Raw genomic sequence first — 243,793 nt, forward strand, 5'->3', positions numbered from 1 at the left:
AGAAGTTACAAAGAGAGAAAACACTTTTTTAATTAATTCACTCATTCATTACCTTTATCTAGAGCCTATCATGTGGTAGACACTCTGCTAGACACCCAAATACTACCTGGCATTGAAAACCAAAATTTCATTCTTTAATTTGAAGGACCATTAATCTGATTTCGTATAAGGAGCTTAGATCATGGTTATTCTGAATATATGTGGTCCCTGTCTATATTCTCTCCATTAAGGGACATATGAAGCCCCTGAAATTTCCCCCTGGCTTTTCTTAGAGAAGAAGAGATGGACAAAACATCTTTCCTTTCTTCATTTAAAAGGCCACTTGGCTTATGTATCAGTTAGGATTCTTTCTTTGTGAGAGATGGGAACCTGACTCAAAGTGGCTTAAGCCTAAGAAGAAACTTGTTAATCATCTAACTGAAGTCCAGATAATTAGCACCAGGAAAAAACTGACCCAGGGATCCAAATGAAATCATTAGAACTTACTTTCTCTCTGTCCCTTGGCTCTATAATTGTTTGTCCTTGTGGCAAAAAGATGGCAGTCAAAAACTCCAGGTCTTCATCATCCTAGATTCAAATCCAAAGGAAAAGATTTTTTCCATAGCCCCACTAAGTCCAGGGATTGACTCTGACTGGGATTCTTGGCATCATTTGAGTCACAGGCTTATCCCTGAACCAATCATTGTGGTTAAAGAAATGAAATGTTTTGATTGGCTAGGGATAAATTATGTATCATGATTGTGCCTCCCTCCCTTAAAGAGCCACAAGCAAAGAAAGAGAGAAAATAATAGGAGTAATGTTACCAGAAGTAAGGTGAAAGAAAATTTAATGGACAAAAAAGAGAAATAAGTATAGGTAGGTTACTTTAAAAATAAATATGTAGGTATAGTGATTTTTGACAAGGATGCTACATGTAACAGAATGAAGTTGGACCCCTACCATATATAAAAATTAAATGGGCCAAAGACCTAAATGTAAGAGCAAAAACTATAAAATTCTTAGAAGAAAACACAGAAGTAAGTCTTTGTGATCTTGGATTTGGCAATGAATTCTTGGATATGATACCAAAAGCACAAGCAACAAAATAAGATAAATTAGACATCATTGAAGTTAGAAACTTTTGTGCTTCAAAGAACACTATCAAGAATATCAAAAGACAACCCACAAAATGGAAGAGAATATTTGCAAATCACATGTCTAATAAATGACTTATATCTAGAATATATAAAGAACTTACAACTCAATGATGAAAAGACAAAAAAATAATTAAAAATAGGCAGTGGTTCTGAATAGACATTTCTCCAATGACGGTATAAAAATGGCCAACAACAAACATGAATAGAAGCTCAACATCAGTGGTCATCAGGGAAATGGAAATCAAAACCACAATTAGATACTACTTCACACCCACTAGGTTGAGTGTAATATAAAAAGTCAGATAACAACAAGTGTTGGCACAGGTGTGGAAAGTTATAATATTTAACTGCTGGTGGGAATGAAACATGCTGCAGCCACTATGGAAAACAGTGTAGTCATTCCTCATAAAGTTAAGTACAGAGTTGCCATTTAACTCAGCCATTCCACTCCTATATATACACCAAAGAGAAATGAAAACACATCCACACAAAAATTTGTACATAACTGTTCATAGTACTATTATTCATAATAGCCAAGAAGTGAAAACTATCCAATTGTCTATCAACTGATGAATGGCTGAACAAAATGTGGCACATCATTCAATGGAATATTATTTGACCACAAAAAGAAATGAAATAGTGATACATGCTACAACATGGATGAACCTTGAAAACATTATGCTAAATGAAAAAACCCAGTCATAAAAGATCACGTATTATATGATTCCATTCATGTAAAATGTCAAGAATAGGCAAATCTATACAGGCAGAGAGTAGTTAGTGGTTACCTAGGACTGAAGGGGTTGTGGGGTTTCTTTCTGAAGTGATAAAATTATGGAGGTGTTTGCACAACTCTGTGAATGTACTAAAAACTATTGAATTGTACACTTTAAAGGGGGTGAATTGTATGGTATGTGAGTTGTAGCTAAATAAAGCTGTTATAGAAGAGGAGAAAATATCTGCCAACATCAAATAGTCCAGTTTCTCGAATGAACTTCCCAACCGTGAAGTATAAAATGGAGTCATATATTTATAAAATAGTTTATTTGATATTTTCTTCCATGAAGATTTATGTATCTCTATCTAATTCTCCTTCCCCTCATTTTGTTTCTTATTAAAATATGTTTTTCTGTATCATGGAAGCTCCTCTTATATGAAAAGTAATAAATCATAATGAGTTGACAGAAAATGAACTGAATTGGAAATTATTTCTCAATTTTCATATATATTACATTAGGAATTTCAGATTATGTAAGGGTGATTGATATCATTTATTAATAGAATAATCCATATGAAATAATCAATATATATTAGGTTTGGTAATCTTTTACAGGGATGCCTAATTAGCATTTTCTAGTTACGTTTCTTAATAAAAATAGAATCTCCTAGCATTCTGAAGATTACATTAATTTGTAACACATGATGGCACAAAAAGAGAGGAAATTTTATTTTAAGTCTTCACTAATCGCCTGGAAGAGAGAATAAACAGCAGGCTCATTAAATTTTACACTGATACCCAATTAGAAAGTTTTCCCACACTGGGAAGGCCAATAACGTTATAAAAATAGATCTAGAGGGTTTGATTCAGTTTCAACAAGAGTCATGCTTTGGGGATTTTAACCTGTTCAGTGACAAGGTAATGTATTTGTAGGAGATAAAAAAACTATGGCAAATTTATTTGGAAGGTAGTATGGCCAAAGACAGCTAGAAATTACAGGGTAAATGTAGGTAGAAGTAAACATTCAATGTGATATGAAGAGCTTATAGTCCATATTGGGCAGAAGATCATAGGAATTTAAGTGGGAGTAGTTGAATATATTTACTCAAAACAGTATTCAGATGGGGATTGACAACTTGGGATATGGAGTCAGATAGCTCAAGTCTCAATCTCATTTCTGCCATTTACTTGAGTAAATTAATTTAATTCTCTACAATTCACTTCCCTCATGTATAAAATACAGATATTAATTTCTTTTCTCACAGGAATAAAGACTGTAATACTAGCTGGGAAGCAGAGCACGCTGGCACTCAGGGACCAATATGTATTTGTACTTTATTAATTATTATTTTTATTAGAATTTAAACAACCTTCTAATGGTTCCTCCTGACTTCTGTCAACCCCTCACTTTGTCACTGTCATCTTTCTAATAAACAAATGTGAAACTGTTGTATTTTTGATTAAAATATTCCACTGGCTGCATGAAGCCTACGGACCAAAGTTCAAATCCTTTGCATGGCATGTAAGACTCCTTTAAACTCCAGCCTCAATCCCCTTCTCTGTCTTTATCTCAAGCTATTTCCATTCTTGCACTCTACCTTTGGAGTTAACCTAAGCTTTTACTTCTCTTGGAGCCCCAAATGTTTAAATGATCTATTCTTTTTTGGCCTTCTCCTTGTCAAGAATTGCAAAGGATCAATAATTTTTACCCTACAAGCAAGCTGACAAGTGAGCATGGACTTCATGGATGCAATCAGAAGATGTGAAATCCCTGAGTCAGAGATAGATCTTTATTACTCACAGCACAATGAGAAGTATGAGCTTCATGTTTGTGCCACTTTTCCTTGCCCACCAAGTCCCACAAAGGTGACATGGAACAGCCCACCAGGTGGATGCTGCACACAAAGTGGGTTTGTGTCACAGCTGAAGAACTGCAGTCTTAGGAAACTAAAATATTTTTTTAAAATATTGCCTTAAAATATTTACCTTGTTAACAATAATATGATAATAGTAGGGGACTTTAATACCCCACTTACATCAATGGACAAATCATTCAGCCAGAAAATCAACAAAGGAACAGTGGTCTTAATGACACAATATACCAATTGGATTTAATAGCTATCTACAGGACATTCTATCCCAAACTGACAGAATTCACATTCTTTTCAAGTGTGCGTGAAATGTTCTCCAGGATAAGGATAGATCACACGCTAGTCCACAAAACAAGTCTCAAAATATTTATGAGAATAGAAATTATCTTAAGCATTTTTTTCAGACCACACTGGTATGAAACTAGAAATCACTTACAGGAAGAAAAATGGGAAAAGCACAAACACGTGGAGACTAAACCACATGCCACTAAAAAAAACCCAATGGATCAATGAAGAAATCAAAAAGGAATCCAGAAAATACCTTGAGACAAGTGAAAATGGAATCACAACTTTCCAAAATCTGTGGGATGCAGCGAAAGATCTAAGAGCAAAGTTAGTGCTGATATAGGACTACCTCAAGAAACAAGAAAAATCTCAAATAAACAACTGAACTTACCATCTAAAGCCTAAAGTCAACAGAAGGCGGGAAATAATAAAAATCAGAGAAGAAATAACTAAAATAGAGACCAAATAAAAAAGCCCACGCACAATAGAAAAAAGGTCACTGAAACCAAGAGCTGGCTTTTTGAAAAGATAACCATAATTGATAAACTTCTAGCCAGGCTCATCAGAGGAAAACAAGAGAGGACCCAACTAAACAAAATAAGAAATGGAAGAGGAAAAATAACAACCAATATCACAGAGATACAAAAAAATCATAAGAGAATACTGTGAACAGTTATATGCCAACAAATTGCACAACCTAGGGGAAATGGACAAATTTCTAGAAATATACAACATTTTAAGGCTGAATCAGGAAGAAATAAACACTCAGAACAGACTGATAACTAGAAGTGGAATTGAATTTGTAATACAACTCCCAGCAAATAAAAGTCCAGGACTGGATGGCTTCACAGGGAAATTCCACCAAACATGTAAAGAAGATCTAATACCTACCCTTCTCAAACTATTCCACAAAATTGAAGAGGAGGGAACACTTCCAAATTCATTCCATGAGGCCACCATTACACTGATACCAAAGCCAGAAAAAGATACTACAAATAAAGAAAATTATAGGCCTATATCTCTGATGTATATAGATGCAAAAACCCGCAGCATAATTTTCTTTTGTTGATAATTTTCCCATGCAAAAGATTTTTTTAATAGTCAAATTTAATGATCTTTTATGGAGTCTAGATTTTGCATCTTTGTCTCAGACTCGAAAAGTTTTTAACTTAAAAACAGTGCATAATTATTGTCCTCAAGCGATCATTTTAAAAAACCAATTCAAAAATAAATAGATGTATAAAGTAAAAAATTAAAATAATATTACACGTCCCACTCCTGCCCCCTGTTCTCATAGGTAACCATTGTCAACTGTCTCCTACTTTGTAAGTTGGGAATAATCATATACCTGTATAGCAGAATACACACACATGTATATGCAGAAATATTTAACATGTAATATATCATGTATAATATATAATGGTCATTTTAGCTGCTCAATTCTTATAAATTTTCTTCTCCCTGTTGTTTTAGGCAACTTATTTCACCTTTCAGCTGAGAATTTTCTCATCTCGGGTGATGTCTGAAGTATATCTGAGCCCCAGGATTTGACATATTTTTTCCTGTATCCTGCTTTATGCAAACCCAACTCTAATCACCTGGCTTGTAATATTTCCTGTTCTTTGGCTTGTGAAATTGACACAGCTTCTGGGACATCTTTTTTTATTACATGATTTGCAACTTACCTCTATTGGCTTCTTGTATTTCTGCACCTATGGAATAGTGTGAACCAACAAAAATAGACACCACTACTACCTTGAAATGTTTCTTCAGTTTTCCCTGGGGTGGATATGTAGGATTTAAGTCATTTGAGTATTTGTCTAATCTATTGATCTATTTCTTCTATTCTTGAGATAACTAATATCCATCTAGTAATATTTTTACAATTCATGGGAAGATGATTATGTTCACATTTTGTCAAAAGCTGTTGAGATTTCTGAGGATAAAGTTTATACAGGTTTCCCCCTGCTATTTGAAAGTGTAGTGTTCCTTTGAAACTTTTCAGAAGCCAAATGGCATAAAGAAGCAATTACCTTAGGACACTCTTGCTAAGGGATGCACAGAATAAACGGGAGATAAGGCACAGGTGCTCACAGACACAGGTCAAAGCTATGGCAGCTGGATGTTGAGATGCTGAGTGCAGTTCCCGGGAAGGAGCTGGGTGGTGCCACTCTCACTATTTGGGATTCGCGCTGTCTCTCTAATGGCTCCTTGCAAAGCAAAGGCTGAATGCTATTTTCATGTTTTGCTGTTTTTTGTAAAAGGGAAACTTTTCTTGGGATTCTGTTTTTGGTTAGAAAAAACAGGTGCTAATGTAGGTATTTCTTAAAAGCAAAGTGACCATAAAGGAAACTTTCGAAAGATGGGGGATACCTGAAATGACAAACTCAGTCATTTTAACCTTTGTGATAATGTGGGTCATTACACCGATGTGGTGAGGGCGGGGATGGAGGCAACCTGGAATGGAATGTGAGTGTAAAATTGCTACATGAAAAATGCATCCTTTGTTCCTTCCTCCATCCATCTTCTCCTCTCCTTCCCTTCCTTCTTTTCCTTCCTTCCTTCCTGCCACAATCTCACACAGAATTACAGAAACCTTAAAAAATTATGTAAAACTGAGGCCCATGTAAGCTGTCTGAGAAATCTGTACTCCATAGTGCAGCAAGACAACTGATTTGGGGGATAAATTTAAATATGTATAAGCTGGCCAGTCTCACATATAACCATTCACTTAACTACAGGTTGAATGACACATTTTGCCAAGTGAATATTTTTTAAAATGTTTAATTCATTTATTTTATTACCTGTGTGTCTCCAGGGGGCATAGGCCAGTGAGAACAGAAAGAGCTAATTAAATGTCTTGGTGAACTGACAAGTAGCTGAAACTTGTTTATGGGCTTGGTATGCTGCATAATTAGATAACAATTTGGAGAGGCTAAAATCCCCAGTGCTTAAGATTCTAATTTTTCTCCTTGGGGATAAGCCTATAGATGTGTGCCATTGGTGAACAATAAACAGGGCTTACTTTCTGGAAGAAAGATGCATGATATCCTTGCCTGGCTTCTACTCAGTGGACTTGTCCTTCTACTCAATAGACTTCTCCATATCTATCTGAGTCTTTTCTATTGGCAGTAGCATTATGAAGTCAAATGACTCAGAGGTTTGTAAAGAGATTTAACCTATTGCCACAAAGGACATCTGAACTTCTCAGAAGGGAGCCCTGGGGTGTCTACTAACCATAAACAAATCCCTATCCCATGACCCAGCAATTCCACACCCCTAGGTATATACCTAAGATATACCTAAGATAAATAAGTGCTTATGCCTATTAAAAAAAACCCCAAAAACGTGGCCAAGAAAGTCCATAGCAGCTTCATTTATAATAGCACCAGTTTGGGAACAACACAAATATCCATCAAGAGTAGAATGTAAAATAAATTATGGGCATATTCATACAATGGAATACTTCACAGCAATGAAAAAGAAAGCGCTGCTGATATAATGCAGCTATGTGGATAACTCTTCCACCTTATGGTGAATGAAAGAAGCCAGACAGAGGGTGCACACTGTTCATGATACTCAAGAAGAGGTCAAACTTGGAGACTGTCACACTAAGTGAAGTCAGCCAGAAAGAAAAAGAAAAATACAATATGGTATCACTTATATGTTGAATCTAAAAAAATGACACAAATGAACTATTTACAACACAGAAAACAGACTCACAGACATAGAAAACAAATTTATAGTTACCAGAAGGGGAAGGATGTGGGGAGGGATAAATTGGGAGTTCAAGATTTGCAGATACACACTACTATATATAAAATAGATAAACAACAAAGTCCTACTATATAGCACAGGGAACTATATCCAATACCTTGTAATGGCCTATAATGAAAAAGAATATGAAAAGGAATACATACATAAATGAATCACTATGCTGTACACCAGAAATTAACAAAACATTGTAAATTGACTCTACTTCAATTAAAAAAGGGACAGAAAAAGAGGTCAAAATAAGCTCCAGTGGTGACAGTCAGAATAGTGGTTCCTGCTGTAGGGTGTGGGGACGGAAAGGGCTATTGACAGGGGAGGGGCACGAGGGAGCCTCCTGAGGCGCTGGAAGTGTTCTAGATCTTGATCTGGATGGTGATCACACGGTGCATACATTGATCAAGTGCCTTTGAGTGGTGCATTTTTGTACACTTTATACAGCTTAGTGTGTGCGTGTTGTTACACTTCAGTAAAAAGTAATCAAGAAATAAATCAGTAAATAAGATTTTACAGGGGAAACCCTTTGTCTCAGTACCAAGTACAGACGCAGAGAGAGACCACTGGTACCCAGTGAGGCTCACAGATCTAGCATGGGACCTGGATGAAGCTGTGGGCAGATGTCCATGGATAGGAGTTCACAGAGGCAGTTGTGTTCAGGGCTCCCAGACTACCCCCTGGTTTTTAATAGATATTCCTTATCTTCTTTGACAATCTTAATCATTTGGGCAGCTCCATTGTATGGAAAGGGAGGTTACAACCAGGGATGAGGGGACAGGAGAAAAACGAGTTTCATAAGTTTAGGTCCTGAGGGGACTCAGAGCCCAAAGTGATTTGTGGTAAGACAGAGCTAGGCTTCCTGCCAATCAGATTAGATAAAGATTTGCCAGATAAGAAGGAGAACAAGAGTGGGAGGGTAAACAAGGAGTGAGATGATGTGGGTCCTTCAGAAAGGGGAGCCCTGTCCTCTCTACAAAACTCGCAGTTTGGTCATTGGATCCAAAGCGCATCTTGTCTTCCTTCCCAGCCTCTTATTTTTCCTGAGTACTTTTGTGATTCCCAATTTTCCTTTCCTCCTAGATTTGGTGTTCCCAAATGACCAATCTAGAGTCTTCTGTTTTCCTTTCTCTAGAATCTCCTGGGCCAGAAACAGAAATTTTTCCATTTAAATAGTGTAACCAATGAACAAAGTGATTTTTTAATATTCATACTCACGTTCTTCTTATGAAATTTAATTTTCAAAACTTTGGCTCAAACCTCTGTCTCCTGAGGAGTCAGACACGAACGATTTTCTGGCATAAGTATTCCTTTTAACTTTATGGTTGATTGCTATTATTACCTCACAGCTATATGTTCTTTCACTGAAAGAGCATGTTAAAAATACAGATTAGGAAAATGCAGAAAAGATTCCCTAATAACAGATATTTTAGTACTGGAAAGCGAAATACTTTTTGGCTTGCGTACCTGAGACAGTTGGGAGAGGGATTTATTCATACCTGCTAAGATAAATGTCCTCTGTGTTCCATTTATGCCGGGAGAGACTCAAAAGCTTGTTTACAGCATTTTTGTCTTTTGATTTTGGCACCATAAATAGACATAACTAGAGACCTGGGTAGAGTTTGGCCTTCACTGAAAGCCTGATTAGGGAGCCCAACATGTATTGATTACTGAGCCTGAAATACTTTGAATTTCAGAATACATAGTGGCAGTTAACCTTATACATGAGGACTTTCTGATGGACGAATGAACGCTGAAATGAGACATGTGGTTATGCATTGACCTCAGAGTTACCATTTTCTTGGCCGTATATTAATGTTTTTTTAAAAACATACTTCTCATTTCTTTGAGATCATTACAGTGTCCTAATATGAAGGTTTGCATTTGTCGTCTTTCTGAAACACATTATTGAATTGCACATACAAATCAAGCTGTTCTTGCAGCTGTCAGACAGATAGATTCCACTCAAAGTGGGCCAAATTGAGAGCATCGTTGCATTTGTGAACTCCACCATGCATTTCAGATTTGATACTTCACACATTGTCAAAAGGTTGTCAGCAAGTTAGGAGGCACAGAAATTTAGAGACGAAATGTAGCATTTCTGAGTCCCTGTCAGACTTGTCAAGTCTTTGTTTCCCAGACTTTGTAAGAAATAAAACTTAGCAGTGTGAGTGGGGAGAAATTGCTGTTTTTAAAGATACAGCAGTGTTTTCTAGTATTACAGTTAATAGCCAATATGTGTTTATATTGTTCAAAGAGTCTCCATTTGTACATCACAATATTTAAGTCTATGAAACCAAAGGCAGCCTGCTGTCTCTGTTGTTTGCCTTCCCCACAAAATGTATCGAACAGTAGCTGAAAATTTGTAACCCATGGACTATACTCAGAGTTTATATTTCTGTCTTGCACTATTCTGCTCAAGCCCTATCCATTAATGTGAATACTTTTGAGGATGTGATGGGGAAAAGTTAACCTCAAGACTGATGGAGACCTTTGCTAGTTTAATTGCACATCTGTAGACTAATAGCTTTTTTCTCACCATCTTTTCTAGCATGGGAAGAGCTAGAGGCATAATAGTCTCCGTCACGTTTTTATTTTTAAAACTGTTGATGTTCAGAAAAGGAAACATGACCTGTTTATTTAGGCATTGTCTACAGCCTACCTATCTGCCATTGGAAATTGATTTCTAGTTGGTGATGCTTTTACTTGTATTATTTCTGATCCACAGGCTTGAAGCCATAGAGTTATTTGCCCTCTGTCTTGTTTACCAGGCCATCCCAGCACTTGCCATGGCCCAAACCGTAAGAAAGCAATTGCACTGACTGGGACATTGTGCTGTACACCAGAGATTGACACATTGTAACTGACTATACCTCAATTTTTTTTAAATCTAAAAAAAAAAAAAAGAATGATCATTTTTTTAAAAAAGAAAGCAATTGCACAAGGATACTTGGGTTTCACTGAAGAAGATCCTATGGTCACATCTCAGTAATGCTGAATTGGCTCCTATTGGAGATGATGGTTTCTGATTTTCCATTGCCTACCATGGCACTTATGCTCAATGTATAATCTCTACCTTTGAATATGTAGAGTATCACTAGGAGTGCCCTGTGGTAGCAGAACCACGAGGGCCTCCTGCTGCTTCTCTGATGCTTCCAGGAGTCTCCTGGGGAGCCCCTTTCAGATCCTTGTAATAGGAAAAGAATCACACTCTTATGGGATTCCCAATTCCCATTGCTTGTTTGAGACAGGATCGTGCATTGAAAAGGACCTGGTCTTTGGAGTTAAGGCTATCGCTCTGCTCTTTGATCTTGAATGAGTTAACTTAACTTTTCTGAATACTGACTTTCCTCTCTGAAAAACTAAAGCAGAACAACACCTACTTCACACAAGGCTGCTGCAATGATTAAAAGTACTAAAACATGTAAAGTGCTAATAATGGTAGTAGATGCTCAACCAATGTTGATTCTAAGCTATGGTCCTCTTCACACAAGCCTTGGCTCTCTTACTCTCTTTATTATATTAATTCAGCAAACATCAGTTGTACATCTATTATGGGATTCAGTGTGTGGAAGTTCGTGGGGAGAATACAGAGATGAATGAGACAGTCATGTCTCCAGGAAACAGCATTCTAGCACATTGTTTCTCAACCTTGACTGCACTTTAGAATTCCCAAAGAAGCTGTGAAGAATCCAGTGTCCAGGCCATGTCCCAGGTCGGTTACATCAGAATCTCTAGGGTGGCACCCCAGGAAAAGTATTTCTTTAAAGCACCCTTGGTAATTCCAACATGCATCCAAGTTGAGAATCACTGTTCTAGAGGTAAGTCCAATGTGACACCTACAGCTAGAAAGTCCAGTTCTGTTTGACACAGAGGATTCAGGTCCAGTGGGATGGATGGGGCTCAATCATGAAGTGTCTTGTATACCATCTTAGGGAATGTGGCTTTTATCTTAAAGATGATGGAAAACCAATGAAACAATGATATTATTAAACTCTAGAATGATTCCCCTGCCATATATGTGAAGGATGTTTAGCAGATACTGTCCCATCCATATACCTTTGAATTTACCACTGTAGACTTCCAGCCAACTGCCTGATGGCCTTCTCGGATTAATGAAATCTTATTCTTTCTCTGCTCCTGTGTACAGCAGACTACGAGTATGGGATAATTAGTCAACTCACAGTTCCACTGCTGTGGCAGCCACTGATGACTTACAGAGGATGTTGTTTAAATACCCTAGTTCCCACCTGCCTCGGGTGGGATAACTCTGAGGCATGTGGTCTATTCTGTCTCCTAAAGTAGCAGAACTGAGCTATGGTTGCCCACAGTGCTAACTAGCTTGATAATGTTCCTTTATTTGGCTTCTGAACCTTCCCTGTCTCACTTCTGTACTTCTCTACTGCTGGGTTTCTCAACGTGGGCACCATTGGCATTTGAAGCTGGCTAATACTTTGCTATTAGTGTGTGTGTGTGTGTGTGTGTGTGTGTGTGTGTGTGTGTGTGTGTGTGTTGTGGGATGGTGTCCTGCACATTGTAGAAATCCCTGATTTCTATCCACTAGAGTCCAGTAGAACCCCCCCCACATCTCAACTGTAACAACCAAAAATACCTCCATGAATTGCCAAATATCCCTGGGGGACTAAATTGTCACCCTCTTTGGATTAAAACTGCTGCCCTACTGTTGTTTCCTGGGTTCACCTACCCAGTAAACTATTTGCCCTTTGATACTTGTCTCTGGATATGCTACTGAGGAACCTAAACTAAGACAGAGGAGTTGAGGAGGACCACACCAGGGATATGGAGACCAGTTGTGAGATAATTGTGTCAGTCTGAGACTGAGAAGATAATAATCTGAGCCTCAGATGAGGCTGATGTAGTAGAGCAGGAGAGATGCATATGAGGTATCAAGATGGATCCCAGTTGATGGAATTTGGAGCTTCAATGTATGTGAGGAGTGAGGAGTGATAAAGAAGAAAATTAGCATGACTCTGGTGGTCTCATTCAATGATAGGAAATCTACAAGTAAAAGCTGGATTTTATAATGAAATCTGCGGGGTTTTTTTTAGGGGATTTGTGAGAAGATGGGGAAGTTGGATTCCATTTTGTATCTCAGTTAAGAGCCATGTTGTAATGTCAACATCCCCCTAACTTCCCAGGAGAAAGGTGACTTTGGATCAGTAGTTCTGAACCTTGGGATTCACTTTGGGATCACTTGGGAACTTTAGAAGATTCTGATGCTTCAGACCCTACACTCAGGGACTTTGATTAAATTGGTCTGGTGTGTGGCCTCGGGATATTTAAAGCTCCCCAGGTGATTCCAATAGGTAGTCAAAAATCCAGTAAAATTTAACAAAATTAAAGAAATTATTTGGAGAGAGGATTTCTCTCTCTCTTTCTCTCTCTCTCTCTCTCTCTCTCACACACACACACACACATGTGCATTGACAAACATAGACACATCCCTTAACATTTCACCCAGACTTTCATACTACATATATGGCCATACTTATAATTTTAACTATATTAAAATGATGCTAAAGATAATGCTCAAACAGTTAAAAGTATAAAGCAATACCTTTGTCCAGGTACTTTTCTGATACTTTTTCTCATTTTCATATTTCTTTTACTTTATCTCATTTAATCCTCACAAAACCCTTATGAGGTAGTGCTGTTATTATTTCCATTTTACAGATGAAGCAGCTGAGCCTTGGGGAGTGCGGCTTGCATAAAATCTTGTATGTGGCGCCAGGGCTGCCTCACTCTAGAGCCCAACCTGTCAACCATTTTGTCCCAAACTTATTGGGAAATTAATATGTGAGTGAGAGGTTTGGGGGACACAGTGCAGCATTTTAAAAATCAAAGTGGCAACCAGGAGCTTTTCTACAAGTCACACAAATCAGGATTCAACCTGATCAGGATAGAAAAATGACCATTACCTTCCTAGAGCTAAAAATATGTTTCTGTTCTCTCAAATTCAGAGAGGAACACCTAACTCAGAGTTTATCTAACACTGATGGTTTGAGTAGAGTTTTAGAAAGCTTTACGAGATTAACGTTGTTTCATTTAGCTGTCATTTTAGTAGATAAATTGATGATTGGAATCATTATTTATTAAAATTTCTGTGTAAATTTGAGACAGGGAATGCTAATAATCAAAGTAATATCTACCTTGTTTTTCTGACATGATAGTTTCCAAGCGTCTATGCCATCCCATTATGCTTGTATGTTTCCACTATCTTTTGCCGTTCAGTATTGAAGAGAATTATGAGAGGATAACTTTACTGGTATTGGACGCTTTGCTTTGAAGCACACTACACATGGCCTATTTACCTATTTCTCTGCTTCTTTATGGTATCTTTTTTGCAAGGAGTGTAAAATACTTCAACACTAGTGATTTTATTTTTATTACATTATTGTGATTCTTAGAATGGACCGGAATATTTGAACTATTTCATATTTTGCTTTTATTGCACTGATGTTAGACAAAAACATTTACCAGGTGGCATTCATCCTTTAGGAAGTATTGAGGATTCTGATTTTTACACTAAGTTCCCTAAACCTGGTGTCCACATTTTAAAAATGATACTCATATGAGCAAAGGGTGTGTTTAATGCCATAGTCTACCACATTAATTGGTGGATTGAGACTGCAAAGGTCAAGGGTCAGCAAACCTTTCCTATAAAAATGCCAGAGAGTCAATATCTTAGGCCTTATGTTGTAGCATGAAGGCAGCCGTAGGCAGTACAGAAATGAGTAAGTATGCTGCTGGCGTTCCAAGAGATCTTTATTCACAAAAATAGAAGGTGGTCCAAATTTGGCCTGCAGAGCTGTAGTTTGCTGACCCCTGGCACAAAATCATATGAGAAAGGTTATCATCTTAGCTTCACAGTGTCAGGGTACTAATTCCATTTTTCATTTGTGGGTGCACTTCAAAGCTGTCAGATGACAGTCTCTAAATAAGAATGGTGAGTTTGTGTATAGAAACACAGGTGGCAAAATCCTATTAGTTTTATCCACAATGACTTCAATCACCTTGCCCATCCTTCTTCACTGGGATTGAGCCTAATCTCAGAAACTGGGAAAAAGTTGGCCTAGCAGCTTGACCTAAGTGAAATTTGGGGGTGGCATGTGGCCCAACAGCAGTATACTTAAAATGTTCGAAACAAGGAAACCAGATGATTTATAAGAGCCTTCTCTAGCTTTCTGCGATATGTCTAAGGCCACCTCTCATCCAACAGGCACAAGTGTGACCTTTGAGGTGACCACACTCAAAACATCACTAAGTCCTGCCAGTCACTGATTTAATGCCAATAAAAATAATGATTACTTTCTTTGAAGCAATCTGTCATTTTTCTCGTACAAACCTCATTGACACATCTGAAGTAAGATACTCCGATCCCTTTACAGTTAAGGCCACTGAGACTTTCCCCTAAATCACTCAACTAGTGAGCGATGAAGTTGGTACTCAGACCCACATATTCTAAATGCAAAGCCCACATTCTTTTCACTTTGAAAGCCCCCTCTCCGTGAACAGCAACGGCTAATACTGATTGAGTGTTTTAAGTTCTTTATGGGTGTGAACTCACTTATCCTTCCCAAAAGGCCTATGTCTTCCCACCATCCCCATTTTCTAGATTAGGAAACTGAGGCACATATAATGACCCATATAACCCATCTCGGCGCAATTCCTGGAGTCAGAAAGCATCCTTCCCTCCAAGTGGAAACAGACTAGGCAGGACACACTTCCTTCATTTTCCGGTGTCAGAAGAGGAAGAAAAACCCCAGTGGTCTAGAGAAGCACTTAAGTCCCAGCCTGCCTTTGTATTCTAACTGCACCCCTCCTCTCTCTACTCACCCTTTCATGTCAGTTCATTTTGTGCTGATAAATTCCAGCCTCCACAGAGCCTCGACTTCACCGCCAGATGAATCTTACATCAAAGCCATGCATTTTGGAGAAGCCTCATGTGGACAACAGTAGAGAATAGATAAGTCTCGCTGTCACAAAGTGAGATAAACCAATTACTTCTGCCTCTCCTTTTCCATTGCTTTGCTGAAAGCCACATAACAGTGACACCAAAGCTGCTCAGGCAGCACTCCAGAGCCCAGGTCTTCAGGACCTGCCAGGAAAATGGCATAAAAGGAGAGGAGAAGAGAACTATACAGATCACCAGCTGGGGCAAGTAGCTTCAACTATGAACCGGGGGTACCTTTTCAAAATGTCTCTGTTACTGAGCCCAAACTCGTTCTGCTCACCGCACAGCAGGCCAATAAATTGGGAGACGAAGTGGTGGGCAAAGAATAACGACTTTATTTGGGAAGCTGGCAGACCCATAAGATGGGGGACATCCTGGAGAACCATCTTCCCCAAGTCAGAATTCAGGCTCCTTTTATACTAAAAAGGGGAGGCATTTTGGTTGGTTGTTACAAACTTCTTGGTGTTGGAATTCTTTTTTTCTTAACCCATCCAAGTATTTATTCTGTTCTGCAACTTTTTAACTCTGTATGAGTGGAAAAGTGTTAGACTCTTAAAGGTCAGAGCCTTGAGAATGGGCTCTCCTGTGTATTTCAGGCTTTAAGCAACATTCTTTTACAAAAAGTGCAGAACCAGCATGACCAAGCACAGGGAACAGAGCACAGGGTTAGAGCTAAAGGAACAGATCTAATGTGGAGTCAGATTTGTCCTTCCCTGTCACATCTCCATGGCAGATAGAGGCTTTTTCTTGGTTTTGGTGTTGCAAATAATGATGATGAGATTAAATTCAAATCTAATTCCTGCTGTGAAAGAAACTGGATGTCTTCTGTATCCTCTTTTAGTTGGGGGGTTGTGAGAGGACAGGAGTTAGCCATCATTTCTTCCCTTGCAAATTTTCCACTATTCACCCCTCTTCCTTCACATATTCTGAAGCTCTTTCCATGCCTGAGGATAAGAGTTGCAAAGCTTGGAAGTGCCAGAGTAACTGAGACCTCTTGTTGTGAACTAACCAATAACTAGACAGAAGTGACGGTTATAGGTTAGGTGTCATGTCCACAGCGTTGCTACCAGATTGTAATGCCAATGTCTGACAAAAATGCCACTACACAAAAAGGTCTTTTAAATGTTCGTTTTTTAAAACTTCTTCCTTTCAAATAGTTTATGACATAGAGAAGAGTTCCTAAAATAGTGCAGAGAGTTCTCAGATAAAGCCTTTACCCAGATTCCCCTAATGATTACATTTTCATGACCATGGTACAGTGATTAAAAGCAGGGAATTAACCTTGACACAGCACTATTCACTTTGTGAATTTCTCTGGTTTCCCTACTCATGTCCTTTTCTGGTCCCAGATCTCACAGTAAGTTTAGTTGTGTCTCCTTAGTCTGCCAATCTGTGACACCAAATGGTTAAGTAACGTGCCAATGGTTACACCGTTATTAAATGGTATTGTTGAGGTTTGGAATCCAGATGTTCCCCTATAAAAACCACTTTCTTAATCACTATACCATTGTCCCAAGTTTCCTTTTGGCCATTGACTGGTCTGTACATGAGTAAAAAGTAAATGTCTGAATTTCTATGCCTTTTATACTTTAAACACTATTTCAGTAGCTGGCATTATATTAATTAATATGTGGACCTTCCATGTATCCATATAGTATAGAGTTATACTAGTACGTTCATAGTTTAATACAGTATAGAGTTAGCCTGGTACTATACTATACTTGACACAAGAAAACAACATAAACGGACCTGTCCTTTAATTTAGGCTTTTGTTTTTTAAATATCTGTATTTATCTCTGATTATTTTAAGGATTAATCAAATGTTAAAAACATAACTTTAAAATAAATCGACCTTTCAAAATAAATAGGTGTCACAAAATATTTTTTTAAATGGTGGAGAGGGTTGAGTAGAGGCTGTGTGTTAGGAAATCCAACGTATTTACAGTATTTGGCGCTATTATCATTCCATAAAGGTTGGGAATCTCTAGCGTATGACTGATGCCAAGGATTTTTAGACTTTCTACGGTATGTGTTTTTTTTAAGATTCATATCAACAAATTTGATAATTAAGTTGAATGTTGGAATCATTAATCAACAAAATGAAGTTAGAGCTAGGAAATTTGTGTGGGAGCTAACTAGAGCATAGCCTGTGGGATAAAATTTAATAAAAATTCAACTGTGGGATGTAGCACCGAGTAACATTTTCCCAGCAGAAGCACCTCATACAGGTGACTTCATTATTTCTAGGACCATGTTTGGTCAAGGATTTAGAAAACAGCCCGATATTCTATAAGAGAGAATTTATTTTTTAAAAATTTACCTATATAAACATATGGGCCTTTCATTTTCCAAATAATATTTGATCATAGACCAAGTGGTATTTTGTGCTAACAAAAGAGGTGCCTGATTAAAAAAAAAATAGGAAATAAATACAAGTAAGTGAAAAACATTTGAAAAATTATGAGAGAAGTATCTGTGAAGTTGGGTTTTCCTTCTCTTCGGCCTCCCATTTATCCCCACAGTGGGCTAATGATGTGCACCATCAGGCTTCACTGTTGACGGGCTGTGTGGAGTGCGATATCCCTCCATACTCAGCAAATGGGTAAGTGGGCTGGTGTGTAGGCATTGAAGATGTTAGTGCAGACTGGTGCCGACAAACTTATTTACAACTGCATGAAAGCAGGAATGACTTCGCTTGTCCTGGTGGCTCCAAACCTAACCCAGAACTTGGCTATTGCACTGCTATAGCGACTGTGAAAATATACCTCTTAGATCTCTGAGTGCAGAGGGTGATGGCCCCAGCTTCTGCTCTCTGCAATCCACCACTGCCTTTTTATGAGAACAGCTTCATTGCCTACTGCTTCTGTTTCATGATTCTCATTTTTAAAAATCCCACTCACCATTTATGCCAAGGTTTCTGTTGACATTCGGTTATTCATTTCCATTTTCCATGATACAAATCAGTTGTTCTTGCTAATTTATGAAACGTTTGCATTTAAATATATTTTAATGGGTTTAAAAGCCTGTAAGCCTTTGAATTTTAAAGATATTTTTCAGTATAGAATATTCTGTTTCAAGGCTTTTCTGTATATATTTATGATAATATTTTTATAAGTGATATACTTACATTATTTTTTGGTAAGAAAATTACATAATGCTGAAAAATTTCCCAAATATTTATTTTGAAAATGCTCTCTACATAAAATAGCTCTTCAAAAAATCAGTAACTTTTGCACACTTTGCTAAAATGTTAGTACGTACCTTGTAAAGACACATTACTGCATTAATTTTGTTTTAGCCAGCTAGGTAGCCAACTACTGGCAGCCACTTGTCATCATGCAAAACTTCTCTTCTTTGCTGGAAAACTGGGAAACTAAGCTTCTTATGAAAGAAAAATACATAGTTCATCTTTAAATCAATAACTATTTTAAATACTTTGCCACAAGATAGCCAGCAAATTCTGTAGCAAACACAATAGAATGATACACCATCTTGTTACAAAGCCTTATAAAGAATCTACTGTTTAAAAGTCTTATTTTTATAAAAGAAAACTTGATGACATCCTATAGTACATAAACTGAAATGTCATAAAGTGCCAATGCTGGATAAAAGAGTCTCAATCTCTCCACATTTTGATGTCCTCCTCTCCCTTCAGTACATCTTATGGACTGATTGTGACCATCAGACATACAACTGAATGAATATGCCAGTATCAATATTTATATAAAATGCTGGTGATGCTTAATTTCTTACATAGATGAAAATACCATGAACTGATCTCATATTTCCCTCTATATCTCCATGGTGGAAATTATAGTCAGAGTAGTAAGCATCTGACTGGCTGGTGGGTTAAGAGGTTTTCAGTCTTGTAAGATAGGGGTTTGGGTTTTACCACCCACGCAGGGGCTGGAGACAAGGTCTTTAATTTATGCAAAGCAGATAGTAGGAACCAAGATCCCTGCACAAAGCCAAGATTCTTAAGGTGCTGCATATATAGGGCAAGAGTTGAAAAGTTCCATCCATTAGCATAATAAAGAAACAAAAAAATTTTCTGCCCACAAATGGGCTTTGGGTAGAATTAAAAATTGACTCCTTTTAGATTGTATAATTATCGGTCTGTCTGTCACATGATTTCAGGTTAGACTTTAAACTGTTCTTTTGGATCAGAAATGCTTGAGCTGAAAATTAATGCAGAACTCGAGTCTAAGCCGGTGATAAACTTAAGGTATCAGGAAGCAAATATAATTCTTCTCTGGCTGGGGATGCCCTTCCCCCAAGCAATAGGGGCTTCCAACAGATAAGGCAACGCTGAACATGAACTTATGAATGTGCTGAATGTCTTCTAGTTGACCCTCCAGATCTTTGTTCCATCCTTTACCTGGCTTTGTTCCCCAGCAGATTGACCTCTATATACTGCATCACCTGGGCTTTCTGGCTTTTCTCTTTTTTTTAAATCAAAGTATAGTTGATTTACAATATTATATTAGTTTCAAGTGTACAACATAGTGATTCAATATTTTTGTAGCTTATACTTCATTTAAAGTTATAAAATAATGGCTGTATTTCCCTGTGCTGTGCAATGTATCCTTATACATAATAGTTTGCACCTCTTAATCCCCTACCCCTATCTTGCCCCTCCCTACTGGTAACCACTAGTTCATTCTCTATATCCGTGAGTCTTTTTCTGTTTGATTATTTTCATTTGTCTTTTACTTTTTAAATTCCACATATAAGTGATAACATAAAGTATTTGTCTTTCTCTGTCTGATTTATTTCACTAAGCATAATTCCCTCTAGGTTCATCCATGTTGTTGCAAATGGAAAAAATTTCATTTTTTATGGCTGAGTAGTATTCAATTGTGTGTTTGTATATGTATATGTGTGTGTGTGTGTGTGTATACACACACACACACACACACACACACACACACACCACATCTTGCTTATCCAGTCATCTGTTGATGGACACTTAGGTTGCTTCCATATCTTGGCTATTGTAAATAATGCTGTTATGTAGGTTGGGGTGCATGTATCTTTTAGAGTTAGTATTTTCATTTTCTTCAAATGTATATCCAGAAGTGGAATTGCTGGGTCATATTGTAGTTCTATTTTTAGTTTTTTGAGGAACCTCCATACTGTTTATCATAGTGGCTGCATCAATTTATATTCCCACCAATGGTGTACAAAGGTTCCCTTTTCTCTACATCCTTGTCAACATTTGTTATTTGTAGACTTCTTGATGATAGCCATTCTGACAGATGTGAGGCGATAGCTCATTGTGGCTTTGATTTGCATTTCCCTGATAATTAGTGATACTGAGCATCTTTTCATGTGCCTCTTGACCATCTGTGTGTCTTCTTTGAAAAAAAGTCTATTCAGGTCTCCTGCTCATTTAAAAAATCTGGTTCCTGGCTTTTTATTGGGTTCAGCCAGTGGGAAGTAATGGCAGGAGACTGAAAAACAATAGATTAGCAAGGTCACGATATTAGGTCTCACAGCTACATTGATACTGGGCAGCTGGTTGATAGTGTCAGGCTGCCTCTACCAAAGACCATGGCTCCTGTTGGGCAGCCCTGTCCTCCCACTACAGGTGTGATATTTACTTCCTCCTTGTGCCACTTAGGCTTGGGGTAGCAACAGCTTCATGTTACACTACCTTTTGGCTTCTCTTAGCCCTGCCTACACCTTTGGAAATAGTCCTTTCACTGAACTCTACATAGTTATTCTATCTGTTATACCATCTGTTTCCTGCCAGGAATTTGACTGATATATTATTGATAATTTAAAAACTTAATATTAATGATAATAATTGAGGACAAAATCCTCTATGATCCAGGAGTCAATGGACCTAACAAATAGAATAATTACAACTCAAAGAACTTGAAATAATAGAACAATTTATTAGAGACTAGAAAAATATATTTAGCATAATTGAAGACATAAAGAAGTAATCAAAATCAGAAAAAAGATACTATGAAATAAAAACCAACATTTGAAAAATAGCCAAATAGAATTTGTAGAAATACAAAAAATGGTTATTGAAATTTAAAAACTGTTTGACAAATTAAACAGTGAATTATACATAGCTAACGAGCTGTTCAGTCACCAAGCAGGTCAGTCTGAGTATGTTGATCAGAATGAAGTATGAAAAGATAAAGGGGTGGAAAATAATGAAAGAAGGTTTAAGAAACATTGAGAGATTGGCAGAGAGGCAATGCTTGCAGGATAATAGCTGAGAAGTTTTCATAATGAATTAAAGACATAATTCCCAAAATTTAAAAAATACATGTCCTGAGTAGCTTTAAGCAAAAAGATGCCTAAATCTAGATATATGTAGTAAAACTGCAGGCAAAGAAACAAAGAAAACATTTAAAAAATAGCCAAAAAGAAAAGCCAGATTGTCCACAAAACTAGCAGTAAGACAGACAGTGGGATGTAGACCTAGTAACACTGGAATAATATCTTCAAAATAATGAGAGAAATTAACTGTCATGTATAATTTCACACCCAGCTAAAACAGCATTCAAAGTTAAGGGCAAAAAGACGACTTGGAAAAAAATTTTCATTTCTTACTAAAACATTTAAGTTATAAAATTGGCCAAAAGAAGAAAATAGAAAACATAGCCACTAAAGAGAGAGAATCAGTAATCTAAAATCTATTTATAGTATAAGCACTAGGCCCAAGTGGTTTTACAGGCAACTTTTACTAAAAAGAAAAACAGCCCAAAAGAGACATGGGCAAAGGATGAGCAGACAATTCAGAGAAGAGACGTTCTCAGTGGCTGACAAACCATATGGAAAGTCCCTCAGCCTCATTTATAAGCAGAGGAATGCAAATTCAAATAATAATGAACTGTCATTTCATCACTCTCAGATTGGCAAATATTATTCAAGTTTGAAAACACCAAATGCTGGCAAGAGTTGAACATAGAGAAACAAACTCAAAGGCATTGGTGGTAGATTATGTATTAGATGACTTACTTTGGGAAGCATTTTTGTAGCATTTAATAGAGATGTAGATAAACATATACACCAACTGGGCAATTCCATTTCTAGAAATTTTCACACCTGTGAACAGGAAGACAAGTACAAGATAATTTAGTGGAACACTGGAGGTAATCTAACTATCCCTCAATAGAATAATGGGGAACTGTAGTATTCACAAAATGGGTCTCATACAATAGTGAAGATGCATGGACTAAGTCTGCACATATTAGCATGGATAAGTTGAAAGAACAAAATATTGAATGAAAGCAGCAAGGCACATAATATGTATCATTATATCATTTATGTAAAATTAGAAACAAAAGAAAACAATATAATTTCCTATGGATGTATGCTTTTGTTGTTAAAGTTAAAAACATACAGGAGAATACACATCAACTTCAGGCTGAATGGGGATGGGATAGAGGGGCTACAGCTGTATTTCTAACACTTTATAAGAAAAGATGAAAAAAAGTAAGACATTTGTATCTATTTAATATTGGTGTAGAAACAAAGGTATAATATGTGATTTTCTATACTGTAACCTTATACTTCCAGACAAAAGAAGACCAGTATGTTCTTAATAAATCACCAAAATATTTTTCCTGGAGATTACATTCTTATTTTTTATACCTATAGCAGAGGAGTAGAAGGACAGCCAAGTCTATTTCTAAACAGTTTTACCATACATAAAATTTATATTACACACATTGGTATTTGGGGCTGTTTTAAACCTGCTTCCTGCCCTCTGGGATATAAGTAGGGATGGAAATGGTTAGCCTTGAATTTGAGGATGAGCATCTGACAATGAATGTTTCCTGTAAGACTGTGCCACCTACTTGCTGTATAGCCTGTTAAATAAGCTTAAAGGAGACCATGGAGTTATCATGTTTCCACTCCCCCTTCCCGAGACACTTCTTGTTATTTATTCAGGCTTCTGGGTTTCCAGCTCTTTCCTTTCCTGTAAAGTACCGACTGGTGACACTAATTTGAGAGAAAGAAATGTAGAAGGAAATCCACCTGCAACCAAAGGAAATATACAAGTTCTTATGAACTCCTCTGCGTACATAAAAGTTAGAAATGTTGATTGAACTCAGCTCATTGAATTTCTATTTCTAACTTTTTCCTTACTAAACAGCCTGTTCTATGCACACAGTGGCAGTTTCATACTGCCTTGAAGACTTTACTATATCCCAGAAGGGAACATTAGCAGTTGTTTCTGGGAACTTGTTGAAATTCAAAAATGAATATGAATAAAGACTTGGACCATTGGGTGAGAAAGAGCCTTGAACAGTATATTTCATTATACAGTGCAAGGCATTTGCTTTAGGGAAATAAAAGTATTCATCTTTGGGTATAATTGGGGGGAAAAAAGTTTACAACCACGTTGTCTAAATGAAACACTGCAACCCACAAACTTGCTCAGTTTCTAGAAAGACACCGTACTAGCACTGGCAAGAAGTAGGGAAGAAAAATGTTGAATAAAGTAATGACTAGATAGAGGCTCTGTCATCCAGCTCTTTTAAATCTAGTTGGGGAAAAAGGACAGAGTTATGTAAAACAGAAGAACAGGCAGAAAACTCTGAAGACGGTCTCACGCTCACAGGTCTTAATCTCCAACTTGCCAGTGAACTTGTTAGAACAGCAGACATTTATTGTGCATCCATGATGTGCCAGTTATTGAGATAAGCACAAGAGATTTAAAATCAAGTCGAAGTCCTTGCCATGGTGTATAGGTGAAGACAACACTTAAATGGATTATTCCAGTATACATGGATTATTCCACTATGTAAATAATGGATTCTTGTAATACAAAATGTGCTATAAAAAGATCTGTTGGGGCCCAGGATGGATGGAATCTTGAGTCCTAAGTAATCATTAGCCAGGCAAAAAAGATTATTCTGGGCACAATTAAAAGTAAAGTTTCCGAGGAGGGGAAGTTCATGTAGTTTGAAAGAGTATCAAGTCCTTTTTTTCCTTTCCCCTTAGTTTTAAACAGTGATTCTTAAAGTGGAGATTAGAATGCTCCAAAACACTTGTTGTAAAATATTTGTGTTTCCATGCAGAGTTCACTCTTCCCCCCATCCCTGGCACCACAAGCAAAGTATATGGAAGGGGATTAGGGGATCAGGGCAGACATTTTTTTCTGGCTCTTCAGTGCCTGGCTCATCGATGGATAATGGATGGATGGATGGATGAATGAATGGATGGACAGAAAGGCACAGAAGATAGAAGCTTTGTACAAATATACACATAGCTCTATCCTTCTAGAAGGCCTGTTGAGTTGAATTGAACCACTGATTAACAATCACAAACTAAATTTTTATTTAATTCAGTGCATGGAGTTAGGATGGAAATTGCTCCATTTCCTAGGTCCTCCCATTCAATTTAGATGCTTTATAACATTGAGAATTAGGAGGCACTAGGTCTACAGGCTTAGATATTTATCATTGTACAGGGGGAAGGGAATTCCTTCTCCCTCATCAAACTGAAATATCTGCTGGGTTTTCCTACGGGAAACTAAACTTGTTTTAAGTATTGATGGCTCTCGGTGCCAAGTATCTCTAACTATTAAGTTGGTTACTTTCAAATTTCATCCTGTGTCTTGGTGCCTGAGGCACATTGGGAACACCCACCAAGGTGCTGATGTTTCATTCTGATCCAACTTAATTGAGCTATGTTTCAATGACTTCTCCACCATGGGAGCAAAATATTTTTTCACACAAAGGTCATTTTTGCTCAACATAATAATTTCTTAGATGTGTTGACAATGACCTATATAACTATAAAATCATTTACTTCCACAGGGCGCAAAAAAAAAAAATCTCTCACTGCCTTCTTGATCACTAATGTAACGTGTTCTATCCTAGATCTTCATTTATCTTTCTCCACAAACGCCATTCTCTGGTGGACAAAACTTAATTATGTTGGGGAAAGCAGTCTTTGAGTTTTTGTACTCTGAAAATTTCAATGCTTATTTGCCTTCAACCTCACCTGGTTTTGCTTTCCAAAACCATTGCTGTTTCCCATTGCTGTTCCAAGGAGTACTTCATGAAATATTGTTTGAGGTTCAGATTTCTAGAGGGCAGAAAAGTCTTAAAAGTAATGGGAATCACATGAGAGAAGTGAAATGAATTTTAAAATAAGAATATTTATTTACCTTAATCATGGGTGACTTGTGACCCTCGGCTAGAACCTTCTGCTCTCCAAGAGCAAAAGAATCCTCAAAAGAAGAGGCAGTGTCAGGAAAAGCCTATTGGTGTGAGAGCTCATATGAATCCACAGAACCAGTAAGGAGATCTTTTTCTGTAGGTAAGTATCAAGCAGGGACAAGGTAGGAGACAGAAATCACACCAGCAATCTTAATAGAGAGAATTTAATATGAAGAATTGTTAACCAGATATAAAGAGTTAACTAGGTAACTGAAAAGGCTCTTATAGACGTAGCAACGTCAGGAAGCAGCTATTACCCCTTGGGAAACAAAGAGAAGAGGTAGGGATTGTAGTATTTTAGATGCTTGGAGGAGGCAGGGCCCATGGAGTTCAAGCTCCGTACCCTGAGAAGGGCACGCTTCTCGGCGGGTGTTTCAGGGTGGTGGTGGAGTGCAGGAGGCTAGCTGTGCCTGTGTTTTGTTTTTTTTTTTTAAAGTGAAAATCGAATTCAGCTGCTGCTACAGCAAGGCCAGGGTGAAGAAGTGGGACTGCGGTAATGATAGAAATAAGAACCCAACAGGAAGCTCATAGAAAGCAAACAGGAAACAGGCAGGAAAAACCAAGTTCCTCCTCCTTCTCTGGCCTTACTATCTATTACTGGCACCCCCTAGTGAGAGCCTAACAGGGGTTAGCTGGCAAGTTAAAAATGTGTTTTGCAGAGTCTCAGCCCCAGCATCAAAGAGCTGAATATAGAAGATCAGGCTTGGAGCTGGGTGACAATAGTTTGATAACTGACACTTAAGTTTGCAAAAATAACCCCATCTACAGTATGAGTTGGTTATGAAATTAAAGTACATCATGCAGACCACTCTGATGCCATGCTAATTGACGCCACATCATCCAATGGTCCCTAATGATTTATCTGAGCCAAAACCCATACCCCTTCCTAGTGATTGATAGAGAAATGACTTTCTCTTATTTTCTGTGCTACCTAAGAGTTTTATATGCCCTTCAGCAAGTTAATTAAATTGGTCTAGTGCCAGTATTTTTAATAAGCCGCAGCCACTGGCGTAAGGGCTTAGATCCAAAGAGCTGACATGTAACAAATCTAGGCCCCTCTTGTCTGCTTCATATCAAAGACCCACAAGAATTTTTGAAAACTTTAATGGACTTTCTTATAATAAAAAAAAATACTAAACAAAATACTGAAAAAAGAGCAAGTCAAGTTTGGCTCCTTTCGTTTGCTCAATCAACATTTTTCTGGGTTTCCTAGACAGTGCATTTAGGCAAGAAAAATAAATAAGATACATATATGAATATTAGAAACTGTCATGACTTGCACTTATGAGCATTATCCACCTAGAAATGCCTATTCAGTCAACTCAAACCCAGTAAGTAAGCCAGGTATAAGATCAGCATATGGAAATCAGTAGCTTTCCTTCAAATCAGCCACAACCAATTAGAAAATATAATAATGAGCACAAAAAGAACTTAATGTTTATTCACAGAACTATTAGAAACTGAAATCCTGTTCATGATGAAGTAAGCAGAAGGAAGTCAGTTCTTTAAGAGAAAGATAGTGTCTGGGGTCCCTAAGAATCTTTTAATTTTGTATTTTAAATTCTGTGGTCATCATAAAGATAATATAAGTGCATTCTGAATCATCTATATGAGGAGTTGGCAGTCCACAGGCCATGGATCAAATCCAGGATGCTGCTGGTTTTGTAAATAAAGTTGTATTAGACCACAGCCACACAGTCATTCACATGTGTATCCTGCATGGCTATTTTCGTACTACGATAGAGTTCATTAGTTGCAACAGAGACTCTGTGGCCCACAGAGTGGAAAATATTTATTATCTGGCCCTTTACAGAAAACATTTGCTGATCCCCGATCTGTGTGACCATGTTATAAATGAGCTGAGTCTATATTTGCATTTGTGTGTCTAACCACATTAGTGCCTGAAGTGACTACATTTAACTCTTTTTTTTGTTTGATTTTTTAATTTTATCTTTTTATTGAAGTGTAGTTGATTTACAGTGTTAGTTTTAATTGTACAGCGAAGCGATTCAGTTATACATGTACAAATATATATATATACACATAGATTTTCAGATTCTTTTCCATTATAGCTTATTATAAGAAATTGAATATAGTTCCCTGTGCCATATGCTGGCTGATAAGCAGATCTAACTAATATTCCAGTTTGGAATATTCTTAAGACAAAATGAGAACAGCCGTCTTCGGGCCACCATTGTGCCCTTGTTTAATTCTATCCATAGTGGCAAGGATGAAATGTATCTTGTGCTGTTATAATTTACATTATAACACTTTCTTAGAATAAGAGTTGTTTTATAAGGTATTTCATAAATTGAAAGTGGTTTGATATAATAAAATCAACATAGCAGAGCTGAGTAATATACTGCTTAAATTGTCATAAGATAAAGAGAAATATACAGAAGAGGACTTAGGCAAAAATGATGTTTTTTGCCCAGTAATGTCACAGTATGTGTCCATGCCAATGCCTTTTGCAGTGGGGCTATTAAAGAATACTGGGGGGAGAGTTGAGTCATTGCATGACTCACTGTAGCACAGGTGGAACAAATTCAAAAGAATCCATATCCTAAATGGTAAGCGCCTTTGGTGTCCTATGACCAGATGGGATGTGAATATCACATTTTTTTGTACTGACCAACAGGTTTATTTTCAATAACTCTAACAGTAAATATGCAATTAATAATAATTTGTCAAGAAGACTTTTTAAAGAACCATATTTTGGCTTTTACTATTTAATTCATTGGCCTAAAAGGATAGAGAACTAATGATTATAAACATGTTTGTTGTGAAAAAGGAAAATTAGCATTGATGATAATAACAAGGATTAAAGTCATGGCCCACCATCTTTAAAATCAAATCAAATCATATTGACCACCAGTATACCAGGAAACATGTGAATACATCTTTACACCCTAAAATGTATATTTCAGCAAAGTACATCCTGTATTAATTTAATGTTGTTCAATAAATTTTTTCTAGCAGCTCAAATTTAATTTGTTAGTCTATTTTGGTTTTATAATTCTATAAAGCCCATATCCATAAGAAGTTTTTTTCAATTATAATATTACTTAAATACGTTCAAACATAAAACTAGATATAAAAATATCATTGTTATGCCATTGGTTGGCAGAAATTAAAAGAATGATAATAGAGAGGCGTGGCCAAAGTTTAGAAAATCATATACTCTCATGCCTTGTTGAGGAAGTATATCCATGCATCACGTGTGCAACTGAAAAACAAAGGTATAGAGATGGGGGTATAGCCCAGTGGTAGACCTCAGGCTTAGCATGCGGTAGGTCCTGAGTTCAATCCTCAGTACCTCCATTAAAAAAAAAAAGGTTTGAAAAAGCATAAAGGAATAAAGAAAAGAGTAAAAATGGCAACATCTTCTATTTAATTATTTTTTTTCTAATTATCACTTTGTCTCTGCTTACAAAAGTAAGAAATGCTCAGGGCTAAGATTGGTAGATTCAGTAAATAAGAATATAGAATGCCCAGTTAAATTTGAATTTCATATAAATAAGAAATTGTTTTAGTGTAAGTATACCCTATAAAATATTCAAGACCTACTTTTAATGAAAAATGGTTCACTTTCATCTATTTTAACTGGGCATCCTGTATCTGGCCACCTTTCTTAAGGCAAATATTCAATTTTAGGTGCAAGTGTATAAAGGAAAATGAACAGCGCCTGCGTGACTTCCCCTGAAAACCATTATCAACTGTCTGCATGCCTAAGTTTTGAGGTGCTTTGTAACAACCACTCACATTGAGTACTCACTCCACGGCGAGGCAACACTCACAAGAGGCTAAACGTTTAGTGGGCAAAAATATGGGGAGCCAGGAAAACCTCTTCAAGGGGCGTTGAGCAAGCTTCTTTGACTCTAACTGAGGTTCTGTGCCCAGAAATGGGTGAGTTAACGTCAGAATTTTCAGGTGGGACCAGACTGTCAAAGGTCTTGAATTCCAGGAAAGGCACATTTTCAACAAGGAGTCAGTAAACTGTGACCCATGGGCCAAATCTGGCCCACTACCCATCTTTGTAGATAATTCTTGGAGCGCAATGCCATCTATTGGCGTGCATGTTTGTGTAGTGGCTGCTTTTACTCTACAGCAGCAGAACTGAGCTGTTAGAATAGAGCCCATATAGCCCAAAATGCCTAAAATGTTTATCATATGGCCAATAGGGCGTTTAATGGATGTCCAAAAGGACATGTCCCCATCCTAATACCCAGAACCTATTAACGTGACCTTATATGAGGACTGGAGTGATGGGTTTACAAGCCCAGGAACTCCTGGGGCTCCCGGAAGTTAGAGGAGTGGCAGGGAACAGATTTTTCCTCATGAACTTGGGAAGGAACCAAGCCTGCTGACACCTTGATTTTGGACTTCCAGCCTCCAGAACTGGAGACAGTAAAGCTCTGTGGTTTTAAGCCACCCAATTTGTGGTACTTTGTTAGTGGCAGGCCCAGGAAAGATATGCTGGCCCCTCTTTTAGACATTTCTTGGAAGACCAGAGCGTCTAGTCAATTAATCACAAGTTGCCATTTGATGTTAAAGCCTTTTCTGGTTGACCTTTATCATCTTCCCTCTACTCTTACCGACATACAAACATGCACATCATGTGCACGTAACTCACACACATCAGCTCTGCAGATGTGCTGTGTGGCGACAGAAGGGCAGCAAGAAAGCCTCCGTTCATTTCTTTCCCTTGCCTCCAACTTAAATAGCTTCTGTTATCAATCACCCAACGCTCAACCCAGAGGCTTTGAGGGAAAAACAAAACCCAGTAGTGAGCGAGGGAACCCCCAATGTATTTTTAAATATTTTTATAGGGCACACTATATTATATAAGTATCACAATATTATGTGATTTTTATATGTGTGTACAGCCTGGGAAAAGTCTGTTCTGGAAAAAGAATGGTAAGGAACATTAAAACAAATCACCCACCAACAGCTAAAGCAATGGCTCCAGAACCCCTGAAAACTCTAACTGGGTTATTTTGCCTGTGTAATTTTCTTTTAATGACTACTTAGCAGGTAAAGGAAGAACAGAGAGACTAGTACTTCTAGAATAGTGTTCTCAACTATTCCCTTAATAGCTGATTATTTCAAATAAAGCTGTAGGCAGCTTTAGTCAACATGAAATTATCATGTTAGTAGATAAAAATAGTTACCATAGTTACCTTTCTCCCACTAGAAAAAATTCAACTGCCTAAAGGTATCCCTTGTGGGGATTTTGCAACAAAGCACACAGGCATGGTTTTATCTGATAACTTCAGAACGCTGTGGCATCCGTGAAAATTAGCTTGGAGTTGTTAAAATACACTGACAGTGATGTTGTTACAGCTGGTGTCCATATACCCATCATGTTCTTAAAAGAACAGGAATCTCTGGTCTATGAGCATTCAGTGATGAGTGAAAGGAACTGACAATACAGAATTCAAACTCCTTATATGAGCGAAACTCTTATTTTATGAAACCTCAGAGCAGTGAAATTTCCTCCTGCTTTAATTGGCAACTTCTTTGAGGTGGAAGTGACAAAGGGAAAGAAATCTTGGTTTAAAACTGAGTTGTGATCATGATTCATTGCCTTCAAAAAGTTCAGTAAGTGGTGGCAACTGGAGGATCGTAGATGTTTTTCAAGTAAGTGAGTTCAGCTCAAGTTTCCTCTAACAGAGAATTACTGACACCAGGCTACATATTATTATTATTCACAACTGGTGAGGGTATTCTACTGTGAGGTCACTCAGGGTGTAATCGCTGGTTTCAGAGTGGTTTAATTTATGCATTTGATATTTGGCTGATGGATTTGCATTCTTTCCCAAGTAATGGTGCAATTTTGTTTTTGTCTAATAACCTCATTTGCATTTTCATATTGCTAGAAACCTGTGGACTTTATTTAATGGGCACAAAGTCTATAGACTTTGTTTTTAATGTTTTTCTGATGACATGAGTAATAAATATTCAAAAATACGTGAAAAATTTTAAAAAGCCCAAAGATGAAAATGAACTGTATCCATAATATAACTTGAGTTTAATATGTGAGTGAATCTACTTCCAGTGTTGTATATATATCAATATATATTCATAATACACATATATGTGTGTATTATAGTCCAGAATCTATGAAATATCATGGGCTCCAGCATGTACTTTAGCAACTCAATCCTAGTTTTTTATCATGCAACACAGACACTGTAAGCACTGGATGAGAAAACCATTTCTGAAATTGCTAAGTTTCATATTGCCTTCTGTAGAACAATTTCCATGTTCTGTATAGGCATTAGGCATTATTTTGCCATCTCATTTAAGAAAATATGTTACCAAATTAGCAAATGCCTTCTCTTTTTTTTTTTTTAACATTTTTTATTGAAAATGCCTTCTCTTTTATCTCTATGCATTAAGACTATTTACGTGTCTTTCTTCCCCCATTGTACTATGAATTCCTCAAGGTCAAAGGCTTTGATTAATTTTCTTAGTATTTCTTGTATGCCTGGCACGTGGTAGACAGTCAACACATTTTTATTGAACATGTGGAGTGGCAGATTCCTGACATTAACTACAAACATAGACAGTACAATCCTTTGTCTACTATAATTGGGCTGACCTTTCCAAATGAATAAGTAATTTCTCTGCATTGTTCGGTCTTCCATGAATTACAGTTGTTGGTATTTGACAATTAATTAGGATACACTCATGTTAAAATGTAAGCATCATTAGGTGTGAGTCAAAGAAAAGACAGATGAATAGTCAGGGGTGGTACATGATGTATTCAATTTTCACAAGGTTGCCCAAGATCTAGAACTCCTACTGCTTCTTTTTCTCTGACCAAGCAGAATTTTGACCATCTTTTTTTTGCATTATTTTAAGACAGAATGAAGTCTGGTAAAGAGTTAAGATTCTGGACGAAAATGTATTTTTGGGTGAAAGGTTAAATATCTCACCCAATTTATGTACCTCCCCATTTTCTTTGCACCCCCTTCTGCCTTGCTGGTTCAGTAAATGGTCCTTGGCTAAGAGCCTAATAGAGAGGCCAAAGGCCATCATGTTAGCCTCATATCTCAGTATCCTCTCAGTCCCATTTGCAGGGAGGTAAGGACTGTTGAGCCACTTCAATGCCAGACTGAACTGGATGAACTGAGGCTCTGACTCCTCCCACCACTCTGGAACTCAGTTGAAGGGCTGTGCATTGGAGGATGGGGCTTGGGGAAGTTAATGTTCTGTGGGACAGGAGTTACAGGGGAGTCAGTGCATTTTATCCCTTTCAGATCACAGTTCCTCATTGCCAACTAAGTTTTAACAATGTAAGAATTCATGTTATTTGCTCTGTATCTGAAAAGGGATATTTCTGTTTATCTTTTGGTCAAATTTTTCAATTTGAAATTTTTTATTGCATTATAGTTGATTTCCAATGTTGTGTTAGTTTCAGGTATACAGCAAAGTGATTCATTAGTTATATATATATATATACACACATACTCTTTTCCAGATTCTTTACTATTATAGGTTATTACAGGATATTTAATATAGTTCCCTGTGCTATACAGCAGGTCCTTGTTGTTTATCAACTTGAAATTTTTTGCAATGAAGAGAAGAGAGTTGGGATCTGTTATGTAGATATAACACGGAAACAGTAATTACAAGCTACTCATCTTAGTGCAAGTTCTCCAGAAAATAGTCTATGAGCTGTATGCCATAGACAGTATACAATCTGTATGGGGTACGATTCCAGGGCAGCAAGAGTGAAGGAAAAAAAGTAAGTGAAGCAGGAAATGAGAAAAGGCAAAAAAGTGAAGTGTCACCAGGAGTGTGCTGCACTTGTCACAAGAGCCAGTTGGGGGCATCTCTTTCCAACTCTGTGTTATGGTGACATCTCCAGTGATCCTCCCAGACCCGGAGCTCCATCACCTCACATCCATCCACCGCAGTAGCTTCCTACCTGGTCTCCCTGCCTCCTCCCTCTCCTCTCTCCAGCCCAACCTTCATACCATTGCCGAAACATTACTCATGCGGATGAATTTTGATTGCACCCTCTTCATGCACAGAAGCCTTCAACAGCTCCCCACCACCCGCAAATTAGCACTCAGACTCCCCACTTCACTACTGAAGACCATCCACGAGCTGGTCCAGATCCTTCCATGCCTCAGGATACTAGCTCCACATGACTCCTACTTAGGTCTGAACATGTCTTGTACATTTCTGCCCATGCACCATTATTTCCCCTGTTCAGTTTAAGTGGGATGTCTTCTTGCCCTTTCTCTCCCGTCATTTTTGACTGCTGAAATCTAGTCTTTCCTATAGAGGTAGCCCCAGAGCTGCCAGCCATATCCATGCAACTCTGCATTGCTCTCTGGTTTACATTATTTTATCCATTTTTTTCTGTGTTTGTATAACATTTTTGGTTGTATACTGTGGCCTCCTTGGGTTTCTGATGTAACAATTTGCATTTTTAGTGATGTGTAAACATATGCATCTCCCCTGCAACCTGTAAATTCCTTGAAAGTGAGGATGTATCTCAGTGATCTGTGAGTCATTTTAGACTGGCGCAGTCCTGACACGTGCTAAGTAATTGACAAATACCTGTAAAATGGCATAACTTCAGGTGGGTGTTTCCTGCGTTATGTATTAAGAACCAAAATAATAACAGAAACCACCTCACTAAGAGCATGCCAGTATTTAGAAAAGTTTCTGAGGCCTGGAGTAAGAGCAAAGCAAATTTTAATTCTTTTTGAGTGCAGTTAAGTACAAAATAGAAGGTCTCCAATTGTTCATGACCAATGCCTTTTAATAAAACAGGATATTTTCTATTTCAATAAAAAAGGAAACCCGTATAGTGTTAATTAAATTGCTCCCTTATCCAGAATCATCAAGTAGCCAAAACATTGTACTGTGTGGAGTCACTTATTTATGTATTTGAGCCCTATTGAATAGTTTTTGTAACCTAGAGGGGGAAAATTCTATGACTTCCATTTATCCTGTCAAAATCCTTTTGCATTAAACCATACAAAATCCGTATTGAAGTCAGCCTCAAAGCACTGCCCACTTTCGGCTTGGAGCTTAGGTTATCGTTCAGAAAAGGAAGCTGGAGGTTGTGTTGACATAAAGGAAATGCCATTTGTAAAATCCCTGCGTTAGCTGGGCTCTTCTGGAAGTGACTGTGCTTGGATTTCAGAGGTAAAGGTCTGTTTTTGCAGTGAAATGCACATTTATGTCATGTCATAAAGTCCCTTAAAAGTAAGTGACTGAGGATGCCTTCAAGTAATATTTTTTAAAGAATTTCTGCAGAAGAAGGATGCAGTCAACATCATAATGTCATTGGGTCTAATAAAGAAGACAAAGATGGCAAATGAAGTCAGCCTTATGTATCAAACAAGGAGTCCGTTTATAGCATTTAATTTGATATCCTGATGAAGTTGTACATGAGAGATTCATTACTTTGGGCAAAATATAGTGCTATATTTTTCCATTTTGATACTCTAGTATTGAATACAAAGCAATTTTGCTGGGATGTTTCCCTCACTGATTTCAAGAATAATTATGTAGAAAATTTTGGAAAGTCAAGAAAAGCATAAAGAGAAAATGATTGGTAATCCTGTCTCTCAGAAAGAATTCTGTTATAGACTACAACAGGGGAGAATCCCCAGGGGAATTTTAGAAACATGGCGGGGAGAGTCGTGGATGCATCACGAAGAGACTTGGTTTGAACCAGGCTTTTTCAAGCCTTGAGTGAACATTAGAATCCCCTGGGGAGATCTGACAAATCCCCATGCCCAGGCCACATCCAGACCAATTGTATCAGAATCTCAGGAGTTGACACCCCAATTTTTTAAAAGTTCCCAGGTGATTCCACTGGGTGGCTAATGATTGAGTAGGCTTCACTCTGGATTTAGGATACACATCAGGCTGTCTCAAAAATCTTTCAGGTGATTTCAATATATTTACCTAGGGTAATACATGAAATAGATGTACTCAGGGCTCAAAATTCACTCAGTTCCGTTTGAAGCTATGACTGACCAGGTGTTGTACCTGGATCCCTCTGCTTGTTCTTCCTTCCGCCTAGTTGGTCCATCATTGGGTCCACCGCCTTGAGCTCCCAGAAGATTTTAAGGAGAAAATACATAGGAAAGGCAGGCCTAGAAAGACCATGGCATAATCAGAAAAGCTACTAATTTGTTGTTATTTCCCTTCCTGAGAAGACAGATCCAAAAAACTACTGCTAAGACCAATGTCAAAGAGCATACTCTGTTTTCTTCCAGAAGTTTTATGGTTTCAAGACTTACATTTAAGTCTTTGATCCATTTTAATTTTATTTTTGTATATGGTACAAGAAAGTGGTCCAGTTGGATTCTTTTGCATACAGCTGTCCCATCTTCCCAACACCATTTATTGAAGAGGCCATTTTTCCTCATTGTATATTCTTGCCTCCTTAAGAAGAATCATCTCTAAGGCAAGGTCTCCTTGCTTCCAAGCCTTGGACCTATTACTCCCTGGTTGGCCTTCAAAACTGACCAATGAAGATACAGGATGCCCAAAGTGCAGGTAAGCACTTAAACTGTTAATGGCCAGCATTTCTGGGACTGAGCTGGCATCGCCTGTGATGGAGGGTGGAGGCTGGGAGGCGGCAGAGGCAGGACCAAAGGTAAACGTTGCTTTACTGTGTAGTTTTGTTCAGTGCCAGCTGATGGTGGAAGGCCACTCCAATGCTGTGAACGAGGCATTGTGGGAACAGGGGTGATGGGGGCACCAAAGGAACGTGAGACAGGGATAAGTTGATCTCAAACCCAAATCTACTTCAGATGACGGCAGCTGCTCTTTCTGGCAGCCTGTTCCCTTGGACCCCCATTGCCGGGCAAAACAGTGTTCTGTGTTCTCTGAGGAAGGTCTTTTGGGAACATGACTAGAGATTTGTGTCATGTTCTGAGAGAATGGTCACTGCAATACAGTGATGTTATGAACTCAGCATAAGCACTGTGTTTCCACTGCAGTACATGAAAAAATGTACCTACAAATGTCTGAGCAGTGCTACTGGGGGGCAGCGAGTCCCCTTGTTAAAGGAGTCTTGGGAATGTGCTATTAAATCTCTAGTTCCACCTCTACAGTAAACTTATTTATAATTATGGCATTTTCCTTTTTGTGTTTACCTGTGAGTGCTATATCCGTGGCATGGCATTTTGGTAAAGAACAGTATTTTTCAAGTTGAGATTTTTAGATGTCTGGGGTTCCAGTATTGGCCTCTCAGGGGAGTTAAGTTCTTGATAAAAAAAAAAAAGCTGTTAAACTTTGGCCCTATTTTTAGCAAAAATCTTAAAATTTTAGGCAGCATATAGGTTATCAAGATGATCACCTTTCAGAAGTGTGTTGAGCTGTTACTGTTTAGAGTTATCATTTTATTTTAGTCATCGAAATTTAGTGCAGCAAGTTTATTTTCACCCCCATTATGAAGATAAATAAGGTTTGCCCAGAGAGGTAAACTAACCTGCTTTGGGTTGGTAAAAGGAGGGGACACCATTAGTAACCTAATCTCGACAATGTTTTAGTGCCAACTGCAGTTGTCTCAGACTAACGAGCCAAAACTGAGACAGTAACATAAATCAATTACCCTTGAGTAAGGGCTGATCACATCTCAGTGTGCAGTAATGTGTGGTGGAAAATTTAGTGAATCCTAAGAGAAAAAGTTTATCCCCAAATTGAGAATTAAGCAAACTGTGTTCAGTGTCTGACTGCTAGAGAAATCTAATAGCTGCTTGGAGGAGAAGCAGGACCTTTGTCTACGTCAGTTGACTTCTGCTTGGTACTGTTTGGTGCCTTTGTGCTAATTACCTCTTTGTCAAGGCATATGATCTTGTTGCTTGGTACATTTAAGTGATAAAATAGATAGTTGGCTTATTGTTTATGTCTCTTGCATATTACCTGTTATTTCATACGTGTCTAGCAATTATGGAAAGATGATCCCTAAATATTAACTTGTGCTACTTGGTAAAGAAATGGCCAGTTTGGGGCTGTGATAAGATGTGCACTGTGAAGGAAACCAGTGTCATCACTTAGCAACTGAGCTGTGTGCTCAGTCAGCCCCTCATTTAGAACATATGTTTGTGTCCCCTAACATTTTTTTTTCAAACTGGTATTCTCCATCTGCTAATTCCCTCATTAATGAGTAATAAACTTTGACATGCCCAGATTAATTTGTTTAAGGAATTTTGCATCAACAACCTTTACAACTCACATGGAAGGAGAGGAAGGCCCAACTCAACAGAATTGGTACCCTGAGAGTTTACTCCTTATTCATGTTTCAAGTGGCTGTTTTATTTCAGAAAAAAAGAATTCCATATATCTATTACATACATGGTTTTATATTTTTATTTTTTGTATTGTATAAATTTTCTTGGTTCTCTCATGTGTTGAATGATTCATTAATTAAAAAAATGTTTCCAGACAGCCTACTCTGTGCCAGGCACTGTACTAGGAGCTTGGAAAACATTAAAAAACAAACTAGACAAAATTTATGTTCTCATAGAACTTATGTTCTAGAGTGGGGAAGGCAAGCAGCAAACAAGAACCCTTTAGAGAAAGAAATGTGCTGGGTAGAAGAATAAAGCAGATGGCAATGGGGAGATGGGCTGTACTTCAGAATATAGTGAAGGAGAAAGCCAAGAAAAGATATGGAGGAACATTCCAGATAGAGGAACAAGAGCAGGGCAAAATGTGTTTCACCGGAGAACTGCACATTGTTTAGAGCAATGATTCTCAGCTGGTGCTGATTTGCACACCCAGCCTCCCTACTCCCACCCCGTGACATTCAGTAATACCTGGAGACATTCTTGGTTGTCACAACTTTGGGTGAAGGGTGCTATTAGTATCTTGTGAGTAGATGCCAGGGATGCTGTTCGACATCCCATAGTGTGCAGGACAGTCCTCCCTACCCCAACCAAGACTTATGTAACCCATAATGCCAATAGTGCTGAGGCTGAGAAATCCTGGTTTAAAGCACACTCTTCTGGGTTATTTGATTCTGATTCTGTGGGGTCTCTGTGCCTTTAATTACCTTTAAGCTATTGTACAACTCAGTAAGTTGCAGGTCACTGATAGGAATGCAAAATAATACTGCTTCGTAGACATGTAATAAATTCTTTCCGTTGGAGGTTCAATTAACTTCCTTCCCTGTACTGGGGAAGAGGCTGATTTTGCTTCCATTTGCCCACTCATTTCAATGTCTCTAATCTATAAATGTGTCTGTCCTTTGGATTCTCCTTTGAATTAGCTGTAACATCTTAACTGGTTCCTTCACTGATAGTGAGTTAAATAAAATCTGTAACACGTGTTCATTTTATATCTATATGAGAGTCATGAGTTTACCTTTTTTTGAAAGTTGTCCTTTAACACAAGCAAGTATAAAAACCCTAAAGTGTAACCTTGGCTTTCGTGAGAATCAGGGGAACAAAAGTGTGGAGCAGAGCAAATGAAGGAGAAGCTGGTAGGAAATTGAATCTGAGAGTCAAGGGCCAGGTTATAAGGGCCTTGTAATCATTGGTGAGGACTTCATCCTTTATACTCTTTGATCATTCTCAGCCACAGACTGGTTGATAATCAGGGTACAGTCTTGAAATAATTTCTGTTTTCCGAAGATCCTTCTGGATCTTTAAGGATTAGAATTTATTAAGGTAAGATTAGAGTACGTTGAGCTAAGAGTGCATCAGAGAGACCAACTTTGAGCCTTTCAAAATGATCCAAGAAAGAAAGAATGGTAGTTTGGACATGGGAAGTCTTGATCAAGGTGGTGAGAACTGTTCAGATTCAAGATGGCGGATCTTGACATTTGTACCAAGAGGACTTGCTGAAGCCACGCTGTCCAATTTGGTAGCCCTCAGATTCATGTTGAGTATCTAGCACTTGACATGTGACTAATTAGATATGAGATGTGCCATGAATATGAAATATACACTAGATTTCAAAGACATAGTAAGAAAAAAATGTAAAATAGCTCATTAATAATTGTTTTATGGATTATATTTTGAGATGATAATGTTTTAGATCTGATCAGTAAAATTAATTTCACCCATTTCTTTTTACTCCTTTTTAACATGGCTACTAGAAATTTTAAAATTACCCATCTGCTTACATATTTCTGTTAGACCATGCTGTGCTGATGAATGGCAAGTAGGGTGTTTTATCCAAAAGGGAAAAAAGGATATCGATGGAGCTTTTAAAACTGAGCAAAAACATTAAACCATTGATCCTAGTTTTGATTTATGTAGCAGTCATTTTTCCACCATGGGAGAGGAAAGTTCATTGATCCCCAGTTTTGATTTCTGTATAACAAATCATAAACGTATAACTATATAAATAAATCTATGTCTCATAAAACTAGGGTGCTCTTCAAGATTTTTAAAGGAAGAAAAAGGGGATCAGTACCTCACTCATGTTTGAAGAAGCAGAGGAAAGATAATTGGACTAGTATTTAGGAGACCTGAGTTCTACTCCTTGTGAAGTATAATACTCTAGGAAACTGTATGACTGTGGGGAAGTTACTACCCTTTCTGAATCAGTTTATGTTCTTTCCTTTACCAACCCCACAGTGTCATTGGAAGCCCTCAAGCCCTGAATATCTGACTTGGCTTTGTACCTTTTATAGTAATGTCTTGCATAAATAAAAAGATACATGGTGGTCCTTCTTGAATTGAAGAAGGTTCAAATGATGGTCCTGTCCTGAGAGAGTAAATGAATCTCCCTATGTCTCAGTTTCTGCATCTTTAAAATAGAGATAATAACTGTACATGAGGTATAGGGCAGTTGTAAGCCTTAAGTAATTTGTGTTAAGCGCTGTTTCAGTTTCCTAGGGCCACTGTGACAAGGTACTGCAAACTAGAAGGCTTAAAACAACAAATTTATTCTGTCACAGTTTTGAGGCTAGAAGTGTGAAATCAAGGTGTTGGCAGGGCCATGGTCCCCCTGAAGCTTCTAGGGAAGCATCCTTCCTTGTTGTCTTCCAGCTTCTGGTTGCCCCAGGTATTCCTTGGTTTATGACAACGGAACTCCAATCTCTGCCTTGGTCTTTACATGGTCATCTTCCGTCTCTCTCTGTCTGTGTCCAAATTTCCCTCTTCTTGTAAGGAAACCAGTCATATTGGATTAGGGCCAATATGACTTCATCTCAACCTGATTACATCTGCAAAGACCCTATTTCTAAATAAGGTCACATTCATGGGTTAGAAATTCAACATGTATTTCAGGGAAGAGAGAATTCAACCCCCAAAAGGCATTTGGCAGAAAACCAACCACATAATAAATGCTCATTATTGCTATTATTAATGATCTAAAGCAGAGTTCAACAAACTACAGATCATGGGCCAAATCAGGCTGCCACTTGGTCGTTTTCATATTGTCTGTGGCTGCTTTTGTGCTACAAAGGCAGAGTTGTGACAGAGACTGTATATTACTGCCTGGTCCTTTACAGAATAAGTGTGCTGATGCTCGGTTTAGAACTTTGTTACTTAAGTTTGATGTATGGATCAGAGGCATCAGCGTCATGTGGAAGTTTGTTAGAAATGTAACATCTCAGACCTACTGAATCAGAACCTGCATTTTAGTAAAATCCCCAGGTAATTTGAACGTTTATATTTGAAAAGTATTGATCTAGAAATGATCTTTTAATGATTTACCATTGGTTCTTGTCAGTCTTTAGGGTTTTTTTTTCATGTTTTTTGTTTGTTTAGTTTGTAGAAGTGCTAATACTAGTATGCAGTAAAAACTTTAAGTAGGACAAAAGAAAATGTAGTGGAAATATATAGAATTCTCTTTTATTTTTTGTTTTTACCCTAGAGGGACCATCCTCTATGTAGATTTTTCACATGACAGCTAACGTTAGAGATAGTCCCTTCAGTACATAAACCCATCTCATCTTCTGCATGGCTGCATGGTATTGCATTTTGCATATATACCATACTTAATTTAACCAGTTTCCTTAGAAAGCATTTGCATTGATTAAACTTTTCATTTACTGAAGTTATTTTGAGGATCGCTGTTTCTTTTTGGACAGCTTCAAGTTCACCATTGTTTTTTAGAGCATGGTTAGTCTAAAGCATGATCCCTGTAAGCTCCCCCAAATTGGCAGTTTCAATGAACTCATTAAGAAATCTTATCATAGAATCCAATATGGTAGTGCTTAACATTTTTTGAGTTGTTGAGAGAGTCCGAACCAGCACAGCTTCACCCGGATCCTTGAACTGGGATCTTCTCATTATCTCTCCAGATCCATACTCCACCTTCTTCTACTCTGCTTTTACCATCTTGCTTCCAGTTTAGTCAGTAAGGAGCTCAGCAAGAGGCTGGAGGCAATAAGAAAACAAAATCAGGGTTTGCTTTGTTTCTCCATCCCCCTGGTTCCCTCCTAGACCTCTACTGAAAGTCAATGTTCTTTCATATGTGGCTTTTTGTATATGAGTCTCTCAGCTTTCTGTATTCTAAATCTCACTCATCTCTTCAGTCTGGGAGTGGCAGCGGCTGCCCTGTACCCAGCTCTGTGCTCTGCTTATTCCTTGTGGTCCTGTGACACCCTCTCCACAGCTTGATATATAGTCTCTTTGTAAACAGATTTTCCCAAATTATCCTAAATTGAAAGTTGGATTTCTCTTGGGTCATTGATAAAGTCTCTTTCCCACTTGTACTCACCAGCAATGGAAAGTGGTGAGTGGACCAGGCTTTCAATACAAGTAATCACCTCAGTAATGTAGTTTGAGAGATACTAGAAAATATTTTACTATATGGACCCCAAAGATATTTCATCTTTGACCCCTGGTTCAGTTAAGATCTTCTGATTGCAAGCGACAGAAAATCCATCTCAAACTGGCTTGGTACCAAAAAAGGACTAAAATGACTCATGCAAATGAAAAGTGCAAATGTCAGTTTGGCTTCAGAGTCAGCTAACTGGTAAATCCAGGATCTCCAGCCTTATCACCCAGAGTTGTTCTTTTTGTATCTCTTTAGTCTGTTCTCCTTATTCGCTCATACTCAGGCTCCCATAGGTGACCAAGCTGTAGCTGCAGACCTACATCTTCCTGATTTAAGATCAGCCAGGAAGAGAGAGAGAGGGTCTTCTCCAAAACCTGAACAGAAGCCTTAGCTCTCATTCTCATTGATTCATCTTCCAGTGAGTCATGGGCTCATCCCTGACTCAAGCACTGTGGGCAGATTGTGGGAAAATAATGAAAGTGAAAACTTACTGAGTACTCAGTTTGTGTCAGGCTTGGTTCCAAGCACCTTTCCCATGTGATAGGCATTATTATTTTGTGTATTTCACTGAAAGAAAAAATGAAACATAGAAAGACTATGTCCCAGAGCTAATAAGTGGTAGAACAGAAAGTCAAACCTGGGTAGTTTTGTTCCAGCCCCACGTATAAACCACTATGCTCTGTTCTCTATCTGGCATAGACCTGCATCCCGTGTCCACCTCTGTAACTGGGGTGGGGTCACCTTCACGTAAACCTCAGTGCACTTGGAATGGTGGAAGGGTACTCACCACAGAAAATGTCAGAAATTGTTACCAAAAAGAATGGAAAATGGATGGCTGCCAGCTATAATCAGTAAATTTCCACTTTAACAAGTCATGATATTTTGCTAAGGTAATAGTTCTCATTTTTTTGGTCAATCAACACACCATAAGGCTGCTATATGTCACCATCAATAAGAATGATAGTACCTCCCAAAAGCTACTCTGTGTTCAAAGATCGTTTTCGGAAAAAGGTAAAATCATGACTCTCATGCAGATAAAAAATGGACGTATGTTAAAGATATTATTTAACTCATGGGGAAACCAGGTCAAAGTCAAAGTCAAAAAAGCACACATTTATATGCAAAAATAAATGATGAATTGAATGTGCAAATGGACACAAGGCTGGTTTTTCCACAAGGGATAGAGAAGTCAGACCTCTATCAGAGAGTAGAGAATTTGCATGTCTATAAGAATTCTTTTACATTGGGATCACTTCGCTATGGTTTGCAGATTTGTGAAATAGCTCAAAGACAGTGAAATGCAGAATCTGATAACTGGGCAGGATGAGCTCTAGACCACACATAGATGCTCATTGAAACACAATATTTTTCTACAGGTTTAAAAAATTTTATTTTATTTTGGTGAGAACACCTAACATAAAATCTACTCTTTTAACAAACTATTAAGAGTATAGTACGGTCTTGTTAACTGTAGGCACAGTACTGTACAGCAGATCTCTAGAATGTAACTCATTGTGCATAACTGAAACCTTATACCCACTGATTAGCAGTTCCTCGTTTCCTCCCAGCCCCAGGCAACCACCATTCCATTCTCTGACTCTATGAGTTTAGTTATTTTATATACCTCATACCACTGGAATCATACAGTATTTGTCCTTCTGTGACTAGCTTCACTCAGCATAATGTCTTCAAGGCTCACATATTGCAGAATTTCCTTCTTTTTAAAGATTAAATAATATTTCACTGTATGTATATATCACATTGTTTAATCTGTTCATCTGTAAATGAACATTTAGGTTGTTTCTACCTCTTGGCTATTGTGAATAGTGCTGCAATGAATATGAGAGCATTAATATTTCTATGAGATCCTGATTTCAATTCTTTTGAATGTATATACATAGAAGTGGGATTTCTAGATCATGCAGTAGTTCTATTTTTAATTTTTTGTGGAACCTCTATACTGTTTTCCAAAACGGTTACATCATTTTCCATTCCCACAGTGTGCATTCTAGTTTCTCCACATTCTTGCCAACACTTGTCTTTTTTAAAAAATAATCACCATCCTAACAGGTGTGAGGTTATAGTTTATTGTGATTTTGAATTGCATAGGGCAGAGGTCAGGAAAAGTACCAAATGTAGAGCTTCCATTGTTCTCTCCCCGTGGAGTCACTGACAGTATTACTTTCCTGGCATTAATGTGTGATGATATATATGAAGTATTACCAACCAGGGAAGCTCACCCAAGCTTTGGTGCCCAGAGTTTTTATTAGGGCTTGATCACATACTACCCATGTGGCTGTCCTTATTTTTGAGAGCCCTTCCAGAGGTAGAACTGATAGCTCATGGTCCAAAGCTCCCATCATAAATCATATTATTTGACTATCTTGTGGCCATTGTCCCAGGGCAAACAAAGATGTTCCAATCAGGGATGACATTCCAAGGGGTAGAGATCACTTCCCAGTAGCTAAAGATAGGCTAGACATCTTTGGTGGTAAGATGAATTCTTCACTACATAGTGGGGGCATAACCAAATTCTTTAAACTGCTTTAGCTCTCAGGTCTTCAAATTACAAATATGAGTAACAATATGAAACACTCTCCCATATTCAGTGCTTACCAAGTGTGATGGCTAGAGTTAAGACTTTTACATACATTATATTGTTCAATCTTGGGTTATATCATTCAATCCTGTGAGGAGGGACCTGTTAGCCCTGATTTATGCATACGTGACACTCAGAGTGGGGAATTTGCCAGGGACTCAGAGGCATTGATAGAGTTAAAGTCTACACTTTGTTGGACAGACTCCAAGTCCTTCTTTTCAACCGTAAGACTTCATGCCTTCTGGTTAGCATGTTTTGAATGAAATAATTCAGGCCAAAGTGTTAGTGTAAAAATAGACTGAAAAACTGAGTAATTATACTGGTAAAATGGCTTCTTCTATCCTATCAACACTTAGCTGGAAAGAGGATGGTCGATCACTCACTACTTTTGCCTGGGACAACACAGAAACCTATTAGGCATTGAAATATCAGCCTTGTGAGGATAGGTGAGGAAAGCATGAAGGTGAGGGAATTTTTTTCTTTTTTTCTAAGCTGTTGGAAGAGTCTCAGTCATTACAAAGAAGTTGAAATCTAATCTATCTTGCATGGTAGCTATAGTGGGCATTTGTCTGTCTCCATTTGGGAAATTTCAATATTGTAATTTTCACCTGCCAAACCTGTATGGGGAGATTATGAGAATGATTTGAAGGAGCTCATAGCTATTACTCATAAAGGTGAGAAGTGAGAACAAAGTGTTCTCAGTGAAACTAGTAAATATGCATGTTGCTCAAAGGTGAATTTGCTCCACTAATTCATGGGCTAGTAGAATTATTTTGCTGTAGTGTAGCTTTGCATGTCATCTGAATAATACATGATTTTGGTACTTTGGTTGTCTGCACAGTTGTGATTCTGAGAGTTTTAAAGGAAGGAGATGTTTTCCATTTCTAGAAAAGAATCTGAAGAGGCAGGCTAATGAGTTGTACATCCACAAGAATAGATCAGAAATGAAGAAAGCTCATGCTTTATGGAAGTGCTACTTATGGAGGTGATAGAAATGCTATTAGAGAGTGCGGAGGGTATAGCTCTAGTTGTAGAGCACATGCTTAGCATGCACGGGTTCCTGGGTTCAATCCCTAGTACCTCCACCAAAAAACTAAATAAATTAGTAAACCTAATTACCTCCCCTCTGTGGGAAAAAAAAAAAAGAAATAGAAATGCTATTAGAACTGTATATCAACTCCTCATACCAGAACATCCTCTCTTTCCCAGAAGGAAATGTCAACCTAAATCCACGGTATCCTTGGAATATTCAAAACCCATAGGCTATGTGATAGGTCATTCATGGAATGGCCAGCACCATCACTAATGAACACAACTGTTTTAATATAGAACTATATAAGCCCAATTTTTGCTGTGATTTGAAACTAGTATTCAAATGCTGTCTATTCAGATACATTTTTCCATAAACAGCTTCCTTTCAGTATGATCTCAAAAGAAAACTGAATGTGCGTGGAAAAACCAAATAAACTAGTTTTGATAAGAGTATAAGTTTTATGTTGCTTAAATAGGCCTCAGCAACCACACTTCTGAGACTGTCTCATGTATACACTAGCAAAAATGTGGGAAAAAATATGTGCACAAGACTATTTATTGCAGCTCTATTTATAATAGCAAATGGCTTAAAAACACCCGAATGCCCATCATTAGGAGATTGGTTGAGTAAACTAGGGGACACCCACACAACAGAGAAGAGTATAGCTGTGAGTATTACTTTGGAATGATTGCCAGGGTATATTATCAAGGGAAAAAAGCAAGATGTAAAAACATAGATATACTATTCTACTAAGAAACCAAAGAAACATGAGAATAGCTACACATATTTGTTTATAATGAGAAAAAGAAAGTTTAAATACAGGAAAAATGGAGAAAGGACAGAAGGGGCAGAAATGTAAGCTAGACTCCTATAAGTATGCCTTACTTTGTAGATTTGACAAAAAATTGAATTTAAAATAATGGGTATGAGGTTTCTTTTTGGGGTGATGAAAATGTTCCAAAATTAGCTAGTCTAAGATCAGCTTCACTGAGCTTCAATCCAAATGTCAGCCAGGCCAAGCTCCCTCTGGATGTTCTAGGGGAAAATCTGTTTTCTTGCATTTTCCAGATTATAGAGCTGTGTACCATAGCTCCTGGCCCCCTTCCTCCATCTTCAAAGCCAGCAGTGTAGCATCTTTAAATCTCTCTCTGCTTCCGCTGTCACTTAGCCTTCTGCCTTCTGTGTCAAATCCCCCTTTGCGTTCCTCTTATAAGGACAATTGTGATTGCATTAAGGGGCCACCCAGATAATCCAGGATCATCTCCCCATCTTAAGATCCTTAGCTTAATCATATCTGCAAAGACCTTTTATCCATACGAGGTACGTTGACAAGTTGTAAGGATGGGGACCTAATATCTTTGGGGGCCATTCTCCAGTCTACTACAAATGATATGAAGAAATTATCTATTTTGTTGAGTTAGATACTGGCATTGTGACTATGTTTTTTTTTTTTCCCCAAAAGTCCTTATCTGTCAGAAATTCGTAATAAAGTATTTACGTGTGATATAACATGTTGACTGAGATTTGCTTTAAAATATTTGAGCGAGGGGAGATATGAAAAAAAATGACAAAAGGATGACAATTTTTGAAGTGAAGTGATTGACCTGGGGGCTTATATTATTTTCCCTTCTTTTGTATATAGTTGACATTTTCCGATAAGACATTTTAAGACAAGTAAATAAATAAGCCTCTTTTCCTGTGCTATGCAGTTAATTCTTCTGTGGTTGACTATTCTTAGTTACATTCTTAATTGCAAGTCAGGTTGCCTCCATATTCTCCTGAGTGAAGTAGCTAGTACTGTGAGTAAAGAGCTGGAGGCTGGAAAGATGAGACCTTAATAAAGGTGTTGGGGCCACCCAGGAGCACAGTGGATGGATACAGGCTTAGATCAGGGGGACCAGAATGGCTTTTGCCTCCTGCGCGACTCTGACTTGTGCCGAGTTAATTAGCCTCCATGAGCTTCGGTTCTTGCCTCTGAAGACGTGGGTAAGAACACTACCTGTCCCATGGGGCTATGTAGGAGAAAATGAGATAATCCATGGAAAGTGCTTCGCTTTCCCGCAGAGCCCGGCAAATGGTAAGCACGCCTCCCTGCAACAGTCTCCACCTCCCTTCCGCAACATCACTGTCCGGTGTTTCCTTCTGGCTGCCTGGCCGCTCTGTTTCTTTTGTTGACCTTTCTTTTTTGTTTGTTCATTTGTTTTTAATTATAATTATTATTTTAAATGGTTTTTAATATAAATTTAAAATGTTACTTTCCATTTGCAGTTATTACAAAATATTGGCTATATTCCCTGTGTTGTGCATACATCCCGAGCCTCTCTTACACATGATAGTTTGGACCTCCCACCCCCCCAGCCCCGTATTGCCTCACTTCCCCTCTCTCCCCACTGGTAACCGCTAGTGTGCTCTCTATAACTGTGAGTCTGCTGCTTTTTTGTTACATTCACTAGTTTGTTGTATTTTTTAGATTCCACATGTAAGTGGTATCATACAGGATTTGTCTTTCTCTGTCTGACAGTTCACCTACCATAATATCCTCCAAGTCCATTCATGTTGCTGCAGATGGCAGATTTTCATTCTTTTTTATGGCTGAGTAGTATTGCGTTGTGTGTGTGTGTCTGTGGTGTGTGTGTATATGTATATATATGTATCACATCTTCTTTATCCACTCATCTGTTGATGGACACTTAGGTTACTTCCGTATCTTGGCTATTGAAACTAATGCTGCTATGAACATTGGGGTTCGTGTATCTTTTCAAATCAGAGTTTTCATCTTTTCCAGATATATGCCCAGAGGTGGAATTGCTGGGTCATATGGTAGTTCTATTTTTAGTTTTTTGAGGAACCTCCATACTGTTTTCCACAGTAGCTGCACCAATTTACATTCCCACCAACAGTGTATGAAGGTTCCCTCTTCTCCACATCCTTGCCAACAATTGTTATTTGTGTTCTTTTTGATGGTAGCCATTCTGACAGGTGTGAGGTACTATCTCATTGTGGTTTTGGTTTGCATTTCTCTGATTAGTCATATTGTTACTGACCTTTCTTTGGATGTCAGTGCTTGTCTTAGTTTATGTTCCCCCTCAAAATAGAGCTCAAAACAAGAACTTGAGAAAGAGGGAGTTTATTTGAGATATGTTCCCAGGGTAGGGTTTCTAGATTTAGCAAATAAATATAGAATGCCTCATTCAATTTGCATTTCAGGTACACAGTGACTGCTTTTTAAAAAGTATTTTTAGTTAAAAAAAATTAACTGTCCTGTATTTTATCTGGCAACCCTATCCCAGGAGGCATCATGGAATAAATGAGCAGTGAGACGAGAGGGAGGAAAATCTAAAGGGCATGCTAATGAGCCATTAGACCATTGGGAAGCAACTGAGGCTCAGTCCTTCTGGGGGACCATGCAGAACAAGGCTCAAAATTGCCTTTTTCATGGAAGGTGAGGCTGGAGCATTCCTTCTGAAGGCTGCCCCTGGGAAACGAAACTCTCCAGCACTGTCCTATTTGCACCGAGCAACCTCTCACAGCTTCAGAAAGCATCCTGTTAGAGATTCTATATGACCTTGCATTTTTCCTTGGTAGCCCTTTTCACAAGTGCCAACAATTATTTTTGTGTTTATTTTAGTGTCCCAATTCCCGTCATTAAACTAAGCTCTCCAAGAGCAGGAGCTTGTCTTTTTCACTACTGCAGCCCTAGAGTTTAGCTGTGTCAGCATGTGTTGAGAGAAGGAATGTGTATTAGTTGCCATTGCCATGCAGTAGATGTTGCTGACATAAGAAGGAACTTACTCTTGAGCCCTGGTGGTGACCCCAATGGGTGGTAGGGTGGACAGTCTCATAAGAACTCCACCGGGTAGAAGAGGTACTTGTCCTAAGCACCTTTTAAATGCTCCTCAATCTCAACACCTGTCATCCTGATTGGTGGGCTGCTACAGACAAGGAATCTACATAATCCTACTCAAAATGAAATCTGCCACTATAAATATCTTTGAGGACCTATTGTGCATGGAGCCTGTACCACGGTAGGTGCCATGGGGAGACGCACACCTGAGTTAGATGGGGTGCTCCTCCTTCTGGGATGCTCCTCCTTCCAGGGTGCTCCTCCTTCCTTCTGTGAACTAATCATCATAGATGAGACATATGTGAAATCTTTAACATGGGGTAGAATTGAAGTGTACTGATGACCTGCCTTTCTCTTCCCTACCTCCCTGGCAGCTTTATGCATGGGTCTGTGGGTTGATCATCTCGGTCCTACTTCCCAGAGCGATCCAGGCTCAGACAGGAAATAATTAGGCACCTACATCTTGAGGCTGATCTGGAAGTTCTCTGCAGACTCCATCATTGCCCCCTGTAAAGCCTCTGCTATTATCAAATGAGTGCAGATCACAGGGCCCCCTCCGTCTCTGTGGTGGGTCACTCCTCCTCCCTGCTGATGTCTCACTGTTGGCAACTGAGTTCTTCCTTCTCGCCATCCTCTGTGTTCCCCACGTCACAGGGCAGTGCTCTTCATGTATCACTCCTCTTCCAGTCGTCTGCCTGGTTCTCAGCTTTTCTTAAAAAACCAGAGCCTGGTGTTGTCCTCCCTGACAATCCTCACTAAACCAAAGGTCTTGTCATTGGATAAGGCACAATTGCCTGTGGACAGGCTCTCAGACATTCGACCGTGGGTTCTTCCAAAGACCAAGAGCCAGGGTCACCCATGAAGGGCTCTGTCCTTCAGGGAGAGCACGGAACACTTCAGCTCTTCCCTGGCTGTGAGTATTTGTCATCTTGCCCTTGAACGCCATCCATACCTGTGGCCATATCTGTTCTGACAGCTCCGTCAAGCAGTCCTATACCTAGTCAGGTTTAGTGCCAGGCCCCAGCTTCTGCCCCTACCACAAAACCTGCCTGATGTGGTTTGTGTAAACCCACGGGCCTCACTAAGTGGTTTTGAAAGCTGACACCCTGGAGGTCATGGGCAAGAAACAGAATGACTCTGATTGTCCTGACCTGGGATCGTTGGGAAAATGGCACATGGGCAGGGATTCAGGATGAGTAGGACTTCCAAAGTCATACTGAATAACCAGTATTGGGTGAGTTCTCTCTATAGCTAGAGGGATCTATTAAAAATACATCTGTCGTTGCTTCTTTCTCTCTGTCTGACCTCTGCTCCCCAGTACCTCTGTTGGAAATATGTAGATGCTTCTAGAAGCCTTTTATGGTGAAGCCCTCAAAATTCCAGAAGGCCATGGCAGCTTTGAAGTCACTTGGGAAAGAATTGCTCTCTATTCTGAATTAAAGGGGCCATTTCATGATATTTTTTGTATGACTGAATTTTTTGGACATGAAAAATTATATGGCATTTCTTTCACAAGATAACTCTTTGGGGTTTAATATTTATGTGCAAGTATTCAGTTTAGGGATGTATATTCAGCTTCTCAGTTAAATTTTTATGCAGAGCCAAATCAGCTGTACAAATATATACGTAATTTTTGCTCATCTTAATTATGGTTTCAGTCAGCCCTCAATAAGAACATTTGTTTTCCTACCTAAAGATAGTCTGTGAAACATAGGAAAAAATTTGTTTCAACTTTATCAATTGCATTTTTACTTTCCAGGAAAAAGTGTAGTAGTATTATCTTATTTCATCTAAATTGAAAGTTTTCTTCTGATAATGTTATATAGGAAGACATATACCATACTGTTTTAATGAAAATTTTCAAAAATATCTCCTCTAAATTCTCCTATCTCCCTTTCAGAGTACATAACTTTACTTAAAGGAACCAATTTTGGGTTTACTGTTTTCCATCAGTTTTTTCCTTATAATCTGATCACATTCAATGCTGATTTAAAGAGAGACATATATTTGCTATTATCATTGCTACATCAATCTATTCTTTAAAGTGTGTTACTTTAAAATGCTTTTTTGAGATGTAAATTTCTTCCTTGTATGTATTTCTAATTCTTTCTAAACTATACATTATATCTATTTGATATTTTACGTTTTTACTTGCTCCAAAATGATAAGGTAGGAAAATAGAGAAATTCAGGCTTTTGTGGAATCTACTCTAACCTCCATGGATGGATGATTTGGGATTAAAAACCAAAACAAAAAGAAACACTATTCTGATTTCTTTGAAATGAAAACTGGTGTTGAAATTCATCCTTTCTGGTGTGTTGTGTATGCACCCAAAACCACTCTGTACCATCCAGGAAAAATGAAATACATTTAGGTGAAAGGCACCTGTAGACTTACGCCGTCTTGAGACTGGGTTATAATGACATGATCTCATTGACATCTTCCCAGCAGGATGGAGGAGTTCTGAGTTTACCTGGCAGCTTCTGTTGGATCTGGGAAATTCAGAACTGGCCAGCCCTCTCCCTTTGTCCTGATCCCCAGCATACCCATCTGTAGGTAGAACTACAGAAAAGGGAACGAAGGGAAAGGACAGCCTCCTGCCCTCCCTGCTCCACCGCCAGCCCCTCCTGTACAGAGCTTGGCTTACTGAGTCTATGGAACAAACACAACAGGAACCTCAAGAAGGCAAAGCTGGAATTTATAATTCCCCTCTCCCTTTCTGTAACCCTCCTCCCACACCGAGTCACAGCCCCATCCTTGGCACTTAGCACTTGACTGGAATCAGGCTATTCAGGTGAGAAAGAAGGTTTCATGGAGCTGGCCCAAGTGTGATTTTCAGATGGCGGAGAGAATGCATCCTGGGAAACATGCAGTTCATTCCCAACTGCATCAACCAGAGTAAATCTAGCTGTCCAAAGGCTCCTTATATTTAGTAAAAATCAATAGCCTAATGTGTTCACACCGTATTTCCTCAAGAACAAGCTTTCAAGTTTCCCGTGGGCCTTTCCCCAGGCTACCTATCAGAACTTGTCTTTTCCTTTTGAACGCACCGTTTCACTGGAAGTCCAGTCATGCAGGGGAGTGTTGCGCCACTCGGTTAACCTCAGTGCCAAGGGCAGAGACCTCTCCTCTATTGCTGCAACAGGCACCTCTCCTGCCCTTTCTAGTTCATCCCCCTCCTCTTCAAGGTTAAAGTAAAAGTGCTTCTATGTATTTTTTTTTCTTCTCAATGATAAAGAAATGCTGTCAAACCATTTGATGGGAGGGGTGTGAAGATGGTACGGAGGTATCACAGAGTGAGTTCAGAGAATTTACTAATATCTATATATCTTAGCCTGTGATTTTCTAAAAGCAGAGCCTGAGATAAAGGTTTGTGTGCAGCGAGTTTATTTGAGACCTGACAAGGATGTAGAAGAGAAAGACTGGGGCCAGAGTAGGGGGAAGTCAGTTGGTCCATCAGGGTGGTAGAAAAGCCAATGCAAAGATGCGTTATTGAGTCGGCTCTTGCTATAGGCTACTTGTACTTGATAACCCAGGCCCCTCCCAGGAGACTTATGAGATGCATCTCAGAACTGTCTGCCCAGGGCACAAAGGAGGGAGGCTTTATCCTTCAGTTGCCAACCTCCCTGGCCAGGGGTAGATCTACGCACGTTCATTCCCGTATACACTTTCTGCTTGTATTTGCATGAGGGCCGAGTGGGTTCTTCTGAGTGGCTCATGCTGTGGCGTAACAGAAGCCTTGGGGGCAGGAAGAAGATGTAAGAGGCATGACACGTGGCAAGGCACTGTCAGGTTGCATCTGTGTGAAACTGCTCGCCACCACAGCACATAACATGTGACCAAAACGTTGTGCTTCCTTGAGATTCTTCATTTGTTATAAAAAGCAAGATGCTCCCTAAACCTGGATCCATCCCTTTGCAGAACAATTTTTCTTCACTCATAAGGACTCCATCAGAAATTGACCTCAGAACTTTTCCAACTTTACCAAAAAATCACCTATAATATAAAACTATCCAGTTTGTTCCCATGCCAAACGATGTTCTGTGTAATCTCTGTAAAGTCATATCTCATTGTGCCTGCTGTTGATGAGTTCACTCTTACTTTGTATTAGTCAGGATCTTTCTGGGTACCAGTGAGAGAAATGATACAAATGAGTGGAAGAAAAAAAAATAGAAGAGGGGCTTTAGTGCTTTACATAACAGTTAAGAAGTCTTAAGAAGAAGTTAATTTCAGGCTCAGCTACATCCAGGGTCTAAAATGTCACCAGGTCTCCCTCGTCCTCTCTCCTGTCTTTCTTTCTCTCTTTCTTTCCATGTATTGACTATCTTTCTGTGCTGTTCTTTGCTAACTCCATTCTCTCTTGTGACAAATGGAGGGGTTAAAATGACAAAAGGCAGCCCAAACCTTTCAACCTCATAGCCTGTGATTCAGAGTCTTAGGTAAGTATCTATTTGGCTTATAACCCAGTCATTGTGGGGAGGAGTATGTGGCACCATGAGTAACAAAGTGTGGGTCAAATGCCCACTCTTGTGGCCCAGGTGATATTCTGGGGCTGTTGTCCCATCGGAAGCATGTGTGGGCTGAGAGGGTGGTAGATCCCAACAGAAAGAGATGTGCCAGCCATCTGAAAACAATGGTGTCCACTGCTTGCCCATGCGTGAAGTATCTGGTAAAGCCTTCCCCTTCAAGCCACAAAACATTTTGTGTTTTTACTTTCTGTCATGTTTCTACATAGACATAAAAGTATTTACCAGTCTTTAATTTTTATGCTTTTATGCTCCCCTTACTTTTTCTTTTCTCCTCTCAATGTTTTCTACTCGTTTTCCATTCCTGCCCCACAGACAACCCCTGTTGACACCCTCATGAATAATCCTTCTGTTCTTTCATCATGCTCATGTATCATAGCAAATACATGCCCACGTATTTATATACACACAGCTATGTGATTCTTAAATGAGGCTGAACTTTGTCCCCAGGGGATATTTGGCAATGTCTAGAGACACTTTTGGTTGTCACAGCTGAGGGGGTACTACTGGCATTTAGTGGGTAGAAGTCAGGGGTGCTCCCAAATATCCTATAGCACACAAGACAAAGAATTTATCTGGCCCCAAATGTCAGTAGTGCTGAGGTTAAAAAACCCTGAGATCTATGCATACATATAAGTTTTGGTCATTGTTTATGAAACTGAGATCATACTAAACCCATTTTTAGCATCTTGTTTCTCTCAATCAATAATGCCTTGTTAAAATAACTCAAGATCAACTGATGTAGCATGAATGAACTCTGTATGATGATTGATTAATATTTCATTATGTGGATCTAATCTGATCTGTTTAACCATTCACCCACTGACAGATACTCACTTGTTTTCTGGTTTGGGGGAGTTCTTTGCCATTACATCCTTGTATTAATTTGGGGATCCCTGAAGCAAACTCTGAGAGGAGAGTTTCAGCGTAATAGCTTATTCTGAAGGTGGAAGGAACACCAGCAGGAGAGAGGGAAAGTGAGACAGGGAAGGGAAGACAGCCATGCAAGGGGCATCATTCAGACTGCTATCCCTGTGGGCAGCCGGAGCTTAACACCACTGGGGAACTCTCAGAGAGTATGCTTCAGGATTTTTCTATCCAGGGGCGAGGGAACTGGGATATTCACACCAGTGATTGATTGTGGGCTACTCCTGGGGAGCATTGACCACCCGCCTCAGTACTTTGTAAGTATGGCCAAGCAGGCTCCAGTTACACTCTAAGGGAAAGAAATGTATGTACTGCCTGTTGGTTGGAAGGCTGACTGGTGGGCAGTGACGCAATAAAGTGAGCATATAGGGGCTGGACACTGCTGACAGTGTGTGTGCAACAATACCTATCTTTCTTTACTTGTAGTACTCTTATTTCTGTGGGTTAATCTTTTAATAAAGGGATTGCTAGGGTAGACTATGTATTTATATTGATTACAATTGATGCTACCTACTTGCTTTCCAAAAAAACCCTGTCATAATTCACATTTCCACCAGTAAATTTTGAATATTCTTTCCCCCACATCTCTATCAGCAAGAAAGGTTATGACTCTTTAAAATTTTTGCCAGTCTGATAAGTGTAACAAGATGTCTCCCTACTTTAAAATCTGTTATCCTGATTATTTTTGTTAGTTGTATTTTTATTCATTGGCCAAATGGGTTTAACCTCCTGTAGAGTAGCTGTTCAGATTATCCATCCATTTTTGTAGGTTCTTTTTCCCTTTAGGGCAATGTTTAATAAGAGTGCTTTGTGCATTATTTATACTAACCCAATGTCCATTCTCTGTGTTAGAAATATTTTTTCCAAGTCTATTGTTTGTCTATCAAAGCTTTGTTAAAACATTTTTCATAACACAGAAGTTTTTATGGAACAGTTCCTGGACATACTGTATTTTGATGAATCAAAGATGCCAGGACTCACCATTACGTATCACTAAGAGTGAAAAAAAAACCCTGCCAATTAAATTGCTGTAATGCTTTCTCTTGAATTGAGTTTAAGCTTGTGCTCATAGTGGGGGCTTTTTTTTTTTTTTGATCTTTCATATTGCCAGTATCATTTTGTGGCACATTGAAGAGCCCTGGGTTTTGTTAGTGCTGCCTACTTGACTCATTCTCTTCTATTCCCTCTATTAAACTACATGTAGCTGGAAGTCTAGCGTCAGCTTTTGTTCAGTCAGCAGGAAGTTTCTGACATGTTGGCGTTCTGCTCTTTAACCATAGTGCTGCATGAATTGGTCACTGTGGCCTCTCGTTGCATGGAAGCTTTTTTCATCTTTTGCAAAAAATTTGGCAGTTTCTCCAGTCTCTGTCTCAGGGCTTGGTGTCGAGAGGCAATACTTTTTCACATGTCTCAACAGCAAAATGTAATGCAGTTTCACTCACTTGTGAACATCTTCCTTTTGGATCCCACAGAGCATTTGCTCGTTGCTCTGTGTGGAGTATGGAACTAGTAGTTATTCCTCCAGTGGTGGTGGCCATTCACTTCTCTGTTATCAAAGGCATGCCCCTGTACTGTTTTATGCCTTTCTAGGTACCCAGTAACTTTTCATTTCAATCCCAAATCACTGTGTGAACTTCTGAAGCCATTTTAAAAATGGCAACTAAACTCAATGAGTGAGATGCCAACAATGCATGCATGTGACTATTGAAGTGATAACAATATCAACAAATCTGAGCATGCTCAGACACGTAAGACCAGCTCACAGATGGCAGCAACATCCAGGTTCAGAGATGTGAAGTGAGGGGCAATATGTGCATCTTGGAATCAATAAAATAAGGTATATATTTTCTTATCTTCTAATGTAGACTATAACAAGCATGGCTTAAGCATCCATTAAGGACCAGGTTCGTGAGAATATGTATCTTTACAGTATATAATAAAGCAAAGCTAAGTTCTATGAGTGTTGATACAGATGATGGCAGCCCCAGGCCATGCCCCTTAGGGAATGCTTTGGCCCTTCATTTTCTACCTTCTTGCTAAGTATCAGGCAATGAGTCAACACCACATGTAGTTACCCGTGTGGTCTCATTTTTTACATTCAATCTACTGTGGACTAGAAAACCATAATGTTGGGTAAAGCTGCTGTCCAAGCCAGAAATCTGAGAAAGGACAGTTACAGAATGCGGGTGGCATAACAAAATGACAAAAGCAGAGGTCTGGGGCTTGAGCCTTGCTTTACTGCATCTCTCCCTTCTAGCTTTACCCACTAGCACATCTAACACCTCTTGATTTCTTCATTAGGGAGATGTTGCCTCTGATTTGTTTCCATCCCTGACGATGCTGCTTTTCCATTTTTGAGCTTCATTTAGCCCTATGCCTGGGACAGCTGCCCACAGCCCCTCGGTGCTTGAGCTGAGGCTGTCACTGCTCTCCATCCTGCAGAAACCTTGGGACTACCAGGGAGGGCCACCAAAAGACAGGCATATGTCACTCTCCTGGAATGGACAGGGCTGATTATTGCTGGGGTCCTACATTGAGGCAATTTCTCCCCCTACTCTTGGATACCTAGGGAACTCATGGCACCTGAGTCCAGGTCAGAGGCGTGGACTGGGTCCTCCTACCCCACACAAGCCATAGCTTCTCCACCCCACTTCCCTCCACCTCCCCTTCCCCAGTGCCTCCTGCCCACCTCCGGGTTCTGCTTTTTATTACCCCCGAACTGTTAAAGCTTTTTATTGTGAAATACAACACGCATACAGGAAAGTAGGCTAAAATACAAATATAGAACTTTTTAAAAAGCACTGCACAGTGAACACCCGTATAATTAACACTTGTTTGGATCACTGTATAGCTGTTGAAGGGAAATTAGTTACAGCTACACATAAAAGTGTGAATGAACCTCAAAACATAATGTTAAGTGAAAATGCTTGTCCCAGGAGAATGAATACAGCGTGATGATTCTATTTTTAAAAGTTCAAAAGCATGTGAAATTAAACAATTTTAAAGAAAAAATAATTATGGATAAAAGCAAGAGAAAGTTAAACACAAAATTCAAGACAGTGGTTGTCTCTGAAGGGAGGGACGTGATGAGGATGGGGGAGTACAGGGACTTCTTTTAAAGAAGGAAGTGTCCACACGTGTTCATCTTTTTGGAATTCTTTATCACTAACACATACTTTATAAAATTGTTTTGTATCTACTAAATATTTAATAGAAATCTTTAAAAAAAGAATACGTTACCCATAGAGGCTATAATTAGCATCTTCTGATAGAACCCAGATCAGAAGATCCAGTATATCGCCCTCTCTCTGGCCTCACTTTTCACATCCAATCTACTGTGGGCTAGAAAACCACAACACTTGACAAAGGTGCTTTCCAGGCCAGCAACATAAGGAAGGACAGCCAAAATTGTGGTAGTCATTTGTGGCACAGTGTTTCCCTTACAATTTACATAAAAGGTGTATTCCTAGAAGCTGTAACAGTGCCTGGTATATAGCAGATGCTCAATAAATATTTGCTGAATGATTTAAAGGAAAGAATAATCTCTGAGCCTTATTTCATTTGTTTAAATTTCTCTCCCTCACAGATAATTTTAAAGTGAATAGTCTAGATTTGGCCTTTTCTTCTTCTCTTCTTCAAGATTTTAAAAAATGTAACAGCTTTATTGAAACACAATTCATACACCATACAGTTCACCCATTCAAGGCGTACAGCTCTATGGTTTTATGTTCACAGAGGTGAGCAAACATCACCCATCAATTTTAGAGCATTTTTATCACCCTTAAAAGAAACTCTGGTACCCATTAGCAGTCACTCTGTATTTCTCCTAACCCCAACCCTAGACAACAACCTAATCTACTTTGTCTATACTTATGTATTTGCCTGCTCTAAACATTTCACCTAAATGGAATCATACAATATATGCCTTTTGTGTCTAGCTTTTTTCACTTAACATCGGGTTCTTAATACTCACCTGTGTTGTAGCAGGTGTCAGTACTTCATTCCTTTTTGTTGCCAAATAGTATTTCATTATATGGCTAGACCACGTTTTATTCATGCATTCATCAGTTAATGTCCATTGGGTTGTTTCTACTTTTTGGCTCCTCTGAATAATGCTGCTTTGAACATTCATGTACAAGCTTTTTTGTGTGAACATACATTTTCATTTATCTTGGATATATGGCTAGGAGTGAAATTGCTAAGTCGTATGATAATTCTATGGTAATGGTCATATAGTCTACAGTAATTCTAACCTTTTGAGGTACTGCCATCCCACAAGACATTTAAGGTGATACCTTTAGGGAAGGCAGCAGAAAGAAAGACAAAGCAAGACAAGGTAAGGGCGATCAGGGTGATTAGGGTCAATGTGAAAAAAGGCTGATTAAACTTTTCCTTAAATAGTGACGGGCATCTGCCACATGCCAGGTGCTGATCTAGGTGCCAGGGTTACTGCAAGAGAGGAGAGACAACAAATAAATTAGAAGATAAATAAATGATGATTTCAGCTAGTTAAAAGTGCCAATAAGAGCATAAAGCAGGACAGTATGATGGAGGGGGGGTGGGGGAAGCACAGGGGAGGGTAACATTAGACAGGATGGTCAGGGAAAGCTGTTCTAAGATGTCTTTTGAGGCTGAGACCTGAAAGGTAAGGCTGTTCCCTCATTGCACCTTTGCGAAACAATTGCACTAATTCATTGGAATATTTTATCTTCACTTGAGAACTTAGGAAAGAATAAAAGATGAGAAATGCTGTATTATTTTCTGCTGCCATTTGAATGGAAACTATGATATATCTTTAAAAATTTTTGGAAAGTGGAATAAGTTGCCTTTTATATGCATTTTTCTCTCATTTTTATTTTTAGGAACTGTAGTCATTATGTTTGGTTGGTGTGAGCTGTCATGTCTCTCTCTTCATTGTAAATCCCATGATCAAGGAATCCTTTCTATTCTCTTTACAGTTTATGTATCCATGATCTGTTGTTGATTTATTTTGGTATGTTATTTGTGGAAACTCCCAGTGAGAAAGAGAAACTAGGCTCTTTCTACAGTAGTCACAAATGCAGGAAATGAAAATATGATATGTTATCAGCATCCACTTTTGTCCAGGGATATGAACTAAAAGACCAAAGTAATTTGAGTGTTTACTGGCAAAGAAAAGACAGGCTTTGTTCTGGGTAGCTGTTTAAAAAAAACTAGCTAGGTTTTTAAAGATGTAAATAGTGAGGAAGAAATTGAAGAGGTGGGGTGAAATTTAGGTTGGCCAATGGAAACTGTATGTAGCACTGTTAACTGCCCTCATAAAAGCCATACCACCCCCTTCTTTGCTACAAGAACCCTGGCTTTCCTCCAAATGAAGCGGCCATGTGCTTCAGTGAAAGCCAAGCCCATATCTACCCCAGGAGGTAAATTTTCATTAGTTTGGGCCAGTTGTGGTGGTTCTATCCCTCTTGCCAGTGATTGATTTCAGAATGGGACAGTGAAGCAATCCTGACCAATAAGATTCAGGGGGAAGTTGGCTGGAGACTAATGGAAGCATTTTCCTTCAGTTTACCCAAGGACATAAGGAAAAGATATTCTTTGCTTTAGATGTTGTCTAAGGAGTGATGCTTGGAGCTGCTGGAGGCTTCTTGCAACCGTGACAGGGACTCCTGAGGGTAGTAGAGCAAAATGATGGAAAGAACCTAGATCCCAGAAATCACTGAGCTACTTAATTGGCCTACTCTGGACCCACACTACCTTCAAACTTCTTATTACATGAGGTTTTACATCCCCTTATTAATTAGGCCATTTGAGTTAATTTGCCTATTGCTGGTAGCTAAGGCATCTCAATAGAAACAGCCTCCTTGAGAAGATGACCTGTGAGTAGAGATGAGAATGGCAGGAAGGCAATCCAACTGGAAGTGATCTGGCCTCCCTCTTTCTCAGTTCATCCCCATGTAATCTGGGAGAGTCACATGACCAAAATGTGGGTGGATTTTTGTCGTTGTTGTTGTTGGACCCCAGGCATCAAGGCAAGGGTATGCTCCATATTTGCCACGTGGAGAAATCCTAAGACCTAGAAGGCTTGGGAGCTGGAGTGTTGAATACACATTCAAGCCTTTTAAGGCTTCAGTATACTTTGTAGTTTCCCTTCCCTGGTGGTTAACCTCTTGATGCTATTGAATTTCCAGCTGCTTGCAGGCTAACTAGAAAGATTTTGTGTCTGGTTTTGAGCAAGCTCCATGAGTTGGGACCAACATCAGTCCCTGTACAATCATGATGGGCTTTGAGAAATCAATCATCATTCATTAGCTGGAAGATGGGCTCTTCCATGTTGTTGCTTCTGTCACGTGGACCATTAATGGTGCCTTTTGGAAATGAATGACTTGAAACCGCATTACTCAGCTAATACTGATTTTGCACCTAAGTTAAAACTGTTCTCTACTTTTTCTTTGTCGCAAGAAATGTCTCCTTCACAGTCTTATGTCAGAGCAGTTGATGCTGGTGTCTTCCCAGCTTGCAAATCATTACTTTGAATAAACTTGATTCTGGCCCTAACATTAGCAGGGAAGGAACTGTTAGGACAGTATTTATAAGATGACTCAGAGCAACAGCAGAAGCGAGTGGTACCCTAGATGCTTGTAGGTACTACTCATTTTCCATGTCAACACCTGGGAGTGTTCATATACCCCATGGAAATCAAACTAATCAGCAGTACAATCTGCAGGCAACAGTCACTATGCAGTCCAATGAAAGGCTATGGCAAGAGGCTGGGGTTCAGGTGGAGTCATATGTGATTACATGAAGGTCATTGCTTATCAGACTGGGTTTCAGATGGGTGGATACATCTCTTGGATAGATTGCAGGCAAAACATAATGCATAATATGTAGATGATCTTCTGTGACTTCAATATTTCTCTTATAATTTATATCAATATATTAGTTTGTGATCATCTCCCAAATAAATTTCTTGCACACAAATCTGGCCTCAGGGATTTGTGTGCAATAAATTTATTTGGGAGATGATCCCAGGAAGCATTGTGAGATAGTAGGAAAGTGGTATAGTGAAAAAGGAAAACCAGTGCTGGATGAGGTAATGAGCAGGTGACTACAGTAGACAACTGGGGCTCAGTCTTGCTTAGTGTGACTGCGTGGAATATATCCCAGAATTTTCCCTCTGAGATGTGAGGACGTTGGGGTATTTATCCAGCAAATTCCTTCCTTCATTGGTTAAGGGTTACTTCAGGAGTACTTCCTGCCTGGCCCATCATAGGTGCATGTTCCCATGGCCAGAGAGTACCCTTAGTCAGAAGAAAATGAAGTCTCAGGTATGTAAGGAAATTCTCTGCAAGTAACTTCCAGGGTAGGCCAGGAGGATATGGCCTGGACACTTATGGCATCTGCTAGAGCCACCAACCTTGCCACAGCTCCAGTTTCACATATGGATACTTGTAATCATTTGAGTACCATTAGCTTAGGCCTATATCCTGGATCTGTATTTGATTTTCTCTAACATTAGTACAGTAGTAATAGTTTTACCAAACATTGACCATGAAGTATACAGATTAAGATCATGAGTAGAGTTTAGGTCAATTGTGAAATCCTCTTTCCAGCCCTACTGTTTAAATTATTTCAGATAAGTCTTTTTTTTTTTTTTCTCTGTGAGTTATCATAACATTTTGTGTATATTTCCCTGTGCTATACAGTGTAGTCTATTCTACAATTTTGAAATCCCAGTCTATCCCTTCCCACCCTCCACCCCCCTGGTAACCACAAGTCTGTATTCTCTGTCTGTGAGTCTATTTCTGTCCTTTATTTACGCTTTGTTTTTGTTTGTTTGTTTTTGTTTTCGTTTTTTAGATTCCACATATGAGTGATCTCATATGGTATTTTTCTTTCTCTTTCTGGCTTACTTCACTTAGAATGACATTCTCCAGGAGCATCCATGTTGCTGCAAATGGCGTTATGTTGTCGGTTTTTATGGCTGAGTAGTATTCCATTGTATAAATATACCACTTCTTCTTTATCCAGTCACCTGTTGATGGACATTTAGGCTGTTTCCATGTTTTGGCTATTGTAAATAGTGCTGCTATGAACATTGGGGTGCAGGTGTCATCCTGAAGTAGATTTCCTTCTGGATACAAGCCCAGGAGTGGGATTCCTGGGCCATATGGTAAGTCTATTCCTAGTCTTTTGAGGAATCTCCACACTGTTTTCCATAGTGGCTGCACCAAACTGCATTCCCACCAGCAGTGTAGGAGGGTTCCCCTTTCTCCACAGCCTCTCCAGCATTTGTCATTTGTGGATTTTTGAATGACGGCCATTCTGACTGGTGTGAGGTGATACCTCATTGTAGTTTTGATTTGCATTTCTCTGATAATTAGTGATATTGAGCATTTTTTCATGTGCTTTTTGATCATTTGTATGTCTTCCTTGGAGAACTGCTTGTTTAGGTCTTCTGCCCATTTTTGGATTGGGTTGTTTATTTTTTTCTTATTGAGTCGTATGAGCTGCTTATATATTCTGGAGATCAAGCCTTTGTCGGTTTCACTTGCAAAAATTTTCTCCCATTCCGTAGGTTTTCTTCTTGTTTTACTTCTGGTTTCCTTTGCTGTGCAGAAGCTTGTAAGTTTCATTAGGTCCCATTTGTTTATTCTTGCTTTTATTTCTTCTAGGAGAAAATGTTTGAGATGTATGTCAGATAATGTTTTGCCTATGTTTTCCTCTAGGAGGTTTATTGTATCTTGTCTTATGTTTAAGTCTTTAATCCATTTTGAGTTGATTTTTGTATATGGTGTAAGGGAGTGTTCTAGCTTCATTGTTTTACATGCTGCTGTCCAGTTTTCCCAACACCATTTGCTGAAGAGACTGTCTTTATTCCATTGTATATTCTTGCCTCCTTTGTCGAAGATGAGTTGACCAAAAGTTTGTGGGTTCATTTCTGGGCTCTCTATTCTGTTCCATTGGTCTATATGTCTGTTTTTGTACCAATACCATGCTGTCTTGATGACTGTAGCTCTATAGTATTGTCTGAAGTCTGGGAGAGTTATTCCTCCAGCCTCTTTCTTTCTCTTCAGTAATGCTTTGGCAATTCTAGGTCTTTGATGGTTCCATATGAATTTTATTATGATTTTTTCTAGTTCTGTGAAATATGTCCTGGGTAATTGGATAGGGATTGCATTAAATCTGTAGATTGCCTTGGCAGTGTGACCATTTTAACAATATTGATTCTTCCAATCCAAGAGCATGGAATATCTTTCCATTTTTTAAAGTCTTCTTTAATTTCCTTCATCAATGGTTTATAGTTTTCTGTGTATAATTCTTTCACCTCCTTGGTTAGATTTATTACCAGATATTTTATTACTTTGGGTGCTATTTTAAAGGGGATTGTTTCTTTACTTTCTTCTTCTGTTGATTTATCGTTAGTGTAAAGAAATGCAACTGATTTTTGAACGTTAATTTTGTAACCTGCTACCTTGCTGAATTCTTCAATCAGCTCTAGTAGCTTTTGTGTGGACCTTTTAGGGTTTTCTATATATAGTAACATGTCATCGGCATATAATGACACTTTTACCTCTTCTTTTCCAGTTTGGATCCCTTTTATTTCTTTCTCTTGCCTGACTGCTGTGGCTAGGACTTCCAGGACTATGTTGAATAGGAGTGGTGATAGTGGGCATCCTTGTCTTGTCCCAGATTTTAGTGGGAAGCTTTTGAGTTTTTCACCGTTGAGTACTATGCTGGCTGTAGGTTTGTCATATATAGCTTTTATTATGTTGAGGTATGTTCCCTCTATACACACTTTGGCGAGAGTTTTTATCATAAATGGGTGTTGAATTTTATCAAATGCTTTTTCTGCATCGATTGAGATGATCATGTGGTTTTTGTCCTTTCTCTTGTTGATGTGATGTATTACACTGATTGATTTGCGTATGTTGAACCAGCCTTGTGTCCCTGGGATGAACCCCACTTGGTCATGATGTATAATCTTTTTTATGTGTTGTTGGATTCTATTTGCTAAAATTTTGGTGAGGATTTTGGCGTCTATGTTCATCAGTGATATTGGCCTATAATTCTCTTTTTTTGTAGTGTCTTTGCCTGGTTTTGGTATCAGGGTGATGGTGGCTTCATAGAATGAGTTTGGGAGTATTCCCTCCTTTCCAATCGTCTGGAAGAGTTTGAGAAGGACTGGTATGAGTTCTTCTTTGTATGTTTGGTAGAATTCCCCAGTGAAGCCTTCCGGTCCTGGACTTTTATTTGTAGGGAGGTTTTTAATTGCTATTTCTATTTCCTTTCTAGTGATCGGATTGTTCAAGTGTTCAGATTCTTCTTGATTCAGTTTTGGTGGACAGTATGTTTCCAGAAACTTGTCCATCTCCTCTAGGTTATCCAGTTTGGTTCCATATAGTTTTTCATAATATTCTCGTATGATATTCTGTATTTCTATTTTGTTTGTTGTAATTTCTCCATTTTCCTTTCTTATTTTGCTAATTTGTGCTCTCTCTTTTTTCTTCTTTGTGAGTTTGGCCAGAGGTTTGTCTATTTTATTTACTTTTTCAAAAAACCAGCTTTTGGTTTGGTTGATTTTTTCTATGGTCTTGTTAATCTCTATTGTATTTAATTCCCCTCTGATCTTTATTATTTCCTTCCTTCTGCTGCTTTTTGGGGCTTTTTGTTCTTCTTTTTCTAATTCATTCAGGTGGTGGGTTAAATTGTTTATTTGAGATTGTTCTTCTTTTTTGAGGAAGGCCTGTATCGCTATAAACTTCCCTCTTATCACTGCCTTTGCTGTGTCCCATAGGTTTTGAGTGGTTGTGCTTTCATTATCATTTGTCTCAAGGTATTTTTTAATTTCAGCTTTGATTTCCTCATTGATCCATTGTTTTCTCAATAACATATTGTTTAATCTCCATGCTTTCCTTTTTTTCTCCTTTGTTTCTCTGTTGTTGATTTCCAGTTTCATGGCATTGTGGTCAGTAAAGATGCTTGAGATAATTTCTATCTTCTTAAAATTGTTGAGGTTTCTTTTGTGCCCAAGTACATGATCGATCCTGGAAAATGTTCCATGTGCACTTGAAAAGAATGTATATCCTATTTTTGGGGGTGTAATGCTCTGAAAATATCCACCAAATCTAGTTTTTCTATTGTAGTATTTAATTTCTCTGTTGCCTTGTTTATTTTCTGTCTGGAAGATCTGTCTAGTGATGTTAATGCAGTGTTAAAATCTCCAACTATGATTGTATTCCCATCAATATCCCCCTTTATCTCTGTTAGTAATTCTTGTATGTACTTAGGTGCTCCTATATTGGGTGCATATATATTAACGAGTGTAATATCCTCATCTTGTATCACTCCTTTAATCATTATAAAATGTCCTTCTTTATCTTTCTTTATGGCCTTTGTTTTAAAGTCTATTTTGTCTGAAATCAGTACTGCAACACCTGCTTTTTTGGCTTTTCCATTTGCATGGAATATCCTTTTCCATCCTTTCACTCTCAATCTATATGTGTCCTTCTCCCTAAAGTGGGTCTCTTGTATGCAGCATATTGAAGGTTCTTGCTTTATTATCCAGTCTGCCACTCTGTGTCTTTTGACTGGAGCATTTAGTCCATTAACATTTACAGTAACTAATGATAGATGTGTGTTTATTGCCATTTTGAACTTATCTTTGCAGTTGAATTGGTATATCCTCTTTGTTCCTTTCTTCTTCCTTTTGTGGTTTGGTAATTTTCCTTTGTATTATCATGGATTTTATTTAATTTTTGTGACTCCTTTGTAAATTTTTGGCTTGTGGTTACCATTTTTTGTAAATCTATCAACCCATTACTATAACTGTTTTTATTAAACTGATAGTAACATGATCTCAAACCCATCCTACTGTTAAAAAAATTTAAAAAAGAAAGAAAAAAATATTCTATATTTCCCTGCCTCCCTCTCCCACTCTCAGTGATTTGTATGTCTTCTTTTATAATTTCATGTTTACTTTATTTGTAATGCATGAGTTATCACCTTTCCAGTTGTGTGTTTCTCATTTCTGTAGCATCCTGCTGCTTTTCTATTTAGAATAGCCCTTTCAATATTTCTTTTAGCATGGGTTTAGTGTTGCTAAACTCCTGCAGCTTTTTTTTTTTGTCTGTGAAACTCTTTATTTCTCCTTATATCCTCAAGGATAGCCTTGCTGGATAAAGGATCCTAGGCTGCATCTTTTTTTCATTCAGGGCTTTGAATATATCTTGCCACTCCCTTCTGGCCTGTAGTGTTTGTGTAGAGAAATCAGCTGAGAGCCTTATGGGGGTTCCCTTGTAACTTACTCTTTGCTTTTCTCTTGCTGCCCTTAGAATCATTTCTTTATCCTTGACTCTGGCCATCTTGATTATGATATGTCTTGGTGTGGGTCTATTTGGGTTCTTCCTGTTTGGGACCCTCTGAGCTTCCTGTACTTGGATATCTGATTCCTTCTTTAAGTTTGGGAAGTTTTCAGTCATAATTTCTTCAAAAACCTTTTCAATCCCCTTTGATCTTTCTTCTCCTTCTGGGACCCCTATTATGCGAAGATTGGGACGCTTTATATTATCCCATAGGTACCTTATGCTATTTTCATTATTTTTTATTTGCTTCTCTTGTAGTTCTTCTGAATGGGTGCTTTCTATTGCCCTGTCTTCTAGATCACTAATTCGTTCCTCTGCATTATCTAGTCGGCTTAGCACAGCTATTAGGTCATTCCTCATCTCTGTCAATGAGTTTACCCATTCTACTTGGCTCTTCTTTATAGCTTCAATTTCATTTTTGACATATTTTATATCTCTAAACACTATCTCTTTTAATTCCTTCAGCAATTTGATCACTCCTTTTTTGAAATCTTGATCTAGTAGGCTATCGATGTCTATTTTGTTGACCTTTCTTTCAGGGGATTTCTCTTGTTCTTTTAATTGGGAAAGGTTTTTCTGCTTCTTCATCTTGCTCATACCTCTCTGGCACTGTGGTTTATGGAGTATCAGTTGTTTATTTTGGTCCTTAAGGATTTTATCTATCTGATGCCTATTTAGGAATAGAACTTAGGAAAAAAAGAAAAAAAAATAAGAGAGAGAGAAAGAATTTTAAAAGAAGGGAGAAAGAGGGTTTGAAAACAGTGTATAATGAATAATAGAAGAGTGAGTTGAAGCAGAGTATTAATCGGGTTGAGACGTCCTTTTAAAACCTTTACCAAAAAAGGGGGGGGGGGAGATGAATAGATGTATTTGAAACCTGTGTCTAATCAATAGCAGGACATCAAAACCCAAGAGAAATAGAAATGAATTAAGAAGTAAAGATTAAGAGAGTAATAGAAAATAGAACAGGTAAAAACAGATTTAAAAAAAAAGGCGGGGGGTTTGTCGGTGTTCTCCTGGGGTCTGTGTGCTTTTAATGTGAAGTCTTTCTGTCTTAGTCCTGTTTTGGAAGCTCAGCTTGCTGTTTTCAGAGGCCCTCCATTGGCGCCCTCTTCTGTGCTGTTCCCAGCACCTGTCAGCAAGCCGATCGCGCCTCCTCCTAACTCTGGGTCAGGTGCAGCCTTTGAGGCTGCTAAGCCCTTTGGTGTGGATGCAGGTTTCGCCCCCGCCCCCGCCCCCGCCCCTGCCTGGGTGCTCAGCGCGGAGGATATGGCGGCTGTGCCTGAGCCCCGTCTCTCTTCCCCCGAAAACTTTCCGCGGGTTTTCAGAGATGGGGGTGTGCACCCTTCCCCCGAGAGCACCTCAACCTTGCTGTTTTATGGAGGGCCCAGGTTGTTCTGCCCTGTGCACCCACAGCCACGGCGCGTAGCCCCTTGCGTTCCCCCGGGGCTGCCTCCGTGCAGCCACTTCCGTCCTCCGCCCGGCTTGTGCAGCCTGGCTCTGCCCGCCGCTGCCGGTCCGCGTCTCAGGCTGGGTGTCGGCTCTGTGCCCGTTTAACTTAGTTCTGTTAGTCAAGGGCTGCTCTGTACAGATCCGAGCCTCGGAGGCTCCCCCTCCGTCCCGCTGGCCTCTCAGTTGGAGAGGGGAGACCCAGCGAGCGAGCGCCAGTCCTCCTTTGCCGCTACCTCCCCGCGGGACCCGTCCCGCGCTGCTTTGCCTTTTGTTCTTTCTTTTTTCCTTTTCTCTTACCAGATTTTTGGCGTCTTTATCTTTTGAAGAGGGCGATGTTCTGTCAGAGTTCCACAGGTGCTCTGGTTGGCTGAGTGGGTCTGTAGATGTGGGTCTTGGTGTATTTGTGGGAGAGGGTGACCTGCGAGCGTCCTTCTACTCCTCCATCTTCTCCCCAGATAAGTCTTTAAAGCTCTAGGAATCCATTTTATCATGAGGATAAAGATAGCAACTGCAAAAACTACTGTGAGGGTTCAGTAAGAATTTACAAATAAAGCAATAGCAACATAAGTGAATTAATAATCATCATAAAGGCTTTGAAGAAAAAGTATAGTGTGTTATGAGAGTTCCTATTAGGGCCACCTAGCATGCTCTGGGTTCAGGGGTTGACTGGTACTCAGAAAGGTCTAAGAACTGAAGCAAGAGAATCTGTATGATAATCTGAATTGAAATGAGGGTGGAGTGCATCAGACTGAGTTCCAAAAACTGATGAGGTAATTGAGACAAATTTTGGTCAACTTTCTAACCATGAAAATTGGAAGGAAGAGAGAAAAGAGTGGGAAAATATAACACTTTTCAAAAGTGCTTGGCCCTAAAAACTAATAAAAAAAGAAGGAATATCACTTTTCTTTTTGTGCAAGTTTTTGTAACTCAGTTCCAATTCAAAGGACCAATTGGTTAGATGACATATTTGAATCATTCTGAGACCAAGGCCACTCCAGTGAGAATTTAGCACTAGTCAGAAAGTAGTGGCACTCTCTTAGGACTAAAGAGCTTAGCAAGTAATTTTATATATTAGTTTTACCCTAACCATGGGTAATAAAAAAAAGAGTAAGATGTTCTGAGTTAACGATACTCCTGGGGGGTATAAGAGTCCAAGGAGGGACGTCCTTTTGGAGCAAAAGCTCAGTGTTATCAAATGCTCAGAACTATTTAGATTTTATTATACTCATATATATAAGAATACATTTCTTACTGAAATTCCAATGAGAAATATAGCTTTCTTATTTCAAGTCTTAGGCCAATGGCGGCCAAAGCTTACAAGTAGCCATGCCTTAAATAAGAGTAAAGGTAACACTGATGGCCTATAACATTTGGAAAATACTGAAGTCATGGCAGATAGTCCATTTATTATCAGTTGCAGTCTACTCAAAGGAAGGCCCTTTCTTTCTTTCTTTCTTTCTTTCTTTATTTAAATCCAACTCTCCAGGTTTTAAAAACTTACTTAAAAATTCATTCTTCTTCATCTTAATTTTTTGCACAAGTAATACATGAATTCATTCTATGTGAATAAAATAAAACAATACTAAAAAAAGTAAAATACCTCATTAATTCTCATCTCACTTCTATCTGTAGACATAATACTAAAAGTTAGCATTAATTGAGAACTTCTGTGTCAGAGATTATGCTAAGTACTTTTGTATTTTATTTAATTCTCACACCAACCTATGTGGTTGGTAGTGTTAGCATTCTTATTTTTCAGATTTTTTTTGAGTTCCAGAGAAGTTAAGAAATTTTCCCAAGATCACAGGACTCGTAAGTGTAGGGAGGGGATCAAAACCTGGGCAGTGTGATTGCAGGAAACATGCTACTGAATTCAATGCTGTTTTCCATTGTGAATCCTCTCTATTCCTGTTACAAACATGAGCCACCTTGTATTAAGCATATATGTGGGTGTTTATACTTAATATTTTTTGACATATTAGAAGTTGATAGATAGAGAATGGAAAAAGATGTGAGGCACGAAATGGAGCTCCAAGGTGGTTGATAAAAGATGAGAAAAATGCAAGGATGAGCAAGGAAGAAATGACTGGGGACAAACTAAAATGAAGAAAGATGATTAGAGAGTTAAATGTGAACACACCATGATAATCATAGAAACAACAGAAAATGCAATGAGATGGTGACTTCACAGAGTTTCTCAAAGAGTCACAGACAACAGAGAAAAGGGGATTTGAAGTCTTCCTCATGCCACATAGTAGTATTGTGTAGTTGTTTTGTATACATTCTATAGACAGTGATTCCTAAACCTGTGGTCAAATGGCCCTTGTGTTCTAGATATTTGGCTGAACTCTAGTGTTCACGCCAATGATTCAGTATTTTCAATAAAAATATTGTCCAGTGGAATCCACAACAGGACTGTATTCCCAAAAGGGTAGTCTAACTAAGGAGGAGGCCATGGTTCTATTCCTTGGCTGGTAGCAGCTGACATGACAATCACAGAAGTAATCTCTTTATGGAAACTCATGTTTTTGTGTGTGTGTGTGTGTGTGAGAGAGAGAGAGAGAGAGAGAATGTGTGTGTGTTGGTGTAGAGTGTCCTCAGTAAATATTGAGTATTATGTTTAGAAGAATTTTTATGAGAATACACTTGTGAAAGACAGCTTTGGCTGCCAACCCAGCACCATTATCCCTTATTCATAGCTGTCAAAACCCTAATTTTAGTCAGGCAGAGTTGGGTCCAGCACTAGAGGGTGAACCATGTTGAATATTAACTATAATGGGAGTTCTGATCTCCTCTGGTCAGCAATTTGTTTTGAGGGGTGAGTGTGTGACCCAGCTCTGACAAAAGAGATGGAATGGGAAGCCTGTTGGGGAGCTTCTGGGGAAGCAAAAGTCAAAATCTGTACAAAGAGAAAGCCCTTTAGACTCGCCTTCCACTTCCTGCTTTGAACACTGTCTTGGGAAGATGTTCTGTTTAAAGCTGGGCCGGTAAGAACGAGGAAGGTAAGAACAGTGGTCCTTGATGACATCATTATACTGCTGAGCTAATCCTAAGCCACCTAGCAACAGACCTCATGTAATAAAATAATAAATGTCTTTATGTTAGTTAGGTTTTCTGTGACTTGCATCACATAAAGAAGACATAATAAATGAGGTGAGTGAATGAATGCTTATTTACATTCATACAAACATACCTGAATCATTTATTGTACTTTTGTTATTATTCATTATTATATCCAAAACACACATCATATTGACTAGCACTCAATAAATAATTATAAAAATTATTGAATAAGTAATAGACAGAAATGACAATACCAAAATCAAAATCTAAGGTAAACCTTAGTGGACAGTCTTTGGTGACTGTTCCATAAAACAATGTATCTTAATGCCTGAGATCAGCAAGTGCTTAGAGGTGTTGTAAATTGCCAAGCACATATTTGATTTGGTTAGATACATGCTAAATTCCAGAAATGGAATGCAAATAAGCAGAGACTAAAAGCTTTTGCTGGCTCTGACATAAGGTACTTTGGCAGGGGAAAAACTCAATAGTGGAACTAGAATAAAGAATTCAGTGTAAATTGAAGAGACTAATCTAAAAATTCAGCTTACATCATCTTTTAATATAGTTCAATCACCCAGGAGGATATATATAGCATTGTGGGGAATATGTTGATCTATTACTTCCATTTGAAAATGAAATTCTCCCACATCAGTGCCACTTAAATACCGCCTAAAGTGGCCCAACATGCCTCACCCTTTAGACCTTCCCAGTGAGTCTCTCAGCAGATTGTTTTAGATTAAGAACTGTACGGGAAGTCATTTAATGCATGTAGTGATTTTTATCTTGTTTACAGAAATTCCTGCCAGCTGATATGTTTAGGTAGTAATCATGATTACAGATGGTGCGGAAATGAAGAAAATGTGGAGTACACAAGTTGACGTATCTATCGACAATGGTCCAAAAATGAGGAGTCAGCCTGTCTCGCTGATTGTCCTTTATTGTGATATGCTTATTCTTTCGCTGTTATTTCCTTCCCATGAAATTTTAAATCTCTCCCTTTAAACAACAAAATAATCTCTCTTAACCTTCTACCTCATTCCAGCCAACTCCAAATCTCCCTCCTATCCCTCATCTCCAAGTTTCTTGTATTCTCCTTACTGCCCGAGGCAGTTGCAGTCAGTGCCCCGATCGACTCCTCTCAGCACTCAGCTCCCAGGACAGGCCAGTGGCATCCTACTTTAAGCACCTGGGTCACCCACCTAGGGACTTCTCTCCAGTCGAGGGCAGGGCACACCAGAAGTATTGGGGAATTCATGCCCTTGGGAATATCCCTCAGCCAATGATGGATGAGAGTTGGAGGATAAAATGCAAACTTCCTAGTACCTGGGTGAAATGAGCATGACTCTGAGTTGTGTTCTATGTTGTCTCCCAGAGATCCCCAGTAGGGCAATAATATGCTCAGTACCCTACCCTTTACTTGCTTACTTCCCTTTCCTTCTCACTTCCCCTCTCCCTTACTGTCGCTTCCTGGAATTGTCTCCCAAATACACCACTTTAAGTCAAATCCTCATCTTGGGATCTGTTTCTGGGGGAGCCAAACCTAAGACAACCCATTTCTACTTCACCAGCTCTCATTACTCTCCAACCACTCCCATGTGGGTTCTGCCCCATCATGTCACTGAAGACTTCCATGTCAATGAATGCAAAGGGCATTTTCAATGCTTACTTGCTTAGTCTCTCAGTGACATTACACAAATTGACCAGACACCTCTTGAAACACTCTATTGACACCTTGACAATGTACCACTGATTCTCCTTTTACTTCTCTGCTTCTTCCTGCCTGGTATCCCTTGCAGGCTCATCTGTTTCTAACAATTACATGTTAAAGTTCCCCAAGGCTCAATTCTATGCCTGCTTCTCTTTTTACTTTATACTCTCTCTCTCTGGACAATTTCATCTACATTTTCATCTTCAATTGCCATCCATAAGGAAGTAACTCACACATTTGTATTTGTAAAGCTCAAATCTTTAGTCTGTACTCTAGACCTGCATATCTCATTGTCTACTTTATATCTCTTTGATCTCTTGAAGGCAGCTCAAATTCAAGAGGATCCAAAGGAAAATTTGACCTTTCCTCCAACACTCTGTACTATCCTATTGATCTCTACCTCAGGGAATGTCAACATCCAGTTCTGAAAGGTTGAAATCTAGTAATCATTCTCAATTCATCTCTCTTCTTTATCAACATTCCCGAACACAAATGTCTAATCCATCATTAATTGGATCCTTTTGATTTTACTTAAACATTTTTTAAACTGTCACCTTCTTTTGCCTCTCCACCATCTCCTGAACGTCTGCAAACACTTCCTCTCTACTGCTCTCTCAGATCTGGTCTCAACAGTATAATCAAAGTGCTAAGATTATTTCCACCCTCATCCTCCCCTGAAGATTTAAAACACTTTAAAATCATTACTCATCAAACAGACAAAAATTGTTCATTTGTGCCACAGGATCCTTTCTGTATGGCCTCTACCTGTTTCTCCAGCCTCATCTCGTCCAAGGCTCCCCCTCCATCTTCCTGATCTGGCTATAGTGACCTTCACCCATACTAGCCTGACACGGAAGTCTTTGTATATACTATTTTCTCTTCTAAAATACTTCCTTCTCTCCTTCATTTGTTCCATAACTAATAATTTTTCAGATCTTGGTTGAATCATTACTCCTTTAGGGGTGGTTTTCATTCACCTCTCTGCCCAGGCTAAATCCTCCAAATATAAAACTTTCATCACCCTACCTATCTCGAATTACAATGATTGTTACACTTGAGATTCACAGTTATTTGTTCATTAAATGAATAATTGCATCGAATTAGTGAATGAAGAAAAGCTACATTCTCAAAGCTGGAAGAATTTTGTCATCTCCTGTTATGGGCTGAATCGTGTCCCCTCAACATTCACATATTAAAACCATAAATTCTGTATACCTCAGAATGTGACTGTATTTGAAACTGGGGCATTTAAAGAAGTAAGTGAGTTAAAATTGAGTCATTAGGGTGATCCTATTCCAATATGACTGGTGTCCTTATAAGAAGAGTAAATTAGAACACAGATAGCAGACAGAAAGGAAACTATGTGTAGACACAGCAAGAAAGCGGCCATCTGCAAGCCAAGGGGAGAGGCCTCCAAAGAAACCAAACCTGCTCACATCTTGATCTTGGACTTCTAGCCTCCAAAACTGCGAGAAAAGAAAATTCCATTGTTAAAGCCACCCAGGCTGTGGCATTTTGTTACGGCAGCCCTAGCAGACTAGCGTATCTCGGTTATCTCAGTGGGTCGGTGTGTACTACCTTGGGATGCATCCAACACCGTTTCATTCCTCAAGAACTGTTCTCACATACTTTGCCACTTTGCCAAATACAGTTTTTGACTCTGCCAGGATGTTCCCATCTGCTCTAAATGAAGCAGCATCCATCATTGTCCCATGTGTTGAGCTTGAAAGCCAATCTTTATAAATTGGGGGATGAAGTGACCTTGGTGTTATGTGTAGTACCCTCAGTATATGGGTAGAAATCAATAGTAATATAGAAGACAGTCTTTTTGGAAGCCAAAGGCAATACTTTTTAGGCAAGCTGCCTCCGAGCTATTCCTGACACCTTTGTTGCTGGGGAATTTACAGTTTCCCTCTCTTTTTAAAGAATGACAATATTTCCTACAAATCTTGTGAGCAAGAATTCTAACATTTCTACTCATTCTATTCGTTTTTCTTAGATGTGACGACTGATAAGTTCTCATGTTTGACATGATAAGACACTTTAAGTGGGAAGATGGCATTATTCAGCTGCAGGAGATAAACTGTTTTCTATTTGTTTATTCTTGGAGAATATTGCATCTTGGTTTATTAATTTTTATGAGATAGTATTAATAGTAGGACAATCATTTTCTTTGAATATATTGTATCATTTCTATAAGTGATGCTTTAAGTGGTTAATAGCCTAACCCCAAAGCTAGTCATGTTTTCAAATGTGATTAATATTTCTCTGTCCTTTTCTTAATGCTCCATTAACTAGTAAAAAGTAAGTGGTCCCACTGCCAAAAGCCTTTTCCATTAAGTGTAAAATACATTTACTCACTTTGTGAATTAATTAAAGCCATATGGAATTTAGAGCAGAAGATTCTAACTTACGCATTTAGTTTTAGAGAGTTAGAAAATATAGAGCCATTTGTGTCCAACAGGATTCCCATATGCTTTCTTATCTTAAAACAAAAATACAGAAACATGTGTTTCAGCTTTTTCTCAACTATCACAATTTTCATTTCAGCAAGATTCCAAAGTATGTATGATTAATAGCAGTGATTTTGCACGGAACATCAAAACCTTTGGATGGACGGAGGTTTTTCAGTGGATTTTCTCTTGATTCCATAATCTCTAATATTTTAGAGATTTGAGTATGGGGATATTTGAGTCTGGCCATATGGGTAGTTTAGGTGATGGATGGCCATATCTCTAGCCTGAAAGAAATCATGTTCCTGTTTGATTCAACGGCTCTGCTGAGCCAGGTACACAGGCGTGGGGTAAGGAGGCCCACATGCAAGAGATTGCTTGTTTCAGGATTTGTGTGAAGAAGAGACTGGTAGTTTAAGCAATGGAACGTACTGAGGCCTTTTGTCCTCTGCATATCCTTCCTTCCTTCTTAGCTCAGTAACTATTTATTGAACAACTGCCATGGACCAATGGGCCAAGCACACAGAGTAGCTGAGCAGCACCTGCACATTACGATGTGACATACAGAGAGGTGGCACTGGTCCTCTCTTACTGCATGCTTCATGGAAGGACTGATGTCCACCTCTGAGGACTGATGTCCATTTATGGACATCCTTGAAGGAATTTTCTGGAAATGACTTGTCTCTAGAGGTACTGCTCCCCATATAACATGAAAAAATTAAGGTCCCTTTCATCTGTTTTCCAAAGCCTAGGATATCGGCTCTAAAACTTGAGTGTTCATCAGATTCACCTGAAGGACTTGTTAAAAAACAGATCACTGGGCTGCAGCCTCAGAGTTTTGGATTCAATAGTTTGGGGATGAAGCCTGAGAGTTTGCATTTCTAATGCATTCCCAGTTGATGATAGTGTTGGCCTCGGAACCACACTTTTAGAACCACTGAGCCATGACATAGCCACCCCCAAGCAGCCAGAGCCCTTGTTAGTCTCACCCACGTATCACTCCAGGTCCTGTCAGCTCTTCTGTCCCAAAGGTTCCTCCCAAGAAGGCACATGGACCTCCAAGTTTCACCACCACAAATGCCCCATTCAAAAATGAAAATAGAAGTATCATCAGAAGAAGATCATCTATCATTGTTTTCAGTACTAACTGCAGGAGATTGTACCTCCATCTTAAAAACAGGCAATTTCCTGAACACTTACTATATGCTAAACACTGTGCTAGGATTTTGAATAACAGCAAGTTAACATACATAACAATGAGTGCTTACCTGTGTGTTAAGCTCTAGTCATGGTCATTTAAATAAATTGTTTCATTTGATTTTCACTATAGCTCATTTTACAGATGAGGAAACTGATGTATATAGAAGCTAATAATTTGCCCAGGAACATATGACATATAGCTAGTGAATAGTGAATAGCCAAAAATATGAAAATGAGAAAGTGTGAGCGCTTAACCATTAAGACATAGTACCTTCCAACACGTCTATATCTGTGTGTGTGTATGTACGTATGTATGTATGTATGTATGTATCTATCTATCTGTCTATCTATCTATCTATATTTTATTTAATCTTCTCAAGAACCTTAAAAAGTAAGCATTGTTAGCCTCATCTGTAGATGAGGCAACTGAAGTTTAGAAACATTAACAACTTGCCCACAAGTTCAGGGGTGGAAGGCACTGCAGGCTGGCTGACTCCTGAGCACATGCTTCTGGCATATAGAAGATTGTATTTGCTTCATGAGGTAGGACCAGCCATTGTCCTCCCAGTGCTCATTGGTAACCCTTGACCCAGCCAGAACCCCTCTCCAAAGTGGCTGAAATGAGTGGGAAGGTGAATTGGGGCCACCAGAATTTATAGCACCTGAACAATGCTGAACAATGCTGAAATCACAGGGCTGGAATAGCTCCTCAAATAGACAGATGGTTGGCCAGAATTTCTCCAAATGCTGGGAATTTAGCAGCAGCAGTTGAGGGGAAAGGCCATTTAGTGTTGGGCCTCTGGTTCTCCAGATTAGGATGACTGCTCTATAAAGGACCCACTGAACCCACATTTGGATCCATATTCAGGGACTTTGTAGGAGCCCAGAATGTAACTTATTACAAAATCAGGTATCTCCCAGTACTGCCCCCTTCAGGACTGAAGTACTCATTCTTCCAGCTGCTGAAAAAGCTAGTCATGGACAGCTCACAGCTGAGTTTTTCTCCAGAAACTGCCCTTGGCTGAAGAGAGCCACCTCATCCAAGGTTACGCCTCCCTGAGGGTTAGGAGGACATCCCCTATCCAGTGAATGATTGATGCAGGGGCATAAAGGCCCAGCCACCTGGTTGCAATTCAGAATATTTCTGCAGGGCCATCCAGCTCTGGAGGTCCTAGGGCGACCAGCCATCCTGGCTTGCCTGGGACTGAAGGGTTTCCCAGGACGTGAGACTTTAAGTGCTAAATCTCAAGCAAACTGAGGCAAGTTGATCACTATAAGAGATCCCCTTGTGATTGTTGGAAGCCCATCTTCTCCTGCCCAAGCCTGCCTCCTTCCCTTCCCTCATAGGTGTTGATTCCAAGACCATTTTGCAATAAATTTTCCTCATGCTAAGCTGCATCTCAGAGTCTGCTTTTCAGGTTTTCCTTAAGACCTGAGAGGTTTCCCCTTACGCCTGTGACACCAGACTAGAGGAATTGCTAGAGGGTGCTGTCACCTCCCATATTCGTCCTTCTTCATCACCTGCTTAAGGACTCCTAGGAAGGGTCTGGAGAGATGGTGGCAAAGATGCTGGACAAGAGGAAGCTAACGGGGCTCACAGCCAGACATTGAATGCACTCAGCATCTCCAGTAGTTGAAATCCACTTGTCAGAGATGAAGACACAGTATCTGAAACAGAGTGGAGTAAAGTTCACTTGTGCTCTAATGAACAGTTCTGATCTTAATTTGTGGGAAAATCTATTCATACTGAAAGAAATTCTTAAAGACTCTCTACCCCAAAGTCTAATCTGCCTGCCTGCCTGTCTGTCTGTCTGTCTCTCTGTCTCTTTCTCCCTCCCTCCCTCCCTTCTTTTGTCAGGGTTTCTGCCTTTGCCAGAACTTTTAGCTAATAAAAATGTGTTTGCTGATCCTGATCCCTTAAAGCCAGGTGCAACATTATTGAATTCTAAATTTTGTATAACATGGGCTAAAGTTAAGGTGGAGAGCCTTACCAAAAAATAATTAGCTTTGGGGAGAGAAAGCTCAACTGAAACATAATAATTAAATTGGCTCTCCGCTTTTATTATATTGAGAACACTAAGCTATATTGATCTTCTTTCAAACCAGATGCTGATTCACATAGCCCCTTGTACATCTTTGCTGAAGTGCTTATAAAAAAGGGAATAAACTTGAAAGTTCCACCATAGTACACTAACAGATTTTGGAAAATCCCAACACTTAGAGCTTTGAAGAGCCTGGCTTGGGCTTCCAAACTCCTCCAAGTGGGAGAAGTCAGGTGGGAGATGCTGGTCCCATTAAATATCTGGTGGGTCTCCCAACACTGAGGGAAAATCTAAGAGGAGAGCCAGGTAAGTGTAGAGTTTCAGTTTTGCGAGATAAAAGTTTTAGAGATCTGTTACACCACACTATGAACCGTACAGTTAGAAAAATATTAAAACGCTAATTTTTATGTTATGCGTTTTTATTTTTTACCACAATTAAAGAAAAAAAGACAGGGGGGAGCTCGAGGCCAAGCCTGGGGTAGCGCATGACCTACTTACTGGTTCTGCTTGCGGCTCAGACCTGATCCTAGAAGAAGGCCCTCAGAGGTCTGGACGACTCCTCTCTTGAGCTGTTTCTCCCAGGCCCACTCTCCTTCCTATCTTCTGACCTTCTGACCTTGATTCCCAAGCCTGTACCTCAGGTGTTCTAGTTCAGTGTCTCAGGACCACCCTGTTCCTCTGCGCGCCATTAAATGTGTTCCCTCCCTAGTGAATGGCCTCCCCTTGGGCTGACATTAGCTTTGTGTTGGACCCCATATCCAGGTGTCCGTCTGTGTACTGAGCCAGAGGCTACCAGCAGCTGATGCTTTGATGCTTCCAGACTCCTGGTCTTTCAGAAGGCGGTTCTCTACTGGAAGTGTGCCCTCCTGATCTTCAGGAAGTTAGACATACCCTCTCTTTGGTTCCCACAGCCCCACTGGGACCCTGGCCATGTTTTGTGATAGTTGTCTGTTCACATTTTATCTGCTTACATTTCTGTTTCTCCAGCCAACACCACACTGTGAGCTGCCGGAGGGTTGCAACCATCTACAGCTGACTGGAAAGCAATTTTCTTTTTCTTTCTTTGATCGCGTAGCTTATTTTTAATTTCACAGTTTTTGATAGTCCTGAGAAAAGTGAGTTGACTCTGAGGAAAAAAAATTTGGTTTGAGAGAGAAAGATTTTGGTATTGATTGAGCACATACCAATTTTCCAAGGCATCGTTCTGATTTTATATATCATACATTTATAAAAGGTATTTAATGATTGCTATAAGGTAATTTTCTTGGTTGTCCCCAAGGGAAAAGTATAATCATCTTCCAGTATTTATCTACTATGGAAAAATACGACATTTAAAGAATAAAAGGCTTGATGTTAGTGTAAAGAAATGCGCTGTGGCACAAAATGATTGATTTCTTTTACTGTCAACATGCTTTATTCATTCTCCTTTTTATTTATGTCACTCTTACTAAGTTTACATCTCAAATGAAAAAGCTGCACAAATCTATTTGCTGCCACCTTCTTTTAGCTAGTTGCTGGCATGAAAACCATCAATTCCAAAGAGATTTAGAGCTTAGGGTTTCTAAGACTAGAGAACACGAGGTAGAACACAAGATTTGTTTGTGTTTCTTTAACTTCTACATTTATCGATTTCTCTGTGTGAAGTTATAATGTGCATAAAATGCACATATAATGTTTTTACATATTTATATAAAAACCAGATGTCTGCCCTGCCACTTGCCCCCTTTCAGAGAAAAATCACTTTCTCCTTTTCTTAGCTGACTTATTTTTGTTTAAGTATTCTGTTTCTCTAAATGGCACATTTCTCTCAATAATTGCTGCTTCTTGATTTTTCAGCTCAGGCATAATTAACTGACTTCCCACTGTGGAAAATGAGCATTTAACATCCTCCCCTCTCCCCATAGTTCTTATATCTTAATTCCAGTTAGACCAATATTGTTTACCTTATTATGGCTACATAAATGCTATACAATGGTGAGCTTTGTCGTAAACCATAGTTACTTTTCCTTTCATACACTTTTGATTCTCCTGTGATTGATAATTGCCTCAGTTTTTCCATAGGAATGCTAAGGTTTTTATGTATTTAACATTAAACATTAATTAAATTTCATACATTCTAGAAACTGAATCTCTCTTCAAGATGTCCAGTCACACCTATTAGTGTGCAATGCTCATTTTTCCATTAGAAATCACTCCCAGTCCTTTCCCAACTGCGTTACTCCAGAGGCATTGTCTTATGTGCCTTCTGCACACTCCTGCGCTGGAGAACGCCTTTGCCTCGCTCCTGTGGTGGATCTCCTGGGTCCTGTATTCAGGGGCTTATCACTGATGAAGCGCACCCTGAAGTGGCTTCCTAATAAAGAATGTGAAATGATAAGTTAAGTTTTTGAGACCTTGTATGTCTTCCCAATTAACTAATAAATTTGGGTGAGTTTAGAATTCTAGGTTGGAAATCATTTTAAAAGCATTGTTCCATTGTCTTCTAGCTTCCAGTAATTCTGTTAAGAAGCCTGCAGTTATCCCACTTTCTGAGTAATAGTATGTGACGTATTTATTCTCTCTGTTGCTCTCACTCTCTCTCTCTCAACTTGTATCTAGGGTCTTCTTATAGCCAAGATCTAGAATTTCTTGAACATGGGTCCTTGTGTTGGATATTTTTATCTATTGTGCTCCTTGCTTTGTCAGTTTTTTCCTTTTGGAAACACATATCCTTTGATTAGAAACATTTTCTTTAGTTATTTCTTTGGTGTTTTTTTGCTTCTCTCTTCTTTTCTTTCTTTAGGACCACCTATTATTTGGATTTTTGACATGCTGTACTAGTCTTTTAATTTGCTTTTCGCTCCTACTTTTCTGTCTCTTTATTTTTTTAAGCAACTTCCTGGAAGAGTTCTTGAAATATGTCTCTCAACTGAACTATGGAGGTTTTCATTTGTGCTATCATTTAACAAAAAATTAAGAGTCACAGTTATCTTCTGAATATTCCTTTTTAAAAATAATATCCTGTTCTTGTTGCATGCTTGCAATATCTTCCCTGGTGATATTAACTATAGACTTTTAAGGCTTTTTAAAAAATTGTCTTCTCCCTACATAGCCACTGAAATATCTAACTTGCTTTTCCTCTGGTAGGTTGTTTTTGGTTTCAATATTGTATGTTAGAGGCTTTCTTCATATATCTGGTAATTCTTCATGTCTGCTCCTATTTAAGATTGTGGGATTAAATATCTTATTGGAAGCTCTGGTCAGTCAGAGTCCCTCATCCCCCTGGCTGAGTGATTAATTCAGGGATAAGCATATTGTCCCAGGCTGGGTTAAGAAGTATCCTCTTTGGATGATTAGAGAAAAATGACTTTCCATCCCTGGTGTGAGCTAGTAGGACGTGAGTCTTGATTTACTGGTGGCGTCTTGACCTATGCGTGCAAAGAGCTTTCAAGAGTTGGAGAGACAGACAGAATGTAGATGACATCACTTGAAAGCCCTGGATCTAAAAAATTACATCCCTTAACTTCTCTGTAACGTCAGCTACAGTATCTTTCACAATGTTTCTCTGTCTGCCTGAAAAGAATGCAATTTATGCCACCTACAAATGCAAAGGGTCATCAACTATTCATCATTTCACTTCAGCTTTCTCATAATGGCTCACATACCCTGTGAGTACCAATGTGTCATCCCTGGCCAATATAGCAACAGCGAGAATGGATGTGTAGGAGCAGACACAAAGATCTCACCTGCAGGTGACTGTGATGATACATTCACATCTTCTCTGAGGGCCATCTCCTCTCCCTCAGAGATCTCCTTCCGTTCCAGGCTATCTAGATAGGGAGAAATTGTGCCAAAGATTGTTCTCTAATTTCTTATATCTCTATATCTCATTCTTACTGATTTCCTTTTGATGGCATATGTATTAATGCCTCTTTCTTAGAGTTTTTGCTCACTTAGCTGGTTTGTGAGAACAGTGTAAACGTTCCTTATTTATAATGTCCTTATTTCCCAATGCAGCTGTTCTTGATCTTGAACATTTTTATATAACCTCTTAAAAACTCATATTTCTTACACAGTTTCCGGTTACTCTTTTAAATAGGTGGGAAATAACTTCTCAGTTTGAGAAGTACGTCTGTTATTTGGCAATTTTTAGTAGGTGGGAGATAACTTCTCAATTTGAGAAGTATGTCTGTTATTTGGCAAATTCTGATTTAGCTTCCTCTAAGATAAGTTAGGAGTTAGAATATCATAATCATACTTTTTTCCTTGAGCCCTGTCTGAATGTAAAATACCCTTTAGCTTTCTAGTGCTTCTAAAAATAGCCTCATAAACTTCACATTTCTGAAAATCAGGTTGCTTTGGAAAGCAATTGACTGTGTCTCAGACTGCTGTACCCACAGGGCCTGATGCATTTTCCATGTCTATAAAAAGAGGTCACATAATAATGACTAATTTTAGTTGAACACAGTTTTCCTGTCAAAAATATTTTTAGAGATTTATTTAATCAATGCGCCTGATTCTGAAAACATTGGGAAAATGGTGTTTATCATATTTATTAGTTGGTTCCATCACACATGAGCTTCTGGGCATGCTTACAAGATCCTAGAGCTGGAGGAAAAAGAAAATCATTCACTGAGTTTCATGCTCTATTGGAAGTGTTATGAAAGCAAGAAGTATGCTCTTATCTCAGAGACAGGACTTGCTCGTAGGCCAGAATTTTAAAATAAGAAACTGGGCATCACCAAAAAGAGGCAATGCATTTAGAGGCTCTGGAGAGAAGGACCGGGTATCCCTCAAACTTCACCACCTGATGGTTCAGGCCCCAAGAGGACCCTTCAATCCCTGCCTGCCCCCCTCTTTTTTATGGGATCCATGACTTTATCCCACTTCTTTTCTTTTTATGTTTTTCCAGTTTTTTCCCTTTTGAATATTTCTACTCACTCTCTCTCCCAAAATCTGGCTCCACAGCGAAATCTGGTCTGATTATTTTTTCTTGGAGCCTTGTCTGATTCTAAAATACTTGTTAGCTTTTCAGTCATTTGATCTGGAGGCAAGTGCAGCATGCATCCTAATTTAAGGACAACTTGCTAATATCATTACAGTGAAACAGATAAGGAATGATACACAATGTTAACAATCGGGACAGACCCAGTGTAAAGTTTTCTGTTACCCTTTTTCAAGGATTCGGGGAAGTACGTCCTTCCACCCGGAAAATATCCAGAAGGTGGAACAATGAGGCATTTCTTTAAAATTCACACCTTCTTCTTCCTCCAGCTAGTGGAAGATGGTTGTAGGGTTTGAGCTACAAAGCACTGTGAAATTTCTTATCTTTAGAAAATGAAATCTGGCTGTGCAAAGGAAGCAGATTGATCTATACCACGGTCATGGTCCTTTTTCCTTGTGGCCCACAGGCAGAGGGTTTCTGGTTACATGATCATAAGGCTGCGATCCAAGTCTTTTGTTTCCCTTAAAGTGACCATGTGATGATTAATAAAAATAATAGCCTTGGCATCAAGATGCTGTGCCCCTAGATTGATAAAATTTAGGTTAGATCACTCTAAGGTCTTTTCCAACTGTAACATTTTAATTTCTGTATCAATATAGCTGTGCCCTCTTGGAAGATTTTCTCTCTTCCTGTTCTTTTCATCTTTGATGGGGAAAAAAAGCCTTATTTTGTGAAAAGATCTTTGTGAAACCCCTACTTTATAGAACATAAGTTCCTCCCCTTCAATTCCTCCATTCTACCTCTCTCCTTCCAGGGAAGATTAAGTCACCTAAACCTTACAATTCAGAACCTTCTTGATTGGGATTAAGAACTCTGAATGGCTACACAGATACTCTCTCATCTTGTTTTTCCAAGAGGATTTTATCCTTGACTTTCAAGAGTTGAAATAAGCCCACAACAAAATGTTGAGGGTTCTGTAGTAACTTCTTTATGCCAACAAGCAGTTTTCCTTGGCACAGAGTTGTCATCAGACAGTGGGACAGTGAGCATACCCACAGGCAAACATTTTGACCTGCGCTTTGTGATGATGTACGGGGAGGCGCGGGCTGGCTTTATGCTTCAATATTATTAGATACTTTTCTGCCAGATATTTTTTTTCTTGAGGTTAAAACCATCCCAACACAGGCGCTTGAGTTTTATTCATCCCTGAAAGCACTCCTCTGGATGTCTGCCACAGGGGTATCAATGATCAGACAGCATTATCCAGTGACAGTAGGATGGCCAAAGTGGATGACAACAGCAATCTTAAGTCAAAATAGATAGTAACAAATGTCCCGAGAGAGCAAAGAAATGGCTACTGCACTTGGTGGTTGAAGATGCTATTGATAACCTTCAAGTGTATATTTCACCAGAAAAGAGGGACCAAACTAAGATTTTAGGTAGTTATTAGAAATTTTTAAATTATATTAATTTATTAATAAATACTTATATAATATTGCATGTATTACAATAATTGATACATTCATTATGGTAAAATATTAAAAAGTAATAACATCACCAGTGATAACTCACGTGGACATTATGTATCCCCTGATGTGATGTGATGAGAAGGGCAACTCACCTCTGTGGTTCTTTCCTCCAAAATCTGTGTCTCCCATCCAAACGAAGAGAAAACATCAGAAAAACCCAAATGGAGGACCATTCTAAAACCAGTAGTCTTCAGAATCATTAAGATCAAGAAAAGAGTGAGAACTGTCACGGACCAAAGAGCCTAGGGAGACGTGACAACTAATGCAATGTGGTATACTGGACGTGATCCTGGAACACAGAAAAGATATTAGTGGAAACACTGGTGAAATCCAAATAAAATAAGAAGGAAAAATGTGAAAAAGTACAGAGAATGCCTGGGGTGGTGATCTGAAAAACAATGAACTGTAGTTAGAAGACACTATGTTTATTAATCTTCATTAGAAAGCAGTGACAATTTGATGGACTATATTGCCCTTTCCCAAAGGTCACAGCCCCCAAAGAGGTGAAGTAAGGCAGGTTATACTGTTTAGGTTGGCTGCAAGTCTTGCCCATAACCATTAGGCTACAGTGCTTTAGGTCTTTGGGCTCAGAAAGGCTAAGTGATTGGCACCAGGTCACAAAAGCAGTTGTTTTGGAACTGAGGTTAGAATCAAGGTCACCTCATTTCCAGTTCAGTGCTTTACCCCTATTTCCAGGCACCATTACTCACACTTGTTTTTCCTTTTCCAAAGCACAGTGAAATTCTTGTAATTTCAGGAGCTAATCTGAACATGCTGTCAATGGCCAAAACTAGAATGATGTGAGCAACAAAATGAAGCAGGATTGAATTAAAACCCAAAGTATAGAATAAATAGGCATACATCCACACGATATTAGTAAACATGATTAAATAAATAAATAAATTGGGGGAAAAGGAATTCTTTGACTTTCACTCTACCGGAATAACTCAAAAAACAGCTAAGAAGTCTCAGTTACATATATTTGTGGTTGTAGGTTGAAAGCTGAATAAAGAAAAAAATTTTGTCACTGGTTTAGTTTCCTGAAAGGATTCTGATGATTGTCTCAGAGCTGATGACAATTCAGACTTTCTTAGGCTTTGCAGGTGTTGTCTTGAGAGTTCTTGACGTTTTTTAATCCTTGAGGTTTAAGTTTGTTTACACTCACTTTATACTTAATATGTTTTGGCACCCTTCAGAGGGTTACTTTAATATATTTTCTTTGTACTTGGACAGTAATGTTGATTATCACCGATTGTTGTCTTCTCCAAAATCTTTCATTTTAAAGTGGAAGAATGACTTTCAAGATTTAAAGACTTTGAGGATGCTTTTAAGGTTTTCTTCAAACCTTGAAACTGTAACCAAGCAGGAGGACCCTGAGAGGCCTCGCTGGGACAGACTCCTCCACCATAACCTTTGAGGGAGGACCTCTCTAATAACAGTATCTCTTGTATATTTCCTGAGTTTTTCAAATGCTAAAAACTGTCACCTAAGGGAAGAAATTAACTACTTGATGATCCTGAGCGCCTAGGGGTTGATAGTGTTTACTGCGCATTTAAATATACTTTGCTGAAACCCTTCAGGGTGTTCAGGGTTTTCTTGGGGCTGAGCCACCCAGTCCTCCTTGCTCCACCCTGCGGGAAACCTTTCTCGGCTCCAAAATCTGACATTTCAGTTTGTTTGGACTCATGGTGTGTCGGGCACACAAACTTGCCCTTGGTAACAGTGCTATCTTTCCTGGTGTAGTATTAAGATTGAATCTGAAAGAGAATGGGAAATACTAACCCTATTTTCTTTAAAAACAAAAATCAGTGTCTCAGGGTTTCTTGGGTTTTCATGAAAAGTGGCTTGAAACTCATAATTGAGAAAATTACCACTTGGATTCATGAGTCAATTGTACTATGGTCTGAAAAATAATAAAGCTGAAGAAAAGCATTTCTAAATTTAACAGCAGTAGTAATAAACATAACATTTGTAAAGGGCATTTCCATTTCCAAAATGTGCTTATTCATGTTTTCTCCCTAGAGTCTCACAAAACCCAGTGAATTTGGCATTATTACCTATCTTGTTATAGGTAAAGAAACTGAGGTTAGAGCCAGGTTCACTTAGCTACTGGTGGGCTAAGCTGAGATGCCATCATTTCATGTTACTGATACTGGAAAAATGAATGTGGGGCGAGAGGATGGCTGTGTCCCTGGTCTCAGTTGAGTCCCTGGGACATACCCTGCCAAGTGTGGGTCCTTGGCTTTGCCCAGGTAGGAATTCAAGAGCGAGCCACAGTTGAATGAAGATAGATTTATTCAGAGAGGTACATACTGCATAGAGTGTAGGCTGTTTCAGAAGGCGAGAGAAAGACCACAAGATGTGGGGGTTGGGTGCTCAGGTTAACGTAAAAGTAGATACACACTCTATGGACAGAGTGTGGGCTGTCTCACTCAGAGAGGGGCCATGAGCTGCAGGGGGTTACTAATTTTTATGGGCTCAGTAACTTCATATGCTAACAAGTGGGAGGTTTATTCTAACTACTTTGGGGGAGGTGGCTGGGATTCCCAAGAATTGCGCCACCACTCACTTTTTGACCTTTTATGGTTAACCTTAGAACTGTCATGGCGCCTGCGGGAGTGTCATTTACCATGTTACTCTGTTACAGTGAGCGTGTAATGAAGCTCAAGTTCTACTAGAAGTCAAATCTCCTGCCATCTTGGGCCTCAAGGCCTACTGGGAGTTGAATCTTCCACCATCTTGGTGTTAATTGTTCAGTCATTCCTTGAATGGCCATGCCCTGCCCTCTTCTCTCCTGTCTCATTACCTTGAGTCCTTAAAAAGACAGGATTATAGTAAGGCAAAAATCTTGCCAATTGTCAGTAATCATTGCTTTGAGAAATACCACATATTAATTCATTCTTCTCAGATATGCCACCTTCATCAAAATGACAACCAAACACATTCAATAGTTTATTATGGTAATGGAAGTTGAAGTGGCCATTTATTATGATTTGACCCACACTTCAGAAGTGGGAGTCTAAAAAGTCATTGTGAGGTAGAAGTCTGCCATAACATAATGAGCTAATAGATCAAATCTCTCAAGGATACTTCTTTTAAAAGAAAAGATCACACTGCCTTAAAAGTACCTAGCATAAAAATTGTTATTCAATAATTATTTTTTTAAAAATAAGGCAGTAGGTGATGCATGGTGAGGGTGGGATTTTTGGTCTGGGACTCCAGCCTCTGGGACTTACTGGCTGGGGTATTTAATAGGGATGATAAAATCTCCTTTGCAAGGTTGCTGTGTTAGAAATGAGAAAATTTATGTCCCTTGAATAATACACTCTCTGACACTCAATAGTCATATTTTTGTTTGTATTTTTATGAAACCATTGAATGTCTAGCTACCTGCTTTAGGTAATCTATGGATAAAAGCTTTCTTTTCCCTGGAGTAGAACATGTCAACCTTGAGATTTGTTCTTTCTCCATACTTGCTATCATCACGTGCTTTCAAAATTAATGTGCCAAGGAATTACTTGTTTAATGCTCATAAAACCACTTCTGCTATTTACTTGGAAATGAATTCCACGGAGGGGGAAACAGGCAATAGGGCAGGAGGAGAATTTTCTCTAAATATGCTCTAAAGGAAGTATTACAAGTATTGAATCAGCAGGTACTTCAGATGAAGAAGTACACACCTTTCAAATAACAACGAAAGCCACGTGAAGCAGAACATTAGAGACAAGTCCGATTTGTTGAACAATCTTCAGATGTGGAAATGTGAGTAACACTTCAAACACACTCAGCCTCTGCCTTCACACCTGAAAGGAGTTTTATTCCAGTAACCATGGTTACCTTAGTACACTACTCAGATACTCATCAAGTGAAAGACATGAGCGAAGAGCAAAGTTAAACCCTACTAAGGCCTGGCACTGATCTAGTTGTTTCTGTATGTGTATTTTACCTGTATCAGGATTAGACTTTGACCAGGTAGATAATAACGTCTTATAATCTAAAAGAGCAAAACTTGTCGTAGGAAAAAGAATACTAACTGGTGGTGGGATAATGGGAATAATTTGGGGGAGTAGGGATATTAGAGTCAGAGGGGAAATCAATTAAGCATAGCATAAAAATCTTAAGATACTAACAGCTCTGTATTAAACAGATAGGTAACAAGTTCCTACTATATAGCACAGGGAACTGTATTCAACACCTTGTACTGGCCTATAGGGAAAAAATATGAAAAGGAATATTTACATGTATAAATGAATCACTGTGCTGTACACCATAAAGTGACACAACATTGTAAATCGACTATACGTCAATAAAAAAAAATTAAAAAAAAGAAGCAATGCAAATCAGTGTTTATGCGAAAGACACCCAATTACAGTCAAGGATAAAAAAATACAGGAACTCTTCTCCAGCATAAAGTAATAACTGAGTCCAAAAAGTTGAATTGTGTTACTGCTTGATGAGTGAATCGTTTGCTGTAAGCCTGTGCAGCTAGCTGATCACAGAACCGTTTTTGTCCTTGCTGTGGTTTAACATCACCTGGTGGCTGTTGTCTTTTCCAGCTTAAATATTGAGGGCTGTGAGAGAGAATCTGTTCTATGCCCCTCTCCGAACTTCTGGTGGTTTGCCCATAATTCCAGTCTTTACATGGCATTCTCCCTGTGTGCATGTCTCTGTGTTCAGACTTCCCCTTTTTATAGGATAAACCTCTAGCCAAACTGATCAGGAAAAGAAGAAAATTACCAAGATCAGGAATGAAAGAGGTGACATCACTAAAGAGTCTACAGAGATGAAAAGGATAATAAGAGAATATTATGAACAGATTTATGCTAATAAATTCTATAATGTGAATACACAAATTTCTTAAAAACCAGAAACTTGCAAAGCCTACTCAAGAGAAAACAGGTAAACTTAGTAGCCATACATCTGTTACAGAAATTAAACTTTTAATCTTATGCCAGCCTAATTTTCGTTCCTTTATTGTTATCCTATTGGTTTTTCCTCTTTCTCTCTAGAGATAGAGACTCCCAGGATCCTCTGTTTATTCTTTTACAGTAGGCACTTTTTTCTTCCTTTTCACCATCTATTTCTCATGCTTCACCTTTCAAACAACTCTCTATTTTCATTGAAGACCCATGGGTTTTAGGTACACTTACTTTCTCTCAGACCCATGAGTCAAGCATATTAATCCAGACAAGCTAGTTAGAACATTTCATCTTTCTGGACAACTTTGATACTATTGTCCTCTCTGCCTCTTTCTTTAAACAGTTTGTTGTTTTGTTTGTTTTAAGTTGAAGTATAGTTGGTTTACAATGTTGCGTTAGTTTCTGGTGTACAGTAAAGTGATTCAGTTATATATATATATATATATATATATTCTTTTTCATATTCTTTTCCATTATAGGTTATTATAAGATATTAAATATAGTTCCCTGTGCTATGTAGTAGGTCCTTGTTGTTTATCCATTTTATATATAGTAATGTGTATCTACTAATCCCAAACTTCTAATTTATCCCTCCCCTGCCCCCTTTCCCCTTTGGTAACCGTCAGTTTTTTTTTCTATGTCTGTGAGCCTATTTCTGTTTCATAAATAAGTTCATTTGTGTCATATTTTAGATTCCTGATATAAATGATATCATATGATACTTGTCTTTCTCTTTCTGACTTCACTTAATATGATAATCTGTAGGTCCATCCACGTTGCTGAAAATGGCACTGTTTCATTCTTTTTTATGGCTGAGTAGTATTCCATTGTACACACACACTCACGCATGCACACACACATACATACATACATGGACTTCTTTATCCATTCATCTGTCGGTGGACATTTAGGTTGCTTCCATGTCTTGGCTATTGTAAATAGTGCTGCTATGAATATTGGGGTGCATGCATCTTTTTGAGTTAGAGTTTTCTCTGAATGTATGCCCAGGTGTGGAATTGCTGGATCATATGACACTTCTTTTAAGAAATCTCCATACTGTTTTCCATAGTGGCTGCACCAATTTACACTCCCACCAACAGTGTAGGAGGGTTTATTTTTCTCTGCACCCTCCACAGCATTTATTATTTGTAGACTTTTTAAAGTTAGTCATTCTGACTATTGTGAGCTGGTACCTCATTGTAGTTTTGATTTATATTTCTCTAATAATTAGTGATGTCGAGCATCTTTTCATGTGCCTATTGGCCATGTGTATGTCTTCCTTGGAGAAATGTCCATTTAGGTCTTCTGCACATTTTTTGATTGCATTGTTTGTTTTATTGTTTTTGAATAGTCTCTTTCTTTGGTTTGCATATACCATGCCTTTCTGGCCACTCTAGGGCCCTCTCTTTTTAATCAGCTCTTAAACATTAGAGTTCTTGAGAGACTGACCCAGAGCTGTCTTCTCTTATTGATTCTTACTCTCTTCCTAGATGATCTCACCAGTTGCCATAGCCTCATTATTGTCTGTGTGCCAATGCCTTCAGACTGGTTCTCCCTCCTGAACTCTAGATACATAAATTGTCTCTGAGGCATGTTAACCTAATTGTGTCTAAACTTGAGCTCATCATTTTCTCTTCCAAAATCTGCTTCACCTTCAGTGTTTTGTATCTTAGTAGATGGCCTCCACCAATGTTCACAAATGCTAAAGGCAGAAACCTGAAAGTCAGAATTTGGTGGCTACCTCACCTTCCATCAAGGCCTGTCAAAGGAGTAAGAGAATGAGATAACCATACCACATGAGGTTGTGAAATGAGAACAGTACTTCAGAGTCCTGTATTTTAGAGGTGGAAAAGTTTCAGGCAATGTTACATTCTAAAAGATAACTAGGAGTGTAGAAGGCTTAAGTGGATGGGAAAGGGAAGGGCATAGATTGATAAGACTAAGGCAGCTAGGACATTAATATGTTAGAAGTTCCTGATCTTTCCAGAAAAAGTAAACAACTATCTGCATACACTGAATCAAAGAACAAGCATTAGTTTTTGTTAATTAACATCTCCTTGGTGCAAAATATTTTGCCCGGAGTTAGCGGACACGTGGTTCTAAATGATTTCCAGCAACATGCAAACAAATCCTGAGACAAATAGTGCCATTCTATCCTGTTAAACATTAAACTGCATACTTCTTTTTCCCAATTAGGAGAAAATGATTGTTTTTTCTCCTAACCTTGCCCTTTGAAGGTAGAACTAATTGAAAAGCTCTGGTTTCTTAGCAACCATGGGTGATTCACACACTGAGTATGGATTGTGGATGTGCTTTTCTAGAAAGATTTGAAGTTACTATCTAAGCTTCCCAGAGAAAATTTTTAAAATGTATTTAAACAGGTCATAGCAAGGTATTTTAACAGAGATAAGAGTACTTTGATCTCAGTAGTCATACCGTATTGATAATCTTCATGACAAATCTATTCTAAGTTTCTTGGCTTCCCATTCTTGCTTAGTCACAGCAGTAGAACACATGTTTGCTTGCTTTAATTCAGAGATTTGCCTTCAGATTTAGTCTTCTGTGCCACTCACAATAAAAATGTTAGTGAATCGTGATTCATTACAACGCTGTGTTCTTCTCCCCACTCTACTGGTTGGTACACAAGTACTTTCTGATTAAAGACCCGCTTGGTCAGGATTCAACTTCTAAACTTCTTAACTCAAGAGTCTTAACCTTTGTTGGGGGGAGGATATAGCTCAGGGGTCAAGTGTGTGCCTAGCATGCACGAGGTCCTGGGTTCAATTCCAAGTCCCTCCATTAAGTAAATAAATAAATAAACCTGATTTCCTCCCCACCATTAAAAAATAAAGAGGAGTCACAACCTTTGTTGAAAAATCTTTTGCCACGTTCAAGGTTATAAATTATTGTAGTAGAGGAAGCTGTCAAAAATGGCACAGGTAGCTGTTTGCGGGAAATTTAGTCATGGCCAAGTGTTTTGTTTTATTTTGTTCTTTGTCCAGGGCAGACATACAAATTCATGTAATTGCTTTCAAAATACGTCAGTGAGAGGAAGGTTAAAAGTTCTCAAGTTTGATTTTTGTGTTTACCCCGGAGGCTCCAACACTTAGTTGGGAGCTTTCAAATTCAATTTGATTTCTTTTATATTCCTCCAAATAATGAATGTTATTAAGTGCTTGGTCAGTAGTTTAAGGCAATTAATAAAAACATTCTTACAGGTGATGTGGAAAGAGCACAAAGAACTCAAGTAAGAAAGTCGAGCAATTTTCAAACACGCTTGAGGATAGAACGCAAACCTGAGAAGGAAATTCATTAGAGAATAAAGTTCCTCCCAGATGTAAGAGGTTTCCAGGACCATTAACAGTCTTTTGGCTCCATTCGGTCACTAACTTTTTTGTTCCTTTCCTCCTTAACTGGCGCATCCTCCAATCATACTCCTGTCAATAATTCTAAGAATAAGTGAAATTCCCTTAGTCTGTGTTGTTTCTCTTTTGGCTCACCTGGTTTAAATCATGAGCTATCTCTAGCAGAAGCCCAGGTACACTGTAGGCCCTCAAAATATTTATGCCATAAATAAACTCATCTTTCTGAAATACCAGTAAAATAAGTTTCTTTAATATTTTATCTTATGATACAACATGCAAAATGTGCGTAAAACATAAATATTTAGTTTAACAAATTATTGAAAAACACCAGTGTATCTTCCCTGAAGGTCAAAACATAGAATGGCACCTGCCCCCGAGAAGGCCTCCACCTGTCTCTTCCTGATCATAATCCCAGCCTACCTCCTATCGGAGACTGCTATCCCCACTTCCCCTGAATTGTTGTTTTGCTTCCTTTGGAGTTGTGCATAAGTACTTTATATATAGTTATATTATCGCTATTGTACTGTTTAATAATAGTTTCATTTGGCCTATATTTGAAATATATATTAATGGGATCATACAGTATGTAGTATGGCTGCTATTGCTTTTGCTTTTGTGCTCAAGATTTATGCATGCTGTTGTGTGGAGGTGTATTCCTCCTTTTTCTTGCTGTATAGTATGGTATGGACCGGACCTCCATTTGCTTACCAGTTCTATTAAGCATCTACTAACAGTGCTGATGGGAACATTCTAGGGCATGTTTCCTGGTGCACATAAGCATGCATTTCTGTGGGATACAGACAGCCAAAACCAGAGTTGCCAGGTCGTAGACTGTACACATTTTCAGCTTTACTCACAGTCATGACTCAAAAGGGATTTGACCATGTTTACTCCCATCAACAGTGCGTGAGAGTTCTCATTACTCCACATCCTTGTTAATATCTGATAAAGCTGTATTTTAAAAAAATGTTTTCCACTCTTTACATGTGTATTATTTCTGTCACCCTGATGCATATGTAGTGGCATCTTGTAGTTTCAACTTGCATTTATGTAATAGCCAATGAGGTTGAGCATCTTTCCATATGATATTGACCATCTTTCCATATGATATTGACCATTTGAATTTCCTCTTACGGGATGTGTCTTTTCCCTTGCATTGTCTGTCTTTTCCTTATTCATTTGCAAAAGGTCTTTATATGTCAATAGGAAGGTTGAGCTTAATCTTCTCATCTGCCCTCACAAGATGTTGGAGGCACTAATGTGTACATTTTATTTGTATGTATTTTATGATATCAGTTTCCTTGATGGTTCATAGTGGGCTACCTATAAAATTGAAAAAGATTAAGATAATTAAGCTAAAACCTTAATTTTTAACATACCTTCTGTTTGAAGTTTTATGCAGTTCTATTGTATTTTCCTCCTCTTTTTCGTTATTTATAATGAAATGGTTTACCTAGCAACCGTTCTATCACTTGGATGTGTGTATCAACAGTCCCTCTTATCTTTCCCAAGTGCAAGGCCAAATTATATTTTTCCATGTTTAACAATATGTATAATATTAAATTAAAAGAGGTAGTATTCTAAAGTGATCAGCATGGAGCAAAAATTCAATTACACTAGTTATTAGACTCTATTAAAGAACAGCATTAATATTACCTTCCTGAATCCTGCTTCCTTAAAGTAGGTAATCTATCTTGTTAAAATTCTAGGAACCTGAACTTTGATTAACCAGAATACTTTATTTCATCTAAAATATTGCATAGCTGTATTCTCATTCAAAAATCTAGCAGAGAAAAATACTTAAATGGTCTTGTATATCTGACTTGTAATATTCTATTTTAGTACAGCTTCAACTCTCCTTTATCTTTGCAAACATTCTTTCTGTTTTTCCTCCTGATCTCTGCCAAAAGAAGAAGCATTTATCTGAAAACAGTATCAGTTCTCTAGAGGGCTTGGTTTAATATGGAACCCTGCCTCCTGTGGTTACATAACAAATTGCAAAAGGATATTCACATAAATGAAAACATAACTCAAATTTCAATAAATTGTAAATTTCTAATCACTTTGCAACTCATCAGGCTTAAAACTTGCCAGACTAAATTAAAGATTTTAGTGTTAGCTGTGGAAGGCAATTTCTGGCAACTATCCCTGAAGAAAAAGAATTCTAACAGAGAAAAAATATTTCTTCTGATCCTTTCTGAAGAATTTCTATTTGCTTTAGAATATACCTGGGAGAGGAAGGCACCAAGGGCTCCAACTATTGATGTCTCAATGGCATCATTTGAAACTGTGCTGGAGGAAACTTATGGACACCAGAACCTCCTTCTTTAGCAGTTACATCCTAAGTGGCCCTCTTAGGTATTTTACAAAATGTAAATGCTCAATGCTTTGATAGACACCATCAGTCTTAGAGCTGTACAGGACCCTTTCATCATAAATATTCTTTGAAAATCAAAGGTTTCACCATCCTCAGTGTGAAGACCCATAAGGCTAACATCTGAAGCACTTTAGTAACATTTTCTAACTTAACTACTTTAGCTCTAGGGCACTAGAATTTTTTTTTCTCTTTCTATTCAGAGAACACATTTTATAATGGATTTAAATATTGTGTGCTCATACAAATTCAGCATGACAGAAAATGTATAGAGAATCTTTGAAAGCTTAGAATTTGAGGGGATCCATTCATCAGCCTGACAGAACTGGATGTTAGCAGCATATAATCTATATTTCTGCTTGGAGCTGGAGTTTATGTATTCTGATTGTATGGGGCCAAACTCCAATAGGATACAGACCGTCTATTAATCAATGACTGAACTGTGAGAAAATAGCTTTGCTGAATTTGCATTGCTATTCTAGGTTTAGATATGATTTTTTAATGATGAAAAAAATGTAATGACCCAGATAAATTCTGCCCATAGCATTCATGAATTACCAAATGAACATGGAAATGGAATATTAAGACTATTGATTGAAAAAGAGATGCTTTTAAAAAAAACAAAACAAAAATTAGATATTTCATGGTAAATAACTTGCCTACACCACTGACCACTAATGGCATATATCAAGGTCCCTTATACTTAAGAAAACGGAAAGGCTGCCTATATAGCATACCTGGAAGGGCATCTTTTAAAAAAGGAGGAGAAACTTTCCATGAGACATAAGTTGGAGCACAGGCTCTGAGAGCTGAATTGCTTTGTTAGAATCACAGTTCCTCCACTTGGTAGGATCGGTCCTCAAGCAAATGACTGTCTTCTATTATTTATTTCAAAAATACTTCTGAAATACAGTAGAGATACGATATTAAAGCACTATACACTTATTTCTCCAAATAAACACATGTTAAAATTTTTGCATGTTTTTTATTCACATGAAACTATGGTGATAAGTTTGAAATCTCCTCTCGTCCCTTCCCCAGGCCATCCCTGGGCCCCCCTCATCAGATGAACCACTTAAAATGATTTGGATGTATCTCCAGCCCTTGTGTCTATATTCTATAAATATGTGTTTTGGGGGGGCCATCGTTAAAATATTTGGAAGCGTAAGAGTTTGAGTTTGGCACCAGTAGACTTTTGAGCTCATGGGTCTCAGCCTGCTGTGAAGAAGTAAACAGTGGCCACATTTATATAACAGTGAGTCAGAAGAAAACTGTACCCTTGTCCTTCTTCCTCCATAGCCTCAAAAGCATCTCCAAGGTGGTTATTTTCCACATGAAACCCCCTGATGGCTAAGAGCAGCGACTTCGGATTCAATCAGCCTGATTCCAGTTCCAGCATTTCTGTTCCAGGATTTTCTGGCCTTGAGGCCTTGGGCAAGGTATGTGTACAGTTTACGTTTCAATTTCCTTATTGGGAAAATGCAAATAATAATAGTGACCTTACAGGTTTGATGTAAGAAGTAAATAAAAGGATAGATGTAAAATACTGGCCCAGGGCCAAGAATGTAGTATGCACTCAATTAAACCTAACCATTATTATTCATATTTCTGCACATATTTAAGTTCAACGATAGGGTGCTGCCATCTTTGCTCGCCAATAATGGTCAAATATCAGAACTTTCAGTTCACCATAGTACACACCATGAAAGCTCCTCTGATCTTGGGCCCTGGTGGTTTACCTTCCAAGGCTTTGATTCAGTAAGCTAGAAGCCAGTACCTGCTTTCCTAACTCTTAGCTACATTTAGAATTCTTTGAACCTCAGAATATCATCTTGTACTATTTCCTGTGAGCAAGGCTTTTCGTGTCAAATTCCCCCGGTGAGAACCTGGGCTTTTGCTGCTCTCATCAAGGGCTGGGCAAACTACAGCCATGGGTCACGTTGGCTGCCATGTGTTCTTGTAAATAAAGTTTTATTGGAACACAGCTATGCTCATTCATTCATGTATCGTCTGTGGCTGCTTCTGCGCTGTAACAGCAGAGTTGTGTAGTTGCAACAGATGCTACATGATTCACAAAGCAGAAAATATTTACTCTCTGCCCCTTTATGAAGTTTGCTGCCCCCAGTCTAGACTAGAAATCTGCAAGATAGAGTACACACCTTTCAGGGATGGGGAAGATCTTCTATTTTACTGCAGGGGAAAGTAGTAAAACTTTTATTTATGGTTATTTTTCCCTTTATGAAAAAAGGCAATAATTAGATCTTCTAGTATGTCCCCATATGGGCTCACTGGAGAGCCCATGAGAACTTTCTGGAGAAAGTACTGGCATCTCACGGTGGGGAGGAGTGGCCAGTGGCGCACCTGCCTGCCTTTTCTGGCTGTCAGTGTACCGTGGAAGAGTGGACTTCACAAATGCCATTCAGTGTGTGTACAGATTTAATTGTCTAGTGGTAACTAACTTGAACCCCTTACATGGACAAGTGACTTTAAAAGATACCAGTAAACAATAAAATGAATAAAATTAATAATGCAAGCACCAGGGTGGGAAATAAGATCTGTGTCAGTCATGTTAGGAATGAAAACCAATCAAATCTAATAAAAAAAATCAGCTAAGAGAAATGAAATTTATCAAGATGTTTACTTGAAATAAAGGCTCGTGTGCAGGGCAATTAAGAAAAAAAACTCACATAAAGTATCTGTTGTGACTAAGATATTGGTGAATAAAAATATGAGGCAGAGAGGCAGAGAGTCATCTGTATCATAGTAAGTTTTCGAATTTTCTTTCGTTTAGAATGTCTGTACACTATCAGAACGATAATATAGAAGTAAACATGCAACCAAGCGTGTACCAGTAAGCGGGTTCTCAGATTTCCCTTTACCGCCCGTTAGAGCAGTGTACAATATGTCAAAACTGGGTGTCGTGCGTCCAGGCCTCTGTATGGTGGGGCTCCTTTTGTAATACCTGGACTCACGGGGAATTTTGGGGGGTGCCCCTCTCCTCCCTTCTCATGGTGGGCTTGTACCTGCAATCTCCTTGTTCATCTGCTAACTTAGTAAATTCTCCAGGCCTTGCTGGGTGACTGCTGGGTAACCTTTTTACTTTGAATAAATTTCCCCCAGGCTCTATCTTAAATATCTCCGGGAGCAGGGGGGCAAAAAAGCTGTAGCTGATTGGGAAGCAATGTGTTAGAGTAGAAAAAGCATGCAAGTCCTAGGGATGTAGTGTCACTGTAAAGCAGCCCGGGACGCACCGGTGCTAGCCTGTTTGTCCCCTCAGCCTCCAAGGTGAGGGGCACAGCCCAGGACAGCCTGAGACTGTAGGTAGGTGGTCTCTGGCTGGGAGTAGCCTCTTCCCCTGGTTATTCCAGTTTCTCATATAAATATCATTTTTCTACTTGTATCATGATGCAGAAAAAGATTAGGAAGCAATTAAAAACCATAGGCAGACTCCTGACCTCATAGAATTTGCATCCTACTACAAAACCACACACACACACATAAAAACAATAACTTGTGTAGTTATTTATAATTACTTCATTGCCTTTGTGATAAGTTGTAAGAAGTACTAGATGCTCAGAAAGCCTATACTGGAGACCTAACCTATCTGGGAATCGGGAAAAGGGGTTTTTTTTGGCAGGGGGGCAGATATACTTTAACTGAGAGCTACGTGATGTGCAGAAAGTTTTCTGTGTTGGGGGTGGAGGGTTGGAGGGAGGAATGAGAACGTTAAATACCCTGGTAAGAATTTTGAACTTTATACTAAGAGCAATTGGAAGCCATTGACTTGCTTAAATATGACCAGGTTTGGGTTTTAAAAGGATATCTTTAGTAAAGTGACTGAAGGGGACAAATTACTTTTAAGGAAGACTGGCCTGTTGTAGAAAGCCAGGACTAGGGTGGGGCCATGGGGATAGAGCAAAGCACAGAATGTCAGATGTTTAACTGTCTGGATTTGGGATACAGACCTGGAGAAGGAGGTATCTGGAGTGATTCCTGGGTCTCTGACTATTCTAAACTGTGTGGGTGGGTGATGGGGCCATTCCCAGACAGGGGAGTCACTAGGGTGGGAGAAGGAGCATGTGTCCAGTTTACATGTATGTTAAGATTGAGATGCTTCTGCAACCAGTAGATGGAGATGGAGAGTTTAGAGCTAGGCACACAGGTCTTTAACCCATGGCTGAAGGATGTACAATGGATCACTCAAGCCAGAGAGTGAATGACCTGGGTAGAGAAGAGAGAGAAAGACAAAAGAGGAGAGCGGGAGGACTAGGCTTCAAGGTCAAATAGAAGAGACCAGGAAGACAACCAGAAAAACTGGTGCCATGCCAGCCAGCAACATGAAGAGGATGCTTCTGGAAGAGAGCAGTCAGCCATATTTAATGATGCTGGGAGCTCAGGAAGGATGGCAGCAGAACACTTTCCATGGGATTTAGTGGCTTGGAGATCCTGAGGTCATGAGTGGGAGTGGTTGGGTGGAAGCCTTGTGGGGAGGGGAATCAATGCTGAAAGAAAGTTCAGACACAAACTTTAAAGGGAGAAGCAAAAGGGGGCACCCTTCTGGGGGTGGGAGGTGGGGTAGAAATGGACTCAAAGGAGGTTTTCTTTCCTTTTTTCCAGCTGAGTGAGTCTTGATCATGATGAAAAGTTAATAGAAAGATTCTCTGGTGAAAAATCAGCTTTGTTCTAATATTAACACTGTCTTATTCATGTGGGGAACACTGGCCCCCCTAAATGATTGGTTAACATCACCTGGCCCCCACATATGAATGCAGAAAGTGAGTTGAAATAGTTAAACAATAGCACACACTTCCTAGTTATATATATATATTTTATATATATATATAATTTCTAATTCCAATTCTCTATTCATATCTTACATCCTTTCACTAGTCAGCAAATATTTATTGAGCGTGTACTACGTGCCAGACTCTGAGAATATCTTCTTGTGGAGAAGACAGACTGTAATTGAGTTAAATAATTTTTCTATATAGTTATTATGTAAAATAATAAAGTAATTTTATAATAATACTATACAAATTCGTGAATAATGTAATTTGAGGTAGGGTTAAGTGCTCTGAGGACAGGAAAGCAGGGCAAAGGTGTAGAGAGAGACTGAGATGACGGGGTGAAATGTTGGACAAGGGTGGTCTAGGATGACCTTTTTGTGAATCAGTGTTGGTCAGAGACTTGACCTCTAAGAAGGAAGGAGGCCGCAATGGAAATGGAGGAGAGCATTCCAGGGAGAAGGACCAGAAAACATAAATCTGAGAAAAGTGAGTCAAGGCAGTGGGGTAAGAGCTGGGTGATGTCCCCACCTGAGATGTACCATGTAAGGCTTTATTAGATGAGCTCTCGGAAATCACTGGAGGCTTGTCAGCAGGAGAATGACATCATTTTAACCTGGCTCGGCTTTTGCCAGTGCCATCTTTCCCACTCCAACTTTAATAAAGGGTTAGTTTTGTTCTCAGGGCCCAGATGTCTGTCATAACAAATTTGCCATGGGATTAGAGTCTTGCTATGGTTGTTCCTGGTGTGCAAAGCAAAGTTAGGCTGGAGTGCAGTTTTGGAGGGAGGACTTATGGTGTGTGTTTGCACCGGGATTTCTGCCTCTTTCCAACATCCGCAGTGAGCAGCTGGTTGAAGGGTGACATGAGCCACAGGGCACTGCCCCAGCGGGGCTTTGCAGCTGATCAGGGCAGTGTCAAAATGTCCATCACCTTGGCTGTGTTAACTAGATGGAATCCTTTCATAATGTATAGGTGTATCCAATCATTATGATGTATGATGGAAAAGAATCTGAAAAAATATATATAAATAAAAGTGAAATATAGATGGAAAAGAAAAAAAATCTTGAAGTACACTTGAAATATTTTACAGTTTTGCCAGTTACACTTTTAGTAAAGCTGAGGGAATAAAAAGATATCTGTCACCTGCTTGCTCACTGACATTTGAGGAAGAGAGGGGGGGCCTCCAGGAAAGGAGTTAAACATGACATCAAATTCAACTTGAGATTGTGTCTGAATTTCCCTGAGGTCTAATCAACTCCAAAAGAGAGCTCTGAGCATCCCTGGCCAGGTAGCAGGTGTTTCTTAAGAAGCTGACCTCTCACAGAAAGACACATAAACCAGTGAAGTAGAAATCAGACTTGTGGGCTTTTGGCATTTGGAATATGTCACAACCTTTGCAAGCATCCCCCACCCTCCAACCTGGTTTTGTTTTATTCATTTGGCACAAAAGTTCGCCTCTCACTTTTTATTTAAATCTATTGCTAGGAAAGGATATCCCACAGCTGGCTTCTGGCATTATTGTGTAGCTTTTAAAAGGCAAGCCTTATAGTCATTGTAGTGAAATTTCTACTGGAAAATTACTGAACCCAGAAGTTAGGGAATGGCCCTAGAAGACTCAACAGAATGCAGAGGAGGCTTTGGCCTCTGTAAATTCAGCCTAAGAATGCAGAAGATGCTTCTAAGCTCAATGTTTCTGATTCTGTACATACAGCGAAGGGGACGCCTCTGGAACTAGGCTCTGGAATGGATGTGTGCTTACTGGTGGAATTATTCAGTTAAGTAATGAACAGGGAATGCAGTGGGTGAGGGAATTGCTAGAGGGGCAATTTTTCATAGATTGTGCAAGATCTCTTTATGCGTCATGAAAGATGACAGTTGATTGGAAACATACTGTTTTTTGAGGTGTTTCAGGGTTTGCCGCCAACACTTCTTCAGGTTTACAAGCTTGGTCAGTTCATTTCCAAGAACTGTTTCTCTTCTTTCCTGGATGAGAAAAAGCACACTTCTTCAGTTCTAAGCGTCCTGATATTAGTCGGGGAAAAATGAGCTTTTCAAATGCATGGCTAGGTAGGCAAGAAAGAAGGAAATCTTACAAAGGCCAAAGGGGAAGGGAAAGTGGGGATCCCAAGAACTGAGGGGGGCTCAACCTGGCTTTCATCCTGAGGGTGTCTGATGCCCCTCAAGTTCTGTTTCAGAGGCTTCATGGGTCCTGGGGAGCAGAAAATAAAGTCCAGGGAATACTTTGAGACCTTAATAGGAGAACCCTCCATAAGGGTAGTACCAGGAAGAGTTTTGCCCTTAGGGTTAGGGTGAACAAGAAAACAACCCCTAATGCAGAGGAGACAGCTCAGAAACTCCCCTGTTTCCACCTTTTCATTGGATGGAAGGAGGGGGGAACTAAGCATAGTGATACCATGGAATACTATACAGCAGAGAAAATGAATGCACTGCAGCTTCATGCACCAACCTGGGTAAATCTCAAATAGGTAAGTAACAGTGATCAAAAAAGCAGAAAGTCACAGAAAAACACATGTGTGATTCCATTTATGTCAAGTTATCTGACACCACTCATACTGGATTAAAGACCCACCCTACTCTAATATAACCTTATCTTAACTAATTACATCTACTACAACCTGATTTTCAAACAAGGTCGCATTTGCCGTCCTTCAGTATATCTTTTGGTGGAGATAATTCAACTCATAACAGCATAGGACAGTCTCCTCCAAAAGATTATCATCAAAAAGGTCAAAAGTGCTACTGTTGAGAAACCCTGGAGTAAGGCAATAAAGAAAGCAAGGAGTTGATTAACATAATTTTGAATACCTTTCGGGGGCCAGGGGAGTAGAAAAATATGAGACTAGGGTGGGACACAGAGGACACTTCAAAGACCCTGGAATATTTTCTAGCTTCAATTTGGTGGTGGGTACAGAGACCTGCATTTTATTTTCTTCAAATATACTCACATATTGCATATGCTTTTTGCCTGTATAATTAAATTTGCCCAAGATAATAAAATTCAAAAATTATGAGGATACATGTAAGCTATAAGTGTAAGGAAACAGGCATAGAAGAAATTGAACCTATTCTGATGCACGTGCATGCATCCATTTAAGGTTCCCGGGAGGTTGTGTTTGAATGTGTTATTTTGGATCTCAGCCAGGAGCACTGGTGAAAAATAGACCACGTAGTTTGCCAGGTGCGAGCTACCTGAGGGCTTCTTATGACTATGCCACATGCACTGACGGTTCCCCAGGTGTTGAGGCTCCCTGATTCTGCCAGATCCCTGTCCTATTCAGCTGCAGTTTCATTCCGGAGAGAGAGCAGAAACGACACACACATACCGTTCACCCGTGGCTGGGTCTCTTCTCCCAGACTCTGAAACTGCCCCATACAATGGATCCAAGCATGAGATCTGGAGGCAGACTGCCTGGGTTTGCATCTTGGCCCTGCCAGTTGCAGAGTGATCAAGTTCATCTCTTGGGGCCACTATTTTTGCCCTTGAAAGAGGAGAATATTAATAGTACTTAATGATAGAGCTGCTCTGAAGAAGAAATGAGGTGACGTGGATAAAAATGTATAACGGTGGTGGCATGTGTTAAAACCTTAGGAATGTTCGTTATCACCATCGTCATCACCATCACTGTTATGATCCCTACCTTGTCTCCTTTGGGGAGGTTACCTGGACAAGGTGTGAATCTGTCTTTTCATCATTCTTATTCTTAAAACCAAGGCAAGAAGTATACCAAAGCAACCAGCTTCTCCTTGTTCCTTCTCTGGCTCCCCATCTCTCTTCTCTTAGTAGATGGACTCTCCCAAGCCGTGCTGCAACAGTCGAGCAGCAGAGATGCACAGCGAGAGGGATGCGTGAAGAGAAAGAGAATCTCTTCCCTTCCTCCAACAAATGCCTTCCTCTCTAGGATGGGGTGGGGGCCAAACTGTGAGCTGGGTGACTCAGGCTTTTCTCTACCTATCCCCGAGTTCTGCTTCTCCATGAAAAGGTGGACTTGTGATGTTTGCAAGGTATATAAATTAGAATGGTAAGTTACCATAATGACTCACAAAAGGTGGAATAATTCAAACACAAAAAGAAGCGTATTTTTCCATAAAGTCAAGTGAAAAAAAAAAGGCATTCCTAATTGGCTGGAAGCTCCCCTTCCGTCTTGTGGCTCTGCCGTCTGCAACACATGGCTTCCAAGTTGCTGATCTCATTTGTACCAAGTTGGCAGAGGGGAAAGCACCTAGAAGATCACATGGGGAGAGATTTTTATGGGTCTGGTCTGCATGCGACACAAGTTATTTCTACTTACATTCCATTGGCTACCATCTGGTCACATGACCACACCTAACAGCAAAGAGGGCTGAGATAGGTAGACTAGTTGGGAAGAAGACGATGGCATTTGGTGAATGGCTAGCATGGGAAGGAAGACGGGGGCTGTCATTGAATAATATATGCCCAGTGCAAATCACACCTTTCACAGAATTTTGATGGTGGAGAGAGAGGGGAATGCCCGATTAGTTATAAAATCATTTGCAAAGCTTAGCCGAATGCCCAGCATATGGAAGAATCTCCTGTCCTCTGAAATCTGAATTCACTGAGCAGTGCTAAACAGGATTGCCGAGGGTTCATTGAATCCAACAGTCTATGCAGAGGGGCATAGTATTCTATTCTAGGAAATCCTGAGCATTTCATGCAGTGAGGCTAGGTAAGAGAAATGAAGATTTCAGCCGTTTCTAGAGCTTCTCACCAGAGACAGGATATTAAGGGGGCTGAATAGCAGACATCCTCCTGACGTGGCGGGTGCTTGCTCTGACTCCAGGCAAGCAGGAGGGGCTCAGCAGCATGAGATCTTGGCATTCAACGGAGCACAGCTTCGCCGGTCCATTTGCTGCTTTTCTTACAGCTGAGAAGCCCTGCAGCATCAGCACCATCCAGGAGCTTGTCAGAACTGCAGAATCTCAGGCCCCAGCCCAGACCTACTAAGTCAGAACCTGCATTTTTGCAAGGTCCCCCAGGCAATCCTGTACCATTTAAAATGCCGGATATGCTGCTTCAGGACACTGGCTCTTAAGCTTGGCTGCACGTTGGCATCACGTGGGCAGCTCCCCAAATGTCCATGCTTGGATCCACCTGCAGAGATTCTGCTGTCATTGGTCTGGGCTGTGACCTGGGCATCGGTGTTATAAAAGCTGCCCGGAGGATGCCATTTTGCAGTCAAGTTGAAGAACCACCACTTTAAATGGCCCACTCTTTCTCACCAAAGATTCCTCCTTGGTCTGTGTGGGCACTTGTTTAAAGGATTGTTCCAGTGTGTCTTTGATATCTAATCCAACAGTCCAGATCCATTCACCTTAAACTAAGAAAGACTAGGGGTATTGTGTGGACCTTGGTCAGCTGAGCAGCAGCTGACCGCGATGTCACAGCTGGGGACTATGTTCTTGCAAAAGGCTTGGGTTGATAAACAATGACTGTATTTTTTTCCCCTAAAGGCCACTGCAGGTACTCACCACCACTGCCACCTTCTTCCTGGTTGGCACTGGCTTGGACAGAAAAAAGGAGTTTCAAATAATTTTTTTTCTGTTCCCCCGTATCATTTTCTCAGAACATAATTGATAGAATGTTCTGATTTGGAGACAACCCCGTATTTCAGTTTTCAAATCTGCTGCACAGAAATAGATTACTGGCATTTATTTTCCATTTCATGAAAGATCCTACTCATGCTAGGAGACATCCCTTCCATTCATTTCACGTTCCACCCCAACCCCATCATATGCTTAAATAAACAATGAAAGAGTAAACCTGAGTCGCTCATATCTGCTTGGTAAAAATGAAAAATGTACAAGACTTCTCTCCGTGTCTAAAACTTAGCCTACATTTTCCCCTAGGTTATGTCACCCTGTGTTCCTTTTTACTCCCTGTTAGCCAGCGAAGCCTAGAGCAGTGGTTCACCTGTGGGCTCGAAGCCTGCATCCTCATTCTCCCCTGAGAACTTGCTAGCGATGCAAAGTCCACAACCCTCCTCAGGTGTTTTAACAAGCCCTCCAGCTGATCCTGGTGAATAGTCAAGTTTGAGAAATGCTGGCCTAGAGGTTAAAAGAGTTTCACTCGGGAAACAGACCACATTTGGCCATCTTCTGTCTTGGTAAGTTTTTTGACCTCCGTGAGCCTCAGTTTCCTCAACTGTAAAGTAACGATGATAATAATGGTACCTAGTCTGCGGAGCTGATATGGGTTTTACATGTGATAGTGCGAGGAAAGCAATTTGCCGGCAGATGGCCAATGTCCTATGAGTGCTAATCATCACTGTTTGCTATTTATTCACTTAACGTACTTTTATATTCAGTATCATTCATGCATTTGTGGACAGTTTCCTATTAAGTATCTTCCACATGCCAGTGGAATTGTCTTAGGTCATGTAGATGCCAAGGGGGCAAGACCCCACACTCACCCCCAAAGGCTTCTTGATCTAAAGGAAGGAGTCATATAGGACAAGCAGAGAGTTCCTAAGGGGAGTAAATAAGAGTTTGAATGGCCTTCTCTTTGGGGAATCTGGGGAAGGGTTGGGGAGGGGAACAGAGTGTTTGGGTATGTGGTGTATGTGGTGGTAAAGAACCCGAAGGGGAGCAGAATCTGCTACCCCCAAACGTGCCTCCTTGGCACAAAGATTATTTTGAGCTGATTATTAAGAAACAGGAGACTCTGAAAACCAAGTAAAAGCTACCCTTGTGTGAGGGAAATTTACATGTATAAGGGAAATCTCCATTTGTTAGGGTGTCTCCCTCTCTGTACCAGGAAGGAAAAGAATGACTAAATTTCTCCAAAGTCTATCAATGTCGAAGGCATCGATTTAAATCTGTATAACAATCTACCTATTGTTTACTGTGCTTTGCCCGAAAACTGGCTCCCCTCAACCCAGCTCCCCTTTTGTCTTTAGCTGGAGGTGGTATTTAAGATGGTGGCTTGCGTCATTAGGGAGAGATGCTCCCTTTTCCTCTGTTTCTCTCATGTATAGAGGAGGTATACATGCTACTAAACTTCCGTTTGTTTGTCTCCTGTTAATATGTCTTTTATTAAGGGGTGCGGAGGGATTCTCACCGAGAACCTAGAAGGGTAGAGGAAAAATGATTTTTCCCTTCTACAAACACAACTTAGAGTCTGAGTCTGGAAACAGGAATTCCAATCCCAGATCAGCCCCACCTGGCTGTGAGACCCAAGGGCACTTATCTCTGGGCATTTAATTCTTAACTACAAAATGATGGGCTGGTTCAAGATCAGTTCCGACAGCCCTCCTGCTACAGCAGGTACCTAAATTTTAAGACGAAAAACAAAGAAAGCCAGTGATGTTGTAACCAGTTAAAAGATCAATCCATAAAACAGACCCATTTATAGATCAAGAATATTAAAATGAATGTGCAAATGGGGACTGATGTATCATAAAGAATCTGGCTGGCTGTTGTCCCTGTAGTTCCTGGGAGGGAAATTTTAAACGCTTGGAATTTCCTGAGTGATAAAAGTATCTCTGTTGTTCATGGAGGACCCTTGGACCACAACTGGGTTTATGCTAAGGAGATGATTCAGGATGGGTGCTAATCATGTGATTAGACCAATCATGTGATTAGAGGGTTGGCACTTTGAGCCACATGATATCAGCTGGACCTCCAGGGATAGGAGAGGGACTGGATATTGAGCTCAGTCATGTAGCCAATAATCCAATCAGTCATGCCTATTGAGATCCCAGTTAAAACTCTGGACACCGGGCTCCAGTTAGCTTCCTAGTTAGTGAACACATATGTGTGCCCAGAGTCTGGCATGCCCTGATTCCATCGGCAGGGACACAGTAGCTCTCTGTTTGAAGCCCCGCCCCCCCCGACCTCACCCTGGGTGTCTCTTTATTTGACTGATCCTCATTGGTTTCCTTTATAATAAAACCATAATCTTAAGTGTAGAAGTTTTGAGTTCTGTGAGTCATGCTGGTGAATTCTCAAACATGAAGGAGTAGTGGGATTCCTTGAATTTGTAGCCAGTTGGTCAGAAGTGCAGGTGGCATGAGGACCGCCAAATTTGCAGCTGGCATCTGCAGTGAAGGCAGTCTTGTTGGGGACTGCACCCTTAGCCTGCTGAGTCCACTAACTCCAGGTGGTTAGCCTCGGAAGGGTACTGCAGAAACCAGCTTCTTTCTTCTTCCAGTGGGGGAGGGAAGTTGATGGAACCTCCGTTTGCATGTCTATAGGCAATAATTGTTGGGCTATCAGTTATCTACAGTTTTCAGAGTTGTTAAATTGCTTTCAGAGACTCCGAATGAGATCACGGGGAAGGGTGAGCTATAGAAAATTCGTACCTTCCCATTGAAGCACTAATTTTTCTTTACATGTTTTCTTTACATAAAGAAGAAATGGGACTTGAGATGTCTTTAAATCCGTTCTCCTCCATCTAGGAGAGTCTACCTAAAACCAGCCCTGGCTGACCGATAAACAGTGGTCAATCCCAAATTCATATCTTCAGGGAAGATGAACTCCATCTCCACTGGCACCATATCCCAACATCACAAGCCTCCCCACTAGGATATTCTTTCAGATGTGTAACTCAGCACAAGCCCCTGTGCCCTGAGGACATGAATAATCATGAAATTAGTGAATAAATAACCAAACCCTCCTGCTCCATTCCTCAAGGCTGGTCTGCCTTCCAAATGAAAGATGAGCATCTGATCCACAAAATAACATTCCTTCATGTTCGGAGTGCCCTCCCACCCCCGGTCCTACACACACTCTGCTTTCTGCCTTTGGAGTTTGGTATTTTCCTTTACGTTCCCAACAGTTTTTCTACATTATTTTTCTTGTTTTGCAGTCAGCTGCTGTTTTGTATATGAAACCAGTTCTGTCACGCAAATCACATTGTGGGCGACCACAGTCAGCATCTTCCATGTGACTCCAAATCCCGTGCTCACTTGATCTACTGGCACTCCAGATATCTACAGAGAAAGAGGTACTTGGGTGTAAATCCTCAGAGTCATGTGCAAGTCATGGTTAAAAAAATACCCAGAGTGGTCCTAAGAGCAGTGGCTCTCAGAGAATGGCCCCTGGCCCATCGGCATCTTCTGGGAACTTGTTAGAGATGCAGATTCTCAGGCCCCAGACCTGCAGAACCAGAAACACTGGGGGAGGGGCTGTTTTGAACAGCCCCTCCAGGGGATTCTGATGCACACTTAAGTGTGAGAACCACTTGAATAGATTATTAATTTTACCGGAACTTGAAACACAGTCGGGAAAAGCCAGTGTGCTTAGTGAAATGTGATTGCTTCTTCTTTGTTTCTGGCCATGACCTGGATATACAGCTTTGCTAGCAGAATCTCCTGAACTTGCAGGCTGAACCTAACAGTCGTTCTACTCCCCTGTTAAATCATATCTATCCCAAGACAGGCTGCCCTTGGTGTAGGAAGAGGACCATGTAGAACCAGTGGGAAGTGTAGATATGCCAATTTTCATTCTAACCCACATTTATTGACTCCCCATCTCCATCTGCATGTGGCAAGAGCTTCTGGTGGGCTCAGCTGGGCGAAACCAGCCCAGTATCTCCCAGATGTTCTCCACATTGACTTCCAGATCACTCAGCCCAAGAAAAATCTCAGGCAACAAGCGTTCATCCTACTTGTTTGTCTGCCTCTAGCCATGGTTCAGAGGGCTCCTATTACATACTGTTCCTTGATATTAACATTCACATCCCACTCTGTGTGACTCATCCCTTTTGGCAAGAGGATGTACTGTTAACCACAGTACAAAGCATACAGTTCTCTCTAAAGACATTTATTTAAACTTATCTTCCAAAACTCCCTAAAGACCGCTGCCAGGGGTGGCGACTCCTCTTGGATTCTCATCTTGAAACTGCAAGTGCCCTCTGAAAGAGGGTGGAGAGGATATTTTAACTTTGGGAAAATGTCATCCATGACTGTGGAATCCAGAAATGAATGCAGGGGGATATCTTCAAAATGAGGCTGTGTAATTATGCACATCTGATGAAAATGACAGTCCGCAGGTGGCACACGGCTTTGGAGGTGTGATCACAAACACCAGCCCCCTCAGGAGACAAGGTAGAGGCAGTTAGTACTTAAATTAGTTTATCTTTAATTTGCATTTGCTGTTGGTATAACGTTCGCCCACCAGGAGGTAGCGAGTTGATGAATTGAGAGTGACTGTTTAGCATAAGAGCTACTTTGCCTTCACATCTGTAGAAATGGCATGCCCACGAGCTCTGCATCGTGCACGTGGGAGGCTCTGATACACTGTAGGGGTCTTGGCTGTGGGAGGGGTGATTGAGATTTGGAAGACTGTGTTCCCAGTAATGATTCTTCTACGAGCATTCTCTGTTGCATTTGCAAACACTTCACTACACTGTAGAGGCAGCCTTAACTTGAACATAAGACGCATTCTACATGTCTGCGTACCTTGTTGACTCTTTGTCAGGATCTTCTGGCACAAAAGTCAGTTTTCCATCAAGAAATCCAATCTCACTTGGGCCAGTAGTTTTCAAACTTAGGTGAACATTAGAGTCAGCAGAGACTCTTAAAAAATCCAAATGCCCACATTGCACCCCAGACCAGTTACATCAGACTGGGTGGGGCCCAGGCACTGGGATTTTTTTAAAGTCTCTAGGAGATTCTAAAATGTAGCAAATTGAGAAGTACTGACTTAGGCAATTTACATGGCCATTTGATGGGTGTTTGGGAAGAGTCTTGTGGGTTCAGGACAGATGTATCTGTTTCATAAGGGAAAGGGGGTGCTGTGCTGTGCACTGGTAATGAAGCTAAGTAGGAAAGGTTCCCCAGCCGTAAAAACAGGTGAAGTAATCAATGATTTTGGAGAAACAGTTGGGGCTCTCCCCACCCCCCATCCTGTAAAGTTTTCTCCTACCCATGAAAGCATTTGCTCTTGAATCCTGCATGCCAACACAAGGATGATTTCTCTGTTGAAGATGAGGGAAGGTGAATACCTACACAAGTGTTTTCAATCTTGATTCCGTGTTAGAGGCACTTGGGGAGTTTAAAAATCCAGCTGACCTGGCCACACCCCAGAGCAATTAAATCAAGGTCTTTGGCTGTCAGGCATCAGGGTATTTAAAGTCTCCCCAGGGTAATTCCAACTTGCAGGCAAGTTGGAGAGCCAGTGGCCTAAAACAGTGGTCCTCAAACTTCATTGCTGTAAGGGAAGAAAAATCACTTCCTCTACCCTTCTGAGTTCTTAGCAGAGACCTCTTTGGTAAAAGATTAACAAGAGAAAGATGAAGAGAAGTTGATGAACATGTATACCTCATGTATACATGGGAGAGACCCAAGGAAAATGAGGAACTCCTTAAGGTAGCCTCCTGATGGCCTAAGCCACCACCTTAAATACCATCTTCAGCTAAGGATGAAAGAAAGAAAAGTGGTGGGGAGAGGGATTCCAGTTCTGGGAGGTGAGCAGGAGAAGAGAGGTAAACAAGGGTAAGGTTTGTTATGGAGATTAAGTCATTGCCTTCTGCACTGATGAGGTTCTGGTCATTTAATCAGTTGTCTCTTCCTGGTACAGGGATGGAGACACCCTTACAAATGGCGATTTCCCTTGTAAATGTCTGTTACAAGAGGGTAGCTTTGTTTTGAGAACTTTTCCTGTGTTTGCTGTCTCTCAGAGTCATCTTTAGGCCACAGGGGCAGACTTTGGGGTGGCATATTCTCCCCTTCACTGTATACTAGAATCCCTGGGGGAGATACAAAAAAAATTCCTGATGCCCAAGCCACACTACACACCAGTGAAATAAGAATCTCCAGGAGCAGGACCCCAGTGTCAACATTCTGTAAGCTCCCCAGGTAACTCCAGTGTGCAGACAAATTTGGAAACTAGTAGTCTGAAAGATTGAAAGGAAAGTTAATGGGGGAAGGAGAGAGGTGATAGGAAGGCATCACAATTTAATCCACCCAGTCAATTTGTCCAAATCCTGTTCTTTCCAGTGGATAGAAATAGCTGCTTCTCTGGCTAGACTTTATGCTGGAACATAAAACATCCTGAGAATAGTCTACATCCTCTTATTTAGGGATTGAGTGTGAAGATAACCCTCAATCAGAAAGCCCAAAGTCAGTACCTTTCTCACCTGCCTTCAGGCTCTATTTTATAAATTCCTATTAAGCTGTACTCTTTATCCTGGAAGAGTTGTCCTTAACCTTGGCTGCACATTAAAATCATGAGATGAGATTTTAAACTCTCTCAGTGCCTAGGCCATACTCTAGACCACTTAAATCAGAGTCTAGAGGAGTAGGAAGATGAGAGGGGGTGCTGCTCATAACTTTTTAAAATTGAAATTTGTATAGAGATAATGGTAGATTCGAGTGTAGTGGTTTTAACTTGCATTTCCCTAGTGGCTAATAATGTTGAACGTCTTTTCATGTGCTTATTTGCCATCTCATTTGCTATCTATATATCCTCCTCAGTGAAATATCTATTCATGTCTTTTGCCCATATTTAATGAGATTATTTGTATTTTTACTGTTTGCATGTTCTCTAGATAGTCTAGATACTTTGCTGTTTTTTTTAAATTGAAGTATAGTTGGTTTACAATATTGTGTTCATTTCTGGTGTACAGCATAGCAGTTCAGTTATCCATACATATATGTATTCCTTTTCATATTATTTTTCATTATAGTCTATTAACAATAGTTATTGAATATAGTTCCCTGTGCTATACTGTAGGACCTTGCTGTTTATTTTATAGTTAGTATCTGAAAATCCCAAAATCCCAGTTTATCCCTCTACTCCCCACTTTCCTCCTGGTAACCACAGTTTTGTTCTCTGTGTCTGTGAGTCTGTTTCTGTTTTGTAAATAAGCTCACTTGTCTCATTTTTTTAGATTCCACATATGAGTGATGTCATACAGTATTTTTCTTTCTCTTTCTGACTTACTTCACTTAGTATGACAATCTCCAGGTCCATCCATATTGCTGCAAATGGCATTATTTTATTCTTTTATGGCTGAGTAGTATTCCATTATATAAATATACCACAACTTGTTTATCCAGTCATCTGTTGATGGATATTTAGGTTGCTTCCATGAGTCTAGATACTTCGTTAGAGATACGGTTTGCCAGTATCTTCTCCCAGTCACAGCTGCCTTATTCTCTTCGCATTGGCTTTCAGAGAGCAAAAGTTTTGAATTTTCATGGAGTCCAATTCACCCATTTTTTTTCCCTTTATGGACTGTGTTTTTGGTATGAAGTCTAAGAACTTGCTGCCTGGCCCTAGATCCTGAAGCTCTTCCCCTGTGTTTTCTTGTAAAAGTTTATAGTTTTGCATTTTACATTTAAAACCATGATTTATTTTGAGTTATTTTTTGCATAACATGTAGGATCTAAGTCTAGGGTTTTTTGGTTTTGTTTTTACCTATGGGTGTCCAACCATCAGTATTTTTTTAACTGCTCTTCAATGTGATTTCAATGTGCAGCCAAGGTTGAAAACCAGTGACCTGGTGATTTAAGGACATGCCTGTTAGAAATCTGAACTCTGAGATCTTTTCAGGAGCATAACAATAAGATTTAAAAAGAATGGCAGAAAGAAATGCATGCTGTCCAATAGAAATACATAAATAAATGTATATGTATGCAATAGTATATATTCTATATACATACAAAATCTTAAATTTTCTAATACTCCCATTAAAAAGTAGGTAAAATTAATTTTAATATTTTATTTAACCCAGTATATAAAAAAAATTATTTCAACTTATAATCAGTCTACAAATTGAGACACTTTGCATTCTTGTTGCTGGAATAAGTCATTGAAATCCAGTATTTATAGCATGTCTCAGTTGGAATCACCACATTTCAAGTACTCAACAGCCACATGTGGTTAGTGGCTTCCAAATTGAAAAATACGATTTTAGCCCCAAAGAGTCTTCTTGTCGACCCCCTATTCCTTGTATATTTGCTGACTGAATATTAAATTCCTGCACTCTTTCTACCTGGCACAAATTTAGGGCTATGTGTTTTCAAATAATACAGGCTGTGTTTAGAAAACCTTGCTTCTGCTTACAGCAGGATGAAACAGTTCTCTTCTAGACAAATGCACTGATGGTGGAACGTGCTTTCGTAAATATTGATGTTGGACTGACAGTGATGGGTCCACAGCCTTGGAGTCATGATGTCCTCCCTCTACACTTAGCTTCTTATCTTATTTTCCCTCAACTAAAGTTATTAAATTCACATGAGTTGGCACAGTGCTCTAAATTCATGAGGGCCTGGTTTATAGATGGAACTGTGGAGCAGTGAGGGTGGGACAAGGCAAATCTTACATGTCATCATTTAAACTGCCTCAAGAACGAAGAGCCAGGCAGGACTGATTTCTATACCACAAGTGAAAACAGGCCAGTTTAAATAAATGTACCCTTAGCTGTGCGGCATGGACTAGAAGGGAGTTTCTCATCCTCAGCGCTGTTGACGTTTTGGATTGGACCACTCTGGGGTGGGGCGGGGACTGTCCTGGGTGAGGTTGGATGTTGAGCAGCATCTCTGGTCACCAATATTTACACATTCCACACGTGTGAGTACACAAAATGTCTCCAGCCTTGGCCAAATGTCCCCTGGGGTTCAAAATCGCCCTCAGCTGAGAATCGCTGGGCTAGCACGAAAGGAATTTCTGAGTCACGTATGGGCTTTTTGGTAGGGTTGTTTTTTGGTTTTTTTACCTACTTTGAAATATTTAATGACTGTGTTCAAACTGTTCTGTGTTCAAACTGTTAGCAGATAAACTGAGGCATATTAAAGAATTTAAGAGTTTATTTGAGCAAAAACAATTCAAATTGAGCATCCAATCTAGCAAATAGAAAAGAACTCTGAGAAGCTATACAAAATGAAAGACTTAGAAAAAGAAGGGGCAGGAACCTGGAAGTTACACTAGGCAAAAAAAATGGGTTGGTTATCACAAGATTACTTTCCTATCAGGCAGGTGACCCAACTGGTGCTGATCAGGGGACTCCTGATTGACTGGTTTAAGATTCCGTTCTGGGGAGAGCTCAAACTGTAAGTCTTTTTGGTGACACGGAACATAGCATAGGTAACTCCATTTGGGGCCTGTTCTATTTTTTAACATTTCGATATTACGGAGTGTTTCACTCTCCAATTGGTTTTCTTCTTTGGGGGAAATTATGTTTCTAAATGTGCCTATCACGGACTTTAATCATTGGGAAAATGGTACCTTTAGTTTCAGGCCACGGTCCTATGGATTCCTTGAGACACAGATTCTGATCTAATCTTTGATAGGCGATTTATCTTCAAAAAAGACCTCTGTTCTCTGCTTGATGAATTCCCGCTCACCTTGTAAGGCCAGCCCAAATGCTGCCTCATTTGTGAAGTCTTTGCTAATTTCCCAAGAGAAAATGACACCTTTGTTGGAGGTCTTTTTGCTTTTTGCTGAAGCTCCACTAAAAGTACCTATTCGTCATTACAGTCACCTCTGCATAGTCAGTGAGTGAGTGAGTGAATGATTACAGGTGATATTACGGGTAGAGAAGCTGGAGGGTGAGGCACAGTCAACTCTTAGGAAGCCAGGAAGCGTGTTTCATGTACACACAGACAAGGGACAGAGCAAAAGTAATTAGAAGTAGATGCATGCTTGGAACATGGCCAAGAAGCTCTCTAAAAATATGAAAAAATGAATGAAGAGGAGTGATAGCATCCATAAAGAGAATATCAAAGACCAGAGTAGTTATGAAAAATGGTCATCAGTGCTGTTCATACCCTTAAGTAAACTGGAATCCGTGTTGCAAACTCATCTGGCCCTGTGATTTGTGACTTTCAAGATGTGTGAATTGCCGTTCACAGCAAATGTCTTTTATGGTCAAGAATCTCTATAAAAAGTTATTGTGTAGATGCTGAAATACTCACACAAAACATGACACTTCTGTCACTAGACTGAAATTTTATAGTTTTACTTTATCTCACAGCACATCAAGGTGATGTCTGAACTCTCCAAGTGGGTCTGTCTGGCTAAGCTGGAATATTTAGAAGAAACCTAAATCAGTTCACGTCTACCTATGATAAAGAACAGGATTCTAAACAAGCTGAATTTTGCTTTTCTAAGCACCGAAGTCAAATTCAATCTGCCTTTAAGAAGAAATAATCAATTCAGTGCTTCTCCAACTTTCAGACACTTAAGATTTTCAGGCACTAACAAGCTTCCTGATTTCTTGGAGGATTCTGATTCAGGAGACCTGAGTAGGGCTTAATAATCTGCTTTTTAAAATAAGCCCTGCAGGTAATTCTGATGTGGGTTGGCCTGTAGTCATTCTTGCAGAGAGAATGATGAACTCTAACCCAGTGATTCCCAACTGGGGGTGATTTTTGCCCCCCTCCCACTCTACCACCAGAGATGTTTGGCAACATCTGGAGACATTTTTGGTTGTGACGGCGAGGGAGGGGGTGCTATTGGACAGAGCCCTGGGATACTACATCCTACAGCGCACAAAACAGCCCCCACAATCAAGAATGGTCTGGCTCAAAATGTCAGTTTTGTCACAGTTGAGGAACCCTGTGCTAACCCACTGGTTTGAACCTTGGCTACACACTGAAATTACCTGGGGAGCTTTGAGAGATTCCTATGCCTCTGTCTTACCCCTAGAAAGTCTGATTAGTCTGAAATGTAGCCTAGACTTTGGACAAGGTGATTTTTAATACACAATCAGGGTTGAGAATCATGAATATAGGTGGTTCTCAAACTTGACCATGCATCAGAATCACCAGGAGAATTTGAAAAACACAGATTGTAGTGCTCCTCTTACAGTATCTACTTTCAGTTGATCTTGGGTGGGATCTGAGACTCTGCGTGTCCACAAGTTCCCGGGTGATGCTGATGCTGTTGGCTTAGAGGCCAGACTTTCAGGCTCTCTTGGGAGGTGTTGAAAAGTAACTCTCACTCGTTGGTCTTGTTCTCATCTGCCATTTTAATTTGGGGACTCCTAAGCTGCAAATAGCCCTGAAGACAGGAAGAAGGAAGGAAGAAACTTGAGATAGCTTTACTTGGTGGAATGAAATGCTCAGAGAGACAGAGGTGGGGGGGGGGTTATCCTAAATATGGTTCAGCATTCCTCCCCTCTTCTTCCACAAGATGGCCTGAGGCTTCCTATCCCAGGGCTGAAGAGCAAAGCTGCTCAAGATTTTGTCATTTCCTCTCCCTTGAGCCTGAGCTCCCACGATCCCTGCCAAGGACGAACAGGCAGCTAGAGATAGTGACAGACCATAGCAAAGATGTGTGACTTCAGCTTGTGGGTTGTCATCAGGGGCTGCCCAGAGAGAGAATGCATGGTTTCACAGCTACTGGTTCTAGACCAGACCTAGAAATTACAAAGGGGTGAAGATGGAGTGAGTGGAGGAAAACAAGTATGAGGGTGACCAGCTTCTAGTGTGGACGGAGCTCCAAATACTGACTGCCTGCTTATTCTGTGAGCGGTGCTGTTGTAGTGCGCTGCGAGCCTGTGGCAGAAGCAGGTAATCTGCAGCTCCTCAAGGTCTGGAACTTGGTTACATGAGTTTCTTCGTGGTGTTTCTCAGGACCAGCCTGAGAGCACACAAACCATCACTTTGGATTTCCTACTCTGTCTGCATTTCTTGTTCATGTGACTCTCAACTTGCGAGAGAGGGTGGATGGGTAGGGTCGCCGTTTGGGCATCCAGTGTGCTGGGGTTGGATCTCAGTCCTGTTGCTCACAACTTCCATAAGCTTGGTCAAGTCTTGTCACCTCTAGGTGCCTTAACGGTAAAGAGAGAACAATGATAGTACCTATTGTGTAGATTGGTCACAAGTGCTTAGCACAGTAGCAGGCACGAAGTGAGCCCTCAAAGAGTGCTGGCTCTTATTATTATAGCATGCTGATCAGAACTCTTATTATGGAATATAAGCTTTATAAGCAGCATGTTCGTAAATCAGCAAAGTAAGATCTATCTTGTTCTTTATGAAAAATAACACCAGGTAACAGCAGAAGGAAGTTTATTTTTAAGAATGGCTTCAATAAGGCATTATGCTAAGCAAAATAAGTCAGAGAAAGACAAATACTGTATGATAGCATTTATACGTGGAACCTAAAAAATAAAACAAACTAGTGAGTATAATCAAAGAGAAACAGACTCACAGAGAGAACAGACTAGTGGTTACCAGTGGGGAGAGGGGGGAGGGATAATAAAAGGGTGGGGCAGAGAGAGGCAGAAATTATTGGATGTAAGAGAGACTCAAGGATGTATTATCCAACATGGGGAATATAGCAAATATTTTGTAATAACTAAATGGAAATTACCCTTTACAAATTGTATAAAAATAAACAAATTTAGAAAAGGATTAACATATATCTGGGGGGGGGGGAGAATGGCTTCAATAAAGATTGCCAAGACCTCATTTACAAGAACTTCAGGAAATATGTTGGGTTCAGTTGTTCACATGCATTGGCCCAGTTGCCACTGAGCATTTTTATCTACAAATAGTCATTGACCCTGCCAAAATGAAGAAAAAAGATCAGGTCATTGAATGAAAACTCACTGAAATGAAATGATTTCTAGGAGCAGTGCAAATAAGCATGAACAACCTTAGATTTTTCTTCAGCACAGCTTGTTAGAGCCTGTGTACACATGTTTGAAAAGTTATTTTCCAAGAAGCTTGAACAACAGTTTCAAATCCAGTGAGAAAAGGGTTTTAATTTAGTCCTCTTAGCAGTGGTTGCCAGAAGGGTCAGCTGAGAAATTTTTGTAATGTGAACATCTAAGCATTGCTTTCAACTGAGTGCTCACACACTTTCTAAATGCCGGATTGAGAAACCCAAGAGCCAGCTGTCAGAAGAACTGATAATGGGGAAAAGTCATGGGACCCTCCTGCAGCAAAATAATCCGACCATGCTTCTCTTTTTGCTCTGCCTCAAAAGAATCAATGGTGTCATGAGAAAGAGGGAAGAATCTTTGACCTGAAGAAGAAGAGGAAAAGATGCTTATCAAATCTAACTATGAGAGCGTGTGACTCTTCTGTTGCTGGTTCTGATGGGAAGAAGCAACTCAATGAGCTGAGAAGAGGTCAAAGAAAAAAGAAGTCTTTGGCCCTCAGCTGGCTTCAGATTGTGAGTTTAGATCTTTAGATCAGGGTTTTTCAACTTCCCGCTGTGGATATTTGGGGCCGGCTCATTCTTTCTGGTCGGGCTGTCCTGGGCATTGTAGGACGTTTGTCAGCGTCCCTGGTCTCTCCTCGCTACATGCCTGTCGAACCTGCCACTGCTCTCTGCTGCTGTGAGGATCAAAAATGCCTCCAGAGATTGACTGGTGTCCCCTGGGGGGCAAAACGACCCCCAGTGGAAAACCACTGCTTCAAATCTGACCGAGATCAGAAGATTTGGAGCAGCGCTCCCCAGGTTATAGGGAAAACCAGTTTTGAAAAAAATTTCCCATCCCTTGTAAACCAATACGTTTTGAAACACAATAAAAATGAGTAACTTTAAAAAAGTAAAGTAACAAAAGGACATAAAATACAAACCAAATTTTTTATGGTTAGACTCAAATGAAATAAAATGACTCTGTAAAGTCGGCAAAAAGGTTTCCAACTGCTTACTCTCTGTTTCTGTACTTACCTTACGTGGACCGGTAAGGAACAGTAGACTGGCTCAGTCCCAGTGGTACTAATTTGGAGCAAATTAGACTTAAAGAGAGAGGAAAATGCATTAAATCAAGTAATATTTGCAGCACAGTAAGAAATTATTCTCAAGTCTTTATATTATATCATGATCAACATTTTAAATTATATGATTTAGGTTAGCTTTAGTGGTTTTGTTGGTGACTTCTATTTAATTTTTTAAAAAAATAAATGCCTTTGGAAAAGCATGATAATTTATAGCTGTTACCCATGGGAAAGCTGGCAGTGAAGACTCCCGCTGAAATACAGCGTTTGTATTTGTACTTGTAGTTAGTGCATCATTTCTTTGGTTCATTCATTGATTCATTAATTCAACATGTATTTGTTCAACAACCCACAGTGTACCTCCCAGGCATTGGGCTGGGCCTTGGGGATCCAAAGATGAATGAGGAAGAAATTCCATCTGTGAGGAGAGGGTACTGGCATTCTGAAACCTTTCTGGAGGAAGTGATACCGAGTAGGACCCAAGGCATGAACAATAATTCATAGGGCGAAGCAGAGGAAGCTGAGTGTAAATTTCAGGCAGAGGGTACTAAATGGGAGACAGTCAGCAGTTAGTCAGTCATGACCCTTCCAGGGAACTGAAAGTAAAACGTGGCTGGAGCTGAGAGTAGAAGCGGAGGAGGCAAAAGATGATGCTGTAGAAATAATGCAGGGATCAGATCGTGACGTCCTCGTCAGCCCATGCTATGCCAGGCATGGTGCTAAGGACCAGTAGCACTAGCATCAATTGGGAGCTTTTTGGAAATGCAGACTTTCAGGCCCTCCCCCGAGATCTGCTGAATGAGAATCTGTATTTTAACAAGAACTGCAGGGGAGACTTAGGCTCAGTAGAGTCTGAGAAGCACTGTTCTGAGACATATGAAGGCTGAATTTTTTTATTGGAGCCTTTATCCTGAGGGATACAGGTAGCTGTTATAAGATGTTTAGGCACTGGAGGTTGGCTAAACTAATATCCCCAGGCACTCTTGCCTGCCTTTGCCATCGGTGCCAGATAGGTGAGCATGTAGCTCAATATTGACTTGCCTAGACTCCCTTGCAGCAGGAGGAAGGGCAGAGCACATCAGTGGAAATCTACTGGGGTGATTTTTTTTTATTGAGGTATAGTCAGTTTACAATGTTGTGTCAATTTCTGGTGTACAGCACCATGCTTCAGTCATACATGAATACATACATATTTGTTTTCATATTTTTCACCCTAAGCTACTATAAGATATTGAATATATTTCCCTGTGCTATACAATATAAACTTGTTCATCTATTTTATACATACCAGTCAGTATTTGCAAATCTCGAACTCCCAGTTTATCCCTTCCCACTCTCCTCCCTGCTGGCAGTCACAAGTCTGTATTCTATTTCTGTTTCTGTTTTACGTATAAATTCATTTGTCTTTTTTTTAGATTCCACATATAAGTGATATCATATGGTATTTTTCTTTCTCCTTCTGGCTTACTTCACTTAGAATGACATTCTCCAGGGTCATCCATGTTGCTGCAAATGGCATTGTTTTATCATTTTTTGTGGCTGAGTAGTATTCCATTGTATAAATATACCACTTCTTCTTTATCCAGTCACCTGTCGGTGGACATTTAGGTTGTTTCTATGTCTTGACTATTGTATATAGTGCTGCTGTGAACATTGGGGTGCAGGTATCTTTTTGAATTAAGGTTCCCTCTGTATATATGCCAAGGAGTGGGGTTGCTGGATCATATGTTAAGTCTGTTTTTAGTTTTTTGAGGAATCTCCGTACTGTTTTCCACAATGGCTGCACCAAAGTGCATTTGTACCAGCAGTGTAGGAGGGTTCTCTTTTCTCCATAGCCTCTCCAGCATTTATCATTTGTGGACTTTTGAATGATGGCCATTCTGACTGGTGTGAGGTGATACCTCATTATAGTTTTGATTTGCATTTCTCTGATAATTAGTGATATTGAGCATTTTTTCATGTGCCTATTGATCATTCATATGTCTTCACTGGAGAATTGCTTGTTTAGATCTTCTGCCCATTTTTGGATTGGGTTGTTTGTCTTTTTCTTATTAAGTCATATGAGCTGTTTATATATTCTGGAAATCAAGCCCTTGTCAGCCTCATCTTTTGCAAATATTTTCTCCCATTCTGTAGGTTGTCATTTTGTTTTGCTTATGGTTTCCTTTGCTGTGCAGAGGCTTTTAAGTTTAATTAGGTCCCATTTATTTATTTTTGCTTTTATTTCTATTGCTTTTGTAGACTGCCCTAGGAGAACATTGCTGAGATTTGTGTCAGATAATGTTTTGCCTATGTTTGCTTCTAGGAGATTTATTGTCTTATGTTTAAGTCTTCAAGCCATTTTGAGTTTATTTTTGTGTATAGTGTGGAGGAGTATTCTAACTTCATTGATTTACATGCAGCTTTCCAGTTTTCTACTTGGGTAATTTTTGAGAAAGCTACTGCTTTCCTGATTAAAATAACAGCTGAGGCCAGCATATCCCTTTGCTATTTCTTTCTGCCTTTAATGAGGTTGTATTCCTGGAGCCGTGGCTGCCGTCTTGATTATGGGAGAAAGGCCAGTGCCAGGCTTGACTTGTTGGATTGTGGCACCAAAGCCAAGAGACACTTGGGTTTTTGTTGTTGTTGTTACTTGCAACTGAAAACACTCCTGTGACTAGCCCCGAATGACAAATCATTAATATATCAGTATTGTGTTTATACAGCCACAAAAATCCAAAACAATGTTTGCTTAAATGAGGTTCTATATGTACTGCACTCACATAGAGAAAATTCAGCAATATGAAGTCTAGGCTAGAATGAAAGTTCCTTACCACAAAATACCAGGAACCCTGTTTGTTATCTTTGTCATTTTCACTGTGTGACTTCTGTCCTCATGATTGTTGCTGAAATTCCACCCATCACTTCTGCACCCCAAGTCAACTGACCACTTCCTAATTTTAAGGAGCCTTCCTTGAAATCCCATGCCATACTTCTACATACAGTTCATGTCCAGGACTTGTTACATATTTACCCTTTGCTGTGAAGGAGGCTAGATGATATATTTTTTTTTCTGGGTTGCCATGTACCAAACTAAAAACTAGAACTCTATGATAGAGTAAGTGGGAGGAAGAAGATTTTTGATATCCATATCTCTGTGGAAAATTCCATCCCAATCAGGTTTGCATTTCAGGACGATTATTCTGATAGCGTGGAGAGCAGGTTGCAGGGAAAGAAGACTGGAGGTAGGCAGACCAAGGGATGAGGCAGTGGAATATTCTAAGGCAGGGGTTGACAAACCACTGACTGTAAGCTTAATTTGGTCTGCTGCTTGTTTTTGTAAATAAAGTTTTATTGCAACGTAGTGAGGTCATTGTTAGACATTGTCTGTGACAGTGTAGAGGGAAACAACCATTTTCCACTCTATCTTTTGAGTTCTCAGCTGGGAACCCTGTAATCAAAGACAGTTGAATAACATGTATACCTCCTGTGTACATGGGAGAGACCCAGAAAAACTGAGTAAAACTCCCAGAAATGGCTCAAGCCACCACTGTAAATATCATCTTCAGCTGAAGATGAAAGAAAGATGTTGGTGAGGAGAGGGAGCCAGTTACAGAAGGTGGGCAGGAGGAGGAGCACCGTAAACAAGGGTCAGGTTATGCAGATTTAAGGGGGTGCCTCCTCCATTGATAAGAGTTTCTAGAGTTTTAGATCATCCTTCTCTTCCTGGTACAGAGAGAGCTGCGGGGAGACATTAACAAATAGAGATTTCCTTAAAAAATGGTAAATGTCCTTTTCACAAAGGTAACTTCTACCATGTTTCCAGAGAGTCTCCTGTGTCTGCTGTTTCTCAAAAAAAATTCAACTCAAAATAATCCTCATGCCAAAGAGGCACATTTTAGGGTAGCGTATTCTGTTCCCTGTCACCTGCTTTCTCTCTCTGACAGCAGAGTTGAGTAGTTTAGACAGAGGTTGTGTGGACTTAGAAACCCTAAAATATTTACTGTCTGGCCCTTGACGGAAAAACTGTGCTGACTCTTGCTCTGGAGGAGTAACAAGTAGGATTGCAGAAATCAGACATTTTCCAGAAGACATCGAAGAGGTAGAAAGGGCAGGTGATTGTTAGATGTGGGGGATTAGAGGCAGGCTGGAGCTCTGGCAGAATAGTCCAGAAATCCTAAACAGTACCCAGGTCACTGACCTAGCAAACGCATGTTTACATGGGAGCATTCTCGTGCAGCTTCAGATTTATTGTTATTTATGGTCCATTAATGAAAGAACCAAAGAAGTAATTCAGATTTTGAGATCTTGGCTGTGATGAATAAAAAACGAGAGAGGGGACTGGTGCATGCTTGAAAAGGGAAGAGAATGGCCATGGGGACACAGGGTGTCTGCAACGTGTCACAGGCTGTGCTGGAAGTGTATTCGTGCTGCTGGGTAGTACCCAGTGACAATTCTTTTAATTTGGTTTTTTGATGATTGATAGTTAACGTTTTTTAAAGTCTCAAAAAATTATATAACTAAGTCACGCTTTTTAATTTTGTTTTGTATCTTTATAAATTTCTTCTTTGTCATTGTATGATGTTCGCCTCGTTTGGGGTCCTGTTGAAAAACAAAATTCAATTGAGTAAAGTTTAAAGATCCTATTGGCTTTATTCAGTGATTCATGCCAGGCAGCATCCCATCTAGCAGAGAGAAAGGAGTTCCGAGGAGTTGTACGAGGTGAGAGACTTTTAAAGGCAGAGGGGAGCAGGAACAAGGAAGTTACACTAGGCAAAAAAGTGAGTTGGTACGGCAAGGTTACTTTCCTTTAGGGGACGGCAGGAATCTGTTAAGCAGATGACCTCACCAGTGCTGACTGGGCGATTTCAGAATTGACAGGTATATGATTCCATTTTGGGGAGAGCCGAAGCTGTAATTAAGTCTTGGTTTGGTGACGTGGGCCTTAGCATCAGCAACTCCATTTTGGGCCTGCTGTCTTGTTTTTAACAGTTCAAAACCATTCTGAGGATTTATAGGAGGTGCCTGGATTTGTACAGACATGTGTGAATTTCAAAGGTCCTGCATTCCCTAACCTGGAGAGAGAAATCCCTGACATAATATCCTGAACGACCCACCACCTACTCAAAGGACTTTTTGAGCCAAGAGTCCTTTCTAGTACAACCCAGCACTTTCCTCACATGGGAGGAAGGAATCTAATCTTTCTGTTGGCAGCAAAGCCTGCGAGTTGCTGCTTTTGTTCAGTGGCTCTTTGTAGATGCAAACTTGCCCTTTTACTCTCACGAGTGGCAGGCAGGGTTGCTACACCACACGAAATAACTCCTCCTTCGCCATCTGCCTTCCAGTGACATTTCTTGGCTTTAATCATAATCTAAAAGCTCTGTCCTTCTCCCCCATCCTGGGAATACTTGGTAGCTAACCCTGGATTCAGGAATCTTTTTTTTTTTAAATAAAGAAAAAAATAAATAAAATAAAGAAAACTAAAGGAGACAAATTAGTAGAGTTATGGGTTATCTAAAGTAGCTAAACAAGAAATGGAGTCACTTGGCAGATCCAGCAATGCAAAAATCCACTTAATTAGCGCCCAAAGGAAACATACTTAATTGGAGGGATTGCCAGGAGAGAGTTTCACTAGCGTTTTCTGTTTCCAAGGACCATCTCATGTGTTAGAAAGTTGTAAATGGCACCTGTTGAGGTGTCTCTTTTATAGGCATTCTGGAGAGTCTCAGAATGTTGAATAGTTGGTCCCCAGAATAAACTCTGTTTTGCTAATGGGTTTTGAAACGTTAAATGAATCAATTAATTCTCAGTGGAGCATTAAACATCTGAATTCATTTTGCAAAGCTGAATATCACAGTAATTTTTGAAATGAGAATAAACACAGAGCCATTTATTACTGGTAATCACACCAGCAGTTCTAATGACTAGACCCTGCCAAATAGAGGTTGGGGCATACACTGCATTTTTTTTTTTTACCATGCAGGATGAGCCCTGCGCAAGGGGTGTGCTCCCACCAGTGTGGAAGAGGGTAATCACTTGTGTCCTCAAGACCAGTGCAGAGATGTGCTGGGGTTTAGTGTCCTAGGATGTTTGCCCTAAAGCAGTTTTACATTTTCATTCATGCAACAAATATTTATTGAGTGCCTCCCCTGATTCACATGCTACATTTCCAGGATGAGTTTTGTTAGAATAAGGTCAACTGTTTTCCACATTAGCCTCTTAGCAATTTGTCTCTCCTGTCCTTCTGCCTCTGTAAAGTCCACACTCTATAAACGGTGTACTTCATCAACCAGTGCCCAGCAGGACACATCTGTGCAAGTGGGAAGGAAAGAATTGACAGCTGATCTGAAGTCCAGCTTTTCTCACCCTGGGGACACAGCAGGGACAGGTGACCTGAGCAAATCTTGTAGACTTCCTAGCTGGATGTCCTGATGATATTTGCTAATGGGGAGTCCTTATCTATGGAATGTTTATGTCAGGATATACCAGGTTTGTATAGGATTGCTTATGGTAAATGTACCTGGAATCTACAGATTTCATGGCCAGCAGGAGAATGTCAGTGTCATCCTTTTAATTATCAGAGTATAAAATGAGTAAGTTTCACAACAAAAATAGCTCCTTTTGTATAAATGATACCCCATATGTTAAATCTGGGTGGGACCACCCCATCTGAAGGCTATGATTCCCCGAGGATAGAGACCGCATCTTATTCCTCTTTGTAACACTGTGCCCAGCATAGTACTCAGTCCCTAGAGAACACTCAATGAATGTTTAATTCATTTTAAAGAATATGCATACATAACATAACCCACTTATAAACGACCATGAACTATTTAACTAGCACAATCCATAAAAAGATTGCAATAGCTTCTAACCACAACTGTTGGAGCCAAGGGAATGATGAAAAGTCAAATAAAATGGGAGAAAGAATTTTGGAGCAAAAGATAGGAATCCTTTAGATCAGTGCTTTTTAAACTTTAATGTGCACATGAACCACCTGGGATCGTGTCTACATGCTGCTTCTGATGCAGCAAATTCGGAGTGGGCCCTGAGATGGTCTTTTGACCCAGGTGCTTGTGAGAAATGCAGAATCTCTGGCCGCACCCAGTCCTTCTTAATCAGATTCTGGCTCACTTTTCATAGATTGGTTTTTGTTTTTGGTTGGGGGGTGGGGAGGTAATTAGGTTTATTTATTTATTCATTCTTGGAGGAGGTGCTGGGATTGAGCCCAGGACCTTGCATGCATTCTGCCTCTTGAGCTATAGCCTCCCTGCTTCATAGATTTTTTTTTTTTAGGATTTAAAAAAATATTTTATATAATGTTTTATATATGTCTAAGTTAAGTGTATAAACATAGCCTGAGTAAGTACTTTACATTAAATTTAACATTTTCCCTAAATAGATAATATTTTATATGATACAGAGCCATAAACCTTTTTTAAAATGTTCATGTATACAGAATTATATTATGAATCATCCTCGATTTATGACATACTTTTGCCACTGATCCATTCAGAACCTATTTTTAATTAGTCTGTTAGCTGGTTATTTTTAATAAGGTAATAAGTATCTATAAAGCCACAACCCAATACAAAAACTCAGATCTTGACAACAGTTGACATCTACTCATATGTACTCTGTCCATCCTTCTCCTCCCTCAACTAGATGTAACCGTCATCCAAAATTTGGGTTCATTGTTCCTTTGATTTTCATATATGTATGTGTATGTATATGTATATATAATTTCATATAAAATATATACATATACATTCTTTAGAAGTATATATCTCTATGTAATATATTTTTAAAACTTACTATTTTTCACTTTGCAAATAGAATGTTATACTCTGTAATGTTTTAGACATTACTTAAATATTTTCTTTGATATTATTGCATTATCATTCATCTTATTGTTGAGTGTAGCTTAATTCCTTAATTTTGCTGGTGTCTTAAAATAATTTCATTGTGTGACTATACTCCATCTTTTTATCCATTCTCCTGTTGATGAACATGTGGGTTGTTTCCAAGTTTTTGCTACTGTGAATACTGCCACTAAGATGTGTCCGGTTGCACATGTGCAAGAGCTTCTTTCTGGTGTAGACTTGGAAGTGTTATGTACTCAGATCACAGTGTAAGTGGATGTTTTCAGGATATGATAGTAAGTAGTTTTCTAAAGTGGTCAAAACTATTCCCACTGGCACCAACTATAGATTCTTGATTTCTTCCAACCCACTTTTTGAAAAGGACCAGAGAATCCTGTTGCTCTCTCTCCAAGGTTACCAGGTCCTACTTTAGAAGTGATATTTTCTTTGGTGCCTCTGTATCTCCTTCATAATTGATTGGCTTTTCCAAGCTTATGGCTGAAGGGCAACAGAGATTTCTATCCCTTGTACCTTCCTGAAACCATACAACTGTTAACTTGTAGTCCATTTGATTCAAGCACTGTTTGTTAGGGGCTGCCTGGCCAACAGTCTAATACGATTACGCATAGTGTTTACTGGAGGGCAGGAGAATACACTATTGAATAATGAGTCCTGTAGGCAAGAAAAGGCACATGGAAATTTCACCTATAATTGAGTCAAAGGACATTAGATTCAATAGATTTAGAAAGATGTACCTGGGGTAAGTAAAATGTACCTGTGTGTAGGGAGCTCACAGAGTCAGCCACCTTTTTTCCCCCTCCCCTAAAACCTTCATTAAAAAATGTATGTTGATTTTTAAGCCATGAAATGGAAGGGTTAATAGGTACAAGTGGCAAAAGATCGGTGCCAGCGCCATTGAAATTCTGAAGAAGAAAATACTACTGGCATGAAGTGAAGTAGTCAGCAGAATTTCTGTCTTCAGAGAAACATCAAGATGCGAAAGAAAACTCAGAAAGAAAATGCCATTAGCAGAGAGAGAAGAGGGCAGGCTGAGAGGAAAGGATTATATACAGTTAGATCCAAGTCTGCCAATTCTTAGAAAATGCCATTAACTTTAAATATACTTAAATTGAATGTCTATAATGAAGTCCCCTAAGTTAGGACTCTTGTAATGCCGATGAGGTCTATTTGAATTTGCCCTTAGTGATGGAAAGCCAACAAAAATGAGTGTGTTTCCTGGAGGTGATAACTGTCTGTGGGCCATGAACTTGGGCCCAAAGTCATGTATGGGTTGGCTGAAATCCTGCCGAGCAGAGAGCAATAATGGCTGACTTTTATGATGAGCTTCCATCTCGGCTAGTCGCAGACACCTTTCACATATTTGACTGATACAGCAAGATAAGAGACAAACAATGGTCCAGATAGCAGTAGGAAGGAAGGGGGAGTCAGTCTGCAATCTGGCCACGCCTCAAATACGGACTAGCTAAAGGGGGAACATCAGACATGGAAATGCAAATTCACAGAAAGGTCTTTGAGATCGCACACGGCTTTGAGTTAAAATACACACTCTGCCATATTCAGTAAATTTTGCAAATGGCATGTAGAAAATGAGAATCTTAAGATCGATGCCGGGCTTAACGGTATAGATCTCTGTATTTCTACGTGTCATGGCATTTTCACTTCGAAGCCTCACCTTTGGCTCTGACTTAAATTTCTGCCGCCAGCTGGGCTTACAGGCATACAGGATCCCTTAGGTGTCTGTTAAAATTCCCAACACAGCGTTTTCCAAAGCGTGCTCTCAGGACACTTAGTCCCTAAATAGATCGCTTGAAGAGAGGATTCCATGATTATAAAAATTGGAGAAATACATAATATTCTCAAAGATTTGCCATGCACATTAGTACACTAAAGATGCTGAGAAATTCTATGGGGGAAAACTTCAATTTTGTTTAATACACTGTTTCTCAAAATTCTATGACAGTGGAAAACATTTGGCCCAGAGCAAACTATAGAATTAGTATTTTAAGGGATCTTCTGGGGGGAAATGCAGACCTATGGAGAGAGAAAGCAGCCCTTGAGAAACTGCTGAGGCATGATATTAATGGAGCCGTAGTCGTCTCTGCTGTGATGTGAGTAGGGTAAGAAAAGCAGGGGGAAGCTCCCTGCTCCTTCAACATTTGGGTGAGCCCAGACACGGTCGTGCTCTAGTGAGTCCATGATGAGTGACAGGAGGAATTCTGTCTTTGTGAGTCTTGGAAAGACAATGGGTCTGCTGACCTATAATACCTATCAGGGCTGCAAACCAGTTATTCTAGGTTCTTGGAGAACAGCCACTGTCTCTCTGACTTGAGATTTTTTCCTACAGCAGCAAGTTACATAATTTGCCTAAAGCTGTGCTAATTAATTGAGGTACATGGGGGAAAAGGCTAGAAACAAGGAAGGGGAAGGCTGGCCTCAAACTTCAGAATAGTCTTTTTCTTAAAACCAGGGAATTAATTCCTTCATCAAGTAGGCTCCACCCATGTGGCAGGGACGTTGCTAGGGACTTGATAGTGAATGCCGTCCCTTCCCTTGTGGAGTTTATGGTCTAAGGGGAGAAAGGCAGTAATAAAAATCATAGAAATATCTAACTATAAGCAGCAATAAGTGCTATAAAAAAACATGGTGTCATGGGAACATCTGATAGTGGGAACTGACCAACTACATATCCTTGGAAAGAGAGAGGCCTTTTTTTTTTTTTGAGATATCGTTGACATACAACATTATATTAGTTTCAGGTATAAAACATAAGGATTTGGTATTGGTATATATTACAAGATGATCACCATGATGAGTCTAGTTGACATTTATCACTACACATAGATACAGAACTTTTTTTCTTGTGATGAGGTCTTTTAAGATCTACTCCCTTAGCAACTTTCAAATTTACAATACAGTATTATTAACTATAGTCACTATGCTGTACGTTTCATCCCCAGAACCTATTTATTTAATAACTGGAACTTTGTACCTTTTGACCCCTATACCCATATTGCCTACCCCCACCCCCCAGCCTCTACCTCTGTGCTCTGTAGTTATGAGCTCATTTTTTTGGTGGTTTTTTTTTTTTAGGATTCCACAAATTAGTGAGATCATAGGGTATTTGTTTTTCTCTGACTTATTTCACTGAGTGTAATGTTCTCAAGGTCCATCCATCTTGTCACTAATAGCAAGATTTCTTATTTCTTTATGGATGAATAATATTCCATTGTGTGTGTGTGTGTGTGTGTGTGTGTGTGTTACATTCTCTTTATACATTTATCCATCAGTGGACACTTAGGTTGTTTCCATGTCTTGCCTATTGAATGTAGTGTCACAGTGAACATGAGGGTGCGTATATCTGTTTGAATTAGGATTTTCGTTTTCTTTGGATCATGTGGTAGTTCTGTTTTTAGTTTGAGAAACCCCCATACTGTTTTCCATGGTGGCTGCACCAATTTACATTCCCACCAACTGTTCACATGGGTTCTCTTTTCTCTACATCCTCCCAATACTTGTTATTTCTTCTCTTCTTGATAATAGCCATTTTAACAGGTGTGAAGTGCTATCTTATTGTGGTTTTGATTTGCATGTACCTGATGATTAGTGATGTTGAGCATCTTTTCATGTGCCTTGTACATGTGACCTAGGGAACCTGGCTTACTGGCCATATGTATGTCCTCTTTGAAAAAAAAGTCTCTTCAGATCTTCTGCCTATGTTTTAATCAGATTTTTTTTTTTTTTTTTTTTTTTTTGCTACTGAGTTGTATGGGTTCTTTAGGTATTTTGAGTATAAGCCCCTTATCAGATAGTATGATTTGCAAATATTTTCTCCCATTCCATTGGTTTCCTTTTCATTTTGTTGATGGTTTATTTTGCTGTTCAGAAGCTTTTTAGTTTGATGTTGTCCTACTTGCTTATTTTAATTTTTGTTGCCTTTGCTTTTGGTGTTAAATCCAAAAAATTATAGCCAAGACCTGTCAAGGAGCTCACCCCCATGTATTCTAGGAGTTTTATGATTTCAGGTCTTATATTCAAGTCTTTAATCCATTCTGAGTTAATTTTGTCTGTGGTGTAAGATAGTGGTCCAGTTTCATTCTTTTGCATGTGTCTATCCAATTTTCCCAACATCATCTACTGAAGAGACTTTCCTTTTCCCATTACATATTTTTGGCTTCCTTGTCATAAATTAATTGACCATATTTGCATAAGTTTATTTCTGGGCTCTCTGTTCTGGTCCATTGATCTATATATCTGTTTTTATGACAATACCACACTGTTTTGATTACTGTAGCTTTATTGTATAGTTTGAAATCAGGGATCATGATCCTTCCAGCTTTGTTCTTCTTTTCCAGGATTACTTTGGCTACTTAAGGTCTTTGTGGTTCCATACAAATTTTAGGATTGTTTGTTCTATTTCTATGAAAAATGACATTGGAGTTTTGATAGGAATTACATTGAACCCATAGATTGCTTTGGGTAGTATGGACGTTTTAACAATATTAATTCTTCCAATCCATGAGCACAGAATATCTTTCCATTTATTTGTGTCTTCTTCAGTTTCTTTCACTAATGTCTTATAGTTTTCAGTGTACACGTCTTTCACCTCCTTGGTTAAACTTATTCCTAGGTATTTTATTCTTTTTGATGCACTTGTGAATGAGATTGTTTTCCTAATTTCTCTGATAGTTCATTATTAGTGTACAGAAGCACAACAGATTTTTGTATGTTGATTTTGTATCCTGTTGCTTTACAGAAATTCATGGATTATTTCTAACAGTTTTTTTGCTGGAGTCTTTAGGGTTTTCTCTATATAGTATCATGTCATCTGCAAATGGTGACAATTTTACTTCTTCCTTTCCAGTTTAGGTGCCTTTTATTTAATTTATTTTTGCCGTATTGCTCTGGCTAGGACTTCCAATACCATGTTGAAGAAATGTGGTGAGAGTGGGCAGAGAGGTACCTTTTATGAGCAAATGATAAGCTGAGAGCCACCTTGAAGAGATGAGGGTGGGAGGTTGTGATGGGGGAAAATTCCAGGCAGAGAAATGGAACCCAGCCATAAACAGCAAGAGAGAGGTGGAAAATGAGGCCAGGGAGGTAAGAAGGCCCAGATCATTTAGTAATTTGTCAGGCCAAGTTAGGAAATTTAATCTTGGGTCAAGAGCTATGGGAGCCACTTGAGGGTTTTAATGTGGGGAGTGATCTGATAGCGTGTTCATTTTCAATGGGTCCTAAATATCCCTGACTATAATATGAAGAAAGGACTACAGAGGGTCAGAGGGGAAGCCCAGACACTGCCTGGGATTGTTGCAGAAGTTCAGGTGAGAGATGTTGTGGATTAAAGAATGGGGATGGTAGTGGAGAGGGAAAGAACTGGAGAGGGGAGGGGCCCTGTGGGATCAAGGATGAAGGTCAAGTTTCTAGCTGGTTTAAGTGTGTTACCATGAAACTTGGTTCTGCTTGCCCGCATGCAGTAAAGACAATCTACTTATACCGGCTTGTAGTGAAGGAAAGTACAGCATTTATTGTAGGGTGCCAAGCAAGGAGTATGGGAAGCTAATGCTCAGAAGACATGACGGCTTTCAGGGAAAGGTTTTTAAAGATAGGGTGAGGTCACGGGTGCCTGATCAGCTCATGAACATTCTTCTGATTGGTTGTTGATGAGGTAATCAGGAATCAACATCATCAGCCTCCTGGTTCCGACTGGTCTGGGCGCTATGTGCTTGTGGGCGGCATACAATTAACTTCTTCCACTTGCTGGGTTTCAGTGTTTGCAAAACAGCTCAAAGATATGGCTCAGAATATTAGCTATAGTCCCTGAGCAGGAAATAAAGGTTCTTGAATTTGTTTAATGGTTAAACTGTTATTATTTTGTCTTGCTTGACTGTTTTCTGCATTTTCTCACTTCTCTGGTTAAATTTGTTCTTTGGAGCTCGGGAAGGGCCTAGAAGGCTAAAGTTTTTCTACAAACAAGAGGCAGCAGAGGACAGAGAGGGACGGTCTGGCCCAGGAGGGCTCCATAGGGTTCTGCTCAGGTTACAATCCCCCTTTTCCTTGGTACTCCTCAATCTTGAGGGAGAACAGGTGAGGAACAGGAAAAAGAATAAAGTTTTGGTTAGAGAGGTTAATCAGAAACTTGGCAGAGGGACTTGGTTTTCGGAGGACTCTGTTTCACATGGATGGAGGGTGGTACCATCCATCGAGATAGGGACTGGAAGACTAGGTCTGGGGGAGAATCATGAGTTGTTTCTGACATTTTGTCATGTACACCTGCAACTGCTGAGTTGATGGTGGATACATATGTTTAGACCTAGAACAGGAGGTCTGGTTAGAATATCCAAGGGTTAGTGGTTTGCTGATGCTAATAGTAGCCCTGAGTGTGGAGGAGATAACCTATGGAGAGAAAGGAAAGCCCAGTTCTAACTTTAACATCTTGTAGACTTTGTGGAGGAAGATGGGTCAGTAAAGGACACTAAAGCAGGAGAAAAGAAGAGCAGGATTTTGTTGTCTCAGAAACCTAGTGTTTGATACAGCTGAGTACTGCTGCAAGAACTCACTTCAGATTCAGGCTGGAGCAAGTCCACTGGATGAAGTGATAAGATTCCTCAAAAGACTAGGAATAGACTTACCATATTACCCAGGAATCCTGCTCCTGGGCATATATCCAGAAGGAACCCTACTTCAAAATGACACCTGCACCCCAATGTTCATAGCAGCACTATTTACAATAGCTAAGACATGGAAACAGCCTAAATGTCCATCAACAGATGACTGGATAAAGAAGAAGTGGTATATTTATACAATGGAATACTACTCAGCCATAAAAACTGACAACATAACGCCATTTGCAGCAACATGGATGTTCCTGGAGAATGCCATTCTGAGTGAAGTAAGCCAGAAAGAGAAAAAAATACCATGTGCGATTGATCATATGTGGAATCTAAAAAAAAAAAAAACAACAAAAAACCAAACAAAACATAAATACAAAACAGAAACAGCCTCATAGACATAGAATACAAACATGTGGTTGCCAAGGGGAACAGGGGTGGGAAGGGACAGACTGGGATTTCAAAATGTAGAATAGATAAACAAGATTATACTGTATAGCACAGGGAAATATATACAAGATCTTATGGTAGCTCACAGAGAAAAAAAATGTGACAATGAATTATATATATGTTCATGCATAACTGAAAAATTGTGCTCTACACTGAAATTTGACACAACATTGTAAAATTATTATAAATCAATAAAAAATGTTAAAAAAAAAAAAGGTCATTGCTGCACCTTAGCAAGTACTGTTTTGCTGGGGTGACGGGAATAGACACTAGAATGGAGTGAGCCAACAGGGGCGAGACGCAAGTGGAGATGTGATGAGGACCCTTCGTAAAGAGGTTCGTCTAAGAGGAAGACCAGATTTTAGTCCTGATTTTGGTCCTAGCTGTGTGAGCAACCTCTCTTACATCTGGCCCTCAGCTCTTAGAATCAAGATGGTCCATTCCACTGTATATAGCATGAGAAAAATGAGTGTTTTTCTTTCATTCATTCCCAATTCTCTTGTGTCTCTTAAGAGAGTCTTATTGATGGTGATTCTAGTTTTAAAAACACAATACATATATTTATTATACTACATGACACCACTCCCCAAACAAGACACTTCATCTGGTGTTAGAAAGAGTTGGACTCACCAAAATATGGGTTACTGTGTCCACCTCTATTGTCCCACCTTCCTAATGAATTTCCAGGGGAAATTCTAACTGTACTCAATTCTACTCTAAGCACTGACTTTAGAATACAAGTCTTCTTTAAGACACTCGTCTATCTTTAATGACTAAGATCTTAAGTGGTTTAAGAGATCTCAGAGCAGTAAATAGTGAATTGCAAGGAAGCTTTGCTTTTTACATCAGTTTCCTTTTAAGCAACTTATTACTTCAGTCACAAAAAAAGAAAGTAAATTTTGCTAGACTGCATCATACTATTGTAACCCCCTAAGAATAACCTCCACCCTCTCTACCCCCATAAAAGGAAGTAGCTGGAGTCAGAGTGCTGGAAAAGTACCCAAAACACATTGTTGACATTTAGTGTTTGAGAACAGCAATTTGGTATTTGACTCAGGTTTCTCAGGCACATTTGCCTGTTAGTGAGTGAAAGCCGTTTAGGGCAAACTTAACTGCAAACAGTAAGCTCTACTGAACAAATCTGTATGACAGTATTAGAGTGAGGGCTTGCTGCAGAAAAGAGAGGGGTACTGGAGTGGGAAAGACAAACTGCTCACTTCTTAGTTTGTTATATTCCCAGACACTGCAAAATGGGATGGTCATAATATTAGGAGTTTTGAAGTTTCTTGAGTCAGAAACAAGAATATATACATACATAGAAGGTGAAATTAAATCTGAATTTGTGGGCAATAGCAAATCCGTGCGGAAGGAGTTTTGGGTGACTTACAAAAACTAGTGAGATTTTTTAACACACATACATCCATAGCTGTAGAATCACCTGAACATTTGCAGGGGACTTTCTGGCATAATAGAACTCAAGGCACTGGACTTGGATCCCAAGTAAATTGGACAATAAATGCTGGGAATTACGATGCAAGTCTCTGTAAGAAATGATTTTTTCCTTTCTTAGTTTCAGCCTTTTCTTGTAGCTGTGTTCACAGAGCATATATATGTCCAAGAAAACTAATTTCAACAAACGAACTGAAGTGAATGGATTATTCTGAAAGAAAAGGAAAAGTTAAAAAAAACCCAACTAATTGTTTTTTCACTAGAGCTTCGTTTACAAAAGCACACAATTACTGGAAGTCCTCTTGGCCATAGCACGTTTAACTCCTCGTGAGAATGTTTCTCAAGTGTTGTTTTTTTTTTAATGATTGAATAAATGCTTAAAATAGTGGTGACATACTTTCCCTTAACAGATTATTTATAAAAGTGTGAATACTTGTGTGCTGTGAGACTGAAGAAAGCCAACTAGGGTAGAGACTTCCTGTCCTCCACGCCTACCGTTTGGTGCCTGACAGAGAAGTTCTAGTCTGTTTCCTTTTATGTGCAGGACATCTGTGAATTCAGAGAAGTCCATTTGATTGGGTAAGATTGGGTTCAGCTTTCTGACCCTCTGTTTCCTGGTCTGTAAAGTGAGGGACCAGTTTGGATGAGCTTGCAGGTCCCACCCAACATGCACCCTCTATAACCCTTTCCCCTTGAGTGAGGGCTGGGGCTAGAGCATGTGCTAAGACAGCACTCCAGTGATGTAGGTTAGCTTATACAGCAGAAGGGATTTGCAGATGGAAGATTCCTAATCAGTTACCTTTGAGTTCATCAAAGGGGAGGCTATCCTGGGCGGACCTGATGAAATCAGCTGGGCCCTTAAATGGAACTAGGTTCTTTGTGAAAGAAGAGATTTCAAGTGGGAACTGCCGTGTTGTGAACTGCCCGCGGAGGAGCCCACATAGCAAAGATCTGGGAGTGGCCAGTAGGAGCTGAGAGCAGTCTTTGGCTGATAGACAGCAAGAAATTGAGGACCAAAGTCCTACTGCCACAAGGAAAAGAGTTCTACGAACAACCTGAAGGCCCTTGAAAGTGGATCTTTATCCAGTTGAGCCTCCATGGAGGATGCAGTTAGCTGACAGCTTGATTTTAGTCTTGTGAGACCTTGACTGGAGAACCCAGCCACGCTGTACCAGGCTCAACCCATGTAAATTATGAGGTAATTTGGGTTAAGATGCTAAATTTATGGTAATTTGTTCCATGGCAGTAGAAAACTTAAATGATCTGATTGTGTTAAACATATGACTCCTTGAGGTGCCTAGACTATGGCTGAGACCACTAGCAGCAACATACCCTACTAGATGCCCTTCTACAGAGTGATGGATAAACCTCTTAGAAGGTTGATGCTGCATAACAAAGCCCTCCACCCACGTAAACAGTACATTAACCTGTACGTTTCCAAGCTATTTCAAAGTAAGGTCTGTCTGGAGCTTAGAATACAAAGAAACTTGCTTTTCCAGCCAAGGGTCTTGAGCAGTTATTTGTGTTTTTGTCACCTCTGCTTCTCAAGTATTCTACCTTCTCTTTTTCCTCTACTGCTGTTTTAGGGTAGGTAAAGTTCTCAGACCTGTCCTTTGAACATTTGAACCTACTACTCAGACGTGGCAGTTCTGAGTGGTTATAACCAGCAGTGGACTTGGGAGATGAGTTCAACTCTTGGCTCTGAAACCAAGTAGCCGTGTGACTTTGGGAAAGGGAATTATTTCTCAGGCTCTTGGCTTCCTTATCTGTAAAACAAAAGATCTTGTGATGTATTCCCAGGCTGTTGAGACAATGGAACATGAACAACTGGTAGTTTCAAAGATCAAATTCTAGCTCTAGAAAGACTTGAAAATGGGCACAATCTTGTTCCTATGGGTCAGGGAGATGTTCCTCTATAGTCTGGGCAATTGAACCAGTTGCCTCAAATATTTTAACCTGTGTAAGGCAAGAGTTTTGCTTTGCATGGCAGGGGATATGAGTAGGGTAGGGAAGAGGATCTTTGAACTTTACAGGGAAGTAACTATATTTGTTGTTAAGGACAAAGTTATTATTAAGATGTGAAAGATCCTACATGATATTTTTATTGACTTGTTACAAATATAAGGGGAAACTGTGGTGGGTGGGATACTGCAAGATCAATTCCGGGTGTGAGTGTGGTGTTTTGAAGGGGTGTGAGTGTAATGGTGGAAGGAAACATCAAACCAAGTCTTCCTCAGACTGGTAAGGGATACTCCACAGGATTCAAGGACGCTGATCATCCTTGGAATACATATATCCCTTGACCTGGGCATGAGGATTGAGTGAGGTACCAAGAAAGCAAGGGTTGGAGTACAAAGCAGGGAAAAGTCTGGAGAACTGACAGTTGGCTTTGAATGTGGTGGGATATTGAGGAAGATCAATCCAAGTGTGAAAAGTTCTAGGGAGCCGGGATGGACAGTGGCGGAGGCAAGGGTAGCAAAGGTGATTGGCTTCTCCAGGGCCGCTTTAAATGCATCGTTTCTTCTTCGTCTGGCATTCATCCTGTGACATAGTACTATGATGATCAGACTTAATGAGGGAAAAGGAAACTGAGGCTGAGAGAGGTTAACATTCTCAAGTCAGATAGGTAGTGAATGTCAGAGAAGGGGCTGGAACCCAGGCAGTCTTCGTTCAGAGCCCTCACTCCTGACCACCAATGCCTCAGATGGGACAAATGGAAGGACTTCAGTCTTGGGCAGGGAGAAAAGGGGAGCCCTGTGCTTCTGGGGACCCATGTTGTTCCGACGTCAAGAAACCTCAAGTGGCTTCTAAAATTTAGAGGAGAAAGAGCTGAAGGTTGTTCTAAAGTAACCGAGCCTTCTCTAGCTGGAGCTTTCCCCACAGGAGCTCTTCTGTTTCCTAGAAAATCGTGTCTTTTAGGAAAGGAGGCCACACCCTCAGAGTCCTGGGTAGGTGCGGTGCTTCCTGGTAGATCACGGGTCTGTCTTTGTAGCTGTACTCTGAATTTCACCCATGCAAAGGGAGAGGAGAGGTTTCATATCTCCACCTCTTTTTCAGTTTGGAAGATGAACCTATTTGGTCTATTTTTCTGGAGAATTAGCTGCCATTTGGGAGTTGTGTCCTCCAGTGGTGAGGGGACCACACAAACAATCCCCAGGGCCATTTCCATCAGCATCCGGGGATGCCCTGCCACCCCTCCCCAACCACACCCACGCCACGCCCCTTGCCCAGTGCTCTGGTGCCTCCGTGCAGGGGCCACCTTCCACGCACCCGGCAGCCAGGTGATTACTTCTCATCAGCCTGCTTCCTGCCAGTCAGGCAGGCAGGTGTGTAGGTACTAGGATTGCGGGATGTGGGGCAGCTCTAGAGATGGATTCCACGGTGGAGCCCCCAGGCACTGGCTATGACAGTGAGGGCAGGCTAAGTCTGGGGAAAACGGACAGCTCCAAGGAACAGCCAGACCCTGAGCCGGGGGCAAGGAGAAATGGGCCACACCAAGGACAGGTTCATCTGATGACACAATTGTACCTTTGGAAGTTTGTGGTTCCGTCCTTAGAAAATAATGTAAATAAAGCAGGACGAGAAGAAATCAATGTGATCTTTGAATGGTCAGAGTGAGCCTGAACATTGATTTTTTTTTTTTAAGATGCTTTATCAATTAGAGACCAGAGGTTTTTCCTGATGATATTTATTTCATAAATGTAATTATTTTTCTAAAACATATTAAAATAGAAAACATGTTCTTTAGATCAGTTTATACAAAGAAAATACCAATATAGTAATAAAAATACTGAAAATATATGAAAAGCACCAGAACATTAGAGAAATTACACTGGCAACAATTCTAGGAATATATTTTTTTTTTTTGCAATTGTACAATAAAGTGCTATTAAATCCAGTCAAAATTAGTGGCAGGATATAAAAACAGTTATGGTATATTATGAAATTTGAGGCTAGGTTTACCAGCAATTGGATTTCTAGGCTACTTGCCTATAATGATATTTCATTAATGTTTTCATGGGAACTCTATGAATTTCCATTCCAAAGTGAAAACAATTTAAATCTAAATGTTGGTCCTTGGTAATTTGGTCATGAACAGGTAATGACATATTAAAAGATAAAATTATTAATCATAGAGTACTCAAAATAATCATACAAATATGATTAAATAAAATCAAATGACAGAATAAAATCAAATGTAAATATATGTGATTAATCAAGACAAGTACAAAAGTTTAGATGCCTTTGATTTTATAATTTTCAGTAAATTTTGCTTAGTCACATAATAGACACACAAATGTTAACAAGATATGATATTAAATTCAACTGGCCAGACATCAGGGAAAGACATTTTAGCGAGTCAAAGTAATTTTCATGTGAAACATTAAAGGGACACCGTTAGGACAATACATTTCCAATTTTGACTAATTATTTCTTCATTTATTTTCTGAAGACCAAAACACACACACAGATACTTTGGGATTAGCTTATAATAAAGCCAGGAATCTAACACAGAAGGCGAAACCGCTGTGCACACAGACACAGGGAGATACTACGGACAGTACTTAGGGTGGCCTGCAGTCACTTTCGCAGCTGGAGTTGGCAAACTGAAACAGAAAAACCCAAATTAAGACAAAGTATCAGACCAGTGTCCATTTAAGGTTTTATTTCCTAGACCAATTTTGAAGGGGCTCTAGTATATCATTCTTCGGAGCTCAGTTTTGGAATCATCAAGTTCTCAAGATGCAAGTCGCCAATACTACACCTCGGAATAAAACATTCTCCAAACGTGGCTCAGTCACAACTCAAAATTTATTTTAACAGGCAGACTATGTTTTTTTTTTCTTTCATATAAAGTCGATTTACATGTGAACCAACACGGACTGAAAGTGGGTATATTAAAGAGAAAACCAACTACATCCGTAAGCCTCTGCTCTGGCAGCGTGTGTCATTTTAGGGGTTTAGGAACCATCCTCAGCGTGACTGTGGCGGAGGCAGGGCGTCAAGTGAATCAGTCAGCCCTGCTCTGACGGCTCTACAGTTGGGCACTGAGTTCTGTTTTTCACTCTTAAACGGAGAACTGACACTCGAGTTTCGATGTTTTTTTTTCATCCTTAGAGATACTCCAGTCTTTTGTCAAGTTCCCTTCTCATGGCTGATTTTAAGGACGTGAAATGGAAATGAATTATATTGCTATGCATCTCAAAGATTAACTTTTCAGAACATTTTCTCTAACTCCTTTCATTGCGAAGAGAGGGTGAAGATGGTACACTGGAGAATCAAGCCTTTATATTTATAATAAATGAAGCAGAAGGGTCCGTGTCCAGCTATAGAGAGTAACGTGAACCTGCACACAAAAGACTGTGGGACTGGAGAGGTCTTCCTTCTGGACGTTCCTAACAGAATTCAGAGAAAATCCAACCAGACTTAGTTTCCCAAATTCTCCCTAAATGAGAGTGTGAGTGTTCATTAAAAAGTCCATGATTAATAAAAGGCAGGCAGGTAGGCCGTTAGGGAAGACGGATAAGAAACAAAGGCTAACTGTGGTTTGGCATCAAGTAGTTGTACATTCCAAAAGGGCATGGACGAGCATCTGTTAGTAGTTCTCCAAGTTACAGAGTCATGGTGACAGAAATTACTCTGTATGGGTTTGCAATATATGTGTTCTTCTATATACATAGTATAGAAAAGCTAAATAAGTTGGCTCAGCTATCATAATTCTGTCCAAAAAAAAAAGCAGATTACATTTTTTGGCTGCAACAAAGCACATTACTTTGACTTTTCCGTTCAGCTGACATATATATACACGATAAAACAAGCTTTCAAAGTATCCAGATCAAAAGGGAAAAATAAATATATCTCAACTATTAATTCACACGACAGATAATGCCTTTACTTACTTTCCTAACTACCTATAGTCTCTTATAATCAACTTCTTCAGTGTTTCCTTATTCTAACAGTTTATTTTCAAGACGTTCCAGTTCCCCTCCTAAATGTCATACATTTCCTCGGCGGAAGCACAGATGTGCGACACTGTCAGCGTGGTGGAGAAGCTCCGGGTCTTACTTTTTCCAGCTAATGAACGGAAGAGCCAGATTTGCTACGGAGCACCACTTCTTTAACTGTACAACAGATAGAAGAAAGAGATGACTAAAGCAAGCGAGAGCACGGTTAAGGAGAGCAGCAGCTGCTGGAACCAGATACAGCGCTGAACTTGGTCTTCAAGCTTCCTATTGCTTTCTAGTAAACGATTGAGCTAAAGAGGGAAAAAAGGATGAAAGATTTGTGTCAGTAACACAGTACAGTACTCATAGGAAGGACAGACAGGAATATTAGCAATCCCACAAACATTTACAGGATAGAGTCCACCTACTCTGAAAGGCTGGGGGCTGGAAATGCAACGAGGAATTAGATTTGTTTGGTAAACAGATGTGTATCTGTTTAGTGTCATTTTGAAAAGGTCTAATTTTCTGGCTGCGAAAGGAGCAAAGCAATCACTTCCTGGAGGTACTGAAACCAGCTACTCAGAGAGCCCCTCCATCTTTTTCAAATTTACATGTACTATGTGGTACCTTTTCCATGAGATCAAGTTCGTTGATATTCTCCAAAGCACTATGTGCTTTGCTATACGGTGTCCAGTCCACATCCGAATAGCCAGAGCTTTCAGAAAGGGAGTAGATCTCCAAGAGGAACCCACCACTTACCATTTCTGCTCTGGCTTCTTCACAAAGGAGAGCTTTTCTGTTGTGTCTATGCGAAAGGTTTTCCTTATGTCAGTGGGAAAGAATGGAATTCTTATATTGCTTAACATTAAAAACTTGTTTTCGTTAGGAAGAAAGAACACTTACTTGCAGATACAGATCTTCACTGGTTTTATCTGACATGTTAAAAGCATGGTCTTTTAATGTAAGAGTGGTTGGCTTACTGCTCTCAACAATATGGCATCTTAACCTATGAAAATCCAAAGGAAACATAACTTCTTAAAGGTGTTAATGAGATAAACAAGATTATACTGTATAGCACAGGGAAATATATACAAGATCTTATGGTAGCTCACAGAGAAAAAAAATGTGACAATGTATGTATGTTCATGTATAATTGAAAAATTGTGCTCTACACTGGAATTTGACACAACATTGTAAAATGACTATAACTCAATAAAAATGTTAAAAAAAGAAAAAGAAAAAAGAAAACAAAGTGAAAAAAAGCTGAACACAGAAGTGTATGTAACAGAGGTGAAAGTACTCATTCCTCTCCCCAGATATACCTAAGGGAGCAGCTCAGTGTGTATTTATTTTTGAAGGGGAGCAATCTGCCACCCCAAAATACACGTCTTTGGCACAAGGTTTATCTTGAGCTGGTTTATCTGTCTGAAACAGCAGACACAGGAAAAGCTCTGAAAACTGAGGAGACGTTACCCTTCTGTAAGAGACGTTTACAGTTACAAGGGGAATCTCTATTTGCAAGGGTGTCTCCCTCTGTACCAGGAAGAGGAGACATCTCTAGAGACTCCTATCAATGGAGAAAGGCCCTGACCTAAATCTGTACAACCACCTTACCTGTGTTTTTTGTGCTTTTCCTGATATCCTCCGATAACTGGCTCCCTCCCTCCCCAACAACATCTTTTACTGGAGACAGTATTTAAGGTGGTGTCAAGGGCCATTTCAGGGAGTTTTTACTGTTCCTGGGTACCTCTCAAGTATACAGGAGGTATGCATACTATTAAACTTCTGTTTTCCTCCTGTTCATCTGTCTATGATTAAGGGGGGATGGGGTGGGGGGGGGGTCTCGGCCAAGAACCTAGAAAAACAAAGGGAAAATTACTTTTCCTCCCTGACAGTTTGGCAACCTACTGTGCGACCTGCTGAGATGCCATATTTGCTTGGGAACCTGCTGATGGGCTCTTGGAAAGCTGGCAGGAGCCAGAGAAGGGTAAGAAGTCTTAGCAAAGTCAGCTCTCCTGGATCTCATTCTGGTGCCAGGTTGAGAGAGGAAAGTAAAAATTCCCCCTTGTCTCTTCTTTCCAGATTTCGATTAGCAGGAGAAAATATCCGTGTAAGCTAGTCCCTTAGGTATAGTGACTTTGGTAGCGATTTTTGTTATGAGTGCTTTCCTGTTGATCCTCTTTCCTCCCAGAGATGGTCATTGTTTTCTTTTGTCTCTGTCTTTTGTGGTGTTTGTCATAAGGAGAGCCAAAGGACAGATGAGCTTTTCCTCTTGTCTTTTCTGTCTTGCGAGCTTGGCTTTGTAACCAGTGAGAATATTCTCTCTGGTTCTGCCAGCTGGAGGGTGCACGTGTCTGCCTGCATCTGGTGACCAACTGAACAGGCTGGGATCCGAGACACAAAGTGATAAGCAGCCTTCTCTGTCTGTCTGTACCAGCTCTCGTGGAAGTTTGTCACAAGGGGTCCTGGTCCCTAAGGGGCCCTTGTCATCTCAACCTTCCCTGTCTCATTTAGTGCTAGAAAAGTCCTGGGCCGACAAAGTGTCAGGAAATGGATCAGCTGAAGGCTGATGTTCAGGGGCTGATAAGAAGCAATAGTAGGGGCTTTTTCCCTGTAAGGTAAATTGGTCTAAGGTTGAATTGTGCACTCAGAAAAAGGAGAGCATTCAAAGGCCTTTGTTGAACACTTTATACAGACTTTGTAAAGGCATGCTACATTAAGCCCTGAAACCCCAGAACATAGAAATCATTTGATTTCCATCTTAATTGGAAATCTCCTTGATACAAAGCAAATTGAAGAAAATGTAGCTGGATGGGCAGGTCAGTCCCTTGATATCATTCAAGCTATAATCCAATTTTTTGAGGAATTAGAAACAACTGTCGTTGTCTTGCAAACCTCTCCCAAACCAGAAATGCAGCTCTAGAAGCAATGCAAAGTCCACCTCTGCTCACTAATCCCCAAACCTGCCCTATTTATCTCAAAATACTTGTAGGTATTGTAAAAGAGCTGGACATTATTAGAAACAGAACTGTTCTGCACTTAAGAAAAAGAAGAAAAAATTTAAATAGTAACTACTCTAAACCTCTGCTAAAAGGCAAAGATACCCCAAAACTTCAAAAAAAAATGTGGATAATTTCTCTGTGCGTTTGAGATGTCAAATCTCTACCATGACTTCTCTAGGGGCTGACAGCCAGCTCTTAGAAATGCAAACTTTAGGAAAAGGATTCTCAACAGAAGGGCAAAAAGGAGCTATTTAGAAACTGGGCAAATGAAAAAAATAAAAAATACAAATATTAGTCTTAAAAAAAAAAAAGCTTTAGCAGTCTGAGCAGGTAAACTTATTCCAACTGCCAGAAACACAATTTGGATCCAACTGTTCATTTATAAACTAGTGAGTTTTGTGTTGTTACACCTAATTCATGGCTGAAAATTTAGAACTGAAGCCATAAGGTCTCTGTTTACATCTGTATGTGTGTATGTGTTTACATATGTATGTTATAAATGTGTGATATTTTTCTGCCTCTGAATGGTATTGCCAAAATTAATTCGTAAAAGTGCTATTTAATTGGCTTAAGAAAAATAAGTGCTTTTCAAATTAAGTGTTCCTAAAACTCAAAAATAGAGAAACTAACTCCAATTTTTTTGAAGTTTGTGTGCTCTGGGATAATCTTTGGTAAACAGAAGCTAGGTTAAGTTTGTTGGTTTAATGAAACAGGCAGGTCTTCAGAGTTATCAACATTAGATGTAATGCAGATGTGCAACTGTTACCCCACCTGGGATCACTATTCAAACAAATCCATGTCACCTCTATTACAAAATCTGCCAGCAAGAGAAACACCTTTGGATAGTGGCTGACTTTGTGTAATGCCTCATGATGTTTCTGTGAATAAATATAATTATTGGGAGCAAGTGATTTAGATAGATGTCAGTGGGATAAAGGTTTTTAGGTGAACTTTTTAGCAATGAGTATTTTCTGTGGTATACCTACTTAAAAATTGTTTTCCAAATGTCTTTGGTAACTTAAAACTTTATAGAGTTTTGTTAAGTTAAACGGTACGAAATTCATTGAATATCTAGATCATTTCCAAATAAGAAAATACTAAAACATTAATTCCTAAACATAGGTTTGTCTACTTTTGGCTTCTTACTACAGAATCAAAGATATTTGGGTTTATTAGGAAACATATCTTGTGCGGTACTAAGAGGAAGCACAGCTTCTAGAAATTACGAAACATGCCCATAAATTTGCCAATCTAAAGAATGCTGGTGTAACAGGCTGCCAGTGCTTACTTCTTAGTTTTCACGAAATTAAGGTTCCTAAGGGTTATTAAAACTACTAGAAGGGGTGGGAAGAGCTGAATTTGGGAGTTTGATATTTACAAATGTTACTCATTATATATAAAAATAGATTTAAAAAAAGTTTCTGCTGTATAGCACAGGGAGCTATGTTCAATATGAAAATGAATATATGTATATGCATGTCCGGGACACTGTGCTGTACACCAGAAATTGACACATTGTAACTGATGGCACTTCAGTAAAAAAAATACAAGTAGAAATAATAACTCTGTACGCAGGAAGTAGGGTGTGTTTTTGGCTAAGAGAAGGTATAGACATACATTTTTGTTAAGGGAAATGAAAGGAATTTTAAAGTAAAACTAGTTATTGCAGAATAGGGAACAGGAAAATATAAAGGGCAAACTAAATGGACATAGAAAGTAGGGAAGAGAGAGAAAGAAAATTTTACCTTGTGTAGTCAAGCTGGCTAAAATTAAATGAATTTATCATAAGGGTTTTAAAAATAAGCTTAATAGCAATAGTGTAATTACGTAAAACTAAATTTTCTTTCATTTGCTAAAAAGATAGCTTTATTGGACTCTTGGTTTGCCCCTGATAAGAGACTGAAGGTTTTTCTTTACCTTTTAAATAATCTGCCTGGAAAGCAAAGATTTTGCCTTTTATCAAAATAATTTCCTGTGCTTCATGTTATCTTTATCATCAGGTCTTTGATTACTTTAGAAAACTGAGTCTTGTAAAGATTAAAAGAGCTAAGTTTTGTTCACAACTATGTGACCTGTATTTGCCTTTGAAATTTTTTTAAATTGTCATGGGTTAGTTGGATAATTATTGTTTCATGATGATTTATGATTCTGTTTATTCAAGGGTCCAAAACCTTTGATATTTTTGACAAACTTCCCTAAATCAAATTTTAAATGAAGTCTTTTTGACCTCAAAATAACTTTGGGATTTTCCAGAGGGCCCCTGAAACATCTCAAAAGATGTGTTCTCTCTCCTTGTAAAAAGATTAACTAGGCCTATTTTTATATGTTAAATTATGTGGGATGCATTGTCAAATGAGAAGAGTAAAGCTTCTTGATTATATTTGTATGGATGTATGTTTCATTATCAAAGAAAGTCACAGAGCGGACTCTGGTAAGTACTGTATATTACAGATTTCTGATAACTTCAAGATTGTAAAATTGAAGTAAGAATTTCCAGAAATAATGGACAAACTGGATTCAAGCAGAACAAAAAATAGTAACATGGGATTGAATGAACCTGATGAGAATGATTATAATTTTTATGACCTTCTGTTTGAAACATGTTTTGTTTCTCCAGATTTAAGGAAAAATTTTTTCTCTTAATCCATCTATGATTTACAGCACTTTGGTGAATTATACCTTTCTTTGTTAAGCAGAATAGAAATACTTTTTCTCCATACCTGCTTCCTCCAGAATTTGGAGACTTTTAGTGAATATTCTCATTTTCATGGTGATATATAGTTATTTGCATAAGTTCATTGAGAATCTGTTCTTGTAACAGGATACAACTAGAGACATGGTTATATCATCAAGGCTTTGACTTGAATGTCATATTTGAAAATGAAACGTGTAAAGTCAGATATGACCAGACAGCTTTAAAGAACTAAAGACGCTTGGGCCAAAGTGACCTACGTTGCTTACAGAGCTGGTTCCAGACAGCCTGACCAGGTGAGTGAGGGAAGTTACTACCTGGCAAGCTGAGGAACCTTAGGATATTCTGGGGATGTCAAGAAGAGAGGAATTCGCCTAACTCGGCATCAGCATAACAACCTTACCCTTGTTTACTGTGCTTTTCCTGACAGCCTCTCATAACTGGCTAGAACAACATCTTTTAAACTGGCTATAACAACCTTCTTCTTCTTCTTTTTTTTTTTTTTTTGTGTGTGTCTTTAGCTGGAGATGACATTTAAGGTGATGGCTCCGGCCATCTGGGAGAGTGACTCACTTTTCCCAGGTCTCTCCCATGTATACAGGAGGTACACATGTTATTAAACCTGTTTGTTTCTCTCCTGTCAATTTTATTACTGTGGGTCTCTGCCAAGAACTTAGAAGGGTAAAGGGAAAATTATTTGTCCTTTCTTACATCTTCCAGCTTTTTAATGCATGTATAAATAACACAAGCAACTAGAGACAGTGCTCAGTAACCGATGAAAAAACTTTTACATGGTAATTCAGTAGAATTCACCTGATCTTATGATTTGATGGAAACTACCCTTTCTAGGTGGGGCACAGTGCTTTAACCTGGGCCATCAAGTCTCCCTGTTTCTGTGAGGTAAGTGATCCCCTTTTGACAATTAAAGAAAAGCAAGCCATTAGGAATTGATTTACAACAAAAACAGAACAAAGCAACTCATATATAACAAAACAAAACCCTAATTTTGAGGTACCGTTTCATAAGAACTTTAAAAGTAGGCCTTCCTATATAACATAATTTTAAAATTTAAATAACTAGTCTATCTAAAGACTCATCAAACCCAGCGTGAGCCTTACCTAGAGCTAGCCTTCTCTCCTTCTTGACTTACGGCTGATCCTTACCTTGGCTTTAGGTTCTGTCCCTTCTAACTTGCTCAGGAATTTCGCTGTCAGTGATTTACCTTGTAAGGTCAGCCTTTCCTTCTGAAAGAGTCCTTACTATGGTTTTAAACAATGCTCAAATATCTCCCATTTTAAAAACCCAAACAAAATCATTAGCACCACCTTCTTCCTTCCAAATAGAACCTTGGTCTCTCCCCAACAAGCTAAACCTCCGGAAGAATCTTACTACCTCTGTTTCTTTGGCATCTAGCTCCTGCCAACTGAAAGTGTTCACTGTAAGATCATCAGCGCCCTCCATGATGTCACCAGCAATGGCCACTGCTCACACCTCATCCTTGACTGGAATGGTGGCACTCTGTTCCTCTCTCATGACACATACTCTAACCTGGGCTTTGATGACACAGCTTACCTACTGGTTTCTCTCCTGACTCTCTGTATTGTCATCTTCTTTTTGGCCACTAAAATATTTCTCTAGGCTGCTCTAGCTTTTACCCTCTCTGGTGGGGACAGCTGAAATAAAGCTTGTCTTCCCAGGTCCATCCTTCTTCTCCTCCCCTGTATAAAGGACCCACAAATGGTAACCTTGTCCAAGGCATTTCAGATCAGGTGGGTGTTCTCCCACTGGTTTTATGATGGAGACCAAGCTCCTCCTCTGTGTCCTGTCTGCCTTGCCAACATTCTTCCTATGGATTCTCACTGTTCCAGTCACATCTGTATTCTTTCAACTCCTTTTCTGAACATTCAACTTAACCAAAACCATTACTGGGTTCCCCAGCTTCTCACCTTTAAAATGGGAAAAGTAGGCACCTATGACCTAGGGCTGTTGTAATGACTAAATGAATAAGTAAGACTAATGCACTAGAGTGGTGTGGGCATATGGCAAGTTCTGTTTAAGTGTTAACTTAACACTCTTTCACCTGTGTCTGCCCACAGTCTATTTTCTACACAGCCCCCAGAATAATCCGTTTTAAAAATCCAGATTACCTCATGGCTCTGTTCAGCACCAACTAATGGTTTCTCCTCTGAAAGTCAGAAGTGCTCACTATAGCAAGGACCTGGCTCCTATACTGTCCCCCTTACTAGATCCAGGCTATACCTCCTTGCTGTTCCTCACACAAGCCAAGCACGTTTTTTAATTTGTGGTCCTTCTGCCTAGAAAGCTTTCTGCCCAGCTATGTGGCTTATTCTCATTTCCTTCAGGTCCTATTCAGATGTCATCAGAGTGGTCACCCTTAACTACCCTCAACTGAACTTTCAGTCTTGGCACTACTGACATTTTGGGCTGGATCATTCTTTGTTGTGGGGGGCTGTCCTGGGCACTGTGGGATGCTGAGCAGTGTCCCTGGTCTCTACCCACTGTCCACAGCACCCCACTGTCCTGTTGTGATAACCAACAGTGTCTCTAGGCACTGACAAGTGTCCCTTGAGGGGCAAAACTGGGCATGTTCCAGTAAATAAATAAAACCAGAACTAGCCTTCTTCTCTAGTCCCTTTTCTATATATCATGTGTTTTCTGGATCAAAACAGACATACTACACTCTTGAATGGCAGCAGAGTACTCCTCAGCATGGGCATACTCAAATGCATTTCACTAGTGCTTTACTAGTGATCATTTAGGTTCTTTCTCATTTATCACTAATAAAACAATGCTGCAACAAACATTCTAGTACATAAGGTGAGCATTCCTACAAAGGGAATTGCTGGGGCAGAGAGATCTGTATTTGTAATTCTGATACATCCAGATTCTTGCGTTGGCCTGCAAGCAAGTCTGCTATTAGCAATCTCCTAGAGAAACTCCAGGTCTCATTCACCTGGGTACCTCAAAGCCTTGCAGGGCCTGGGGCCCACACTGTAAGCCACCAAAAGCAAGAAGGAAGGGATGCCTTGCCCGGCCCATGTAGGCACACTCCTCTTTCAGAGCCTTCCCATCACATTTGAGAGCCTGTGAGTAAAAAGCATACCTGTGCTCCATCACTTTGTTTCTGGGAACTTCTTTCCAGAACTGAGTCAGTTCTGCTGGACCCGTGCCAGATGACTGTTCCATTTCTGCAGCCATTATCAGAAAACGGTCTTGGGCCGAGACTGTTAAACCTGCATTCCAAAAGGGTAACTTCTTACATAAACAGGAACCTTACAAAGGGTTGGATTTGTGGCTTGGGCATTATTCTAGAAAACAACATTGAGGAAAAAGAATAAAATGGAACTACCTTAAGAATGGAGAAAGTTCTCCTAAAAATGAGGACTTTTTTGTTTGAAATTCAGTTTCAACTGGCGTCAGTTTAAACAATTTTACATGTTTAAAAAAAGACAATTTTAATGAGACCCGTTCACCCATCTCATCTTATGGGTGAGAAAATGGATGCCCAGAGTGTGGTGAGGTGACTTGTTGACACTCTGCTAATTTCGAGATTCCATTCCAGCTCCGCTGACTCATCACTTAGCCCCAGGTCCCCCCCAACACCCCACTGTGGCCACCAGGTGACAACTCACCACCGTGGGGAGACACGACTATGTCAATTGATGCACCAGGGTCACAACTGCTGTTGCTTGGCTTGACTCTGTATTTTTCTGGAGCAGTTGTTCTCACCTGTTTATAAAAACAGTAGTCACATAATAACCTTTGCTTTTTTGGAGGGGGGGAAGTAGCTTAAAACTGACTTAAAAAAATCAGTTAATAAAGTCTATAAAACAACCTTAGTAGTTACGCACAGAATGTATCTTTTCCCATCAGAAGGAAATAAGCATCTTAATCTATCTTAAAAAAAAAACAACTTATCAGTCCAACTGTCCTTAGCCTTCCTCTTAAATAAAAAAAATTAATCCAACTGTTAAATATTTATCCTGTTAATTGCCTGAATTTAATAATTCATATTCAAAAACAATGCACATTAGAACATATGTTACAAGAGCATTCAGAAATTTAAAAACAGTAGATAATCAAAGCACATCCAGAAAGTAGAGGACTTAAGGAAGTAAAACCTACAATATGGGGCAGTGGTGGACTCAGTCTTGTTACACTTAATGCTCACTGCCAGGTTAGTATCCAGTATAAGCGACACTCCAGAATACAGCACACGTGGGGAAAAATGCACTTTTGATCTTATAGTTTTGTTTTTCATTGGTATGAATTAAATTATTCATATAATGAAGAGTGACTGTCTTTTTTTTTTTCACACAACAAACATTAAACCCTGGGATTAATTTTGGACAGTACCCTATTACTACACATTAAAGACTGAGGTACAGACCTCAGGGAAATTTTTAGACAAGCTGTGACACATGGTTAGAACTAGAAGGCAGTATAACAAGACTAAAAATATCATAAATAAAAACACTGTGCAAGTTCAAAATGATCTATCTTTCAATTTTCACACATAATTTATATCTTTCAGATATTTACCTTAAATGCCACTATGTTTTTAGTTACATTTGTCAACACTATTAAAGCTTTCTTCTCTCCAGATTCTGCACTTCCAAAATACAGTTCTTCTGCTGGGCTGAGTGATGACAAAGCATAAGGCATTGGTATTGCTCAGAATAAACTACAATCTATTCATTATCTTGAAGAAAAATATTTGGTTAATATTTTATGCTCATTTGTATAAAGAGATTTCATCAAAAAAAGAAAAGATTACAAAACAATTACCTAATATATTTTGTATTTTGATCTTACTGATTTGATGTATGCTATTTAAAAAGTCCTCTGTTTTCCCCAAGATCAAAAGAAAAATAATAGGAAACAGAAGAGAGAATTAGGAAGATTCTGAATTAGTCCTATAATCAACACCATCTTAAGGTTTATTTATTAAAACTTTGGTAGATGATAGAGAAAAGTCAAAGAAGAAATTGCTGCTTCAACTTTATATAGAATTACAAACATTAGAATGGGGCACATTTTTATGTACCAACAGAGAAGGGTATATAACTTAAAAAGATCACTGGCAATGTATTTAAGTAACAAAAGAATTCCTGACTATAAAGGGTTTTTTCCTAAGTAATATGGGAAGAGAAAAACCACAAAATTTGGGGTAGAAACTACAGGAAAAATTTGTCAAAAAAGGAAATCAGTGAGCCTCAAGATGTAAATTTTACTATTATTGACCACTGTAATGCCTACGACCTAAAAGAAAAACTAAAAGACCGAAGCAAAGTTCGTGGCGTTTAATTACATGAGCCAAATTGTATCAGGTGCCTCCAAACAATGCGAAGAAAGGGCTGTTTTTTAGATAAAAAAGTGAATTCTTCAGAAAGCCCTCGACTTTGAGCTCCATCTTTAAATAGATTCATTTAAAATCAGGAACATCTGCAGATCAGAGATACTCATTCGTCTAAAGAACACACATTTCCCAGGAGAGCTCTGCCCAGCTACGGACAAGACGTAAGTTAGCGCGGTTGCTGGCTTCCTTTGAGAACCCAGCCTGGAATACGCCACAGAAAAGACAGGAAGGTGATGGATCTCAGAACTGCCCTCAGTGAGCAGCAGAGCTCTGGGGAGACAGAGGTTGGTCAGGTCCCCGTGCCTGTCGGCACCAAGATTTTCCAGAGGCGGGGGTGGGCGTGGCAGAGCCCGAAGGGCAGCCCTAGGAGCTGGCCCGCTGTGCTGTGGCTTCCCTGCCAGCCGGCTCTTCCAGCCACACCTCGGTATGTATTAAGCCAGAACCCATCGTTTTGACCGGCCGCCAGTGAAAGAACAGCATGTCACTTCCAAAATAGTAGAGGGAAAAATGGGAAACTCTGAAAGGGGAAAATGACAAAGAAAAACCATGGAAAGCAGAACATGGTTTCCCATGTTCCCCTCGCACCGCCCTCCCTCTCTCACACACACACGCATGCAGATGGTGAAGATAAATCCAAATGTAACAGTAATCAAAATATATGTAAATAAACCAATCTTGTCAATTAGAGAATTTCAGATTTGCTCTTTAAAATGTCTGGCTGTATTATTTCTAAGAGTCATACCTAAAACAGTTACATAGAAAGGTTTCAAGTAAAGGGATACAATTATATATTAGGCCATCACTAAGTAAAGTTAGTAAAGCAGTATTAACCTAAGGCTGTCTAGATTTACCAACCAAAAGCATCATTAGTGAGAACGGTCTTTACATAATGATAAAGGAAAAATACTGAATTTTTTGGATTGAATAACCTAGAAATTTAAAAATAGAGATATGCTGAAATTTGGCTTTGGTAAAAACCCTATTTTTCTGGTTTAGCTTTAGCGTTTGGAAGGTCAAATCATTAAATGCCTACTTCCATGTCATTTCTGGCCACCTCAGACTGGTGCAAGTCAAACACTATCAGTAAAATGAGAAAAATACATGTCATTAAAATTTACTGTTCATATGTGAATATTCACTATTATTACCTGATGTGGGATGATGGCCCTTTCACACTCAGCAGAATAACAAAAAGGTAGCTAGCTACAAATAGCCACTGTGTCTGGAAACCAAGGTGAGTCTTCAGATAACCATTAATTTTATACTTCCACAGTTGCAAAAACAGTCTAGAAGTTTTCTTAATTTTGCAGTTCCCTGAAGATGACCAAGGTATGTTATAAAAGCATAGCCAATAAAATCCTCAAGTATTACCTGATGTGTAATAAGGGCCCTTTAAACACACTCAGTGGTTTCTTGAAAGCTTTCATTTTGGAATCAACTTTTTCATTCTCTTCTGCTTTGGAAGTAGGTTCAGTTGTGTTAATCTAAAGGCAAAAAATATATATATATGAAGAAAAAAAAATTGTGTTTCACACGGGAAGTTCATTAGGTCAAAAAGTAAACATGATAGTGATTCAATACAAATTGTAATCTTTAACATAGGTTTATTGTATCTAAATTATATATTTAACATACATGAACATGATCATTAACATATATTTGAGTGCCTACTACGTAGATAGGCCCCTAAAGAAAACAGAAAATGGTCCTTCCCTTAAGAGTTTTTAAATCTGTTCTACACTGTGTTATACTTATTCCTCTATCAAGCCGGTGATGACTCATAAAAAGATAACTCACCGCTCTTTAAAAATGAAAGAGGAAGTAGATCGAGGTAACATTTTAAATGAATGACTTTTACTTTATTTTAGATAAATAAAAAATATTTTAGATAAAACAGCTCTTTCCAGGTGCTTTTATACAAAAGCACGGAATCAGCCTTTTACACAGTGTGACGGCACTACCAGCCAGCCAGTGCCAGCCTTCCTCCTCCTTTTCACATACAAAGATGTGGGAGGGCAGCAAGGTAAATGAATTACCCCAAATCACAGTCAGCTAGCGGTAGAACTGGGGCTGGGCCACAGCTTTTGTCTCAAGTTCATTTTACTGTTAAAATTACCTTTTTAAGAAGAGCTGTTTGTTCTTCATTAGAAATCGTTTCCAAGGTTTCTTTGCCATCACTTTCTATATCTTCTTTACTAGAAGCTTCATCCTCACTGGCAATGGGTCCGTTCTCACACAACGGTGTCTGGAAGTCATCATCTACTAGCGGTGGATAGCTATACTTGAAAGGATCCTGGAGAAAAGCATTTTGTATCAGCTTGCTAACAGGTGGGTGGAGGAATAATTCTCTGAGTAAAGTTAAAATCCATTCCTCTGGCCAAGAAAACCTGAGTTAATTAGATAGTGAAATTTAAAACAGCAAGCATTTCAAAACAGAAAGGGAGAAAGCAGTAAGTGGTGTGGGACAACTGGCCAGCCATCTGTGAAAGAACCAAGTTGGATCTTGAGCTCATTCTTTACAACAAAAAGAATTACAGATGGATAAAAGATTTAAGTGTTTGTATGTGTGTGTATTTTTTTAAACCATGTAAGCTCCAGGAAACAACACATAGGAGGGTTAAAAAAAAAAAACCAAACTCCAAAAACAGAACCTAAGTAAGGAAAGGCCTTTTAAGTATAACACAAAACCTATAAGGCCTAAAAATACTGATAAAAATTAAGCATGCTAAAATGAAACATTTCTGAGTGGCAAAACAAACAAAACCCAACCAATAACAACAAAAAACAACCCATCTTAAAAAACAAAGTTGTTTTTTTAAAGGCCACAACTGGGAAAATATATACCACATATAACAGAAACAAAAGACAAGTTTTGTTTTGTTAATATATACAAATCAACAAGAGGAGAGTAATAATCCAGCAGAACAAGGAATAAAGGAATAAGAGAGTTCGCAGAAAAGACAAATGCAAATTAAAACCACAATTAAATATTGTGAGACTGGCAAAGATACCAAAAATGAGAATATGGAGTGTTGGCAAGGATGTGATTCAAGCATTCCCACATGTTATTGGTAAATAGGCACCATCTCTTCAGAGGGAAATCGGTTAAGAGCTATCGAAATTCAAACTAAATATACCACCCATTGACCTAATGATTTAAATTCTAGGAGCTTATCTTTTACAGATCCTGCTGCACCTGTGTACCAAGAGTTATTTACAAGGATATTCACTGTAGCATTGTTAATAACGGCAAAAGATTAGAAAACAACTAATGGTCCTTCAAAAGAAAAACTGATTAAATAATACATTGTTAGATCTACACAATGGAATATTCTGCAGTGGTTTAAAAAATCAGGTAGATCTCTATGAATCAATATGGTATGACCTAAAAATAAATGATATGAAAAGAACACAATAGAACAATATACTATATGGTATGTGACTATTACATTAAAAAAAATATAATGGATAGACTATCTCCAGAAGAGAAAACTTGGAAACAGTGACTGCCTGTAGGGAGTGGCAGTGGGGCAGTAACCTGGGGAAGGAGACGTACTTTTCATTGTACTTCTCAGTCTTTGGTATTGTTTGCTTTTTTTAAAAAATCATGTGTATGTATTACTTTTGGGGGGGAAAAAAGTGTGTCAAAGAATAGTAGTCCTACTACCATGTTAACTACAATCCTGAAGAAATATACCACTAAGAACAGAGAAGAGAAATAAAATAACTTTTTCTACCCCTAAAAATAAAAATAATTTCTATTAAATGCTGTTAATTTTAAGAGACAATTTTGGGGCAAATTATTAAAAATGACAAAGCAGTCAAATCATTATTTTAACTAAGGGTAGTAGTTGAAATGAACCATACTCTGTTTTTCTAGGTTAAAATGTGAAATATAAAGCCTCAGAATAGGAAAGCAGCAAACTTCAAATTAAAAATATTGGTTCAAGTTTTCTCTAATGAGAGAAAAGAAAAGGACACACCAAAATTTCTCATCTTGCTAGTCCCTTGGTTCTAGTTGAACACAATTTTGCCTGGTAGGCAGTATACAAAGTAGATCATAAAAGTCAAATAACTGAAATACTATCAATAAGATTAACCCAAAGCATACCAAATTCCAAAAGTTTCACAGCCCATAAAAGTCACTATGACAGTATGTTTCATGAATAAGGAGTATTAAAAATTCAACACATATCTACTTACTCCTGGTCTCTTATTTGTAAGTAGTTAAGATTATTTCCCAAAAAATCTTGATAGTATGTATTATCTTTTAAATTAAAGACTGTTCAACAGTAAACAACTGGAAACAAACTAAAGACACATCAAAAGGAAAATAAATAACTTATGGTTATTCATTAAACAATTTGTGATTCATCTCTAGACATTGGAATGCTATGCAGCCACAAAACAAGAGTAAGCTAGCTTATCACGTAAGATTTAAAATGATCTCAAAGACATGTGAATTAAAAAGCAGGATACACAACAGTGTATAAATACCCTACTTGTTTAAAAGAAATGGGAGGGAGAAAGAACTATATATACAGTTGTTTACATGTATTACATATTTACTATCGTTGCTTACATAGGCAGTACAGATCCATGGAAATAAAAATAAGAAATGAAACCTGGGAGGGAAAGAGGATGGTTGGTGTAGCAGTAGAAAAACTTTTTGCTGAATATTTGTTTCTGAATACTTTTCCATTTAGAACCATGTAAATACACAACATATTCAAAAATAAAAATATAACTTGAAAACTTAAGTAAAACATGTCTGTAATACTGCTTGCTCTTTCAGGGTGTCTATGATTTTTTCTTAGGATGTTAAGATACTGCTTTTCCTTTTTCCTTGAGGGAAGAATACAGCCTCATGTGCCATGACCGTTGTCTTATTTGACTAACAGGTTTCAAGTACTATACTTACAGTTCCGCCCATGTGGGGAGGCAGGTATTCGACACTGACATAGTCCTGGATGTCACTTTTGCTTGTAAACTTCAACAGACTCACTGCTTCTGGACCAAGCCAGGATTTCACAATTTTGAAAGCAGCTGAAGAAAAAACAGTCATTTCATTAAATTCCTTTCATTCTCCTTCTCAGTTTACTTACTCTGTATGCTAGTCCAGGACCTCTGAAATTAGTTTGGGTTAAAGTCGGTTAATATGTATTTTACCATGGCACTATACTTAAGTGACATTCTCTAATCCCTGTAGGCATTTACCTTGTGACTGTCACTTATGGGTTTCGAATGTTCAATGATGATTCAGGAATATTAAGTTACCCTGATGTTCATTAATAAACTTATCAGAGTTTTAGCCTCTGTACAAATCCATCAGTGATACCAACTACCAAGATTTCTAGACAGTGAATCAAACAGCACTGTGATTCACTGACTGCAGTACGGTACGGCAAGGGACATTTGCCTTATGCTTCTGATAAACCCCCAGTCTGAAAATCCTCAAACTGGAAGCCAGAAAAAGAAAGTAGGAGCCCTCTTCATCATGTGTGAGCCAGACCCAGACTTTCCTCCTAACCCTAAACTCCTGTGCCTTTCTCTCAAACCCTGCAGCTTAGAACTGTGAGGAACTTATGGAATGTGCAAGAATTATCTAACATAGCACTTTAATAATTACAATCTTGTTCTGTCATGCCATTATGATTTCTACTTAATTTTTTAAACCTCATTTCCATCATGACATTCTAAGCACATTTTAAGGAAATTAAAAGAAATCCCTGCATTAAATTTGCAAAAGTGTCAATGAAAAAAAAAATCACGAAATAAAACAGCATGATAAACGTTAAACAGTAGTTCAGAAAATTGCATTTCTACTTTGGCTAATTTGGCTTAACATTTTTTTACATAACATTTACATTTTCATTAATTTCAATTTAGAAAGTCTGAGTTGACGTGTTTGAAGCTATGCTACTGGAATTAACTGAAGTGCTAACTGTGATTTTTTGTAACAGCTTTATTGAGATAAAATTTACATACCATAAAATTCACCCTTTTAAAGTGTATACACCAATGGTTTTTATTTAGTATATTCACAGAATTGTGTAACCCATCACCACTATCTAACTTTAGAACATTTTCATCACACCAAAAAGAAATCTGCTCCCATTGGCAATCCCTCCTTATCCTCCCTTCTCCCATTCCCTGGCAACCACTAATCTAGTTTCTGTCTTTGTGGATATGCCCATTTTAGCCATTTTATATAAATGGAATCATATAATATGTGTTCTTTTTTCCTACTGGCTTTGTTCACTAAGCACGTTTTTAAGGCTCATCTATAACATAGCATGTATCAGTATTTAATTCCTTTTTATGGCTGAATAAGTTTCCATTTTATGGATATACAACATTTGCTTATCCTTTCATCAATTTATGAACTTTAGACTGTTTCCACTTTTCACTATTATGAGTAATGCTGCTATGAACATTTGAGTACAAGTCTTTGTGTAGACATATGCTTTCAGTTATCCTGGGGATATACCTAGGAATGGAATTGCTGGGTCATACGGTAATTATGGTAACTCCATGTTTAATTTTTTGAGGAAGTGCCAAACTTTTTCCACCATGGCTGCACCGTTATATATTCTCACCAGCAATGTATGAGGGTTCCAATTGCTCTACACTTTTGTCAACACTTGTGACTTTAACCTGTCTTTTTGATTACAGCCATCTCAGTAGGTGTGACGTAGTATTCCATTTGGTTTAGACTTGTATTTCTCTAATGACTAATGATGTTGAGCATCTTTTTATGTGTTTATTACCCATTTGCATATCTTCTTTGGAAAAATGTCTATCAAACTCTTTGCCCTTTTTAATTGGGCCATTTGTCATTTTATTGTTGCACTGTAAAACTTATTTATATATTCCAGATCCTTATCAGATATCTGACTTGTAAATATTTTCTTCCATTCTGAATTATCTTTTCACCCTCTTGATGGTGTTTTAAATTTTAATGAAGTACAATATATCTATATTTTTCTTTTGTTGCTTGTGCTTTTTTGATGTTATATCTAAGAAACCACTGCCTACTCCAAGGTCATGAAGGTTTACTCCTATGGTTTTTCCTAAGAGTTTTATAATTTTAACTCACCCATTCTGAGGTACTTTTTGTATATGATAGGAGGTAGAGGTCCAACTTCATTCTTTTGAACGTAGGTAGTCAGTTGTGCCAGTACCATTTATTAAAAGACTAGTCTTTCTCCACTCAAATGTCTTGGCACCATTGTCAAAAAATCCATTAATCATAAATGTTAGGGTTTATTTCTGGACCCTCGATTCTATTTCATTGATTTATACATCTATTTTTATGTCCACACCACGCTGTTTTATTTACTATAGATTTATAGTGAGTTTTAAAATCAAGAAGTGTGAATCCTTCAATTTCACTGTTCTTATTCAAGATCATTTTTACTACTCTGGGTCTCTTGCATTTCCATATGAATTTAAGGACAAGCTTGTCAATTTCTGTTAAAAAAAATAAGGCAGTTGGAATTTTGACAAGGGCTGCATTGAATCTATAGATGAATTCATGAAGCATTGTCATCTTAACAACATTAGGTCTTCTAATCCATGGACAAGAGATATATTTACCTAGGTCCTGAATTTCCTTCAGTGGTTTTTGTAGTGAAAAGTGTATGAATCTTGAACTCCTTTTATTAACTTTATTTCCAAGTATTTTGTTCTTTATGATGCTATTATAAATGGAGCTGTTTATGCTAGCATATAGAAATACAATTGGTTTTGTGAATTGACTTTGTATCTTGCCACCTTGCTGAACTTGTTTATTAGTTCTAATAGGCTTTTGTGTATGTACATGTGTATTCCTTAAAATTTTAAATAGAGAAGACTGTCACCTGCAAATATTGATAGCATGACTTCTTCTTTTTCAATCTGGATGCCTTTTATTTCTTTTTCTTGCCTAAGTGGCCTGGCAATATAAGCATTAAGAGCCGACAACCATATCTTGCTCGTGATCTTAGAGGCAGTCATTCTTTCATTGCTAAGTATGAACGGGTTTTCAAAGATGTTGGTTTTACACAGATGACCTTTATTGGGCTGAGGAAATTTTCATCTGTGAAGAATTCACTTTACCAAAGAAAGGTCTAGCCTTTGCCCTCAGGTTCCAGAGGTAATCTTCATGCCTGTTGGAGTGTCTTAGTTTGCCTATGGGCCTTGAGTCACACTGGAACAATATGATTAGGGTGGAGGCTTTGGGCCACACAGTATCTTTAGACCTCTGGAGAGACTACAGACTGAGATCAACCATATGATCAGCCACTCAGGCCTATGTAATGGAGCCCAAGGAAAAGTCTGAACACTGAGGTTTGGGTGAGGTTCCCTTGCTGGCAGTACTCCATGCGTACTGTCACATATTCATGGCAGGACAGTTAGCACATTCCACATTTGGTACTTCCCTGGATTCTGCCACATGTTTTTCTTCCCTTGGCTGATTTTAATCTGAATCCTTTCCCTGTAATAACCCGTAACTGTGAGTATAACAGCTTCCAGTGAGTTCTGTTGAGTGATTCTAGTAAACCTAAGGATGGTTTTGGAAACCCCTTGAACTTACAGTTGGTGTCAGAAGTGAGGGTAGTCTTGTGCGAACTACTGTTGTTCCCCTAACATTGCTGTTGTTTCAACTCTCTGCACCTTCTCTTCCTAGTTTCTTGGGTCCTTTTATTATGAGAGTGTAGTGGATTTTGTCAAAAGCTTTTAGTGCCTAATAAGATGTCATTTTTTTCCTTTAGTCTATTAATATGTTGGATAACTGGTTGATTTTCATGTTGAACCACTTTGCGTTCTTGAGATAAATCCCGTACAATATAAACATTTTTTAAAACAACCATAGCAATATGGCTAAATTGGCAAAGAAAAACAGGAATCAGATGTTTTGTGTTAGGAAAGTATAAGTAATGTACTCACCATTCATTATCCAAGGCATATCAAAGATCACCATTTTTGCTGAAAGATAAAAAACAATTCATTGACTGTGACTTAGTACCATGATAGTAGTATCACTTATACCTGGCCTAGAAGAAACTGGTGATCTGAATTTAACTAAAAACTGAGCTGGAGGACTCAGTTTTAATTCCATGAAGTATAAGTGGTGCTAGAACTAACTTCTCACAATGGTGAGGGGCCTACCTAGGGGGACAGCTTGTGTGAGGTGAATAATGTACTATTACTGCCTGCTGGCAAATGGCCTGTTCTTTTATTCATTTATTGCTCTTGTTGTTTGCAGAAAGGTACAAGAGAAAATAGTTACGTGGGTAAATGGAAACTCTGGATGTTGCATGTTGTAATAGTGCTAAAGTCCACTGAGTTTTAAAATCATTTCAATGTCTAATTTATGCTTTCAGTTATAATTTCCTAGAGATTATATTGTTAAACCCGCTCTGGCAGTTGTCCCCCCATTTTAAATAAATCATTATGTTTTAAGAAACAAAATTATTTCAGCTTTTCTTAATATTATGAGCCCCAGAAAGCCAATAATTTCAAAACATACAGAAGTATCATTTTCATGCTTAGATGAAGATATTAAGCAGCCATATTAACAACTGTGAGAAAAAATCAGAAACCACAAAGGGGATTTTTATATCAAATTCATTCTTCTATTCCAGAAGAATCCAGAGAGTTCCAGTGAAGATGGTGGAGTGGTAGGACCACGAGCTCGCCTCTCCTTGTGACTACAACAAAACCACAACTGAATGCTAAACAACCATCGAAAAAAGACTGGAACCTAGCAAAAAAGATCTTCTGCAACTGGAAACATAAAGAGGGAACCACAGCAGGATGGTAGGAGGGGTGTGGTCAAGATATAATTGGGCCCCATGCCCCCCTGGTGGGTGACTCACAAGCTGAAGATTTGTTAAGTCACAGAGGCCCTCCCACAGGAGTGAGAGTGCTAAGCCCCACATCAGGCTCCCCAGCTTGGGTCCCGGCATTGGGAAGAGAAGGAGACCCCAGGACATCTGGTTTTGAAGGCCAGAGGGGCTTGGCTCTGGGAGCCTCAGGGGACTGGGGGAAACGGAGTCTCCATTCGCTTGAGAAGCATACACCGAAACTCATATGCACCTGGTCCAAGGGCAGAGGCAGTGATTTCATAGGAACCTGCGCCAGACCTGCCTGCTGGATTTGGAGGGTCTCCTGGGAACATGGGGGACGGCTGTGGCTCACTCAGGGGACATAAAAGCTGGTGGCGGACATTCCAGGAGTGTTCATCTACATGAGCTTTCCTGGAGGCTGACATCTTGATTGGATCATTAGCACCAAGACCCAGCCCCACCCAGCAGCCTGTAGGGAAGCCTCAGACCAAACAACATGCAGGGTGGGAACACAGCCACACCCATCATCAGACTTCCTGCGCCACAAAGGCCTCTATACACAGCCCTACCCACCAGAGGTCCAGGACCAAGCTTCACCCAGATGAATCCAAACATAATATTATTCTACTCTGAACAGAGAACCTCCTAGAGTGATTATATTACTGTAGGACAAGTAAAATACATATAAAGAACAAGGTGTCTGCAAAGAAGTACCCTGGTGCTTAATACCTCAGTCTTCATCTGAGATATGCCTAAAAAGATCTGGACTCAAGATTTTAAGAAGAATAGTTATATTTCATGACAAATTTTGAAGCATAATCAATTTAGGATTCTACAAAATTCAACATCTGCAAAACATTATGTAGGTAAGTATATATACATTATCTCTAGTTAATCGGAATGATGGTGTTCATCTTCATATAGACTCATGAATTTATGAATAATTTTGTCAAAAGAATTTGAGATGTGTTTTATAAGGTAATAATAATAATTATGCTATTATAAATGGCTCTTCACAAACCCCTTTAGATGTTTCAATAAATAAGTGAGTATTTTATTTTCATTTCGTACATAAGAGAAATGAGCTAATAATACAGGGTAATGATTCTCTACGGACCAATGACTGGCACTGCTCAACAAGTCTTAATGAATCAGGGTAAATGCCAGATCCAGGAAGAATCTAGAAGGAACAGGTTCCCCAAACCAGACATTCTCTACCCAAAAACATTTATGAATACTCTCTTTCTGAAGACATGAGAGCACAGGGCTAGGAGTGGCACTGGTCCTCGATATTCATTATGCTTTTTGTCTGTTCCTCACTTCATATTAACACTAACGTGAAAGCATGTGAAAGTAAAGTGATCTAGGGATTTCATGCTTTAGTGTGACCTGAATCATAAGTCCTAAAAGACCCTAATTGTGGTATCTGCCAGGGGTGTGCCCGGGCCGACCTCTGAGTTTCCATATGTTGATAACCCTGTTGCCTCTCTTCTTTTTACTTTCAGCCCCCTGGGTTTAAAACTATGACTGTTTATGTGGGATGGCATCTTGATTTCCTTGGAGGGAAACCATCATATAAGTCCAATAAATCAAAGATGAATACATAAAACTTAGGAGTTCTTCATTTAGGTAATTAATAGAAGAGTCATAATTAAAAACAAACTCCAAATATCACACTCAAATATAGCACACTACTCAAGTGTTTTCTTAATGACAATTTGAAAACAGCAATTAGAAACACAGTATACTTTATGGAATGAGTATTGCTTATCACACAGTATACTTACCAATATTTCTCATCTGTTTCTGGCATGTAAGAAGTTCCATATAATAAATGTTAAAAAAATAGTAAATTTAATCTGTCAATTGAAAAATTAGTAAAAAGCAAGATAATCTTGGAAAAATGTATGTTTTTATGTCTCTACGTGTGTGTGTTATAGGATGCCATATATACAGATTATAACTTAAGGTTTTAAAACTAACTGTAAAGGACAATGATTATTTATGAAAAATTTCCCCTGTACCTACTAGGATATATACTTAAACTTCTATGAACACATTTAAGTTCTTCACCAGAAAACAATGTCTCAGGTATTAAATCCATAATAATATAACGCTCCACAATTCTCATTGTCTATGGTTTCAATATATTACATTTTTATAAAGGAGTAAGTTACTTACAGAGGTATTTAGGGTAATAAACCTTAAAGCAGTTGATGATAAAGCGTACAAAGTCCATGTCCTAAAATAAAGATTATACATTTAAATCTTTCAGACTGTCCACATTAGAGAATTTTAAATTGCATATTTCTTAAGGTGATAAATTATTAAATACCAATGAGACAATTATCAAATTCTTAAAAAAAAATAAGCTCATAAAATATCGATATCCCCAGGGATTAGGTTTTAAATCATTAAGCTACTTATAATATTTAGTCCTAAAACTGAGTTAAAGAAATTAGATTCTTAAACATCATTCATGTTATCTCAAACTAGTTAGATACTTCAGGCTGCTAAGGTACTGTGGCATTACAACATGGATCTGAAAAGCAAATCCCAAAGAGAAATTCTAAAAATCTGTTGAGCAATTAAAGAATTAGTATAACAAGTATACAGTTTATTACCTGACTACTTGGAATTATAAAACATACGTATATAAATTCTGTTATGTCTGTTTTTTAAACCTAATTGCTACACCTCATAATAGCTTCAATAAAATATACTTTATTAATCTGATTATATTAATCTGCTGTATCTACTTCACTTCTGGCTTCCTTCCTCCTTATGTAGGAACCTAGATTTTGAATTTTTTAGTTTATATTCAAATGTTGTTCACTGACTCCAATTTCCGGGAGACTTTATAGCTATCTGTTGGTTCTACTGCATTGAACACAGCAACATGAAATTAGATTATTAGAGTTACTATTCACTGAATCATTTCATTCTGTTTCCATTGGCCGCAGGTTGACTTACTAATCCTGATCAGCCATGTTATAAGGCCTGCAGGATGAAAGATACAACCAGGAAAACTTAAATCCATCAATTACTAAAAGGTGAGTTGTCCGAGAGATGAGAGTCTATAAAGTTATACCTAGTATGTGAGTTGTAGCATCTTTAACTCCAGTAAACTGAAAGTAAGCATCCTTAATGATCTTAGGTATTTATTATGGGATAAATCCTAGTATATAATAATACCTTTATAACTAATCACTGTGCACCGAGTTTAATAATTTGTAGTTAAGTTAGAGTCAAACAAAATATCTCCAAATAACTAGTTGTATGAAGATTTGGTTACCTGGTATATGATCTGTGGCCCCCAGACTTTCCCTAAAAAGTCTTCATCCAATATTCTTGTTTTCATCTTTAACTGAATAACTTTGCTTATAAAATCCCAAGTTACTGCTCATTCAAGTCGATTTGACAGGATGCCACTGGTGTACATATATTAGTGGGTACTATGTAAAACAGTTTCAAGAAACCCACTGCTCTGCATTCTGTGAGGATGTTTTCAAGGATGCTATTCATATCTTATAAAATGTCTTCCTTTTGAAGACTCATGAAAGATTTTTCTTCTAGTTCAAGTATCAGGAATGGATATACTTTTCTTAAGACAATGGCTTTGAGTAATTTTAAATGACTCCATTCCTTTCAGGCAAGCTTAAAGCCAAATTAGTGGCCCAACTCTAACAAATAATTAAAAAAAATTTTGCCACGCAATTCTGTATACAGCTTTAAAGGCCAACTTAAATCTTTTGTGAATTATGAGGGACATATATAAAAATAATTCAGTAAAATTCTAGTATTTGAAAACATTAATGATTTAAACTCAATAATGAAAATAAACCTTATTTATAAATTAAAGATAATGAAACAGTATATAAGTAGGGTTGAAAAATAATCAGACAGCTCAAGTAAATTCTTTGGCCCTATATTTGTCAATAAAAAACATTTTTTATGATTCTGGATTAATCAGAAAACTATCATACATAAAGGATAACAGAATCATGATTTACTTTCATGGAATATTTATTTATCTAGGCATTTTGATGTAGATTTTGGATATAAAACGATTACTATGTAATCTAGAACTCAGTGACATGGAAACCAGATTGAATAAATAATCTAGGGCAAATGACTCTGATATACAGAAAGATGAAAAAAAAATCTGTGGTCCCACTGCCTAAAAAAACTTGTTCTCTCAAGCCTATTTTTTGTTTGTTTTTTTAATGTCTAAGGTTTCCCTTTTTTGGGGGCTAGGTATTTCTATGATATAATCCTGTCGCTTTTTCATTTTAAGAAAGGCATTTTCCAGTGTTACTACAAATTCTTTATAAACATCGTTCTACACAGGTACACATACTGCATTAACGAGATACACCATAATTCACCACTTCACCATGTTGACATTTACATTTTTTCTAATTTTTCACCATTTTAAATGACACTCTGAAAAAAACATTTTGATGTACAATGCTTTTTGTGTACTCAAGTTTCCTTCTTTAGAATAGATTTCCAGAAGTTAGTTACCAAGCAAAGAATATAAATATGAACACTTCAAGGTTATTAACATACTTTGCCAAGTGGATTTTCAAATAGATTTCAACAGTGCCCTAGGGAGGTCCCTGAAGGGCAGCTGACTGCTACCAGAATTAGCCACGGTCTGAATGTCAGAGACAGTAGCTCTAACAAATGCACCAACAAATCCCCATCGCTGCTGAAAGGTTTGTAGTTACCACAAAAGTCACAAGGGCCCGAATTAAAGACTGGTAGGTTTTATTTATTTTTTAAGCTTGGCAAAATCTCCTGAAGAAAACTGGTTTCCAACGCTAACCAAATCAGACAGACAGAAAACAAATCCAGAAGAGCAAGTGAAAAACCCCAACAAAATCACCAAGCACTGTATATGCAAAAAAACTCAAGTGAACTACTCGCCACGGCAACCGTGGCCTGCAAGCAGTGGTCCGCTGGAGAGCATACGTTACTTTACTCCACATTTACTGAGTGCGTTACTCTGTGCCAGGCCCGGGGAGGGTGCTCTATAGGATATGAGCTTTGATAGAAGAGTTCACTGTTACCACATCTACTCATTACTCTGCCAGCCTCGACATCTTCCTTCCATATCTTGCCTATCAGACAAAGAACATTTCTAGGAAATCTACAGTTTCAGTGCCAAATACTGAAGCACATTTAATTCTTTGCAAATCCTATTCCATGTCTGACTTCACTCACAGTGCAGCAGAAAAAAAATAAATCCCAAACATGACTTGGCTAGCTTGGTTTTATAGTGATATTTGGTTGGGGGGGTGGTGTGGGGTGTGGGTGGCAGGGAGGACGGGAGAGAGGGAGGACGCCGTGATAAACGATGATTTAGAATTAATGAAAAATGCTTACTATGCTATTTATTCCAGTCTCTGATAGGTCAAACATCACTGTTACAGGTTTCCCATTTTCTCTCTTAGCATAACGTTCCAACCAGAATGCAATAAGCTTCTTTTTGTCCAGTATGGTCTTATGGTCTTTTATATGATACTTCACCCTGATCCAGACTTTAAGCAGAACATAAGATAAAAATAAGAAAAATATTTATGGCATTATAATACCATTTTACACATGTATTATATTATTCCTTTTCCTTGACATTTTTTTTATTTACAATTAATTTTGTTTCTCAGATTAAAAACATCCCCCCTTCTTTTAAATGAGAAAGAGTGTATACGTAGGAACCCGAAAGAGGAGCAGAAAGGTCAACTATTTTCCTTCACTTAGAAAATAAACTTTCCTCTTTAATAAGTAAGGGGGAAAAGAAAATACAGATGAACAAACAGTATTTGTCAATAATCTAAAAGTACTCTACACAGTGCTTAACAAAAAAGAAAACACTAGAAAAGTGTTCCTTCCAGGGGGAAAGCCCCGACAGAAACGCAGTGGCAGGAGCGGCTGCGGCGCCTGTCGGCGGACCACGGCGGCCGACGCAGAACGTGGCGCGTGGAGAGGGACAGCTGAACAGAGGGACACAGGCTGGGCCTGAAGGACTCTGAATCAAAGGCTAAGGTGTTCTGATGACTACACCTCAAACTCTTGAAAAGCCAGTACAATTAAATATACTTACACAACTTGTTCCCTTCTTTGTCATAACCGTGGAGATAAATGCCACCAATTTCCAATAACCACCTGGGAATGGAGGCTTCGGTCAGGTCTAAAAAGTGATAAGATTAATGAGTAATTATAACTTAGAGGTCTTTTAAAAAGAAAACTTAAAATGTAACGATTACTGTTACATAGTAACTCTGATATTAAAAAAAAAAAGATGCTTATTCAAATATCTGGAAAAAATCCTCTGGCAATAAAACATGGTGCTTCTTACTAAGTAGAAAAAAAAACTACATAAAGACATAGATGAAAGAAATGGAAAAAATCCATTTGCCTTTACGTGCCTGCCATTATTATGTGGATGCATTTTCACGTTCTGGTTGTATTTCACATAATCACTTGCAATTAATAAATATTATCACTACTGGACAGTTTCAAAAGAACATCGCAGTATAATATCCACATTATAGCCTCAGAACTGATAGCTTCTCTAGTAAAATATTTTTCGACGAGGTTTGATAACCAGTAGAGTTTAATGTATTTTATAATCTTGGGGCAAGTGGAAAATACTTCAAGAAAAACGTTAGATCCTTTAGCAGGAGGTCCACTCACTAACGCGGCCAAGAACGAACACGAGGCAGCACTTCCCCGAGGACTCGCAAAGATTTCTTTATCTTTCCCCACCCCTCTTTGTCATATTGCTGCTGTTTGCCACTAGAAACTAGCAAGTCTATGTAAGAAAAAACTATTACTGAGTTTAAAGCTTTATTCTGTACTTAAATGACTGAGAAATATCAGGTTTACATTTCTTTGTTTGATTAATAAATGCTTCACTGTTGAAATTACCAACAGTTTTTATGTTTCCGGTCAAATTATTTTTTAAATACTCTCCTTCGGAGAGAATCCTTCTCCAGGTGTGACGACTGGGGGGGAATATCTTTTCTGGATATATTTGTTGGCTATTTTGTATTAAGTCTCTAGACTCGGTCACTCCAGAGTTTATAATCCTCAAGGTCAGGAAAGCCTTCATATCTTGTCAAAACCAGTAGTTATGCCAGCTTCTTCCTGTTACGTTTTCAGGAGGACAGAGATAACGGGTAACCTTTCCTGAGAAGAGTTCTTCATTTACTTGGAAGATTATTATAAAATCCCCTCCAAGATTTAAAACTTTTTGGGGAGGAAATTTCAATCTAGAATTGGGCCTGGAAATCAAGAAGAGGAGGCTGCCATAGGCATCCTTGGAGGTAAGCTTGCTTTTGGGGACCCCCATTCACCTATTAGTTCCATACGGAGCACCTAGTAGCAAAAGGAACCCTGGGAATAGAGACAGGCACCAGGCAACAACTGACAAAAACAGGCAAATAGTATCTCCTTATCTCTAGGCCTAGTAGTGCGGATTCTGTCTTGCTATTTTAATGGCACCAAACTAAACATGCACAGATTAGGAGACTCTGCTGTGAGTGACGAATGTTGAGTGTGATTCAGCTCCTTGGTGATCTGGTTTCCTTATGAATGATCCTACTTTTACAACTTATTCATAAGATGCTCCTTTCAAAATGTTACTGGGTCTTTATAAAACATTATATTCTGGTGTTTATGATGATTGCCAAGAATATTTGCAAATACACTATTAGATAAACGTAGAACAGTAACATTTATGCAGGGGAAATAGTACACAGTCAAGGTGAAAGTGAGTAGCTTACCGTTGACAGACATTTCCTTCCTCCACTGAAAACTCTCATCAAGCATCTTCAGTGTTTCATCTACAACATTATGCCTCCAAAGTAAGTAACTTTCAACCCAGTTATCATCTTGTTGTAGTCTTTCAACATCACGTGGATCGTATTTATCTGACTTCTCTATGGGAAAAACAGTAATAAATATCCAAGTCAGCTAAATTCTGCAGTGAACGATAACCAAAACTAATACCAGTGGAGAAGAAAGACGCGGAAGAGAAAGCTAAGCTAGTTAAAGATACACAGACACAGGGATGCAGTTCAGATGAAAATGCAACTTAGAGGATTGATGGAATTTCTAAGTGTGAGAAGAATAAAGTTATCTAAAAATTGCAGCTTTATTTTAAAACAAGCCACTATAGAGTTAAAAAATAAGACCACAGTATAATATTTTGCAAACTCCCTCTCAAACTATAAACTAACATCTAGGAAGATCAATTATGTTATCTGAACTTGAAATCCTTACCCTAGTCAATGAAAAATGAAATTTTATGTTTAAAGAAAGAACTAAGTTGTAGTTAAAAAGACATGTGTTTGGCAAGCGTCTTTTTAAAAAATGAACGTGAAATGAAATACAAAATGGAAAACTATGTATGCAGCATTTCCCATAGTTTATTGGAATAATTGTTGCCAATAATAACTTCTCATTATCCATCTACACACATGCTGTGTTCTCATCAACCTCTATATATCTGACATCCCTCCTTCCACACCCCACTCTATTTTTCTGTAACTGAACTTTCCTTGTCTCCTCACAACCACCTGCACATCTGAATTCTCCCATTCTGCAAGAGTCCTTCCAAATGCTTCCTCTTACTTCCTGTTCCCAGAAGTAAGTCTTTCCCTCCTGTGAAGAGCCACAGGACCTGAACGACACCTTTCTTAAGGCACTTAATACATTTCCCCTTGACTCAGAGTTATGGGCATGAATGCTGTATCTTTCCATTTAGAGATCATAACAGCACAGCTATACATCCTATGAACCCCCCAAAACAGATTACAGTAGTGCCAATTAAAAGGCATTTAGGAAACATTTGTTGATGAAATCTATTTCTTCTCTATTTTTATTTTCTTGGTTAGTTAGTACTCTCCCAGGGCCCCAAGGAAGAAACTTCAGAAAACTCCCTGGCTCCTTCATCTCCATTTTTTGTGCATCTACTTCATTGCCAAGTTTTATAGATTCTGTCTTCCCTCCATTTGCTCTGACTTATTTCAGGCCCTCAGAGGTAACAGCTGAAAGGGTAGGGAAGTATAAAGTACATTCACAGAATTATCTTCTTTGGGTACCAATTTCCTTATCTTTCAACTGTTTTTTAGATGCTCACAGGGTTGTGTGAGGATCAGATAAAAATATATGTATGAAAGTACTTGAAAGTTTAAAGCATGATAAAATACAAGATAAGGCCACAAGTCATGCATCTGTGGAGTGCTACCTTGGATATGACTTTCAGTATCTGGGCTCTATTTTTCTAATCTATACAATAAGTGGTTCTGTTGTAGGTAAACCTTGGAAAATGGTTTTTTTAGCTCTGCTATTTGAAAATTCATCAGTATTCAAAGCACAACTTTTCTTTAATTATAACTTATAAACACAAATTGGAAGTAAAGAATTTACACACTGTTTAGCAGCAAGAACGCCCCTGGGAGCATCTGCCCCAACGGAACACCATCCGGTCTGGCCACTGGACAGCCCTCTCCACTGGACCAATATGGTGTTTTCCTTCAAATTACTGACTTCATTTTCAAGAAAATTTCTGCCAAATACCCAAGTCTGAATAACCATAGTTTACTTAACAGCTGTTCTTTCAAATAAAAATGGTAGTCCATGAAAAATGTGAGCAATTTAGCTGGCAACTCAAATATGTGGAAGTATTTAATGTGTACTTCCTGATTTGTTACTCAGAATGTTAAAAGGACATTTACTCTCAAGGGTCAAGATTTAATAAAATTTACTGCTTCATCAAGGGCTTTCTAAAATAAAACTAACTTAAAAAAATTTCACTGAGAGTGTTGACAAGGAAGACTACAATGCGCACTTGCCTTTATTCGGGCTGAGGAGGCAGGAGGTTGGCCCACCATGGCTTCCAAGTCATCAGTGAAAATGAAAAAGGGAAAAGCTTCTCAGTATCAATGTGGAAACAGCTCTGACCTCACGGGCTCCTGAAGTCCCAGGCATCTCTGAGCATCCGCAGACTAAACTCTGAGAACCACTTCTCCAGAACAATATGTGGCAAGTGGTGAAAACTCCGTAAATATTAGTCAGAAGAAGAAGAATAGAACATCACTGTTGTCACGATTACTACCACTACCGGTGTCACCACCAGCGACCCCATCAACGACACAGCGCCCACTACCAAGAAACGTAAAGCTGATTGCTCTTGACAGCTTTTAAGGAAGCAGATCTTTGAAATTAGAACTCTCCATTTATATTAAAATGATTAACTATTGTTATTAATAGAACATGTACTTACAGATGAGATTCCCATTGTTAAACACTTACCCCTAGACAGATAGAAATGGAAGGAGAGAGCTAGAAAAGACAGAGGAAGAGAGGACTGGGGAGGAGGTCAGGTAGGAGTGGAGGGGAGGCAGGAGAAAAGCAGGGGCAGAAGAGGACAGAGAAGAGGGCTGAGGCGGGGAGAGGGAGAGGAGTCACAGAGAGTGAACTGAGCAGCCAAGGGAAGGAAAACCTGGCCTGGGACCACTAGGCCAAGTGCAATAATGACCGCTTATGACAACACAATTCGCTGCTTTCAAACACAGCCCCCAGGCAACTGAAGTGGGGGCGGGGTAAAATACACCACTCAAACCTGCCTGTTTGGCATAGTGATTATTTTAGGCTGATTCTTTTTAAGAAACAGCAGATACAGGGAAAGCTCTGAAAACTGAGTAGAAGTTACCCTTTTATGAGAAACATTTATATTTACAAGGGAAGCCTCCATTTGTAAGGGTGCCTCCCTCTTTGTATCAGGAAGAGGAGAATGCTGCTGTATTTTTAGAAACTTATCAGTGGAGAAGGTGGTCTGCACCATACCTTTGTTTACTGAGCTTTTCCTGGTCACCTCTAATAACTTGACTCTCCACCCCAACATCTTCTGGTCTTTAGCTGAAGATGGGATTGAAGGTGGTGGCTTGAACCACTTTGGAGAGTCATTCCGTTTTCTTGGGTCTTTTGCATGTATACAGGAGGTATACATGTTATTAAACTTCTGTTTTTCTTCTGTGCATCTTGTTGGGCCCACTGACGTCCTTCAGAGTGCAACGACCCCAGTTCCTGGGCTCTCACATGTCTGACATTCTTCGCGGAGCGTATTTCCCCTAACAAACTAATAGCCCCAGGTAATGCCCACCTTATCAGAGTCATAGACCCCACCGCCCTTCACAGACCCTAAACCTCTTTCCTCACCTACAACCAACCACAGACTTGCTCACAAGCCCATCAGGCACCTTGTGACCCGACCTTATAAAAGACCCCAACATCCAGCCCTTGGGGCTCACACAGGCACCCCACGTCTGTGTGGCCCGCTGTTGTCTATGACACCGCCCCCTAATAAACTCCTTTCTATTCTTAATCTCTGGTAAATTCTTTTACCAACCCACGTCACCATGCCACCGACTGGCCGCCCACTGTAACACACAACACATCTGTCTTATATCAATTTAATTATTAGACCAGTCAAAGGACCTAGAAGGGTAGAAGGAAAATGTTTTCACCTCCACAGGACCCTCAAGTGTAAGGGAGTTTTTTGAAAACCAGTCCTTTGGGAAGTCCAGATGCTACAGGAAGAAGCTAAAGGCGTACACGCAAAAGGTATCTGAAGATACCAAAACACACAGGTGTGCACGCACCCTCCCCTCCCCCGCCCCCCAAGGACACATCACTTCCAAAGACTTTACCTCTTGATGATTAAAGCGCACAGATGAGGAAGAGATCAGCCTTATACACAGATACATATGCATCTACTCTCACAACACCTTGTCCTTAGTACTTTCCTCTTGCTGAGGTCCAGCGAAAACCCCATCACAAACCAACACTAATCTCAAGTGGTGACTTTTAGCCTCCTCCTTGCATTTGTTCAAAATAGCTCAAAGCTCATTTCTGGCCGTTCCTTTCTTAAGAAACCGTAATGAACTGTCAGCACACCTATAGTTCATTGTCTCTGCTGTTTATTTCTTCTTATATGAATTTTGTTCTGTAAATTAGTCTTATATTTATACAGTGTTTCACCACCAAACTGTAAAGTTCATAATTTTGCAGAGAAAGAACTAGATGAGTGGCAATGGTGAGTCACCTCTGGATCAGACAGGACTAAGTGTTCCAGGGTAAAGATGACTCCTCTCAGTTCTTCATCTCTGTCTCTCATGTACGCAGATTCTCAGATCCCACCCATGAGTAGACACTCTGGGGGCGGGGTGGGGGGAGCCCAGTGATGCCTGTATTAACAAGCCCTCCTGGTGTTCTGATAGTTTTGAGAATTGCAGCTACAGGCCAATAGCTTCATCCCATCACAGAAGATCACCTGCCTCTCAGGCTCTCACCAGCTTCAGGAAAGTGGAGATTCAGGGTAGATTGTGGCATAATGTTCAAAAGCAGCAAATATACAACTGTCAAACATTATGGTAGTTCAAAACCCCTTAGGATCTCTTATTTCTCTAAGACTCTGAGCATTAGTCCACTTAACGTCCTTATGGGGCCTTGGAAGAGCATTTGTATTGGAGGGACCATGTGAATGTCAACAGTAGGAGTGATCAGACCGAAATAACAAAAAAGTCCCTTATTATTCTCCTGCTGGTTGGCCACAGAGCTGAGAATCTGCACTTGTAGCAAGTTCCTGCAGGAAGCTGCTGCTGCTGTCCAGACACCGCAATGTGGTAACTACTGGTCTTTTACAGGGGTGGGCAAAATTCTTCCATAAAGGGCCAGGCTGTAAACAGCTAAATATCTTAGATTTTGAAGGCCACATATGGCCTCCATTGCTGATTCTTCTTTGTTGTTGTTTTTTTTAGCAACCCTTTAAAAATACAAAAACTATTCTTAGCTTAAGAGTTATTAAAAAAATATCAACAGCAGGACTTTGCTGAGCTCTGGCATGCTGCAGAGAGGGGAGGTGCTTCCTGCTTCAGCTGCTGTCCTTCAAGGGCTGGATTCATACGCTGGATACTTAAAGAGATTTTCTACTTTAGATGGTTTCTCTCTCCACTGATCTATTCAGGTCTTCTTTCAATGTTCTTTAATATCATTTTAAAATTTTCTCTATAAAGGAAAAAAAGCTGTATGTTTCTTCTATTAGATTATTAGGCAGTTTAGAGATTTTTTTATGGCTATCACAAGCCAATAATGGCAAGACTGGCAAACCTTATAGCTCTTATTTTCCTTGCCATATTGATAACTAGGTTATTTTATAGCCTGTAGAATTATAGAAATAATAGTGGGGATCACTGGCTTTTTCCTGATTTTCTGGGAATTATTTTGAAGTTTCACAATTAAACATGACATTTCCTGTAGGTTTTTAAAAGGAACACTTGAGAGTTAAAGTTTACCTTGTTTGCTGGAAGTTTTGTTTGCTTTTCATAAAGTTGAATTATAGCCAGTGTGGTTTGTCTTTATTAAAATAAACATTTCCCTCATTTAATTTTGCTAGTGCATATATGTTTGTATTTGCTTAAACAAACAAGAAAAAAGAAACAGAAAGCAAATATGGCTAAAGAGGAAAGAGAAGAGAGTGAAGAGGCACAAGGGACAGGACGCTTCTCAATCTTCACTGTTTTATGTAGTTACGATTGTTGAACTGTACCCATTCGAAAATTTCACTGAGAAGCATTTTGTTAACGTGGTAAATTCCTCTTCTACATTTTCTGACTACGAGTTATCTTTCCACGCCTGGGACTCACAAAAGTGCTTGGGCCTTAAGTGTACGTGTGCGCCTTTGCGATGGTGGAGAGAGTGGGAGACATCTGTCACTACCAGTTCAATTTCCTTAACAGTCATTGATCCATTTAGGTTTTATACTTCTCATTGAGACAATATTGGATGATTTTCCTTTTCTCCAGAAAGTTTTCCATTTCATCTAAGTTTTCTAAATTTTCTGTGATAAAGCTGATTATTGTATTTTTTTATGATTTTTAAAATCTCTCCCACATCAATAATTCTACCTGCTTTCTGTTCCTAGTGTATGTCTTTGCCTTCTCCCTTTCTTCTTAATTAGTCATTCTAGTTTGTCTGTTTCACAAGTCCTTTCAAAAAGCCAGCTTAGGTTTATTGCATCTACTATCTTTTCCCCATAAATCATGAATACCTGCTCTTATTTCCTTCTACTTTCTGTGTATTTACTCATGTTCATTTTGTAGCCCCTTGAATTGAATCTTTAGCTGATTTTTATTTGGGCCTCGTTTTTTAACAAATGAATATAAAACCACGGATATTCTCTTGCTTAGCTTTAAGTAACTTTTAATTTCCATTGTGAAATCCTCTTTAACCTACGGATTATTAAGCAGAAGGAAAAATTACACACACCCACTGCCGGGAAGTTGTTAACCCATGGATTATTTAGAGGTGTTATTTTACTTTCCTAACAGTTGATTTGTTTTTGAGTACCTTTTTATTGTGACTTCTCATGTAGTTGCTTAAAATGGAGTGAGAACATGGTCTGTACGATTTAGTTGCTTTGGAATTTCTGAGACTTCCTTTATGATTTAATATGTCGTGAATGTCTGCAAAAGTTCCAAAAGCACAAATATATATTCTATCCATGTAAAGTTATGATATCACATTATATTCTCTGTATCAGAAGCTTGATATTTTTAGATATGTGATAAGGACAAAAACTGATAAACTCTTCAGATCTTTTCCTCCTATTCTGATCATGACAGCTTTAAAAGGATGACCTTGAGAATGCTGGAGCAGAATTTAAGAAAATCCAAGTGTTTATCTATCTGTCAGTCTTCTAAAGGCTTCCTCTCTTGGGGGCAGTACTCACTAGTTACGAGGACTAATTTATGACCACCCACCACACGTTAGCTCCAAAGAGAGCTAGGTATTGCAGACGCAAAGAATAAAGCCTGAGCTTTATTTTGGTCCCTTAGGTGGTTCCTAATCTAGAGAGTTTATGTAAAATATCCAGGAGTGAAGTGACACTTTGAATGCCATTTTCTTTCTACCCTTCCTTTTCAGAGAGGGCAGTTGATAAGAACCATCCCTATTTTAAGTACCCTTTACCTACAGGTTCCTTTGGCTCACCGCTCATCTTCCTGCCTTTGAAATTCTCCTCTCTGAGATCATCCATGATACTAACATGCCCTGGTTCTCTGACTTCTCTAACCACTTTGTCTCCCTTAGCCTAATAAAATGAAGGCATTCCTCAAGGTTAATTGCTTAATTAAAAAAAAACATATTTTCAAAATTAAGAGGCCCCCACCAAGGGAAAATCTAAAGGTTATACTTAAGATGAAACAATAATGATCCTAGATATAAGATCTGAAACTCAGTAAGGAAAGATAAATAAAGATGCTAGTAAATATATGGTGTGTAAACAAACACTAAGATATAAAACAACAATAATAAATTGGAGGGGTGAATATGGGGTGAATGTCAGTATTGCTGCACAAAAACGCTATCTTTCAGGGATCAGAAAAGAGGAAACACTCCCCATGTATTTTATGAAGCCTGTATAATTTTGATGTCAAAGTCAAACAAGAAAAGTATAAGAAAGGAAAATTATAGGCTGATTTGTGAATATAGATGCAAAAATTCTAAACAAAATACCAGCTGACTGCAGCAACATACATAAGAGCATGATAGCAAAATCTAGAAAGAACCCCAAATCCACCAATTAGTGTTTTTATTCCATGAACTACAACACAGCTATAAAAAGGAATCTTAAAAACCTGATAAACATAATCTACTGTATTAACAGATTAAAAGAAACACCAAGCGAACATAACAGATACAATATGTTCAACAAATGAAGAAAATGCATTTAGTAAAATTCAATCCTCAATTGTGGTGGGAACAAAACAACAAACAAAACAAAAACCAAAACTACCAAATCAGGAATAGAAGGAAATGTCTTCATTGTGATAAAGGATATCTACAGAGATCGTGTTTGGGGCTGTCTTTCTAAGATCAGGAATAAGACAAGTAGGCTTTTGTTACTGCTTCAATTTAACAGTGTTCTAAAGGTTCCAGCTAGTGTAAAGTAAAAGCATTTCCAATTGTAAACATCGGCATGTTAGAAAATTATCATTATTTCAAGGTGATATTGTCTACATAGAAATCCCAAACTAATCTAGAGACAAATTATCACAATTAAGAACAGTTAGTAAGGTTTCTGAGTCCAATATTAATGCAAAAAAAGTCAAATGTCCTTTCTATTAACTAGCAACAATCATTTAGAAAATAAATTCTGAAGAGATACTGTTTAAACCACCACAAAAAGAAAACCTATCAAGTGTCTGGAAATAAATTTAACAAAAGTGGGTTAACTTTATGGAGAAGATTACAAATCTTTCCATAAGGAAGAGCTCAGCAGATAGGTATACCAGGTTCTTAGATAGCAAGACTTAACCATGATAATGTCAAGTATCCCAAAACTGATCTTCTGATTTAATACATTTCCACTCAAAATCCCTACGAGGCTTTTTTTTTTTTTTTGGCAAAAACATGATAAACTGGTTCTGTAATTTATATGGAGGAACAAAGGGCCAAGAAGAGCCTGAGGAAGTGATCTGCATAAGTGGAAACCAGATGACCCATGATGATATGAAGAAATGCTCAATCTCACTGGTACTCAAATGCAAATTAAAACCTCAATGAGATATCACATCACCACCATCAGATGGGCAAAAATTAAAAAAAAAAAAAGAATGCCCAACTTTAGGGTGTGGAAAAACAAAGACACTCAGAAACTGGTTAAAATAAAAATGGGTGCAATCACTTCGGGAGCTAGTTCAGCATCACCTAGTACAGCGGAGTAGGTGCCTATTCTATGACCCACCCATTTCACTGGTGGCTGCAAACCAGAGTAGGTCTCCAACTCCTTGGTCTTGGGACCCCTTTTACATTCTTAAAAATAACTGAGGACTCTAATGAGTTTATATGAGTTATATTTACCAGTTGTTAGTTATTAGGTATTAAAACCGAGAAAATTTTTGAACATAAGGACACACAAGCACACGTTCCATCAGCTGTCAGAGCAATGATGACATCATCACATGCCACGTAACCTCTGGAAAACACTATTGTATGCTTGTGAGAGAATGACAGTGAAAAAGGAAAAGAGTTACTATGAACAGTTTTGACCTTCCAAGATTGTTGAAATGCTCTCAAGGAACTTTATAGTTCCTAGACCAACTTGGAGAACCACTGCCCTATAAAAGTCTAGGCACCAGACATGTAGAAGAATGTTTATAGCAGCACTGTACCTAATCGCAAAATCTAGAAGGGACCTCAAATCCACCAACTGGTATTTTCATTCCCTGAACTACAACACAGCTATAAAATGGAATCGATTATGGTTATATTTGACAACATCAACGACTCTTGAGTAAGAGAAGCAAGGCATGGAAAAAATCTATTCAGCTTTTATTTCAAGTTCAAAAACAGTAAATTTAATAAAGTACTTGTGAGGAAGCTGTCATAGGTGATGAAGCTCATGAAAAGCAACAATGAGTAACAGCAACCGCAGGACAAGCGGCTGCCCGTGAATGGCAGGGATACCCAGAAAGTCCTATTTCTTTGGCTGAGTGGTGAGTACATGGCTGTTTATTTTACTCATGTTTTATACATTCTGTACATAAAAGATATTTCAAAATCAAGAAAAGAAGCCAAGACAAAACAAAAATTAAATGATTAGAAACAGTTATTGGATGAGAGAAAATTATTTAACTTAATGGCAATGGAAGAAACCACAAAGGAGTGAAATTCAAAAAATGAAAAATACCCAAGTGATATAAACAAAAAAAGCCGAAACCAATTTTAAAAGCCATACTAATGAAAAAAAATTAACTACAAATGGAAGTAAACATATGAAAAGCTGACTCTCACTAGCAATCAAATGTAAACTAACACAAAGAAGCACGAGTTAAGAACTGAATATTAAGTGGTAATGGAAAACATTGTTTACTTCATAATATGGGGAGATAAGATCATGTCAATAAAAATGCAACACATAAAACTACATACAGAACGGTCTTTACTTTTTTTAATGTATAGAAAAAAACATCCACTGTTAGAAGAGCTACCTCTGGATGATATGCTTCTGGGGGATTCTCCGGCCTATTTTTTGGTATCACCCACATTTATTTAAATGAATTCATATACTTGTAGAGTCAGGAAACAAACCTAAAATAACAAAACCCACAAATCTTTCAGTTGCTCTTCAAACTCACTAAACAAAGCACAGTCGCACCTCTTTGGTGTCCAAGGCTCCGGACACTATGTTGCCACTGTTTGTAGCCCGGTGTGCCTACCCTCCTTAGGGCTCATCAGTGGACTTCTCATGGCTTCCCGAACACGCCCTGTACCTTATCACTTCAGCGCCTCAGGCAGGACTGTTTGATCTGCCTGGATCACATTCTCTCCCTGGCCGAGTTCTACCATATCTCCAAGTTCTTGAGAAACACCACATTTTCTCTGAAGTTTTTTCTAACTCCGTGCTAACCCAGTCATCCCAACGAGATGTGACTTTTCCTCGTCTTTGACTCCTACAGAAGTGATTTTAGCACTTTTATTCCTCTTGACACAACTTGCCTTTACTTTAGTAGTTAGCTCTGTTTTTAAGTATGTTAGAACAGTATTTATTTCACGGAGGTACTGGGGATTGAACCCAGGACCCCGTGCATGCTAAGCATGTGCTCTACCAGTGCGCTGTAATTCCCGCCCCCAGGAGTTGGCTCTGTTTCAAGGCCTCTACTAGATTGTAGTAGTTCAGGAAGGGGCTCTATCCTTCTTCTGCTCTTTCTCTAATATTGACACACTGCTTCCCAGAATTAAGCACGTAGTAAGTATGTGAGGAACTGAATAAATTATTGTCACAAGGGATTAGTCTCTTGCTTTGGCCACAAGAAAGAGGAAGAGAGAAAGGGAAATGTTTCTCATCTGAGACTCAGCATGAAATTTCTCACAGAAACAATGCTAGAAAAAAAAGACCATTAGTAGTGCATGCAACAATTATGGACTTAAATTTTCTTCTTTTTGCAGCTACAAATCTATCTGTAATTGGTTACTTAATTTCTGTGGAAACAAAAACATGCTTAGAATTCCCAAGAACCTACCTCCAAAAGAGATTTTGGAGTACAGCCAGTGTGTAAAGTGATACACTTGCAGATAATACATGTGTTCCCTTAGGAAAAACCACGTTTCCTTAGGCCTACCCTAAGCCTCTTCTGAAAGAAAATATCGTTAATGACAATAGAAAGGATGAAATGAAAGACAGAGGAAGAAGGAAAGTGGACGTTCCTTTCCCATGCAAGTCTTTATATTAATTAAATTCCTATTTGCCATGGCTATGCTGATAACGCACCTACATACATTCACACACATCCAGGGGTGTCAGAGCCCTCCCTATATTTAATGCCAGACAGTGCTTTACTTGGAAATAGCACTGCTCTTCATGAGACATATTGTTAGGGCTGCTCTTTGCCGGATTTGGGTGGGGTGGGGGGGGTGATGGTTAGGACAGCTCTTAATACAGCCTGGGACTCATCTCCATATGTGTGTATTTAAGCATTGCTATTTTCAGTCAAGGACTATGCAGTGAGAACTGTGCTAGGTACAGAGGTGAGTCAGACCCTGCCCTCAGTGCACACAGGTTGCCCCAGACTCATGTGCTCTACTGGAGGAAATGAACACTAAGTCAACAAATGAAGGACATAATTACAGATTATGGTAAGAGCTGTAAAGGAGGCGAGATGGGGAGGCTGTCTAATAATCGGCAAAGGCCTCTCAGATACATTTAAACCAAGATGGAAAAGAAAAGAAGAACCTACCCACGCTCATTACCTGTAAAGAGCCTTCCAGGCAGAGAGAAGGGGAAAGATCCTGAGATGGAAAGAGCCTCAGTCCATCTGAAGAACATAAAAGCAGCAGTGGGGCTGGTCATATTTTTCAAACTGTGGGTCACTGGGTCACGTCTGGAGGTTGTGATGTCACTTTTGTGAGTCACTGTATCAGGGAGTCACAGGCTTTTAGCCTGAGCACTTTTTAATGAACTTGTGCTTCAGTTCTGTGTGTACTAGATTATGTAGAATATGTTTCTTACTGTGGGCAGTGGTGAAATCTGTACTAGGCAAGAAGAGCAGGACCAGATGAGGATGGGGGGTGGGGCCACAAGCTAGGACAGACATGGCCTTGCACTGTAGGCCACCATAAAGAACTGGGATTTTGATTCTAAACACAGTGTAAAGGTACTGAAGGGTTTCAAGTTGGGGAGTGCCACGATCAAATTAGACACACTGGTGTTGCCAAAAGATCCCCACAGTGAAATTCAGAAGACCTGACCACCAGCCCAGGTCTAGCCACTAACACCATGGAGTTTGAGCAAATCATTTAATCTCTCTAGATGTTACTTTCTTCATTGTAAAAACAAGAAGGTTGGACCAAGATGACCTTTAAGATCTTATCTGTTGCTGAACTTCTATGACTATATTCTACCTCTTCTGTTGGGCATAAGTAAATGACTATTGGGGAGCACTAGCTCGTTTGGTCAAGTTCTGGGTAATTTCTTAAAATGTTATTAACCATGTAGCTATGAGTGACATTTCTATGGAAAGTAATGTTACAATTCTTTCTGTACTGGAACCGGCTACATTATTAGAAATGAGATCTCTGGGCTAAAAGTGAATCAAGTGCTTTTGCAACTCTCTGGTACAAAGTATGAGATGTGAAGAAAATTGACAGGGAGGGATGAAAAGATTTACTGACCAGGTTATTTGGAACAGATTTCCTTATTTGTTCTAGGTCATCAACTGACATATAATCTCGGGCAGTCTAAAGGTGCCGGGAACCTCTGCTGAGCACTAAAGTCAAGATGTGGAAGCTGAACTCTTTACAGTCACCACAATGACTACTGAGGCAAAATATCCATTGAGAGCCTACTAGACGCTAACCCCATGCTACACAGTTTGATATATACTTTTTCATTTACTCCTCTTAACCTAATTCTTTGAATTTCACAGACATGGAACCAGGGGCTCAGAAGAGACAAGCAAGATATTAAATGGCAGGGTCAGGGTTTGACTATTTATTCCCTATTTATAATAAATCACCCTGCATGCTTTTCGAAATTACTGTACAAGAATTCAATCATCAGTTAAATATTGGACAACTCAAGTATCTGTGACACCTGGAAACAGAATGGTCACTCAACAAAACAATTCTGTACTCACAGTACTTTGCAAAGTACCATGTGGGATGAAAAGATAAGAACTTTTTCCAGCACAGGAGGGCCTACTTCGTGGGTAGCAGGCTGGGTTCTCTGAAGTGGAATTAGGCAAAACAGCCAAGGAATTTGGATCCCCTATTAAGTAGACGTGAATAGTATTAAGGCAGTTTCCAGGTTCATGTTCTTGATTGTTGCCAGTGAAAGGTCAGCAGGAGAGCTGTGGACTGGACACTATCACCTGTGCCAAGGGCCTAACAAGTGTCCCTGCAAGTTCTATAAACTCGAGATGTGAGAAACACCAATTTCCAACTTACATTAACCCTTAGAAAACAATGGAAGCGTTACTTGTCCAAGTGGAGCAGTGTGCGTGCCACATTATAGAGCGGAAAACCTTGGAAACGTAGAGGGTACGGTCCCCGTGAGAATCGATATGGTCCTTAATTCCTTTCACAGAGACACCGGCAAACACCCCAGCAAAGTTGGGGACGCTCATTGCACACCTGCCTCAACACCGAGAATGCGGTACCCACCTGTCACATATTCAGCTTCGAACCTCCGTCGCGTGTCAGAGATGAGCTTGGCTTTATTCTGGGCTTGATACTAGAAGGAAGACACGAAGGGACGCTTAGACACTACGCTCACCACCTCACTTCCCCTCAGCCCAGCCCACCTGCACCTGAGTGCGCGGCCCCCAGGCCTTAGAGGCAGCTTCGGGGTCCGGGCTGGGGGGCTCGGCAGCGGTGCGGTCGGCTCCTCACCTCTGCCATGGTCGCTGTCGTGGACGTGATTGCGCTTGCAGTCGCCACTTCCACAGCTGCGGACCGAGTATCTCACCACCAGCCAAGCCGGCCCGGAGGTAAAGAGGGAAGGGCGGGACGTAGAGGTGGTCGCGTGACAACGGAAGGCGGGCGGAAGCGTCGTCGCGCCAACCAATCCGATGCGGCCGCCTGGTTCCGGAGGCAGGACCAGGCCCTCGCCCTAGCTTCCCAGTCGCTTCCCGTTCGGGCCCCGCCCCCTGACGTCCCCTGCACTGCGGGTCCGCCCCCGCTAGCCAGGGGATCGCGGGCGCTTCCCTCGCGGAGCTCCGCCCGTGCGAGCTCCGCCTGCCATTCGCTTTCACAACAATCCCCGGAGGCCACGCCTCTTCAGCCTTCCTTGGCAACCGTCTTCTGGCCAGCTGGGCAGGCTCCGCCTCCTCTGCGCTGGACGCAGCCTCCGGCCTAGGCCTCCCAAGATGCAGCGCGCGAGCGGGAGGTTTGGAGTCGTCGGACGCTTCGCCTGTTTGTGGCGTCGGGGACGTGGCGGCTGTGGTACTCGGGAACCCCACGCGCAGAGGTAGGGCCGGTGGCGGCTTGTTTCCTCAGGTGACTTTCGCCGAGGAGGTGGCGGGGCTGGGTTGGCTCCCCTGGTCCCTTCATTGCGGAAGAGCGGGAAGGAAGTGGGCGTCCTGGGGCCTGTGCCCATCGTTCTGTGGAATAACTAGATTTCATGCTATGTTCTGGGAATTTTTTGCTTGACCCTTTCTTTACCTCTGCAGCATCTTTCCCACTTGGAGTGTGAAATACTTAGCAATGAGTAGATATTTGAAATCTTTAAAAGTTATATGAAGTTAAAAAGATGTAAAGCGTCTTTCAGTTTATTAATTAAGATAGTTCACAGCTGGGGCGAATTTGCCTCCCAGGGGGCATTTGGCACTGCTTGGAGATATTTTTGGCTGTCACAACTGAAAAACTACAAAGCTGTAAGAAGAAAAGAACAGTTCTCATATTCCCACGGTCCCTAGTCACCCACGATGGACGCTAGCATTTTTTTGTTCCAAACTTTTAAAATATATGTTTACTTTTTTTTAATGAAGAGAAATACACACATTGTGTAAAAAGTATTTGAATACATCTTCGAAGTAATAACATTTCAGATATAGCTAAAGTCTCTCTCCGGCTCCACTCCTCTACCCTGATACCCTTACTCTTCTCCAGAATAAACAGTCATTGGAATTTGGCAAGAATCTTTGCATTTTTTATTTTGGACCAGGCTGCCTGGGTTTGAAACCTGGCTCTGTCGCTTACTATCTGTAGGCCTTAGAGAAGATCCTTAAACTCCATGCTTCAGTTTCCTCATGGAAATGGGTTAATAAGGGTATCATGAAAAATGAATAAGTTAGTGCCAAATGCTTAGAACAGTGCCTGGCACAGAGAAAGCAGTCCGAGAATGTAGCCATTGAAGGTAAACAAAATATATAATGCTGTTTTATGTGTTTTGATTTTGATACATAATGTACTACAGTATACATTTTTCTGCAACTTATTTTTTTCACTCGATTTTTGAACTCTAGACACAATGTTATCTATCTAATTCATTCCTTTTAACTATAAGATGATATTCCATCTGTATTTATTCATTCCTCTATTGGTGGTCATCAAAGTTTTTACTTTTTATTTAATATTACAAATAACAGCACAGTGAACACTCTAGAGCAATGTCCTTGTGCGTTATTATGTAGGATTATTTCTCTGGGTTTGTATCTAGAAATGAAATTCCTGAATAGAAAAACAAAAAAAATTTTTTTAAACAAAATGAAAAAAAAAAAATCCTGGGTGTATGCATTTCCATTTATGCCAAATTGCCTTCCAAAAATCTCCCTTTAATTTAATTAAGTATTCATAATTATTTCCTATTGATGGCTCTGCCTCCAGTCTCACTTCACTCCCCCTGTCACAGGATCTTTATTATTTAGAAGTACAATCTTGTGATTTCTATTTTTGAAATCTTTCAGTGGTGTATCATTGCTTAGAGAAAGAAGTGCTTAGTATAGCATAGAGAGCCTTTAATTTAATCTTTTTAAATTCTCTTAGTAGATCACCATTCCCCCACATTCTTCTACACTTCAGGTACCCTAAGCTTTTTTGGGAAAGGAAAAAGGGAGATTGATTCTGGGTAGGCCCCAGCAGATGACTTCTAGTTATATATGTAGAAAAAGTTTTAACAGTGGACCCACTCTGTAGCCCAGTTAATTTACTTAGGTAAACAGTGTCCTATATGTTGGAAAAATGACACCTGTGAGTATTATGCTCATGAGATTATGTTTAATATTATTAGGTGAATTTTTTAGTTAGATATATTTTTTAATTAAAAATTTTTTTTATTGGTGTGTAGTCAGTTACAATGAGTCAATTTCTGGTGTACAGCATAATGTCCCAGTTATACATATATATACATACATTCATTTAGTTAAGTGTCTTAATTCTACCTTTATTGCAAAGATAGAATTCCAAAGACACTGTCCATTGGTTGCAATCAATATGGTTTCTTAGAGAGTTCTTTAGATTTCATCTGCTGATGATATAGTGCTCTTTTAGGATCTTCCTGAACCAGACCTGTAGTTTATTTAGAGTTCTGAAATTTATAATGCCTAATGAATTTACTAGCATTTAATGGAACATTGTTTATTTGGTAGGAGGCTGTGAGAGAAGGTTGGATAAGGGTGATAATTTGTTGCCAAACTATTATATTTAGATTATCATGTAGTGTTTTTCTAGTATACTCTCACGTCTTTTTTCATTTTATGTGTAAAATATAAAGTCAACTTTGATGTGTGGTAATAAAAAACAGGAAAAGCTCAAATTAACTACATATTATTTTATAAATAATCTGCATCGAAATCTCTCTCCCATCCCCCTCCAGCTCTGCAACAGAAGGTAAAACTGGTTTGAGTTACCTGTTACTTCAGCAGCCACTGTTGTAAGAGTACTAAGTAAAAAGTCAAATGACTAGTAGGCTGGAATACTAAGTCTGGTGTCCCGATTTGATTAATCAGAGCTTGTTAATATTGGTTTAAGAACTTCTAAATTGAAACTTAGTTTCACTTGTTTCCAGATTATTTCTATCTGACAAAAGAAAATTACCACTTACTTCACAGGCTTAAAGGTTTTTCTTACGAACATATGCTAAGAACTTTTACTTTTAAAATAGATGTTGCATCAGTATAAAATAAAACATATACACAGATATGTGAATTCAGTAAGCCTTGAGATTACAGAAAGTTTGAGGAAAAAATTTATATATTAAAATATTAATAGCTTCTAATTTTTAACTCTGATGATGGTCCATTTAGAATAACTTATATTGAAAATGTGCATATTTTTACAATGGTATTTAAAAATAAAAAGCAGTGACCTTTCATATAACAATGTTTTTCAGTCTCTTTGAGTCTAAGTCCATGAGAATAAGTTTTCTTTTTGCCTAGAGCTCATGCTAAAAGTATGTTGAATTAAGATTATAATAGGCCTTTGAATGCCATGCCCTACTTTATAGCAGTGGTTTGCAACCTTTTATCTCTCCCTCAGTTATATGTTCAATGTACAATATTTAGTGTCTATGTTTCCAGGTGGTAACTAGTTCATGGATCATAGATCTGTTGGGGGCTGGTGGAGGGGGGCGTGGGTGCATGCAAATCTTTTGAATGAGGGGACAGTTACCTGATCAAGCTTGTGTTTTAGAACAATAACTGAGGTAGCATAAATAGATGGATATATTAGAGGGGAGAAAGACTAGAGTAAGGAAGGCTGATTAAAGGGCTTTTTACCACGATCTAAGTGAGAGATGAAAGCCTGAACTAGTGGCAATTGGGACAGAGAGTTGGGAGAAAGAAGTTTTTTTTTTTTTTTTTTTTTTTACTTTTAATTTTTTTTTTAGAAGGGGATAGGTAGTGAGGTTTTTATATATATACACACACATATATATATGTGTGTGTGTGTGTGTGTGTGTGTGTGTATTTTTTTTTTAACAGAGGTACTGGGGATTGAGCCTGGGACCTCATGCATGCTAAGCATGCGCTCTACCACTGAGCTATACCCTCCCCCTGAAAGAAATTTCTAACGTAAGGAACTTCGTGATAGCGTTAGAAGAGCAGCATGTAAGAGGCCTGGTTTTCCTAACTCATAACTTTATCAAGGTGCAGCAGTACATACTCTAAAGTTTAATAAGGGGGTGATTCTACTGATCTTTTAGCAATCAGATCCTCCTTAGTCCTGTCACACTTGGTGTGACATTGTGTTGATTACACATTAGTTGTGACGTTTCGTGTTAAAATCCCAAAACCCTTTTCTGGACACAAGTTATTTTTGGTTGGTTTTAGTATTAAGAAATCTGAAAACCTTTTTAAGTGAGTAGGTAGTGAAAGACAATGAGTTCTTAGATCTTTACCTGAGGGTATGTAATTTTAACGCTAAGAAAAGAATATGTCATTTAATGCTAAAAAGGGACAGTTTTTAGAAGTCTTCTAAGAGGTCTGAGATGTCTGTGGGAAATTTGAAATAAAGAAAATATTATTCATATGTTTTGATGTAATATAACCAATACGTTTATTTCCTTTAAAGTAAAAGGTCATTTTATGAGTGAAAGCCACACCTTTGATTTCCCTATCTTCTTTACTGATGAAGTTGAAACTACGTTGGGATACCTGTTGTCCCAGATCTTTGCATGCATTGTCTACCAATATACTACTAAGCCAGTTGGCTTCTGTTGGTTCGTATTAGGATAGAATATCTCCAGTTAGTTCAGTCCTACTTCTTGAAATTCTCAAAAACAGGATTGTCAGTTTGATTAAAAAAAAAACCAAACAAATTCCATAGAGGAATGTATTTATCTTTTGCTCTATAACAAATTACTCCCAAATTCAGCAGCATAGAACAACAAACATTTATCGTCTTAAAATTTCTGAGGACCGGGAATTTGGGAGCAGCTTAGCTGGGTGGTTCTGGCTCAGGAAGGCTGGACTGGAGCTGGAAGATGTGATCCCAAGAAGGCCCACGCACATGGCTCTTGGCAAAAGGCCTCAGTCCCTTGCTGGCTGTTGGCAGGAAGCCACAGTTCCTTGCCGTGTGTACATCTCCATGGGGCTGCCTGTGTGTCTTAATGATACGGTGGGTGGTTTTTTTTTCCAGTGCAAGTGATCCAAGGAAGAAGTCAACGAGGAAGCCACCATGCTCTGTGACCTAATCTTCTGCTGTAATCTGTTGGCTAGAAGTGAGTCATAATGACCAGGCCTCACTCAGGGAGAGGAGAATTAAGTGCCACTTCTTGATGGAGGGAGTTTCAAAGAATTAGCGTATTTTAAACCTACAAGTGATGTATTTGGAGGTTAGACAATAAGGTACAGCATCTCCCATTTCCACGTAGATGCTGAGTAATCTAGTCTGCTTTTAAGTAGAATTGCCTCTAACTCAAGTTATTTCAATAAAATGCAAGCTACATTAAGTTAAATTTATAGATTATGGTTCAGTGATACTTTTCTCTAGTTGGACAATTGGTAGATTTTTATAATAAAAGAATAAACCCTAAGCCTTTTGAGTTTGCTTCTCATTCAAAAAAGAAAAACAGTATTTCTTACTTGTAAATGACCTAGTTTTCACTTGTTTCTGAAGTGGTTGAGTTTCCTGGTGTAAATGATCCACAAATAGGAGAAGAGAGAGAATATGAGGGTCACACATAGTGACGAGAGACCTTTTAGCCTTCGCCAACTAAGTGCGTGCCTATTCTGAGGTTTCTACGGTTAGATGCTGTGTAAGCCCGAGCCGGCCGTGCCGCTGCTCTTGACGGTGATTGTCTGAGCCAGCCGGTATTAGCGCTTTGCGTGTGCCGGGTTCCACTTCAGGTGGGTTCTAGTAGTTAATTCCAGTACCTTGTAGGGCAGATACTGCTACTGCACCCCATGACAGAGATGTGAGTGTGAGGGGTTAAGTACCTTGCCGTAAAGCACACATCTAGTAAAAGGCAGGCCCGACATTCGGGAGGTACTCTGAGCGTGCACAGTTCTCAGCACCTGCTAAGCAGTCAGTAACTGGTAAAGGGGTGACTCAGCGTATGTAGCCACTGAGTAAAGCGAGAGCCACATCTTTTTCTTACATGTGGAGGGGGCGTTCCTTTGCTCTGTATTCTACTTTACTAATTCTCTCAAGTTGCCTTTCTCATAACCAGTGTTCAAAGGGAGCGCACGCCAGTACAGTGTGCTGGTTCAGAGTGTAGACTCAGGAGTCAGAGGGCCCCTCTTCCAAATCTAGTGCCATTGCTGATTAGCTTTGTAACCTTGGAAATTTTACTGACCCTAGTTTAAAATACGTTTTTTTCGTTTAAAAGATGGGATGGTAAGAATGCTCACTTTAAAAGAATAGCTGTGAGCATCAAATGAGATAATGCATGTTTTGTTCCTGGGATATAAGAAGCATGAATAATTGATAGCTATTATTTAATTCTTGTGTTCATTGTAATATTACTAATCCTCTATTTTTGTTCCTATTTTGAATAAGGATAGTGACTTTCTTAGGATGTAAACCTGCTTTGTTTTTGCAAAGGAAGATTCGAGATTTATTTCTGTTATTCCTATGGAGATTTTTTAAAGCCATGTTACAACAGCTCCTGTTTTTCTTTCTGGGCTTTCACTTTTGCCATAGAGTCTGTATGAACTCCTTTCTCAGGCAAGTGGAACCCACACGCCTGGGCTGTGGGACCATGTATTTGGAATCCTTGACTGGCTGAGTTGTCATTGTAAAGGGGTTAAGGCTGAGAGGGGGACAGCCATTTGGAGGCAACAGGTTAGAAAAGGGGAAAACCAGATTAGGTCGGTAGATTTGACAGACAGAATTGGAACCTTTAAGCCAGAAAAAACATCTGCAGTCACTTTTCGTAGAGCACCTCCAGCTTTTCATAGATGCCATTGATACAGTCACTTATCTTTCGTGGTATGGTTATTTGCATTCTTTGCAAACTGTTTTTTTAAGAGTTGTACAGAAATAATATTTAGGACACCGTTTGCGATAGTGTGACATTGTTAAGCTAGCATAAAAAGCTTAAGAATGTTAATACAAGTTTATCGTTACCTGTGTGATAGTTCTCCAACAAAAACACGTGTTTTCTTTTCCGCCCTGCCTATTTGATTGCAGTTTCTCTCATTTCATTTTTAGGTTTAAAAGCATCAACTGGAATCGATTGACATTCGAAAATTGGACCCATACAAATCAGACTTGATACTGTGGATTGGCTAGCAAACAAGCGATGTCGTTTAACGAACAGGAAAGGCTCTTCTGCTACAACGGGGAAGTGCTGGTTTTTCGTTTGTCTGAAGGAAATTCTGTAGATAAAGGGCCTGCAAAAATACCCATGTTACATGTCAGGAGAATGGTATTTGACAGAGAAACAGGAGTATTTGTTCAGAAGTCCACTGGATTCTTCAGCATAAAAGAGGAATACTCTCACTTAAAAATGATGTGTTGCGATTGTGTTTCAGATTTCAGAACCGGAATTAATCTACCTTATATCATGATACAGTACAATAAAGAAAATAACATTTTCAAGTATTTCCTGCTATTTCTTCACAGTACCAATAAATTTGAAAAGACTAGGCTATGAGTTGAAGGACAGCGTAAGGGTCCTTAATGGCCCTTTAGTTTTATGGAGACATGTCCAGACATTCTTTTATATCTCTTCCCAAACTGGCAGAGTTATTACTGTGTCTATGAACTTTTCCTCTATTGAGTGGGCGGGGGAGATTGAAAATGAAGGCATGGTTTTATTAGGACCAAAGAGATGTTATTTATCTGAGGAAGGAAGCACCCAAAAGCCTTCAACATCAGATTATGCAACTTGGAATACCCACTTTTGCGTATACTCCCTCGAAAGGGAAGAAGTAATAAGCGATACGTACATTATCCCTCCTGTTTATAGAAGTGTGATAACTTGCGTGCACGCCTGTGCAACTGAGATTGTCAACAACCAATTAAGAATGTCTCTAATTGCCCTTACTCGAAAGAATCAACTGATTTCATTCCGAAATGGGATTCCTCAAGGTGTGTGCCAGCTTCCATTTGGAGATCCTTGTGCAGTTCACCTGATGGATTCAGGTGGAGACCTCCTTTTTGTCGTATCCTTTCGGTCCAACGATGTTTGTGCTGTTTGGGAAAAGAACTTTCAGGTATGGTACTGATTGTCATAATCGTTCAATTGGTGTAGTCTTAGACCTACTAAGCATCCCAGTGCTTCATAGGATTCGTCGTGGAGCCTTATTATCCAAATCGATTTTTAGTGCTGCGTTTAAAAGAAAATCATACATCATTCTTTTTTCTCAAAATTATCTAAATACTATTTGATGAAGGTTTTGCCTTACCATTTTGAGTCATAAAACCCTTGAGTTTTTTTGAAATACATAAATATATAACTACAGTTATTATATATTTACTTGTCTTTTACTGTAACTATTTCTAATTTTTATTAGCGTGATGGTAGTTAGATGTGTATTTTTACTTAGAATAAGATGAGCCTTCCTAGAAAACTCAAATGAGTTTTTCAACTTTTTAAAAGTAGGTAATGATCTTTTTAAACTTAAAGTGAAATCTAGAGGAATTCCTTGAAAACTGTCATTGTCCCTTTAGAGACAAATAATTGTTCTCTGGAGAAAAGTGATGTGTTAATTTTTCTAAAAACTGTTGCTTAGAGAATTTCATTACGTTGTATTTTGAAACTCAAGAGTTGTCCTTTAAGCAGGCATTCACATTTTATCTACATATAGTCGTATCTTTTAATGTAAGGTTTGGAAACTGCTTCAAAATAGTGACTGGTAATAAGCGTTCAGTAACACGTAAAAAGGTACAGAAAATGAAAAGGAAATTGGAAGACTAACTGAGTGTCTCCAATAATATTTGTCCAACCCTGATGTTTTGTTAACATTGCGTCCTCCTGGCTTAAGATGTTTGTCAGTACAATCAGTTATGTGATGTGAAGTGTTGATAATTCATGATCTTCCAAAAGTAGTTTTTTAGTACATTATACAACTTTTTAAGTTCTTGTATTACTTTGGGAAAAAAACAGATACTGCCTTACTTTGTGTGTGCCCTGGCCATTTAGCTCACTTAGAAGCTCAATTCAGATTTCTATCACTGTATTATCACCTTGATGTGGAATATTGATAAATGTTTTAGAAAGCTCAAAAGGCATTTTTTTATGTGAATTATGTTTGTGTGTGGAAATGTTAGGTTGAAATTGTGTTTTATCAGTCTTTGCCTTGTAAATTACCTTTATGTTACTAGGGATTATGTAACCATATTTGATCTCTATAACTCATAGAGGACTTAAATTCTCAAAAGGAAAATAATTTGAAAACTATCCTATTTTATTTAGCAAGTAATCTTTTAAAAAGCACGTTACAATTTTACTTCAAGGTTTTTTGGGAAAGCAATATTTTCTGTCTTTTTCTCTTCCTTTCTTTTGAAGAAATGGCAGAGGGGGAAGCATCTCATACAGCCTGTAATCCTTATTGGGGTCAGGGTAATGGAAAGGACACACTTAACCTGGGTTTCAAATCCCAACTGAGCAACATGCTAGTGTTACCTTAAGGAATGAATTTACTTTTGGTGAACTCATTTTCTGTGTGTATGAAATTGGGGTCATCCTGCTGAGAAGGGAGAATTAAATAAAGTGACACTGTGAAGTGACTTGCCCAGTGCCTGGCACACAGGAGAAGCTAAGTAAGTGGTAGCTATTATTGTATTGGACCAGGGCTAAGGCCATCATCAGTGAGTGGTGCCCATCCAAGGTCCCCTCTTCACCTGGATAAAGAACAGGAATTTTGTGCCTCATTCATTCAGTGGAATATAGTCCTCACTCACTTGAAATGGGTCCACTGCTTGGACCCTGTAGAGCTCTGCCACTAACACATGCCCCAGAGCAGGAGACCATGTCACTCCCTGTAAATGGGCCTGTAGCTGGTGGCCTCCCTGCCTTGAAATTGTGTTCCAGGGTTCTTTCTCTACAGTGGACCACCGTCCTTTCCATAAATTACTTACCTGAGTTTCTACTGACGTACACCTTAAGCTACCTCTTTGGGGATTCTATACTTCTAACTGTCCTCAGTGCCTGGTATTGAATGCTCTGGAATTGCACCCTGCTACCTACAAGTTAAGTGCTTCTGAATTGCCTTAGTAACCTTGCCACTCTGGGAGTTTTACAGCTCCTGCCCCTGACTTGGTGTTGTATTTATACACACGTACTTTAAAGACATTAGATACAGCTTAGGGTGAAATATTCAATTGCTTTAGAAACAGGAATAAAGGCTAAGAATCTACAAATAAAAGGGGAGAGGGAAATAACCATGTCAGAAAACCTGGATAAAGGGAAATAACTGCATTCGAGCAAATATACTGCATTTTTAGCAGTTAAGACAAAAAAATAAATACAGGAAGTTAACAAGTGAATGGAACACACTATCAAGGGGAAAATTACTTCTAACATCGTGCAGTGAGAGGAATTTACTGTTTGTGGTACTTTAAGAGGTTTTGAATAATTAATAAAATGAATATATTACTGAATAATAAAATGGTGCCTTTGAGCAGTTTTGCCCCAGAATGGGAGAAAACCACAGAAGCCCTCTTCCGTCGGGTTAGCTATGGACTCATCCCTCCATCCTTTTACGACGTCATTCCAAACAGGAGTGAAGGCAGCTAACAATAGTAGGCGAAATCCAAACAAGCACAGATTAGAATAAATAATGAAAATCGAGGTTAGTGGGTTCTCAGATCAGCCCTTCATCAAGGCCCTCCATGTAATGTTTAACCCAGTGATAGGACTTGAAACAGAGCTGAGTATAGAGAAACACACAATTAGCTTTTCTCTTAGGCTTTCGCTTTTGAGTAGAAGTTGTCTCTGCAAGTTTTGACAAGAATCTGTATAGCATGGATTTCAAAATCGAGATCATTGTCAGGTATATCTGAAATAGATACTGGTGTGTTGTAGATCGAAAGAGGCTCACATGTTCTAAATGTGTGATGTCTGAGACAGTCACTAGCCCCATACAGTTATGCAACATTTGAAATGTGTGTGGCTAGTCTGCTTTTGTTTTTTTATTGGAGTATAGTTGTTTTACAATGTTGTGTTAATTTCTGGTGTACAGCATTGTAACTCTGTTTTTTATTTATATATATATATATATATACACACACACACACACACACACATATATACATACATATATATTCCTTTTCATATTCTTTTCATTATAGGCTATTACAAGATATTGAATATAGTTCCCTGTGCTATACAGTAGGACCTTGTTGTTTATTTTATATATAGTAGTTTTTATCTACAAATCCTAAACCCCCGATTTATTCTTCCCCACCCCCTTTCCCCTCTGGTGACCATAAGTGTGTGTAGCTAGTCTGAATTAGAATGTGCTAGCCATGTCAAATACACACCAGATTTCAAAGGCTTAGTAAAAGATGGGAGTGAAATATCTTATTTTTTGTTGGTTATATTGAGTTGAAATGATAATGTTTTATATAGATTAACTAGCATAAAATCAGTTTCACCTTTTTTTTTTTTAATGCTACTAGAGAATCTTCTTGTTATTGGCTACTGGAAAGTTTAAAATTATATATGTGCCTTGCACTTGTGGCTCACCTCTAATTTCTTTTGGACAGTGCTATTCTAGAGCTATAGGTTGTGAGTGTGTGTGCGTGCCTCAGTGCACAGCTCTATGGTGTTTGTGTGCTGAGCACATTCCTACCAATGTTTCTTCGCATAGTTTATCATACTCCACAATACTCAGGGGTGAGTGGTGGGAGGAAGGGAGGATATGGGTTTACAAATAAGCTTTCTTCCTGCATAAGTCACTGCTTTGGAATTAACCTTATAGGGGAAAGTCTGGCATTTGATCACATAGACTTGAAGAGTCTCACATTCATGCTTTAATGCAGGCCGCCGTCTATCATCTAGAGGATGATGTACCTGTGCTCCTAGGGGTCTGAGTGGGAGTTTCAGCTTTTCTGCCTGATGGAGAAAGGGTATCTGCTCCCCATGGTGTTAATTTTCTAGGGGACTAGTCTGGAAGTTTTCAGCTTTATGGACCTTTAAGAAGTTGTCTTCTGTTTTAAACGTGGGGTCTTGCGTTCTGGTATAAGCTTATCAAGTCATTCCATTAGGCTAGGACGGTTCTAGGTGCCCCACTGTTTTAAGATCGCTCCCCTTCTGTGCCCTTGATAATGGCTATGTTCTCTCCTATAAGAGTTTAGGGTATAAATTAATTTCCTATGGACTCTTAAAGGTTATTCTGCTTTAAGAGCTCTCAAAGTGTTTGCTAGTACCTTCTGACTATCTAAAGTAACTGAATACCTTGTGTAATTGGTTTGATCATAAACATACATCCACTAAGGATTATGGGAATGAGGGTCATCCTTAAATTAACCCGTTAGAGAAAGAATCTTCACTAGAGCTAGTCATAAGAAGTGTTAGAATTTATAAATTATAATAAAATTTTAATAAAGAAATCAGGAACATGACAATCCCTGGACAAATGTTGATAAAATATTAAATTTAATTACCTTGCTATTTATAAATTTATGACTCCTTATGTTTTCTGATCCCCCAATATCTGTATTTTATTTTAGTTTTTAGTGTTTGCAGTAACATTTTCATTACTTGTTTGTAAGATTGAAGATGACAAATTAGAACTACATGCAACAAAAGGATTTAGCTTATTTTACATCTGACTTTTTTTCTTTCTTTATTCCTTCTTTACCACTCTCTTTCAGGTTGCTGCTAAGTGGGAGAAAATTAGCTCAGTACTGATAGATGACTTTCTTGGAGTTGGAACTGAACAAGTACTGCTACTTTTCAAGGACTCCTTGAATTCAGATTGCCTGAGTTCTTTTAAAATAACGAACCTTGACAACTTAAACTATTCAGTAAGTTCTGTGTACTTTTTATACATTACTTTAAGAACATTTTAGAAAATTTGAGCACTTCAAAGCTTTTGACCTACCCTTTCAATATTTTTGATTTCATACTTAAAAGTAAACTTGTTGAACTTTGAAAATACATACATTGAATCTTCTAAATAATACGACTCTCCTTTCAACAAATGTTTTACAGATTGACTCCTTTTGATATAAATTTGGAACATAATATATCTGGTGTTCACTCAAGTGACAATAATACTGTAAATTATCTTTGCTTCCAAAAGGCACATTTTATACCAATAAACATAATATTGGATTAATTAAGGAATAAAATGAAGTGAAACTGCTTTATTAAAAAAAGTAACAGTTTATGATATTTTAAGATCTTGAGCATAAGGGAAATACTACCCTGTAAGTTTCATATCTATATAAAATATCTCTGAGCCTCAGGGCTTTTCTTTGGTCATTAAAATGAGTATAATTCTTATTTTCTCTAGTTACGGAATTTTATAAAAACCTAGTAAGCTGATACATTTTGAATCAGTATGCACACTTTAGGTGGGTGGTAATAGTGGTAATAATAGTTTCTATTTTCCTATTTACAAGAAGATGATGGGGAAAATATGTATCTTTTATATAACTGTATTGTGGCACACCGCCTTTTGGATAAACTTGTATTGTTTTTTGTATTATATTTTCTTAATCTTAAGAAATTTCAGTTTATTTCTAAATTTCAGTTATAATGTATTGTTTTATTTATTAGAGTGAAACTTTGGATTGCAATGAAGATGATTTACTTGATGACAAGCAAGCGAATTGTTATTTGGTGATTCCACCTCTGGAAAGAAGATTGAAAGTTAGTGTCTATGTTTGCTTTTTGCTTTTGCCTTTTTGGATTAGTGCATTCTAAATGAAGGATTGAACATTTAAAGAGCTTAAAGTATAAACAACTCACTGATTGAGGGGGAAAAAGTGGTACAGGTATCCCCCGCTTTTTGGAAGTTCGCTTTACGGCCACTTTGCTTTCTGCCACTTAGCTTTTACGAAAGATCTGCATTAGCACCTGTTCTTGCTAACTGAAAGAAACCGGAGGAGGAGTTTTGCTTTTAGGAAAAAAGGCAAAAAGTGATTTGCTTTGCAAGGAGCCGTTAGAGAGGCAGCGCGCATCCCGAGCAGCGAGAGTGGCCCTACCCAGCTCCTTCTGGGAACTGCACTCAGCATCTCAGCATCCAGCCGCCATAGCTTTGACCTGTGTCTGTGAGCACCTGTGCCTTATCTCCATTTATTCTGTGCATCCCTTAGCAAGAGTGTCCTAAGGTAATTGCTTTTTCACTTTACATCATTTCATAATGGCTTACAAAAGGTTTCATAGGCGTGTTCTACTTTCAGATGGTGGGAAAACTTGTATTTCAAAGGATCTATTAACTTTTTTGGTACCTCTGTAAAAACTATTATGACATTTCTTATAAATATACCATCTGAAAATGATTCCTTTTTGTAGTAAGATTGTATAAACTTAGTAAGCCTCGTAAGATAGCATATAAGAAGCTGACTTTTGACTCCTAGTTTTTAGGATCAGTATACCATTACTCTTGTAAAGGAGCAGCAAATATGATGAATTGTGACATGTTCCAAAGATTAACAGTTTACTTTCAAGTTTTCCATGCAAAGCTCTCTTTTAAAGTTTTTGATTTTTTCCAAATGTATGAAGGTAATGAGCATTCCCTGTAAAATACTCAGACTGTGCAAAGAAATATTAAAAAGAAACTAATAATTACCTATGATTCCACTACTGAGATATAACCTGTTTTAACACTTTGCCTTACATATTCTTGTAGATGTTTTTAATGAATATATGCACGTTTACATGGAAATGTGATTATAAGATGCATGTTCTCATGTAACCTGCCTTTTTTCATTCATAAACATTTTCGCATATATTGAAAAGTTCAGAATAGTGCAGTGCTTATCTCTAGTCCCCGCATAGATTCAGCTGTTGTTACTTTTTAAAAAATCGTATTTGCTGTATCTGTTTGTGCTGTTATGTGTGTATGTGCATGTATATGTACATTTCTGCAGAACCGTTTGAAAGTTGCGAATATTGTAATACTTCACTCCTCAGTATTTTAGCAGGAGTCTCCTAAAAAATAGGGACATTGTCCTGTGTAACCCTGACACCATTATTGTACTTGGAAATTTAGTGTAATAATCTCTTAATCTTATTTACTATTCAGTCCATATTCAGATGGCTTCAATTGCCACAGAATGTTTTATATAGCTACCTTTTTAAGGATCCAATCAGAGTTTACACTTACACTTGATTATCATATGTTTCATGGTTTTTTTAATCTAGAATAATGCCTTCTGTCCCTTTTTAAAAAAGTGACGCTAATGGATTTGTCAGTTTCCTTGTGTTGTCATTCATCCTTTTCCTCTATCCCTGGTAAAGGGCCAAATAGTAAATATTTATGATTTGCAGGCCCTTTAGAAGTTTTTTTTGCAAGTATTTTAATATTAAAGTGAATTCACTAAATGCTTATTGAAGGCATAGTAGATGTGAATGTGAACAATAGGTAAATAAAACATTGTAATGGATATAGAACTATAACGGAGAAGGTTGATTACATTAAAACTGTGGTGCTCTGAACAAAGTAAAATAAATAAAAAATAAATTATGTAAAAAGAAATTGTAACATGTGACAAAGGATTAATTTTCTTAATATAAATATACATTCTAAAACAGTATTGTTGAATATGTAAAGTGGGCCGACCGCCTCAGAAGGGAACTTGTTATAACTATTAAAATATGAATTGCACATATCTTTTTACTCTTGCAATTTCACTTCTAGAAATCTGTTCTAAGGATATATTCATACATGTAAGCAAAACTAATTTTACAGGAATGTTTATGTAGTATTTATAAATAAAATTCAGTCAAAATCTTAATTTCCATCATTAGGAGCATGGTAAATAAATTATGATATAAATGAGCCACAGAATAATATGCAGCTGTCAAAAAGAATAAGGCAACTCTTTATACTGATTTTTAAATGATGCTAAAACAATTAAGTTTATGAAAGCATGACTTTCAGAAATTCCACTTCTGGTAATATATCACTTAATGTATTTGAATCAACTCTTCTGATAAAAGCAACTTAAAATAAGAGTTGAAATAGGTTTCAAAAATCTTCAAAGCTTCAAAAAGCTGAGAATATAAGAATAAATTAGCAGGCCAAACCCTAAAGGCCGGAACCCAGAGAGAGAAGCACAACACGATGCTGCTCTTGCCCTAGGAGCATTTGTACTTAACCTGAAGCAGGAGTGCCCTAACCTGACAGAAAGTACATCGAGTCCTCTTTCAAAACACAGGTTTATCCTAGGCCTCTTCTAGATCTCAGAAGTAAGTTTTTAAAGAAAATGGGCCACCCACAGAATAAGCACATAAAGAAACAAAACATCGTGATTAATTTTTCACACACAAAAAATAACCAAATATCATAAAACTAGAAGCACATTGAAATTAAAAGGAAAAACTCAACAGATGAGTTTAACAGTTGATTTAAAGAGATGTGAAACAAATAAGCAAACCAGACTGTTAGAAAAATTATCCAGAAGGTAGCACAGAGACAAAGAAGGAAAATATGAAAGAAACTGAGGGCAGGCACGGAATAAGGGATAGTGGAGTGTCCATTTTGTTTCAGATATCCACATGTTACCACTAGCTCTCAGTGTGGATACAAACATTTCTAAGCATTGGAAGGCCTTTTAGAGCTGAACAAATCTACCCTCTCCCCGATTTTGCAAATACGGAAACAAATGGAGAGCCAGAAATGTTAGGTGACTTGCAGAGCTGAAACTAGAGTTCGGCTCACTGGTCTTTCCCCTGTGACGTTTATTCTCCAGCTGCTTGTTGGAGGGGATGAGGAGAAACTGGGACCCTGGAGAAACTCGGGCCTAGGTACAGGGATGTTCACAGCAGCATTGTTTGTAATACTCCCCAACTGGGCGTAACACAGATGTGTAGCAATGGGATACTAGACAGGGCAACTGGTCGAGTGAGCTGATGGAATAATATAGAGCAATGAAACAAGCGAGCTGTAGCTACTCACGACAGATGGATGACTTGAAACCCAAGTCCATACAGAACAGTTCCATTCATGAAAGGCTCAGAAGCAACATGCACACACACAAACTGAACATATTCTTTAGGAGTTGATATAATGATGGTAACATTATGAGGACAAGCAAGGAAGTCATCTTGAAAGGCCAGGGTAGCATTGCCTGCAGTGGGGACAAGTTGGTGATTGGGGAGGACCCACATGCTGCTCCTGAGGGGCTGCTTTTTTGACCCGGATGTGGTTACATGGGTGTGGACTTCACTGTTCGTCTGTACACTTGTTTTTCTTTGTCTTGTGCATTCTTCTGCATGTATGTGAGAGATCACAGTAAGAATTAGAAAGCAAGTTTCGGTGACAGGCAGTGCAGTATGCGCCTATATTTGATTTGCGGTGGGTTTTATTTGTTTATGGGGAGGAGAATGAAAGCATTCCTTAACATATACATGGAAAAGTTCTGGAAAGGTAAATAATCTAATGGCTGTGCAAATGGGATTGAGGGTCTAGGAAGGGAAGGTGAGATGTCTTTTTATGTTGTTTAAATGGTTTATCATGGGCATATTTTCATAGTTTTATAACGAAACTTATAATAGCATAAAATATTGAAGTAGTCTAGTGACTCGGCGTTTTTCCCTGGAGTTGAAGGAAGCAAGGAAGAGAGAACACGTAATTTCATGGCCTCGTTGTCAGTCTGTCCACAGCCCTGTCTTCCGCTCCCTGCCCCTCCAGCAGCCTCAGGTTTGGCCCTCCTCCTCAGACAGGTCCATCTCCCATCCCCTCAGTCCTGAATCACTCAGCCAGTGAGTGATGGAGTGTGAATGATGTGGTGCCCACAGAACTAGGTCAAATGTGGTTTTAAAGTATTAGCTAGACGCTTTACATACCTTGTGCAACGAGGTAGGATTGAACTCAGTCTTCACTCTCCAACTGATAATTCATTGATAAAAAGAATGTACCTGCCTTAAAATGTAATTTAAAAGAAAGACAAAATACAGGATGCATTTTGTTTTTTCAGCCTCGAAAAACATGTTATATTAAAAGCTGAATTAATACTTAAACAGTCTCAGATATCCATGTGAAGTGAAATGGCTTCTAGTAGCTCAATGATGCAACTCTTTTTAAATTTTCAGGAGCAAAATATATTTCATGAATGTTTCATCCTTCGTACTGAAATTTGTTTACCTGCTACAATAAAAGGAGCCATTTGCCCTTTGCCCAGTTCAGAGCCAGTCCCCCCGCCACCCAGTAATTAAGAGTTGACCCCAGCCCTGAGTTTATTAGCACAAGATAAACTTGTGACAATTTTGGATCTGTTATGTGTTATCTTTAAAATTTTACTATAAAGGTTATATGAACAAAGGATTTCAAGGAGTATCAAATCAAAAGTGAGCATTTCTATTCATAATGGTACCTTCTGCTTTTTGAAGCAGAGATTATTTCAACAAGAAAATCAGTTTTCTTGTTGGGGCAGCAGTGCTGGTAGGCCTTGACTTTTATTCATATTGATTAGACTCATTCATATTCATATTGATTCATTACTTAACTCAGTAGGGAAACAGATGCAAATACATTGGCATTCTCTCAATTTGATCCATAAACTATTGTAATTATTTGCTGTGTTATTTTCCTTTGTAATTAGAGACTTAAAATTTATAATTAAAACAGTTTTGCTCTGAGAAGTAGTCTTTGCTTTTCTACAGAAAATGAATTAATAAGCAAATTTGGAGAAAATACTTAGTGAATTAATGGTATATTGGGTTTCATTTGAAATTTATGTCTCTGGCGGTGATTCTTCTTTATCCTTTACAGGTTGGTTTCATTTCTATTCACGAATTTCAGCAGCATCTCTTGCTTAAGGAAAAAATTATTTCAAAATCTTACAAAGCTTTAATGAACCTGTTTCAAGGGAAAGATGATAGTGTGTCAAGTACAGACAAGGTAAAATTAATCATGTGACCATTTCATCATTTTATGAATTGGAAATCTACAAGATACTGAAGTGATATTTAAATTGGAATGTTGGAATATATTAGACAATCCTCAATGGATCAAGAAGCAGAGTGGCAGGGATTATAATGGTGGGCTTCTATGACATTGAAAACTATTTGGTTAAAAAGCCAGTGTTTTACCAGTTTGCAATTATTCTTATTCTGTGGGATATTAAAATCTCAGTTATCAGTAACCTTGGGAAACAAGTCCTTTTTGTTTAAAAAAGATTGAACTATTAAACTTTTTTATTTGTGTGGTTTAGATAGAAATTACTCATGGGTGGATTACAGTTAATCCATGGACAACATGGGGGTGAGGGGTGCCAACCCTCCACACAGTTGAAAATCCATGAATAACTTTATACTTAGCCCTCTGTATCTCCAGTTCCCCATCCGCAGATTCAACGAACTGTGGATCGTGTAGTACTGAAGTATTTACTCTTGAAAAAATCCACATATAAGTGGACCATACAGTTTAAAGTTGTGTTGTTCAAGGGGTGACTATGTTTTCTGACTTCTGAAACAGAATATGTTGAATATTATTTAACCTTGTTTTAATGGTGCCATAATTTCATCACTAATATAATAATTGTTCTTTTAGTCTGTTGCATGGTTCATTTCTAAGGATATTTATTACTCTAGTTAATGTCCCTAAGTTGCTGTGCTTTTTTAGTCCTTACATATGCTTTTTATAATTTTACCTCTTGTTTTGTTTGGTGGTTGACCATCATAAGAACCTCTTCAGGTACCTTGCAGTTCCTTATGCCAGTATGGTAATGTAGAAAGTTAGCAAAAACTTCTTTGACTTCATAACAAACAGTATTTATGCATGTTAGTTCCATACAGAAAAAGACAGCATACCAAAATTCAAATAAATCAGGAAAAGCTGGACATAGAGAAATTTGATGTTGCATTTTATTCCCTCAAGTCACTGACTTTAAGATTTACCATTCTTGTAATAGTCTATGCCTTGTGTCTGTATTTCAGTCTTAGCAATATGAGGATTTCACCCCAAAGTATGATTCCGTTAATGTAAGACAAGAGCACATCATGTTGCATTCCTGTATTACTGTTCTAATCTCCTGGGAAACGTCATGCAAGTCATTGTTGAAAGTAATTATTTAAAGTCTTCCCATTTCTCTTCCCTACTTGACCCCAGCGATTTTACCAGTATTAGAAAAGGGGAAGAAATGTTAGAACTTACTGCATTGAAACCACTATGTGCAAGGCACCATTTTAGGCCCTTTACATTCTTAACTTTAAAAGCAATTCTGGCAGCTAATAAAAATTTCTGCAGGTTTTAGGTGAATAGCCGGCCTCAACTCTCACAGCTACTGGCAGAAGCATCAGATTCCTAGGAACTTGTTGAGTTCACTATAGTACAAGTACTCATATTTTTTTTCAGTAATTACCACGTAGAGGAGGAGTATAGACAAATGGTTAATATAGATCATGGGCTCTGGAACCAATTGGCTTTGGTTCAGATCCCAGGTCTGCCTGTTGCTCACTGGGCGTCCGAGGGTGAGGTACTTAACCTCCCTGTGCCTCAGTTTTCCTTACCTGGAAAATGTAGAAAATAATACTACTGACCTAGGGTATTAGGGTTATTGAGATGGTTAAACAAATGGATATGTGAATGGCATTTAGAACAATGCCTGACATATAGTAAACATTTAATAAGTGTCATGTATTATTAGTATCACTGTTTCTCCTATTTTCATTTGTATTATAAATCCATGTGTGTGGAAATGAATGAGTATGGCCTGGACTTAAAGAAAAAAATTTTAGCTGTAATTGATCAACAGTCCAAAGATAGTTTAATCAATGTTATTCATACAAAAATTTACAGTTATTAAGTTTAGTTTAAGTCACTGACAAAGACTGGATTATTTTCAGCATGCCTTGGGCACATATTGTCAGATTATTTCTCAAAGTGGACTTGACTTCAGGTTTCCATCCCCGTGGGCTCTGTGTTGGATACTCAGAGCCTTCTTTACAATCAGGTCGTGCTTCATGATCTGAGTCATAGTTAATTATATGTTTTATAAATTTTATTTTAGTGAATTATGTATAATCTATTGTATATATTGTAGATGTTAATGTATTTTAAAATATGTCTGCCATAATGCCTAGCCTAAAGCTGCTTTATGTTATGTTTTTAGTCTTGCTACATTTGGCAGGTTTTTTTTTGTAATCAGTTATTTAAACATATTTTTCTATAAGGAATGTCTTGTTACTCTTTGTGGTAAAGAAGAAAATCCTGCCAATACCTTTGATGAAAAGTTATCAGGCAATTTTCAAGATCCAGAACAGCTAGTAGAGAAGATATGATATCGTGTAATAGAAGATAGCTTGGTTGTTGGAGTGAAAACCACATCTTCTTTGAAGCTGTAAGTAAATTTTAACATGCTAACATCATCTTGATGCCCTGGAATAGCACTGGCCAACAGAAATATAATGCATGCCCCATAAGTAACCTTCACTGTTCTGGTAGCCATATTAAATAGAAACAGAAACACATGAAATTAGTTTAAATAATATATCCAAGACAATATTATTGTTGATGGGTAAATGATATTCTGTATTAAAATGCAGATTTCATTCACATCATTTGGAGGAGTATAAAATACAATTTTTACTTTAGAGGTATTTCATTCTAAATGATTACCAAATTAACTCTTTTAAAAAATGAGTACTTTTTCCCTTGTTTAAGAGGAAAAGAGAAAAATCTACCTCAAAAATAAAATACAAGCATTATTTTACCTTTCCTTTTTCTTACAAATTACTTTCCTAAAGTCCAGCATATTTACAATGTTTTTGCTTTCCTGTTTCAAGAGAAGTGCTATTACAGGATCTTTAAAAATGTGTTTGGTTTTTACACTTAATTTTCTGATACACTGTACATTTGAAATGATAATTCCTGGGAAAGGAGAGAATAAAAATTTTTTGTTGTGTTTGTATGACCTTTAATCATCTGTTTGATTTTAAGGAATGAGCTTGTAGACTAAACTGAGCTGTATTTTTTACAGGTCCTCAAGTCTTGTGACTTTATCGCTATCAATGGATCAAGCCCATAACTACAGCTTTCTGCTTATTAAGTGTCAAAATAGGGTGATCACGTTGAGTAGGAATTCTTCCCCAGTGCCATATGAAATAGGATCAGAGGTAAAAAGAATCAAGATGAGTGTTGGTAGTGAGGAAGAGGAAGGGAAAGAGGAAAGTGTTGTTTGTGAACAACCCTTGGAGAAAGACTGTATACAAATGATTACTGCTGTAACATCTCTGTCACCACTTTTAGCGTTCAGTAATTTTTGTTGCATTGTGCTGCTACAAATTAAAGAGAGAGAGAATGGTAATTATTCTGAAGCTCGTTGCGTTCAATGTGGCAGAATTTGTTTCAGTCTAGAAGATCTTTCAAGTGGGAAATACCTGCTGACGTTTCCAAAGAAGAAACTTCTAGGTAATTTTTGTAGGTCCTTTTTAATCATATACCTAATTGAATCAGAAAATTTTAAGAACTCCCTTGATGTGGTAATGGCCAGGGTTTGATGACAGTGCTTGTGACGTGTTTTTGTTGTAGAACACACGGAAGATCTCTTCGCACTTCTCGCTGCATCGCGCGAAACTTGTTTTCAAATCACATCACCCAGCTATGCTCTGACTTCAGTGAAGGTGTGGCTCTTAGAACACATGGAATGTGAAGTAATCAAAGAATTTCCAGAAATTTACTTTTGTAAAAGGCCACGAAGTTTCTATGGGACACTTTTCAACTGGAAACAAAGAACACCATTTGAAGGGACTTTAATAGTCTATTCCAGGTAATGCACATCAAGCTGGAATTGGTCCAGGGAAGTGTGTGTGTATAGGGGGGTGGTCCAACAGGGATCCCCGCAGTAGTGTTGTGTACCATTGTGGGACATGTCTAGGTCATCACCTGGTACAGCACGAGTGGACAGGTGGTCTCATTTAGGAGCTGAAGCTGTTTTAATTTTATGTTTGTTTTTGGCCTAATAATTATTCTAAGGTTTCCTTTCACCTCTCCCCCACAATGAAATTTTTAAAATACAGTTTTGATCTTACTACTCCGAGAAAATGTAATCAGGAAGCAACCTGATGAATATTAACTGAGTTGATTGAGCATATGTATATAGTTGTTCCTCTGTATCTACAGAGGATTGATTCCAGGATCCTGGTGGATGCCAAAATCCACAGATGCTCAAGTCCCTTCTATAAAATGGCATAGTACAGTCTGCCCTCCATATCTGTGTATTCCACATCTGCAGATTCACCCAAACATGGGGCCGACTGTATTTAGTTGCTACAGTCTGAATTGTATCGGTGCCCACATGCATGCATTATTGGTTCTGTTCATCACTGGAGGGTCTATAAATGAATATTGATTGATTACTATGGTATGTTGTATATGACTGTTTTGTGCTCTTCTGAGTTTTCTAATAGTGTGTTTGATTTTTTCATTCCAGGAATCAAACAGTTTTGTTCCAGTGCCTTCATAATCTCAGCAGAGTTCTACCTATAAACAGTTTCTTCAAAAATCTAACATTAGGAAGTGAGGATTTCCTAATTGATCATTTGGCATTAGCTTTGGAGAAGGAATTGGTTACCCTTGGTTCTCTTTCTTCTGCCATAGTTAAGGTTGAAAGCAGCTCGGTGCAGAGGTGTGAAGCAAGCCAAGAAAAGAGTAGTGGTGATGTGGCTACTTTATCAGAGGAAAGCATCCATCTCTACAGAAAAGAACTTCAGAGAGAAAAGAAGGAAACGTTGGGGACGAACCTAAAAGTGAGTGGTGCCCTTTATAGAGAAATAACTTTGAAATTAGCTGAGGTTCAGCTGAAATCAGACCTTGCTGCCCAGAAACTGACTGATGTATAATTACAATCTCAATTTGATTACATTTTAGAATATTTTTCCCTGTCAGAAGGTTTTGGTTCTACTTGTTTTCATTTTACATTATATGCCTCCTCTGTAAAAATAAAGATTGAGGCTTACTGTAGAATATTTGGTTTTGAAGATGCACACAATAGCATGCCTTAGAGCAGCACTTCTCAACTGGACTTATTTTGCCTCCCAGGGGCTTATGGCTATGTCCAGGGATATTTTTGGTTGTCAGAAGTAGTGGAGGTGGGGAGGGTGGGAGAGGGGTGCTATTCCAATCTCGTGGGTGAGACAAGGATGCTGCCGAACTTCCTGCCCTGCACAGGACAGCTCTACAGCAAAGAATGATCCAGCCTCAAATGTGAGTAATGCTGAGGTGGAGAAATCCTGCCTCCAAGTTACCACTTAAGTGAAGAGACAAGTGATGTAACAGTATTTTGTTCTAAATCTTCAAAAAAGTAAATAGCCCTTTTATTATATTCTGCTTAATAAAACCTAGCATATAAAAATCAGCTTCAAACAAACAAGGTTGTCAGGATTCAGAAGTTTCTGTAAACATCAGGCCCCTATGGAAATTTAAATGGCAGAGTCTCTAGGTGAGACCATTAAAATGAAAATGTTGGAAACCCTTGATAAAGTAAATTTTATTAGAAAGCTTCTCTGAAATTGTGTAAGTTGATAGGAATGTGAAAATTTTAGAGCATTTCTCTGAAAAGCATCTCTTTCAAAAGGCTAAGCATGCTTCATAGGCTACTATATTTAAAAAATTGAAAACGCCTTTAAGCCATCTGAAATTCCAATGCTAGGCAAAGCTAAAATATTAAATTATAACTAAAATAACTTAAAGAATATGGTACTCCTTAGGGACTGATAAATTGAAAAATAAATGAAAATTCATTTCAGTTAGGTGATTTTTAAGGGGTCCAATGAGGCATTTCAAAGGGATAAAAATTCAATCTATTCTCTTTCCTTTTTGGAGAAATAAGAATCTGGAGTAATAAGAGAATGTCAGGAGAAAGGAAAAGACACAAAAAGATATGAGCCAAAAGGAACGTTACCGATCCTTTTTGCTCTAAAATCCTTAAGTACTTGAGATGAAAGTTTCTATCTCAGTTGAAAGAAGTAAAGATGATTATAGGAAGTGGCATTTTATGCTTGCAGTAATGAAGCACTAATCCCCCCCTCCACCCCGTGCCTTAGAAGTCCTTGTCCCTAATGATCTGGGGATGCAAGTGGGTTTTAGAGAATATCCGTTATTATTGCCTCGTCTCGGTTTTTATGGTTGTCGTATAATATGCTACCTCCTTTTTTAGTAATCCATTGCAAATTGAGAGAGAGCTCTATAGCTCTATTTCTATGAAATGTCAATGGAAAATATTTCAGACTTTCTGGAAATGGAAATGTGATAATGTCAGGATTAATTGTGGAAATCTGGATCCAGCATGTGTCAGTAGATATAGTGCAACTGCCCATGACATGTTCTGAAAGAACAACCAACTCAAAAATACAGGAACTAAATTGTAAAATGGAGGCAGTCAAAAGACTAAACAGAATTTAATTGTAATAGTCTATCTGTATGAAAGCTAGGATAGTTTTTAAAAAATGCATCTTGCTTATTTTTTATTTATAAGAGCACTGAAGGGTATTAATCTATACGTACCAAATGCCCGCTTTACAAGTGAGCTTTGTACTCCAGCAAAACTTTCCTACTGAACTACAGGCTAGAAAAGCCAGAGTTTAAGGAAGTGATGTGGTTTCCGTGCCCTCCTGATTCAGTTGCATTTCCCTCTGAAATCCCATTCCTCTGACCGCTTCATCGTGAATCTGGCGCTCCCCTCAAGAACCTGTCCTCCCAAATCCACACGGCTTAAGTGGAAATCAATTTTGTTTTGGAGCAGAGCCCTCCACAGTTTTCAGACACAAAACTCTGCGTTGGCCTCCTGATCCCTTAATTTAGGAATATGTGCAAGCCAGCTTCGGCTGCACGTTATTCAGTTTGGTGACCAGGTTGAGGAAAGGGGGAAGAAATGTAACATGTATTGACTATCAACTCCATACCAGTGAGTAGGCTTGAAAGTAGGCGTGCGCGCGCGCACACACACACACACACACACCCGTATCTACACAGATGTATGGTTTAATCCTTCATAGCAGCCCATTAGTGTTGTCCCCAGTATGAAAAAAAGATGCTAAACCAAATTAAGCGAGTACATGCAAGCAACTGGATCCTATACACCTGTTACAGATTTTTTCAAAATCAGCAGACCCTTTAAGAATTCTAATAATATATTAGTGAATCTTTTGTTGTCCTGGTAACTTCTCTTTATACCACATAGAATTGACTGCTCAGTTTTTTATCAGTCTCAGAAAGGAAAAGATCAAATTAACTTACTTCTTTGCCTGCCCTTCCCAATAACAGCAAAGCTTTCTTACCTTTTTTTCCCCCCTAAAACTTGGCAATGCCAGGTATTGAAAGGTATCCTTTCTCTTGTATTCAATTTATGAAAAAATTACTTTCCATCCTCAGAATTGAGTGAAAGCTTGTTCTTGGGCAATCCCGTCTGGGGAACTCTAGGCTTTTACTGCTAAAGAAGAGAGTGTGATGTCATAGAAAGAATGCTGAGCCATAAACCATGTGTTTAATTCAGTCCTTCAAAGATTTGTCCTTTTTTCACTTTCTGAGTTTCCTGGATCTGTTACATCAAGTGCTTACTGCCTCAGCAAGCCTATCAAACTCCATCCTATCAAATCTTGCTATGTTGAGTATCTTCACAGTGCTCACAGTGTGGCCACTTTCTAGAACCTTATTTCAATAATCCTGTCTTGCCTATCTGTTCAGTAGGGTAGCCGGCACTATTCAGGTAGTGAATGTTCATAAGGGCAGAAGGTCAGACACCTCTCTGGCCCTCCCTATGCAGGTTTTTCCTGGGCTACACTTGGGAGCATCTGCACGGGACAGAAGTACCCGTATGCCTCGCTACAGGGCAACACAACACTCCTGAGTTCAGCTAGGAAAATAATTCTTCAGCATCTTTACTTCTTCTTGAATTATCCATTTCCCCACAGCAGCAGTCCCTTACCCAAAAGTAGAAGTCATGTTATGGCCAGTAAAGCATACTCTTAGTGACCAGCTGAAGAAAGCACTTCACTCTAGATACCAAGTCCGTCAGGAGTGGGAGAGAAGTGTGATGCACTCTGTTGATTACCTGTTCTGCATCACTTTCCTCCTTTTCTCATACCAGAACTCTCATTTTGCTCAAGAAACTTCCTTTCCACTGTTCATGTGATTGCACAAGTGGACTCTGTCTCCAGTTGCAGAGGTGAGTCCTGACTAGTCTAAGCCAGTTAGTACGAGACATTTCTCTGGCAGCTGGTACTCTGGGATGGGTACAAACTTAAATTGGGCCTAGTTGGACCGAGTCCTTCCCTTTAGTCTGACTAGGAGGAGGCTCTTCCTATCTTGCTGGAAGTAGGTGGCCATAACTTAAAAAGTTGAGAGTTATAATCACAGGAAGTTCGGCTTTAGAATGAATTTGCCACTGTAGACTGCAAAATTGTTTTATTGTGCTGCTGACTCAAACCTGAATTTCACCCATTCCTGGGACTGCCTCTTATTTCAAAAAAAATTCCTTGTAACAGAAATCAAGGTTTCTATTACTTGCAGCTGAAATAATTTCTCACTGTTAGAAATGGAATATAGAATCCCAGAGAACAAAATTGCTCAGACGTGCAGTCCCAGGACAGGAACAGTTTACTATAGAAACAGGGTGCTTGTACCTGCTAAAAGAAGGTGAGGGGAACTGACTCACTCTGCTGTACACCTGAAACTAACACAACATTGTAAATCAACTATATTCAATAGAAAGCTGTTAGTTTTGGGGAAAAAAAAAAAAGGAAGAGCCTCCCCCAAACCCCGGTTCATTTCTGGACTGTGGCTCATTAGGCCACTTTCCTGTGTTTTTTATTCTTTTAAGTTTACAACTCAAATTAGTTCATACCTGATAGTGGTTTATATCTGAGATAAGATATATATTTTTAAAAAGCCTTCATCTTTTCTTTATTCCTTAGCTTTCCTCTGGTATTACACTTGGTTAATTATGCCTTCCTCATTCACTTAGTGGTACATGTCAGATTATTTAACCTATTTCTTCATATTTCCTGTTTTAGAATATAGAATTATAAATGTAAGGGCCGTATTTATTGTATTTCTTAGATAGCGGAAGAATTCAGACTTGCAATTCTCTTCTGACAACTTTTCTCATATTCTCAACCATATCTTCTCCAACAGGAAGAGAAAGAAATCTTTACCAATTTTGATTGCTCTAGGAGTCTTTGTGCTAAGAAAAATGAATTTGATATTATGGGACTGTTTTGGAAATAGGGCAGTATTGCTATATCAAAAGAGATGCAGGGCCTTATTGATTAAAAGTTTGTATCCTTTTCAAAGACAACAAATATGTGCCAGAACTTGAGTGGTTGCCTTTTAATATATACTAGGGAGCAAAAGATAAGCTGTCCAGACTTCACTCTAACTTCATAAAAAAAAATCAAGATGATGGAAATACTCAGTGTAGTCTTTGTAAGCCTGATGAGATATTTTAAGGTGTAGAATGACTAAGTCATTTGGTTATGTCAGGTGTGATAATAAAATCCTCTTAATAAGTTATCCAAACAGGAAATGGATATACACTAACACTTGAAAGATGCTGGTAAAAGGAGTAAAAACATTGGGAGTGGGGGTAGCGCTTAGCATCTGAAGGGAGACAGGACCAAGTATGTTCTTGACAGTCTGCAAAATCTTCAGAGCAAGTGTACATGTGGTGCATGTGCTGGGCCCACCAAGACGAGGTGGGGCTGTGTGTGCAGACTGGTCTGGTGTTTCCTGAAGCCAGTGCCACCTGGAAGGGGAAAGAAGGAGCCTAGAATTATAAATAGTAGGAAGAATAATTAGACAAAATTTAGGAAAAGCATTGAAGAAAGCGGTAATCCACACTCGCATACCAGTTTTCTATAATGTGACATGGTGGGAAATAGCAATAGTGAACATTTATGGATTATTTTGTGCCAGACATTGATATGAATGCTTAGCCTGTAAGATGCTTACAACCCTATAAAACTCTGCTTTCCAAGACATTGCCACTAGTCATGTTTGGCTATTTAAATTTACATTTAAGTGAATTAAAATTAAATTAAAACTTCAGTTAGCTGCACTAGCCACATTTCAGATGCTCAATAGCCACATGTGGCTAGTGGCTACGATTTGGGCAGTACAAAATAGGACATTTGCAAAATCTCAGCAAGTTCTGTTACACAGTGCTGCTGTAAGATATGTACTTTTAATGATCTCTTATTTACAGACCAAGAAACTGAGACCCACACATGTTAAATAATATTCCCAAGGTCATATAGTTAGTAAGGAACAGAGCCAAGATTCAAATCCAGTGTAGTTCCAGGACCTTTGCTCTTCCACTGCTATGCCATTTGACTTAAAAAGTCAGTTTGATAAAACAGTGCTGTGTCTTCTGATAACTTAATATTAACAAAATACAGTTATTTTAAAAATTTGCAAAAAATGTACAATTGAATAGAAGTATAAATTTATTAATATTGAGATATCAGAGGAAATGTGGGCCACGTCATCTTTTTTCAATATTATTTATTGAAGTACAGTTGACATACAATATTATATGTTACTGGTGTACAATATAGTGATTCACAATTTTTAAAGGTTATACTCCATTTATAGTTATAAAATACTGGCTATATTCCCTGTGTTGTACAATATATCCTTATAGCTTATTTTATAATTAATAATTTGTACTTCTTAATCTCCTACCCCTATATTGCCCCTCACCCCTTCCCTCTCCCCACTGGTAACCACTAGTTCTCTGTTATCTCTGAGTCTGCTTCTTTTGTGTTATATACTAGTTTGTTGCATTTTTCAGATTCCACATTATAAGTAAAATATAGTATTTGTCTTTCTCTGACTTATTTCACTTAGCATAATACCCTCCAAGTCCACCATGTTGCTGCAAATGGCAAAATTTCATTCTTTTTACGGCTGAGTAATATTCCACTGTGCGCGCGCACGCGCGCGCGCACACACACACACACACACACACACCCCATGTCTTCTTTATCCATTCATCTGTTGATGGACAGTTAGATTGTTTCCATGTCTTGGCAATTGTAAATATTGCTGCTATGAAAATTGGGGTGCATGTATCCTTTTGAATTAGTGGTTTTGGTTGTTTCAGATACATATCCAAGAGTGGAATTGCTGGGTCATATAGTAGTTCTATTTTTAGTTTTTTTTAGAAACCTCCATACTGTCTTCCATAGTGGCTGCACCAACTTACATTCCCACCAAGTGTACAATGGTTCCTTTTTCTCCATATCCTCACCAACATTTGTTATTTGTAGATTTTTTTGATTATAGCCATCTGGCAGGTGTGAGGGAATATCTTGTAGTTTTGATTTGCATTTCTCTGATAATTAGCTATATTGAGCATCTTTTCATGAGCCTCTTAGCCATCTGCATGTCCTCTTTGGAGAAATGTCTATTCAGGTCTTCTGCTCATTTTTTATGAACTTTCTTTTTAATGATTTGTATCAGCTGTTTATATATTTTGGTTATTAACCTCTTTTCATTCATATTATTTGCAAATATTTTATCCTATTCAGTAGATTGTCTTTTCATTTTGTCAATGTTTCCTTTGCTGTGAGCCATTTATGTTAAATCCTGTAATGGGCAAGTCCGTAGAGTTGACTGATGGCCCCACCTGACTTTTATCTCTTGACTACTGCTTCTAACTGTATCTAGATAACCTGAGTCTCTCTTCCCTGTCTCCTTTCAGTTGTCTTTGTTAGAACCATCACTGTCCAGAATTATTGCATTTACCATTGATCATTCATATTTTGGGGTTTCTTAAAAGAAAGTGTCATTTCTTTAAATAACCATTGAGTAACTTCTCTTTGAGACATCTCTAGGAGGTCTTGAAATTCTCTGAAGTATTTGTCATTGACTGGGAATCACTGCAGTAGAGCTTACAATTCCAGGAAACATTAGACTAGAAAACTTGCATCTTTATTCCAGATGAGTTCCATCACTTGAGAAGAAAAGGGGTGGAATTCAGTTTTCTTTTTTTACCCTTTGTGTTTGTGAATCCTTCCAAATGATGTGCCTGTAGAAAACATTTCATCTGTTTGAAAATTCAGTGGTGTATGAAGTGGACGTGGATACAGAGATCTTTCATCCAGTCATGTGTTTGTTGACATTTCATTGAATACACTGTCATGCCCAGGCTTATAAATAGGTGCTAGGGATATAAAGATAAATATGACTTTTCGCAGCTTTCAGAGAGCTTGCAGCCTTAATGGGAGAGACAGTAGCACAGAGTTATATGCTACACTGAGATAATTCATAGAAGTATTCCTGGGGTTTCATGGGAATACCCTTATGGGGCACTATACCCGTTAGGGACACCATCTGAGAGCAGGAGTTGGTGATTTTGCATAACAGGACTCTTTAAGGATCTGATAGATTTTAAGGGTATTCATGTTGGGGTGGTTGTGGATTACAGTGGTATTATAACATACTGGAATTTTGCCTGATGATTCAGGGATCATCCACCAGACCTGTTGCTGCCCCATGAAGAAAGGCCTAGAGAGATATGTATACACAAAGAAAGACGTTCAAACCAGATCACTTGGGACACTAAAAAGGGGTCTAAAATATTTAAATCGTGCAATTTTGAAATATTCATTGATCGAAAAATTGGTTTTACTATATTGGTGAACCCATAAAATAATTATATTCAGAACCCTTTTAGAAATAAAATTTGTTCTCAGAATTAAAATACCATATCTGTGTATGTTAAATTTTAAATTGATTTTCTGAATTATTTTACCTATTGTGGTAAATGTATAATATTAAGTTTACCATCTTAATCGTTTTTAAGTGTACAGTTCAGTAGTGGTAAGTATATTCACACTGTTGCGCAATAGACCTCTAGAACTTTTCATCTTGTGAAAGTGAAACTCTTTACACATCAGACATGAATACGCCCTCTACCTCTGCCTAGCTCTTGCTTTACACGAATAATTCTCAGCCATGGTTGTTGATAAGAATCAACTGAGGACTTGTTAAAAGGGTTTACGTATCTTAAGCTGCACCCCAAAGATTCTGATCCAGTTGGTCTGGTTTCTGCCTTGGGCCTTGGCATCAGTTTAAAAATTACCCAGAGGATTTTGATGTACAAGCCAGAGCCAGTGCTTTACAACAAGCAGCAAATCAACTTGACCATTTCAGGGGGCACAACTTCACAGATTTTTCTTTGTAAAGGAAATCTCCCTTCATGTCTTACTACCCATATTCAGTCTTAATATGGCCTATGGTCATTTGAATATCGTGTGTTGATTGGCTTAGATTATGAGAGGGAGACTTCACTGCTTACTACTGCTGAAATGTTTTTCTGTAGGCATTTGTTATGGGTTGAATTGTGCTCCCCTCCACCCACGCCCCCACCAAAGATATGCTGAGGTCCTAAACCTTAGTATCTCAGAATGTGACTTTGTTTGGAAATAGGGCTGTTACAGATGTGATTAGTTAGGTTGAGATGAGGTCATACTGGAGTGGGGTAGGCTCCTAATCCAGTGTGACTGGCGTCCTTATAAGAAGATGTGAAGACAGCAACAGGGAGAAAGCAGTGTGACAATGTAGGCAGAGATTGGACTTACATAGCTGCAAGCCAAGGGATGCTAAAGATTGCCAGCAAGTCACCAGAAGCTAGGAAGAGGCAAGGAAGGATTCCCCTACAGATTCCAGAGGGAGGATGCCCCTGCGTACATCTCGATTTCAGACTTGTCACCTCCAGAGCTGTGAACCAGATTTCTGTAGTTTTAAACCACTCAGTTTGTGGCCTTTTATTTCAGCGGCCCTAGGAAACTAATATAACACTTATTACCCAGTTATTCATTACGTTAGTTTTAAAAGTTATAAAATCAAGGATCTTTAGGAAGAAGAGTAGGTCATTATAAAGGAAAATGGAAAAAAAAAACCCAGCATGATGTTTGCTTAGGACTGTAAGCAGATGGTTCTTAGTGTTAAAGTATAAGATTCCATCATTATAAGATTCTGTCATTATCTTTCCATTGTTTCAGTGTTCATTCAGTGGCTTCCCTTTAATTTTAGAGTAAAGATCAAAATCCATATGTGATGTGTTAAGATACAGTGTCATCTGATCTACCTAGTGATCTACCTAGTGAGTCTACCTATCCTTGTGGGCACTAGTCACTGACATCCCATCAGTTCTTCAAGCATAGCCTTTTGCTTCCCACATCAAATTCTGCACATACTGTTCCTATTATCTGTGCTGCTGTCTCTTCATTCCTAGTCTCCCATTCATGCAGTTTCATGCTCATTCATCCTTCAAATCTCAGTTCTTAATTCACTTCCTCATGGAAACCTCTGACCCTCGAAGACCAGGTCAAGTTCCCCTGGTACATACTTTAGTAGTACTCTATACTTCTTTTCAGTGGCTGTAATTATAATTTAATAGCTAACTAATTATAGGCAGGTACTATAGTTAACTCCAATTTGAAATCAGGGCTGTTGAGTCCAAAATGTAACCCCCTCCCCCCCCAATACTCTTAACTTCTTTATGGGCAGGGCCCATTTTCTGTCTTGATCACCTTTGTATCCCATCGGGCATAGTACTTTGCACATAATTTGTGCTTAACTGATATTAGTGTACATTTTTTTTAAAAAGAAAAAAATGAATGAAATGTAGTTTTAAGAAATTTAAGTAAAGAGCCAACCTCAGTGTGTTTGTGTGTTTGAGGTAGGGGAGGTTTTCCATATCATGTATCATATTAGGTTGCTTGTACTTAATTCTTCTATCACTGGTTCCCAGCCTTTGATCATGTGAGTGGGTGTAGTTTTCAAAACTGGGGAGACCAGCATAAATTTGATAACTTTTTGCCATGTAAGGATGTTAAACAATGGCACCCATGCCACCATCATTTCATAAAACAGAATATATGGATGCTAAATGTGTAATCATAGAATACAAATAATTTAAACTGAATAAATTTGGTCTCATTAATAAATCACTACGTTGTCTTTATTTTTCTCAGTCTTATTGTACAACACAGCAATGGAAACTTATGGACTGACACTAGTCAGTGGATCAATGTTTAGGAATCATAGATGGGAAGTTTTGTTGGAATTTATGTTGGCAGGTGGCCACCCTGATACTGAAACCAGACAAGGATATCACAAAAAAAGAAAATTATAAGCCAGTATCACTTATGAATATAGATTCAAAAATCCTCAACAAATTACTAGCAAATTGACTCTAACAATGCATTAAAAGGATCATACACTGTGATCAAGTTGTATTTATCCCAGGCATGCAGGGATTTTTCAATATATGCAAATTAATCAACGTGATACACCACATTAACAAATTGAAGAATAAAAACCATATGATACTCTCAATAGACACAGAAAAAGCTTTTGATAAAATTCAACACCCATTTATGATCAAAACTCTCCAGAAAGTGGGCATAGACGGAACATACCTCAACATAGTAAGGGCCATATATGACAAACCTACAGCTAACATCATACTTAATGGGGAAAAGCTGAAAGCATTTCCTCTAAGATCAGGAAAAAGACAAGGATGCTCACTCTCACCACTTTTATTCAACATAGTTTTGGAAGTCTTAGCCATAGCCATCAGGGAAGAAAAAGAAAAAGGAATCCAAATTGGAAACGAAGAAGTAAAACTGTCACTGTTTGCAGATGACCTGATACTATACATAGAAAACCCTGAAGAAGCAACCAGAAAATTACTAGAACTCATCAATGAATATGGTAAAGTAGCGGGATCCAAAATTAATATACAGAAGTCAGTTGCATTTCTATACACTAACAATGAAATAGCAGAAAGGGAAATTAAGGAAATGATACCATTTACCATCATGCCAAAAAGAATAAAATACCTGGGAATAAACCTACCCAAGGAGGCAAAATACCTGTATGCCAAAAACTATAAGACACTTATGAGGGAAATTGAAGATGACATAAACAAATGGAAAGATATATTGTGTTCTTGGATTGGAAGAATCAATATTGTTAAAATGGCCATACTGCCCAAGGCAATTCACAGATTCAGTGCAGTCTCTATCAAGATACCAATGACATTCTTCACAGAGCTGGAATAAAAAAAGTTAAAATTTGTATGGAAACACAAAAGACCTCAAATAGACAAAACAATCCTAAAAAAGAAGAATGGAGCTGTGGGAATCATGCTCCCTGACTTCAGGCTATGCTACAAAGCTACAGTAATGAAAACAATATGGTACTGGCACAGAAACAGACACATAGATCAATGGAACAGGATAGAAAGTCCAGAAATAAACCCACACTCATATGGTCAATTAATCTATGACAAAGGAGGCAAGAATATACAATGGAGAAAAGACAATCTCTTCAATAAGTGGTGCTGGGAAAACTGGACAGCTACCTGTAAAAGGCTGAAATTAGAACATTCTCTAAAACCCTGTATAAAAATAAACTCAAAAATGGATTAAAGACCTAAATGTAAGACCAGATACTATAAAACTAGAGGAAAACATAGGCAAAACATTTGTGGATATATATTACAGCAATATATTTTTTGAACCAGCTCCTGGAGTATTGGAATTAAAAGCAAAAATAAACAAATGGGATCTAATTAAACTTAAAAGCTTTTTCACAGCTAAGGATACCATCAACAAAACGAAAAGACAACTTACAGAATGGGAGAAAATATTTGCAAATGATGTGACTGATAAGGGACTAATTTCCAAAATATATGAACAGCTCCTACACCTTAATATAAAAGAAACAAGCAACCCAATCCAAAAATGGACAGAAGACCTAAACAAGCAATTCTCCAATGAATACATACAAATGGCCAATAAGCACATGAAAAAGTGCTCAGCCTCGCTAATTGTCAGAGAAATGCAGATCAAAACTACAGTGAGATATCACTTCACACCAGCCAGAATGGCCATCATTGAAAAGTCCACAAACAGTATATCCTGGACAGGGTATGGAGAAAAGGGAACCCTCCTACACCATTGGTGGGAATGTAGAATGGTGCAGCCACTATGGAGGACAGTATAGAGGTTCCTTAAAAAACTGAAAATAGACTTACCACATGATCCAGCAATCCCACTCCTGGGCATATATCCAGAGAAAAATAAAATTCAAAAAGACACATGCACCCCAATGTTCATATCAGCACTATTTACGATAGCCAAGACATGGAAACAACCCAAATGTCCATCAACAGATGACTGGACAAAGAAGCTGTGGTGTATTTATACAATGGAACACTGCTCAGCCATAAAAAAGAAGAAAATAATGCCATTTGCAGCAATATGGATGAACCTGAAGACTGTCATTCAAAGTGAAGTGGGCTGGAAAGAGAAAGAACAATGCTATATGGCATCATTTATATAAAGAATCTAAAAAAAAAATAATAATGACACAAATGAACTAATTATTATGTTGATTTCTTGAATATGTGTAAGCACATTTGACTGTCCTTTAAGATTGGATTACTACATTCTGTTGTTTCTTATTTTGTAGTTGGCTTTATTCCTTTGCTAACTATGTAAGTTTAAAAAGCTGAAGATCTAATCCATTCTTAGATACAAAAATTAGTACATATATGAAAACTAAAAAAATGTGCAGTATACTGTTTATATGTATTTATGTGCAATATAATGTGTATGTGTAGTCAAAGTAACAATTCTGCGTAATAAAACTGGAAGGAAAAAAAGGAAACAAAAATTAGATGAAAACAAGGGATAAATTCCATGTTAACTTAGAGTTGAAAAGACTTATCAATCTATTTCACAGAATCCAGAAGCCATAAAATTCAGTTACATAAAAAGAACAAACATTTATTAAAAAAGAAGTCAAAAGATAACACTGGAAAAACATTGTTTGTGGTATAACTCAAAATAAGTTCTAATTTCTACTATGCAGAAAAAATATCTTGAAAATGGTAAATGGAAAGTATCAACAGAAAGAAGGACAAAGAAACAAAATTAATGGAAAAAATGCAAATAAACATTTAACAACGTGCAACTTCACACAATAAGCAAAAAAAGAAAAGAAAAAGCCCACCAAAGAAACAAAAACCTGCATTGATAAAACTGGACTTTCATGTAATAGTGAAATGAAATATGTTGCCACTGGCCCTCTCTCCCACCAAAGAAAACTGAATACACTACAAAAATCACATTTTAAAGGATTCAGAGAGCTGTGGAAACAAGGACTGGATGGTGTAAAATTACAGAAAAGGGGAAACTGTTCCCAGGTAACTTGATAATTGCCAGCCCTTTGTTTATCTGAGGACAGGCTGTAGATTAGGCTTGTTTCAGACAAAGGGCTTTTGCTTGAGGGCAGAGACGTCAGCAGCCTTTTAGCAGTTGCTTGGTGCTGTAGTGACAAATGTAATAGTAAGGGGCTGTAAAAGCACACAGTTTTCACCTTGGGATATTTTCATAGTTCTATGGCTACACAAGAAATGGAGGAGCTAGCACAAAATCTTCTAAAACACAGACTGAAATATCTTTCTATTGTGCAGTGCTGCCAGGAAAGAGCTCTATGTCAAACACAGCGAGTTTCCTCTTAAAGACATTTGCCAAGTTTTGAGGCTGAATGAAGTAGGAGGCTAAAGAAAGCTGAAAGCTTCTGAAGGTCAGAACTGTCTGTTGGCTTCTAGGGCTGAAGAGATTGTATTTCCAGAATCTAGGAACAAGAACATACCAGAAGGAGACTGGGTCTTACTAAACATGCAGCAGATCCCAGATCAAGCTCAGTTTCTGATTGGATTGAGTTCATTAGCTACTCACCTTAGTTACTTAATGAAATTAAAGGGAAACCTTTTCCATGGAACTTCTGTGGTTCTTCTAGACACACTATAGGGCACTGCAACAGAATGATTTCTAGATATGCAAAAAGGCAAGACTGTATGACTGATATTTAAGGGGAAAAGAATAGGTGCAGATCCATAGATGTTGCCCATATTGAAGTTAGCTGATAAGAACTCTAAAAAATATATATTTAAAATAGAGGAAAATAACAAAATAGATGAAGGATAGAAAGTTTAAAACAATTGGAATATTTAAACAATAATCAAGTGGAAAGTTTAGAACTGAAAAATGCAGTTTGTGAAATATAAAGCCCAACCTATGAGTTTGACAGGAGAGGGGATATAGCAGAATGTAGGATTAGTGAACTGTGATATGGGTCATTAAAAAATAGGCTGAAGAAGAGAAAGAAAAGGTGGAAAAAAGATAAGAGTCAAGTAAGACATACTCAAATGGTTTACCATTCACGTAATTGGAATTTGGAGGAAAAGAAGAAAGAATGAGGCAAAAGCAATATTTGAAGAGATAATCGTTTAGAATCTGTTTAAAATTGATGATAGACGTCAACTTGTGGACACAAGCAAGCAGGAAACCACACTTAGGTTCATCATGGAATAACAGCTCATAAAGACAAAGTCAATTACAAAATCAGAAAGGGGTTAGAGAAGAGCAATACAGTGCCTTCAAAAGAGTGAGACGATAACTAACAGCCAATGTCTTAATCAGAAACAGTTGAAACCCAGAAAGCAATGGAATTTCAACTTTAAACTGCTTATGGAAAATAACTGAGTCTACAGTTCTATGTGAAGTGAAAATTTGCTTCAAAAATGAAGATAAAATACAGACATTTTCAGACAAGGACTGCCAGCAGGCCTGCTCTAAAAAATATTAAAGAGATTTCTACAGGCAGGAACAAAATGACACTATATGGAAACGTGGAATATATACAAGATCTTGTGATAGCTCACAATGAAAAAAAATGTGACAGTGAATATATGTATGTTCATGTGTAACTGAAAAATTGTGCTCTACACTGGAATTTGACACAACAAGAAAAGAAACTGCAGGAGGGAATGAAGAACATATGAAAAGTTATATAGTGAGTAAATATACATGAATCAGTATTGTACAAAACAATAATTGTTGTGTTTTGAGTTTAAATTATTTTTAGAATTATAATGTATGACAACAGGTGAGTGACATTATCAAGATGGCAGAGCAGGAGACTGAAGCCCCTGCCCCCCCACAAAGAACAGAATTAGCTATCCACAAATTAAAATAGCTCTGGGAGCACTTAGGAGTCCACTTAAGAAGCTTTAGCAACACAGTGGACCAAAAGCCTGATAATAACTTCATTTTTAAAAAAGGGTAGAAAGAACAGTTTCATTTTGCCTGCATCATCTCAGTGCCAGGTTAACACTGCTCCGTGCCAAATGGGCGCTCCCTGGCCCAAGATAATTCCTTTGCTGGGAGAAGAAGAAAGGGCTGAGTGACCAGCTTACCCAGACTTTCAGGGCACTTGCACAAAAGACCCACTTCATTTCAGCCCACCCAGAGGCTGGCATAGCTGAGACATCTGGAGATGGCTAGGAACAAGGAAGAGACACAGTGCACCCCCCGGCAGACCCAGAGGCACTACATGCCCCCACATTTGGCACCTCACACCACTAGACCAAGGGCCGCGGCATGCACCAGCATGCACCGGCATGCCCTGACCCACAACTGAAGGTTTTTTTCTAACCAAAATCAGTCCATAGAATGTGGAAGAGGTTAATCCTTCTTCAAACGCCCAGACACATACACAAGGTTACATGGATCACAATGAGTTTGGGAAACATGACACCACCAAAGGAATACAATAAACTTTCAGTAACTGATCCCAAAGAAGTGGAGATCCACAAATTGCCTGACAAAGAGTTCAAAATAATTGTTCTAAAGCTCAGAGAGCTACAAGAGAACACAGATTGACAATTTAACAAAATCAAGAAAAGGGTACCAGAACAAAATGAGTTAAGCAAACAGATAAAACATTAAAAAGGCCAAATTTTGGAGCTGAGGAATACAGTGATCAAAATTTTAAAGGTCCATAGAGAGCTTCAAGAGCAAACTTGATCAAGAGAAGAGAGGATCAATGAACTAGAAGACAGGTCATTTGAAACTATCCAATCAGAGGAGAAAAAAAAAATGAAAAGGAATGAAGCGAACCTGCAGGACAACATCAAACCAAACAATATCTGCATTATAGAAATCTCAGGAGGAGAAGAGAGAAATGAGCAGAAAGCTTATTTAAATAATGGCTGAAAACTTCCCAAATTTGGAGAAAGATAAGGACATCCAGGTACATGAAGGTTAAAGGTCCTCAATTAGGTTTAACCCAGCAAAGACTTCACTGAGACATATTGAAATGGTCAAAACAGAAAGCCAAAGAGTGCATCTTTCCAGAGAAGACAAGAGCAGCAAGAGAAAAACAGCTCATCACATACAAGAGAAACCACCCCCCACCCCCACCCCCCACCATAAGGCTATCAGTAGATTTCTCATCAGAAACCTTGTAAGCCAGGAAAGAGGGGGATGACATTCTCAAATTGCTAAAAGAAAAAAACTGTCAGCCAAGAATACTTTGCCCAGCAAAATTGAACTTGAGGAATCTTTGAAGGAGAGATCATCGTATTCCCAGGCAAACAAAAGCTGAAGGAGTTCACCACGACTAGACATACCTTGTAAGAAATGCTAAAGCAAGTTCTTAAAGTTGAAAAGAAAGGGCAAAAAAAGTAACATGAAATCCTATGAAAGTATAAAACTTACTGGTTAAGGTAAATACATAGCCAAATTCAGAATACACTAATATTGCAATGGTGGACTTTAAATCATGTCACTTTAATGTAAAGGTTAAATTACAAAAGTATTAAAAATAAATATAGCTACAATAATTTGTTATTGGATACACAATATAAAAAGATGTAAATTGGGACACCAAAATTCTAAATTGGAAAAGCAAGAGCATTGTTGGTGGGAATGAAAATTGGTACAGCCACTATGGAAGACAGTATGGAATTTTCTCAAAAAATTCAAAATAGAAGTTAAATTTAATTAAAAATTAAATAATTCATATCCAGCAATTCCCACTTCTGGGTACATATTCAAAGGATATAAAATCAGTATCTCGAAGAACATCTGCAATCCCATGTTCATTTCAGCATTATTCATAGCAGGCAAGATACAGATACAGCTTAAGTGTCCATTGATGGATGAGTGAATAAAGAAAATGTATTGTATATACATAAACGAATATTATTCAGCCTTAAAAAAGAAGGAAATCCTGCCATTTGTGATAACATGGATAACCTAGAGGACATTATGCTAAGTGACATAAGCCAGACAAAGACAAATGTCACATGATTTAACTTACGTGTAAAATTTAAAAAAGAAAAAAAAGTTGAAATAGTATCAGAGAGTAGATTGTTGTGTACTAGAGGTTGGGGGAGGTGGAGGAAAAGGAGAGGTATCTGATCAGAGGGTACAAACTTTCAATTATAAGATGAATAAGTTCTGGGAACATAGTATACAACGTAGTGACTAGCTAATATATATTTGAAATTTATGGAGAGTGGATCTCAAGTGCTCTCACCATAAAAAAGGAGATAATGGATATAATAATTAGATTGTGGTAATCACTTCACAATGTATCAAAATAGCACAGTGTGTACCTTAAAAATACGTAATTTTTTTTTGTCAAAAATAAGAAAATAAAGGGGAGGAGGGTATAGCTCAAGTGGTAGACCACATGCTTAGCATGCATGAAGTCCTAGGTTCAATCCCCAGTACCTCCTCTAAAAATAAATAAGTAAATCAAATTACCTCCTCCCCCCAAAAATAAGCAAATAAAGTATTTTAAAATAATAATATAAAATGCATGATACCAATTACAAAGCAGTCTGGAGGGTAAATGGATTATTAAGAGTATTAGGTTGTAAACATATCAGGAAAATGAAAAGAATGTAGTTTATATTAGGCTGTAATAACCCCTAAGAGCATGTTGTAATCAATAAGTTAAACACTACAAGTTAATAGATGTCTGGATGGCTTAGCAAGTCCACTACTAGGTACCTACTCAAAATAAAATTTAAATATATCCCTCAAAACTCCTGCACACCAGTGTTCATGTGGCTTTATTGGAATAAACCCTGAAGTAGACAATTCACATGTCCTTCAGTAGGAGAACTGGTAAGCAAATTATAGTATTGTATCCCTTCCTTGGAATACTACTCAGAACTTAAAAGGAACAATGCCATGGATTAATCTCATAAACATTGGTGTATGGAACAAAAACATAAAAGAGTAAATACTTTATGCTTTCACTTACATGAAGTTCTATAACAGACAAAATTAATCCCTGGCAGGGGAAGATGTTAACTGGAAAGGTGCATGGAAACTTTCTGGGATAATGAAAAAGTTCTGTATCTTGATTGGAGTGGTGGTTACATAAGTGTATACATTTGTTAAAAATCATCAAACTATACCTTTAAAATCTGTGCACCTTATTTTATGTAAATTTACCTTGATAAAAAAATTACTGATAAAACAACAACATAAGGAAAGAGTAGCAAAATTTTTATTAATTAAAAAGAAGGCAAGTGAAAAGGGAAGAGGGAACATAAACCAGATGGGCCAAATAGGAAACAAATAGTAAGATGGTAGATATAAACCCTATATCAGTAGTTACATTTAATGTAAATGGATTGAATATTCCAGATAAAAGGAACAAGTTGTTAGTGTTATTTGTATATCTCTTAGTTTAGATTTGTCTGTCCTGCATACAAGAGATACACTTTAAGTAGTAAGATACGGAAGGGTAAAAAGTAGAAGAGTGGATAATGATAAAGCATGCCAACATTAACCCAAAGCAGGCTAGCATAGTGATATTAATCTGCAGATAGTAAGAACAGAATTAGTTTTTGGTTACATGTTGTCCAGAAACTAAAGAATATACTCGGGTATAAAGTTAACACCAAATATAATGTCATCCTCATTTTCACAAAGAAAAACCACCATGGTTCATATGAGTGAGAAATCATTCTTTTCAGGTAAAAAGAGCAAGCAACATTTTGCAGTCATTAGAGGGAAGCAAACCTAGAAATATAGTTAATTAGATTCTTCCAGAGTTTGTTGAACCAGGAAAGAGTAATTTCCCTCAACCACACACCTAGCTTCAGAAGGGTTCAGACCAAAAATTAACACCAAAACCCTGTGAATTACTTGCAATGAGTAGCACGTCTTAAGGTAAAGTTTACCATTTTGTGAACTCTGCGTGGAATGGCTCATTGTGGGTTTAATTACTCTCAGCTAATCATGTGTATTATTCTTATTTTAGAAAACAGTCTGGGTTCAAATCTGGGATCCACCACTTACTAGCTTGGAATATTTGTGCTAGTTAACTTAACGTCCACGGGCCTCAGTTTCTGTCTGGAGCTCAGCGGAGCTGGAGAGAGCTGAGCTACCAGGTGTGGGAGTAGATGATTAAGACATCAAGCCAAAATAAAGGTAGCCATTCAAGTATTTACTCGCCTAGTGCTATAGTGTAAGTGAGAGCAGAGAGAGCAGGCCCCAGATAAGGAGGCCTCTGAATGAGGGTGCCTGGGCTAGGAATGCACGTACTTATAAGTATTAAGAACATGGCCAACCAGGGACCCAAGTCCTGGACTGCAGCTCCCTTCAGATAGTGGCATTGGATTGGTTGTGCACTGTCTGCTGTGGTGGGCAGCTTTCCTCCTCCACCCCTCTAACGTGATGCCTGCCAGGTAAAGCCTTTGTAATTGTCCATGGTTGGGCCTGAAAAATCACACGTAGGTTTTTGGCCAGAAACTGGACTTTCCTCAGTTTCCACTGTAGAATGGGAGATCATAAATGGCAGAATGCATATAAAATGTGCAGGAAAACACCTGGCAAGTGATAAACTCCCAATAAGTGTCTGTATTGTTATTTTGCTGTAGTTGTTAATATTATCCCTGAGTTAAAACTCCTTACATGTTGTGATGTGATATAAAAGAAATACATATAATGTGTATATACATGTATGTATATATATATATATGTATATATACACACACATATACAATTGACGCTGGAACAACACAGGTTTGAACTTACACGTGGATTTTTTTTCCATAATAGATATTACAGGATTACAAGATCCTCGACTGGTTCAATCCAAGTGTTAAGGAACAGGGATACGGAGGGCCGACTATAAGTTATCCTTGGATTTTTGACTTTGAAGAGGGCCAGCCTGTCCAATCCCTGCATTGTTCAAGGGTCAACTGTATTAGGTCCTCATTTCAGGCACTGATCTCCTGAAACCCTTGGAATTTCCTATAATGAGAGTTACAAAATTGTGTTTTGTTATGTTAATGAGATGACCATTGGGCTACACCTAAAGATGGAGGCAGGTTGCCAGAGGGACCAGCCTTGTGCCTAGAGGTTTGGAATTTGCAATCTCACCCTCCAACCCCTCTGGGAGGGGAGGAGAGGGGCTTGAGATTAGATTCAATCACCAACTGTCAGTGATTTAATCACTCATGCCTAGGTCATGAAGCCTCCATAAAGACCCCAAAGGACTGAGTTTGAGACCTTCCAGGTTGGTGAACATGTGGGAATTTGGAGAGAGTGGCGCTGGTAATCTACTGAGTAAATAGGCTTCCTGAGTTCTGTGAGTTGTTCGAGCAAATTAATCGAACCCAAGGAAGGGTCGTAGGAAAGTCTGATATGTAGCCCTTTGGTCAGAGTTCAGATAGCAACCTGGCCTTGCACCTGGCATCTGAAGCAAGAGGGCGGGCTGTCTGGTACAAGTGAACCCTTAAGCTGTGGAGTCTGATGCTGTCTCTGGTTAGATAGGCATCAGAATTGAGCTGAATTGTAGGACACTAAGTTGGTGTCTATAGAACTGTTTGTTGGAGATGTGGGTAAATCCCCACCCCCCCTACACTGAAATTGGGTCCAAGAACCCAAAAGACTTATAAATGCTTACTTATAAGCAATTTCTATAAATAACTGCAATTAAGACTCTGATGTCTGCCCCTCATATGTTACTGGTGAAAATAAAACAGGTAAAACTTTTCTGCAAAGCCATTTTGCGGTATGTATCAAAGACCTTAGGTACTCAAAGTCTTTGAGCATGGGCACTGCTAGAAATTTACTGTAAGAAAGCAATCCAGTATGTGGAAAAAGATACATTCTCAGAGATGATCATTGCACTGTTTCAAACAATAAAAAATGAAATGTCTAGCAATAGGAAAAATGATTTTAGAATTTGTTTCATTCATATGATAGAATATTCTGCAACTCTTAAAAATCATGTTCACACGTACATAAGCAATTCACCGAAATAATTTCCATTGACTGAACTGGCACAAATTTATTTATTTATTTATTTATTTATTTATTTATTTATTTATCATTGAAGTATAGTCAATTTATAATGTTATGTTAGTTTCTGGTGTACAGCAAAGAGATTCAGTTATACATATATATTATTTTTCATATTCTTTTCCATTATAGTTTATTACAAGATACTGTATAGTTCCCTGGGCTATACAGCAGAACCTTGTTGTTTATCTGCTTTATATATAGTAGTTTGTATCTGCTAAACCTAAACTCCTAATTGATCCCTTCCCCCTCCCCACTTTGGTAACCATAAGTTTGTTTTCTATGTCTGTGAGTCTGTTTCTGTTTTGTAAATAAGTTCATTTGTATCATATTTTGCATTCCACATGTAAGTGATATATGTTTGTCTTTGACTCACTTCACTTACTGTGATTATCTCTAGGGCCATCTTTGTTGCTGCTAATGGCATTATTTCATTCTTTTTTATTTATTTTTAATTTTTAAAAACATTTATTTATTTTAAATTCTATGATGTATTCTACTTAAATGGCTTTACATTTAAAAAAATTTTTTTATTGAGTTATAATCATTTTACAATGTTGTGTCAAATTCCAGTGTAGAGCACAATTTTTCAGTTATACATGAACATATATATATTCATTGTCACATTTTTTTCTCTATGAACTACCATAAGATCTTGTATGTATTTCCCTGTGCTATACAGTATAATCTTGTTTATCTATTCTACATTTTGAAATCCCAGTCTGTCCCTTCCCACCCCCCACCCCCTTGGCAACCACAAGTTTGTATTCTATGTCTATGAGTCTGTTTCTGTTTTGTAATTATGTTTTGTTTTGTTTTGTTTTGTTTTTTAGATTCCACATATGAGCGATCTCACATGGTATTTTTCTTTCTTTTCTGGCTTACTTCACTTAGAATGACATTCTCCAGGAACATCCATGTTGCTGCATATGGTGTTATGTTGTCGGTTTTTATGGCTGAGTAGTATTCCATTGTATAAATATACCACTTCTTCTTTATCCAGTCATCTGTTGATGGACATTTAGGCTGTCTCCACGTCTGGGCTATTGTGAATAGTGCTGCTATGAACATTGGGGTGCAGGTGTCATTTTGAAGTAGGGTTCCTTCTGGGTATATGCCCAGGAGCGGGATTCCTGGGTCCTATGGTAAGTCTATTCCTAGTCTTTTGAGGAATCTCCATACTGTTTTCCACAGTGGCTGCCCCAAACTGTATTGCCACCAGCAGTGTAAGAGGGTTCCCTTTTCTCCACAGCCCCTCCAGCATTTGTCATTTGTGGATTTTTGAATGATGGCCATTCTGACTGGTGTGAGATGATACCTCATTGTAGTTTTGATTTGCATTTCTCTGATAATTAGTAATATTGAACATTTTTTCATGTGCCAGTTGATCATTTGTATTTCTTCCTTGGAAAATTGCTTGTTTAGGTCTTTTGCCCATTTTTGGATTGGGTTGTTTGTTTTTTTCTTATTAAGTCATATGAGCTGCTTATATATTCTGGAGATCAAGCCTTTGTCAGTTTCATTTGCAAAAATTTTCTCCCATTCCGTAGGTTGTCTTTTTGTTTTACTTATTGTTTCCTTTGTTGTGCAGAAGCTTGTAAGTTTCATTAGGTCCCATTTGTTTATTGCTTTTGTTTCGATTGCTTGGGTAGACTGCCCTAGGAGAACATTTTTGAGATGTATGTCAGATAATGTTTTTCCTATATTTTCTTGTAGGAGGTTTATTGTATCTTGTCTTATGTTTAAGTCTTTGATCCATTTTGAGTTGATTTTTGTGTATGGTGTAAGGGAGTGTTCTAGCTTCATTGTTTTACTTGCTGCTGTCCAGTTTTCCCAACACCATTTGCTGAAGAGACTGTCTTTATTCCATTGTATATTCTTGCCTCCTTTGTCGAAGATTAGTTGACCAAAAGTTTGTGGGTTCATTTTTGGGCTGTCTGTTCTGTTCCATTGGTCTATATATCTGTTTTTGTACCAATGCCATGCTGTCTTGATGACTGTAGCTCTATAGTATTGTCTGAAGTCTGGGAGAGTTATTCCTCCAGCCTCTTTCTTTTTCTTCAGTAACGCTTTGGCAATTCTAGGTCTTCTGTGGTTCCATATAAATTTTACTATGATTTGTTCTAGTTCTGTGAAATATGTCCTGGGTAATTTGATAGGGATTGCATTAAATCTGTAGATTGCCTTGGGCAGTGTGACCATTTTAACAATATTGATTCTTCCAATCCAGGAGCATGTGATATCTTTCCATTTTTTAAAGTCATCTTTAATTTCCTTCATCAATGGTTTATAGTTTTCTGTGTATAATTCTTTCACCTCCTTGTTTAGATTTATTCCTAGGTATTTTATTACTTTGGGTGCTATTTTAAAGGGGATTGTTTCTTTATTCTTTATTTTTTAATTGTATTATAGTCATTTTACAATGTTGTGTCAAATTCCAGTTATTTCATTCTTTTTTATGGTTGAGTAGTATTCCATTATATATATAATATGTAATATAGATATACCCCATTTTCTTTATCCATTCATTTGTTGATGGACACTTAGGTTGCTTCCATGTCTTGGCTATTGTAAATAGTACCACTGTGAACATTGTTGTGCATGTATCTTTTCAAATTAGTTTTCTAGGTGTATATGCCCAGGAGTGGCATTGCTGGATTATATAATAGCTATATTTTTAGTTTTTTAAGGAACCTCCAAAATGTTTTCCATAGAGGCTGCACCAATTTACCTTCCCACTAATAGTGTAAGAGAGTTCCCTTTTCTCCATACCCTCTCCAGCATTTATTATGTATAGATTTTTTGATAATGGCCATTCTGATCCTTGTGAGGTGATACCTCATTGTCGTTTTGTTTTGCATTTCTCTAATAATTAGCGATGTTGAGCATCTTTTCATATGCCTGTTGGCTGTCTAAATGTCTTCTTTGAAGAAAAGTCTTTTTAGGTCTTTTGCCCAGTTTTTGATTGGTTTATTTGGATTTTTTGTTACTGAGTTATATGAGCTGTTTGTATATTCTGGAAATTAAGCCCTTGTCAGTCACATCATTTGCAAATATTTTCTCCCAGTCTGTAGGTTGTCTTTGTTTTGTTTATGGTTTCCTTTGCTATGCAAAATCTTGTAAGTTTGATTAGGTCCCATTTATTTATTTTTGCTTTTGTTTCTATTGCCTTGGGAGACTGACCCAAGAAAACATTGCTATGATTTATGTCAGAGAATATTTTGTGAATTGGCACAAATTTAAATGTTCTTTGACAATACCTTTTGCCATCAAGGACATGGAGAATTTGTTGATAACCTAAACAAAGTTACAAATGCTTATGCTCTTTGACGAAGAGCTTCTAGGAATTTATCCCAAAATGTATTTTCAAACATGTATATATGTGTATGGGTACGTATCTGTGTGTATGTATTTACTTTGACATTGTTTGTAATGGCAAACAAATGAAAACTGGAAGGGAATGGTTAAATAAATCGCATACGTCCATTCAGTGGTATTTTATGCACTTGTAAAAATGGAGAATGTGCTCTCTGCAGTGATATGGAAAGATCTCAACATATATTGTTCAGTCAGTAAAGCAAGATGCAGAACTGTGTGCAGTAAATTACCTTTTGTGTTAGAAAGTGGAAAAAAAAAACCATGAGTGTATTTTCCTGTGTGCTTGCATTTGCTTCTATCTGGAGAGATGCATCAGAAACTGACAGGCTCAATAATGGGCCCTAAAGATATAGCCACTTCCTAACCTCTGGGACCTGTGACTGTTACCTTATATGGCAAAAGATGTGATTGAGGAGATTATCCTGGGTGATGTGGGTGGGCTTTAAATGCCATCACAGGTATCCCTATAGGAGAGAGACGGAGAGTGACTACAGATGCAGCAGAGGAGAAGGCAGGGAATAGAGTGATGTAGTCAAAGGTCAAAGGATACTAGCAGCCACGAGGAGCTGGAAGGGGCAAGGAGCAGAGTCTCTTCTGGAGCCTCTGCAGTGAGCGTGGCCCAGCTGACACCTTGATTTCCTGGCAGTGACACTAAATGGAGACTTCTGGCATCCAGAGTTTGACAGAATAGATTTCTGTTAAGCCATCAAGTTTATGGTAATTTGTTACAGTAGCCGTAAGAAACTAATTCAGAAACTAATAATAATAATAACCTCTTATGGAGAATTAGGTGACTGGAACAGAAGTGAGAGTAAGATTTTTCACTGATGATCTTTTTATAGTGTTTATTTTGTCTAACAAGATGAATACATTTACGTTTAAAATGTTAACTGTTAGACATAGAAAACAAACTTATGGTTACCATGGGGGAAGGGGATGGGTGGAGGGATAAATTGGGAGTTTGGGTTTAGCAGATACAAACTACTATATATAAAATAGATAAACAACAAAGTCCTACTGTATAGCACAGGGAACTACATTTAGTATCTTGTATTAAACTGTAATGGAAAAGAATATGAAAAATAATAAATATATATTATATATATATAAAGGAAAGAAAAATAATATATATGTATAACTCAATCTCTGTGGCTGTACACCAGAAACTAATGCAACATTGTAAACCGACTATACTGCAATTAAAAAACGTAAACTGTTAAAACATTTAACTCAAAGATTGCCCCTCTTCTCCGCTCAGACCGGCCCCCAGTTCTGCAGACCAGCAGTGAGGGAGGGGACTAGATTGTATTCTGGGCCTCCACTCACTCTGCTGTCCCGGCTGGCTTCTGATGTCAAGATTCAAGGCAAAGAGCAATCCCCTCCAAGTGGCCTTAGCACAGTCTAGGTACCTGTGTCACAGCATGCTGACCCTACTGCAAGCTCTTCATCTCACAGCATGTTTCTGTGAGCTATTCAGACAGCTCTTGGAGGCCTTGGCACTGCCACATTCCATGACCAGGGTGAGAAACAACTTCCTCTGACTCCCCTTTAACTCCTACTCTTTGAATCTTGGGAAGCAGGTATGGAGTTCCCATATCCTTCCCCTTACTGAACAACGGGTGCCTTCTCCTCTGGTCTTTACATAACCAAAGGAGTTCAGTCGATTTCACAGAACGATGAAGATCAGTTTCAAGGAAGCCATCTGCCACGGGCACTCCATTCAGTATCTGCCTTAACAGGCAATCTATTACACAAGCAATCACAGAGTTCTGCCATTTTGAATGCCAAGATATTTCTCAGTTCCATTCATTTGCCTTGCCACCACCTCGTTCAGGCCACATCTTTCACCTGGATAATTGTGACAGCTTCCTAATGCTGCCTGCGTAGTATCATTTCGTTCCAGTCCATTTCCTAAACAGTAGCCAGAGCACTCTTTCCAAATGCAAATCAGATCGTGTCATCTGGTTCAAAACAAGTCAGATGTTTCCCACTGCCCTCCTAGTGAACCCCTACTGTGATTTTACAAGACCGTCACGATCTGGCCCCTTCTTACTTCTCCAGCTTTGCATGTCATCTTCCTCTGCCTCCCCCACTGCTCACCAATCCCTTTACTTCTTTCCTAGCCCTGTCCTCCTGATTTGCTTTCCATTTCTGGCAAATACTAACCAGTTTCTCAGAGGAGAAGGCCCCCGTTGTTCAGTAAGGGGAAGGATATGGGAACTCCATACCTGCTTCCCAAGATTCAAAGTTAGGCAGTCCTGTAAACATAGGCCAGAAAGACCTCTTCTGACATCAGACAGGCAGTGGGATTCTGTAAATACAATGACTGAAGAAAGGGGGCTGGTGAACAGGGACCAAGACTAGGATCTTGGAGTTTATTGAGAAGGGCTGGTGTAGGCATAATCTGTGGTTGGTCCTGGAGGCTTCTCTAGACCTAAGGTCCCGAGCTTTTATGGTACATGATGTGGCACTCCTTGTAGCCTGAGATGGGCTCTTGATCAAGCAGCAGTCAGCTGTACAGAAGTTGTTTACAACAGCAAAACTGTGGAAGAACTCTGTTCAATAGCCATTCTCTAGTTGGGTCTTCACTTGGTATTTGTATGAAGAACCAAGACCATCCTTTCTACCCTGATCCTACCCCATTGATTAGGTAAGCCCTGGAGGTCATGGCCAATTATGAGATGTGATACAGAGGGAGGAAATGGACTTGCTACTACCAGCAGGAATGGAGTCTTGAATTTATAATTGTTTCTGTCTGTATTGAGCTCAGGGATGGTGAAACAGGTAGCACTGGTTCCAGTTGGGTATTAGGAGTGAAGGAGAAGGAGGAGTCAAGAATGTTTCTCACGATTTTGTTTTGAGATCTGGGTCAACAGTGACAACATTCCCAACCGTGTGGAATTCGCTGCCCATCCCTGTGCTATACTTGGCTAGGCTTTTATATCTTTTTCCAGACCCCAGACAATAACTAACATTTGCATAGTAGTTTGCCATTTTTTTAACTTTAAAAAGTCATTTTTATTTATTTTTTTTATTTTTTTAAACATTTTTTATTGATTTATAATCATTTACAATGTTGTGTCAAATTCCAGTGTAGAGCACAATTTTTCAATTATACATGAATATATATATATTCACTGTCACATTTTTTTCTCTGTGAGCTACCATAAGATCTTGTATATATTTCCCTGTGCTATACAGTATAATCTTGTTTATCTATTCTACAATTTTGAAATCCCAGTCTATCAGTAGTTTACCATTTATCAGGAGCTTTCACACATATTGTCATATGTGATGCTTTTCAATGCCCTGCGATGTCCACTAGGCTGTCTGCTATTTCTCTTTATTATGATAAAGAAATTGAAGCTCAGAGAGGTGGAATGAGTTACTCAAGGTAATACAGCTAATAAGAATTCCAGCTCTGGATCCAGTTCTTATAATTCAGTCATTGCTTGTTCATTTATATATCCATTCTTGATTTCTTACACAAATATTGGGTGCTTCCTAGACCAGTTACTGGGGTAATCTCCAGAGATACAAAGGTATGCATGCTATTCCTTCCCTGAAGGACTGGCATGGACAGATGTGTTCACACATCAAAAAAATGCAAGTAGATTTCTCCAAAAGAGTAGATGTTGTGTAAGGGCGCCGGGAAGTCCACATGAATGATGTGTGAGAAATGTCAAGTGGAGGAGGAAGAGAGACACCCCAGGCAACTGCTTTATGTTACTGCATGTTCCATGGTTCTCTGATGTATCACTGAGAGAGTGAAGTTAATGAGACTGACTTTTATGAAATTTTATGAAAAATTTGGAGGGAAAGAAGTAAGGACTGAATTGAGGGACAGCATTGTTTTATGCAAATGGTGAGATTTAATGAATAAATTCTTCCTTTAAAGGTCTTTTTTTGAAGTCAGCTATGTAGTGAAAGGAATTATGTTTCTAATATGGGCAGTGTTCTCTATTGTGTTTCACAGTTTGAACCCAGAATACTAAACATTCCTCCAAATTACAAAGCAGGGGAAATTGAAATTTCATAACTAACAAATGTAAAATTGCAATTGTTCACCAGAATAGTATAAAAGTCTGTATTAGAGCAGGTGAAAATATGGTGGTCCCTTTGATTCTTAATGGAAAATATTGTGACATTTCTATGGAAAGAGAAGTTTACAAAGTCAGACTTTTTTATCCTAATTCAGTCTGAGCACTATTCCTTTCCACAGTTAAGTGGTATAACATATCATCAGTTCATATTGAACTGAATGTCCTCCGAATTTTCTTGAGTCATAATTTATGTCTTTTCTATACTTCCGCACCCATCTTTTTACAGCAACTAATAGATGGGGGACTGACGCCAACTTCCCTCCCCAAAGCCCTGTGTTACCTCCGGCACCATCACTACTGTAGAGGAGATTTTCCCATTCATGCTGACTCTACGCAGTCCCACCTTTTCTTTTCCCTTTAAGATCTGATTCTAATTACTTTGTTAGTGGTGGTAAAAGTAAGATCTTCCTTGAAGGGCGTTTTTAGAAGTGGTGGATGAAACTTCAAGAAAAAGAATGCAGTTTAGACTGGCCTGTCTCCAAGGCCAGAACCCCGCCAGTGACTCCTACTCCACTGTGGTGTAGGACAGAGACCCTGCTGCAGGCTGAGGCTGTCTGGGGTTCAGGCCTGGCTGCGACACTCGCAGTGCACTCCTCCAGGATGGCCCACCTCACTTGTATCTGGCATGCGAACACCTAGGCCTTTGTCTCAATAGATGTTGGGCGAGTGGATGAAGCCGTGGAGCAAACCCCTCTCCCTCTCTCTCTCCTTCTCACCTCCCTCTCTGCGCCTCCCCTTCCCCTCCCCTCCTCTCTTCTCTTCTCCTTTTTAATAATAGACCCTTTGCATTCCCAAGTGTTCCACCTCAAGAATCCACGAACTGAAAACCACTGTGGAAAATAATTTTCCCTATTAAATGCACGTAGAAGAGAGAAGAGGAAAAAAAGTGCACAAAACAAAAACCCAAACAAAACACGAAACAAGCAGACAAAACCCAGATCCCTCTGAGGTTTTCAGATGGTGGCCCTTCTTCCATGTCCATCTAGTCTTCAGTCTTGTCAGTTCCTCCATCCAACAAACAGCCTCTCGGACTATCGTCTCCCCCTCATTCCTCCTCCTACCTCCAGTTCCGGTCCTCGTTACTTCACACTTTACTTACTACAATAAACTGTCCACTGGTCTTCCTGACTTTGCTGTTTTTGTTTGTTTTCTCTAGTCTGTTGCAGATTAGTGGCCCTAGACATCTCGATATCTCCTTTCTTCTTGGCGGGTGGTACAGAGTGGCCCCAGTGAATGTACTGGCTCATATGCGGACTCCCTCCAGGAGCTCTGTGTCAACCATCCAAGGGATGTATGTCACCCAGCAACCCTGCTTCCCACTCCTGAAAGCCACTTAAAGACCTGCACGGCCCAACGCGGAGCCACTAGCCATATGTATAATTGAACCTTCGAAATTTGCCCTGTAGGCCTGAGCAATCCAACTTTTAATTCATTTAATTTTAATTGTTTGGCTTTTAAATTTAAAAACTGAGGCAGTTTTGTCAGGGTAGCTGTGAATCTTAACAGAAAATGATTTTTGATGTTTGATTCAGTTGTGGGAAACCTTTTATGTATATTTGGAGCATCTTGGGTAACTGAATTAATCTTTTCAGTTGTAAATTTGACAGTGTCTAAATGCAGATCAAATATTGCTGATGAACTTAGCATCCAAATTGAGATCTGTTGTAAGTATGAAATGCACATTAGATTTCTGAGACTTAGTATGAGTAATAGAATGTAAACTATCACATTAATAATTTTTGTATATTGAGTACATATTGAAATAATAACATTTTAGATATATTGCGTTAGATAAAATATATTTTAAAAGTTAATTTAATCTGTTGCTTTTTTGCTTTCTTTTAATGGGGCTACTAGAAAATTTTAAATTGTGTATCATGTATTATATGTCTATCAGATAGTGCTGTTCTAGAACCATTGAGCCATTTTCCATGTTCTCCCTTCAACTTAGATTTTCCAGGGCTGGCTAAATGTGTAGTATTTCCTATAAGTGCCCCTCTAGCTGTATAAATAACTCATAATTGTTAGATAACCTGTTCGAATGAATGGTTTAGAAAATGTGATCCAGGCTTCAACCCCCTTCTAGTGTTTTCTAACATTGTTCTTTGCATTTGGAACATCCTTGTTTTCTTTTCCAAAGTCTGCATATCCTCTCGGTTCAGCTTAGATGACCTGTCCCACCCTACCCCTCTGCCGTCTGTGACCGCATGCCGTGGGTTGATGTTTCCTATCTCTTGATTCCCAGAGCACCCAGAGGCAGTTTCCACATACTCAGACTCATTGCCACATTCCACACCACTCTGCATTGTTCTGACTTCTAGCATGTAAATCTTCCCTTCCCTTCTAGAAAGTTCAGCCACTTGAGTTAAGCATTAAGCTTTCTCCTTCATCTGACACATCTCCCAGGTTTAAACTACTTTTTGAGCAACAAAAAGGCCAGTAAGGACCAGTGCAGGAAAATTCCGTATATTTGACTTGTACCCTTGTTGAGTTGCCAAATATTAAACTGTGCAATTTAAATTAATTAAAGAAAAATATTTATATTTTTGAAGATGTGCTGGAGTGGAAAAAGAATTTGCCACGGAGTCAGCAAGCGTTTAGTTCCAATCCTGCCTCTCTTGGCACCTGATTTTGGACAAGTACACTTCACCTTTCTGGAACTTTCTTCGTCTGTAAAATAGATTAGGTAAGCTCTAAGGTATATTGCAAATCACATATTTTATAAGTCCATGATGGAAATCTTTCTGAAATGTCTTACATACTACTCTGAATTTTTAAAATAGAACAGGCTGAACAGAAATTAGCATTTTTAAAAATGTCAGAGTCATCATTAGGGATGTCAATTATTATGCACTGACAGTGTAATGCAGCTAAGGGGTTATTGTGATGTGTCTGACTGCTTACTCTCCAGAGCATGTGGTTTTTATTTTTTAATTAATGTCTGCCCTTTAATTTCCTCATTTAATGTCAGACTGTCACCTGTCACTTACTGCTGACACCAGTCCTGCCTGTATTAGTACCTTCCCTGTCCTCATCCCACATAATCTGGGCTTCTTAACCTAGGGTGATGTGGGGAAACCCAGTAATGGTAAGCTTGTTTGACTTATGTCTGAAATAGGTCATTTCATCCGTCAGCAACCGTTGACCGGGTGTCTGTCCCTCGTGTGAGGTGCAAGTGGTGCGGGGGCTGAAGAGGAAATAATGTGGAAACCATCTGAATAACCTTAGGGAACTTAACAATGGGAAGAGTATCTGAGCTTCAGTGCAAGGATTCTGTAGGCCTTTTTCTCCACCTCTCAGTTTCCAGCTCCTCTCCTGATGGCCGACTTTCCCAGACAAGTCACCTACAGGTAATAGAGGGCTTAATAATAACAATGGTGAATCAACATTGTGAGGAACTCTTGCAGAAATATGCTAAGAGACAAGGAGGAGTGAACAGATAGGCCAGAAATAGACTCTGTGTATATATAGGAACTGGATGTATACAGAAGTAGTTTCTCAAAACAGAGAGAAGGGGGGAGGGTATAGCTCAGTGGTAGAGTAGGTGCTTAGCATGCACAGGGTCCTGGGTTCAATACCCAGTACCTCCATTAAAAAATTTAAAAATAAATAAACCTAATTACCTGCTCTCCTGCCCCTGAAAAAACCAAGAGAGAGAAAAGAATGGGTTATTTTATGTCTCATTTAATTCTTACAGTAAGCTTGTGAGCCAAGTAACACTATTCTCCCCCTGTTACGGATAAAGTAAAGAAAGGGTCAGAGACTTGCCCAAAGTCTCTGTGGTAGATCTGGGAGCAAGTGTATTGTCTTTGGTCTATTTCTCGCCTTCCTCTGTCCTGGGTTAGATCATGTGTTAGATGATCTAAAAGATCATTTCTGACAGTCAAAGGAAGCAAATAGAAAATTGGTTCTCAAACCGGAATAATTTTACCCCCTCCCGCAGAGGCATTTGACAACGTCTGGAGACATTTTTGTTTCTCTGAGCTGAAGTGGGAGAGATGCTGTAGTTCGAGACCAGAGATGCTGCTACATATCCTGCAACACAGGTCAGCTCCCAAGAATGACCCAGCAGAGGCTGAGAAACCCCACACTGTATAAAAGAAAGCTCTTAGCCCTTGGCTAGTCCTGTGGATTGGATTAAACTAAATAATGTATCTGAAGTCTATGTTTTTATTCTTTTTTTATCCTGGTCACACCATGCTGAAGCAAGGAACCAGTGGAAAGAAGATGAGAAAGAGCTTCTGCTGCTTGAAATACCTGGAAACATTTTAATTTTATCTATAGGAATACAAGTAAAAATCTAAAGATCTGCTACATAGCTATAGTAGACATTACTAATATTTGCCAGCAAGATTTCTTATCCTCCGTTTTAGGGTGAGGGTGACGGTGGTGAGCACATGCTT

General features: G+C 38.8%; 2 protein-coding genes and 1 long non-coding RNA gene across 8 annotated transcripts; 2 read left to right on the forward strand and 1 right to left on the reverse strand.

Moving 5' to 3' along the window:
- Nucleotides 1-98,315: 98,315 nt before the first annotated feature.
- Nucleotides 98,316-150,401, forward strand: LOC135320289 (uncharacterized). Its single transcript, XR_010379542.1, has 3 exons — nucleotides 98,316-98,409; nucleotides 149,553-149,719; nucleotides 150,273-150,401. It is a non-coding gene; the product is annotated as an uncharacterized LOC135320289 (long non-coding RNA).
- Nucleotides 141,457-186,723, reverse strand: MOSPD2 (motile sperm domain containing 2). 6 transcript variants are annotated; one of them, XM_064483402.1, is made up of 16 exons: nucleotides 186,600-186,723; nucleotides 186,372-186,441; nucleotides 172,430-172,585; nucleotides 170,746-170,832; nucleotides 170,028-170,182; nucleotides 166,818-166,878; nucleotides 163,735-163,773; nucleotides 159,725-159,849; nucleotides 156,920-157,096; nucleotides 156,175-156,287; nucleotides 153,987-154,083; nucleotides 153,077-153,173; nucleotides 152,548-152,677; nucleotides 144,633-144,735; nucleotides 144,489-144,534; nucleotides 143,905-144,040 (listed from the first exon to the last, which is right to left on the reverse strand). In XM_064483402.1, exons 1-15 carry the CDS (start codon nucleotides 186,606-186,608, stop codon nucleotides 144,508-144,510), a joined length of 1,446 nt encoding a protein of 481 aa, XP_064339472.1. In that variant the 5' UTR covers nucleotides 186,609-186,723; the 3' UTR covers nucleotides 143,905-144,040; nucleotides 144,489-144,507. The 6 variants fall into 6 exon arrangements, with proteins under 6 accessions (XP_064339470.1, XP_064339469.1, XP_064339468.1 ...); XM_064483400.1 differs by lacking the exons at nucleotides 143,905-144,040; nucleotides 144,489-144,534 and adding an exon at nucleotides 141,457-142,391; XM_064483399.1 differs by lacking the exon at nucleotides 144,489-144,534 and having other exon boundaries at nucleotides 142,574-143,906.
- Nucleotides 186,724-193,863: 7,140 nt separating this feature from the next.
- Nucleotides 193,864-243,465, forward strand: FANCB (FA complementation group B; the record flags this gene model as incomplete). The annotated part of the gene is given in 11 exon segments (XM_064483214.1): nucleotides 193,864-194,228; nucleotides 194,230-194,806; nucleotides 199,413-199,565; nucleotides 200,323-200,415; nucleotides 205,484-205,612; nucleotides 207,886-208,052; nucleotides 208,692-209,122; nucleotides 209,243-209,480; nucleotides 210,144-210,459; nucleotides 241,943-242,076; nucleotides 243,334-243,465. Coding segments are annotated over 10 exon segments (2,598 nt in total), but the record flags the coding sequence as incomplete, so codon positions are not given.
- Between the last annotated feature and the right edge of the window lie 328 nt (nucleotides 243,466-243,793).

The sequence above is a fragment of the Camelus dromedarius genome, chromosome X, assembly GCF_036321535.1.
Source record: "Camelus dromedarius isolate mCamDro1 chromosome X, mCamDro1.pat, whole genome shotgun sequence".
NCBI lineage: Eukaryota > Metazoa > Chordata > Mammalia > Artiodactyla > Camelidae > Camelus > Camelus dromedarius.

Bases quoted from the DNA above. Each gene is read 5' to 3' on its own strand.
- MOSPD2 (XM_064483398.1), bottom strand. The intron at 163,774-166,817 runs GTAAGTAACTTA...TTTATCTTTCAG, and splicing joins TTATTACCCTAAATACCTCT to CAAAAATGGTGATCTTTGAT. The intron at 144,041-144,632 runs GTAAGTGTTCTT...TTCCCTCTTTAG, and splicing joins GTGAAGATCTGTATCTGCAA to CTCAATCGTTTACTAGAAAG.